Source organism: Mercenaria mercenaria, chromosome 18 (genome assembly GCF_021730395.1).
Source record: "Mercenaria mercenaria strain notata chromosome 18, MADL_Memer_1, whole genome shotgun sequence".
NCBI classification, from domain to species: domain Eukaryota; kingdom Metazoa; phylum Mollusca; class Bivalvia; order Venerida; family Veneridae; genus Mercenaria; species Mercenaria mercenaria.
In genome coordinates this window covers 38,519,070-38,794,259 of record NC_069378.1, presented here as the reverse complement: position 1 = coordinate 38,794,259, position 275,190 = coordinate 38,519,070, and the positions used below count along the sequence as shown (strand labels likewise).

At 36.4% G+C, this 275,190-nt stretch overlaps 1 protein-coding gene across 3 annotated transcripts; it reads right to left on the bottom strand.

Moving 5' to 3' along the window:
- Positions 1-39,887: 39,887 nt before the first annotated feature.
- LOC123539137 (inversin-like) lies at positions 39,888-263,408 on the bottom strand. Of its 3 annotated transcripts, none has more exons than XM_045323631.2 (23): positions 263,214-263,408; positions 243,234-243,296; positions 231,207-231,327; positions 228,693-228,865; positions 218,248-218,421; positions 214,712-214,777; positions 207,526-207,627; positions 201,361-201,459; positions 199,848-199,923; positions 194,134-194,240; positions 190,291-190,456; positions 186,833-187,040; positions 181,247-181,327; positions 174,655-174,751; positions 171,274-171,380; positions 166,520-166,729; positions 162,440-162,580; positions 106,941-107,087; positions 102,556-102,693; positions 86,275-86,378; positions 76,925-77,011; positions 48,397-48,425; positions 39,888-41,491 (listed from the first exon to the last, which is right to left on the bottom strand). In XM_045323631.2, the coding sequence occupies exons 1-23, from the start codon at positions 263,214-263,216 to the stop codon at positions 41,483-41,485; spliced, it is 2,508 nt and encodes an 835-aa protein (XP_045179566.1). In that variant the 5' UTR covers positions 263,217-263,408; the 3' UTR covers positions 39,888-41,482. The 3 variants fall into 3 exon arrangements, with proteins under 3 accessions (XP_045179566.1, XP_045179564.1, XP_045179565.1); XM_045323629.2 differs by lacking the exon at positions 48,397-48,425 and adding an exon at positions 71,961-72,098 and having other exon boundaries at positions 263,214-263,407; XM_045323630.2 differs by lacking the exon at positions 48,397-48,425.
- Positions 263,409-275,190: the final 11,782 nt, after the last annotated feature.

Here is a 275,190-nt window from a genome sequence, read left to right as displayed (position 1 = left end):
GCCCACTCGGTGAAATTATAACGTGATATTACACCGAAACCAACAATTATCCTCTATGTAGTATCGGGAGTACAAATGTACTCTTAAGGAATCCGGTGCAATAGTTTTAAAGGACTTCGGTGCCTTTGCCATTTTGTTTGAATTCAAATTCGTTTAGCTGTAGATGTTCAAATAACATTACAGGTTTTATATATATCAAATATAGTATATATACCAGGAAGACGGTGTTTGCACCTATGTCCTTGATGAAAACGTACTACCTTATACTGAAGGGATGTGGAAAAAATATGTGTATACGGCCACATCAGCTTACCTTTGTCCAGTATAGCTTTTATTTTATAAAATTGACTTGTTAAAATTTCGTTTCTGGACATTTATTCGTAGCAAATTCCGTCAAGCAACAATCTAAAGCATTTATTGTGTAACAACAACAACACATATTTACTTACATGTACATGTATATAGGTAACTCACTTATATTTAGTTGCGACGCTCCGCTGCATACGCTTCGAGGTACTGGGTACGGTAAATTGTTTGATACAGTCAAAGTTAAGCGCATTTCGATAAAACGCAGATGCCGGTCTGTTATTTACTGATTCTCTTTGGGGATCGTGCATATTTTGGGCAATGGGTACCGGCTAGCTTAACCTATCCATATTTTCCCTTTATTGACAAGTATCACACCAAATCCTTATCAGTACATCTAAATGCTGGCTTTTTCTTTCTAAACAGTTGTTTCTGACAAAAATCAGTTGTTTGGGTCAAAAGTTGGAGGCGCAAAGCACGTGCTGCCCCCACCCCCACGTCCACCCCCATTCTCAAAATTGGGGTGGGGGCAGCTCCTACGCCTATGATAAATATACTGAAACTGAAAACTGAAACTGCTTTATTTGATTAAACGCCTAATTTTACACTTATATTCACTGGCGTTGTACATTAAATTAAAAAAAAGAAAAATCATGATAAATGTAATAGTTATAGTATGTCTGAGAGTGTGTTACCAGGATATATCAGAGCTAGGGGTACATCGAGGGAATTTTTCTCTGTACATATCGTCGAGGTCGGTAGGCCGAGACAGATATGTGCAGAGAAACTTGAATACCGAGATGTACCCCTAGCTCTGATATATCCTCGGAACACACGAGCATTACATATTATAACTGTTTTATCGCATGTTTTTATCATTAAAATTTATATATTATTTTCATTTAAATTTGTTAATTATTATTTTTACTCTTTAGATTCCCTTTCTGCGTCTCGCTGACTTGAAACATGAAAACTTCTATTTTAGAAAATGTGTTCCCCAGATAAAAGTATCCAACAGATTTCTGCATTGGTTTTAAATCTTTGTATTGAATATTCTAGTTTATTTATTCTTTTACTTTATAAATGTGGGTGTTTGTGATAATTCTTTCTCTGTGAACTGTAAATTTGGAGCTAAAATCATCTTTTCTTTGAAAGGAAAAAATTATACTCCCTCGATAGGACCTCAATAGAGAAAAAGTGTGGCGATATATATCGGAACAGTTTTACTGTGCTGTTATATATCGCAACACTTTTTTTCTAATGAAACTCTATAGAGATTTCTGTGTTGATATATATCGTAACAGTTTTGTAAAATATCAGCACAGATTTTGTAGTATTAATGTGAGTTACCATGTTTAACATACTGCAAAGATCAAAGGAAAACTGCCGCACTATGCGATAATATATACATAATGGTATCAAACAATGAAACACGACATATTTGACAAAATTACTGTACAGTGCAAATTACAACATTGCGTATAAAGCATACGTTGATCACACTACATAGTAGAGTATACTCAGCGTCTCTACCATAATCAGTCCACCAACACAGAAACAAGTAAAAAATTGCTGCAAGATGCAGCAAATAGATGGTCGCACGGCCAAAAAAACAAAGTGTTAGTAGTAGTCTTCTCTATCAGTGAAGTTATATTTCACCAAAGATGATAGTGAAAGTGGAATGATAGAGAATAAAACAGAACAACCAGAAACTGCAAATGTTGCAGCTAGATCTGTAAATGTGGCACACTGCTACTCATCCAAGATCACCTGAGAAAATTAAAAACAAGAGGGCCAAGATGGCCCTAGGTCGCTCCCCTGAGAATCACACCATAACAGTGTAAACATTTTTGACCTAGTGATTTCATGGAAACAAATATTCTGGCCAATTTTAATTAAGGTTGGACAAAAAATGTGGTCTTTTGAGTTTAAACAAGTATTTTCTTAGATATGACCTTTGACCCTAGATGACCCATATTCAGATTTGACCTAGATTTCATGAAGGTAATCATTCTGACATAATTTTATGAACAGATCAATTGAAAAATACATGTACAGCCTCTATCGCGTACACAAGGCTTTTATTTGATTTGACCTAGTGTCCTAGTTTTTGACCCTAGATGACCCATTTTTGATCTTGGCCTAGATTCCATCAAGGTTATCATTCTGACAAAATTTCATGAAAATCAGTTGAAAAATACAGCCTCTATCGCATACACAAGCTAAATAATGACAGATAGACGACAGACGCTGGACATCGAGTGATCACAAGAGCTAAAAAATCAAAGAGTACAAATATGCCCCCAAGAGTAAACAAAATAGTGGGGAATAAATTAATATTAAGGTAAATACTGTATAACAGCAACTAGAGTAAATAAAATGCCTTTTCATATTTTATCTGTAGATCTTCTATAAAAACTGGAAAAAGTTAACTTCACAACGCGACAGTTCGCACAGCCAGACAGGATTCGAACCTGGAACCTCCCCAAAACACAAATTACCATACATAATTTCCTCAATTTTGGGTTGCTCTGCCAATTGTGCTATCTGGCCAGTGGAACTGCAATATCCTAGCAATATCACTTAAGATAAATTTTCGATTTCTAGTTTTTAAAGCTGAAAGGGAGTATTAAAATGTGAAAAAAGTGGTAATGGGGATTTCAGTATTCATTTAAGTTTTCAATTCTGCATATATGCCGATTTACCACCTTTTTTCATTGAGCCTACTGAAATTCCCTCAAAAATATTAATTAAAATACTCTTTTACTATTTAAAACAAGCATTATCAGAAATATATACAAATTAGGTTAGAAAAAAAAATTGTTTCCTGTATCCTGACCTACCCTGTGTGGATAATCACGTGACCTGGAGAGTTCCTCCAACGAACATTGTCTTCTCGATTCAACCTAAAAAGTGGTAAGTTTCTATTTATCTATTTATATATCGATAAAAACAGTATGTCTACGGAATGTGCCGTTCCTTGTGCTTCCAGAATATATCTTTCTTTTGTCATGAATCCCTCTCGTTTTTTCCTGGAAGTCGAAAACGTGTATTTTCTGTCGTAAACGAAGAGGATTCTTTGAACGAACTCGCTGTATTATTCAGCTGTTTTGCTGGAAAGTGGCGTAGCTGACACACCAAATGTGTAAAACACTTTCTTCCGTTGAAACAAAACACGTCTGCATTCTAAGCCTGGGCGAAAAGTATATATATAAAGAGGAATTGCTGTAGAAACTTTTTGGATGCATACAACGAACGTTTTCCTGAAGAGTTCTTTGAACGAACATTTTTATTATGTTGTTGTCCAGCTGCAAGCTGTTGCCAAATATTACAAAATATTCACATTAGATTGACGTTAAACGTTTCTGTAAGTTATGTTTGTTTTCCAGAGCCTTTGGAAGCTGCAGTGTTTTTGAACTGGTGGAAATCTGCTGCTTGCGCGTGCGTTAGTGTAGCACAGACATCTTAGTATGTTAGAATTTTTAGAATAATCCGTTTATTTTAAGATTAAGTTTAAAGATGATAAACATTTTTTGTATGCGTAGTATCGTGTTCAGTTGCGCAGCGTAATGCAGCCATGAAGATTGTAACAGATTTGATTCGAAGGTCATACTCCTAAAATTGGCATTTTCTCATCTAATGTCTTGCGTCGTAAGTTGACAATAACGAACGCTTCACATCTTTCACGTACGTGTTATGTTAAATGTTTATGTGATGATATACTTTTCTTTCCAAGGCTCTATGCGTTTTGTCTGCAAATATTGTGGAAAGAATTTAAAGACTCGGTCCAGTCTTCATGAACACGAAGGAAGACATGTGGGCAGGAGAATAGGGAAAATGTTTTTAAACAATACATCCTTGGATGAACACAGGTTATTACAGATTATTCTATTTGATAACCCCAACGATATTCTGTTGACGTCACGTCGACGTAGTATTTAGCGCCAGAAATATAGGGCTTTGAGTTTTGATCAAATATTTTGCTTAAAAAATGTTTAAAGCGAAATGTCACATAGCATAACTGTCTTAATTAATGTACACACTTATTGACTTGGTTGTAAGCTGTGCAGAAAAAAATGCCATCATTTGCGTCCTAATGGAACTATTTCGCAAGACGTATTAATTACCATTTCTGGTCCTGGCGTGTATAGACAAAGGAGCGTGACGACCTACCATTTGGCGCCATGCATACGCTAATGAACAGTTTTATCATATTTCATTTCAATTTTACAATAAAAGATATATTAAAATCAAAATAAATTATAGAAAACCCGTGTTTGAACACTATTCGGGCGGTTATAAGTCGTACGAAATGGATGTCTGAATTTTAGTTTCCGACAAACATGTTTAGGGTTTTGAAATTTGAAATATTTAAGACAAGTTTTTATACATGAAATCTAAATTAAGGATCATTCTTGTTAAAAGCAGCAAAAGCCGATATGTTTCCTGTGAACATTATTCTAGAATATTTTGCAAAGCACAATTAACATTGGAAATGTTTCTATACTTATTAACAAATGAATACACTAGTCATGTCATAATTTACTTATTTTTATTTTCATTTTAGGTGAGGCTGGTACGTCCATCCACAACGTGTTATGTAATTTGTATATATGGATGATTGCATATTTTATGTTATTCTGTGTGATACTTACATTAGTATTTGTAAGGATTTTCATCTTATATGCCATGATTTTATCTAAAATTTAATAAATATTTACCGACACTAATTTTGATTTTGTATTTGTCTCTCTTGATATTCAAAACCTAGAGGAAGGGAGAGGCTTAGTCATGTAATCAAACTAGAGTTTTCACTGAATGTGATAAATACCACCACAGAACCTTGATAGGTAAGGCAAAGGCAATGGCACATGTACCCAAATGTCAGTATCTCATTACTTATATCAAATGCCAGCTGGAACAAAGCAAACAAATTTGTGTTTTCTTGGTGATCATGTTTCAATGCAATCTCTTGTAAGTAGTTAGAACCACAACTTATGGTTTTGTAAAACTAACCAACCGACGGGATATCCGGCCGACCGACCAACCAAAGCTGTGACTCAAATATACCACCATGAGGGCATTAAAATGAAAATAAAAAGAGTCAATGCTTTATTATTAAATTTGTATGTTTTATTAAGTGGGTACAATAATATCAAGTTTCAAAAATAAATACAAAAATTATACTGGAATCGTTTATTATATTGGCTATTCCATGACAAACCTGTATTATTGACAAAACACCTTTCAAATCTGAAAATTTGCAGAAATTTGAAGAAACTATCTTCACTATTTCAAGACTTTTAATGTCACTCTTGTGACAAGTTATATATATAACTTACTACTAAACATCATGCATTTGAATATTTAGAAAGTTTTAAATTATTTTACTGAAACAAAATTTAGTCGTGTATTTTGGTTTCATCACACTTTTGTATTCTCATGATGCACGACAGCACAAATGACAATTATTTGTAAAATATGGTTGATTTTGATTCGCTTTGGATACCTTATTTACAATAAACTAGTTTTTAGTTTCAGCATGAACACAATAAAGACAATGCTTTTCCAGTATTTTCAATTATATATTATGCAATAATTATATCATGTCACTGATACAGGTTTTCGCATGTAATTGCCCCATATATCAATAATTTGCAAAACAAAGACAACAGAAAGCTTTACACAATATTATAATTTGTTTTGTCAACATGCCATAAAAATCTTAAAAAAAAACCCAGCTATTTTACACTTTAAATGAAACAAGAGCCACAAAAGGGCCAGTACCGCTTTTCTGGATTAAATGGGGTGAGCCTTTTTGCGTGGACACTTAAGAAAGCAAATGTTTCTAAGTACATGGCTACAGTACAGCACATTCTACCGTCAAACGTCCAATTTCAAGACTTTTATGACGAAAAGAAATACAGGTGACCATGTTGTGTACCAAAGCTGTTTGACTAAATTTCATTAATTTCATCACAGGTCATCTTTAAGGAAAATCTATTAGAAAATCTGACTTGTAGATTGTTATCTCGATTTGACAATAATCGGATTTCATCTAGCATGACTCATTCTCTGGTTTAATTTCAATACAGATCACACACACACTGCAAACAATATTATAATTATTGTGAAAATTAATAAAAATCTAACTGGCAAAATGTCAATAAGGTTTGGAAAATAATGGGCTTTGCACCGTTAAAATGTAGTATGGTTTACAACAGTCATTGCAGTAAGATTGGTTTTCAGACACAAAACTTTCAACAGAAAACATCTAGCTGTTTTCATCAGGTAGATCAGTAGATGGTAATGTAAAGTCATTCAGCGAGGCACTATCATTGTTTTCAAACAAAACTCTTGCCGAAGTCTTTAGCTTCAGTCTCTTCTTTTGTGGCGAGACCCTGTAAAGTGGTGATCTGTAAGCACGCTTTATTTTGGATTTAATTTTTGGGCCTTTTGGGCTTTTCGGGCTTTTCATCGGTGAACATGGATAGCTTGATAGTGCTGGTATTGTTCACACCTTTGACTTAAATACCACTGCGTGAGTGGAAACTGTGTCTTTCTGCTTCTTTGGGCGACCGAGCCACAAATTTGTCTTTTTCTTTCAAATTCTGCAAGTAGAGAAATATGCCATAATGACTTTATGGTGCGTTTGTGAGCTGTTTAGAATAGAATACATTAAGTCTTTTGAATGTCATAACAACAGGAGTCTTTTTTATATATCACATTAATTTGAAGAGGACAGATAAATCACCATTCAAAGAAAATTTCGAGTTTTCAACATAATCGTCAAAGCGGACTCGAATATGCCATAGGAATCAAATATGACGATGGACTGACATAGGATTCATAATGTTACGATGGACTGACAAACTGACATAAGACACAGTCACGTAAGATAATCATTTTACCCGTAAATTAAAGTAGAAAAAGTGGAAACTCCACAGGCCGCCCACCACGACAAAAAATAAAAATGTTGCAAGCTCGGTTTGATTGAGCCTGTTCATGGACGGTAGTGGAAATGCATGCTACCGTCCACGCCCTCTAGGCCCGGGTTGAGCAGAACTCAACATTTACACATGCTAAAAGTACTAAAATCAGTTTAGAATCATCCGCTGATGTATTTATACGGCAATGCATATGGAACCTTCAATGATACACTCCCATGCATATGTTTTACCAATATGTCAACTAATAACGCGAATTATTTCTTGAAAAGGGTTTCTACAACGACGCTGCATGCAAAGTCAACAAATGGCCCTGAAAACAAACAACAACATAGCTGAATGCTTATAAAAACATTTAACGTCAATCTAATGTGAAAATGTTTTAATATCTGGCAACAGCTTGCAGCTGGACAACAGCATAATAAAAATGTTCGTTCAAAGAACTCTTCAGGAAAACGTTCGTTGTATGCATCCAAAAAGTTTCTACAGCAATTTCTTTTTATATATATACTTTTTGCCCAAGCTTAGCGTACAGACGTGTTTTGTTTCAACGGAGGAAAGTGCTTTTACACAATTAATGTGTCAGCTACGCCACTTTCCAGCAAAACAGCTGAAAAATACAGCGAGTTCGTTCAAAGAATCCTCTTCGTTTACGACAGAAAATACACGTTTTCGACTTTCAGGAAAAGACGAGAGGGATTCATGACAAAAGAAAGATATATTCTGGAAGCACAAGGAACGGCACATTCCGTAGACATACTGTTTTTATCGATACATAAATAAATAAATAGAAACTTACCACTTTTTAGGTTGAATCGAGAAGAAAATGTTCGTTGGAGGAACTCTCCAGGTCACGTGATTATCCGCACTGGCTGGACCCTAATACTTTTTCATTACCTCGGAGAAGTTTTTTTTTTCAAATGTTCTCACAAGAAGTTGAAAAACTTTTTTTATACTTTAAACATGGTCAGTGATGCTAGAAATCAAATTACTCGGGGATAAATCAACAGGGGCTAAGGGTGTAACGATGTATCGAAATTCATTTTATCACGATACACCAGTTTGGCGATACGCGTATCGTATCATAGTTACAATACAGAAATGATAAGTTAAAACTAGAAATATTGAATGACATCTTTCATACATCAGTGTTAAAGATAGTAACTAAACTTTAAAGCAAAATTTCAAGTACTTTCCAAGAGCAGAGACACTGATTATTTTTCATTTTGTCACATGAATGCTTACTTACGGTACTCAATTCGTATCGCGATATGTACCGTATCGTTGCATCTGTATCACGATGCATAGTGTATCGTGAGACTAGCATATTGCTACACCCCTAGCAGGGGCCCAGTAGCCCATGTTTTTCTAGATTTTGGGCTCGGTCCCTAAACTGTTGGAGAAAATGCCCATATATGTTAAACATTTATTTTTGACAGTCTGGGCCCCTAAATAAAAATAGCTAGTTTATATCCCTGTTACTGATGCTCTAAAGGAATAACCCCCTTATTCGTATCTTTTGTACACATAAATAGCTTTCAAAAGGTCCCACTTCATAATAAAATCCAAAAAAAATTACTGACCTAACCTATACCTATTTTTCTTTAGCATGTTACTAGAAACAATTTTTTAGGCCTTATAGTACATGTATACCTAAATCGTAGTCGTAGAGGGTATCTTAAATACTATATGATTTTTAAGCCAGGAAAGTGTGCAGATTGGAAATTATACCCTGTTTTTCAAAGTGAAAGTACTATGTATTTAAATGGGACTAAAATTACATTTTCATTTTTTATTGAATGGGTGCGTATTATCTCTGTAAATCTATATCTACATCTACGGAAATACTTCCAACATTCAACAATCAATTTCTATCATAACTGGGAGGTCAAGCAGCTGTTAAAAACTAGGGGAATTTTCAAATAAATCAAATAAATGTAGCTCAAAATATGCAATTAGCTGCTGCCACTCTTGCAGAAAAACCTTATAAGAAATCTTCCAGTTATATCATGCATAGAAAAAACAAATAGAACAATTTTAAACAGATCGATCACTAATTTTTTCATATTTTCCGAAAATTCTGAGTGATCCATATTGGCATAAAAATGAAAAAAATATCTTTCATTTATCCATGCAAAATTTACAGACTGTAAAATCCTTTACATTTATTAAATGTCTGTATATTAACAGAACGTCTGCAAAACAGGTCTAGGATTTTTTCCTTTTAAAATATCTACAATACATATATGGACAATCCATGAATTCAAAGACTTTTCAATCTATAATTTTACAGAACATAGGAAATCCTAGACCTGTTAATTTATCTATCTCTTTAGACAAGCTTACTCACGGTCGCTTAGTGGCTGCTTTTTAATGCCACAGTTTGACCGTCACAATGTAAAACAAACTGTATACGTCGGATTATTTCGACTATCTATCTCTTTAATACTACATAGCGCCTCTTGTTATCAAGAAGTATGTACAAGAGAAAAATCCCTCCATGACACCGAGTCAAAAGTTCTGACGCGGTCTCAAATTAATAAATTAAAATGCCTAATGTTTCAGTAACTGCAGGACATTGGGATATGTTTATAAATAGCTTCATTTAATAATTGGAAAAACCTTACACAGCGCCACCTGCCAGTAGTCTATGTACATGTATGTGTAGTAAATTCGCACCAAAAGCCACGTGGCCTATTGTTTCACTATTCCGTCTTCGACAACTTCACATTTATACGCATTAAAATGTTACTTTGACTGCAGCTCACCTCTATAAACATATTAAAATGCGTAACTAAGCAAAAAGTCTTCTAAAGCATGCTATTTATTTATGTTACCTATTGATAGAGTAAGTAGGTCATCACCTTGGGTGACTTGTTATGAGTTTGGTTTATTCTAAAATTTAGATCAACGCATGTGAATTTGCACTCAAAATGCATAGTTATCAAAAACAAAATTGTTGTTAACAACTTACCTTGTTCTTGACAAAATCCACTTCAAAATATTTTAATAAAAAAGACGTTACACTGACTACATGTACAGCAAGAAGAATGACATAATTTTCCCTGTACATGCGCCAATGGCCCTGCGCAAATAACTTGAAAGGCTGAAAACGATCAAATCCGATTCAATATAATGCAAATTCTGCAAATATTGCAAAATATAAACCAGAAGGAACAGAATTAAATAATATCAATTCCATTATTGTTGCGATTACACGTTAGACTATTCACTTTCTGAGTGTCAAACAAAAATTTAACAGAAAATGTGACTCGAAGGGAAAAAATTGTCAAATCCGAACCCATGGCACATTCTTAAACCACCTCTATATGCCCGGCCCTGATGGGCCGTGCAATAATCAGAACCATGATTCAAAGCTTTTAAAAAACAGTGTTTTGAGCTTTTTCTTAAAAGTGTCTACAGAATCAGAATTTCTCACTTCTACTGATAGTTTGTTCCATAGTTTCGGCCCTACAGTTTGAAAACTTCTGTCGCCGAATGTTTTACGTTTGTTAAATGGTACCTCGTAACAACCTGTAACAGAGTCTGAAGACCTTACACTACGTTTTGGTGCTTGTTCCGATAATAATTCAGTCAAGTAAGATGGAGCTTGACCGATTGAACAATTAAACATGACAGTTAAAATCTTAAATTCAATTCTAGCTTTGATAGGAAGCCAATGTAGCCGGAACAAAGCTTGTTTTGAACTGTCGAACTTGCTGAGTCTTAAAACGAGTTTGGCATACATGTTTTGTATCCTTTGCATTTTCTGAATTTCACAGTGAGGAATACCACACAATATTGCATTGTAATAATCTATATGTGAAATGACCAGTGATGATACCAGAATTTCAGTAGCCTCTTTAGTAAGGTATTTTCTAATATTTTTGATTCTAAAATAATTAACCATTGCAATTTTGACATTTTCTCTTGACATGATCCTTAAAACTAAGATTTTCATCTAAGAATGCCCCTAGGTACCTTATACAATGTACTGATTTGATTTTGTCACCAGCAATGTCAATTTCTGTTATTGAACATTTGTCAAGTTGCTGTCGACTACCGCATAAGATGAATTCGGTTTTTGACGTATTCATTTTAAGTTTGTTTTGTTTCATCCAATTATCAATGGTGAATGCTCAGTTTTCAAGTTCTTGAATAGCCTGTTTCTCATTTTCAACTGAAGTTGGTCGAAAGCGTTTGTTGGCAATATGGTCATCAGCAAACCCATACACAGATATTGACTGAGGAATGACATTAAATAAAGTTCCTGCGTAAGTGAGATAGAGTCAGGGGCCTAAACAGCTACCCTGGGGAACGCTACGTTGTAATGGGCGTGGAGTTGAAACAGCAGTTTCTACACTTACACTACAACTGCGTGGCCTAAGATAAGAGTCAATCCAGTTGAGAGCTGTACCACATAGCCCATACTAAGAGTGTAACAATTGCACTAAAATATCGTGGTCAACAGTGTCAAAGGCGGCACTCAGATCCAGTGCAATAAGAGCACTGACCTCCTGATTTTCCAAGCCTTCCAACAAGCCACTGGTTAATTGGAGTAAAGCCGTTTCGCATGTGTGAAGGCGTCTATACGCTGACTGATTCTTGGGAAGAAGATGGTATTCACTAGCATGTTTATTTAATAAGGAAAGAGCTGCCTTCTCTATAAGTTTCGATAGAAATGGCAAATTGCTCTCAGGGCGATAATTGGATAGCAGAAGTTCGAGTCCGACCTTCTTCAACAATGGCCTGACTATCGCATGTTTCCACTTCGATGGAAAAATCCCTTGACATAATGACAAATTAACCAAGTCAGTTATTAAAGGGACCAATTCATTGAGATGCATCTTTAATATTTTTGTGGGTAGTTTATCAAGCTCACAGGATTTGGTTTGAAGTTCATTCATTAATTTTTTCACTTCTGCTTCACTTAGATCTCTGAAAACCTCAAAACGTGGAACATCCCTTTTTTCTGGTACGTAACTTTCATAATTTCCAAGTGATTCACGGATCTTTTCAATTTTGCTCAAAAAGAAATCTGCAAATGTCTCTGCCAATGTAATGTTACTTTCTTCAGCGGGCATTGGATTTTGTTCCAGTGAGTTCCGATACCAACTTGTACAATTTTTTTTTAATCGCCTTTTGAATTTACCACTTTCTCACTAAGAACTGATCTTTTTTCTTTACGAATTTCATAATGATACTTGAGACGTAGCTTTTTTACAGTGTCAAGTTGGTACGGTTGTTCCCGGTATTTTCTCCATACTCGTTCAGCTTTACGTAATGACCTTTTAAGTTGAAGTAAGTCGACGCTAAACCATGGTTTAGGTGACCGACATATCTTAGTTTTCTGTGTCAGTGGTGCATGTTTATCAAGAACTGACTCTATTTCTGTTTCAAACCGATCGACAAAAGAATCGACGTCTTCACTTATTACCGATATATATGCAAGGTCTCTTGAAAATTCTTCGTGATTGATCTGTTTAAAATTTCGAAATTCCACTGTTTTGCTAGTTATACTTTCTTTTTGTATATTTAGAACACATTTTACAACACAGTGGTCAGATACAAATAAACCAGGTTCACAAGATAAAATGTTAACACCATTTGCAGCTTCAGTAATAACCAGGTCCAGACTTTGACCAGCTGTATGAGTAGTAAAGTTAACATGTTGCTCTAGACCCATAGCACATAACGAATTTTTGAATTCTGAAATTGTGCTGCTGTTTTCATCTATATGTAGGTTGAAGTCACCCATTACCAAGATATTTGTAAACTTTGGGAGTGTGTCTTCATAAAAACTGAAAGAAATCTGGGACAAATTGAGCAGGAGTCGACACTGATGGAGATCTATAAATGCCGACCAAATGAACAGTAATGTTTTTAAGAATAAGTTGCCAGACGCCAAATTCAAAAGTCTGTGTAGTTCCCATGGACAGTCTACGCATATTCACTCCTGTACGGCACGTGACTGCAATACCACTCCCGACTCTGTTCTTTCTGTTCGCTTCACTGATTTTATAGCCGTTTTGATTTAAGTCAGAAGTTTCGAACTGATGTTGTTTGTTATCTGAAAACCATGTTTCCGTGAGCAGTGCAAAGTCAATTTTCTCTTCTCTGAGAATCTGCCCAAGAAGATCGCCTTTATTTACAAGGGATCTGCAGTTTAATGTTAAGCATATGACTTTTTCATACTTGTTATTTAATAACAATGTATGATCTTGTTTAATTTGAATTAAATTTTTCATATGAACACCAGCATTGCTTTTTGCCCTTGGGCGACCCGCTCGTTTACCTCTATATTTTAAAAGATTAAATTCTTTCAATAATGATAATGTCACTCCATCTGGTATTGTAAATCTTCTGGGTACACAGCTATAATCCAGTAATTGTTCTTTACTTTATTGTACTTTCATTGTGTTTAGATTATCATTAACTCCGGGTGAGATTGTGTTCACCAAATCTGATGAAATCCGCATTAATAGGCGTTCACTCATCATTGCCGTAGGTAAAATGCACATGTATAAAATGTCACAATATATACAACTTTTGCTTTTAAAATCTAAATTTCTCAAAAAGCACAAAATAAATCCAAGAAATAAACACAAAAACACAATCCTAGCTATTTTCTGCACACAACTGCATACGTAAAGCAGAAACACTTGAAAACAGTCAAAACTTAGGAGCTCAGAAATATGCAGCCTACACCTGGCGCAATACCATAACGGTAATATAAGACCTATTGTACTACATCTGTGCAATATGGTGGCTGATTTCTGTCATTTCGTGTTGGCGTGTTGGCGGGGCGAAAACAAGAGAACACGAAAACTCGACAAAAACCTAATTTGTCGAGTTTTCGTGTCGGCGGGGCGAAAACACGAAAACACGACACATTTTACGCGAACGTTTAAAGGTCGTTTTGGCGCCCTTTTCAGACATCTCTTATAAAACGTAGAGTTATTATGAAACCAGTGGCAAAGGGTTTTAGAAGCAGTTATCGTTTTAAGAATACAAAGTGTATGTATAACAGACCCGATTCAAGAAATATTTCATTGGGTTGCGGTGAGCGACAACAGTCAAAAAATGAAGGCGGCATCGGCGAGCCGAGTGGGGTTAGGTACGGAAGGGGGTAACCCCTCATGTTAGGTAGGTCAGGGCGTGTCCGCCTGGAAATGTTTGAAATATATGAATAAACTGATGGCCCCTGCTGAATTTTTTTGAGTCCAAATTTTGAGGTACGGGAATTAACTCCCTCCTGACAGTGGAATCACAGGGTCTCTCCCTTGTCATTTTTGAAGTATAGGTATGAAATGGTGGGCCCTGGTACATTTTTGTCCAAAATTTGAGGTACGTTAGGGGGTCATGCCCTCCTATTTAGGGGGTCAGATTGTATTCCCACAGACATTTTTGAAATATAGGAATGCAATGGTGGCCTCTGTTGCATTTTTGGGTCTAAACTGTGAGAAAATATTATTTTAATATTCGACCTTCGTCTTTCGATATTTTTTTATGTAACAAAATGGTATTCGGTCGAAATATACATAGAAAACATAAGTGAGTTTTTATTCTAAAACACGAAAACTCGACAAATAAGATATTTGTCGTGTTTTTGAGTTTTCGTGCCGGCGGGGCGAAAACACGAAAACTCGACAAATAATGTATTTGTCGTGTTGGCGGGGCGAAAACACGACAAATACCTTATTTGTCGAGTTTTCGTGTCGGCGGAGCGAAAACACGACAGCACGACAAATAAAGGGCGCCAATACGAGGGGCGTTCAATAAATACCCGGAAAAGTGCTCTTAATTCTTCATGAATCATCAAAAATAAGTGAAAATGCTACAAGATGTAGACTAGGGAATACTGAGTTGATATGTCAAAATTAGATTGACTTTGGATAAATAATAAGTAAATGCGAGTCCCCATGGCAACGTCATGTGACGTCATCCGGCCCAAATTTGTCTCTTTTTCTATTTTACATGCGCTAAAACATTACTTGCCACTTACCTATTTTTCAAGCTACCTTTTCTTAAATTGGGTGAATATTGATATGAAAAGTAAGTGTTACGCCAATAACGTCAAATTATAAATGTGACATCATTTAAATATTTGGCAGGCATACTGAGTTGGTCGTCGCTTGAAAATCAGTGTTGAACGGAGATGTGAGATAACATTTTGTGTTCTGAATCGAAAATCAAGGAAAGAGACAAATGCTATGCTGAAAAAGGTTTAAGGGACAATGCCCTGAAGAAAACAAAATTTTATTAGTGGGACGTGACGTTTAAAAGTGGTCAGGAGAATATTGCTGACGACTTGTGTTACAGACATGAAAAATAACGCTCAGTCACATTTAATAAATTAAACAGCTCCTTGATAGGGCATCAGTTCAGTGTCCAATTTCTTCAATACAACAGCAACATCATATGAACAGTATTTATTTATTCTTAGGAAGGTGTTAAAATGCATTTAATGGTGATAAACATTGAATCAATGGTAATCACGAGTTGTATTGATTAATTGAGTGTGATATAACAGCATCATAATGAAGTTGGGCCGCTTTTGAGGTGATGGCGTTGCCTAGGTGACGACAAATAAATATTGTGCATGTTCTGAAATCTGTAATTTAGGTATTTGTATTCAGTATGTTCATATGCATCATGTTTTAAAATTTTAGCAAAATGAGACTAGAAATAAAGAAATGAGAGCACTTTTCCGGGTATTTATTGAACACCCCTCGTACGACATATTCATACCCGCCAACTCGAAAACACGACAGATAAATATGTCATGTCGGCGCCCTCTAAACATCGTGTTTTCGTGTAAAATTTGTTGTGTTTTCGTGTTGTCGTGTTTTCGCCCCGCCAACACGAAAACACGAAATGGCAGAAATCAGCCACCATAGTGCAAGATTTGCATAGACAGCTATAAATATAGCGGAAGGTCATTAGAAATGCAAGTTTCAAATATTACATCTGTTTTCCGATTCTGACAGGTAAGAAATAAATTAATTCAAAGGCTAGACACAGTTTCAAAACCTGCCTTTCAGTCCTAGATGTTATATTTAGGAGTACTCAGCTTCATTCGAAAGTGGGTTATTACAAAATGTTACAGAAAATGATAAATCATATATTTGTTATCGGGATTGAGCACACTGTTACTGCTCTTTCATCACGAAAAAAGGGAGATGCGTGTGTGCGGGGTAGGGTGTCGGCGAGTGTAATGGAGGGTAGTAGGTATGAAGGACCTCTAAGAAACATATATTATTATGAATGAACGAATGTATAAATATCATTTGAAAAAATGGTAGGGGTGGAAGAGGGGTGGGGGTGCTGGAGGGATACTAGGAATCCATATAAATATGTGAGAGACGTAAAAAGAAAAAACAGAAATGAAAGGGTTAGGTTTAGAAAATATGGGCAATGTACAGTCGAGTTGAAAGAGGGATCTCAAGTATCCGGATGCGACATAGTACATATGACAGATGTAAATAACAAGAGGCCGAAACAGCCTTAAGTTGCAAACCTGAAGAGGACTACATGCAACCTTCAGATATTGCTTCTGAGCAATTTTGGTGAACTTTCATTAAATAGTGCAAGTTTGGTAAAGATCCATCAACTGGTTCATTAGAAGTCATTTAAAGCCTTTTTGTTTTTAGCTCTGGTGTCCCCGTGATCCCTAAAAGGGGCAAAGTATAACCATTTGAACAACTTGAAGGAAGGCCATACAAGGATGGTGATGATGCATAAATTGGTCCATGAGACCTTGTTTAAAGATTTGTCTATTTTTAGCTCTTGCTGCCCAAAATGGGCCAAACAGAACCATTTGAGTAACTTTGAGAGAGAACCGTAATACAAGGAAGCTACTGAGCAAGTTTGGAGATAATCCATGAATTGGTTCATCAGAAGAAGTCATTTACAGGTTTTTCTATTTTTATTTCTTGTTGCCCCTGAAACGGGGCCAAGCGGAACCATTGGAACAAAGTTGAGGGAGGACCACACAAGGATGCTACGAATCAAGTTTGGTAAATATCAACTGGTTCATAAGATGTAGTTTCAAGTTTTCATTTTTTTATCTCGTACCCTATAAGGAGGCCAAGCAGTACCATTTTAACAAGTCTAAAGGAGGACCGTATCAGTATGCTAGAGACCAAGTTAAGTGATGGTCCATCAATTGGTTCATAAAGAACAATATCACTTAGCGAAATGAAATGGTAAAAAAAGCATCGAAACACCATTAAAACTCCATTTTTTTCAGAGAAATTATTAAAAAAAACATTTATCTGTACTGATTTCAATGATTTTTTCTCCTTTAAAACAGCATTTTTTTCAAATAATGGAAAAACAATGGATGAAATCAATGGTTAAAGTAACACTTTACCATTGAAACACCATTGGTTTTCATTGCAGAATATACTTAGTTCTTTTATATCAGTTTGGTCCATTGTTTTTCATTGGAACACCGTTGTTTTTCATAACAGAATATACTTAAAGTTTGTTCAGTTTCATTGAAAACCCATTTTTTTACCATTTCTAAGTTAGGCTGACTTAATGAATTTCGTGATTTGTGAATAAAATAGCACCAGTTTTGGCGGCAAAATGACCATGGCAAAATTAGATTTGTATATAGTTTGAAATTCTAGACCATGTGGAGCACAGCAGATATATGTGAATAGCATGGTATCAGCTACAGTAAGTACCTTTATATATATTGAATACATAAGAAATGTAAAAAAAAATGTAAATTGTGATATTTTTTCCATTTCTTCGATTCATATAATTCTGGTCAGATGCAGACATATTTTTGTCATTAGTTTTCATGACTTTTAACTCTTATACATGCAAATGTTTTGATCAGTTCTTGATTTCCATGCTTCTTATTTTGTCAAAATATGTATTTTTGTGCCACCACTATGAGTGGTGGAGCTGTATAGATTTGGACTTGTCCGTGCATCTGTGCGTCCAATGGTACGTGCGTGCATCTGAAAAATGTTTATGACACGCCTAGCTCAAAACGTGTCTGATATAGATTGATGAAACCTTTCATGAGTCTTAAGCATGATATAAACTTGCACAACTACTATTTTTCGTCTGACTCCGCCCCCTATTTCCAGAGTTATGGTCCTTGAAATAGTCAAAAATGCATTTTTTCACATTGTGACGCGCCTAGCTCAAAAAGTGCTTCATATAAATTGATGAAACCTTGCATGAGTTTTAATCATGATAAGCACCTCTTATTTTTTGTCTGACTCCAACTCCTATTTCCAGAGTTATGGCTCCTGAAATAGTAAAAATTACATTTTCACCTTGTGAGACGTGCCTAGCTCAAAAAGCATTTGATATAAATTGATGAAAATTTGCATGAGTCTTTATCATGATATGAACTTGCGCACCTCCTTTTTTTGTCTGGCTCTGCCTCCTATTTCCAGAGTTATTGCCCCTGAAATAGTAAAAAATTCACATTTTCAACTTGTAGGGTGCCTAGCTCAAAAGGTATTTGATATGAATTGATGAAACCTTGCATGAGTCTTTAACATCTGATATGAACTTGCACATCTTCTATATTTCGTCTGGCTACGCTTCCCTATTTCCAGAGTTATGGCCCCTGAAATAGTGAAAAATGCACATTTTCGCCTTTTGACGTGCCTAGCTCAAAAAGTATTTCTTAGGAATTGGTGAAACTTTGCACGAGTCTAAATAATGATATGAACTTGCACACCTACTATTTTTCGTCTGGCTCCGCCCCCTATTTCCAGAGTTATGGTCCTTGAAATGGTTAAAAATGATTTTTTTTTCCAAGTGCTTCATATATACTCTGTTGCAAAAGAATACCTCCAGTTCTAAAACACGTATTGATCTGAAATTTTCAACATACTATGCTCGAAGCATGTACTATCGATCTTGCGAAAATTACACGATAAAACTGGGTGGATTTAAGGTTACAAGCGATAGCGTACTTTTGCACGATTTGCATGTGCTGCCCATGGGAAATGTACATATCCATAAAAAAGTGTTTTGTCACTTTCCTTATGCCTTTGTCGAAAGGAAAAACACATTAGATTTCAAATCTGTGCTGTAATAAAATGCCACGACTAAGTGAAACTCAGCGAATTGAAGCATTAACAATGCTTGCTCGGGGTGACACTGTCACTTGCGTTAGCAGTACGTTCGGGTGCCACAGGAACGTCATTATTCGTCTGCGCCAACGATTTCAGCAAACTGGTCGTGTCGCTGATCGCCATAGATCAGGTAGACCTCGGGTGACAACCGCTAGAACGGACCGCATCATAACGTTGATGCACGTGAGACAACGTTATCAAACAGCGTCAAGTACATCAAGGCAGTACGGTATAAGCAAGTACACTGTTTTGCGCCGTCTTAGTGGACAAGACGTCATTTACGCTGGGGACGGGGGCAATGGGCTAGGGTTCTCTTCTCCGACGAGTCCAGGTTCAAACTGAGTCACCATGATGGCAGGGTTCGTGTTTTCAGACGATGGTTTGGGGAGGAATCATGGGGACCAGGAAAACCAGTCTTGTTGTTGTACAGGGCAACTTAATGCTCAATGATATATCGACCAGATTCTGCGCCTTAAGTAGTGCCATTTTTACAGCAACACGAGCCTTCCATTGTCATGAACGACAATGCCCGGCCTCATACAGCGCGTATCACCCAACATTTCCTCAACCAAAACGCCATCAACATTTCGCCCTGGCCTGCCCTCTCGTCAGATATGAACCCTATTGAGCATATATCTGGGACGAGATTGGTCGCATGGGTTATGTCGAGAGGCGGTATAAACAACCTCAATGATCTTCGAAACGCTCTTACTCAAGAATGGAGTTACATTCCTCGTGACGTCATTCGACGTTACGTTAGGTCCATGCGCGGCCGCATCAATGCTTGCATCAATAGTAAAGGTGGTCACACACGATACTGAAACAAAATTGTCTTTGAGAAACGAAAACAAATTCGAAACACAGGCAGTATTTTTTTGATAATCTGATCAGAGAGAGATTTGCAACTTTTATTTTTGACCCCTGTTGTCTTTGAATAGCAAGAATCCCCTTAAATGTCAAAATTTTGAAAACAACCGATGCAAATCAAATTGGTCATAAACTTCCCTAAATTTTGGTACCAAACATAAAATACTTCTGGACGAAATAATATACATAAATTGACGAAAACCTAAGTGCACACTTTCTTTTGCAACATAGTATAAATTGATGAAACCTTGCACGAGTCTTAATCATGATATGAACTTGCGCACCTCCTATATTTTGTCTGGTTCCATCTCCTATTTCCAGGGTTATAGCCCCTGAAATAGTGAAAAATGCACATTTTCACCTTGTGACGTGCCTAGCTCAAAAAGTATTTCATATAAATTGATGAAAATTTGCAGGAGTCTTTAACATGATATAAACTTGTGCACCTTTTATTTTTTTCGTCTGGTCCACCCCCGATTTCCAAAGTTATGGCTCCTGAAATAGCCAAGAATGCACATTTTCACCATATGATGTGCTTACCCCAAAAATCATTTTATGTAATTTCACGAAACCTTGCACGAGTATTTATCATGATGTGACTTTGCACACTTGGCACTCTTCTTGAGATTTAAGCGTTAATTACAAAGTTACGGCCATTGAAATAGCCAAAATAGTTGTTTGTGATGCTCATAGCTCAAAATGTAATGAATCTGTTATATAAAATGTTTGTTGAGGCCACACCCCATTGGAATTATTGCCCATATATGTGTCAATTCTACCAGTGGGGGCACACCCTGTGTCCTACAGACACATTCTACTTCCTGATTATGAAAATGAAATTCAAAATTACAGTTAATTAAAGCTATAAATTGTTAAAACATGGAAATCTTGATATATCTGTAGAATTGTACTTTATATTTTTTAGATTAATTAACCAAATGGCAGATGTTTTTTCTGATAAGCATTTCCTGAGGCAGATTTTTTCCTGCTAGTGAATTCTCTTGACGGAATTTTAAGGCGTATTTTTTTCCTGCTTGATATTGGCTAGACAGAATTTTAACTAGTTTCTGCCTTAGAAAATTGCATATTTGCATATTTCACTGCTTATAGGGAGAATCCGTATTATATTAACCTGAATTGCATTTTAAGCTGAATCCGCCTTACAACTTAGGTGGTTTTCTCAGATTTTTCTGGGTGGAAGTCATACTGGTTCAAATCATTGGTTTCCCAAATTTATCACTGAATTTCATTAGACATCATTGAAATACCATTTATCTCCCCCCACCCCCCAACACACACACTGGGGGAGACATATTGTTTTTGCCCTGTCCGTCCGTCCGTCACACTTCATTTCCGGTCAAAAACTGGAGAACCATTTTACCTAGAACCTTCAAACTTCATAGGATGGTAGGGCTTACGGAGTAGACGGCTGCTATTATTTTTTGGTTCACTTCATCAAAGGTCAAGGTCACAGGGGCCTGAACATGGAAAACCATTTCCGATCAATAACTTGAGAACCACTTGACCAAGAATATTGAAACTTCATAGGATGATTGGTCATGCAGAGTAGATGACCCCTATTGATTTTGGGGTCACTTTATTGAAGGTCAAGGTCACAGGGGCCTGAACATTGAAAACCATTTCCGATCAATAACACGAGAACCACTTGACCCAGAACGTTGAAACTTAATAGGATGATTGGACATGCAGACTAGATGACCCTTATTGATTTTGGGGTCACTCTGTTAAAGGTCAAGGTCACAGTGGCTTGAACATTGAAAACCATTTGCGATCAATAACTTGAGAACCACTTGACCCAGAATGTTGAAACTTCATAGGATGATCGGACATGCAGAGTAGATGACCCCTATTGATTTTGGGTCACTTTAATTAGGGTGATAGGATTTACATTTGCATTTGTTTTTTGTTTTATTCATTCTTATTTGATTAAGCTGCGCTGCGTAGTTTTGGCCATTTCAGGCCAAACTAATCAATTGTAGGCCCAGCGAAATTTGAATTTTGAGACCTGATATCAAATGCAGGTCGACGCCTGGATGTGTTCCAAATTGTAAATAATGTATTACATGTTTATGTAGAAGGGGGCCTTAAATTCAAGGCCCAGATGTTATAAAATTTTAGAACATGTCTGGGTATTGGTGGAGGTATTATTATTTTGTTTTTGTAATGTTTTATCTATTATTTTCCTAATACAGTAAACCTCGCTTATAAGGAACAGCTCGGGACTTTTAAAATTTGTTCCTTATAACCGAGGTTCCTTATATCCGTATAGCGAACTAGTTCCTTGTAACCGAGGTTAGTATAACGAACACAATTTGTATAGCGAACACAATTTAATAACGTCTGAAAATGGTTTCTCACTTCGGGCCGACCATGAATCTTTATGTGAGAATTTTGCGAGTTTGTCCATTTTTTTCATATTTATCTTGCACAAGGAAATTCTACACTTAAAATGACCAAACAAACCAGCAAAAAGAATATATTTTGTATCTGTAATTTTCTTTTTAAAAATGAACGTTTGGAAATAGTAAATGAATATAAATATCTAGGTATTTTGTTTAGCAGAAATGGCTCTTTTAATAAGTGTAAATCTCATATTGCATCTCAAGCAACACGAGCTATGTACAGTTTGATTAGAAATTCACATCGCCTTGATCTCCCAGTAGATCTTCAAATTGACTTATTTAATAAAACAATCAAGCCTATTTTGTTATATGGTGCTGAAATTTGGGGAACAGGAAATAATGAAGTAATCGAACGAGTACAGTTGAAATTTCTAAAGTACGTTCTAAAACTTAAAAGGTCAACACCGGGTTATATGGTATATGGCGAGACAGGTTGCATGCCTATAAATATCGATATAGAAGAAAAAATTATATCTTTCTGGTCAAGAATTGTCAACAATGAAAATGATAATTTTCCAACCAAACTCTCCTCCATTATCTATAAAAATATGTATGCTATTAGCAGAAATTGTAACCACGAATCTTTTAAAAAAAATTGTCCGTGGCTGTATGCTGTTCAATCTGTTTTAATTAAGTGCGGTTTTAATAATATATGGGATCAACAAACATTCACAAATAGCAAATGGCTTAAAATGGCAGTTAAATATAAACAAAAGGATTTATTTATAAACGCATGGTACTCGTTAGTTGAAAATTCTAGCAATAGCACATTCTATAGATTATTCAAAACTTCATTTGGTCAAGAAAAATATCTATCAAATACCCCAAAGTCTCTATTGCATTCTGTCATAAAATTTCGCACGAGAAACCATAGGTTACCTGTAGAAACAGGAAATTGGACAAGATTACCATTAAACCAAAGAACATGTAACAACTGTGAAAATAAGTTAGGAGACGAGTTTCATTATCTTTTCGAGTGTAACCTGTTTTCAAATGAACGAAAAACATTTATCAAACCATATTTCTTCAGAAATCCGAATGTATTTAAATTGGAACAACTTATAAATACTGGAAATAAAAAGAGTTTTTGAAATTGTGCAAATTTGTTAAAATTATATTGTCACAGCTAAGATAAATGAATTTTGTATTTTCATCTCCGTACATTTTATGACTCTCCGATGCCCGAATGGGGGCATCATTTATTTATTTATATATTTATTTATTATATTGTAATACTGACATATGAAATCTAGATATGAAAGGCGTTATTGTGAAAACATCATATTTTGTTAGAATTGAATTGTACTATTATTTTCTTATGAGCCTCCAATATATTGTTAAAATATCTTACCTCATTTATTCATGTATTCATGAAATGAGTGAAATAAAAGGTTTTTGACTTGACTTGACTTGACTTGACCTGTATCCGTGAGCCAATTATTGTTTATCTGATTCGGGAACGGCTACAAAATAAACAACACAATCAATCCTGTGACTGTCCTGCAAACATTCAGTCTAATTTCAATAATCATTTAATCCAATTATCGCGGTTAACGGTGAACTCAAAACTCCTAAGTAAGCTACGTGTTAAAAACCATTATTTGTTACATAATCAGAGAGTAGTTGATGAGATTACGTACATGTTCCTTAATCGACCGTTCATCTATTGGAAAACGTGAATCTCTGATTGGCCAGGAGCAAAAGAGTCATCGTTAACTCCGCCTTTTGACTGACAGAAGCAACCGTTTTCCTTGTGTATTGATCAAGCACCGCAAAAAATATACGTCCCGGGAAATAAATTAAGTAATACAAAATGTATGATATTGTGTATTTAGCTCACATGTCACAAAGTGACAGTGTGAGCTGTTGTGATCGCGCAGCGTCCGTCGTCCGTCCGTGCCTGCGTCCGTGCGTAAACTTTTGCTTGTGACCACTCTAGAGGTCACATTTTTCATGGGATCTTTATGAAAGTTGGTCAGAATGTTAATCTTGATGATATCTAGGTCAAGTTCAAAACTGGATTAACTGCGGTCAAAAACTATGTCAGTAGGTTTAAAAATAGAAAAACCTTGTGACCTCTCTAGAGGCCATATTTTTCAATGGATCTTCATGAAAGTCAGTCAGAATGTTCACCTTGATAATATCTAGGTCAAGTTCGAAACTGGGTCACGTGCCATCAAAAACTAGGTCAGTAGGTCAAATAATAGAAAAACCTTGTGACCTCTCTAGAGGCCATATTTTTCATGGGGTCTGTATGAAAGTTGGTCTGAATGTTCATCTTGATAATATCTAGGTCAAGTTCGAAACTGGGTCACGTGCTGTCCAATACTAGGTCAGTTGGTCTAAAAATAGAAAAACCTTGTGACCTCTCTAGAGGCCATATTTTTCAATGGATCTTCATGAAAATTGGTCAGAATGTTCATCTTGATGATATCTAGGTCAGGTTCGAAACTGGGTCACGTGCGGTCCAAAACTAGGTCATTAGGTCTAAAAATAGAAAAACCTTGTGACCTCCCTAGAGGCAATATTTTTCAATGGAACTTCATGAAAATTAGTCAGAATGTTCATCTTGATGATATCTAGGCTATGTTCGAAAGTGGGTCATGTGCAGTCAAAAACTAGGTCAGTAGATCTAAAAATAGAAAAACCTTGTGACCTCCCTACAGCCCATATTTTTAAATGGATATTCATGAAAATTAGTCAGAATGTTCATCTTGATAATATCTAGGTCAAGTTTGAAACGGGGTCACGTGCTTTCAAAAACTAGGTCAGTAGGTCTAAAAATAGAAAAACTTTGTGACCTCTCTAGAGGCCATATTTTTCAATGGATCTTCATGAAAATTAGTCAGAATGTTCACCTTGATGATATCTAGGTCAAGTTCGAAACTGGGTCACGTGCGGTCCAAAACTAGGTCATTAGGTCTAAAAATAGAAAACCTTGTGACCTCTCCTGAGGCCATATTTTTCCATGGATCTTCATGAAAGTTGGTCTGAATGTTCACTTTGATGATATCTAGGTCAAGTTCGAAAGTGGGTCACATGCAGTCAAAAACTAGGTCATTAGGTCTAAAAATAGAAAAACCTTGTGGCCTCTCTAGAGGCCTTATTTTTCAATGGATCTTCATGAAAATTAGTCAGAATGTGCACCTTGATGATATCTTGGTCAAGTTCGAAAGTGGATGACGTGTGGTCAAAAACTAGGTCATTAGGTCTAAAAATAGAAAAACCTTGTGACCTCTCTAGAGGCCATTCATGAGATCTTCATGAAAATTGGTCAGAATGTTCAACTTGATGATATCTAGGTCAAATTCGAAACTGGGTCACGTGCCTTTAAAAACTAGGTCCTTAGGTCAATTAATAGTAAAACCTTGTGACCTCTCTAGAGGCCGTACTTTTCAAAAGATCTTCATGAAAATTGGTGAGAATGTTCACCTTGATGGTATCTAGGTCAAGTTCGAAACTGGATCAACTGCCTTCAAAAACTAGGTCATTAGGTCAGATAATAGAAAAACCTTGTGACCTCTCTAGAGGCCATATTTTTCAATGGATCTTCATGAAACTTGGTCAGAATTTTTATCTCGATATCTAGGTCAAGTTCAAAACTGGGTCACTATGTCAAATAATAGAAAAAAACGACGTCATACTCAGTTCGAAACTGGGTCATTTGGGGACAGGTGAGCGATTCAGGACCATCATGGTCCTCTTGTTTTATGGTTGTTATTTGACAAAATCGTCTATAAAGAGACTCGCGGTTCCCTTCCCGACTTGCACACAAAACATCCAAGGGAACAACTGCCACAAACCATGAACTGCCTATACTCTACCTTTTATTAGAATAATATTAAAACCATTAAATCATTTAAAACTTATTAAAAACACAGTATTAAAGTACTGAAGGCTACCACAAAACAATGGATGAAAGCTGTGCGTGAAAGATGTTTACACAATCCTAAATATTTTGGGTTTTCCATATCAAACTAAGGCGATCATAGGGTACTGTTGTGAAGGAATCATCTTGATTAACTTGAGAAAGGTAGTGTAAGGATATTACAGCCTATAGATTGGTGTTTGTTCCATTGGGGTACACAATTAGCGCGACAAACGGCATTTAAATCTCACTTGCGAATCTGAAAAATACGGTGCCCCTAAAGTGACATGTTACGCACTTTTTTTCCACTTAGGTAATGTGAGACTTTTTTATTTCGTTTAAACGAAATCATTTCGTTCTAACGAAATAACTAATTCGTTTAAACGAAATGTTATTTCGTTTTTACGAAATGTCATATTGTTTAAACGAAATAACTATTTCGTTTAAAAAACGAAATAACATTTCGTTTAAACGAAATAACTAATTCGTTAAAACGAAATGATTTCGTTTAAAAGAAATAAAAAAAGTTTCACATTACCTAAGTGGAAAAAAAGTGCGTAACATGTCACTTTAGGGGCACCGTAGAAAAATGCAAAGATTAATATCTAACAGAAAAAGTCAGGTTCCGAGAACGCAGTCCCATCAAACCGCAACCCCATATGTTCATAAGATTATCTAGTCCCGATTTACTGTAAGATATTAGCACCATATCATCCGCATGCGTAGGGCACCCATATCTCTTTCCATGGAATGTCATTGGAATTTGTTAATTGTCAATTGTGTCTAATAGGCTGTCGATAAATACTATATAGAGCAGAGGGCTGATACACTGACCTTGTCTTGTACCTTGGAGTATTGGGAAAAAAACTGGAAATATGTCCCTGTGATCGTACGCAACTGAAAACGTCATCAAACATGTTCAGGTTTACTTTAAAGATACAGTGATTTATGCCAGTTTAATATAATTTTAACATCGAAATAGTGTGGTTCACATGGTCGAACGCCTGCCGAACGTCCAGAAAACACGTGTACAGTTTGCTGTTATGGTCACGTGCGTGATTTATACTTTCACGTTACAAAAATGACGTCATAGTACAGCTATCCGCCTTGCAGGCTGTTCAGTTTCAAAGTATTGTCTGTTTGCATGATATCAATCAATATTTTTTCATACAATTTCAGCACCACTGAACATAAGCTTATTGCGCGATATGAGTCTGGATCCGATTTCTTTTTCGGAGAGCCCTTATATAATGTTGAGATAATCCCTTTTTTCACGTCTGTCGGTATGTATGAAAATTCTGTTATTTTCTGATACAGGTAAAGTCTTGTTAATAAAGCGTTTCCGCCATGTAATATGTGTTCATAGTTTATTTTATCATAGCCACAAGCTTTACCGTTTTTACAAAGTTTCAAATTATTTTCAACCATTTCTTTAGTAATATGTATGTTTTTTGACCATTTGCTTGACAACATTGATTTTACCTTACACAACTCCGTTTCACATTCCATTAAGCGTTCGTTATCGAAAGTGCCATGCTCTGTCGGGGAATAAAGTTCTGAGAAATATTACCTCCAGCCGTCGTTAATATCTTTTGGAGTGTTGCAAATACGTCCCTTAAAATCCATTTCAAGTACTTTTGAATGGTTGCGCGGCTTTCTGTGTTTATTTATAAGTCGCCAGAACTCGTTGTTGTCTGTTTCAGCTGCCATGTCTATTTCTAACTCCACGCTTTCTAAATGCTGCTGTACCTTTGCTTGCCAGCCTTAAAACCACATTATTTACGACCGATATTTGTCATGTACACATCTGGTTTATAAACTACACGCCTTATTGAATATGCCGTGTTGATATGTACTTAACCGTTCTAAGAATGTTTGACAATACCGTTTTACTTTATGTTTTTAAATTGCTGTCATTTTTTCATTATTTTTTTTTCTATTCTGTTTTTGTTATTTTCTGGCCATAAGTCTGAATTTTGTGATTGCAGTGGTTTACATGTATTTACAGTAAAAGCAAAATAGCTATTACGATCGCTCTGAAATACTATGAAATTTTACAGGTTATTTTATTTAAAATCGGCCGTTTTTATATAATTTTGCTTAACATTATGTTAATATCTTATTAAAAATGCAATAGAACTCAAGCTGTATTTATTCATTAGCGGTGCTGAAAGTTTGAAGTGATACTATTAAGTAATAAATGCTCTACATGCGTTTTCTGTGTATGTGACGCCTAAATTCTAGGCCTTGGAGAATGTGTACGCAAGGATTCTAGGGGGGTTCGGGGGCATGCTCCCCCGAAAAATTTTCTTTTGCTAGAACGTTTTTGGTGCAATCTGGGAGTATTTTCACAAGAAATAGATTCAGTAAAACGTGTTAAATACCAGGTTTTCATGTAATAACATTTAAATTTTAAAGTGGATGTTTTGACATTACAAGCGATATTGTTGTTTAAATCTTTTTCGTTTAAAAAAATGTAGACAAAACATTTAAATGCTCACTTCCGCGTTTTCTTTCTAATGTCGTTACTATTCAATTAATTATTTCTCCAACAATAATGAATTTTAAAGGCGTACGCTAGAATTCCCTGTATATGAGATGGGCGAAAATTTTCCCAATAACAGAATTTCTTTAAACTTCGGATATTGAAGGACAATCATCTAAGAAACAAAAATATGCAATAAAAATCATAGGTCACCGGTATCGAAAAAGAGTTATCTGCCCTAGAATACATCATTTTGGGGGGAAATGCCGTTTTCAAGGGCAGATAACTCTTTTTCGATACCGGTGACCTATTATTTTTATTGCATTTTTATGCCCCCGAAGGGAGGCATATAGTTTTTGAACCGTCTGTCCGTCTGTCGGTCTGTCCGCAATTTTCGTGTCCGGTCCATATCTTTGTCATCGATGGATGGATTTTCAAATAACTTGGCATGAATGTGTACCACAGTAAGACGACGTGTCGCGCGCAAGACCCAGGTCCGTAACTCAAAGGTCAAGGTCACACTTAGACATTAAAGGATAGTGCATTGATGGGCGTGTCCGGTCCATATCTTTGTCATCGATGGATGGATTTTCAAATAACTTAGCATGAATGTGTACCACAGTAAGACGACGTGTCGCACGCAAGACCCAGGTCCGTAGCTGAAAGGTCAAGGTCACACTTAGACATTAAAGGATAGTGCATTGATGGGCGTGTCCGGTCCATATCTTTGTCAACCATGGATGAATTTTCAAATAACTTGGCATGAATGTGTACCACAGTAAGACAACCTGTCACGCGCAAGACCCAGGTCCGTAGCTCAAAGGTCAAGGTCACACTTAGACGTTAAAGGTCATTTTTCATGATAGTGCATTGATGGGGGTGTCCGGTCTATATCTTTGTCATTCATGCATGGATTTTAAAATAACTACGCATGAATGTGTGGCACAGTAAGACGACGTGTCGCGCGCAAGACCCAGCTCCGTAGGTCAAAGGTCCTAAACTCTAACGTCGGCCATAACTACTCATTCAAAGTGCCGGGGGCATATGTCATCCTATGGAGACAGCTCTTGTTTTGTTTCTTAGATGATTGTCCTTCAATATCCAAAGTTTGAAGAAATTCTGTTATTGGGAAAATTTTCGCACCAAATTCTAGCATACGTCCTTAAAAAAGATATAATTTCACAAAAAAAAAAAAAAAAAAAAAAAAAAAAAAAAAAAAAAAAAGATATTTCGGCCTGGTAAATAATGTTTAACTTATTTAGTAATATAATTTTAATTTGTATAAAGTCGGGCAATAATATTAAATGCATATTGTTCTGATGGTAGAAAATCGAATCGACGGATGTAAAATACAGTGTTAAATTACATCTAGAACACCTCGCTGTTCAGTTCCTTTTCCCGGTAAATGCTTAACAGCTCAAGTCCCGATAGCCTATCAGTGGTCATTGTGTTCCGTAAGTATAGCGGTAGCTGTTGATACTGGAATACTAGCAAGAACACAGAGTACAATATATAGAGATAGTACCTAAAATTTTAAATTATGGAAAACAATTAAAAAATTAACGTTGATTGCTCATATATAAAGTTTCAGACCGAATAAAATACTCAAGTCTTAATCTGACCATTTTCAAGCTTGTTATTGATGATTTTCTGAAATCCATGTACTCGCTCTTGCAGATAGTCCTACCTGTCAAATACATGCATATTGTATGATATCACAAAATGTTTTAAGACTCATAAAATAAATTCAGATCCACTATTTCAGCTGAAATTTAGGAATAATGTTATTTATACCATATGATGATCATATACCATATGGTCTATATCACACATCATATATAAAAACAAGAAAAAACTCTTCAGTATTTACCATGAAAATGGACATTTATCAGTTGTCGGCCTGCCTTATAGTGTGTATACTCGTTTGTATGATTCTACAGTTTGGCCAATAGTCAATTATGGTTCTGCAATCTGGGGATACCGTTCATACTCGTGTATTAACGCGGTTCAGTACCGTGCGATGCGGTTCTTTTTAGGTGTCGGTAGATACACGCCAAACATAGCGGTATCGGGCGAAATGGGTTTGGTGTCCCCAGATATAAGACATTGGAAGTCCATTTCTGTCCATTTGGCCAGAATGTCCAAGATGCATGAGAATAGGATAAATAACCGGGTTGCACTTTGGTCTGCCTCTAGGGCAAATAGGTCATGTAAAAATTGGTTCTTTTATGTAAAGTCTATGTTGACTAGTTGTGGCGTTCCCCAGTATTGTGATATCAGTATTGTTATTCCTAAACAAACAGTTGTCAACTTAGTCACGCAAAAATTTAAAGTCAATCATTGTTCAGATTGGCTTGAATCTTTGAATAGTGCTACAGGTTCTTCCGATCGAGGTGGAAATAAATTGCGTACTTATCGGTTATTTAAAAGCGAATATCGTGCAGAAAGGTATTGTAAACTTATTATGTCTCCACGACATCGCGCAGCGTTTAGTAAATTTCGTTGTGGCGTCCCTCCAATACGCATTGAAACTGGGCGTTATGAAGGATTAGGCGTACAGGAACGAAAATGTCCTTTCTGTAGCAATATTGAAGATGAGAGCCATGTTCTTCTTGATTGCTTTTTGTATGATGACTTGCGCCAATCACTATTTGCAAAGGCAAATACTGTTGATACTTCTTTCAGTACGATGTCTAAAACTGATCAATTGGAATTTTTGTTCACCAAAGAAGAAATGATACTTTATAGTGCCAAAACCTGTTTTAATATTTTGCAACGTCGTCCTTTATTTACTTTAAATAATGTCACAATAATGTTTTATGAATAATGAACGTAACGTTTTATTATAAGTGTAGTTAATCAATGCTAATCTGTTCACCCCTGATCTGATCAGGGATGATACGTGGTATTTTAAAATGTTTCTTATTAAGCGCATTAGGGTCCCGATTTACATTCTTCAGTGTCTTAACTACAAGTTAATTTTTATGGCAGTTCTTATATTTTGATTAGCATTGGTTATCTATCTTTTATCGTGTAAATACAGATATGATAAAATTGGCATTTTGGTGCATTAAGTAATGTGTGTGTAAATATATTTCTTATAGTGTAATTTGTAATTTATCTTAATCTATAGTCTCTTGTCATTCTAGACATAGAATTGCCAATCATGTGTATTGTATGTTTAATATGTGATGTGTATTTTATGACACTGTATTGGAAGATACTTTAATAAAGTATAAAACCCTTTAAATGAAATGACTTATCACTAAGTTTTTAACCATACAGTTACTGCATTCTGCCCTTTAATTATTGTCATACACGGGTGTAAATGTAAATGCCAGGTAGAATTAAAATTCTGGTAATTGATAGATCTCTAGTACTATGTCTACAATATAGATGGACGGATATAGGTCTTGGTGGGGTGCTTTAATGGTGTCTGGCAAGCTGGACGAAATATCTGTATAGATGGCGCCTACCCATGGAAAATCAGATGGCAACATTGTTTGATTAAATATTTCAGAGAGATTATTATGTTGTCCAATTAATACACTGAACCGCTTTCAAAACGCTCCACTTACATAGTTCAAAATAACTACATTTTAGGCTGATGCTTTCATTCAAAACTTCTAAGAATCTTCCATTACATAATTGACACACAAATCATTATGAAGAAATGCCTATTAATATAACTTTATGCTTTATAAGACACACACTACAAAAAGAAAGTCACAAAATGACACATAATTCGTTGAAGTAAGGAATTCTGTATAAAATGCTGATCAAATCAGTGAATACTTTTCATAAAAATGATTTTTAAATCATTCGTTATTACCTATTAAACATCTTTATGATCAAAAAAGACTAAATCCGTGCATATTAACATTGAATTTCAGGTATAAACCAAAAGGATTCCTTACGGCTATTTGTTTATAGATTTGGAAAAAGGAGCTTAAAATTTTGAATCCTTTGAAATGTATTTCCAAAATAAAATATTATTTCATGTTAAATACAGATCAACCGTCATATAGAATGTGGTTTTTCGAAATTTCTACTTTTGTCGTAAATTAACTCTTATCACTTAACTTTTCTTTCGCTATCAGTAACCTTTTCGCAATAACTTTAAAACTGCCAAAAACATCTGAATACATTTTCCAGGGAATTTAGAACAATGTATGAAACAACGTTTGTACAAAATGAACAATGAAATAAGGCTTAAATAGCAGATTTTATAACTAATTCGATGAAACTTCAAAGTCGCAAATTTATCCAACAATTATGCTACAGTAGTTACTAGTGCGAATGTTAACGGTTTTCATTAGAAATATTCTTACAAATTTAAAATAAATTGAATCCCGATAGTATGTGACTGAAACACTGAATTTTTTTGAATATCCAAATATGCAATGACAAGCTTTAAAGTTGATAATTTTAATACATATACGACATCGTTTCATGAGACAGAACATCACGCCTCATATGGTTGAACATTTTATATTTACATAATATCCAAAGATGATGATAACAATTTACATGTTTATTAAATCGACTGAGAACTATATTGGTAGCAATCAAATGAATCTTTTTAAGATTAGGAACGTTGACTTTCATGTCATGAATTGTTTATTGGAAATAATTGCGACTTTGTATATTATCGGGGCTACATCAAATAAAATACAAAATGTTCAGATTACGGAAATGTTTGTGGTTAGTTTTCCTTCAAACAATGTCTGATATTCATATTACTGTCCTGAAAATTTCACGGAATTATCTTCGGACGACGGTAGTTTTAACATTATAGCGAAAAGACTTCTGGTAGTGTTAGAAAATTTGTATGCCCCGAGAACGTTGTACCTAGTCTCAACATTTAGGCTCAGGTTCCCGTCTAAAACGTCTGGATAAGGCGGACCATCTGACTGGCATTCGGCCATATTTAAACCTCACTGTGAAAAAACTTTTCAAGAAAGATTAATCTTCTCATACTTAACGTGTGCTTCATTACATTGAAAGCGCGACAAAGATCGCCAGAAAGAAAGGAAATATATCGATATATCCCCCCTTCAGTTTTTATTGCATTTTTAGGCTTTTTGATTTTTTAGTTCTTGAAGACCATGGGTATGCAATTGCGTTTTTTTGCGTATAGGTAGCTACGCGTAGTAGTGGTAACATTATGATCAAGTTTCATTAAAACTGGTCTAAAATTGCAACCTCTAGAGTCATAACTATCAAATTGTTGATGGCAGACAACACATGACAGCTGACACAGAGTGAGCACAATAGCTCGCTGCTAAAGTGATCTAAAAATTATAGTAAGGGAGGGAGCTGAGTGTGTGTAATGGGTGGGATGGTTAACAGTAGGTAGGGGGTTGCAAGTGGGGTATAAGGGATTACTAAGAAACATTATGTGTTATAAGCCAAATTCATAAGCATGCCATAAAACTTTAACCTACACTTTTTAAAAATCTGACCCGTGACCTTGACCAGGTATGTTACATTAAACCGAAGAATGACTGCCCCCTAATAAGATTATTGTGTACATGTGTTTGAGGAATATAGAGGCAATAGTTAAGAAGAAAATGTGAAACTGAGAAACTTCCATAAACTTTAACCAGCCTTTAAATTATTTGACCAGAATGACCTTGACTTTTAGGATATCTGATCCTAAACTAATAGATGTTTGGTGAACATTGGGTAAGAACTGCTCAATTTAGTCACCAGACATTGTCAATTTTTGCAATTATGAGAATTTCAATGGCTATGACTCAAAGACAGACTTTCTGGATCCAGCTGCTGGTTATCAAACTGAGATATAATGCCCATAAACATTGTGATTAAGTTTGGTGAACACTGACTAAGATCTGCATAATGTTAAGGAACAGAAAACTTGTGTGGATGCTGCACCCTCCCCCACCCGCAACCCTGGTAGTCCCGTAATATGTCAGGCTTCACAAGCATTAACAAAAGTGTCAAACTGTCTCAATATATTCCCATCACAGCTTATTACTTCCGAGGTTTAATAAGCCAACTTAAGTTGACAAAATTTAATATAATTACGACATTCAACTAATTCAAGGGCCATAATTAAAAGCTGGACCTAGATTTGATAAAGATACATACTTTGTATAAATTTGTAAATTTGATTTGGTTCTAAAAATGTTCTTGGTTATTGAGCCAAGACTGTAAATGTTTGGCAATGGATGATTCAAGGGCCATACATTTGAGACTTGACCTACATTTTACAGAGATGCATACTTCGTATACATAATTATGGTTTAGTTCTAAGAAATATTACCCTAGTTACTGAGTGGACAAGAGGGCAATGATGGCTCTAGATTGCTCACTTGAGTTACACAGCTTGCATTAACAGTTTTGGCAGACGGTCACACATGGTAAATGTCTGCGAATTATTTTTGAAATAGGGCCAGTGTTTTCTGATATGAAGATCTTTCAAGTTTCCACTAAACAACTATAGACAGGTAATGAATGTATGTGTGTGTCTATACTCCCATTAAGAGTGAAAACATGGTATGTCACACTTTTCCAAAATGGAAACATTAATGCACACACATGGACAGTGGTACAACTTTATACCTCTTGCCAACACTGGTGGGGGCATGAAATATGTTCACACTAGACGCTGTACCATCTACTAGCTAACAGTTTAGTTAGGGGAGTTAAAAATGGGAAATCCTTCTTAAAACTATTTAAGACAGAGTTTTGGTTCTCTTACTGCAATCTTACAATGAATTCAATTTTAAAGGATTTACAGTAATACTCTAAAGATGGGAAAGCTTGTATAAAAGGGGGAAAACTTCAAATTTATCAAAGCAGAAATTATAGTTCTTGAGTCTAACACTTTTCTCTCACTGCAATCTATCATTGAGTCAAATAATATTTAAGTCCCTTCAACAGTGTCAAAGTTCACATTGTATTACAAATTTTGTAATGGATGGATGGATAGGATAAAGCAATTCCAGTATTACCATCTAAAACCTGTTCTGTGGGATATGGGGATATAACAACTGGACACAAGTCATGGTTTCATTAATGTTAACACATTTTTAATATTTCAGATCTGGAACATACATATATAAGTTACCTGTAAATCAATAATAACAGCTGCAACACATCATTTTATAATCAACTCAATGATATATAGATAGAAAATATCTTTTCACACAGGCAGACCCTACAAAATATGCTGTAAACTGAATAAGAATTTGAAGAAAAAAGTCAGCATATAAATTAGAAATCCTATACAAGGGTCATTCAAAGACTACAAAGACTGAGGCTCTGACTTCAAAACTAGCCAACAAAGTTGTCTAAATTTGTATCATTTTGAAATATTTTGTCTTTACTACATTACTAATAAACTTTGATAATGCGGCAGTTGAGTCTAATAAGAACAGGGGTGTTCAAAGATAATCCGTCATAGATATATTGCAAAGCAGTTATTGGATTTACCTGTATTGGAAAATAAACAGTGTCGATTGTATTGAGGTCAACTGCCACATTATCAAAGTTTATTAGTATTTACTAGCATTTAGGAGTGACCTGTCGCTTTTATTAATAGATTTGAAAGGTTACTGGAATAAACCACTTCAGTAAAGGGGTACCCTACCTTTTTAAAACTTATTTTATAATAAATATTTAAATGACTGCCTCTTCGACAATTAGACGCCGTGGTGCAGTGGTAAGCGTGATTGTTCTAGAATCTAACTTTTGTAAGTTCGAATTACAACGGAGATCAATATTTTTTTTTTCATTTTATATTTTTTTCATTTTATATTTTGGTAACATGCATTTAAAATGATAATAATGTTAAAGATGTATTCGTATGGATGGATCCGTACCCGTAGATACTTCCTATTTGAATTGAATTACTTGTATCAGTTTGCTATTTTCGGTTTTTCAAATATTTTTTTGATTGTGAATTATTCAAAACATGGTTGACATAGCTCTTGACAATTTGGTCATTCAACTAGCTGATGACACTGATTCGGATAAAACTGACACCGCCAGCGAGTGTGAGGATGCTCCATTGGGCGCGTGTGTTTGAAATGTATTGAATGTATTGAACTTGTATGAATGAAATTAAAAATGAAATTGAAGTGATGAAATAAAATGAAATTAAAAAAAAACGTGAAAAAAATACAAATACACATGTAAAACTAATTCAATCATAAAACAAATCACCCTATGTGGGATTCGAACCCACAGCCTCCTAATCGCAAAAGTTAAATCACTAGCAAGAATCCGCAATTCTACCAACTGAGCTATCAACGCAATTTCAATCTGTTAAGTGTTTGGAATATATTTATAGTTTTAAATAAGTCAAATATAAATATCTTTCAAACCCTTATTTAATAAATGGAACAGTCTGGAAAATCCAAATCTAAAAATAAAAGCGACAGGTCACTCCTAATTGCTAATACCTAACCAAATTGTTACTGTGTTTTTGAGAACTTTTTTATGAAAGGGGTACATCAGCTACATCCAAGTTTGTCGAGATTAAGTAATCTGTAATAAAGTCTATTTAAAACTACAGGGCCTAGCGCTTTGATATTTGTTATGTAGCATCATAAAGTGGTCCTCTACCAACATTGTTCAAATTATTCCCCTAGGGTCAAATATGGCCCTGCCACAGGGATCACATGGTTTATATAGACTTATATAGGAAAAAAATTTAAAAATCTTCTTGTCTGAAACCACAAGACTTAGGCCTTTGATATTTGGTATGTAGCATTGCCTGGTGGTCTTTTAGCAATATTATTCAAATTTTGCCCCTGAAGTCAAAAGAGGCCCCACCTAGGGGGTCCCAAATTTTACATAGACTTATATAGGAAAAACTTTAAAAATCTTCTTGCCTGAAACTGCAAGGCCTAGGCTTTTGATATTTGGTATGTTGCATTGACTAGTGGTCCTCTACCATAATTGTTCAAAGTATGCTCCTGAGATCAAGAGGCCCTACCCCAGGGCCCCAAAGTTTAACATAGACTTATATAGGGGAAAAAAAATCTTCTTGTCTGAAAGTTCAAGGCTTATGCCTTTGATATTTGGTATGTAAGCATTGCTTAGTGGTTCTCGAACAAGATTGAGCAAATTATGCCCCTGGGGTGAAGAGGCCCTGCCCCGGGGGTCACTTGTATACGAGTTATATGGGAAAAAAATACTTCAAAAATTATCTGATCATATTTCCTAGACTGTTTAATTATAATTACCTGATGACCTCAAGTAATTAGGGGTCACTTGACTGTGACCTTGACCTACTTTTTTGTTTTTTAAGATACAACCTTGAAATTTGGATGACATACAGTTTTGCACACTGATCTTAACAGCATAGAAAATTGGACCACGTCAATAACTTTCGATAAATATTTCAATACTCATTTTTAATGTTCTTAGCCCTGACCTACTGACCTACTTTCTTGTTTTTGAAGCTACAGCAAAAGGATTTGGACCACATGTATAATGTTTGATACAGATTTCAATACTCATTTTGAATAGTCTTAATCGTGACCTACTGACCTACTTTTTCAATTTTGAAGTTACAGTATAGAAATTTGGACCACTTGTATATTTTTTTATACAGATTTCAATACTCAACTTGAATAGTCTTAATCGTGACCTTCTGATCTACTTTCTTGTTTCTGAAGATACAGCATGGAAATTTGGACATGTAGAACTTTTGAAACAGATTTCAATACTCATCATAAATATTATTAACCCTGACCTACCCACCTACTTTCTTGTTTTTGAAGCTACAGCAAAAAGATTTGGACCACTTGTAAATTTGTTTAACAGATTTCAGTACTTATCTTGAAGAATCTTTAACATGGCCACCTTCTCACCTAGTTTTTGAAGCTTTAGCAATTAAACTCAGGTGAGTGATATAGGGCCATCATGGCCCTCTTGTTTCTTCTCTTGTTTGTCTTGGAAACTAATGTTCTTCAAGCTCGAAGAGTATGAAAAAATGCTTACTGTTAGAAAAAATTCATTCCTACATCCTTAACATAACGTCATTTTAGCGCAAGAATGTTTTAACAGAAACAAAACTTTAAATCTGAATGACCTATTTACATAAAATTCTAAGGAGAGATCAACTAAATGTTAGGAAATATATTAATGATGTTGATATGATTTTCTACTGCAGAAATTCATGTAATTTTATTTGCAGATAACAATTTTTGAATTATTAATAAGACATAAAAATTTCAACTGGGCTGCTGAGGAGGTTCTAAATAACCTCTAGTTAGGTACTGTGTGACGTTATTCTGTTTTATTAATTACAGTTGCTAGCAGACAAGTTACTGCTTATAACAGAATTGCTTTGCTCTATAACAATGTAGAGCTAGTCTAAGCATGCATTTACGGAACAATCCTCGTAAATTTGCCCATTTTCATATTTTTTTTAAGTAGGTTTTAAAAATAGCATAACTTAACAGGTATGCTTTAACATCTTCAAACTTAACTCTTTCATGGTATCAGTGTTAAAACTGAGACAATAAAATAAGATTATAAAAGAAACCTGATCTGGGTTGGTGTATTTGGCTCGAGCAGACTTTGCCCCACTTGGCTCACTAAAGGTGCGCCAGCAAAGTGTTTAAGCACTCCTGATTCTTGTGCTTCTTTTTCATGTATTGGGCTTGTTGATCAAAAAGCAAAATAAAATGTTACAATGAATAACAATGTCATTATCAGTAGTCTTCAATTTCAGGTAAGAAATGTCTCGTCTGTGAATCTGTAATTCTCACCTTTCATTTTTGTTCAGTTTACTTTTTGTTTGAATTATTTACAGAACCAGGTAATTCATATTTATGACAGAAGTATGGACACATGCATGATACAGGATTGGATTTCAACAATGTAAAACACAACATATATTTGTCTGTTTGTATTTATTTATGAAATATAACCTGTTTTTCTATAGAACTTAAATAGATATACAATAAATTATAACAAGTGAGAAAATCCAGGTGTACACATCAAGACATTTTAAGACTGGTGAATTAACTATAATTTTTTCATACAAGAGATCTACCTTAGTTCCCTGGTTTAACTTCTTGCTTTTTCCGAAAGTTTTATTTGTTTGTTTACATTACAGTTTAATGATTTAAGCCACTCAGTGGCATTTGGTCACAAATCCTCCTGAATAAATGATCTCAGGACTATGAAAGGATGAGAATGATAAACTACTTAGTATAGCAATGATGCACATTAATATATCAGTAATTTACAAATACAATCTGAACAGAATATACAGAAGTTAATATCTGTCCAACTTTATAAAAGCGATAAAATGTTCCCGAGCAAAACCTCAGCTGTATGCTTGTAACTCAAGTCAATTTCCCCAATAGACATCTCTGGTTAAAGAGGACATTTCTAAACAAGTCATGTACTAAAGTCCCACTTCAAAGCCTAACATTGTGCTCCAGTGGCTACAAAAATCAGAAGCATGGCACTTAATGATATTTTAGTAAGTAGAAAGAAGGCATCCCTAAATCTTGAAAATAAACATGTATAAATGAGAATACATGTTAAAGCATAAAACAATGCTTACAGATGCCGGTTACTTAATTACAATACTTGGACAATATTAACCTGACACAGAACTGTCCATAGAGCAATCCACAGCAAAATAGTAACCTACCATGTCACCATAATGATCTCTTATACCTGTGAACAAACTGTAGTTACTGTGTCCCATGTATTCAGTATAAAACAAGAAACTGTAGTTACTGTGTCCCACGTATTCAGTATAAAACAAGAAACTGTTGTTACTGTGTCCCACGTATTCAGTATAAAACATGAAACTGTAGTTACTGTGTACCATGTATTCAGTATAAAACAAGAAACTGTAGTTACTGTGTCCCACGTATTCAGTATAAAACAAGAAACTGTAGTTACTGTGTCCCACGTATTCCGTATAAAACAAGAAACTATAGTTACTGTGTCCCATGTATTCAGTATAAAACAATAAACTGTAGTTACTGTGTCCCACGTATTCAGTATAAAACATGAAACTGTAGTTACTGTGTCCCATGTATTCAGTATAAAACATGAAACTGTAGTTACTGTGTCCCACGTATTCAGTATAAAACAAGAAACTGTAGTTACTGTCCCATGTATTCAGTATAAAGCAAACAGTTCTGCAGCAAAAGTTTTCTTTTTCAGATGAGCAGTATGAAAATATGTAGAAGTATTAACACTTACAGTACAAAGTTACTTCATAAAGTAAGTTATAAACAGTCCTATATAAAACGTATTTTATACTGAAAAATATTGACTTTAATACTTCAGAATAATGATAAAGACAGCATGTTATTTTGAAGTAAATGACTTGAAGCGGTATATATGTTGTGGACGGTGACAAAGATATCTCCTCATGTTGTACAAGTAGTTATGAGAGAGTTATCTCCTCATGTTGTACGAGTAGTTACGAGACTGAGACTGGCTCTCTTGCAGCTTGATTAGACTTAATTGACCTGAAAATATATAGAGTAATACATTAACAAATTAGGTCTTTCAGCAAAAAAAAAAGAGCCGTATCTCTACCAAAAATTTGTAGATTGTAACCAAAATTAAAACTGGCCTGTATTTTATAATTATTTACCTGTGTACTAAAACTGAATTAAATGTATCAATCTTTTCAAATGTTATTGAACAGACATCACATTTTGAAAAATTTAAGTAAAAAAAGGGCCATAGTTCTGTCAAAAATTGGTGGATTATTACTTAAATCGAGCTTCGCCTGTATTTTATGACCAAATAGTTGTGTACTGTACTCAAATCAACCTCGCAAAATTTCAAGTCAAAATATGCTATAATTCTGCAAAAATTGCTTATATTATAAATGAAATCAAGCTTAGTCTGCATTTTATAACTATGTAGCCTATGTAGCAATCTACCAACAATAAATTCAATCAACTCGTTCTTTCAAGAGTTACCTAAATCCTAGTGAACTCCTATGCAAGCTACCTTTATACCAAGGTTCATTTAAATTGGTCACTCTCGGAAACCAAAAGATGATGACACCTGCCCAGTCTGCCCAAGAACATTTAGCAATCTAAGAACCAGTTTTTTTTTGAAAACCTGGTTAATGTTTCTTGCATATTAAGGTATTTCTGCTCATTCAGATCAAGCAACTTTGCTTTTCCAATTCAGAATAAGATTAAACACTGATTTTTCAAAACTTCAGAATATACCTAGAAAATTATGCAAGTAAAAAACAAAGGATCTTGAGCTTGATTTTACGCTAGACTAATTAAACAAGAGCTCGTAGAACACGAAATGCCCCCCTTGATGCATTCAGTAATAACACAAGGAACAGAAATTATTTGCTTACTGTAAACAAAAGTTCTACTGTTCTGGTTCAATGTGACCTTGACCTTTGACCTATTGACCTAAAATTTAACAGGGGTTATCTACTGGTCATGATCAACCTCCCTATTAAGTTTCGTGATCCTAGGCCCAAGCGTTCTCAAGTAATCATCTGGAAACGGTTTAACTGGTCCGGGTCACTGTAACCTTGACCTTTGACCTACTGACCTCAAAATCAATAGGGGTCAACTACTGGCCATGATTAACCTCTCTATCAACTTTCATGATCCTTGGCCCAAGCGTTCTTGAGTTATCGTCTGGAAACCGTTTAATTGTTCCAGGCCAATGTGACCTTGAACTCTGACTTAATGAACTCAAATTCAATAGGGGTCATCTGCTGGTCATCACCAACCTCCCTATCAATTTTCCTGATCCTAGGCCCAAGCGTTCTTGAGTTATAGTCCAGAAACTGTTTTACTGTTCCTTGTCACTGTGACCTTGACCTTTGACCTACTGATCTCAAAATCAATAGGGGTCATCTGCTGGTGATGACCAGCCTCCCTATCAACTTGCACGATCCTAGGCCCAAGCATTCTTGAGTTATCATCCAGAAACCGTTTAACTGTTCCGGGTCACTGTGACCTTGATCTTTGACCTACTGACCTCAAAATCAATAGGGGTCATCTGCTGGTCATCAACAGTCTCTGTATCAACTTTGATGATCATAGGCTCAAGTGTTCTTCAGTTATCATCCGGAAACCGTTTAACTATTCTGGGTCACTTGGACCTTGACCTTTGACATACTGATCTCAAAATCAATAAAGGTCATCTGCTGGTGATGACCAACATCCCTATCAAATTTCATGATCCTAGGCCCATGGGTTCTTGAGTTATCATCCGGAAATGGATTGGTCTACATACCGACCGACCGACCGACAGACATCTTCAAAACGATATACCCCTCCTTTGAAGGGGGGCATAAAAAAGTTGAACCTCACACAAATTTTCATATTAAATGGAAGTCTATGGGAAAATCACAATTCTGATAATATTTTTGCTAACAGAACATTTTCGCTACCTGAAGTTTTTCTGAAATGCAAAATGAAAACAAGAGGACCATGATGGTCCTGAATCGCTCACCTGTTCCCACATGACCCAGTTTTGAGTATGACGTCGTTTTTTCTATTATTTGACATAGCGACCTAGTTTTTGAGCTCATGTGACCCAGTTTTGAACTTGACCTAGATATTATCAAGATAAAAATTCTCACCAATTTTCATGAAGATCCATTGAAAAATATGGTCTCTAGAGAGGTCACAAGGTTTTTCTAATATTTGACCTATTGACCTAGTTTTTGAAGGTATGTGACCCTGTTTTAAACTTTATCTAGATATCATCAAGGTGAACATTCTCACTAATTTTCATGAAGATCTCATGAAAAATATGGCCTCTAGAGAGGTCACAAGGTTTTTCTATTTTTACACCTACTGGCCTAGTTTTTGACCGCACGTGACCCAGTTTCGAAACTGAACTAGATATCATCAAGGTGAACATTCAGATCAATTTTCATGAAGATCCATTGAAAAATATGGCCTCTAGAGAGGTCAAAAGATTTTTCTAACTTTAGAACTACTGACCTAGTTTTTGAATGCAGCTGACCCAGTTTCAAAATTGACCTAGATATCACCAAGATGAACATTCAGACCAACTTTCATACAGATCCCATGGAAAGTATGGCCTCTAGAGAGGTCAAAAGGTTTTTTTTATTATTTGACTTACTGACCTAGTTTTTTAAGGCACATGACCCAGTTTCAAACTTGATCTAGATATCATCAAGGTGAACATTCTGACCAATTTTCATGAAGATCCTTTCAAGGGTATGGCCTCTAGAGAGGTCACAAGGTTTTTCTATTTCAAGACCTACTGACCTAGTTTTTGATTGCAGTTGACCCAGTTTCAAACTTGACCTATATATCATCAAGATAAACATTCAGACCAACTTTCATACAGATCCCATGAAAAATATGGCCTCTAGAGATGGTCACAATGTTTTTTCATTATTTGACCTACTGACCTAATTTTAGATGGCATCTGACCCACTTTCGAACTTGACCTAGATATCATCAAGATGAACATTCAGACCAATTTTTATGGAGATCCATTCACAAGTATGGCCTCTAGAGAGGTCACAAGGTTTTTCTATTTTTAGACCTACTGACCTAGTTTTTGACCATGACCCTGTTTCGAATTTGACCTAGATATCATCAAGATGAACATTCAGACCAACTTTCATACAGATCCCATGAAAAATATGGCCTTTAGAGAGGTCACAAGGTTTTTCTATTATTTGACCTACTGACCTAGTTTTTGATGGTACGTGACCCACTTTCGAACTTGACCTAGATATCATCAAGATGAACATTCAGACCAACTTTCATACAGATCCCATGAAAAATATGGCCTCTAGAGAGGTCACAAGGTTTTTCTATTATTTGACCTACTGACCTAGTTTTTGATGGCACGTGACCCACTTTCGAACTTGACCTAGATATCATCAAGGTGAACATTCTGACCAACTTTCATGTAGATCTCATGAAATATATGGCCTCTAGAAAGGTCACAAGGTTTTTCTATTTTTAGACCTACTGACCTAGTTTTTGACCGCACGTGACCCAGTTTCAAACCTGACCTAGATATCATTAAGGTGAACATTCAGACCAACTTTCATACAGATCCCATGAAAAATATGGCCTCTAGAGAGGTCACAAGGTATTTCTATTATTTGACCTACTGACCTAGTTTTTGAGGGCACGTGACCCACTTTCGAACTTGACCTGGATATCATCAAGATGAACATTCAGACCAATTTTCATACAGATCCCATGAAAAATATGGCCTCTAGAGAGGTCACAAGGTTTTTCTATTATTTGACCTACTGACTTAGTTTTTGATGGCATGTGACCTACTTTCGAACTTGACCTAGATATCATCAAGATGAACATTCTACCAATTTTCATGAAGATCTCATGAAATATATGGCCTCTAGAGAGGTCACAAGGTTTTTCTATTTTTAGACCTACTGACCTAGTTTTTGACCGCACGTGGACCAGTTTCGAACCTGACCTAGATATCATCAAGATGAACACTCAGACCAACTTTCATATAGATCCCATGAAAAATATGGCCTTTAGAGAGGTCACAAGGTTTTTCTATAATTTGACCTACTGACCTAGTTTTTGAAGGCACATGACCCAGTTTCGAATTTGACCTAGATATCATCAAGGTTAACGTTCTGACCAATTTTCATGAAGATCTTGTGAAATATATGGCCTGTAGAGAGGTCACAAGGTTTTTCTATTTTTAGACATACTGACCTAGTTTTTAACGCACGTAACCCAGTTTCGAACTTGACCTAGATATCATCAAAGTGAACATTCTGACCAATTTTCAAGATCTTGTGAAATATATGGCCTCTAGAGAGGTCACAAGGTTTTTCTATTTTAGACCTACTGACCTAGTTTTTGAAGGCACGTGACCCAGTTTGAACTTGACCTAGATATCATCAAGATGAACATTCAGACCAACTTTCATATAGATCCCATGAAAAATATGGCCTTTAGAGAGGTCACAAGGTTTTTCTATTATTTGACCTACTGACCTAGTTTTTTAAGGCACGTGACCCAGTTTCAACTTGACCTAGATATCATCAAGGTTAACGTTCTGACCAATTTTCATGAAGATGTTGTGAAATATATGGCCTCTAGAGAGGTCACAAGGTTTTTCTATTTTTAGACCTACTGACCTAGTTTTTAACGCACGTGACCCAGTTTCGAACTTGACCTAGATATCATCAAGGTGAACATTCTGACCAATTTTCAAGATCTTGTGAAATATATGGCCTCTAGAGAGGTCACAAGGTTTTTCTATTTTTAGACCTACTGACCTAGTTTTTGAAGGCACGTGACCCAGTTTCGAACTTGACCTAGATATCACCAAGATGAACATTCTGACCAACTTTCATAAAGATCCCACAAAAAATGTGACCTCTAGAGTGGTCACAAGCAAAAGTTTACGGACACACGGAGGGACGCCAATTGATCACAAAAGCTCACCTTGTCACTTTGTGACAGGTGAGCTAAAAAGTTGTAAATAAACAGATGGTCTATAATATGATGAAATAATATGTGTCTGTATGCTTGTTTTTGAGATATCTGCACATAATTTAAGAAATCCACACATTTCAAGACATTATTTGAATTTATTTAATGTATCAAACATTTTAATATCATATCTTATCTTGAAAAGATAGTAACTTTGCCATAAAATTACTCATGGATGGCAATTAATTTCATAGAATGATTTTCATTTCTGTATACCGAGTCTAGGCTTAATTCTGTTATCCACACCATTACTTCCGGTTTATCAAACATGCAGAACTACCTTAATTAAGTTTAATAAACTTCTATTCTGTAGCTACATGGTTATTGTACACTGCACTCCTCCACATCATAATATACATAATATTCTATGTCTGAAGTCAATTCTAGCATAGGAACATACTCCAGATTCTTGCTAAAAATGAGCTTACTTTAACATACATGAATTTTTGTTTTTAATCTATTTGGAAAAAAATGCTAAATCAAGAAAAAAAGCATTGTGGTAGGAATTGAAACCAGGGTTGCCTTGGCAATAAAAACATTCCTACCATCTTGACCAGTACACCAGAGGAATTCCTACTTGTCTGTTTATACAGAGCTTTATAATTAAGATAGCTTACCTTGGATACCATGTGACAAACTATTTTCAATTTTGAACGGAAAAATAAGTAGAAACAATAATTCTCATGTGTTACCATCATATATAATTTGTCAGAAACAATGTTTCAAAGACTTCTTAAGAAATATAGCAAGAATGTCCTGATATCTTAAAGTTTTCTTTCTTCTTTGTTATTGTACGATCTGGAGGGCTGTCCCATTAAGTTATGCCCCTAAGAAGAGATGGACACACAGATGGACAGTTTAGGACAGGAGATAATAACATATGCAGCAATAACTTAAGTGGCAACTTTGAATTTCAGTTATCAGTAAACAGACATTCTTTTCTACTGCTGCTGTTATGGATTGATTGTATTTATGTCCCTAGGCAGGATGCTATTGGGAATACAACTTTGATTAACATATTGCCAGTGATACTCCGATTGTATTTATGTCTCTCGTCAGGATGCTATTGGGAATACAACTTTGATTAACATATTGCCAGTGATACTCTGATTATATTTATGTCCCTAGTCAGGATGCCATTAGGAATACAACTTTGACTGACATACTGCCAGTGATACTCTGTACTTATGTCCCTAGTCAGGATGCTATTGGGAATACAACTTTGACTGACATACTGCCAGTGATACTCTGTACTTATGTCCCTAGTCAGGATGCCATTGGGAATACAACGTTGATTGACATATTGCCAGTGATACTCTGATTGTAATTATGTCTCTGGTCAGGATGCTATTTGGAATACAACTTTGATAAACATATTGCCAGTGATACTCTGATTGTATTTATGTCCCTAGTCAGGATGCCATTGGGAATACAAATCTGATTGACATATTGCCAGTGGTACTCTGTATTTATGTCCCTAGTCAGGATGCCATCGGGAATACAACTTTGACTGACATAATGTCAGTGATACTCTGTATTTATGTCCCTAGTCAGGATGCCATTGGGAATACAACTTTGACTGACATACTGCCAGTGATACTCTGTATTTATGTCCCTAGTCAGGATGCCATTGGGAATACAACTTTGACTGACATATTGCAGTGATACTCTGTGACTTTTTTGCTGACTTTTATGGAATAAGCTTGACAAATGGTATTAATTTACATTCTATAAACAGATTGGTTTCCTTTGTGTAAAGATGGACTGTTTCAGAAATGTGGAGCTAGAAGTATTGTTGTTTAAATTCAAGCATTATTTGATACACCTCTAGTAAACTGCATACTAACATTGCTACATATACAAAACAAACAGATATAGCTGTTTCCACTTCACATTTAGCTAACTCTTACCCTCTTTCTAGTGCTGAAAGCAGATGGCTCTAAAATGAAGAAAACATTATTTAAATGCTAAGTCTTCCAATTGACTTCTTACAATGTCTTATATCATAACTGTAGAAAGTTCAGACTCTCTCATTTCCAACTCCTATCCTAAGATTGCTAATTGTGTATCTAGCAGTAATTCAGATAGGTTACCTTGCCCGGACAGTCAGGCCTGCACATTAAATGCCCCTGACATTAAAACCTGTACAGTAAGTGTCCTTGACTTTCAAACCTGTACAGTAAGTGTCCTTGACTTTCAAACCTGTACAGTAAGTGTCCTTGACCTTCACACCTGTACAGTAAGTGTCCTTGACCTTCACACCTGTACAGTAAGTGTCCTTGACTTCCAAACCTGTACAGTAAGTGTCCTTGTTTGTTTGTTTGTTTTGGGTTTAACGCCGTTTTTCAACAGTATTTCAGTCATGTAACGGCGGGCAGTTAACCTAACCAGTGTTCCTGGGTTCTGTACCAGTACAAACCTGTTCTCCGCAAGTAACTGCCAACTTCCCCACATGAATTATCAGAGGTGGAGGACTAATGATTTCAGACACAATGTCGTTTATCAAATAGTCACGGAGAACATACGCCCCGCCCGAGGATCGAACTCGCGACCCCGCGATCCGTAGACCAACGCTCTTACCTACTGAGCTAAGCGGGCGGGCAGTAAGTGTCCTTGACCTTCACAGTAAGTGTCCTTGACCTTCACACCTGTACAGTAAGTGTCCTTGACCTTCACACCTGTACATTAAGAACTCCTGACTTTCACACCTGTTAAATGAGCATCCTTCACCTTCACACCTGTATGATCACTGAACCTAACCTTCACACCTGTACAGCGAGTGTCCCTGACCTTCGCACTTATAGAATGTTCCTTACCTTCACGTATGGTCAGTGGTCCTGACCTTCACCCATGTACAGTGAGTGTCCCTAATCTTCATACCTGTACAGTGAGTGTGCCTGACCTTCACACTTACAGAATGTCCCTTACCTTCACACCTGTATGATCAGTTTACCTTACCTTCACATCTGTTGAGTGAGTGTCCCTGACCATCTGTATGGTCAGTGGTCCGGATCTTCACCCCTGTATAGTGAGTAACCCTGACTTTCACATCTGTACAGTGAGTGTCCCTGACCTTCATATCTGTATGGACAGTGGCTCTGACCTTCACCCTTGTACAGTGAGTGTCCTTAATCTTCATACCTGTACAGTGAGTGTCCCTGACCTTCACACTTGTAGAATGTCCCTTACCTTCACACCTTTGTAGAGTGAGTGTCTCTGACCATCATACATGTATGGTCAGTGGTCCTGACCTTCACCCCTGTACAGTGAGTGACCATGACTTTCACATCTGTACAGTGAGTGTCCCTGACCTTCACATCTGTGTGGACAGTGGCTCAGACAATCATCCCTGTACAGCGAGTGTCCCTGACCTTCACCCCTGTACAGTGAATGTCCCTGACCTTCACACTTGTAGAATGTCCCTTACCTTCACATCTGTATGGTCAATGACCCTGACCTTCATACCTGTATGGTCAGTGGTCCTGACCTTCATACCTGTATGGTGAGTGTCCCTGACCTTCACACCTGTACAATCTATGACCCTAACTTTCATACCTGTATGGTGAGTGTCCCTGACCTTCACATCTGTATGGTCAGTAGTCCTGACTTTCACACCTGTACATTTAACTGAAAGTTTTTTCAAAGTCATTGTTTGCTGTGACTGCCCAAAATGTGTAGCCTTTAGAACAAACCTTGAGAGTTTGCTGACAACCTATCAAGCGAACCATTATAGGAAGTTGTTTAAAAATCTTTCTATTTTTAGCTCTGACAGCCCCTATAGGGATCATGCAGAACCATTAGGTCTGTGCCGAGGATACTATAAGCTGAGTTTGTAAATGGTCCGTCAAGCCTTTCGAGATAAGAAGTTGTTTAAAGATAAAAACACAAATGCTTGATAGATTGTCACCAAACTCTCAAATGCACCAAAACCCTCAAATGCAACAGTTCTTTGAAAACAGTGAGTTTGTAAAGGTGTTACACTATCCAAACCTTTGGCCCTTCATGCTGTTCTTTTCCAAAATTCAAAGCAAATATCAGTTAATTGTTAACTGTTTTATAAAATAATATACTTTCTATGATTTTGAAATGTTCAAAATTCTTGAACCAAAATATCGAACTAACTCTTAACTCAATGAAAAGTAATTCATTCAAATTTTTTTTCTTATATTTTTTCTTATTTCATTTGAACCCTGACTGATCTATGCACTTGTTGGACATTAATGAAATTGACAATATATATAATCAATCAGAGGTGCAGAGATAACTAAATGGCAAAGTAAAAACCAATAATTTTTTTACTTGTTCTGACTGTACACCCGTATTATTCTAGTGCTAACTTTGGTGGTTAAAATAAAACAGCCAAAATAGTCTGATTTTGTGAGAAAGCCATTAACAGATTTTAAAACTGTAATATCCCACATGTATGTTCACACTATTGAAAATGTAGATTAACTGTTAATGTAACATTAAAACTACCTCTGGTTAAATTATCTTTTTAAAAAAATCCGCTTGACCTTCAAATAATCTACATTCTAATGCACACTATGTGTGGACACAAACTGAATTAAGAAATAAATCTGTTTAAAACCACATTTAAACTATAGTCTGAACAGGGTATAAGACAAGAAATCTATAAATAACAGTTCATATATCTACACTTTCTTTTCAGGAAAAATTAAAAACACTTTAAAGTTTGTTGTTATGCCATGACCTAAGGTTTATCAAATCTGTAGAACTATCCATGGTGCACTGGTAAGAAGGAGATACATGTTATTCTGGGTAATTGAATCATCTCCTGACACTGATTAATTTATAATTGCTGTGAAACCCTCAGTCATTTATACTTAATTAAAGTGGCAAGAGCAGCCCTGAGGAAAATTTAATAATTCTACATTTGTCTTGTTCTTGAGTTTTATGTAATATGGTAGAAATAGTGCCTAGATATTCAAAATTTTATCAAACACTATTTTCTGTTGAACATCAGAGAGTGGAGTAGCACAATTTTATAATAATTCTATACTTAATTTTCTATTCTGAAAGGCAAAATTAATCAAAAAAATATGTTTCCAAAAATATAGTCTACTTTAGATAAATGGGTTATTATACAAAAAAAAAAGAAAAAAAAAAAAAAAAAGAGCACTGCCCTCAGATTGCATTGCTCATCTGTAACTGTTTGATATAAGACAATTAGAATGTAAAGAGTTATGGTTCTTGGCCTTTTTTACACCTACTGATGACAAAAAATGTATAAATTTTCAAAGCTGTAGTATTCAAGAAAAGTGAACCTAAACAAAAAAAAATACTAATTTTCCAAGTGAAAAAGGGCCATAATTCACAAAAATGCAACAGAGAGTCATGGTTATTGACCTACTAACCTATCTATCGATAGTAAACAATTGTACAAAGTTTCAAAGCTATAGTTCTTATAGTAATCATTAAAAGACAACCTACACTAAAATTTTAACCAAGATACTCCAATTTTCTTAGTACATTAAGTGCCATAATGGTGTGAGAGTAATGGTTTCTTGGCCAATATGCTCAACTAATGATGATAAACAAGTCTGCAAAATTTCAAAGCTATTGCTCTTAAGAGTAATCAAGGAAAGTGGAGATAGACAAAAATTCGAACCAAGAAATTCTAATTTTCATACAATGATAATAAACGAACATACTGCCAAAGCAATAGGTCTTACAGCTTTTGAGAAAGAGACAGAGACATAAACAAAATCTTAACCAATATCAACAATTCAAAAATCAAATTAGCTAACAGCTAAATATCTTTAACTTTTTAACAAAATAACTGAAATACAGAAATGGGAATCATTACTGCTGAAAATTTGCATGTAAATTATTGTATAAGGAAAGAAAACATAATTCATCAGAAAAAAAACATTATTGACTCTATGAATTTTGTGACATAGAATTCCTTGATATTTGATTAAATTTGTTTTCCAATCATAACAAAGGGCTCAAAGAGTAAGAAAATTTTCACAGCTATAGAAAAATGAATGTTCTATCTAATAACCACACCAGAACTAGATCAAAAATTGTGCCAAAACTTCAAGTTAACCTAATTTACATATCAACCTATGAGTTAAGAATTTCATTTACCCTGCAGAACTGGAGTAACTGAATTTAAAGCAATGGAAACTTTCTCTAGTAGTAACAAAATGCTAATATTAGTTTAAAAAAAAGAAAGAAAAGACATTGCCTTTCTTTAATAAATCTGCCGAAGCAAAGAAACCAGTGTCACCAGTCAAAAATTCTCATACTTACCACAAAGTGCTATGCTATCTTGCTCTTGTGAGGTTAGTTATATGCACTATAGACTTACTAAACCTGAAATTTTTACATGGATGAAGATAGAACAGACTCTTTACACGAATGAAGACAGCCCAGACTCTTCATATGAATGTTGATAAACAGACTTTTTACACGAATGAAGACAGCCCAGGCTCTTGATATGAATGTTGATAAACAGACTCTTTACACGAATGAAGACAGCCCAGACTCTTGATATGAATGTTGATAAACAGACTCTTTACACGAATGAAGACAGACCAGACTCTTCATATGAATGTTGATAAACAGACTCTTTACACGAATGAAGACAGACCAGACTCTTGATATGAATGTTGATAAACAGACTCTTTACACGAATGAAGACAGCCCAGACTCTTGATATGAATGTTGATAAACAGACTCTTTACACGAATGAAGACAGACCAGACTCTTGATATGAATGTTGATAAACAGACTCTTTACACGAATGAAGACAGACCAGACTCTTGATATGAATGTTGATAAACAGACTCTTTACACGAATGAAGACAGACCAGACTCTTGATATGAATGTTGATAAACAGACTCTATACACGAATGAAGACAGACCAGACTCTTGATATGAATGTTGATAAACAGACTCTTTACACGAATGAAGACAGACCAGACTCTTGATATGAATGTTGATAAACAGACTCTTTACACGAATGAAGACAGACCAGACTCTTGATATGAATGTTGATAAACAGACTCTTTACACGAATGAAGACAGCCCAGACTCTTGATATGAATGTTGATAAACAGACTCTTTACATAAATAAATATAGAACAGACTTTTGATATGAATATGGACAGAACAGACTCTTTATATGAACATAGATATAAGAGACTTTTATATCAATGTAGAGAACAAATACTTTACATGAATATATATAAAACACTGACTCTTACATAAATGTAGGTAGACAGAACAGACACTATAAATGAACATAGATACAACAGACTCTTTACATGAATTAAGATAGAACAGGGTTACATAAATGTAGATAGAAAAGACTCTTTTATGAAGATAGATGCAACAGACTTTATATGAATTTAAATATAATAGACTCTTCCATGAATGCAGATAGAACAGACTTTTTGTTGAATGTTGATAGACCAGATTCTTTATATGAATGTTGATAGACCAGACTCTTCATAATTTATTTATGAATGTTGATAGACCAGACTCTTTACATGAATGTAGATAGACCAGACTCTTTTTAATACCAGACTCTTTACATGAATGTAGATAGACCAGATTTTTTTTATATGAATGTAGACAGACCAGAATCTTTAAATGAATGTAGATAAACTAGACTATATGAATGTACCAGACTCTTTACATGAATGCAGCTAGACCAGACAATTACATTAATGTAGATAGAACAGACTCTTGATATGAATGTAGATAAAAGAGACTTTAACATAAATTTAGGTAGACCTGACTCTTGCATGAATGTAGACACAGACTGTGCCATATGAGTGCAGATAGAACAGACTTTTTAACTGAATGTAGACAGACCAGATTCTTACATGAATGTAGATAGAACAGACTCTATATTACTATTCTTACATGAATGTAGATAGAACAGACTCTATATTACTAAAGGTAGACCAGATTCTTACATGAATGTAGATAGAACAGACTCTATATTACTAAAGATAGACCAGATTCTTACATGAATGTAGATAGAACAGACTCTTTATTACTACAGATAGAACAAACACTTATATGAATGTAGATAGAACAGACTCTATATTACTACAGATAGAACAGACTCTTTATTACTACAGACAGAACTAGAACTGTCACAGGAGTGTCTCATACCCCCACCATACGGACTTGTCACAGAAGAATGGCAACCATAAGTAATCTTAAAAATACTTAGAATAATATAAAAATGTCAAAAAAGCTTAATACTTAAAAAGAAGTTTACTTGTCTTTGGAGTACTTCATCCTGGGCTTCCACATGTAAGTAATTCTAGTATAATTATGTGCCCTGGATGAGGGATGAGGTAAATATAAAAAATCTCTAATATTAGAGATACACTAAAAGTGAATACAAAAAAATGTCTTATCGACCCATGTTACCACAGAAAAATGTATTTACTTTTTACATAGGGCTGATAATAAAAAAGTAAGAAAAATACCAAAAATATTGAAAATCTAAAAATAGGATTTCTAACAATAGACTAATTCCTGGAATTTAAGGGGAAGAAACTGAGTACAAAAGTTTAAAAAAAGGTTACTTCCCTTTGGCTCTAACCCAATCAGAATGAGATATAGTGAAAATACATCAAAATTAACCTTAAATTCTAAGTAAAAGGGGACATAATTCAAGAAAAATTGGTGTCAGAGTCAGGGCTCCGGAAATTTTGATAACTCAATCGGTTCGAAACGAAAATCCTGACATCGGCGCTACCCCACCCACCGCATTCCCAATATTACATATTTTGTAAAACGTGATAGAATAAAGAAATAAGCATGTCATGCATTAAAACTGAGTTACCGGTCACCGCAAGTTACCATACAATGAAGACAGTTATTCAGCGTCATGTGTGATCGTTACTTTGTTTAAATTTCGATGTTTTTTTTTTCGAGAAAATACTTGCAAGGATACAATTGTCGCGGCATTGACACCGCGTGCGTAACTAGTCTAAAAGCCAACGCACGTGACTTAGGTACCGTATACACGGCATATACTTTGTGATGTTTCCTCATTCTTTGACGGATTTCTATAAAATAGAATGCGTCAAAGTGAATTACACGACACATATTCTCGGCTACACAGTCTCAGTATTTTAAGAATACTCTCCCGCGGACCGAATGTGTACGTTATGTGAACTTCCCGCATGAACAGTACCAAAAGGTCACGCGGGTTGGCCACGGATATTTCATTTTACTTACGTTGTACTTCAATAAGCAACTACATTTTATAAAGTTATATGTTCTCTTCTGATGTAAACAAAATTTCAATTTGAAACGTTTTTTAAAAGACCGATTTGATAAACAGCGCCGCTCCGGTTTTCTTAATCATTCGTGTTTGCCAGTCCATTTTTTTCTTTTTCTTTTTTGTACAGTCGGGTTGCAAAGACGATTTTCTGCACTTGTTTCAACTGGAACCCCAACAAATGAATCATGTAATTTTTTCAAATCCAGTAATTATAAAAATTGTTTTTATCGGTTTTCCGTCTGATGTCTCATTAAATCAAGACCTATAATGTACAATTATAGCTCTTTGATTAAATGGGGTGACCATTTGTTTTTTACCGTGATCAAACATAGCCTTTTGAAATAAACCATCCGTCGGATTCTAAATAAAAGAAGTGGATCCCCGTTGAAATGATTTGGATCCAGTCAGAAACATTTGGAAACCAGTCAAAAATGTTTAATAAACTGCAGTCGGCTGTCTGCAAACATTAAAGGATGTGCCGCGCGAGCACTGATTGCGTCATGTGCTAATTACGGACCGATTATCAAGGTGACAATTGGACCGTTTGACACTTTATTGATTATCTGAGGGTGCAACCAACAATTTCCTGCTTGGCAGGTGATGGTGTATTGAGATATCAGACCGAAATTTATATTTTTCTCCATTTTTATGGGACCGATTTTTTTCGTTTTTTCACTTCACGAATCGGTCCGAAAAGTCAAAAATCGGTCCAAAACCGACAAACCGGCAAATTTCCGAAGCCCTAGTCAGAGTTATGCACCTTGTGTCACATGATGGGTGATGAGATGGAACATCTATTTTAAGTTTAAATCAAATCCATTTAGTAGTAACTGAGATACAGTGAATATACATCAAAATTAACCTTAAATTCTAAGTAAAAAGGGGCATAATTTATGAAAAATTGGTGTCAGAGTTATGCACCTTGTGTCACATGAAGTGGGTGATGAGGTGGAACATCTATTCTAAGTCTGAATCAAATCCATTTTGTAACAAGGCAGTCTGAAAGACAGCTAAATCCCCCGCCACTGCTATGGATAGTGAAAGGGTAAACCTTTGATTTTAGCTGTGACCTTGACCTTGAACTGACATGGCTGACTCATAAATTCTGCACAACGTTGATGAGGTGATCATTTGACCCAAGTTTCATGAAAATCCTTCAAGGGGTTTAGGAGATACAGAGCTGAAACCTTTGACCTTCAGTTGTGACCTTGACCTTGAGTTGACATGGCTGACTCATGAGTTCTTGATGAGGTGATCATTTGACCCAAGTTTGAAGAAAATCCTTCAAGGGGTTTAGGAGATACAGAGTGGACACAAAATGGAAGGCTCAAAGCTTCGACCCTTAGTTGTGACCTTGACCTTGAGCTGGCATGGTTGACTCATAATTTCTGCACATCGTTTTGATGAGGTAATCATTTTACCAAAGTTTTATAAAATTGCTTCAAGGGGTTTAGGAGATATAGAGTGGACACGAAATGGAAGGCTCAAACCTTTGACCCTAAGTTGTGACCTTGACCTTGAGCCGGCATGACTGACTCATGGGTTCTGCACATCATCTAGATGAGGTGATCATTTGACCCAAGTTTGATAAAATTCCTTCAAGGGGTTTAGGAGATATAGAGCGGACACAAAACGGAAGGCTCAAACCTTTGACCTTGAGTTGTGACCTTGACCCAACAAGGCTGATCCATGGGATCTGCACATCGTCTTGATGAGGTGATCATTTGACCCAAGTTTCATGAAAATCCTTCAAGGAGTTTAGAAGATATAGAGCAAACACAAAATGGAAGGCTCAAAACCTTTGACCCTAAGTTGTGACCTTGACCTTGAGCCGGCATGGCTGACTCATGGGTTCTGCACATCATCTTGATGAGGTGATCATTTGACCCAAGTTTTATAAAATTCCTTCAAGGGGTTTATGAGATATAGAGCGGACACAAAATGGCAGGCTCAAACCTTTGACCTTGAGTTGTGACCTTGACCTTGAACTGACAAGGCTGACTCATAGGTTCTGCACATCATCTTGATGAGGTATGAGGTGATCATTTGACCCAAGTTTCATGAAAATCCTTCAAGGGGTTTAGGAGATATGGACTGGACACGATTTTGTTACGGACGGAAGGACGGACGGATGCAGATCATTCCTATAATCCCTCCGCCACGGCGGGGGATTAATAACTGAGATATAGTGAAAATACATCAAAATCAACCTTAAATTTAAAGTAAAAAGAGGACATAATTCATAACAAGAGGGCCAAGATGGCCCTAGGTCGCTCACCTAAGAAACACTCCATAACAGTGTAAAACATGTTTGACCTAGTGATTTCATGGAAACAAATATTCTGACCAATTTTCATTAAGATTGGACCAAAAATTTGGTCTCTTGCGATAAAACAAGCATTTTCTTAGATATGACCTAGTTTTTGACCCTAGATGACCCATGTTCAAACTCGACCTAGATTTTATCAAGGCAATCATTCTGACCAAAATTCATGAAGATCAACTGAAAAATACAGCCTCTATCACATACAGAAGTTTTTTCTTTGATTTGACCAAGTGACCTAGTTTTTGACCTCAGATGACCCATATTCAAATTCGACCTAGATTTCATTAAGGCAATCAACCTGACCAAATTTCATAAATATCAACTGAAAAAAATAGTCTCTATCGCATACACAAGATTTTTCTTTAATTTGACCTAGTGACCTAGTTTTTGACCTCAGATAACCCATATTCAAAACCGACCTAGTTTTCATCAAGGCAATCACTCTGATCAAATTTCATGAAGATCAATTGAAAAATACATCCTCTATTGCATACACAACGTTTTTCTTCGATTTGACCTAGTGACCTAGTTTTTGACCCCAGATGACCCATTTTCGAAATCAGCCTAGATTTTATCAAGGTAATCATTCTGGCTAAATTTCATGAAGATCAGTTGAAAAATACAGCCTCTATTGCATACACAAAGTTTTTCTTTGATTTGACCTAGTTTTTGACCCCAGATGACCCATTTTCGAACTTGGTCTAAATTTCATCAAGGCAATCATTCTGACCAAAATTCATGAAGATCAATTGAAAAATACAGCCTCTATAGCATACACAAGGTTTTTACGTGATATGACCTAGTGACCTAGTTTTTGACCCGAGATGACCCATTTTCGAACTCGGCCTAGATTTTATCAAGGTTATCATTCTGACAAATATTCATGAAGAAGAATTGAAAAATACAGCCTCTATCGCATACACAAAGTTTTTCTTTGATTTGACCTAGTGACCTAGTTTTTGACCCGAGATGATCCATTTTCGAACTCGGCCTAGATTTCATCAAGGTTATCATTCTGACCAATATTCATGAAGATTAATTGAAAAATACCACCTCTATCGCATACACAAGGTTTTTCTTTGATTTGACCTAGTGACCTAGTTTTTGACCCAAGATGACCCATTTTCGAACTCGGCCTAGGTTTCATAAAGGTAATCATTCTGACCAAAATTCATGAAGATCAATTGAAAAATACAGCCTCTATAGCATACACAAGGTTTTTCTTTGATTTGACCTAGTGACCTAGTTTTTGACCCGAGATGATCCATTTTCGAACTCGGTCTAGATTTCATCAAAGTTATCATTCTGACCAATATTCATAAAGATTAAATGAAAAATACAGTCTCTATCGCATACACAAGGTTTTTCTTTGATTTGACCTAGTGACCTAGTTTTTGACCCAAGATGACCCATTTTCGAACTCGGCCTAGGTTTCATAAAGGTAATCATTCTGACCAAAATTCATGAAGATCAATTGAAAAATACAGCCTCTATAGCATACACAAGGTTTTTCTTTGATTTGACCTAGTGACCTAGTTTTTGACCCGAGATGACCCATTTTCGAACTCGGCCTAGATTTCATCAAGGCAATCATTCTGACCAAAATTCATGAAGAAGAATTGAAAAATACAGCCTCTATCGCATACACAAGGTTTTTCTTTGATTTGACCTAGTGACCTAGTTTTTGACCCGAGATGACCCATTTTCGAACTCGGCCTAGATTTCATCAAAGTTATCATTCTGACCAATATTCATAAAGATTAATTGAAAAATACAGCCTCTATCGCATACACAAGCTAAATGTTGACAGACGATGGACGACAGACGACAGACGACGGACGACGGACGCCGGACATCGAGCGATCAGAAAAACTCACCTGAGCATTGCTCAGGTGAGCTAAAAAATTGATGTCAGAGTTATGCACCTTATGTCACATGATGTGGGTGATGAGATGGAACAACTATTTTAAGTTTGAATCAAATCCATTTAGTAATAACTGAGATATAGGGAAAATACAACAAAATTAACCTTAAATTCTAAGTAAAAGGGGACATAATTCATGAAAACTTGGTGTCAGAGTTATGCACCTTGTGTCACATGATGTGGGTGATTAGGTGGAACATCTATTTTAAGTTTGAATCAAATCCATTTCGTAAAAACTGAGATAATAGATTTTGGGACGGGACAGGACGCGGCAAAACTGACTCCTATATACCCCTCTCCAAACATGTTTGGTGGGGGTATAACAAACTCTTATATGAATGTAGATAGAACAGACTCTATATTAGTACAGATAGAACAAACACTTATATGAATGTAGATAGAACAGGCTCTTTATTACTACAGATAGAACAAACTTTTATATGAATGTAGATAGAACAAACTCTTATATGAATGTAGACAGAACAGACTCTTTATTACTACAGATAGAACAAACTCTTATATGAATGTAGATAGAACAAACTCTTATATGAATGTAGATAGAACAGACTCTTTATTATTACAGATAGAACAAACTCTTATATGAATGTAGATAGAACAGACTCTTTATTACTACAGATAGAACAAACACTTATATGAAGTAGATAGAACAGACTCTATATTACTACAGATAGACTAGATTCTTATATGAATGTAGATAGAACAGACTCTATATTACTACAGACAGAACAAACACTTATATGAATGTAGATAGAACAGACTCTATATTACTACAGATAGAACAAACACTTATATGAATGTAGATCCAACAGACTCTTTATTACTACAGATGGAACAAACTCTTATATGAATGTAGATAGAACAGACTCTATATTACTACAGATAGAACAAACACTTATATGAGTGTAGATACAACAGACTCTTATATGAATGTAGATAGAACAGACTCTTTATTACTACAGATAGAACAAACTCTTATATGAATGTAGATAGAACAGACTCTATATTACTACAGATAGACTAGATTCTTATATGAATGTAGATAGAACAGACTCTATATTACTACAGATAGAACAGATTCTTACATGAATGTAGATAGAACAGACTCTATATTACTACAGATAGAACAAACTCTTATATGAATGTAGATAGAACAGACTCTTTATTACTACAGATAGAACAAACACTTATATGAATGTAGATAGAACAGACTCTATATTACTACAGAAAGAACAAACTCTTATATGAATGTAGATAGAACAGACTCTATATTACTACAGATAGACTAGATTCTTACATGAATGTAGATAGAACAGATTCTATATTACTACAGGTAAAACAAACACTTATATGAATGTAGATAGAACAGACTCTTTATTACTACAGATAGAACAGACTCTTTATTACTACAGATAGAACAAACTCTTAAATGAATGTAGATAGAACAGACTCTATATTACTACAGATAGACTAGATTCTTATATGAATGTAGATAGAACAGACTCTATATTACTACAGATAGAACAGACTCTTTAATACTACAGATAGAACAAACTCTGACATGAATGTAGACAGAACAGACTCTATATTACTACAGATAGAACAAACTCTTATATGAATGTAGATAGAAGAGACTCTTTATATGTGTGTAGACAGACCACATTCTTTTTATGACTGTTGATAAAACAGACTCTTACATAAATAAAGATATACCAGACTCTTTACACAATTAGAAAGGACATAATCTTAATATGCAGTTATTAATTTTTCTTACAAGATCAGTTTTTACCTGTTAAACCAACACCTCAAAAATACAAAAACTATGTGAAGAAATTTTACCTCTTGAGCCTACAATACACAAACAGACAATATGCTGTTGAAATATGTCTACATTAATGGAACATTTCAGTATGTACTGTGTACTGTTCTGTGTTTAGATCTGTTTTTCAACAATATTTCAGTTATGTAATGGAAACCAGTGTTCCTGGATTCAGTACTACTAGTAACCTGTTCTAAGAAGTTACTGCAAATATCTTCAAACAAATCAGTGGTGGAAAACAAACAATTTCAGACAGAATGTCTTTTATCAAATCCTCATTAAGAAGTCATAATGCCTGAAGATCTAACACTAGAACCTAAGATCTGTAGATCTACATTCTCCCTACTGAGCTATGTGGGTGAATATATTACTGTATAATCATTATTTTAAAATAATAATTACATATGGCATATGAATTAATCTTTTTTCAGCAATATATGTAAAATGGCCATAATATGGAGGATTTGGTGACAAGAGCTCTGCCAAGCAGGGCAATATGCGCCCAAAGGGTTATATCAGAGGACTGAAGCAATTTTTAAAGAATAAGAAATTTAAAGATATTTTTTGGTGGGAGGTTGTGGGGTGGGGGAGCAGGGTGTGTGTGTGTGTGTGCCAATGTGGTGGCAGGATACTAAGGAACAAAAAATTAAATGAAACAAGAGGGTCATTGACCCTAAGGTGCTCACCTGTGTACAAGGCTTCAAGTGTGTTTGTATAAGTACAGAGTTAGGTTTCTTCTATGTTAGCTTATATCATATACATGTCACACACACACTTTTGAACCTAGGGCAATAATTTGAACGATTATGGTACACATTACAAATCTGATATCACATGCCAGATATCAAGGCTCTACCTATTATTGATTCAGAGAAGAAAAGTGACCATACCCCCTGGCTGCCATGTTTTTTGACGAATCGGTATAATTTGAACAATCTTGGTAGAGGGTCACAAAAGGACCATTTGTGTAAAATTTTCTAAAATCAGGCCAGCAGTTTCACACAAGAAGATCTTTAAAGTTTCCACTATATACATATAGGGAAAAGTGACCGCGCCCTCTGGTGGCCACGTTTTTTGACGAATTGGTATAATTTGAACATTATTAGTAGAGGGTCACACAAGGACCATTTGTGTAAAATTATTCTAAAATCGGACAAGCAGTTTCATAAAAGAAGATTTTTAAAGTTTCCTCTATATACATATACGGAAAAGTGACCACGCCCTCTGGCGGCCATGTTTTTTGAAGAATCAGTATAATTTGAATAATCTTGGTAGAGGGTAGCATAAGGACCATTTGTGTGAAATTATTTCAAAATCAGACCATTGGTTTAGGAGGAGATGTCGTTTGAAGTTTTTTTCTATTTTTAGCTCTGGCAGCCCCTATGTCCAACCAAGTGGAACCGTTTGAACAACTTTGGTAGAGGACCACCCAAGGAACATCATGGCCAAGTTTCATCAAAATCCATTCAGTGGTTTTGGAGGAGATGTCGTTTAAACACAAATGTTGACGACTGACGACTTGACGCAGGATGGACACAGAGTGATCACAATACCTCACCATGAGCACTTCACATTCAGGTGAGCTAAAAACAAGAGGGCCATGATGGCCCTATATCGCTTACCAGAGTTGATCTGGCCTACTGATCTAGTTTTTGAGCCCACAAGACCCAGTTTCACATTTGACCTAGAGATCATCAAAACAAACATTCTGACCAAAGTTTCATAAAGATTGGGTCACAACTGCGACCTCTAGTGTTCACAAGCTTTTCCTTCGATTTGACCAGGTGACCTAGTTTTTGACCCTACATGACCCAGTTTCAAACTTGACCTAGAAATCAACAAGACAAACATTCTGGTTAAGTTTCATAAAGATTGAGTCACAACTGTTGCCTTCAGAGTGTTCACAAACTTTTCTTTTGATTTGACCATGTGACCTAGTTTTTGACCCCACATGACCAAGATTCAAACTTGACCTAGAGATCATCAAGACAAACATTCTGACCAAGATTCATAAAGATTGAGTCACAGCTGTGGCCTATAGTGTTAACAAGCTTTCCTATGATCTGGGCTACTGACCTAGTTTTTGACCCAACATGACCCAATTTCAAAACTGGCCTAGAGATCATCAAGGCAAACATTCTGACAAAGTTTCATAAATATTGGGTCACAACTGTGTCCTCTAGAGTGTTCACAAGCTTTTCCTTTGATCTGGCATATTGACCTAGTTTTTTGACACCACATGACCCAGTTTCAAACTTGACCTAGAAATCATTAAGATAAACTTTCTGGCCAAGTTTCATAAACATTGGGTCACAAGTGTGGCCTCTAGAGTGTTCACAAGCTTTTCCTTTGATTAGACCGAGTGACCTAGTTTTTGACCCCACATGACCCAGATTTGAACGTGACCTATAGATTATCAAGACAAACATTCTGACTAATTCTCATGATATTCAAACTTAAATTGTGGTCTCTAGAGTGTTGACAAGATTTTCCTTTGATCTGGCCTAGTGACCTATTTTTTGACCCCACATGACCCAGTTTCAAACATGACCTAGAGTTCATCAAGACAAACAATCTGACTAAGTTTCATAAAGATTGAGTCATAATTGAGGCCTCTAAAGTGTTCACAAGCTTTTACTTTGATTTGACAGGGTGACCTAGTTTTTGACCCCAAATGACCAAGATTCAAACTTGACCTAGAAATCATCAAGACTAACATTCTGACCAAGTTCCACAGATATTGGGTCACAACTGTGGCCTCTAGAGTGTTCACAAGCTTTTCCTTTGATCTGGCCTACTGACCTAGTTTTTGACCCCACATGACCCAGTTTCAAACTTGACCTAGAGATCATCAAGGCTAACATTCTGAACAAGTTTCATAAAGATTGGGTCACAAATGTGGCCTCTAGAGTGTTCACAAGGCAAATGTTGCTGGACACCAACAGATGCCGGACAATGACCGGTCACAATAGCTCACCTTGAACTTTGGATCTCAGTGAGATTTGAACTGACACCCTTCCATCCCACAGCACAAAAATCTTTTTTATTTCAAATATGACCCCAATTTTCTATTTTTAGTTACAATGAGCTTGACCCTGATCCAAGTGACCTCAAATACATTCCCAACCTTTTGTGTTTGACACACATTATACTGACAAACTAAAGATATTGAGTGGAAGCCATTTTTCTATTCTTAGTAACAGTCACCCCAAATATCGTTCAAACCTAATTTTTCAGATAAGCTTGCTGTACACAACGTTTGGTGGCAGTAAGTAAGTCCAAACTAAAATTATTAAACGGAAACCACCTTTTTGATAATTACATAGAAAAAAATCTATTTTCAGTAACTGTGACCTTGACTATGACCTTTTTATCACAACAAGAGTGATGGCCCTATATCGCCCACCTGAGTACCATTGCTCTTAATGATTAGATCAAGTTTAGACATAGATCACATAGACATACACATTAAATATCATCAGGATACATATTTTCTTGTAACAGTCCCTTTTGACCTATGGGTCACATACTAGTCAGGGCCAATCTCCATACCAAGTTTGAGGATCCTAGGCTCAAATGCTGCATTTATGTACTTGCACGACTATTTCTTATCCTGGAAGACGGAAATAACATTTAAAACCAATCTCATTAGATGCTGCTGAGGTATATTCATTTACATAAAATAAAGGGAGGTAATTTGTCATAAATTCAGTCAAAAGTTATCTACCCTGATTGTCCGAGTCCATATGATGGCATAAATGACATTTCAAATCAGTATCTTTATTGGTTACAGAAGATACACCCATTTTAATTTGAAACAAAGGGAGGTAATTTGATATAAATCAGTCCATAGTTATCTACCCTGATTGCCTCAGTCCAACTAATGACAATAATGAAATTTCAAATGGGTCCTATAAATATTTACTGAAATAAATCCATTTTTAACAAAATCAAAGGAGGTAATCATGCATTGGCATATGCATGTAGAAGATACAGAGTACAAGCTTTTACAACAATATATTAGTAAAGTATTCATATCGATAAACGTTCAATCAAGAGTTATCTAACATGACTTCTTCTTACCGTGGAAGACATAAATAACGTTTCAAACCAGTCTCATTAGAAGCTGCTAGGTTTATTCATTTAAAAAAAATAAATAAAGGGAGGTAATTTGTCATAAATCCAGTCAATATGTATCTTCACTGATTGTCTAAGTCAATCTGATGGCATAAATGAAATTCCAGATCAGTATCTTCATTAGTTACAAAGATATACCCATTTTAACTTGAAATAAAGGGAGGTAATTTGACATAAAATCAGTCCATATTTATCTACCCTGATTGTCTCAGTCCAACTAATGACAATGATGAAATTTCAAATGAGTCCTATAAATAGTTACTGATATAAATCCATTTTGATTAAAATCAGGGGAGGTAATCAGATATAAAATAACTCCAGAACCTATGCTTGGTACTGACAGATTCATCATGGAATCTAAGATTTATTGTTGTTGAAAATATTTTGCAAGTTTGTATCAAATCAAACCATAAATGAAGTTTCTATATGGCTGCAAAAGCCAAAATAGCAAATTTTAGGGGGCCATAACTCTGGAACCAATGATGGGATCTGGCCAGTTTTCGAAAGGAACCGAGATATTATGCCAATATAAGTTTTATGCAAGTTTTATTAAAGCTGATTGCAAAATGTTGTCTCTATCATGTTCACAAGCCAAAAATACCAAATTTTGGCCCTTTAAGGGGCCATAACTCTAGAACCCATGATGGGATCCTGCCAATATTCGAAAGGAACTGTGATATTATGCAAATACAAGTTGTGTGCAAGTTTGATTGCAAAATGTTGTATCTATCGTGTTCACAAGCAAAAAATAGCAAATTTTGGCCTTTTAAGGGGCCATAACTCTGGAACCAATGATGGGATCTGGCCAGTTTTCAAAAAGAACCGAGATATTATGCCAATACAATTTGTACGCAAGCTTGGTTTAAGTTGATTGCAAAATGTGGTCTCTATCGTGTTCACAAGCCAAAAATAGTAAATTTTGGCCCTTTGAGGGGCCATAACTCTGGAAACTATGATGGGATCCGGCCAGTTTTCGAACGGAACTGAGATATTATGCCAATACAAGTTGTGTGCAAGTTTGATTAAAATTGATTGCAAACTGTGGTCTCTATCGTGTTCACAAGAAACTGTAAACGGACCACAGACGGATGGACGATCACAAAAGCTCACCTTGTCACACCTTGTCACTATGTGACAGGTGAGCTTAAAAAAAGAAAAAAAAAAAAGAATAAATTTTTTTTGGATCTCAGTAGGATTTGAACCGACGTCCTTCCGTCCCACTGACTAAAAAGTAAATTTTGGCCCAACGCTCTAGACCACTGCACCACTGGAATTTTCTAAGTGTTAAGATTGAATTAGCTATCCTGACCTTAAACTTGACCCCAATGACCCCATATACAGTCCCAACCTTGGTTTTTCTATAAGCTACCTATAGGCCAAGTTTAATGTCAATACATCAATGCAAACTAAAGTTATTATGCGGAAACCAATTTTTCTATTTTTAGCAACAGCGACCTTGACCAAAATGCAATCCCAACCTTCTTCTCCTTACCATCTATCTACAGGCCAAGTTTGGTGTCTGTAGCTAAAGTTATTGTGCGGAAAGCAAGTTTGACGCCCGCCCGACGATATACCCAATCTAATAACTGGTTTTCTATGAAAACCTGGTTAAAATTTTTTTTTTTTTAGGGTGGGTGGTGGGGGTGGGGGGGTGCAGGAGGGGGGTTTGGTCTGCACATTGGCTCATCACCACCTTCCTATATTCCAAGTTTCAAGTCAATGTCTTTAATATTTTGAAGTTATATGCTCTGGACATGAAATATGATGTGTAGATATGACCTTGATCTTTGACCTACTAACCTTGATCATGAACTCTGCCTCATCACCACTTACCTACATCCCAAGTTTGAAGTCAATACCTTGAATGGTTAATAAGTTATGCTTCGGACACAAATATGACAGACAGATTTGACCTTTGAGCTCAATCTGTGACCTTGACCTTAAATCTACAGACCTGCTTCAAATGTTCTACACATCATCTCATCATTGCTACCTATATGCCAAGTTTGAAGTCAATAGCACGAATGGTTAATAAGTTATGCTCTGGACATGAAACATGATGAACAGATCTGACATTTGAGCTCGATATGTGACTTTGATCTTGGACCTACAGAGCTGGTTCAAGCATTACTGCCACCTACCTACATGCAATGTCAATGGTTATAAAGTTATGCTCTGGACACGAATTATGATGGATGGATGGGCAGACAGACGTACATTCTTTATTGGGTATTTGTTTTGTTATAAAGTACCCAAACAAGCAAATATCCAATAAGCAGTATGGTATGAATAGAATTTACTGCTACCTATTGTCGTAAGTACCCCACAACTGTTCTCTCGTTTGCTTGAACATACGTACATGCCATTACATAATACGACCGTTTTTACAAAACGGGCATAAAATAAGACAGTAATAATGATAATTATATACAGAAGCCAATGAACTAAGAATTACACCATCTTTTTTATGAACTAAAAGAATATATTAATAAAATGTAGATTTTAAAACTTAAGTGGCTCACCAGATCTTGACCCTTTATCTTTGAAGATGATTACATCAAGAAAAACTGTATAATGAAAGGTAACATCAAACAGTTCATGAGAAAACAATAAGCTCTGGAGGCCCATACTAGACCGAGTCTGGTAGAGATCCATCAAACAGTTCATGAGAAAACAATAAGCTCTGGAGGCCCATACTAGACCGAGTCTGGTAGAGATCCATCAAACAGTTCATGAGAAAACAATAAGCTCTGGAGGCCCATACTAGACCGAGTCTGGTAGAGATCCATCAAACAGTTCATGAGAAAACAATAAGCTCTGGAGGCCCATACTAGACCGAGTCTGGTAGAGATCCATCAAACAGTTCATGAGAAAACAATAAGCTCTGGAGGCCCATACTAGACCAAGTCTGGTAGAGATCCATCAAACAGTTCATGAGAAAACAATAAGCTCTGGAGGCCCATACTAGACCAAGTCTGGTAGAGATCCTTCAAACAGTTCATGAGAAAACAATAAGCTCTGGAGGTTCAAAATAGACCAAGTCTGGTGGAGATCCATCAACAGTTGAAGTTATTTAAAGTCAGAACCATTATGAGGTCAATATAAAGATTATACAGACCAAGTTTTGTATAGATACATTAAATGGTCCATAAGATTCCATTTAAAGGTATTTCTATTTTTGTTCTAGTGGCCACTTCAAGGGGCCAAACTGATCCATTTGGATAAAGTTGAGAAGGTCCATACAAGGTTGTAGCTCCCAGAAGAGTCAAGCAGAACCACTTGAGAAAGGTCTCACTAAGAATGCTACAAAAATTTGGTGTATTTCTGAACAGTAGTTTCAGAGAAAGTATTTGAATAAAATTGTTAATGCAGGATGATGGATGCCAGACCTTCCAGCTATACTAGTAGCTCACCTTGAATCTTCGGTTCAGGTGAGCTAAAAAGGTAAAGCATTTTTAACTACAAAATTATATCATAGTGTAGAAAAATTAAGACAAATATGATATCAACTTCTGCAATTGAAAAAGATACTATGACTTTTACGCTTATGAATAGGTGACCACTCAAGAATCAGCATCTGATGGTTGACACGATATATGCTGATGAAAAAAGTTCTATTTATCGATGTAACAAATTTATCTAAAAGGGAAAGTTAACTGTCATAATTCTAAAAACACACACACAGTGTTTAGTATGGAAGGTAATTTAAACAAAAAGTTAACTGTCATTGCTAGAAGCAGATATGCAGTGGCTAATGTAGAAGATAATCTAAATGTTATTGCTACAAGCAGATATGCAGTGGCTAATGTAGAAGATAATCTAAATGTTATTGCTAGAAGCAGATATGCAGTGGCTAACGTAGAAGATAATCTAAATGTTATTGCTAGAAGCAGATGTGCAGTGGCTAACATAGAAGATAATCTAAATGTTATTGCTAGAAGCAGATATGCAGTGGCTAACGTAGAAGATAATCTAAATGTCATTGCTAGAAACAGATATGCAAAGGCCAGGAAGATAATGTAAAAGGAAAGTTGACTGCCCTTGCTAGGAACAGACACTGAGTGGTTAACAAAGACAGAAAATAATCTAAAAGAAAAGTTAACTGTTACAGCTAGAAACAAGCGTGCAGCGGGTAACTTGGACATAAAATAATCTGAAGGAAAGTTAACTGTTACTGCTAGAGTAACACAGACAGAAAATAATCCAAAAGAAAGTTAACCATTACTGCTAGAATAATGCATGCAGTAGGTAACACAGACAGAAAATAATCTAAAAGAAAAGTAAACTGTTACCGCTAGAAACAGGTGTGCAGTGGGTAACACAGACAGAAAATAATCTAAAAGAAAAGTTAACTGTTACTGCTAGAAACAGGCATGCAGTAGGTAACACAGACAGAAAATAATCTAAAAGAAAAGTTAACTGTTACTGCTAGAAACAGGTGTGCAGTGGGTAACACAGACAGAAAACAAGAGCTCGTCGAAGATGAAATGCCCCCCTTGATGCATTCAGTAATTGCACAAGGCACAGAAATTATTTGCTCAATGTGAACAAAAGTTCTACTGTTCTGGTTCAATGTGACATTGACCTTTGACCTATTGACCTCAAAATCAACAGCGGTCATCTGCTGGTCATGATCAACCTCCCTATTAAGTTTAGTGATCCTAGGCCCAAGCGTTCTCAAGGTATCGTCCGGAAAGAGTTTAACTGTTCCGGGACAATGTGACCTAGACCTTTAGCCTACTGACCTAAAAATCTATAGGGGTCATCTACAGGTCATGACCAACCTCCCTATCAAGTTTCATGATCCTAGGCCCAAGCGTTCTCAAGTTATTATCTGGAAACGGTTTAAATGTTCCGGGTCACTGTAACCTTGACCTACTGACCTCAAAATCTATAGGGGTCATCTGCTGGTCATGAACCTCTCTATCATCTTTCATGACCCTTAGCCCAAGCGTTCTCAAATTATCATCCAGAAACCATTTAACTTTTCCTGGCCAATGTGACCTTGAACTTTGACCTAATGACCTCTAAATCAATAGGGGTCATCTGCTGGTCATGATCAATCTCCCTATCAATTTTCCTATTCCTAGACCCAAGTGCTGTTGAGTTATCGCCCAGAAACCCTTTTACTGTTCCTGGTCACTGTGACCATGTCCTTTGACCTACTGACCTCTAAATCAATAGGGGTCATCTACTGGTCATGACCAACCTCTCTATCAACTTTCACGATCCTAAGCCCAAGCAATCTTGAGTTATCATCCGGAAACCGTTTAACTCTTCCGGGTCACTGTGACCTTGATCATTGACCGACTGACCTCAAAATCAGAAGGGTCATCTGCTGGTCATGACCAACCTCCCTATCAACTTTCATGATCCTAGGCCCAAGCGTTCTTGAGTTATCATCCGGAAACCGTTGAACTGTTCAGGGTCACTGTGACCTTGACCTTTGAAATACAGATCTCAAAATCAATAGGGGTCATCTGCAGGTGATGACCAACATTCCTATCAATTTTCATGATCCTAGGCCCGTGCGTTCTTGAGTTATCATCCGGAAACAGATTAGTCTACATACAGACCAACATCTGCAAAACAATATACCCCTCCTTCTTCGAAGGGGGGCATAATAATCTAAAAGAAAAGTTAACTGTTACTGCTAGAAACAAACATGCAGTGGGTAACACGGACAGAAAATAATCTAAAAGGAAGTTAACTGTTACTGCTAGAATCATGCGTGCAGTGGGTAACACAGACAGAAAATAATCTAAAAGAAAAGTTAACTGTTACTGCTAGAAACAAGCATGCAGTGGGTAACACAGACAGAAAATAATCTAAAAGGAAGTTAACTGTAATAGCGTGCAGTGGGTAACACAGATGATAAAGATGAGAAGTATATTTGGGAAGGAAGGCTGACCAGGGGAGGTGACTGTAGGATGGCAGTAAAAGTGCATATTCCAAATGTTTAAAAACAACACCTTGTAACTCATCTTCATCAATCATCTGCCATATAAACTCTTTGGGATGACCCTTCTCGTCCAGAAATGGAGATGGCATACTGCCCTTTTTGGCCACAAGTGGATGGTACTGGTCTATGGCAAAGTTATATGACAAAGCTGCAGAATACAAACACAAGCATGCATACATTAGTAATCACTTCAAAGCTATATTTATATATATATATATATATATATATATATATATATATATATATATATATATATATATACACAACAATGAATATAGTCTAGCTGGTTTTCATCCTATCCTCTCTACAATTTATAGGCTTTTGAAAACAAAGATATAGGTCAAAACCATACATAATTGATACCGAACAAAAACTGAATTTAGCTTGCCTATTCAATATGAAGCAGAATGTTCATTTCTGAACGCTAAACACTGAGTAGTAAATTAACTGGTCCAGCAAAGTTTCATGAATTATGGTTAGTAATTTACAACAGCTGTTGAAGAACAGCAATGCTTGACTATTCATAAGCCTTTCATAGAAATGATTTAAAATAATGAAAATACACACATTAAAAACAACAAATGGAGTAACAATTTTAAGTAAATGAATTTTACATCCACCTCTTCAGATGCTTAATACAGATAACAGATTACACTAAACAAATGCAAAGATGAAAAAAGGGAATAACTTTAAAAACAGAAGTATGGAACCTGTGCACTGCTGATCACAACAGCGAATAAGTGTGTAAACTTGGTTAATAAGATACAGTATGTTGCTAAGATAAAGCTTATACAAAAAACTTAACCAAAACAATGAGCATTACCTTGTAAAAATAGTGCACTGCATGTCAGATCATCACAGTGAACAAGTGTGTGAAGTTTCAATCCATGCCCATTAGTGGATAAAAACCGACTTGTTTGTTTGTTTTTGGTTATGCACTGTTTTTCAAAAGCATTTCAGATATGTAATAATGGGCAGTTAACCTAACCAGTGTTCCTGCATTCTGTACTTGTATTTACTTATTCCCTGCAAGTAACTGCAAACTTCTCTACATGAGTAAGAGGTAAAGGATAAATGATTTCTGACAAAATGTTTTTTACAAAATCCTCACAGCAAAGTAACATATTATGTCTTGTCTGGGATCTAACTGACAACTCTGTGATCTGTATAGCTGCACTCTCCCTACTGAGCTAAGCATGTGAGTAAAAATTGGTTAATGTGAACTTGTAGGGCTGGAGGAACTTTTCCACTATAACCAAGGTTGTTTTTTTTTGAAAGGTGGACCAATTCCTTATATCCTAAGGGTTCTTTGAACTTGTCAGATTCGCAGGAGTTTATTCCTTATATTAAACTAAGGGAATTTGTATCTATAAAGCAAACAAATTCTTTACAAACAAGGCTATATAACAAACAGTTTGTAACATATAAATGACATGATTGAAACACGTTGTCAGTTATCCAATGGTTAGATGAACAGCAATCAGACATCAAATTTACAGGCAATCTAATGCAAAATAAAATTGTTAACAATAAGTACTTTTACTATCTCCAAAAGAAGAATGGATTGTGAAGAGTAACTCTCTTTGCTGCATTTATCTCCCTTATAAATGTAGATAAATTCCCAATTCCAAAATGGCAAAAATAGATGTGAACTGAATTGATATAGAAAACACTATTCTTCATACATTTCATTATTTTAGCCTACCAATTAAACTGAATTTCAAACACCAGGCCCCGTGTTCACAAAACATTTTCAGTCTCAGCTGAGTTTGATAATGAAACTTTAATTGTCATTTATATCTAAATAGAATGTTTAAAACTAAATTTTAAGTTAATAACTCTTTTCAAATGGCTATTCAGTATTGATGGTCAGTCTTAGTTGGAATTTAACCTTGAAGTTTTAATAAAATTGATATTAAAATTTCCAACTCAAACTCTGAGACAGAAAAATGTTCTGTGAACACAGGGCCTGTTATGGTTTACATTTATATGAATCCTACAGATGCTGTTGTATAAATACCAGTTATGCTATATATTTATATGGATCATACGATCAACAGTATTGTGGTATATATTTATCCAACTTGTGCAGTTACTAATGTATGAACACCAGTTTTATGGTACATAACAGAATCTTACAGATGCTACTTAATAAATGACAGTAGGGGTACATATTCAGGTGAAATCCTACAGTTTAAAATGTGTAAATGCCTATATGGCAGTATATATTGAGATAAAATCCTACAGATGCTAGTGTGTAAAGACCAATGTTCTGGTATACATTCAGTTGAAATCCTAGAGTTGCTAGCATATAAATGCCAGTACAGAGGTATATATTCAGCCGAAATGCTACAGTTCAATGCATAAATGCCAGTATAGAGGTATATATTCAACCGAAATGCTACGGTTCAATGCATAAATGCCAGTATAGAGGTTTATGTTAAGCCGAAATGCTACGGTTCAATGCATAAATGCCAGTATAGAGGTATATGTTCAGCCGAAATGCTACGGTTCAATGCATAAATGCCAGTATAGAGGTATATATTCAGCCGAAATGCTATGCATAAATGCCAGTATAGAGGTATATGTTCAGCCGAAATGCTAGGGTTCAATGCATAAATGCCAGTATAGAGGTATATGTTCAGCTGAAATGCTAGGGTTCAATGCATAAATGCCAGTATAGAGGTATATGTTCAGCCGAAATGCTACGGTTCAATGCATAAATGCCAGTATAGAGGTATATGTTCAGCTGAAATGCTATGGTTCAATGCATAAATGCCAGTATAGAGGTATATGGTCAGCCAAAGTGCTACGGTTCAATGCATAAATGCCAGTATAGAGGTATATGTTCAGCCGAAATGCTACAGTTCAATGCATAAATGCCAGTATAGAGGTATATATTCAGCCGAAATGCTACAGTTCAATGCATAAATGCCAGTATAGAGGTATATATTCAGCCAAAATGCTATGCATAAATGCCAGTATAGAGGTATATGTTCAGCCGAAATGCTAGGGTTCAATGCCTAAATGCCAGTATAGAGGTATATGTTCAGCCGAAATGCTATGGTTCAATGCATAAATGCCAGTATAGAGGTATATGGTCAGCCAAAGTGCTACGGTTCAATGCATAAATGCCAGTATAGAGGTATATGGTCAGCCAAAGTGCTACGGTTCAATGCATAAATGCCAATATAAAGGTATATATTCAGCCGAAATGCTACAGTTCAATGCATAAATGCCAGTGTAGAGGTATATATTCAGCAGAAATGCTATGCATAAATGCCAGTATAGAGATATATGTTCAGCTGAAATGCTATGCATAAATGCCAGTGTAGAGGTATATATTCAGTAGAAATGCTATGGTTCAATGCATAAATGCCAGTATAGAGGTATATGTTCAGCCGAAATGCTACAGATCAATGCATAAATGCCAGTATAGAGGTATATGGTCAGCCAAAGTGCTACGGTTCAATGCATAAATGCCAGTATAAAGGTATATATTCAGCTGAAATGTTACAGTTCAATGCATAAATGCCAGTAATGAGGTATATGTTCAGCTGAAATGCTATGGTTCAATGCATAAATGCCAGTATAGAGGTATATGGTCAGCCAAAGTGCTACGGTTCAATGCATAAATGCCAGTAAAGAGGTATATATTCAGCCGAAATGCTATGGTTCAATGCATAAATGCCAGTATAGAGGTATATGGTCAGCCAAAATGCTACAGTTCAATGCATTAATTCCAGTATAGAGGTATATGTTCAGCTGAAATGCTATGCATAAATGCTAGTGTAGAGGTATATATTCAGCCGAAATGCTATGGTTCAATGCATAAATGCCAGTATAGAAGTATATATTCAGCCAAAATGCTATGCATAAATGCCAATATAGAGGTATATGTTCAGCTGAAATGCTAGGGTTCAATGCCTAAATGCCAGTCTAGAGGTATATGTTCAGCCGAAATGCTATGGTTCAATGTATAAATGCCAGTATAGAGGTATATGGTCAGCCAAAGTGCTAAGGTTCAATGCATAAATGCCAGTATAGAGGTATTTGGTCAGCCAAAGTGCTACGGTTCAATGCATAAATGCCAGTATAAAGGTATATATTCAGCCGAAATGCTACAGTTCAATGCATAAATGCCAGTATAGAGGTATATGTTCAGCTGAAATGCTATGGTTCAATGCATAAATGCCAGTACAGAGGTATATGTTCAGCTGAAATGCTACAGATCAATGCATAAATGCCAGTATAGAGGTATATGTTCAGCCGAAATGCTATGGTTCAATGCATAAATGCCAGTATAGAGGTATATGGTCAGCCGAAATGCTATGGTTCAATGCATAAATGCCAGTATAGAGGTATATGGTCAGCCAGTGCTACGGTTCAATGCATAAATGCCAGTATAGAGGTATATGTTCAGCCGAAATGCTATGGTTCAATGCATAAATGCCAGTATAGAGGTATATGTTCAGCTGAAATGCTACAGATCAATGCATAAATGCCAGTATAAAGGTATATATTCAGCCGAAATGCTACAGTTCAATGCATAAATGCCAGTATAGAGGTATATGTTCAGCCGAAATGCTATGGTTCAATGCATAAATGCCAGTATAGAGGTATATGTTCAGCTGAAATGCTACAGATCAATGCATAAATGCCAGTATAGAGGTATATGTTCAGCCGAAATGCTATGGTTCAATGCATAAATGCCAGTATAGAGGTATATGTTCAGCCGAAATGCTATGGTTCAATGCATAAATGCCAGTATAGAGGTATATGGTCAGCCAAAGTGCTACGGTTCAATGCATAAATGCCAGTATAGAGGTATATGGTCAGCCAAAGTGCTACGGTTCAATGCATAAATGCCAGTATAAAGGTATATATTCAGCAGAAATGCTACAGATCAATGCATAAATGCCAGTATAGAGGTATATCTTACAACTGCTTTATTTTTATGGAGTATAAGCTTACCTGCTGAAGAGGGTGCTAACTTTGCCCAGTATGGCCGCTGTGGTCGCAACATATTTGGATGCCAAAATGGGGCTTCAATGTGTTCACCTGCAATGAAAGATTAAATATACTGCTACTAAAAGCAACAGATAATATTCATGCCATTAGACCCAAAACTAGGGACTACTGATATACAAGTTTCTTTCCTTGGTTACTTCCCTTAGACAAGAGATCACAGAGTGATCTTGGCGCCCACCAATGTGCCATTTTTGAGTGTTCCAAATTTCAAGACTTACTGACTAGCTCAAGGTCAAATTTCATTTCCGTACACAACACTGTGCATGTGGTCCAAATTCGAAAGCTGTAGCTTGAGAAATGTGAAAGTAGGTCACTAGATCAATCTTAAGGTCAAAGTTTAATTCGGTACACAAAACTATGCAAGTGGTCCAAATTTGAAGGCTGTAGCTTGAGAAATGTGAAAGTACGTCACTAAGTCAAAATCAAGGTCAAATTTCACTTCAGAAACAAATCTATGCATGTAGTCCAAATTTGAAGCCTGTACCTTCAAAAATGTGGAAGTAGGTCACTAGGTCAATGTCAAGGTCAAAGTTTGTTTCGGTACACAATCCTATTCATGTGGTCTAAATTTGAAGCCTGTAGCTACAGAAATGTGAAAGTAGGTCACTAGGTCAATCTTAAGGTCAAAGTTCATTTGGGTACACATAACTACGCAAGTGGTCCAAATTTGAAGGCTGTAGCTTGAGAAATGTGAAAGTAGGTCACTAGGTCAATGTAAAGGTCAAAGTTTGTTTCGGTACACAAAACCATGCATGTGGTCTAAATTTGAAGCCTGTAGCTACAGAAATGTGAAAGTAGGTCACTAGGTCAATCTTAAGGTCAAAGTTCATTTCGGTACACAAAACTACGCAAGTGGTCCAAATTTGAAGGCTGTAGCTTGAGAAATGTGAAAGTAGGTCACTAGGTCAAAATCAAGGTCAAATTTTATTTTGGAATACAGAACTATGCATGTGGTCCAAATTTGAATGTTGTAGGTTATTGACAAGAAGTTTTTAAAAGCTTTTCCCTATATAAGTCTATATGAACCATGTGACCCCAGAGTGGGGCCATATTTGACCCTAGGGGGATAATTTTAACAAACTTGGTAGAGAACCACTAGGCAATGCTACATTACAATATCAAAGCCCTAGGCTTTGTGGTTTGGACAAGAAGATTTTCAAAGTTTTTCCCTATATAAGTCTATGTAAACCATGTGACCCCCGGGGCGGGGCCATATTTGACCCTAGGGGGATAATTTGAACAATCTTAGTAGAAGACCACTAGATGATGTCACATACAAAATATCAAAGCCCTAGGCCCTGTGGTTTTGGACAAGAGGTTTTTCAAAGTTTTTCCCTATATAAGTCTATATAAACCATGTGACCCCCGGGCGGGGCCATATTAGACCCCAGGGAAATAATTTCAATCATATTGGTAGAGGACTAATAGATGATGCTTCATATCAAATATCAAAGCCCTAGGCTCTGTGGTTTTGGGCAAGAAGATTTTCAAAGTTTTTCCCTTTATAAATCTATGTAAATTATAGAAATAAACAAAGGGCCATAACTTACTAAAAATTTGTTGAACCAGTCTGATTTTCAGGGGGACACAACTAGGGTACCAATACATCATTCTGACAAAGTTTGGTCAAAATCCCCCTGGTAGTTTCTGAGGAGATGCGATAACGAGAAATTGTTAACGGAAGGACGGACGGACGGACGGACAGACGGATGGACGGACAGGGCAAAAACAATATGTCTCCTGGGGGAGACATAATTATCTCTTCAATGTATAATTTATTGACTACTTACAGATAAAGACGCCTAAACTCCACTATAGTGTAAAAATAAATGAAAATAGCAGCGGCGTGTAAACCCAGATACTGTGTATGTCGTATAATCACATCGCTATTTCCGTTTGGATTGTTCACTGTTTCTACACTGTGGAGGATAGATTGATAGATTTTTATTTAGACTTGAATTATTGTATAAATTTTCATATCATTCTTTTACTGGCATGCAAACAGACATTCTGACATACATTTTAAATATTTGCTTGTTGTCACAATGTGTTATTTTAAAATTTTCATATGTCATCAAATGTAAAATAAATTCAATTCAATTTATTTTATTATTTGTAACGTAAACAGATACTGTTTCTAGTTACATACAGGAAAACATATAAACATAATTATAGTGACAAGTTTACACATAGAACATCATAAAAAAAAGCTATCCCGGGACCTATAGACTAAATCAGTGTATAATATGTAAAAAATGTCAGTGAATGAAAAGTATTTGATAGAAATTTAAAAAGCTGAATGTTTTTGAAAAGAGAATACATTATTATTCTGATTTATAGTAAAAAAATCTTGGAAAGTTTGTTAAGATGTGGATTTTAAACTAATAATGGAAAAAACGACCAAGGCTATCCTGTACACCCTAAATCAGCGCATATGTAAACAATGGCTTGGAGAGAAAAAGCACATGGATTTCTATTAAAAGCTGAATGTTTTAAGAAGAATATATGTTTTCTGTCTGATATACTGAAAAAAAACTACTATTTTCATTTCTTTGAATTGGAATGTAGGAAAAATTAGTTAGCTATCCGCTATACCCTAAAGCACTGTATAGGCTTGTCTAAAGAGATAACAGGTCTAGGATTTTGTATGTTCTGTAAAAAAAAGATAGAAAAATCTTTGAAATCATGGATGGTCCATATATGTATTGTACAGTATATACATTGTGTATTTTAGAATACAGGCTGACTCGGACCATGGCTGATTCGGACCTAGTCATAGCTTCTATGCCGTCTAAACAGCTGATCGCATGTATTGACATGCTGCCGTTTGACATATGGTCAATATTGACTGTTAAATAAAAGTTTGTGGTCTGAATCAGCCAAAATATTTGGTCATTATCTACTTTTATTCAAAGTATGTGGTCCCAATCAGCCAAAATATTTGGTCCGAATCAGCCTGTTTTTAAAACGAAGAAATCCTAGAATAGACCATGTGACTTACGGTGCGAATTTACTACACATGTACATAATTATGTTACACTCAGCAGGTGGCGCTGTTAAAGGTTTTTCCAAGTATTAAAGCCAACTATTGTTAAACATAATCCAAATTCCAATGTCCTGCACAAGGGGGCATTTCGTCATATTATAAGTTCCAATGATAGTCCAGAAAATGGGCGATTTGAGACCTCGTGAAAAATTTTGACTCGCTGTCTTCTGGTACATACATGTACTTCCTGATGATAAATAACAACCACTATTTTTCTGCTAGTTTTGATTACAAGACGAAAATTGTGTTTTGGACTCTTGTAAGTGTATGAATGTATTGAAAGACAAATCAATGCTTTTGACATAAAATTAAAGTGATAAAGATTTATATAGGCCTTAGATTATGACACTAACACATTTTTCAGGTTTTTCTGCATGAGTGACAGCAGCTATAATTGCATATTTTGTGCTACATTTATTTGATTTATTTGAAGATATCCCTAGTTTTTAACAACTGCCCTGACCTCCCAGTTATGATCAGAAATTAATTGTTGAATGTTGGGAGTATTTCCATAAATGTAGATATGGATTTATAGGGAGATTACGCACCCACTCGATGAAAAATGAAAATGTAATTTTGGTCCCATTCAAATTAACTTAGGTGCTTTCACTTTGAAAAACAGTGTATAATTTCCAATCTGCACACTTTCCCGTCTTAAAAATCATATAGAATCTAAGATACCCTGTATGACTACAATAGGTATACATGTACTGTAAGGCCAAAAAGATGTTTCCAGTAACATGCTAAAGAAAATAGGTAGGTAGCTGGTCAGTAATTTAAAAAAAAAATAATTCAGGATTTTATTATCAAGTGGGACCTTTCGGAAACTATTTTTGTGCACAAAAATATGAATAAGGGAGTTATTCCTTTAGAGCATCAGTAACAGGGATATAAACTAGCTATTTTTATTTAGGGGCCCAGACTGTCAAAAATAAATGTTTAACATTAGGTATATGGGCATTTTCTCCAACAATTTAGGGTCCAAGCCCAAAATCTAGGAACCATGGGCTACTGGGCCCCTGTTAGGGGTGTAACAATATGCTAGTCTCACGATACAATATGCATCATGATACAGATGCGACGATACGGTACATATCGCGATACGAATTGAGTATCGTAAGTAAGCATTTATGTGACAAAATAAAATTTCATCAATGTCTCTACTCTTGCAATGATACATTTCTTTAACACTGATTGTATGAAAGATATCATGCAATATTTCTAGTTTTCACTTATCGTTTCTGTATTGTGAAACAGACCTATGATTCGATACGCGTTATCGCCAAACTGATGTATCATGATAAAATGAATTTCGAAATAACAGGCCTATGATACGATATGCGTATCGCCAAACTGATGTATCATGATAAAATGAATTTCGATGTATCGTTACACCCTTAGCCCCTGCTGATTTTTCCTTGAGTAAGTTGATTTTTAACATCACTGACAATGTTTAAAACATAAAAAGTGCAGTTTTTCAACTTTTTTTTAAAACATTAAATTAAAAAAAAACTCCGAGGCAATGAAAAAGAATTAGGGTCCGGAATTAAGGGTAGGTCGCGATACCGGAAACAAACTTTTTTTCTAACCTAATTTGTATTTATTTGTGACAATGCTTGTTTTAAATATTAAAAGAGGATTTTAATTAATATTTTTGAGAGAATTTCAGCAGGCTCAATAGGAAAAAAGGTGGTAAATCAGCTTATATATACAGTGTTGACTTGGTAGAAAACTTGAATGATTACTAATATCCCCATTACCATTTTTTCACATTTTCATGCTTCCTTTCAGCTTTAAAAACCGCAAATCAAACATTTATCTTAAGTGATATTGCTAGGATATTGCAGTTCCACTGGTCAGATAGCTCAATTGGCAGAGCAACCCAAAATTGAGGAAATTACGTATGGTAATTTGTGTTTTGGGGAGGTTCCAGGTTCAAATCCTGGTCTGGCTGTGCAAACTGTTGCGTTGTGACGTTAACTTTTTCCAGTTTTTTTTTTATAGAAGATCTACAGGTAAAAATATAAAAATGCATAATTTTATTTACTTATACTGCTGTAATACTGTATTTACCTTGAAATAAATTTATTCCCCACGATTTTGTTTACTCTTGGGGGCATATTTGTACTTTTTGTTGTTTTTTTTAGCTCTTGTGATCACTCGATGTCCGGCGTCTGTCGTCTGTCAACATTTAGCTTGTGTATGCGATAGAGGCTTTATTTTTCAACTGATCTTCATGAAATTTTGTCAGAATGATTATCTTGATAAAATCTAGGCCAAGTTCGAAAATGGTTTTTCTGGGGTCAAAAACTAGGACACTATGTCAAATCAAAGAAAAGTCTTGTGTATGCGATAGAGGCTGTATTTTTCAATTGATCTTCATAAAGTTATGTCAGAATGATTGCCTTGATGAAATCTAGGTCGAGTTTGAATATGGGTCATCTGGGGCCAAAATGTAGGTCATAGGTCAAATCAAAGAAAAACCTTGTGTATGCGATCGAAACAGTATTTTACAATTGATCTTCATGAAATTTGGTCAGAATTTTTGCCTTGATAAAATCTAGGTCAAGTTTGAATATGGGTCAAATACTTTGTTTTTTTGGGCCGTGCGACCATCTATTTGCTGCATGTTGCCGCAATTTTTTACTTGTTTCTTATGTGTTAGCTTGTTGCAAACACTTTTGAAATATATCACAGTCTTGAGAATATTTCATGCTAGCTTATATGTTAAGTGTTAGCTTGCTGAAACTTTATCAAAGACATTGCAAACTTGGGACAATTGGGTTGCAAGCTTGCTGTGAAATATTTAGGAACTTTTTGTAAAGTGGACAAAAGTGGAGCTAAATCAAAGGCCTGAAGGGCCTGAGAGTCGGCTAATGATTGATGTACTGGTAGTACAGTCTACCAGTTTCAGTTTGTTTTTAGTTTTTTTTTCCCCAACTGAACAGAGATTTTGTTACAATAGATGAAATTGACATTCAATTGATTCCTAGTAAAACAAGTATTTAAACCCAATATATTTCTCCAAAGAGCTAAAAAATAAAATAGATCGGCAACTTGAAAGGCATATAGAGCAAATCTCGCAAAAAAAACGTGACAACTGAATGAGATCTCGTTTTCCCGGAAGTGACTCGTTCTCCACGCGCCCTTTTGTATGCGAAAGCAATTATTCATCGGTAAATTAATTATCACCGTTTGACCACGCTTCTTTTGATGGTAAGAAACGTGTACTTTATGTCTTAAGACTATTTAACATTAAACTAATGTTGTTTTAGAAGCTAACATGTATTTTAAATGTAGTTTTAAAGGTATTGTAACTCCATACTCGCCGATGTTTGTTTTTACTAAGATAACGCCGATTCACGCTCTGACACGAGATCAAGCGAGATTACAGCCAGTTGCCATTCTGTGTATTGTAAATGTTGCTGAGTGTCAATATATAGTGTCATGAATGTTTATACTGACGAAAATTGCGCATTCAAAACTAAGGGAAGTTACTCGGACTAGCTACCAATTTCGGAAAAGATAACCCATATTTATAAATGCAGTTCTTTTTTAGTTAAAACCATCATTTATTCTATATCAGACCTGTTAACCCCTTCAAAACCATGTCAGTAGTCCCCAAGTCCATGCACTTTCAATTATCCATTTTGATTCATGTAGACAGACAGGCCCATACTGGGCTGAAAAATGTTTGAGCCATTTTTACGTGGTTGGTAGCAGGTTGTGTGTGGGGAGGGGTGTTCCTTCCCGCTTTGAACTGCAGTCAGATTTTGAAATGGGCATTGTGACAGGTGGTAAAAGGGCAAATGTATCAAACTGTAAAGTGGCAATATGGGGGGAGGGTGTGGGAGGATACCCCCTCCTGCAAGTAGGGTTTTGGGTATCACCACAAGAAAATTTTGAAAATGTAGACCCTTGATACAGCCTTTGGTTCGATTTCTAACTGAAAAGTTTATGTTTCAATTTCTAAATATAACCTAGATTCTTTTTATAATTACAATATCCAAAGTATGAATGACTGTCACTTCATATTTTTACTTTCAGGTCATGCCTCAGGACTAGAATATAAGTCTGATATAGATTCTATGTATGTGTTATAAAAATAATTTCTAGAATCATTTCTGTTACAATAATATCTATCATGTCTGTTACTTGAATATTAAAATTTCATAACACAGATCGGTATTTACCCAAAATATTATATCCGGATACGATTACACTTTTCTTTATACCGCCAAAATCTCCAGTTTCAACAATATGTTTACAAATTGTAATGACACGAAGACAGTTTAGCAGCAATTGGCAGTATCTGACATTGAAGTTTATGGTGAAATTATCTCTTATTTAAATCATTTCATAAAAAAATTGTTTCGTTTCGTCAAAGCAGTCTAACATAGACGATCATGTCGATTTCAAAAACTACCAGAAAATACAATTTAATGTTTCGCCAATTAGTTTATTTCTCGAAAAATAAGAAATAGAATCATTTTTAAAATCTGTAGTAATTAAACAAACCAGTAAGAGCTTTTATCCGCTTACTGACTGCAAAATTCAACCCATGTGTCGTCATAAAACGCAGAATGGGTGACGGTTTCAATTTTTGCGACCTGAATCGTAAGCAAATTATCCGACCAGTCAAAATTCCAGAAAGGCTACGATTTAGAATGAAGTTGTATGTAGACGTTTGCATTTTTGCCACTCGCGATTTTGCATCATTTTGATCTGGCCGATCTTCCTAGTATTTTTTCGGTGAACTGAAGTCCGTATTTTCAAGGGCAAAGTCGTAGAAGCATTGTTATAAACAGGTCACGTGTGTTTGCCGACAAGTGCCCAGAATGTAATTAGGATTCATACAAGAAGTCTTGCGGAAGAATTAATGTACATACATTTCTTATTCAGGCCATTTAAAATGAAGCTGTCATAATTTAATTTCATCAATGTGGTAAACTCTTTGATAAGAGACATTCCAATGCTTTCAGAGATACCTGACTCAATAAAATATTAGCAGTATGTTCTGGAACTATATTTTGTCTTTCGCTGGATGTTACGCAAGCTTGGTAAGCCTGCGCAATTCATGAAATGCACAGCGCAATAAATTTGTTATCTGCGCAATGATTTTAAAGATTACTTTTTGAAACGGACAGGGTAACAAATGGATAATTTGGCTAATAAGTTAATATGCAGTTTTTATTTGAATTTGTGAACATCATAATTGCTATTTTGTGACAAAAGGGCATAAAACTAGCCACCACAATCATATGCACAAATGTATTACCAAATCCCGCAGAAACGTTATGCGTGTTTATGCTTAATGAGTTACCGCCGAAGAAAATACGTGGCTTTATTCGAGTATTGCACAATTACATATCATAAATTTGACAGATTACATCGTATATTGGTCATAGCAAATGGGATTGACATAACTGAACTTCATCCGATCAATGAACTCTTTGAAATTAGAGACAATCTAATGGAACTACATCTATTCGCTGTGTTGTGAGGCCATTTAATGAGAATGAGAAATCGGGCGATAGCAAGGACTTGTCGAATGCTTTCAGCGTTTAGCCGACTCAAATATACTAAAGCTCTATGTCTTGATCAGAGTTTAGAGGACTACAGCCCCAGTCAGAAAGTAGAGGACTGACACGCTATTTTTTTGTTTTTGTTGGGGATAACGTCGCTATAGGTCATATGGTGACTTCCCAGCTTTGATGGTGGAGGAAGATCCCAGGTGCCCCTCCGTGCATTATTTTATCACAAGCGGGTACCTGGGTACAACCACCAACCTTCCGTAAGCCAGCTGGATGGCTTCCTCACATGAAGAATTCAACGCCTCAAGTGAGGCTTGAACCCATGTCGGTGAGGGGCAAGTGATTTGAAGTCAGTGACCTTAACCACTTGGCAACGGAGGCCCATGACACCCTATGTCCCAATCAAGATGTAGAGGATTAAAGTCCTATACTCCAATTAGAGTGTAGAAGACTGAAAAGCTATGTCCCGATCAGAGTGTAGAGTTCTAAAGCTCTATGTTCAAGAGTGTAGAGTTATAAAGTCCTATGTCTCAATAAGGGAGAAGAGAACTGAAACCCTAGGCCTCAATCAGAGTGTAGCGGACAAAAGCACTACGCTCCAATCAGAGTGTAAAGGACTAAAGCCCTATGCCCAATCAGGGTTGAAGTAAGTCAGTAGCATTCCCTAAAATGATGTAACATAATTATACATGCAACATGTAAGTCAGCCTTACCATATATCTGTGACACCAATGCTCTCTGTTTCATGGCTATCAGTTCTGGATCCCACATTCTCAGCTGTCGTTTGTTTGGGTGTAACGACTGCAATAGTTTCCGTCTGAAATAGGAAATGTTACATCATTATCTCTTTAACTTGGAAATTACCCATGAAAAAGATGCTGTCAAACTGATACAGAAATTGCAAACTGACTGTCAGCCAAAAAGAACAAAGCACTGCCAATAATGTAAAAAACACTTTCAGAGAAAACACATACTGGATCAACCACCATTAATTTTGTGGAAAACTTACTTCAAGTACGGTACAACCTGGAAGCTTTGTGACACATTATAAAGACAGTAATCCAATCTACCTGTTTTGTTCTGTCTTATCTTCATTTATTTTTAATACTTCATTCCTTGTTTCTTTGAGTTCATTTTGTTCTATTTCCATGTGTAAACTTTGTTCACATTCATCAGTATGGCAGTTTTTTTCCATTTTCCAAAGTTAACACATCAACAATAATTACTGTAACTTTTATGAAATGTGTGTTGAAATACAGAGATTTTATTTCACCAACACTGAATTTTTTTAGATAAATGCAAAATTTTTATTTTCTGAAAAACATTTTACTTCTTTCATTTAATTTATGATATGATATTTGTATTAAAGGTACATTTTCAATGCTGTAAGCCACATTTAAGAAAAGGCAACCATTCAGTATTGTATTTACACAACAGTTTAATTTCTATACAAATATATTCTTCAATTATTAAATCTGTACAGCTAGTTGTGTACACTGACCTAATGTTTTTCCTACTCAAGTTTATAGACCTAAAACACTTGCAGATCCAGGATCCCTTATAAAAAAAACTGATTTAACTAGCACAGACAGAGCTGAAACTTGATATGTCAAACTCAAAATTACGGCTATCTTGAAGATATTTTCTAGTCCTGTCCCCAAAACATATGCACAAAATAGCAATTTTAAATTGAATTTCTGGTATCTCCATGTAAAACATTCAATCCCTTGGAATTCAAGATACCGAGTTTCAACTGTATTTAAATTTCAAAGTAATTATACCTATTTTCTTGTAAGCTGCTGTGTTTGTGATATACTGTACAATGGCAATGTTCTTGCAGAGCTTGCTGTGTTTGTGATATACAGTACAATGGCAATGTTCTAGCAGAGCTTGCTGTGTTTGTGATATACAGTACAATGGCAATGTTCTAGCAGAGCTTGCTGTGTTTGTGATATACAGTACAATGGCAATGTTCTAGCAGAGCTTGCTGTGTTTGTGATATACAGTACAATGGCAATGTTCTAGCAGAGTGTGCTGTGTTTGTGATATACAGTACAATGGCAATGTTCTAGCAGAGTGTGCTGTGTTTGTGATATACAGTACAATGGCAATGTTCTAGCAGAGCGTGCTGTGTTTGTGATATACAGTACAATGGCAATGTTCTAGCAGAGCTTCTGTCTTTGTGATATATAGTACAATGGCAATGTTCTAGCAGAGTTTGCTGTCTTTGTTATATACAGTACAATGGCAATGTTCTAGCAGAGCGTGCTGTGTTTGTGATATACAGTACAATGGCAATGTTCTAGCAGAGCTTCTGTGTTTGTGATATATAGTACAATGGCAATGTTCTAGCAGAGTTTGCTGTCTTTGTGATATACAGTACAATGACAATGTTCTAGCAGAGTTTGCTGTCTTTGTGATATACAGTACAATAACAATGTTCAAGCACAGCCTTGACATAATAATGATTGTGTTATGCAACATTTTACACAACTCTTGTTACATATTATTACTGTTCTTTCAATGTACCTGTGATTTGCAAGTCATACATTTAATTAACTTTTTGATCTGTCCTTTCGTCAAACATAACTTTTTGATCTGTCCTTTCTTCAAACATTAAACTATTGATCTATCCTTTCGTCAAACATTTAACTTTTTGATCTGTCCTTTCTTCAAACATTAAACTTTTTGATCTGTCCTTTTTGATCTGTCCATTAGTCAAACATTTAACTTTTTGATCTGTCCTTTCATCAAACATTTAACTTTTTGATCTGTTCTTTCTCACTTGTCTTCACAACAGCTGTCACAAAAGACAGCATGCTCGACTATTTCGATGCTGGATAGTGAAACTGGGCATATCTGATGAAGCTGGAGGTGTCACTGGAGTGTTTAATGACTCCAATGCAGATGAAGATATTGGATAATAGCTTGAGTCTGTGTCAAAAGTAATAAGAGAGATAAGGATCAAGTGTATCAAAACATTAAGTTAGTAAAATTCTAAGCAAAAAGGGGGCATAATTCATGAAATATTGGTGCAAGAGTGATGCACCTTGTGTCATGTTGAATCAAATCCATAGTGTAATAATTGAGATATAGTGAAAATGCATCAAAATTAACCTTTAATTCTTAGTAAAAGAGGGCATAATTAATGAAAAATTTGTGCCAGAGTTATGAACCTTGTGTCATATGATGTGGGTGATAAGGTGGAACAACTATTTTAAGTTTGAATCAAATCCATTTAGTAATAACTGAGATAGAGTGAAAGTGCATCAAAACTTTAACCTGATATTCTAAGTAAAAAGGGGGGATAATTCATGAAATATTGGTGCAAGAGTTATGGCCCTTGTGTTATATGATGTGAGTGATGATGTTGAATAACAAAATAAGTTTGAATCAAATCCATTTAGTAATAACTGAGATAAGAGTGAAAGTGCATGAAAACTTTAATCTGAAATTCTAAGTAAAAGGGGGGCATAATTCATGAAATATTGGTACTAGAGTTATAGACCTTGTGTCATATGATCGGTGATAAGGTGGAACAACTGATTTTAAGATTGAATCAAATTCATTTTAGTAATAACTGAGATAGAGTGAAAGTGCATCAAACTTTAACCTGAAATTTATAACAAGAGACCATGATGGTCCGAATCGCTCACCTATCCCCATATGACCCGTGTTGAACTGAGTATGACGTCGTTATTTCTATTATTTGACATAGTGCTAGTTTTGAGCACATGTGACCAGTATCATCAAGATAAAATTCTACCAATTTTCATGAAGATTCATTGAAAATATGGCCTCTAGAGAGGTCACAAGGTTTTCTTATTATTTGACCTAATGACCTAGTTTTTGAAGGCCGTGACCCATTATAACTTGACCTAATATCACAAGTGAACATTCTCACCAATTTCATGAAGACTCCGTGAAAATATGGCCTCTAGAGAGTCACAAGGTTTTTCTATTTTTCGACCTACTGACCTAGTTTTTTGACCGCACATGAACCCAATTTCGAACCTGACCTAGATATCATCAGCTGAACATTCTCACCAATTTTCATGAAGATCCATTGAGAAATATGGCCTCTAGAGAGGTCACAAGGTTTTTTCTATTTTTAGACCTATCGACTAGTTTTTGACCCCACGTGAACCAGTTTCGAACTTGACCTAGATATCATCAAGTGAAACATTCTGACCAATATTCATGAAGCTCATGAAAATAATGCTTAGAGGTCACAAGGTTTTTCCATTTTTAGACCTACTGACCTGTTTTTGACCCCACAGACCCAGTTCGAACTTGACCTAGATATCATCAAGGTGAACATTGACCAATATTATGAAGATTCATGAAAAATATGGCCTCAAGAGAGGTCACAAGGTTTTTCTATTTTTAGATCTATGACTAGTTTTAACCCCACGTGACCCAGTTTCGAACTTGACCTATATATCATCAAGATGAACATTCTGACCAATTTTCTATGAAGATCCATTGAGAAAATATGGCTCTAGAGAGGTCACAAGGTTTTTCCTATTTTTAAACCTAAGTGACCTAGTTTTTGACCCACTGACCAGTTTCGAACTTGTACCTAATATCAATCAGATGAACATTCTGAACCAATTTTCATGAAGATCTTGTGAAATATATGGCCTCTAGAGAGGTCACAAGGTTTTTTATATTTTAGACCTAATGACCTAGTTTTTGACTGCACGTGACCCAGTTTCGAACTTGACATAGTATCACAAGGGAACATTTGACCAATATTTCATAAAGATATCCATGAAAAACGTGACCTCTAGAGTGGTCAACAAGCAAAAGTTACGCACCACGCACGACCACGCACGACGACGGACGCTGCGCGATCACAAAAGCTCACCTTGTCACTTTGTGACAGGTGAGCTAAAAAGGGGGGATAATTCATGAAATATTGGTGTGAGAGTTATGGCCCTTGTGGTATATGATGTGGGTGTTGATGAGGAATAACTATTTTAAGTCTGAAACATATCCATCAAGTAATTACAGAGATAAAAAGAAAGTGCATCAAAACTTTAACCAAAGTGCGGACGCAGAAGGACGCCGACACTGAGCCCAGTAGGACAGCTCTCCATACTTCGTATAGTCGAGCTAAAAAGGGGAGATAATTCTAAAATTGTTATGGATGAATTACAGTTCTAATGCTAAACCCCCTCATTGCAATCAGTTGTGTCAAGTTATTTTGAATTCCCTTCCACACCTTGGACATAACGAAACTATAATTCACATGATTTTATATCAGACTAATGTACTTTTCAGTGAAAAATTACATCTGAAAACCTTCCTTTAATATGTAGTTTTCCCTATGGCCCATACACTATAATTTCAAACTTAAAAAGTTGAATGGATGTATTGAATTTTAATCCATTGTTAATGTTTTGATTTAAAGCATTCATATGTATTAAGTTGTGAAATGTAAGATGAGAAGCCGATCAATGCTTCTGACTGTCCTTGGCTATTCTAAATTCATGTAGAAATTCAATTGACATAAAATCATTCTCTTTTGACTACGCTTTTCATTACAGTTTCTATCTGCAAAATCAGTTAACATAAAGTTCTTCAAATATGAAATAACAAAAACCAAGAGGGTCATAATGGCCTTAGATCTCTCACCTGAGATTCAAAGCTTGCTTATATAATTTTGGTAGAAGTTCATCGAAGGAAAATTTATTGAAATTGTTTTGAAACAGGGCCAGTGTTTATACAGGTCAGTAATGACGGTGTGCGTTTGTGGGGAGTTGAAGGGGTGTGAGGGTGGGAATCATGACACAGGATACCTAGACAAAATACCAAAATTTAGGGAGATTGGGTACTGCGGATGGTTGTGATGACAAGATACACTATACATGCCAAGTTTCCTGGATAAATTTCAAGGAGATTTGATAAAAATCCAGGAGATCGTATCGACCAGCAATTTTTAAGAATTTTTTTAGTTGAATATGAGACTGTAAAAGAAACTGAATCATTTTTCCTTTCGGATTTGCTAAATTGAGTTGGGCAATGGTTTCAGGGGTTGTAAGTTACATTTTAAACAACCTAAGTTTAATTAAATAAATTGTTCAAACTACCCAGTGTGTTACGTGTTGTCACCTCATCTTCCATTGGTTCTGTTGTAACTCAACTATTGATTTAAATGTTTTAAATTATTTTCATTTAATTGTCATTTAATAAGCAGAAAAACTGATTAAATTTACTAACATATTGGTGTATCCTGTGAATAATCTGTAGGTCTTTTAGACATTCCTAGATTCTTAGCAATAGTATAAACCTATTTCACCATTTTAGATTTTTATAGTAGAAGAGCTTTTTACTCAATAAAAATAAAACAATACAAAATTATAACTGTAAAAAAAAATGTTTGAACCTATCTCAAATTCTGCCATCATTTGTAATAGTGGTCATTACTTTAGTTGGTTTAAACATATTTTTATTTCCCAATATGTACATTTTAAATAATTAGTTACATACATAAATTTTGGATTGGATTGGAAGCCAGTAGGCTTACTGAAGTCCTCTCTAGTTAAGGTCGACTCTTTTATCTATTCAATTGTAACCCTATATCTATATGGGGAATATGCAACATTTGGCAAAATTTCTTATTAGAAAGAACTAGGTGAAACATTAACATTTACAAAAAAAAATTACGAAATCGGACTACAAACAAAAAGGATATAGCCATCTGAATACCATCTATGAACTCAAATGGCAGCTATTTTGAGCACAGCGACATCATCATTCTTTCCTTATATGGGCATTTCCATCAGTGAATAACAACTAAGAGAAACATATTTTGTGGGCCATAATATAATCAGTAATTTTAGTATGTGTGTAAAAGTGTATACCTTAAATTTAAGCTCCATGTTTAATTGTATTAAATATAATTTTGCCATAAATACCATATTTGGTAATGCCTACATAAGGAAAGAACGATGACGTCAGTGTGCCCAAAATGGCTGCCGTTTCATCAATTGATAATATTTAAATTTCCGTATCTTTTTTGTTTGTAATCCGATTTTCATAATTTTTTCGCCAGGTTATAGTATTCATTAAATTCTTTCTAAATATATACATTATCAAATGCTGAATATTCCCCTTTAAGAAGCTCCTTCTTTATCACATTTAACCTTTAGCCTGCTGGTGGCAAGTGATTCTGCCTTTGCGACCAGTGCAGACCAAGATCAGCCTGCACATCCGTGCAGGCTGATCATGGTCTGCACTGTTCACTATTCAGTCAGTAAATTTTCAGTGAACCCCCCTTCGAGTAATAAATGGTATTGTCCAAACTGAATGATGGACCAGTCCATTTAAGAAATTTAGCAGGCTAAGGGTTAAGTAAACATCACCACTCACCAATTAACATAATCTGAAAATATCTCAAGGCACATACACACATCTGTTTGCAGAATGTTGTCTGTACGTCACCTTCTTAAAACTGGTAAATTATGTCAGCCACAGTATGTAATTAGCGATTTAGTTTGATACATGGACTTGGAACTATGGATTTTAGTGAGAAAAAATTGATTTCCGTATGACCGGGAGATGGACTGAAAACCTGTGAAACTTATAGATGATCAAGGAAACTTGACATGTATGGGATACTAAGATGCAATATAAAGTAAAACAAGAAGATTTTTTAAAAGTTCTTCTTGTCGCCAATGTAAAATTGGAAAAAGTAGAATAATCCCTGAAGAGGGTCAAACAAGGAACATTTTATTTTATTAACCCTTTCCCACATGGATACGTTTATCACGGTATCTATCGATTACCAAACAGAAACGTATTGGCCCGTGTCTATCGGTTCCCCGATAGAAACGTATTATACCGATTAACGGCCATTTGAACAGAATCGTTTTATCCCGTGTCTCATAATCAATCGCTTTATTTTCGTTCTTTTCCTAAAGAAACAAATTCCGGATGTTTACTAACTCAAAATATGGGATTTCGTCATCATTATTTACGTAAAAGATCATGTGGTTACTATTTAAATTTATTGAGTACTTTGCAAAGAAAGACACCGTTTTTTTTTCCTACATGTGCACGACGCTACGTCATGGAAAATTAGTGAGAAACTGCTTGCAACTAGCCGTTTCGCGGGGCTTTCCTCGTTCTAAAAATAAAAACCATTTAACATCAAAGTATTTTTAAATGTGTTAGGTCATGAAGGTCACGCGTGATACATGCAGATTTCCCCTAAACAACAATTTGTGTATACGATGGCTTGGAATTTATGGCCTTACATAACGGGAAGTGTTAATCAAAACAGAAGGACTGCGGCTTTCAAATATTTTATGACACCCCAAGAGTTAATTGCTGCGGAAGTCACCCGTGATGTACCGACGTTTGATCATCAAAATATTACGTAATATTATCTTAAAAATATTTAATTTTTAGCACAAGAATACTGTAGTCGGTTACGAGTCTCGATCTCCACGATCTTTTTGCACTTTCAGAAATTTTAAGATCCGTTATTTTTGTAGTGTTATTCAGTTTGATGGTTGTTTTTTTTATATAAATACTTACCGATTCCGATTCGGAAGATAAGTCTATTAACTATAAATCAAATTTTCAAACATCAAAATGAAATTGTATATGAATTTCAATGTGAAAGTAATCCAAAACAGAATTTTATGCCTAAATATATATATTCCCGTACTTTAACACTTTATATCTTCGAAACTCAAAAGAGAAACTACAATAAATTTTGTATCATCGGAAAGAGAATTTAAATTGCTATAAACTTTATATTGACAAAAATAATGTCAAACTTACAGAAAATATTAAAATAATGACATTTTTAACATGTGTGTGTGTAATCACAAAATAATGCCAACACCTCTGTTCAGATAAGACAGTCACCTTTATCAGCCATATACCGATTATTGATTATTGATTATCACTTATCAGTGTTATGTAAAAGAGGTTACTTTGGCTTCTGTTCTGTGTGGTAAAGGGTTAAGTCTGACAAGAAGATTTTCAAATATTCAACTATATACATACCCCTATTTCTCATATTCTAAAGGTTTCTCATAGGTTAATCTTTCTGTCTTAGAGTTGTCAGATGATATAATGTTTGTTATTTTCTAGACAGGTATGGGACAAAACTGACACTATTAAAAATTTCAAATGATCTGAACTAAAATGAATGAAAATAATGGCATTTTACTGATCCTTACTTTTCTCTTGAGGTCAGCAAAATTGCCGCAAATTATTAATTATGCTATAATTGTCAAATTTTGTGATGCATTTACTAAAAAATATATCTCTTTTATTGCAACACAGTAATTTCAGGGCGTCAAGTGCTTTTGGGAGTCAAAAATATAGGTAGGATCCTGAAATATAGGTATTTGGGGGCCAGAAATATAGGATTATATAGGTTGCTCATAATGAAGAAACAAGTCCAGACAAGTGTTTTATCCTCCTCCACCACCTACCAGCACTCCTTTTATTAAACATAAAATAAAAGGAACAGAAAAGCATGTTGAAGATTGTCTCAGTCCAGCATTATCACACTTTATGTCAGTTTTGCACAATGTACATGACCAAAAGAGTCACTCTTCCCTTGACACACATAATTTCAGTTCATGTCCATTGCCATCTACCTTGATAGCCACCTATCTCGAAACATGACTCTTATTACAGGCATTATGAGGCTTAATTATGAACATTAAGTTGTTTATTCTGAAAAAATAATAAACGTGTGCATTCCTATTCACATTTTTATACATGAAAGCTTAAAGAAATGGAAAATATTCAATTGAAAAAAGACTTCCATTACTTAAGCTTTCTAAAGCTGGCTGGCAAGGGTTGCTACACTGAAACGAATCAAATTTCAATGCCTAAAAGGTTACAGCATATTTATAAACTCAATTATCATAGAATTACTTCTTTTTTAATGGTTTGAATGACCTTTCGTGGGCTGAGCGCGAAACTATTGTAACTGTATATAAATGAAGAACAAGATACAATAGTTTCGCGCTCAGCCCTCGCTTTGTATTCCTTGCTTACCGCAAAATTTCCAGATTATAGGTATTTATAGGTATTTTGGCAAAATATAGGATTTTATAGGTTATTATAGGTAGAGGGCTAAAATATAGGAAAATATAGGTAAATATAGGTAACTTGACGCCCTGTAATTTATATGTTTTAAATTCTGAAAGTTGTTTGTGCTTTAGAGTCAAATCTAAATCCTCAGGAATACAAAAAACTCTTGGTCCATTTCAGAATGTTTGAGTACCTCATACATTTACACCATGCTAGCTGAATGGTGAGAATGTCAGTATGTTTGAGTACCTGATATATTTACACCATGCAGGCTGGATGGTGAGAATGTCAGTATGTTTGAGTGCCTGATATATTAGCCAGCTGGATGGCGAGAATGTCAGTATGTTTGAGTACCTGATATATTTACACCATGCAAGCTGGATGGTGAGAGTGTCAGTATGTTTGAGTACCTGATATATTTACACCATGCAAGCTGGATGGTGAGAATGTCAGAATGAAAGAGTACCCGGTATATTTACACCATTCTAGCTGGATGACGAGAATGTCAGAATGTTTGTGTACCTGATACATTTACACTATGCTAGCTGGATGGTGAGAAGGTCAGAATGTTAAAGTACCTGATATATTTACACTATGCTTGCTGGATGGTGAAATGTCAAAATGTTACAGAACCTGATACATTTACACTATGCTAGCTGGATGGTGAGGTCAGAATGTTAGAGTACCTGATATATTTACGCCATGCTAGCTGGATGGTAGAAATGTCAAAATGCTAGAGTACATTATATATTTATGCCATGCAAGCTGGATTGTGAGAATGTCAGAATGTTAGTGTACCTGATATATTTACGCCATGCTTGCTGGATGGTGGGAATGTCAAAATGCTAGAGTACATTATATATTTATGCCATGCAAGCTGGATTGTGAGAATGTCAGAATGTTAGAGTACCTGATATATTTACGCCATGCTTGCTGGATGGTGGGAATGTCAAAATGCTAGAGTACATTATATATTTATGCCATGCAAGCTGGATTGTGAGAATGTCAGAATGTTAGAGTACCTGATATATTTACGCCATGCTAGCTGGATTGTGAGAATGTCAAGAGTACCTGATATATTTACGCCACGCTAGCTGGATGGTGAGAATATCAGAGTACCTGATATATTTACGCCATGCTAGCTGGATGGTGAAATGTCAAAATGTTAGTGGACCTGACAGATTTACACTATGCTAGCTTGATGGTGAGATTGTGAAAATGTTAGTGTACCTGATACATTTACACTATCCTAGCTGGATTGTGAGAATGTCAGAATGTTAGAGTATTTGATATATTTATGCCATGCTAGCTGGATGGTTAAAATGTCAGAGTACCTGATATATTTACGCCATGCTTGCTGGATGGTGAAATGCCAAAATGTTAGTGAACATGAAACATTTACACTATGCTAGCTGGATGGTGAGATTGTCAAAATGTTAGTGTACCTGATACATTTACACTATGCTAGCTGGATGGTGAGATTGTCAAAATGTAAAAGAACCTGATATATTTACACTATGCTAGCTGGATGGCAAGAAGGTCAGAATGTTAGAGTACCTGATATAATTATGCCATGCAAGTTGGATTGTGAGAATGTCGAATGTTTGAGCACCTGATATATTTACACCATACTAGCTGGATGGTGGAAATGTCAGTATGTTTGAGTACCTGATATATTAGCCAGCTGGATGGCGAGAATGTCAGTATGTTTGAGTACCTGATATATTTGCACCATGCAACCTGGATGGTGAGAGTGTCAGTATGTTTGAGTACCTGATATATTTACAGCATGCAAGCTGGATGGTGAGAATGTCAGAATGAAAGAGTACCCAGTATATTTACACCATTCTAGCTGGATGACGAGAATGTCAGAATGTTTGAGTACCTGATACATTTACACTATGCGAGCTGGATGGTGAGAAGGTCAGAATGTTAGAGTACCTGATATATTTACACTATGCTTACTGGATGGTGAAATGTCAAAATGTTAGTGAACCTGATACATTTACACTATGCTAGCTGGATGGTGAGGTCAGAATGTTAGAGTACCTGATATATTTACGCCATGCTAGCTGGATGGTAGAAATGTCAAAATGCTAGAGTACATTATATATTTATGCCATGCAAGCTGGATTGTGAGAATGTCAGAATGTTAGAGTACCTGATATATTTACGCCATGCTTGCTGGATGGTGGGAATGTCAAAATGCTAGAGTACATTATATATTTATGCCATGTAAGCTGGATTGTGAGAATGTCAAGAGTACCTGATATATTTACGCCACACTAGCTGGATGGTGAGAATATCAGAGTACCTGATATATTTACGCCATGCTAGCTGGATGGTGAAATGTCAAAATGTTAGTGGACCTGATACATTTACACTATGCTAGCTTGATGGTGAGATTGTGAAAATGTTAGTGTACCTGATACATTTACACTATCCTAGCTGGATTGTGAGAATGTCAGAATGTTAGAGTATTTGATATATTTATGCCATGCTAGCTGGATGGTTAAAATGTCAGAGTACCTGATATATTTACGCCATGCTTGCTGGATGGTGAAATGCCAAAATGTTAGTGAACCTGAAACATTTACACTATGCTAGCTGGATGGTGAGATTGTCAAAATGTTAGTGTACCTGATACATTTACACTATGCTAGCTGGATGGTGAGATTGTCAAAATGTAAAAGTACCTGATATATTTACACCGTGCTTGCTGGATGGTGAAATGCCAAAATGTTAGTGTACCTGATACATTTACACTATGCTAGCTGGATGGTGAGATTGTCAAAATGTTAGTGAACCTGATACATTTACACTATGCTAGCTGGATGGCGAGAAGGTCAGAATGTTAGAGTACCTGATATAATTATGCCATGCAAGCTGGATTGTGAGAATGTCGAATGTTTGAGCACCTGATATATTTACGCCATGCTAGCTGGATGGTGGAAATGTCAAAATGCTAGAGTACATTATATATTTATGCCATGCAAGCTGGATTGTGAGAATGTCAGAATGTTAGAGTACCTGATATATTTACGCCATGCTGGCTGGATGGTGGGAATGTCAAAATGCTAGAGTACATTATATATTTATGCCATGCAAGCTGGATTGTGAGAATGTCAGAATGTTAGAGTACATTATATATTTACGCCATGCTGGCTGGATGGTGGGAATGTCAGACTAAGTACCTGGTATAATTATGCCATGCAAGCTGGATTGTGAGAATGTCAGAATGTTAGAGTACCTGATATATTTACGCCATGCTAGCTGGATGGTGGAAATGTCAAAATGCTAGAGTACATTATATATTTATGCCATGCAAGCTGGATTGTGAGAATGTCAGAATGTTAGAGTACCTGATATAATTATGCCATGCAAGCTGGATTGTGAGAATGTCAGAATGTTAGAGTGCCTGATATAATTATGCCAAACAAGCTTGATTGTGAGAATGTCAGAATGTTAAAGCACCTGATATATTTACGCCATGCTAGCTTGATGGTGGAAATGTCAAAATGCTAGAGTACATTATATGTTTATGCCATGCAAGCTGGATTGTGAGAATGTTAGAGTATCTGATATATTTACGACATGCTAGCTGGATGGTGGGAATGTCAAAATGTTAGAGTGCCTGATATAATTATGCCAAGCAAGCTGGATTGTGAGAATGTCAGAATGTTAAAGCACCTGATATATTTTTATGCCATGCTAACTGGATGGTGGAAATGTCAAAATGCTAGAGTATGTTATATATTTATGCCATGCAAGCTGGATTGTGAGAATGTCAGAATGTTAGAGTACCTGATATAATTATGCCATGCTAGCTGGATGGTGGAGATGTCAAAATGCTAGAGTACATTATATATTTATGCATTGCAAGCTGGATTGTGAGAATGTCAGAATGTTAGAGTACCTGATATCGTCCCCTTAATGCAAAAAGGTACCATGAGCATATGAATAAAGAAGGCACTTGGTACCTTTCTGCATTAAGGGGACGATATAATTATGCCATGCTAGCTGGATGGTGGAGATGTCAAAATGCTAGAGTACATTCTATATTTATGCATTGCAAGCTGGATTGTGAGAATGTTAGAGTACCTGATATCCCGTGCAGAAAGGTTTTCCTGTTCTCAGAAAATCCCAGGATTATCCTGGGATATCCTGAGATTCTTTAAGCAAGGCTTCAAAAAAGTCCTGAAGACAGGACTTTTACACTAAAAAACAGGAATTTGATAGAAAACTTGTCCTGTTCACAGGAAAAAGACAGGACTTTTTCTAAAAGATAGAGGTTGAAAGATCTGGTAATAAATTTGAAACATGATCTTGTAATGGTCTAGTAAGTTTAATTAATTACATCCTGTACTGAAGATCCATGTTTTGCTAGAAGCACATGTGATTGTGGTGTTGTCAGTGTAAAAGGAATATATTTGGTATTTCTGGTAAGTTAGGAAACATTTTCTGTACAATACTATATAAACTCCTTCATTTAATTATTTATAAAACAGTAAGTTATTTAGAAAAGTATTTTTCTATAAAATCAGTCAGAGTGAAATGTGTTAGTATAGTTTAGGTTATCTGTACATGTCTGATCAAAGACAGTTTCACTCTAGTGAACAGATCCTAGAATGAGCTTTTTGCTAAATATGAAGCTCATAATTTGATGATTCTAGACTAAATAGTAGTATTTTCACCTAGATTTTATGCCGTGAGTGCATATATTTGAGCTGATTTATGACGTGCTAAGAAAACATTTCTGCTATGTCAGGTTGTATTATTTCAATGTACATGATATATACTTTTTAACTACAAAATATCTTTTAATACATGTATTTTGAAATGATAATACTTATATTCTTACTGTATATACTACTGAAATTTAACATTCAATTTGTTAACTGTATTTTCCACCAAAGAGAATTTCAAATCATGTTTACAAGGTATTCAGCTACATGCCCTGGGGTTTCCTGAAGACAGGACAAGTGTCTGAGGTTTCCTGACATCAGGAATTCCTGGGATTTCCTATACACAGGACAATTCTCCTTAAATTTCCTGACATCAGGAATTCCTTGGATTTCCTGAAGACAGGACAAGTGTCCTTAGATTTCCTGACTTAAAGAATTCTCAAGACATTCCTGGGATTTCCTGAGAACAGGACAATATATACTTTTATTTTCTAGTTATTTCCTAATCCCAGGAATAGGACAGCATAGGTTTCTTTGAATTCTGGTGTCCTGTTTTTTTCCTGTTCATAGGAAAATCCTGGGATTGTCCCATTCTCATTTACTGGCGTGAAAAGTCCCAGGACTATCCCAGGAATTCCTGAGGTATTTTCAGGACATTATCCCAGGATAGTCCTGGGACTTCCTGGGATAATCCCAGGATTTCCTGTTCCATTTTCGCACGGGATATTTACAACATGCTAGCTGGATGGTGCGAATGTCAAAATGCTAGAGTATGTTACATATTTATGCCATGCAAGCTGGATTGTGAGAATGTCAGAATGTAAGAGTACCTGATAAATTTACGCCATACTAGCTGGATGGTGAGAAGGTAAGAATGTTAGAGTACCTGATATATTTACGCCATGCTAGCTGGATGGTGGGAATGTCAAAATGCTAGAGTACATTATAAATTTTTGCCATGCAAGCTGGATTGTGAGAATGCCAGAACTAGAGCTATCACTGAAGGTGATGAATGTACCTCCCCCCCCCCCACCCCACGCATGCACTGACACAATACATTGCAATTTGACGCACCCAAGACTGCATAATTATGTGGACTGTAAGTATAAAGACTCTATGTATATAGTATAGTAACAAAAAACAAAGAATATTTATCTAAAAGAACGTAACATGCACCATGCACAACTAGGGCTGGTACTGATCACTTGTGTATAGTTTCATTAAATTGTGTACAAGGGTTCGGGAGATTAGGCGCGCACAACATTGCATATGCAGACTCTATGTATACAGTATATTAACAAAAAACAAAGTCCCATAACTGTGCAGATTTTTTTTTTGAAAGAACCTAACATGCACCATGCACAACTAGGGTTACTACTGATCCCTTGTGTTAAGTTTCATTAAATTGTGTGCATGGGTTCAGGAGATTATGCGTGCACAAGATTGCATATGCAGACTGTATGTATATAGTATAGTAACAAAAATCAAAGTCCCGTAACTCTGCAAATTTTTTTTCTGAAAGAACCTAACATGCACCATGCACAACAACTGTTGTTACTGATCACTTGTGTTAGGTTTCATTAAATTGTGTCAAGGGGATGAGGAGAGTTGGTGCACACAAGATTGCATATGCAGACTGTATGTATATAGTATAGTAACAAAAATCAAAGTCCCGTAACTCTGCACTTTTTTTTTCTGAAAGAACCTAACATGCACCATGCACAACTACTGTTGTTACTGAACACTTGTGTGAAGTTTCATTAAATTGTGTCAAGGGGATGAGGAGAGTTGGTGCGCACAAGATTGTGTCTATGTATATAGTATAGTAACAAAAACAAAGTCCCATAACTCTGCAAATAAATTTCTGAAAGAGCCTAACATGCATTATGCACAACTACTGTTGTTACTGATCACTTTTGTGAAGTTTCATTAAACTGTGTCAAGGGGATGAGGAGCTGGTGCGCACAAGATTGTGTCTACGGACAGACAGACGGACGGACGGACGGGACAGACAGACAACCTGAAACCAGTATACCCCCACATACAACTTTGTTGTCGGGGGGTACAATAAGAGTACCTGATATATTTACACCATGCTAGCTGGATTGTGAGAATGTCAGAATGTAAGAGTACCTGATATATTTACGCCACGCTAGCTGGATGGTCAGAATGTGAGTGTACCAGATATATTTCGCCACGCTAGCTGGATTGTGAGAATGGATTGTGAGAATGTAAGAGTACCTGATATATTTACGCCACGCTAGCTGGATGGTAAGAGCAGCTATCTGTTTGTGGAATTCCTCTGCACCTTGTCTCAGTCTCATTTTATGTACTGCTTGCTTTGCTGTCAGTAAAATGGCAAATGATCGCATCTTATGACTGAAATATACAAAATAAAAGAAACATTACAGCTATCACTGGAAGTGATTCAATACCCCTATATACAGCTTTGTAAGAGGGAAAAGTCATTCTGTCTAAATCCTGGGGTGTGTAACTTATAATACCTCTACTAGAAAAATATGTCACACTCATATACACTTGGAGATCTTTAGAACTTTGTGAAAATTCAAAATAGAGTTATCAAACCTGCAAAATGCATGTTTGATTATACCAGAGAGCAAGTGTGTGAAGTTTCAATCTGTTCCCACTACTTGTTACTGGGATACCAACTAATATGCAAAATCGCAACCAACGAGGACTCTGACACCACTGAAACAGTGAGTGCAGCAGCTTGTATAATATGATGTAGGTAATGATGAGGTACCATTATTTTGCGTCTGAAACAGTGAGTGCAGCAGCTCATATAATATGATGTAGGTAATGATGATGTACCATTATTTTATGTCTGAAACAAATCCACTGGTAAACAACTGGAAGCTGATGCATAAATAGGACCGGTATCCATACACTTCATACAGCCAAGCAAAAATGTCACACACATCTATACTTCATGACGATTAATATGTGTATGGAGTTAGTTTCATTACTTTAAAAGCATTGAAGAAGTTTTTGCAATGGACTGACTGACACACAATAAGGGTTTCACCCATGTTTGATGCAAGTACACAACTAGAGCTATCACTAAAGGTGATGAATGTACCCCCCGCATGCACTGACACAGTACATTGCAATTTGACGCACACAAGATTGCATAATTATGTGGACTGTATGTATATAGACTGTATGTATACAGTATAGTAACAAAAAACAAAGTCCCATAACTATGCAGAATATTAATCTAAAAGAATGTAACATGCACCATGCACAACTAGGGTTGGTACTGATCACTTGTGTGAAGTTTCATTAAATTGTGTGGAAGGGTTTGGTAGATTAGGCACGCACAAGATTGCATATGCAGACTGTATGTACATAGTATGTTAACAAGAAACAAAGTCCCATAACTCTGCAATTTTTGTCGCTGAAAGAACCTAACATGCCCCATACACAACTACTGTTGGTACTGATCACTTGTGTGAAGTTCAATCAAATTCTGTCAAGGGGATAAGGAGAGATGGTGCGCACAAGATTGCGTCTACGGACAGACGGCCAGACGGACAGACAGACAGACAACCTGAAACCAGTATACCCCCCCTTACAACTTTGTTGTCGGGGGGTACAATAAGGAAATCATGTCACATTTGAATTAGCTTGAAATATCATACAGTGATGGAGCTCTGGTTTCCTTCACACTACCATAAACCATGGGGCTAAGTAATGGTAAATTGGTTGAAGGGGTTACTTATTTCTTTCAACAAAAGCAGACAGTCTCTGTCTACAAATCTGTCTTCCAGTCAAAACACACATAACTTTAGGGGGAACTTTGTCAGGACTTGAAGAGCATTTAGATACAAAGTACTGATTGTGTATCCCATTCTTCATTTTTGTCAGCTGAATAAAACCCACTGTTTTAACTAGAAAATGCTTTTGTAAAAAAGCGCATGTCTCCCCCAATGCAAAGTCCTATAGGCAAGAAGTCAATAGGGATCAGGAGCAAAAGTCAAAGAGACACTGATGGTTGACTGCAGTAGGGATCATCTACTTGGCATGTCCAATCATCCCGCTAAATTTCAACACTCTTGGCCTAGTAGTTCTCAAGTCACTGTTCAGGCTTCTGTGACTTTGACCTTTGATCAAGTGACCTCAAAATAAATAGGGGTCATCTACTCTGCAAGTCCAATCATCCTATTAAGTTTCAACATTGTAGGTCAAGTGGTTCTCAAGTTATTTCCAAAAAATGATTTTACATGAACAGGCCACTGTGGTCTTGACCTTTAATAGACTGACCCCAAAATCAACAGGGGTCATCTACTCTGCATGTTCAATCATCCTATGAAGTTTCAACATTCTGGGTCAAGTGGTTCTCAAGTTATTGATCGGAACTGGTTATCAATGTTCAGGCCCCTGTGACCTTGACCTTTAACCGAGTGACCCCAAAAACAATAGGGGTCATTTACTGTGCATGAACAATCATCATATGATGTTTCAACATTCTGGGTCGAGAGGTTCTCAAGTTATTGATTGGAAATGGTTCTGCATGTTCAGGCACCTGTGGCCTTGACCTTTAACAGAGTGACCCTAAAATCATTAGGGGTCATCTACTCTGTATGACCAATCATCCTATGAAATTTCATTATTCTGGGTCAAGTGGTTCTCAAGTTACTGACTGGAAATGGTTTTCAATGTTCAGGCCCCTGTGACCTTGACCTTTCACAGAGTGACCCCAAAATCAATAGGGGTCATCTACTCTGCATGACTAATCATCCTATTAAGTTTCAACATTCTCGGTCAAGTGGTTCTCAAGTTACTGACCGGAAATGGTTTTCAATGTTCAGGCCTCTGTGACCTTGACCTTTAATGGGGTGACCCCAAAATCGATAGGGGTCATCTACTTTGCATGTACAATCATCCTATGAAGTTTCAACATTCTGGGTCAAGTGGTTCTCTAGTTATTGATCGGAAATGGTTTTCCATGTTCAGGCCCCTGTGACCTTGACCTTTGACAGAGTGACCCCAAAATCAATAGGGGTCATCTACTCTTCAAGACCAATCATCCTATGAAGTTTCAACATTCTGGGTTAAGTGGTTCTCAAGTTACTGATTGGAAATGGTTTTCAATGTTCAGGCCCCTGTGACCTTGACCTTTAATGGAGTGACCCCAAAATCGATAGGGGTCATCTACTCTGCATGTACAATCATCCTATGAAGTTTCAACATTCTGGGTCAAGTGGTTCTCTAGTTATTGATCGGAAATGGTTTTCCATGTTCAGGCCCCTGTGACCTTGACCTTGACAGAGTGACCCTAAAATCAATAGGGGTCATCTACTCTTCATGACCAATCATCCTATGAAGTTTCAACATTCTGGGTCAAGTGGTTCTCAAGTTACTGACCGGAAATGGTTTTAAATGTTCAGGCCCCTGTGACCTTGACCTTTAATGGAGTGACCCCAAAATCGATAGGGGTCATCTACTCTGCATGTACAATCATCCTATGAAGTTTCAACATTCTGGGTCATGTGGTTCTCTAGTTATTGATCGGAAATGGTTTTCCATGTTCAGGCCCCTGTGACCTTGACCTTTGACAGAGTGACCCCAAAATCAATAGGGGTCATCTACTCTTCATGACCAATCATCCTATGAAGTTTCAACATTCTGGGTTAAGTGGTTCTCAAGTTACTGACCGGAAATGGTTTTCAATGTTCGGGCCCCTGTGACCTTGACCTTTAATGGAGTGACCCCAAAAGCAATAGGGGTCATCTACTTTGCATGTACAATCATCCTATGAAGTTTCAACATTCTGGATCAAGTGCTTCTCTAGTTATTGATTGGAAATGGTTTTCCATGTTCAGGCCCCTGTGACCTTGACCTTTGACAGAGTGACCCCAAAATCAAAAGGGGTCATCTACTCTTCATGACCAATCATCCTATGAAGTTTCAACATTCTGGGTCAAGTGGTTCTCAAGTTACTGACCGGAAATGGTTTTCAATGTTCGGGCCCCTGTGACCTTGACCTTTAATGGAGTGACCCCAAAATCGATAGGGGTCATCTACTCTGCATGTACAATCATCCTATGAAGTTTCAACATTCTGGGTCAAGTGGTTCTCTAGTTATTGATCGGAAATGGTTTTCAATGTTCGGGCCCCTGTGACCTTGACCTTTGACAGAGTGACCCCAAAAACAATAGGGGTCGTCTACTCCAGCAGCCCTATAACCCTATGAAGTTTGAAGGTTCTAGGTCAAATGGTTCTCCAGCTATTGCTCGGAAATGAAGTGTGACGTACGGACGGACGGACGGACAGACGGACGGACAGACAGGGCAAAAACAATATGTCTCCTGGGGGAGACATAATAATACTACTAGTAGGTTGTACTTTCTTTTATATTCAATCAGATTCTGAAATGGGTTCCTCATCTAAACTTACATACAGATAGTCACAGATCATTCATGTGTGTGTGTGTTTGTCATTTATGTGACAATCCAGAAAGAATGCAGAAAGCTTTCAATTAATTTCTTCTTCTCAGGCATTAGTCAAATCATGTCATTATTTAAGAAATACTTGCCTTAGAGTTACATCACACAAAGAACATATAGTCAAGACAGGTTGAACGCAGTGAAAAATACACTTACTTTCTCCATGCTTTCTGTATCCGCATTGCTGCATATTGTTTGCGTCTGAAGTCATGTAATCTATTAGTTTCAGCTTTTTTAACATTTTTGGCTACTTTTTGTTTCTGTAGGGCTTGTTCTTCTACTTCTTTTGCATCTCGTCTAGCTCTGAAAAATAAACTTTACATGAGTAAATCATGCAGCATCATGACAACATTACATTAGTAAATCATGCAGCATCTTAAAATATTAAATGAGTAAATCAGAAGCATCTTCAAAACATTAAATGAGTAAATCATGCAGCACCTTGAAAATATTACATGAGTAAATCATGCAGCATCTTGAAAACATTACATGAGTAAATCATGCAGCATCTTGAAATCATTATGAGTAAATCATGCAACATCTTGAAAATATTACATGAGTAAATCATGCAGCATCTTAAAATATTACATGAGTAAATCATGAAGCAACTTCAAAACATTAAATGAGTAAATCATGCAGCATCTTGAAAATATTACATGAGTAAATCATGCAGCATCTTGAAAATATTACATGAGTAAATCATGCAACATCTTGAAAATATTACATGAGTAAATCATGCAACATCTTAAAATATTAAATGAGTAAATCATGAAGCATCTTCCAAACATTAAATGAGTAAATCATGCAGCATCTTGAAAACACTACATGAGTAAATCATGCAGCATCTTGAAAATATTACATTGTAAATCATGCAGCATCTTGAAAATATTACATGAGTAAATCATGCAACATCTTAAAATATTAAATGAGTAAATCATGAAGCATCTTCAAAACATTAAATGAGTAAATCATGCAGCATCTTGAAAACATTACATGAGTAAATCATGCAGCATCTTGAAAATATTACATGAGTAAATTATGCAGCATCTTAAAATATTAAATGAGTAAATCATGAAGCATCTTGAAAACATTACATGAGTAAATCATGCAGCATCTTGAAAACATTACATAAGTAAATCATGCAGCATCTTGAAAACATTAAAGCATCTTGAAAACAGTAAATGAGTAAATTATGCAGCATCCTCAAAACATTAAATGAGTTAATCATGAAGCACCATGAAAACATTACATGAGCATCTTCAAAACATTGCAAGATCTAGGTCAAGATATTATGCCCATAAACAATGTAACACAGATAGGTGAACACTTGATAAGTATGACTTAAGTTAGTCAGTGGACACTGTCAATTTTCAAACTTTTTATTAATTCAAGGGCAGATACTCCAGTCTCCCCAGCTTGTTACCAAACTTGGCTGACATATTATACCCATAAATATAATGACCAAGTTTGGTTGTCATTGGATAATCATTGGATAAGAACTGATTGGCCAGACAGCAGGCAGGGCCACGCCCCGCACAGCAGACCTGTGATTATAGACTATGACCAGTTTCAAAGGCATATAAAAATACATACTCATACAGCAGCGAATGCCTACCTGAAGTAAACAAACTAAAAGTTAGATCTGATACAAGTTATACTAATTACCTATTTTTGATTGTGTCAGTAGTTATAGATCTTTTCACAGGTGTAAAAGTCCCAGGCTTACATCCTACATTATTCACTGAAACAAACTGCCCTCTCTGTCTCACAAAATGGTATGGGAAGTTTGATGGCATTCTTTTTTCAGGCTAAATGAATTTTCAGTTATTATACTTCTCTAAATGAATCACACTGTACTTGCAGTACCCCATAAGTTACTGCTATAGCTATATAAGAAAAACAGCCATTTTATTAACTGGAGAAATTTTTTAAACAGTCACGAAGGAAATATTCTAGCAAAATTATTTTGAAACCGGACAACCCAGCAGTTTACACTACAACCAATTCACAGTAACTTGCCCATCCACTATGTCCATGTTTTTTTGTAAACGTCCCTTAAAATACTGCCATTTTACAAAGTTTCAATTATTTCATAAAAAAAACAACTATGTCCATAGAACACAGATGCCCTCACTTCTTGTCGCTGTACATGGTTTCATGACTCTAGGTAAAAGATTTCTAACATTTATGTAACCTTTGAAGTACTTGACATGTATTTTTCACTATGTCAAAGTCCATATTAACACTGGTCTAGCTGAGTGAAAGCCAAAAGAGAACACCAGGTGCACAACTTTAAGGTGACCAATCACATCTGAGCAACATTTTATGACATTTTTCAGTTTTTATATATTCTGTTAGAGAAACAATACCTATTACATAGAATCAGATTCCTATTGGAAATGTGCATTTTATTACTTTTTATGAAATTTTGTAATTACCTCCCTTTAATATAAAAACATTTAAAAAGTTGACTATTTCTTTTGATTTCAATATAATTTCTAGTTGTACATTTGCATTTGATCAAGTTTTAAAACAGTGTTAAGCTCGGGAATTCATCTATTTTCAATCTATCTTGGTAAAGGGAGGTAATAATTAATAAACTTGCATTTCTAATCAATTTTGGCAAAATACGTACTTGTCAATGCAAATTCTTGACAACTTAATACAGTAGTAATGATTTTCATATTTAATTTATTCCTTTTGCAAAATATGTTTATTTAATTTATACCTATGCTAAAATAACGCTACCAGAATAGGAAAATCATAAGACAGCCAATGCTGGACTATTCAAATTGTTGTCCCAGAAACAGGAATATTACCCTAAGTATTAAAATATCAATTTCAAACCAGTATCTGCATTAGTTTTGTAGATAGTAACTTAAATACATGCAAAACTTTAACCAGAAGTTTTTAAGTTCAAAAGGGGACCTATTTTACAATATATATGTCAGAGTTATGGGACTTGATGCTATGACCTAGTTTTATAAACCTGAAGAAACTTGTGAAGTTTCAATTCAATATTTGCATTAGTTTTGGAGATAGTTACTTGCACGCAAAACTTAAACCAGGATTTTCTAAAGGGGACATAATTTGGACAAAATACATGTCAGAGTTATGAGACTTGACCTAGTGAGGTTGGCCATTGACCTAGAAAAAGAAAAAAAATATGTTTCAAAGCTACATGCCTTTAAATGATAGCTGTATGTACTTGCATGCAAAAACTTTAACTAAGGTGTGACACCAACGCCAATGCCAGGACGAGTAGAACAGCTCGTAATATTCTTCAAATAGTCAAGCTAAAATACTGAAGTGTATCAAGAACTCAGTGAACATAAATTAGTGTAAATAATCAGTTGGTTCAGTTCTGAACAAATCCATTAGCTGACCAAAAACCTGATAAATCACCTTTAACAGTTATAAATGTTTTATGGTTTTAAGTCAAGTGCTTTCTGAGATACATGGGACACAAACTTTTATGCCCTAAATGTATATTTTGACTGTTCCTGTGTTCCTGGATTCTGTACCAGTACAAACCTGTTCCCCGCAAGTAACTGCCAACTTTCTCACATGAATCAGAGGTGGAAGACGAATGATTTCAGATGCAATGTCTTTTACCAAATCGTCACAGAGAACATACCCCTTGCCCAGATCTCCAACTCACAACCCCAAGATCCGTAGATCTTCACTCTCCCTATTGAGCTAAGCGAGTCAAAGGAACTCAGGTTCACAAATTCACAGGCTGAATAATACTCCTACATGCCTTCATGACTCTGTATGAAGTATTTTAAAAAATATGCAACACAAAATCTTTTAGCACTTTATTTATGTTTTTCACTAAGTCAAGGACCATAACTCCGGTCTGGCTGAGTGAAATCCTTCACAGAACATCAGGTGCACAACTTTTTTTTACATGCTATATTTATAACAATCCCCTTAAGTTTTATGACTATTGGAGTCATTAGAATTAGTCAAATACTTTTTGAGATGCACGACAAACTTGTATGCCTGTCTATTTTTGACATAATCAAGGGCTATAACTCTGGTTTGACCAAAAGAAATCCACAACTAGAACAGTCACAGGAGTGACTCATACCCCCACCATACGGTCTTGTCACAGAAGAATGGGAACCATAAGGAATCTTAAAAATACTTTGGAGTACTTCATCCTGGGCTTCCACATATAAGTAATACTAGTATAATACTAGTATAGTAATACAAGTAAATATATTAAATCTCATATATTAGAGATACACTAAAAGTGAATACAAAAAATTGTCTTACCGACCCATGTTACCACAGAAAATGTTTTTACTTTTTACATAGGACTTATAATAAAAAAGTTAGAAAAATACCTAAAATACTGAAAATCTAAAAATAGGATTTCTAAAAATAGAATAATTCCTGGAATTTAAGGGGAAGAAACTCAGTACAAAAGTTAAAAAAAGGTTACTTCCCTTTGGCTCTAAGCCATTCAGAATGAGATATTGTGAAAATACATCAAAATTAACCTTAAATTCTAGGTAAAAGGGGACACAATTCAAGAAAAATTAGTGTCAGAGTTATGCACCTTGTGTCACATGATGTGGGTGATGAGGTGGAACATCTATTTTAAGTCTGGATCAAATCCATTCAGTAGTAACTGAGATATAGTGAAATACATCAAAATAAACCTTAAATTCTAAGTAAAAAGGGGCATAATTCATGAAAAATTGGTGTCAGAGTTATGCATCTTGAGTCACATGATGTGGGTGATGAGGTGGAACATCTATTTTAAGTTTGAATCAAATCCATTATGTAATAATTGAGATATAGTGAAAATACATCAAAATCAACCTTAAATTTAAAGTAAAAGGGGACATAATTCATAAAAAATTTATGTCAGAGTTAAGCACCTTATGTCACATCATCTGGGTGATGAGGTGAAACAACTATTTTAAGTTTGAATCAAATCCATTTAGTAATAACTGAGATATAGTGAAAATACAACAAAATTAACCTTAAATTTTAAGTAAAAGGGGACATAATTCATGAAAACTTGGTGTCAGAGTTATGCACCTTGTGTCACATGATGTGGGCACATGATGTGGGTGATGAGGTGGAACATCTATTTTAAGTTTGAATCAAATCCATTTAGTAATAACTGAGATATAGTGAAAATACAACAAAATTAACCTTAAATTCTAAGTAAAAGGGGACATAATTCATGAAAACTTGGTGTCAAGAGTTATGCACCTTGTGTCACATGATGTGGGTGATAAGGTGGAACATGTATTTTAAGTTTGAATCAAATCCATTTGGTAATAACTGAGATAATAGATTTCGGGACGGGACGGGACGGGACGGGACGCGACAAAACTGCCTCCTATATACCCCCCTCAAACAAGTTTGGTGGGGGTATAACAAAATCCCAGGTGCACAACTTCACATGCTGAATAATATTCCTGTAATATTTCATAATCCTAGGTCAAATACTTTTTAGATATATGAGACGTAAAAATTTTAGTCCTTTTTATAAGTAACTCTGGTCTGGTTGTGTGAGATCCAAATAAAACACCAGGTGCACAACTTCACATGCCAAATAGCAATCCTGTGAGGTTTGATGACTGTAGGTCAAATACTTTTTGAGATACACAAAACTCAAACTCCGACAGACAGACAGTTAGACAGACAAAGGGTAACTCTAAGAGCTCCCCCAATCCCCCCAAAAACATTTGGGGAACACAATAATCACACTCCTAATCCAAACTCTATGCCTTTTGAATAAATTTTACATCCTGAAATCTTAAAAAAAATCTTTTTGAAAATATGATACCGCAGGTATAAGATATAGAATATTGTTATCACTATCAAAAACGTGCTGATGTATTAAGTCATAAGGCCATACCAAATTGGATTTGTCAAGGTAAACAGTGTGTTGATTTAAGTTTTATATCAATGTTGGAAGACATAAAACAAAAAAAAATATGAAGTAAACATATTTCTTTGTGCTTTGTTTGAAAATAGCAAGAAAAACAAACAAACAAACAAACAAAATTTTTACTAAATTTGCACCCTTGTTGAATAGGGATTAAAAGTAGTAAAAAGTAAAAAAAAAAAACAAAAAAAAAAACGAGTTACCTATATTAAAACATTTTGGCTATATTAGCCTTCCTCAGGGTACAAAATAAACATTGATAAAGTAATTGACATCAATCTCAAATGAAATCAATGATGATCATGTTAAAATTTAACAAGGGTCATTACAGGATCATAGCATACATAACTAGAGCTATCACTGAAGGTGATGAATGTACCCCCCCCCTCCCCCAACATGCACTGACACAGTACATTGCAATTTGACGCACACAAGACTGCATAATTATGTGGACTGTAAGTATAAAGACTCTATGTATATAGTATAGTAACAAAAAACAAAGTCCCATAACTCTGCAGAATATTTATCTAAAAGAACGTAACATGCACCATGCACAACTAGGGTTGGTACTGATCACTTGTGTGAAGTTTCATTAAATTGTGTGCAAGGGTTTGGGAGATTAGGTGCGCACAAGATTGCATATGCAGACTGTATGTATATAGTATATTAACAAAAAACAAAGTCCCATAACTGTGTAGAATTTTTTTCTGAAAGATCCTAACATGTACCATGCACAACTAGGGTTACTACTGATCACTTGTGTTAAGTTTCATTAAATTGTGTGCATGGGTTCAGGAGATTATGTGCGCACAAGATTGCATATGCAGACTGTATGTATATAGTATAGTAACAAAAATCAAAGTCCCATAACTCTGCAAATTTTTTTTCTGAAAGAACCTAACGTGCAACATGCACAACTACTGTTGTTACTGATCACTTGTGTGAAGTTTCATTAAATTGTGTAAAGGGGATGAGGAGAGTTAGTGTGCACAAGATTGTGTCTATGTATATAGTATAGTAACAAAAAACAAAGTCCCATAACTCTGCAAATTTTTTTTCTGAAAGAACCTAACGTGCAACATGCACAACTACTGTTGTTACTGATCACTTTTGTGAAGTTTCATCAAATTGTGTCACGGGGATGAGGAGAGTTGGTGCGCACAAGATTGTGTCTATGTATATAGTATAGTAACAAAAAACAAAGTCCCATAACACTGCAAAAAAAATTCTGAAAGAACCTAACATGCATCATGCACAACTACTGTTGTTACTGATCACTTTTGTGAAGTTTCATTAAATTGTGTCAAGAGGATGAGGAGAGCTGGTGCGCACAAGATTGTGTCTACGGACAGACAGACAGACAGACAACCTGAAACCAGTATACACCCCCCCCACTTACAACTTCGTTGTCGGGGGGTACAATAAATACTTGTGAAAAACTAAGTGTAAGTACAATGGTATTACACCACCAGAAAAAACTGATTCACCTCTTTGTTCACAGTCATTTTCAACAAGATTTTCCAGAATATAATCTTTTTGACTGGATAAAAGTCATTTGAGGGTAGTGTGGAGACAGATGCAACTTATTTTGTATTGCTTGAGTGAAATTGGCATTGTCAAAATCTTGAAAATCACCTAAAGAAACAGGTGAACAGCATGTTGCACACTACTATATGATTCTCATCAACTGTAAGTTTTACCAAACAGTGCATACTGAACCAGACGGTTGGTAAAACCTGGGAGATGTTCAGTGTCACAATACAAAGATTTAAGTCATAATAGCTTACAAACAAAACTTTGTTGTATTTTATTTGTGATGACTTTGAATTTCATGAACTATTTCTTTCAGAGAGATGACCTTGATATAATAGGATTATTTTAATAGTAGCTTATCTAGGATGCTGTATTCAACTTGAATGGATTTTGCCAGGTTGGATCACATGTGCGCCATGATGTGTGATCCGACCCGGAAAAATCCGCGAGAGCCAAATACAAAATCCCAGTTCAAGCTATTGTTATAATGACCTTTTATAAATCCCGCATGATAACTCAAATGATAACATGTTTGATAATTATGATTTTTCTTCATGCACTTAACTTCTATCATTGACAACCATAATACAAAATGTATCCATTTATTTAACAATTTTCAAAAATGATTTTTTTCTAATCATACAGCAGAAAAACTTACACTCCAGAGGACAATAAAACGAGACATTAATCAGTATGGCCTAATTTGTCAATACAAATTTATCAAGTATGTTATGTACCTTTCCTGTTAATTTCTATCACATAAGTAAATAAATGATACAAAAATCCTTTTACATTTTGAATCTGTATAAATTAGTTTTTTCCTCTATGGATCATTATTCTGTTTGAACAGAATTATTAATGTAAATATAACAATTATCATATTAAGTTTAATGGTATGTAACAACCTTTCAAACTCAAATTACCCTTCAATTAGTAGGTAAATACTACTAGAATTGACACTCATTTAACAACTAAGATTACACAAATCTTACCGTTAACTACAAATTGAAATGATTTTTGAACAATATTTATTTGACCATACTTTGTGGCAATGTAGTATAAAGAAAAACCATCTGAGGTTTGTGGAAAGGGAAATATTCAGAGGAAGACAGTAGCCATCAGGAAAGAGAACGCTCAACGTACTGCTTCAATGCTGGAAAATGGAAAGCTGCATATCTGAGGAAAACAGGAGCCATCAGAGATGATAGCATGTTAACACTATTTCAATGCTGGATAGTGGACAGCGACATATCTGAGGAAAACAGGAGCCATCAGAGATGGCAGCATGTTACACTATTTCAATACTGGATAGTGGAAAGCGACATATCTGAGGAAAACAGGAGCCATCAGAGATGACAGCATGTTACACTATTTCAATGCTAGAAAGTGAAAAGCGGAGTATCTGAGGAAAACAGGAGCCATCAGAGATGACAGCATGTTACACTACTTCAAGCTAGGTAGTGAAAAGTGGAGTATCTGAGGAAAACAGGAGCCATCAGAGATGACAGCATGTTACACTATTTCAATGCTGGATAGTGGAAATATCTGAGCAAAACAGGAGCCATCAGAGATGGCAGCATGTTACACTATTTCAATGCTGGATAGTGGACAGCGACATATCTGAGCAAAACAGGAGCCATCAGAGATGGCAGCATGTTACACTATTTCAATACTGGATAGTGGAAAGCAGAGTATCTGAGGAAAACAGAAGCCATCAGAGATGACAACCTGTTACACTATTTCAATGCTAGAAAGTGAAAAGCGGAGTATCTGACGAAAACAGGAGCTATCAGAGATGACAGCATGTTGCACTATTTCAATGCTAGAAAGTGAAAAGCGGAGTATTTGAGGAAAACAGGAGCCATCAGAGATGACAGCATGTTACACTACTTCAATGCTAGATAGTGAAAAGCGGAGTATCTGAGGAAAACAGGAGCCATCTGAGATGACAACATGTTACACTATTTCAATGCTGGATAGTGGAAATATCTGAGGAAAACAGGAGCCATCAGAGATGACAGCATGTTACACTATTTCAATGCTGGATAGTGGAAATATCTGTGGAAAACAGGAGCCAGCAGAGATGACAGCATGTTACACTATTTCAATGCTGGATAGTGGAAAGCGGAGTATCTGTGGAAAACAGGAGCCATCAGAGATGACAGCATGTTACACTATTTCAATGCTGGATAGTGATAATATCTGAGGAAAACAGGAGACATCAGAGATGACAGCATGTTACACTATTTCAATGCTTTTTTTTTTTTTGTTGGATTCAACGTTGCATCGACACATGATAGGTCATATGGCAACTTTCCAGCTTTAATGGTGGAGGAAGACCCCAGGTGCCCCTCCATGCATTATTTCATCATGAGCGGGCACCTGGGTAGAACCACCGACCTTCCGTAAGCCAGCTGGTTGGCTTCCTCACATGAGGAATTCAACGCCCCGAGTGAGGCTCCAACCCACATCGATGAGGGGCAAGTGATTTGAAGTCAGCGACCTTAACCACTCGGCCACGGAAGCCCCTATTTCAATGCTAGATAGTGAAAAATGGAGCATATGAGGAAAACAGAAGTCATCAGAGATGGCAACCTGTTACACTATTTCAATGCTAGAAAGTGAAAAGCAATGTATCTTAGGAACACATAAGCCATCAGAGATGACAGCATGTTACAATTTTTCAATGCTGGATAGTGGAAATAGCGGAGTGGCGTATCTGAGGAAAACAGGAGCCATCAGAGATGACATCGTGTTACAGTATCTAAATGACAGCAGAGTATATGAGGAAAACAGGAGCCATCAGAGATGACAGCATGTTACACTATTTCAATGCTAGATAGTGGAAAGTGGAGTATCTGAGGAAAACACGAGCCATCAGAGATGACAGTATGTTACACTATTTCAATGCTGGATAGCGGAAAGTGACGTATCTGAGGAAAACAGGAGTGATCGGAGATGACAGCATGTTGCACTATTTCAATGCTAGATAGTGAAAAGCGGAGTATCTGAGGAAAACAGGAGCCATCAGAGATGACAGCATGTTACACTATTTCAATGCTGGATAGTGGAAATATCTGAAAAAAAAACAGGTGCCATCAGATATGACAGCATGTTACACTATTTCAATGCTAGAAAGTGAAAAACAGAGTATCTGAGGAAAACAGAAGCCATTAGAGATGACAACCTGTTACACTATTTCAATGCTAGAAAGTGAAAAGCGATGTATCTGAGGAACACAGGAGCCATCAGAGATCACAACCTGTTCAACTATTTCAATGCATGAAAGTGAAAAGCGATGTATCTGAGGAACACAGGAGCCATCAGAGATGACCGCATGTTACACTATTTTAATGCTAGATAGTGAAAAGCAGCATATCTGAGGAAAACATAAGCCATCAGAGATGACAGCATGTTACAATTTTTCAAAGCTGGATAGTGGAAATAGCAGAGTGGCGTATCTGAGAAAAACAGGAGCCATCAGAGATGACATTGTGTTACAGTATTTAAATGACAGCAGAGTATATTAGGAAAACAGGAGCCATCAGAGATGACAGCATGTTACACTATTTCAATGCTAGATAGTGGAAAGTGGAGTATCTGAGGAAAACACGAGCCATCAGAGATGAAAGTATGTTACACTATTTCAATGCTGGATAGCGGTAAGTGGCGTATCTGAGGAAAACAGCAGTGATCGGAGATGACAGCATGCTGCACTATTTCAATGCTAGATAGTGAAAAGCGGAGTATCTGACGAAAACAGGAGCCATCAGAGATGACAGCATGTTACACTATTTCAATGCTGGATAGTGGAAATATCTGAAGAAAACAGGAGCCATAAGATATGACAGCATGTTACACTATTTCAATGCTAGAAAGTGAAAAACAAAGTATCTGAGGAAAACAGAGGCCATCAGAGATGACAACCTGTTACACTATTTCAATGCTAGAAAGTGAAAAACGGAGTATCTGAGGAAAACAGAAGCCATCAGAGATGACAACCTGTTACACTATTTCAATGCTAGAAAGTGAAAAGCAGCATATCTGAGGAAAACAGAGCCATCAGAGATGACAGCATGTTACACTATTTCAATGCTGGATAGTGGAAATATCTGACGAAAACAGGAGCCATCAGAGATGACAGCACGTTACACTATTTCAATGCTAGAAAGTGAAAAGCGGAGTATCTGAGGAAAACAGGAGCCATCAGAGATGACAGCATGTTACACTATTTCAATGCTGGATAGTGGAAATATCTGAGGAAAACAGGAGCCATCAGAGATGACAGCATGTTACACTATTTCAATGCTGGATAGTGGAAATATCTGTGGAAAACAGGAGCCAGCAGAGATGACAGCATGTTACACTATTTCAATGCTGGATAGTGGAAAGCGGAATATCTGTGGAAAACAGGAGCCATCAGAGATGACAGCATGTTACACTATTTCAATGATGGATAGTGGAAATATTTGAGGAAAACAGGAGCCATCAGAGATGACAGCATGTTACACTATTTCAATGCTTTTTTTTGGTTGGATTCAACGTCGCATCGACACATGATAGGTCATATGGCGACTTTCCAGCTTTAATGGTGGAGGAAGACCCCAGGTGCCCCTCCATGCATTATTTCATCACGAGCGGGCACCTGGGTAGAACCACCGACCTTCCGTAAGGCAGCTGGTTGGCTTCCTCACATGAAGAATTCAACGCCCTGAGTGAGGCTCGAACCCACATCGATGAGGGGCAAGTGATTTGAAGTCAGTGACCTTAACCACTCGGCCATGGAGGCCCCTATTTCAATGCTAGATAGTGAAAAATGGAATATATGAGGAAAACAGAAGCCATCAGAGATGACAACCTGTTACACTATTTCAATGCTAGAAAGTGAAAAGCGATGTATCTGAGGAACACAGGAGCCATCAGAGATGACAACCTGTTAAACTATTTCAATGCATGAAAGTGAAAAGCGATGTATCTGAGGAACACAGGAGCCATCAGAGATGACAGCATGTTACACTATTTCAATGCTAGATAGTGGAAAGTGGAGTATCTGAGGAAAACAGGAGCCATCAGAGATGACAGCATGTTACACTATTTCAATGCTGGATAGCGGAAAGTGACGTAACTGAGGAAAACAGAAGTGATCAGAGGTGACAGCATGTTGCACTATTTCAATGCTAGATAGTGGAAAGCGGAGTATCTGAGGAAAACAGGAGCCATCAGAGATGACAGCATGTTACACTATTTCAATGCTGGATAGTGGAAATATCTGAAGAAAACTGGAGCCATCAGATATGACAGCATGTTACACTATTTCAATGCTAGAAAGTGAAAAACGGAGTATCTGAGGAAAACAGAAGCCATCAGAGATGACAACCTGTTATACTATTTCAATGCTAGAAAGTGAAAAGCAGCATATCTGAGGAAAACATAAGCCATCAGAGATGACAGCATGTTACACTATTTCAATGCTGGATAGTGGAAATAGCGGAGTGACGTATCTGTGGAAAACAGGAGCCATCAGAGATGACAGCATATTACACTATCTCAATGCTAGATAGTGGAAAGCAGAGAATCTGAAGAAAACTTGAGCCATAAGAGATGACATCGTGTTACACTATTTAAATGACAGCAGAGTATATGAGGAAAACAGGAGCCATCAGAGATGACAGGATGTTATACTATTTCAATGCCAGATAGTGGAAAATGGAGTATCTGAGGAAAACAGGAGCCATCAGAGATGATAGCATGTTACAATATTTCAATGCTGGATAGTGGAAAGTGACGTATCTGAGGAAAACAGAAGCTATCAGAGATGACAGCATGTTACACTATTTCAATGCTAGATAGTGACAAGAAACGCGGCAATGCCACGAAACCAGGTTTTCAACACTTTTCATAAGAATAAACAAGAGTGCCAGAATGTCACAATATACGCCCGTCACAGCAAATTTCTTTACTCTAGCACCTGTAATTGCAGATGTAATTTTTATTTTGTGGTTGTTTAGTAATCATTGTAATTCTTTTGTTTTTCTAAGTCCACAAAAAAACTCCTAACCAGGTAGAGATACCTTAAAATACACCTAAAATTAGAAAGTAACAACTATGTTGTACCACAGAAAAGTGGTCTTGGTTTTTCCCTACGGTCAATTATAAAAAAGTTACAATATAAGTTATTTATAGTAACAACTAAGGGAAGTTAATCTTAAAAAAAAAAAAAAAAAAAAAAAAAAAAATTATGAGTCCACACAGAAATCCTTACCAGGTAGAGATTGGTCAAAATACACCTAAAAATTGGATATAACATGCATGTTGTACTACAGAAAAGTGGTCTCGATTTTTCCCTTCGTCTAGTAATGAAAAAGTTACAATATAAGCTATTTATAGTAACAACAAAGGGAAGTAATTCTAAAGAAGGGAACTGCGCAAGACACTTCGTCTCATGATGGTGTATAATTGTGCCAAGTTACATCAAAATCCCTCTATGCATGAAGAAGATATGCTCCGGACAAAGTTTTCATTCTTGTATCCTTTGACCTCTAATTGTGACCTTGACCTTAGACCTAGGGACCTGGTTCTTGTGCATGACACTCCGTCTCATGATGGTGAACAATTGTGCCAACTTTCATCAAAATCCCTCCATGCATGTAGAAGATATGCTAACCCTAACCCTAACCTAACCCTAACCCTATTTTTAGTAACAATGACCTTGACCTTGATCCCAGAAACCCCAAAATCAATCCAAAGCTACAACTTTATATAAGTTTTCTATACACCAAGTTTCATCATGATAGCTCATTCCTAAGTTAAGTTATTGACCAGAAACCCTTTTTCTATTTTAAGTAACAGTGACCTTGACCTTGACCCCAGAAACCCCAAAATCAATCCCAGCCTTTGTCTTGATATAAGCTACATACATACCAAGTTTTATTCAAATACCATTACCGAAACAAAAGTTATTGACCGGAAACCCTTTTTCTATTTTAAGTAACAGTGACCTTGACCTTGACCCCAGAAACCCCAAAATCAATCCCAGCCTTTGTCTTGATATAAGCTACATATACACCAAGTTTTATTCAAATATCTTTACCGAAACAAAAGTTATTGACCGGAAACACCAGTTTGACGCCGCCGCCGCTGCCACCGCCGCCGCCGCCCGACCGACATCTACCCCAATCTAATAACTCAGGTTTTCGTTGAAAACCTGGTTAAAAAGCAGAGTATCTGAGGAAAACAGGAGCCATTAGAGATGAGAGCATGTTACACTATTTCAATGCTAGATAGTGAAAAGCAGAGTATCTGTGGAAAACACACAAGGACCACTTGTGTAAAATTATTCTAAAATTGGGCAAGCAGTTTCACACAAATTTTTTTTTTAAAGTTTCTGCTATATACATATAGGGAAAAGTGACCATGCCCTCTGGCGGCCATGTTGTTGACAAATCAAAATATTTTGAACAGTCTTGGTACTAATCCCCAATGATAACGCGATTCCCGCCGAAACGCGAGGACGAGTCTATTTCATGATAACTGACGAAATAATAATTCATAATGGTTACCCATTTACTTGACAATCAAATATTGGTATTTCTTTCATTTTAAATAATTATGTATATGGCAACATAGCTCAGTTGGGTTAACTGCAGACAAATATTGGATATAAGCAAGTCGTTTTGTGGGTTCGAATCTTCATGAGTTTTTTTTTCAGATTTGTTTTTTTCTATTCGTTTTCATTTTTATTTCATTACTTTTGTTTCTTTCTTTGATGGTTTGAATTTGTATATATGTCTTTATATAATAAACTATTCTGATCTGCCATATCGGCTTTAGATACCTCTCTGTCGTATTGTCACAGAGCTCATGAAGGAAACCTAATTTTTATGCAAAAGTGAAATAAAAATTAATTCTCAATACTGAGTTTCGAACCCACACGGCAAAAGATCTGTTGACCATGGACATTATGCTTTACCACTGAGCTAATTTGTAATTTGAACAAAATCCGGAAATATTTAGATTGTAACATGCTAGAAAAATGCTGAATTCCCTATGTTCCATTTTAATCTATTTATAGTCATGTTTGTAAATATCAAGTTATCGTTGGGGCATAGTAGAGGGTCACACAAGGACCATTTGTGTAAAATCATTTGTAAAATCAGGCCAAAGTTTTACACAAGAAGATCTTTTTAATTTCCACAGTGAGTGAGTATATACATATAGGGAAAAGCGACCATGCCCCCTGGCCGCCATGTTTTTTAACGAATGGTATAATTTTTACGATCTTGGTAGAGGGTGACATAAGAACCATTTGTGTGAAATTATTTTAAAATCGTACCATCGGTTTAGGAGGAGATGTCGTTTGAGGATTTTTCTATTTTTAGCTCTGGCTGTGCAACCAAGTGAAACCGTTTGAACAACTTTGGTAGAGAACCATCCAAGGAACATATGCCAAGTTTCATTAAAATCCATTCAATGGTTTTGGAGGAGATGTCTTTTAAATACAATTGTTGACGACGGATGGATGCACGACATATGACAGACACAGCGTAATCACAATAGCTCACCGTATGAGCATTGCTCAGGTGAGCTAAAAAGACTGTTAGCAGTTCAATAAATTAAACTGGGATTTTCAAGAATTTCGGCAAACAGTGTTTTTCTCTGAGTAAAATTCTGATCATTAACTTTTAAATTTGGTTTGTCTTTTGAATTTAAAACAAGCATTGTACATGTAAATGGTTGTTTGTCATTCTCCATACCAGACGTCTATCATAGCAGTATTTTTGGCCGAAATTTGGTCCTATTCTTCCTTCCAAAATGAACGTAATTTGACAGTAACAACATTAAAAAGAATTACAATAGTCATTGTCTATGATCCCATGATTAGTAAATTCTGATTTCTATAAACTTTGGAATCGGAACATAAAATATTTACATTAAGTCTTCATTTCCAAACATTCACATGAAAAGAGACAAAATTTCTTAGGCTATAGGCTTAATGAGATTTTGTTAGGTTTAAAAATTTCACAGGCCAAGCTTTTCAATTTGAAGCAGTTATTATTAGTGAATGGTTTCTATGATAATAATTTATGTAAAATTGTTGATGCAGTACATTTAAATATGAATAACAGAAATTATTTATATACGTTTTTCTCTTCATCTTGGTGCAGATATAAATCTATACCTTAGAATATTTGTGGAGTTCACATATCGAGATTTAATCTTAATGCAGTCTAAGACATAACAAACATATTGCATTGAGAAATTATTGATTATCATTAATACAAATAATTATAATAATAGAACATAAACTTCCTAAAACAGATCTGTAATTCCATATATTTGCAGCCATTGCAATAACATCACTTCTTTAATTTTTCATGGGGCACTGGTGATTTTTCAAGGGAACTCTGCCTTTTAGGTAGCACCTTATTTCATATGATACATAAATGTGTGGGGGCATAAAAAAGAAACCTTGCTCATACCTGTCAAGTCTAATGCTTGAATCGTGGCTCTCACGAATTCAAGGTTTGATCATGACTTAACGAAGTTGGAGCATTTTCTCATGCTTTCTAAAAAAGCTGACCAAAATATTTGTGGACCACTTATTTTCTCTCATTTGCCATCTGGCAGCGTTATTTCAAGACAGGATGAGACAACAATAAACAAAAACATGTCAAGTGTCATTTTCAATGTACTGATTACGTAACAGACCTGTCGAAACTGGTTCTGGCCAGTTTTTGCTTTTACTGAAGCTTGTACCAATCAAATTGATGCATCATTTTCCGTATGACTACGAGCCAATTACGTACAAATCATCGATATTGACTGACTGGTTACTATTTATGCTATTCGTTGATGTTGCATTGTGGGAAAAGTACTATTTATGCTATTCGTTGATGTTGCATTGTGGGGAAAAGTATTAGAACCATTCGCGCACTTGACCTTGATCAACACTAAAAAAAGCTTGACCAAAAGATCATCAAGATTAACATTCTGACCAAGTTTCATTAAGATATGGTCATAAATGTGGCCTCTAAAGTGTTAACTACTTTTTCCTTTGATTTGACCCGGTGACCTAGTTTCTGACCCCACCTGACCCAGATTTGAATTTGACCTATAGATCATCAAGATTAACATTTTGACCAAGTTTCATTAAGATATGGTCATAAATCTGGCCTCTACAGTGTAAACTAGCATTTCCTTTGATTTGACCAGGTGACCTAGTTTTTGAGCCAACATGACCCAGATTCAAACTGGACCTTAAAATCATCAATATTAACATTCTGACCAAGTTTCATGAAGATACATTCATAAATGTGGCCTCTACAGTGTCAACAAGCTTTTCCTTTGATCTGACCTGGTGACCTAGTTTTTGACCCCAGATGACCCAATATCGAACTCGTCCAAGACTTTATTGAGGATAACACTCTGACCAAGTTTCATTAAGATTGGGTCAAAATTGTGACGTCTAGAGTGTTAACAAGCTTTTCCTTAGATTTGACCTGGTGACCTAGTTTTTGACCCCAGATGACCCAATATCGAACTCGTCCAAGATTTTATTAAGGGTAACATTCTGACCAAGTTTCATTAAGACTCCCCCCACCTATGGGGGAGACATAAAAATCAAGAAAATAAACACTTCTTAAGTGCAATGTGACAAGAATATACACCAACATAAAGCAAGAATGTATACATACTTTCTCCCTCTTGCACCAACAGCTATTTGAGCATTGTATACTCTTCGGAATACCGTCCCTATACTAGGTTTCGCTTTCACAGTATCTTCCATTATCTTCAAATATCCAAGTTCCTTGTTCATACAAGAATATGAACAGTCCTAGGGCAATGCTTGTTCTACATATTATATAGTAATCACCAGATCAGAACTTTATATAAATTAATGTATCACATCTTCCCATCTCTTTTATTATCAGTAATAATGCTTATAATCAGAAAATAGCATTTTCATATGTACTCTACTGAACCAGTATCAGAACAAATTGTGATGAAACAGCAGTTTCTGAAGCATTTTACTGATGTGCATTTTTGGAAAAAGAATGATATTAACAAGTGAATGAAGTACTGCCATGCAATTCAAAGTCCCCTACTGGAAGGCACCTAACTGTCTCTACTGTTATTTATAGTAACAACAAAGGGAAGTAAATCCTAAAAAAAACAACAACAATAAACAAGGCAGTCTGAAAGACAGTTAAATCCATCGTTACTGTTATGGATAGTGAAAGGGTAAACCTTTGACCTTGAGTTATGACCTAAATCTTGAGTCGACATGGCTGACTCATGAGTTCTTGATGTGGTAATCATTTGACCCAAGTTTAATGAAAATCCTTCAAGGGGTTTAGGAGATACAGAGTGGACACAAAATGGAAGGCTCAAACCTTTGTGACCCTGACCTTGAGCCGGCATGGCTGACTCATGAGTTCTGCACATCGTCTTGATGAGGTGATCATTTGACCCAGGTTTCATATAAATCCTTCAAGGGGATTAGGAGATACAGAGCGGACACAAAATGTAAGTCTCAAACCTTTGACCCTGAGTTGTGACCTTAACCTTGAGCCAACATGGCTGACTCATGAGTTCTGCACATCGTCTTGATGAGGTGATCATTTGACCCAAGGTTCATGAAAAAATCCTTCAAGGGGTTTAGGAAATACAGAGATCAAACCTTTGACCTTGAGTTGTGACCTTGACCTTGAGTTGACATGGCTGACTCATGAGTTCTTGATGTGGTAATCATTTGACCCAAGTTTAATGAAAATCCTTCAAGGGGTTTAGGAGATACAGAGTGGACACAAAATGGAAGGCTCAAACCTTTGTGACCTTGACCTTGAGCCAGCATGGCTGACTCATGAGTTCTGCACATCGTCTTGATGAGGTGATCATTTGACCCAGGTTTCATATCAATCCTTCAAGGGGATTAGGAGATACAGAGCGGACACAAAATGTAAGTCTCAAACCTTTGACCCTGAGTTGTGACCTTAACCTTGAGCCAACATGGCTGACTCATGAGTTCTGCACATCGTCTTGATGAGGTGATCATTTGACCCAAGGTTCATGAAAAAATCCTTCAAGGGGTTTAGGAAATACAGAGCGGACACAAAATGGAAGGCTCAAACCTGTAATCCTAAGTTGTGACATTGACCTTGAGCCGGCACAGCTGACTCGTGAGTTCCGCACATCCATCTGATGAGGTGATCACTTGACCCAAGTTTTATAAAATTCCTTCAAGGGGTTTAAGAGATACAGAGCGGAAACGAAATGGAAGGCTTTTTAAAAGCTTTGACGAGTTGTGACCTTGACCTTGAGCCGACATGGCTGACTCATGAGTTCTGCACATGGTCTTGATGAGGTGATCATTTGACCCAAGTTTCATGAAAATCCTTCAAGGAGTTTAGGAGATATGGAGCGGACACGAAAGTGTTATGGATGGACAGACGGACGGACGGATGGAAAGACTGAAGGACGGACCGAGACCATTCCTGTAACCCCCCACCACTCGTGGCGGGGGATTAATAAATTCTATATAATATAAGTCCACACAAAACTCTTTACCAGGTAGAGATAGGTTGGATGTAACATGCATCTTCTACCACAGAATAGTGGTGTCGAATTTTCTCCTACGGCCAGTAATAAAAAAGTTACAAGAGCGCCGCCAAGTGGGGGAATATACGCCCGAAAGGTTACATCAGAGGATGGGTGCAAAATTTAAAGAACTTGACTGCTGAAGTCCAAAGGACAGGAACAACAAAGGGAAGAAATTCCAAACAAAATCCACACAAAAATCCTTACCAGGTACAGGTATGTCAAAATACACCTAAAAATTGAAGGTACCATCCATGTTGTACCACAGAAAAGTGGTCTGTTTTTTCCCTACGGCCAATAACAAAAAAAGTTTCAAAATAAGCTATTTATAGCAACATGAAAGTAATTTAAAAAATTATATTGTAAGTGAACAAAAAAGGGATCTGCCAAATAAAAACAAGAGCACTGCAATGCAGAGCAATATATATATACAAAGCAAAGTCATATATGACCTTTGACCCCTAAGTGTGACCTTGACCTTGAAGCGAGTCATCCGAAACATGTACTCTGCATGTCGTCTCAGCGTAAAATTGCTAACGGACGGACACCAGGTGTATAACATAATACGTCCCTTCGGGCGTATAATAAGCTATCTATAGTAAAACAAAGGGAAGTAATTCTAAAATAATTCTAAAAACAAGGATGCAAGGGTGCCTCATGGTGGTGAACATTTGTGCCAAGTTACATCAAAATCCCTCCATGCATGAAGAAAATATTCTGAACAAAGTCATTCTTAAATTTGACCTTTGACCTCTAAGTGTGACCTTGACCTTAGACCTAGGTTCTTGCGCATGACAATCTGTCTCATGATGGTGAACATTTGAGTCAAGTTAGATCAAAATCCCTCTATGCATGAAGAAGAAATGCTCCGGACAAAGTCATTCTTGTATCTGACCTTTGGCCTATACATGTATGTTCTAAAATAATTCAATTCTAAAAACAAGGATGCAAGGGTGCCTCATGGTTGTGAACATTTGTGCCAAGTTACATCAAAATCCCTCCATGCATGAAGAAAATTTCTGAACGAAGTCATTCTTAAATTTGACCATTGACCTCTAAGTGTGACCTTGACCTTAGACCTAGGGACCTGGTTCTTGTGCAAGACACTCTGTTTCATGGTGGTGAACATTTGTGCCAAGTAATATTAAAATCCCTTTAAGGATTGTTGAGTTACAGACTGGACAGGAAAAAAGCCCTTTTGGCCACTGACTTCCAAGTGTGACCTTGACCTTGCAGCTAAGGGCCTGGGTTTTGAGCATGACAAGTTGTCTCATCCAGGGAAATATTTGTGCCAACTGATATTTAAATCCTGTTTTGCATGACAAAGTTATAGGCCGGAAAGGAAAAAAATCCTATTGACCTTTGATCTCCAAGTGTGACCTTGACCTTTAAGCTAGAGTTCTGGGTGTTGTGCATGACATATCAGCTCATAACTGTGAACAATTGTTGCCAAGTAATATTGTAATCCCTTGATGGATGACAGAGTTATGGATTGGACGGGAAAAAAACCCTGTTGACCTTTGACCTCCGATTGTGACCTTGACCTTTGAGCTGGGGGTCCGGGTTATGCGCAAGACAAGTCATCTCATAATGGGGAATATTTGCGACATGTAATATTAAAAGTTATGGACCTGACACGAAACAGACCCTGTTCATGCCATGTAAACAACTGATTGCCAGCTGGGGGTTTTCAGACATGACACATCATCTTATTATGAGGTACATTTTAGCCAACTAATATTACAAGAGGGCAAGATGGCCCTAGGTCGCTCACCTGAATAACACACCATAACAGGGTAAACTTGTTTTTCTAGTGATTTCATGGAAACAAATATTCTGACCAATTTTCATTAAGATTGGAGCAAAAAATGTGGCCTTTTGAGTGTAAACAAGCATTCTCTTTGAGCTGACCTGGTGACCTAGTTTTTTAACCCACATGACCCAAGATTCGAACTAGTCCAAAATTTCATGAAAATAAACATTCTGACAAAGTTTCGGGAAGATTGGAGCAAAAAAGTGGCCTCTAGAGTGTATACAAGCTTCTCCTTTGATCTGACCTAGTTTTTGACCACACATGACCCAGATTTAAAATCATCCAAGACGTCATGATAACAAACAGTCTGACCAAGTTTCAAAAATGTGCCCCTAGGGTGTAAACAAGCTTATTTTTTAATAACTGGTGACCAAGTTTTTGACCCCACATGACTCACATAAAAATTCATATGATATTTCATGCAGACAAGCATTCTGACAAAGTTTCATGCACATTAAATGAATAGGAGTGTTAACAAGCTTTTCCTTTGATTTGACCGCGTGACCTTGTTTTTTTAACCCATATGACCCTGTTTCGATCTTGGCCTAGAAATCATCAAGATTAACATTCTGACCAAGTTTCATCAAGATAGGGTCATAAAATTAATGTGGCTTCTAGACTGTTAACAAGCTTTTCCTTTGATTTGACCTGATGACCTAGTTTTTGACCCGACATGACCCAATTTCGATTCAGGCCTAGAGATCATCAAGATAATCATTTTGTGCAAGTTTGTATCAAATCAAAGCATAAATGAAACCTCTATATGGCTGAAAGGGCCAAAATAGAAAACTTTGCCCCTTTCAGGGGCAGTAACTCTAGAACACATGATGGAATCTAGCCAGTTTTCAAAAAGGAACCAAGATCTTATTGTGACTTAAGTTGTGTGTAAGTGTGGTTAAAATCAAATACAAGAGGGCCATTATGGCCCTATATCGCTCACCTGTTATCATTGCACTTGAGGACAAGAAGGTCCTCAGAAAAAATATCTAAGTCCAAAGGACAGGAACAACAAAGGGAAGAAATTTAACCAAAAAGAAAAAAAAATTCTTACAAGGTACAGATATGTCAAAATACACCTAAAAATTGGAGGTACCATCCATGTTGTACCACAGAAAAGTGGTCTCAGTTTTTCCCTACGGCCAATAATAAACAAGAGCTGTCTGATGACAGCGCGCTCGACTATTCGAAGAATTGATTGAAGAATGGGGTCAAAATATTTCCACGGATATTCAGACAAAAGAAATAAATAGATAAGACAACAATGTTCCTGTATTACTTTGATTTCGATAACTCTTGCACTAAATGGCAATATATGAGCCAATTTCAAAGTCTAAAAAGGGCCATAATTCAGTCAAAATAGTTATGTACTCTTGCCCATAGATGTAAATCATAATGATAAGCAAGTGTTCAAAGTTTAAAAGCCATATGTCAAATAGTTTTGACAAAATATGGACTTGTATGAAAACAGAACCAATTTCAAAGTTCAAAAAGGGTCATAATTCAGCCAAAATAGATGACAGAGTTAATATGTTCTCTTTCCTACAGATAGAGACTTTTATACTAAACAAGCGATAAAAGTTTCAAAGCCATATGTCAAACACTTTACAAAAAATATGAACTTGTACGAAAAACTTAACCAAGATTTCTAAGTCAAAAGGGGCCATAATTCAGCCAAAATCCTTGAGGGAGTTATGTACTCTTGCCTATAACTGGACATGGTGATGGTAAACAGGTGTTGAAAGTTTCAAAGCTTTATCTCAAAAGACTTTGTCAAAATATGAATTGGTACGAAATATTAACCCATATTTCTAAGTCAAAAAGGGCCATAATTCAGCCAAAATCCTTGATGGAGTTATGTGCTCTTGCCTACAACTGGACATGGTGATGGTAAACAAGTGTTGAAAGTTTCAAAGCTTTATCTCAAAAGACTTTGTCTAAATATGAACTGGTACAAAAAACTTAACCAAGATTTCTAAGTCGAAAGGGGCCATAATTCAGCCAAAATCCCTGATGGAGTTATGTACTCTTGCCTATAACTGGCCATGATGATGGTTAACAAGTTTTGAAAGTTTCAAAGCTTTATCTCAAAAGACTTTGTCAAAATGTGGACTGGTACGAAAAACTTAACCAAGGTGTGACGCCGATGCCGACGCCGACACCGACGCCGTGGTGAGTAGGATAGCTCTACTTATTCTTCAAATAGTTGAGCTAAAAAGTTACTAAAAATAAGCTTTTTATAGTAACATAAAAGGGAAGTAATTTAAAAAAAATTATTGTAAGTGAACAAAAGAAGGATCTGCCAAATAAATCTGTTGACATAAATGAAATTTCAGATCAGTATCTTCATTAGTAACGGAGATATACTCATTTTAATTTGAAATAAAGGGAGGTAATTTGACATAAAATCAGTCCATAGTTACCTACCCTGATTGGCTCAGTCCAACTAATGACAATAATGAAATTTCAAATAAGTCCTATAAGTACTTACTGATATAAATCCATTTTGATTACAATCAGGGGAGGTAATCAGATATAAAATAACTATGGAACCTACGATTGGATCTGATTTGTCATGGAATCCAAGATTTATTGTTGTTGAAGATATTTTGGAAGTTTGTATCAAATAAAACCATAAATGAAGTATCTATATGGCTGCAAAAGCCAAAATAGCCAATTTTGGACCTTTAAGGGGCCCATAAAGGAATCTGGCCAGTTCAAGAAAGGAACCAAGATCTTGTGGTAATACAAGTTGTGTGCAAGTTTGGTTAAAATCAAATCATAAATGAAGCTGCTATTGTGCAGACAAGGTCAAAATAGCTAATTTTGGCCCTTTCAAGGGCCATAACTCTGGAACCCATTAAGGGATCTGGCCGGTTTAAAAAAGGAAACGAGATCTTATGGTGACACAAGTTTTGTGCAAGTTTGATTAAATTCAAATCATAAATGAAGCTGCTATTGTGCAGACAAGGTCAAAATAGCTAATTCTGGTCCTTTCAGGGGCCATAACTCTGGAACCCATAATGGAATTTCGCCAGTTGAAGAAAGGAACCAAGATCTTATGGTGATACAAGTTGTGTGCAAGTTTGGTTAAAATAAAATCATAAATGAAGCTGCTATTGTGCAGACAAGGTCAAAATAGCTAATTCTGGCCCTTTCAGGGGCCATAACTCTAGAACCCATATTGGAATCTGGCCAGTTCAAGAAAGGAACCAAGATCTTATGGTGATACAAGTTGTGTGCAAGTTTGGTAAAAATCAAGTTATAAATAAAGCTGCTATTGTGCAGACAAGGTCAGAATAGCTAATTTTGGACCCTTCAGGGGCCATAACTCTGGAACCCATAATGGGATCTGGCCAGTTCAAGAAAGGAACCGAGATCTTATGGTGATACAAGTTGTGTGCAAGTTTAGTTAAAATAAAATCATAAATGAAACCACTATCGTGCAGACAAGAAATTGTTGACGCACGGACGAACGGACGCACGCACGCACGGACTGACGACGGACGAAGGGTGATCACAAAAGCTCACCTTGTCACTATGTGACAGGTGAGCTAATAAAACGTCACTTCTATCGTGTTCACAAGGTATAAATTAACAAATTTTGGCTCTTTCAGGGGTCAAACAGGGGCCATAACTCCGGAACCCATGAATGGATCTGATAGATTCATCATGGAATCCAAGATTTATTGTTGTTAAAGATATTTTGCAAGTTTGTATCAAATCAAACCATAAATGAAGTCTCTATATGGCTGCAAATGCTAAAATAGCTACTTTTGGCCCTTAAGGGGCCATTACTCTGGAACTCATGATGGGATCTGGCCAGTTTTCGCAAGAATCCGAGATATTATACCAATTCAAGTTGTGTGCAAGTTTAATTAAAGTTGATTGCAAAATGTAGTCTCTATCGTGTTCACAAGCCAAAAATAGCAAATTTTGGCCCTTTAAGGGGCCATAACTCTGGAACCCATGATGGGATCTGGCCAGTATTTGAATGGAACCGAGATATTATGCCAATACAAATTGTGTGCAAGTCTGATTGAAGTTGATTGCAAAATGTGGTCTCTATCAAAGCCAAAAATAGCAAATTTTGGCCCTTTAAGGGGCCATAACTCTAGAACCAATGTCTTTCGGAAGGAACCGAGATATTATGCCAATACAAGTTGTGTGCAAGTTTGATTAAATTGATTGCAAAATGTGGTCTCCATCGTGATCACGAAAGCTCACTCTGTCACTATGTCACAGGTGAGCTAAAAATCCCTTCATGGATGGCAGATTTATGGACCGGACAGAAAAAAAGCCCTGTTGACCTTTAACCTCCAATTCTGACCTTGACCTTTGAGCCAGGGGTCCGGGTTTTGTGCATGACACGTCGTCTCATCATGGGGAACATTTGGGCCAAGTTATATTAAAATCCCTTCATGAATGACTATGGACCGGACACAAAATTGCAGACAGACAGACAGAATGACAGAATAACGGACGGACGAAAAAGAGCATTCCTATAGTCACTGAAACTGGTTTTCAAGTAGCAGGGAACTAATAAAATCACACAAAACAAAACAAATACATTTCATTTTACATAAATTATTATGATTGTAAATGGATGCCCTATTGCTTGATATTTTAGAAGGAATATGGGAAAAAGCAATAATATAATAATGTGGTATTATCTGTGATAAATATATAATATGTAGAACAAGCATTGTGCCCTACCTGGTACTCCTCAATAATCCATTTGTGAAATACACTACTGTTTATGGCAATTGTTTATTTTACTATGCTTATTTACATAATTATCAAAATATTTATTAATATTGAGTATTATAGCAAGGCAATGTTAAACAATGTTAAACATAGCTATTTAAACAAATGATGTAATTTTGCATCCACTTCTATTTGCCTAGAACAACCTTTTTCCTCTGTCTCATCGGCCACAATACTCGTATTTGCCAAAAACTTTGTTCAAACCAAATCTCTTCAGTCCAGTAACTTAAGGTCTAAAGAAGCCTAAAAACACAACACAACTTAAAGGATAATAATGGTGAATAAATATACTTGCAATTTATTTTTAATGCAGGTTAACATTTTTATCTATACATTTGTAAAATGGCTTTACCAAAGCACTTTGTTTTTTTAATATATTAATATTCCACTTTTTTAATCCATATTATGCTAATGTAAGATTTACAGATAATAAAATTTTGAACAAGCATTATTGACAGAAGACAAGGGAAATCTGCTTAAATCTTTAAACTTTGTCTGTAAGCAACTATTTTAAAACTAGATCTTGTATTAAATGAAATACACGTATTTTCTGTATAAGACATTAAAATGTAAGCCTGGACATACAAAATAGATCACTAAGTCTTGACACATTCAATATTTCATTCAAATCTAATTAATTTGGTATGTATTTTTAAAAAAATTAATTCCTCAAATATTCATGAAGAAACATTCAAATCGCAAAATGATTGTTTTCCCTTAACAATTATGTCATGACCTTTTGTGCCTACAAGAGGACAAAAGCATAATTTCACAGGTTTATGATCCTAACTGTAAATGAGACAATCTTTCACTAATGCTATTGTAATACCAGGTATGATAAATACTACTATGTGTGTATTCTTACCTTTCTATGAGACTTTTCAATGAACAGTTATTTCACTTTTGACAATAACTAATCTTTATTAATCTTTGTAAAATACAATGGAACTATGTTATATACTTCTCAACAACCACTCAAAAAGGAATTCAGACTTAAATTTCTTTCAGATTTGAAGTTAACTTACGCTTTAACTCAGTAGTAGGTTGAAATCAATTTAATACTACACAACAAAATCTAATATCAGCTGACAAAAAATTGTGAGTTTGTACTGTTCAAGTTAATAAAATTCGCCCCTGAATTACCTCCCTTCAGGCAAGCAAGGTATAAAGTATTAATTTTCCAAAAACTGAGAAAGAAACAGCTCTGGCATTACTAAACATTTTGCTGATAGTCTCAGATCTTACTGATAAATTCTGTATAAGTTCAATGAAGTTTCCTTACGAAATACAGCATCTAATGACTTATACAATGTATAAACCATATGTGTGCGTTGAATTATTCCCACCTCTTAGTGATGGGTGATTTTAACTTCAAAAACATTGACTGGGATCTACTTGCAACAAGTACAAGTGAACATCATCCTGAAACTGAATTTGTAGAGAAGGTTAAGGATTTGTTTTTATATCAGCACGTGAAAGAGCCAACTAGATACCGTTCAGGAAATGAACCGTCCATTTTAGACTTGATCTTCACAAATGAGGAAGACATGGTTACAGAAATCATATATAACCCAGGGGTAGGGAAAAGTGATCATTTGACATTGATCTTTGAATTTATCTGCTTTAAGGAGATAAAGACCAATAATGCACCTAGATTTGACTATAATAAAGCTAACATCTCCGCCATAAAAGAGGACATCAAAACGACAGATTGGACAGTTATTGACAGTGTGGGGATTCAGATGTCTTGGGAATTGTTTGAAAACAAACTTACCAATTGTATCGAAAATCATGTTCCAAAAAAGACAAATAATCGAGGACACCGGATTCCTTATATTGACAATGAAACTGCAAAGGCCATCAAAGAAAAAAGAAGTAAGTGGCTGAAATACAAATACAGGAAAAATCATCTAACATACAACAGTTATAAAATAGCAAGGAATAGGGTAGGATATCATCTTAGGAGGTCAAAATACAAATATGAACAGAACATAGCAGACAATGTTAAGAAAGATCCTAAAAGATTCTGGAAATATGTAAGATCAAACTCTAAAACAATGTCTGGAATAAATGGAATACTAGTTAATGGAACCAAAACTAATAACGACATAGAAATCGCAGAAGAATTCAATAGGCATTTCACAACAGTGTTCACCACTGAGACAGAACCTATACCAGATACAGAAAGAATATCAAATGTTGCTATATATGACACAGAAATCAATGATAGAATCACATTTAAAGCTATTCAAGAAATTAACCCAACAAAATCCCAAGGGCCAGATGAAATACACCCCAAAATCATATATGAATGCAAAGATGAAGTCTGTAAAATCCTGACTAAAATGTATAGAAAATCTCTTGATGAAGGCAAACTTCCAAATGACTGGAAAAAAGCAAACGTGACAGCAATTCATAAGAGTGGAAATAAAAATAATGTTGAAAATTATAGACCAATTAGTGTGACATCTATATGCTGTAGGATAATGGAGAAAATTATAAGAAATGCCATAGTAACACATCTAGAAAATAATGAAATAATTTCAAACTATCAACATGGATTTAGAAAAGGCAGATCGTGTACTACACAATTGCTCGAATGCATTGAAGAATGGACTACGGCAATTGATGAAAACCATGACATAGATATCATTTACTTAGATTTCAAGGCTGCTTTTGATAAAGTTCCACATAAAAGACTGTTAAAGAAAATCTGGAGTATAGGAATAAGGGGTAGCATTTACAAATGGATTGAGGACTTCTTGAACAATAGGTTACAGAGGGTTAAAATCAATGGGGCCACCTCAACATGGCAAAATGTCACCAGTGGAGTCCCACAGGGTAGTGTATTAGGACCAGTTTTGTTTCTAATCTTTATCAATGACTTACCAGATGCTCTAAGTTGCGCATCAAAACTCTTTGCTGATGATACCAAACTGTACTCGGTCATAAGAGGACATGATGATGAAGTTAGGCTACAAGATAATATTTTCGATGCCTGTGAATGGGCAAACAAGTGGCAAATGATATTTAATATCAAAAAATGCAAAACAATGCACATAGGAAATAAACCTAGGACAGAATATTACATGAAAGATAATGAAAACAAAATAAACAAGATAAACCAGATTACTGAAGAAAAAGACCTTGGGGTTATATTTGATGATAAACTCACTTTAGTAAACATATAAGTACCAAAGTTAACATCGCAAATAGAAATCTTGGACTAATAATTAAAAACTTTACATATATGAACAAAGAAATGTTTTTACAGTTATACAAATCACTAGTACGTCCACATTTGGAGTATGCTTCTGTCATATGGACCCCAAAATACAAGAAAGATGCAGTCGCCATAGAAAATGTGCAGAGGAGAGCCACAAGGATGCTTCATGAATTACAAGGATTAGAGTACAGCGATAGGTTAATCCAACTAGGGATGCCAACTCTAGAGTATAGGAGAACTAGAGCAGATGTCATTGAAGTGTACAAACTTAGAAATGAATTAGATAAAACTTCCACAAATTTGCTAACTGTTAGAACAAATACTAATACAAGGGGAACACACAGAAATTATTCAAACCTAGAGCCAATTCTAACACAAGAAAAAATACTTTCAGTCACAGAGTAATTGACACATGGAATGCACTCCCCTCCAGTACAATTGAAGCTCCAACTCTCAACAGTTTCAAATCAAGACTAAATAAGCACTGGTCTGGGCGGTCAAAATTCATAGCTAAGTGCTACAGCCCCTATCAGTAAAAATTTTGTATATTGACATAAAGGGTGATAAGACTGTGCTAGGGAACAATGTTCCTTTTTAGAAATTTTATTGATTGATATTTTTAAATGTCAGGCCAGTCTGAACCCAAGCATAGGTGCTATGGTCTTAATTTGTAAAATCTAGACTATATGACAGTTAAGATAAATTATGTTCTTTTTAAAAAAAAAAATGAACAAAAACAAACACCAAAATAACTTGTTTTTACTATATAAATGTAACGCCAGTCTAATTCAAGCAATGGATACTGTGCCAAAACACGCAATTGATAGTACATACACAAGTATATATTGTATAGACTGTGCTAATTAACTGTGATTTTTTATCCTTTTAAGAACACACCATTATAAGGAATTTTAACTGTAAATAGTAGCAATATAATATATGTCAGAATGTACATACCAATATTATGACAATTAAATGGAATAGAATAAATATAAAGATAATTTATAATAACCATAATTAAAATAATTTAGTACCAAATTGGGAAAACAAATACAAATGGGCCTAAGAAGCGTCAACGCTTAACATCTAATGATGTTCCGGGCTTCTACTCTACATGAACTACATGAACTACATGAATGTAAGAAATAGCAATTTTAAGGAATTCAAGGGCCATAACTGAAATTATTGGACTGATCTCACCCATGATTGATTCTGTCCAGGAAATTGTAGCCAAATATATATTGTGTAAGTTTCATGAAGACTGCTACAGAAATGCCTCACCTTATGTGTAAACAAAATATAATATGCCAATTTGATTAAGAAATACTCCATAATTATAACTTTGGTGTTTATAGAGCAACCTTGCATTATATCAAAACTGTATGATATCTTGTGGCTATGTACATTGTGTAATTTTCATGCAAATTACTTGAGAAACATTGCATTTTGAAACTTGATAATGGCAATTTTGACTAACGAAAGGGTCTGAAATCTTGCGGTCTTATGCGTTCTGTCAACTTCATGAAGACTGCGCAAGAAATGAGGTTTCAAATGTGTTAATACAGTGAAACACCGCTCGCTCGAGGTCGCAAGGGGATGAGCAAAATGCTCGAGTTATCCATGGTTCCGAGCGACCCAAACATTGACCAACATACGAAGAAAATTGAAGTTTGGTTTACCTATTGTCATCGAGACCATTTGCAGAAGAAACGGTGATGCGTAATAATAACACACTCACGACATTTTCAAAAAACGTATTACAAACGTTATTTATGATAGATCGTAATGGCACATGTGAAGAAACAGCTAAGACATTGTTTTTAATTTGAAATACTGTAATCGAATTCGCAATTTTCTTCTTTTAGATCTCATAATTATCATCTCAATTTTATGAAAAGGCTTTATTTGCATGCAAACAACTGTTGATTAAAATATTAAGATCTCATAATTATCTTCTCGATCCCATAGAAAAAAGTAATAATTAATAACAATTTTGATCAATAAAATTTTTCTTCCACCTTTCATCAAAAATTAATCTCATTATCAGATCAAATATACCGACAAACATTTTTACATTTAAGACAGTCGAGGAATAGACCATGCAATTCTCATGGCGTGTGAAAATTTTAAATTAACCGATACATTCTGACTGCCGAAGATGTGAAAATTTTGACACCTCTGCTCGAGTTTGCCATAAGCAACAAAGAGTAAATTAATACACAGGGACCAGGTGTCATGCTGGAGCGATCAAGTTATCGATGCTCAACCCAGCCATGGTAATTTCACATAGAAAATAGAAGGAAATCGGCCGGGACCACATGAATTGCTCGAGCAAGCCTGGGTGCTCGAGTCATCGATGCTCGAGCGAGCAGTGTTTCACTGTACAAAATATAGGCAATTCTGATTTGGATGATAACTGTGGCAATACTGGAGCAATGTTGCAAATTATCATGTCATGCCCAAGATATAAATGTTTGATGAAGATTGCTCAAGACATGTAACCTGCAGTGTGTTAAAATGTGAAAAATAGCACATCTGACAAAATCAAGGCTCACAACTCTGGTGCTATTAGAGTAATTTTGCCAGTTATCAAACTTGCCTGAGATCTTGTGGTGCAAGACTTCAATGTACTAACACTAAAGTTGTAGACAGATGCCAGATAACACAATGACCTTGTGACAATAAGCTTAGAGAACTTAATTTGGACATGAAAATAGACCTCCAACTAAGATCTTGACCCTTAGGCTAGGGATGTGAAACTTGTTACACATCATCTTACAGTGGTAAATGTTTGTACCAAGTTATTTCAATATCCATTCAAGCATAAGAGTTATAACCACTGAACAAGACCATTGAGCATCTATGAATCACTAACATGACCTTCTGGTCAGCAGTCTGAATGTTGCACTGCTTTGTTAATATTTGTACCAAATAATATCCATCCAAGCAATAACAAGTTACAGAGTTACTGATGAGAAAAAATCACTGTGAGTTATTTAGGGTCTTATTCTTGGAGGTAACATATGATCTTGGTATGGTGAACATATGTACCAAATTATTTTATAATCCATGCAAGGTTAAGCTATTTCTAGACACAAATGGGACACAGCACAAACGTCTCTTTCTCAAATCTGGTTTCAACCAGTAGCGGACTAATAACAGAAAATCTTCAGTGACCTGTGATTTAATTTTCAAATTTATATTATACTATGCAAATCAATTAAAATGAAATGCTAGTCTTTACTCTGTAATTTCTATCTTAGTATTTTCATTTCTTTTTCTCTGTATGTGTCTTTCATACAAAACAAAACAATGTAAAACTATAAACTGGTATATTGGGTAAATGATTGGAAACCTTATACCTTACAAGTCATTAAATTTACACAGAATACCTTTATGTCTTATCTGCACCCACAAATCTTTTATCCCCAAACACAATTTTGCTTTTACACTTTTGAAGATACACATGCTAATAAAAGCAATGATTCTTTGATTAACTTAGATGAAATCAACTTTCATTACATTTATTATCGGTACATAAAACTCTAAAATGGCAGGGTCAGCTGTGTATTTTTGACCTAGTCAATTTTATAGATAAAATGAATTACATGTATTTTACAGCACTTCAATTCAATTGCTCATTTATGATGATTATAAGGATTCCTGCAAATAAATGAGCAATCAGTGTAAAACACCCTCGACTATTTGAAGGCTTTAATTAAAACAAGGGCCATAACTTGACAACACTTGTGTAACTGAGTTATTTCATTACAATTTATAACAAATTCAAATTTTATTATGCAAATGACATTGCATGCACACTAAACTTCAACCAAATTTCCAAGTTTAATGTAGGTCTGCAGGTTCAGGTCAAAACTTTACTACAATGTAGAATTAAACTAGAAAATGCTTTTGTAAACAAGAGGGCCAAGATGGCCCTAGGTCGCTCACCTAAGAAACACACCATAACAGTGTAAAACATGTTTGACCTAGTGATTTCATGGAAACAAATATTCTGACCAATTTTCATTAAGATTGGACCAAAAAATTGGTCTCTTGCGATAAAACAAGCATTTTCTTAGATATGACCTAGTTTTTGACCCTAGATGACCCATGTTCAAACTCGACCTAGATTTCATCAAGGCAATCATTCTGACCAAACTTTATGAAGATCAATTGAAAAATACAGCCTCTATCACATACACAAGTTTTTTCTTTGATTTGACCAAGTGACCTAGTTTTTGACCTCAGATGACCCATATTCAAATTCGACCTAGATTTCATCAAGGCAATCATCCTGACCAAATTTCATAAAAATCAATTGAAAAAAACAGTATCGCATACACAAGATTTCTCTTTAATTTGACCTAGTGACCTAGTTTTTGACCTCAGATAACCCATATTCAAATTCGACCTAGATTTCATCAAGGCAATCACTCTGACAAAATTTCATGAAGATCATTGAAAAATACATCCTCTATTGCATACACAATGTTTTTCTTCGATTTGACCTAGTGACCTAGTTTTTGACCCCAGATGACCCATTTTCGAACTCATCCTATATTTTATCAAGGTAATCATTCTGGCTAAATTTCATGAAGATCAGTTGAAAAATACAGCCTCTATTGCATACACAAGGTTTTTCTTTGATTTGACCTAGTGACCTAGTTTTTCACCCGAGATGACCCATTTTCGAACCTGGTCTAAATTTCATCAAGGTAATCATTCTGACTAAAATTCATGAAGATCAATTGAAAAATACAGCCTCTATCGCATACACAAGGTTTTTCCTTGATCTGACCTAGTGACCTAGTTTTTGACCCCAGATGACCCATTTTCGAACTCGGCCTAGATTTTATCAAGGTAATCATTCTGACCAAAATTCATGAAGATCAATTGAAAAATACCACCTCTATCGCATACACAAGGTTTTTCTTTGATTTGGCCTAGTGACCTAGTTTTTGACCCGAGACGACCCATTTTCGAACTCGGCCTAGATTTCATCAAGGCAATCATTCTGACCAATATTCATGAAAATCAATTGAAAAATACAGCCTCTAGCGCATACACAAGGTTTTTCTTTGATTTGACCTAGTGACCTAGTTTTTGACCCGAGATGACCCATTTTCGAACTCGGCCTAGATTTCATCAAGGTTATCATTCTGACCAATATTCATGAAGATCAATTGAAAAATACAGCCTCTAGCGCATACACAAGGTTTTTCTTTGATTTGACCTAGTGACCTAGTTTTTGACCCGAGATGACCCATTTTCGGATTCGGCCTAGATTTCATCAAGGTTATCATTCTGACCAATATTCATGAAGATTAATTGAAAAATACAGCCTCTATCGCATACACAAGGTTTTTCTTTGATTTGACCTAGTGACCTAGTTTTTGACCCGAGATGACCCATTTTCGAACTCGGCCTAGATTTCATCAAGGCAATCATTCTGACCAATATTCATGAAGATCAATTGAAAAATACAGCCTCTATCGCATACACAAGGTTTTTCTTTGATTTGACCTAGTGACCTAGTTTTTCACCCGAGATGACCCATTTTCGAACTCAGCCTAGATTTCATCAAGGTTATCCTTCTGACCAATATTCATGAAGATGAATTGAAAAATTCAGCCTCTATCGCATACACAAGGTTTTTCTTTGATTTGACCTAGTGACCTAGTTTTTGACCCGAGATGACCCATTTTCGAACTCGGCCTAGATTTCATCAAGGTTATCATTCTGACCAATATTCATGAAGATAAATTGAAAAATACAGCCTCTATCGCATACACAAGCTAAATGTTGACAGACAGACGACAGACAGACGACAGACGGACGACAGACGACGGACGCCGGACATCGAGCGATCAGAAAAACTCACCTGAGCATTGCTCAGGTGAGCTAAAAAGCGCATGTCTCCCCCAATGCAAAGTCCTATAGGCAAGAAGTTAATAGGGGTCAGGAGCGAAAGTCAAAGAGACACTGATGGTTGGCTGCAGTAGGGATCATCTACTTGGCATGTCCAGTCATCCCGCTAAATTTCAACACTCTTGGCCTAGTGGTTCTCAAGTCACTGTTCAGGCTCCTGTGACCTTGACCTTTGATCAAGTGACCTCAAAATAAGTAGGGGTCATCTACTCTGCATGTCCAATCATCCTATTAAGTTTCAACATTGTAGGTCAAGTGGTTCTCAAGTTATTTCCAAAAAAATGATTTTACATGAACAGGCCACTGTGACCTTGACCTTTAATAGACTGACCCCAAAATCAATAGGGGTCATCTACTCTGCATGTTCAATCATCCTATGAAGTTTCAACATTCTGGGTCAAGTGGTTCTCAAGTTATTGATATGAACTGGTTATCAATGTTCAGGCCTCTGTGACCTTGACCTTTAACGGAGTGACCCCAAAAACATTAGGGGTCATTTACTCTGCATGAACAATCATTCTATGAACTTTCAACATTCTGGGTCAAGAGGTTCTCAAGTTATTGACTGGAAATGGTTTTCCATGTTCAGGCCCCTGTGGCCTTGACCTTTAACAGAGTCACCCTATAATCGTTAGGGGTCATCTACTCTGCATGACCAATCACCCTATGAAGTTTCATCATTCTGGGTCAAGTGGTTCTCAAGTTACTGACCGGAAATGGTTTTCAATGTTCAGGCCCCTGTGACCTTGACCTTTCACAGAGTGACCCCAAAATTGTTAGGGGTCATCTACTCTGCATGAGCAATCATCCTATTAAGTTTCAACATTCTGGGTCAAGTGGTTCTCAAGTTACTGACCGAAAATGGTTTTCAATGTTCAGGCCCCTGTGACCTTGACCTTTAATGGAGTGACCCCAAAATCAATAGGGGTCATCTACTTTGCATGTACAATCATCCTATGAAGTTTCAACATTCTGGGTTAAGTGGTTCTCTAGTTATTGATCGGAAAGATTTTCCATGTTCAGGCCCCTGTGACCTTGACCTTTGATGGAGTGACCCCAAAATCAATAGGGGTCATCTACTCTTCATTATCAATCATCCTATGAAGTTTCAACATTCTGGGTCAAGTGGTTCTCTAGTTATTGATCGGAAATGGTTTTCAATGTTCAGGCCCCTGTGACCTTGACCTTTGACGGAGTGACCCCAAAATCAATAGGGGTCATCTACTCTTCATGACCAATCATCCTATGAAGTTTCAACATTCTGGGTCAAGTGGTTCTCTAGTTATTGATCGGAAATGGTTTTCAATGTTCAGGCCCCTGTGACCTTGACCTTTGATGGAGTGACCCCAAAATCAATAGGGGTCATTTACTACAGCAGCCCTACAACCCTATGAAGTTTGAAGGTTCTAGGTCAAATGGTTCTCCAGTTATTGCTCGGAAATGAAGTGTGACGTACGGACGGACGGAAGGACAGACGGACGGACGGACGGACAGGGCAAAAACAATATGTCTCCTGGGGGAGACATAATTAATCTCTGATTTTTCAAAACTTTACAATAGACGTTGGCAAATAAAAAATATACGATTGTGTGCTTGCTATTTTGCTAGCCTGGACCTCAAACAAGTTTTCAGAATGGGAGTCTGTCGGAAAATCACATTTTTGTTGACATTTCTGGTAATAGTAATTTTTCTACAACGTAGACTTTCTCACAGTCGTAATTAAGTAAATATATAATTACAAATATATAATATGAAGAAATAAATTATAGATATTTGCCCTTAGTAAGTAAAAGGGATTTGCACATTCCAAGCTGATTTTAAGTCAGTGTTTGGTATAATTTAATGTGTCATTTTTAACTTTTAAATATCATATTTTATATCTAGGAAGATTCATGGGTTGGGGTTAATTCATAAAATGATTTTCATCTCACATATCTGAACAGATGGATGGAGGGACGGACAAGAGCAAATCTTAGTTCCAACCCCTCCCCCTTTTTTTTGGTGTGTGTGTGTGTGGTGGGGGGGAGGGGGAGGAGGGCACAACAAGAGTTGTCTGTTGACAACTTGCTCGACTACTGGAAGAACTGATTAACTACTGTTTCCTTGTTATTTTTCAAATGGTCTAGCTAAAAAGTTACGAGTAGAAAAGTTGCATACTCGATCTTGCCTACACATAGAGACAATGATGGTAAGCAAGTGTTCAAAGATTCAAACCCTCTTCTTGTACTCTTGCCTACAGATAGAGACTATCATAACAACATCAAACAGTTTACACAAAATATGAACTGGTACAAAAAAACTTATCCAGTTAAAAGGGGCAATAATTCAGTCAAAATCCTTGACAGAGTTATGTACTCTTGCCTAAAACTGGACAAGGTGATGGTAAACAAGTGCTGAAAGTTTCAAAGCTATATGACAAAAGGTTTTGTCATAATGCAGACTGGTATGAAAAACTTTACCAAGGTTTGACGCTGACGCAGTGGCGAGTAGGATAGTTTCCAATGTCTGATATTTAACACTTTGGTACAAATGTTCCTTATGCTAGCAACCACTTTGCTGTAATGTATATCACAATTCTGAGGACAAATTATATTCTTATTTAAAGCTAACTTAACACCAAGTTCAGTGACAATAAATATCTCATTCCTAAATTAAGTTATTGTGATGAAATGCTTTTTGTGTTTTTTTATTAACAGTGACCTTTACCTTACCCTGAGTGACTTCAAATACAAAACTTTCAACATACCTGCTTAAAAATATCATATACATATATCTCTTCTATGGACCATAAACAACTTTCAATCATTATGGTGACCAATAATATGAAAATAATGGCTCCAGAAATCAAAAGAAATGTTGATAATTTCAGATACCTAAATGTCTTGAAACAAACAAAATACTTTATATATTAATTTTATATTTACATTTTCTTATATTTACATCCAGGAAACAGCTTTATGTACACAAACATTATTTTCATATCACTGCTAGCTGCAGGTATTCATTATGTTTAATTGAAAATTGAAATGTGATTGTTTCCCTGGTAACAAGTAATATAACATACAATTATTATCTGGAAATATAAATTACCCAATTCTAATATAATTATTGTAGGAATAAGGTCAGTAATTCGGTCGAAAATGTGCTTCCGTGGTGTAGTCGAAAGAAGTCCATAATAAATAGATCCTAATTTTCCCATTTTTTGCGCAAATTTGTGTAGAACGAGTGCTTTAATCACCATTTTTCACTACTAGAATACATTCTGCATGAAATGAGACGGTTTTCATGTTCATACACCCCACATGGCAAGTTTTGCAGATCGAAACTGGAAGCAGGTGTTTATTGTGCGGACGAGAGCAAATATGCGCCATTTTTAGGGTAGCAGACCACAACTGACTGGCATTTCACTAGGAACTACATAACCCCCTATTTTCTTTTCGTTTTTTCGGCATAAAAATGGTTATACTATAAGGGTTATTAAATGATTATGTGAAATTAGCCAATATAAGTTGATCAATCTAAAATAAAACAAGGCAGTCTGAAAGACAGCTATATCCCCCGTCACTATTATGGATAGTGAAAGGGTTGATGGTATTGGATGGAACCATTCTGCACATAATGTCTTGATAAGGGGAATATTACAGACAATTCAATGAATTGGTATCCCCTGCCAAAAGGGTTTGTGGTGAGGAATGGCAAAAAATATACCTGGCAAAAAGTTAAGGATGTTACTAAGAAGCAACTAATTTCATTAGTCAAAATCACTTTAACAGAAAATGAATGCTTTATTTTTGTGGGGGGAGTTGGGGGGTGTGTGACCAGGTGAGGGTACAAAACTTCACATGCTGATTATAAATATTGATGGAAAATTAAAAAAAAAAAAAAAAAAAAAAAAAAAAAAAATTGGAGGGGGGGGGGGGATGCATGATTGGGGTGGTGGGCATGACCCATGACTGAGTGAAGAGTGAGGTGGGGGAACGGTACAACTTCGCATGTTGATAAAATATTCATGGAAGATTTGAAAAAATAAAAAGGATTTTTTTTTTTTTGCAGGAGGGGGGGGGGGGACCAAGGCAAGGTGGTGACCAGGTGTGGGTACACAACTTCACATGTTTATAATAAATGTTCATGGAAAAGAATGAAAGAAGTTTAATGAAATTCTACCAGGTTTGTTTGTTATTATGTACAAATCTGTGGATTTTTTAACAATTAAAGGGCAATAACTCTAAGGGATACTAAATCCAAAAACAAGAAATATTGACGGGCTTCATCGCAGTATGCTGGTTCATGTTTATTTCAAGTTTTATGAAATTATATCTGATACTTACTGAGAAATGGCTGCAGACGGACATTTTTGGGCATTTTTCATTAAATCAAGGGCAATAACTCGAAGGGAAATTGACCAATCAAAAAAAAAACTTGATGGGCATCATCACAGTATGATGGTTAATCTTTATTTCAAATTTCATGAAATTCTACCAGCTAGTTACTAAGAAATGGCTGCAGACGGACATTTTTGGGCATTTTTCAGTAAATAAAGGGCAATAACTCTAAGGGAAACTGACCAATCCAAAAAAAAACTTGACAGGCATCATCGCAGTATGTTGGTTCATGTTTATTTTAATTTTCATGAAATTCTACGTGCTAGTTACTGAGAAATGGCTGCGGACGGACGGACAACGCCATTTCAATAATAAGCTTTTGATAAAAAGGGGCATAATTTTGCTAATATGTAAGCCAAATGTAAGAACCTCCCATAATGCCAAAGATTTGTTGAAAATATTAAAACATTTGGTCAAACATACACTGTTCAATGCAAAATTGTCACAAAATGTCTTTGTTATAAAATGGGCATAATTTTAACAAACTAAAAGCTAGTTATACAACCTGACACATGAAATCAACTCATGGTGCCGAAATCATGTGACTGTGAAGACTAAAGGTATCTAATAAAGAAGTTTTGACAAAAGGGTGACAACCACACCATTAATACGGAAAAATTTCAAATAGCCTCACTAAACAATAAGCTCTGAATGGGAGATACTCAAAAATACATTCAAGGTCCTGTTCCTTGTAATGAAACTTTACTGAAGCAGATGGACATAAAGATATTCAATGTTAGTTAAAATTGTATGTCTCCCTCAGAATCATTTTGACCTTTTCTTATAACATAATTTGCTGAGATTAAAAAATGATGCACATACCCAGTTCTGTATGGCATAGTATATCCTCTCAAATCAAATGATCAAATTACACCACAACAAGTCTAGAGCACTAATTTATATTTTAACACAAATTTTAATATACATAGTATATTTTCCAGATAGTTACTCCATTCAGCATTTGACAATACACAAGCATTTAAATAAATGTAATTCTTCATGCTAAATTTGAAAAATATACAGATCAACTTCGTTTGCTCAAACTCTATATGTTTGAATACATAATATATATATTTAAACAGTACCAATGGCTTTAACAAAATTTCAAGGTCCTCTAGTGCTCCTGCATACAAAGTTGGACTGTATGTTGAAGCTCAATCACAAGCTAATCCCCAGATTAATGGTTGTCCTGCATATTAATAGGATTATAGACAACAAAATATAACAGTACACAGTACACAAAGCACTGTTTTCATTTCTTTATCAAATCTGCCAGAAATATTTCAAACTTCTTTAAAATCATTGAGCAATAGTGGAAGGGGCATGTCAACAGAAAAGTTATATTTATATAATGGAATACTAATCCCCAATGGTAACGTGATTCCCGCCGAAACGCGAGGACGAGTCTATTTCATGATAACTGATAAAATAATAATTCATAATGGTTACCGATTACTTGACAATTAAATATTAGTATTTCTTTCATTTTAAATATCCACTATGTATATGGCAACATAGCTCAGCTGGGTAAACAGCAGACAACAATTGGATGTAAGCAAATCATTTTGTGGGTTCGAATCTTCATGAGGGTTTTTTTCAGATTTGTTTATTTTTTCTATTCGTTTTCATTTTTGTTTCATTATTTTTGTTTCTTTCTTTGATGGTTTGAATTTGTATATATGTATTTATATAACACAACAGTATGTTCATTATTTGCATGGCTTAAGTGCATGCATTTAATCAATATCATCTTTGATATATAATAAACTATTCTGATCTGCCATATCGGCTTTAGATACCTCTCTGTCGTATTGTCACAGAGCTCATGAAGGAAACTTAATTTTTATGCAAAAGTGAAATAAAAATTAATTCTCAATGCCGAGTTTCGAACCCACACGGCAAAAGATCTGTTGACCACGGACAGTATGCTTTACCACTGAGCTAATTTGTAATTGGTACAAAATCTAGAAATATTTAGATTGTAACATGTTAGGAAAACGCTGAATACCCTATGTTCCATTTTGATCTATTTATAGTCATGTTTGTAAATATCAAGTTATCGTTGGGGCATAGTATGTTGAACAATGTACACAGGCTTCCTAAATTATTTTATTAAATTTAGATAACACAAACGAAAATGGACTTTACTACTTGACCTTGTATCAGTGATACTTCAACAAATCCTGTTCACTAAGATGGAATGTTTCCTAGTGATCTTGGTATTCTTATAATTCTGTAATAAGGTAACCGGAGTCCACAAGTTCTACATGAGAGTGCTATTAAGATATATCAAATATTGATGCCTGATAAGCTCATATAATTTTGGAATCATTTGAAAGTTTATTGTCTACTGAAAAAGGAAATATAAATTATACGACAAAACATTTTATAGAACATTTATTTCTTTATTTTATAATTTTCAATGATACTTCAACAGAAATCCAGTTATTACAGTATAACATTTATCATTTTGCAGTCAAAAATACATGACTGTCATGACTTGTACACTACTGCAGACATCTAAGTTACTAATTCTTGTTCAGCAGACAAAACTCTTTCAAATGATACCAAAAACTAGATGTGTCTGTAGGACACAGGGTGTGCCCCCACTGGTATATTTATCACAAATAAGGGGCAATAATTCAAACGTTTCAGTCTTAAGGGGGTATATCCTTAACAAACATTTTATACAAAAGGATTCATTATTCTAGGCCACATACTTTTTGAGCTATGAGCATCACAAACAAAAAATCCACTATTTTGGCTAATGCAAGAGCCATAACTCTGTAATTAGCATTAAAATCTCAAGAAGAATGTTAATTGTGCAAGGTCACATCATGATAAAGACTCATACAAGGTTTCATGAATTTACATCAAATACTTTTTAAGCTAAGCATGTCATTAGGTCATTTTTTACTTTTTCAGGGGGCATAACTTTAAAAATAGGGGGTGGAGCCAAACGAAAAATAAGAGGTGCGCAAGTTCATATCATGATTAAGACTCATGCACGGTTTCATCAATTTATATCAAATACTTTTTGAGCTAGGCGTGTCACAAGGTGAAAATGCCCATAACTCTGGAAATAGAAGGGGCGGAGTCAGACGAAAAATAGGAGGTGCACAAGTTTGTATCATGATTAAGACTCATGCCAGGTTTCATCAATTTATATGAAATACTTTTTCAGCTAGGCGCGTCACAAACTTTTAGGATGGACAAACGCACAGACAGATGCACAGAAAGACCAAATCTTGGGGGGGGGGACACAAACATAGGGTCACCAGGCATCGAAATGTGACCTATTTGTGGATTAGATACCTTAAGAATGGTAATATGCATCTTGTATGTTATTTTATATGTTCTATATGTATGCATATGAATGAGACTTAAATAAATAAATACATGATATCAAATTATATTCAGGTGCAAAAAAATATCATGTAGAATTAAAACATTGTATTGTAACTACAGCCATAGCCCTGTGTTTTGATTTGTCCAATATGGCCACTCAAAAGCAAAAACAATGAAACATAATGTAACTTCTTTAAAGATATGTCCAGTTTTGTCACCAAACACTGTTCAGTAACCCTGTAAATGTCCAAAAAAGTAATTGCTACACTGGCATGGTGATTAAGCATAAATGCATCTTCTAAACTCACAGACATTGCTAAATCTGTGTCAGTTGTTTCAAAGTTTCATTTCTATTATTTGTAAAATCAAACTATATGGACTAAATGGATGTACACCTAAGTATGGCTTATAATTATCTAAAGTATAAGTATTCATAAACTGTTATATGTAGTAAACACCTAAGATTCACAAGGACACAGAACTACGGGTGCAGTAAAACTGGAATCAATGTTACAAATACAAATGCATGGCATTTATACAGCGCAAAAATTATAAAATAACCTCTGAGCAGGACAATTTTGACCCGAGACACGCTTTGAATGGACAAAGTGCTTCATGCCAAAATATCTAATCTCTGGGTACAGCAGTTTTAGACCAGAAGTTTTTCTTATTTAAGCCTAGCCCAGGACAGGGCCATTTAAACTTGTTAGGTAGCAAACTGATATATGAACATCAAGCTTGTTCATCTGTGAAAGTTTGAAGCAAATCAGGCTAACAGTGTAGGAGGAGTTGGAAAAACAAGATTTCAGGACATACTATGTATCTATCCCACATTTATGCGATGGTTGTCCATATGTCCATAGGTACATACAGACAGCACCGATGTAGACCAATGCTATAGGCCTCCCACATAAATTTGGGAGAGACGTAACAGCTGTAGACCAAAGCCTTCTTTAGTTAATTAGCAGAAATCCTTTTCAGTCTGAAGGTCGCTTTGACCTTAGCCATTGACCTACTGACTCCAAAATATTACAAATCATCTACTGACCACTAGCAATCATCCCATGAAGTTTGTCCACTGTGAGACCATTCTCTTGTCTAATGACTGACAGACAGTGTGACAAGAAACAAAACAATACATCCTCTCTTCCTTGAAGTGGGAGTAGAATGTGCATGTCGGTTCTAAAATGATGAAGCTGTTTATGGCATAAATCGTTGGGGGCATAGTGTTCATTTTAGCCTGACTTTAAGGTGTGCAAAATGCAGATTTGTATCAATGGATTTCATTGACTAACTTGTTACACAGAGGAGGAACATCAACTCCTAACAAAGCTCGTAGAACACGAAATGCCCTCCTTGATGCATTTAGTAATTGCACAAGGAACAGAAATTATTTGGTCACGGTACACAGAAGATCTACTGTTCTGTGTCAATGTGACCTTGACCTTTGACCTATTGACCTTAATATCAATAGGGGTCATCTGCTGGTCATGATCAACCTCCCTATTAAGTTTTGTGATCCTAGCCCCATGCTTTCTCAAGTTATCTTCTGGAAATGTTTCCCTGTTCCAGGTCACTGTGACCTTGACCTTTGGCCTACTGGCCTCAAAATCTATAGGGGTCATCTGCTGCTCATGATCAACCTCCCTATCAACTTTCATGATCTTAGGTCCAAGCGCTCTTGAGTTATTATCCGGATACCATTTAACTGTTCCGGGTCACTGTGACCTTGACCTTTGACCTACTCATCTCAAAATCAATAGGGGTCATCTGCTGGTCATGATCAACCTCCCAATCAACTTTCATGATCCTAGGCCCAAGTGTTCTTGAGTTATCATCCGGAAATGGATGGATCTACATACAGACCGACCAACCAACATCTGCAAAACAATATACCCCTTCTTCTTCGAAGGGGGGCATAAACAACAGCAATGATAGCAGCAACCAGATCATTTGTAGAACACCAGCAACAAAATGCAGTAAGTTTGAAAATTAATTACTTTATTATGGTCTAAAGGCAATGTACCAAAGATTCCTGTGAATAATGTGCAGCTTTCTGCCGCCCCCCTCCCCCCCCCCCCCCACCAAATCATAGGTGCTTATTATACACACATGCAGACTATTTTCCAACTTGAAAATAAGTCTATTCATGACGTTTCAGGGAAACTACTCTAAAGGAAACTGTCTAAGCTAAAAACTATACTGTTACATTCTGTAATAGTTAAAGAGTGGTTTATACTTTAAACAATATTCATTTTATGTAAACTGAGTATTATCGTGAAGACAGAAATATTACAATCATTATTACTATGACACTGATTATGGCTAGAACATTATTTCTTATCAACCTGTCAGCCAAACAAGAGGACCATGATGGTCCTTAATCACTTACCTGTTCCCACATGACCCAGTTTTGAGTATGACGTCGTTTTTTCTATTATTTGACATAGTGACCTAGTTTTTGAGCTCATGTGACCCAGTTTTGAACTTGACCTAGATATTATCAAGATAAAAATTCTGACCAATTTTCATGAAGATCCATTGAAAAATATGGTCTCTAGAGAGGTCACAAGGTTTTTCTATTATTTGACCTATTGATCTAGTTTTCGAAGGTACGTGACCCTGTTTTGAACTTTACCTAGATATCATCAAGGTGAACATTCTCACCAATTTTCATGAAGATCTCATGAAAAATATGGCCTCTAGAGAGGTCACAAGGTTTTTCTATTTTTATACCTACTGGCCTAGTTTTTGACCGCACATGACCCAGTTTCAAACCAACCTACATATCATCAAGATGAACATTCAGATCAATTTTCATGCAGATCCATTGAAAAATATGGCCTCTAGAGAGGTCAAAAGATTTTTGTAATTTTAGACCTACTGACCTAGTTTTTGACCGCAGTTGACCCAGTTTCAAACCTGACGTAGATATCATCAAGATGAACATTCAGACCAACTTTCATACAGATCCCATGAAAAGTATGGCCTCTAGAGAGGTCACAAGGGTTTCTTATTATTTGACCTACTGACCTAGTTTTTTAAGGCACGTGACCCAGTTTCAAATCTGACCTAGATATCATCAAGGTGAACATTCTGACCAATTTTCATGAAGATCCATTCAAGGGTATGGCCTCTAGAGAGGTCACAAGGTTTTTCTATTTTAAGACCTACTGACCTAGTTTTTGATCGCAGTTGACCCAGTTTCAAACATGACCTATATATCATCAAGATAAACATTCAGACCAACTTTTATACAGGTCCCATGAAAAATATGGACTCTAGATAGGTCGCAACGTTTTTTCATTATTTGACCTACTGACCTACTTTTTGATGGCACATGACCCACTTTCGAACTTGATCTAGACATCATCAAGATGAACATTCTGACCAATTTTTATGGAGATCCATTCACAAGTATGGTCTCTAGAGAGGTCACAAGGTTTTTCTATTTTTAGACCTACTGACCTAGTTTTTGACCGCACATGAACCTGTTTCGAACTTGACCTAGATATCATCAAGATGAACATTCAGACCAAATTTCATACAGATCCCATGAAAATTATGGCATTTAGAGAGGTCACAATATTTTTCTATTATTTAACCTACTGACCTAGTTTTTGAAGGCACGTGACCCACTTTCAAACTTGACCTAGATATCATCAAGATGAACATTCAGACCAACTTTCAGACAGATCCCATGAAAAATATGGCCTCAAGAGGTCACAAGCTTTTTCTATTATTTGACCTTCTGACCTACCTTTTGAAGGCATGTGACCCAGTTTCGATCTTGACCTAGATATCATCAAGGTGAACATTCTGACCAATTTTCATGAAGATCTTGTGAAATATATGGCCTCTAGAGAGGTCACAAGGTTTTTCTATTTTTAGACCTACTGACCTAGTTTTGGACTGCACATGACCCAGTTTGGAACTTGACCTAGATATTATCAAGGTGAACATTCTGACCAATTTTCATGAAGATCTCATGAAATATATGGCCTCTTGAGAGGTCACAAGGTTTTTCTATTTTTAGACCTATTGACCTAGTTTTTGACCGCATGTGACCCACTTTCGAACTTGACCTAGATATCATGAAGATGAACATTCAGACCAACTTTCATACAGATCCCATGAAAAATATGGCCTTTAGAGAGGTCACAAGATTTTTCTATTATTTGACCTACTGACCTAGTTTTTGATGGCACGTGACCCAGTTTCAAACTTGGCCTAGATATCATCAAGGTGAACGTTCTGACCAATTTTCATGAAGATCTTGTGAAATATATGGCCTTTAGAGAGGTCACAAGGTTTTTCTATTTTTAGACCTACTGACCTAGTTTTGGACTGCACATGACCCAGTTTCAAATTTGAACTAGATATCATCAAGATGAACATTCTGACCAATTTTTATGAAGATCCATTGAAAAATATGGCCTCTAGGGAGGTCACAAGGATTTTCTATTTTTAGACCTACTGACCTAGTTTTGGACCGCACATGACCCAGTTTCGAACTTGACCTAGATATCATCAAGATGAACATTCTGACTAATATTCATAAAGATCCCATGAAAAATGTGACCTCTAGAGTGGTAACAAGCAAAAGTTTACGCACGCACGCATGCACGCACGGACTGACGGACGGACGGACGCTGCGTGATCACAAAAGCTCACCTTGTCACTTTGTGACAGGTGAACTAAAAACTGACACAATTAATATGACACAGTAGGCCTTTCTGCTAATTGCCAATAATTAGCAGTCATTTGCTCTATAGAAGACAGTCACATATTTTGTATCAATTATAACTGAAAAGCTCATGTCAACTCAGTTGTTTCCTTTTTCAACATAAGAATAAAATTAAGTCAAAATCATTTCAAGACCAATCACAGGTAGTGTAACTGGCTGATCAATTTGTAAAGTCTGACTGTTAATATCTCTAAAGACTCTGGCTTTATGAGAGAAATTTAATCATTGGATGTTTGCATTTCTACATGATTGTCATTTTTTTTCTTTCCAACTGGACTGACCAAAACTTTTGCCATCAAGATTTTAGTTTGCATTATTCAACAGTGGGCATCATACATACATGTGCAAGCCAGATTACAAGTTTACAATGTCGTAAAGGTAGTGTGTATATATAAACCTGCATGTTATATAACCAGATTACAATGTGGTAAAGGTGGTGTATTTATATAAACCTGTAAGCTATACAACCAGATTACAATTTGGTAAATGTAGTGTTGTTTGAAAGTAGCTACTGACTACTGTTGCTGCATGTAAAAACTGGAAATTTTACTTTCAAATACTTGTATAAGGATATATTCCATATCTTGCAAGTACATTTCAGATATGAATTTTGATTAAAAACAAAATGGCTTCCGCATCGCTAGCGTAATTGAATCAAGTCAGATTATAAGCTCCAGCTATAGATATCGTTTCCGAGATAAAAAATTTAGTGTTTTCTTGCCGTTCTCATTTTTCCTATCTAATTTATGTTCGTTAGGAAAAATGAGAACGGCAAGAAAACACTAAATTTTTTATCTAATTTATGTTCGTTAAGTTAGCTGTAAGTAGTGGAAATAGAAGAACAGTAACTCTGTATGGCTTGGCTGGATTACCAGGTTGAAATCTTGTTTTAGTTAAATCATCATAAAGCAAAGGAATTAACATATTTGTAAGACAGAAGTTTGTTGTAGGATCATTTAATCTACCTGCAAGATAAAGGAATTAACAGGAAACAGGACAAAAGCTGAAGTTTTAAGACATTTGACATTATGTAATCTGATGATTTTTCAAAAGGATAGAACATAAAAGTTTTTCAAAACCAGTTCATAATCTGTATAAATGAGCTTCTGTGTTTTGTGATTCAGTGAAAATACAGTTCATTTTGCATTTTATGGCTGGTATTAATCAACTATTATCAAAGCATGATGACCAGAGAAGATTGCAGGTTTCCAGTCTGCAGTGTAAGTAGCTTTATTAATATAAAAATTATGGAAATTACAGCGAGGATGTAAAAGGTAGTCGGCAAGATAAAATCGTTGCACTGCTTGTTGGTGACAGGATACAGGATATACGAGGATGTAAAAGGTAGTCGGCAAGATAAAATCGTTGCACTGCTTGTTGGTGACAGGATACGGGATATACACTGTCGAGGAAATCCATATCAGGCGAAAGCAGTGTAACTATTACCATTTTACATTGTGGTGAAGATTGTGAAGTCTCTATGACAAGGAGACTATCAAGATAGGACTAAAACAGTATTTTCTACGTTGTTAAACACAGAATCCCATGTGCTACTGCAAGATCAGATAAGATACAAACTGTAAAAAGGGAAAATACACAAAACAACATGTCAAAGGATCTTCTTGATTGTGCTACTACCAAGTGAAGTGTGAAAGGTGCTGATAGAGGAAAGGTAACAACATGCAAGAAAATGAACAGCTATACATACTTGTGATGATCTACTGTGTAAAACTGCACTACAAAGTCATAAAAAGTGAAATCAGAAATGACAGATTCATCAGTGATATAATCAGTTAGTCAAATAATTTCAATCCAAGACTAAAGGTTGTTCAATCTGAGAATATACAGTGTTTGTCTCTTACAAATAATATTTAAGGTATAGCTTCCATATTAATAAACTTTCTATTTTTCTTCATAAAGTGCCCTTCATTACAAATTTTAAGAATATCTGTTGAACATTAAGAAAGCATTCTAACGAGAATGATGTCATTACTTAGTATGACAGGTGCCCCCTAAAAATGTTTGACAAAACTATTACTGAAGTCCACAACAGGGCCATCACTTTAGAAAAATGACTGGACATGAAAGTTTCAACAGTATGCACATGTCCACTTTATGTTGATAGTAAATACTGAATGTTATCAATAGGAGGATGTTCTTATGTAATATTTCAAACTCCAAAAACAACCATAATTCAAAACAAGAGGGTCATGATGACCCTATACTGCTCATCTGTTAAACATGGCCTGGTACAAACCTGTTCTCTGCAAGTAACTGCCAACTTCCCCACATGAATCAGAGGTGGAGGACGAATGATGTCAGACACAATGTCTTTTATCAAATTGTCACGGAGAACATATGCCCTGCCTGGGGCTTGAACTCATGATCTCTCCCTATTGAGCTAAGAGGGTGGGTACTGTGACCTTGACTTGACACCAAAATAACAGAGGTCATCCACTGACACATACAACCATATAATGAAATTTAAACACTGTAGGCCAAAGGACTCCCTATATTGACAACTGTCTACAGACTAATGGTTGGACTGAAATAGAGCAAAACAAATCCACCCTTCTTCTTTGAATAAACCAAAAAAAGGCTTGTCCAATTCTGGTATAGAATCATACACGAAACACTTCCGTTAAATCACTTTGAAAGAAAGGTTAAAATGTGTTTCAAAGATAATGCATGCCCTATCATCCACCTGTACTTATAGTTCATCCTGAACTATGTGTTCAGTTGAGCTTAAACAGCAGTTGAAATCAGGACAAAGATTGAGAAGACTGAAAAAATTCTATCTACTATTTTAAAAGAAAGCTAATGCATACAAGCCAATACAATAATGATTTAACATAGGAAAATATACATATTATTCAAGGAAAATGAACTACAGCTATCACTTCAGGTGATTTATACCCCCACTGAAAGGCTCGTTTGATAAGGTCATACCGGTAAATACTCACTGTATGTATCCCTTTAAAAATGGAGATGATTCAATCACTATTTGAAGCAAACTTACTGTCTGCTCCCTCGCTGTATTATAATGTCATTAATCAAGCGATTTCGTATTGGCCTTCTTATTTGTCCAAGGGTTGTTGTATTGGCCCAAGGCCGTAGGCATAGGGCCAATATGATTGCCCAAGGACAAATATCTAGGCCCATATGAAATCACTTGATTAATGACAATTTTATCATTCAACTTTACAATATTAGCGGTAACACCATAAAAACTCTTTGAATTACCATATGGCAGTTATGCACATTAAGATCAACAAGAGCGCCGCCAAGCAGGGCAATATACGCCCGAAGGCTTACATCATAGGATGTGAGCAAAATTTTAAGAACTTGACTGTTGTAGGACTGGAACAACAAAAGGAAAACTTCAAAAAACAAATCTAAGTCCACAAAAAAAATATTCAAAGTCTGCAAAAAAATCCTTATCAGGTACAGGTATGTAAAAATACACCTACAAATTGGAAGTACCATCCATGTTATACCACAGAAAAGTGGTCTCGGTTTTTCCCTACGGCCAATAATAAAAAAGTTTCAAAATAAGCTATTTATAGTAACATAAAAGGGAAGTAAGTCAAAAAAAAATATATTGTGAGTACAAAAAAGAGACCTGCCAAATAAAAACAAGAGCACTGCAAAGCAGAGCAATATACACAAAGCAAAGTCATATATGACCTTTGACTCTTAGTGAGACCTTGACCTTGAAGCGAGTCATCCGGAACTTGCGCTCTGCACATCGTCTCAGTGTGGTGAACATTTCTGCCAAGTTTCTTTGAAATTCTTCCAGCAGTTCAAGAGTTACAGAGCGGACATGAAACAAACTGATATGACCGTTGACTCCTAAGTGTGACCTTGACCTTGAAGCGAGACATCCAAAACATGTGCTCTGCACATCATCTCGGTGTGGTGAACATTTGTGTCAAGTTTCCTTGAAATCCTTCAAGGGGTTCAAGAGTTACAGAGCGGACACGAAATTGCTAACGGACAGACGGACACCAGCGTCATAACATAATACGTCCGTTCGGGCGTATAAAAAGTTTGTTTAGACTTATTTTTGAAAGCATCATTTAGACAGTAAAAAAGAATGGGTTGTTTTTAGGTAACTGTGTAGAACTTTGAGAGATACAGTGATGCCTTGACATAATCAGCAATAAATGGAACTTACCATATTAATTTTCTCTAGTGTCTTATCATTTGAGCTGTGAAAGAAACTGCTTTAAATGTCATTCTTTTGTAGGTTGCAGGCAACTAGACACAAACTGACACATGTGTGTTGATCAAGATAAATACCACCAACCAAGCACATATCATACACTCCTATGCCTCATTTTATTCTTATAAGATATTGTTTGCAGTTTACAACTGACATTCGTGTGCCCACTTCCCAGCATGTGAATCATTATTATTAATGCACAAATAATCCACACTATCAAAGTGTCTGTTTAAGATAAATCTTATCCTTTTAATAAATCTGAGTTTAGCAATTTTTTTTTCAATATTTTCCTTGAAAATTGTCAGAATTTCTGACAGGAACTTGTTTGTACACAATACAGAATAAGCCGAAAGTATCGTTATTATCTACAAAGATGTACATCGACATTGTGCATCCACTCAGTCATAATTGCTTATTACATGAACATGTTTTATATTTTTGTCAAAAATGTGAAATCTGGTCAATTAGGTAAAACACTCCGTATCTGTACTGGTAGAGGATTAACTTTGCACCCTGAGCGGCTGCATTTATAAAGCACCTTTATAACGTTTATTATGGAAAGGGTGCTAAAAAATTTGGTATGATACATATATTTCAATGACATGTCATCCACTGTTTATTTCTGTTCATAATCTATCTTAACCTAAACCAAAACACATTATTATTGATCTGAAAACTAACAAGAGCTGTCAGTGGACAGCGCGCTCGACTATTCTCAGTGCTTGATAGTATAATATAAGCATGAGTAATAATTTAACATTACAATAAGCATATTCTAAGTCGAAAAGGGGCCATAATTCAGTAAAAATGCTTGATAGAGTTGCCTCCTCCTTTTTACAGACTGGGGTCATGATGGTAAACAAGTATGCAAAATATCAAAGCAATATCTCAATGGACTTTGAAAATATTTGGGGTGGTACGCAAACTTTAACATTTATTCTAAGTCGAAAAGGGGCCATAATTCAGTCAAAATGTTTGATAGAGTTGCCTCCTCCTTTTTACAGACTGGGGTCATGATGGTAAACAAGTACGCAAAATATCAAAGCAATATCTCAATGGACTTTGAAAATATTTGGGGTGGTACGCAATTAACATTTATTCTAAGTTGAAATGGGGCCATAATTCAGTCAAAATGCTTGTTAGAGTTGCCTCCTCCTTTTTACAGACTGGGGTCATGATGGTAAACAAGTATGCAAAATATCAAAGCAATATCTCAATGGACTTTGAAAATATTTGGGGTGGTACACAAACTTTAACATTTATTCTAAGTCAAAAAGGGGCCATAATTCAGTCAAAATGCTTGATGGAGTTGCCTCCTCTTTTTTACAGACTGGGGTCATGATGGTAAACAAGTATGCAAAATATGAAAGCAATATCTCGATGGACTTTGTAAATATTTGGAGTGGTAGGCAAACTTTAACATTTGTGTGACGCTAACGCTCAATCTACCGCTAACGCCGGGGCGAGTAGGATAGCTCCCCTATTCTTTGAATAGTCGAGCTAAAAACAGTATTATTATTGACCTAAAAATACAAAAGAACTTCAGGATGGAAAAAGTAGTTTCATAATGATCCGGTCAAAAATGTGATTCTGGAGTGTTAACAAGGCTTTTCTATGATTTGACAAAGTTGTTAATTTTTTTATTTCAGGTGACCCAGTTCCAGTCTTGATCAAGATTTAATAAAGATTTACATTCTGACCATGTTTCATTAAAACTGTGTGAAAAATGTAGTCTCTAAAGTGCTTGCATAGTTTTTGCATTACTTGACTTAGTGACACCAGATGACCCATTTTAAAATTTGGCCTATAGATTTCATAAGATTACTATTTTTATCAGGTTTTATGTAAATCTGGTAAAAATGTGGCCTTTGGTTTAAACATATTTTATTAGCGAAATGGTTTACAAAATACATAAACAATCAACAAAATTCGCAAAAACGCTTAGGATAGGATCGAAAGCCTAAGGCATTTAGTGTGTTACCACATGTGGCCTTTAGTGTGTTACCACAAACAATGTGACAAGTTTTCAGGCCGATCCAGTACAACATATTGCTTTTAAAGTGTTAGCAAGGTTTTTCAATGATAATAACTAGTGAACTAATTATTTTTACCCTAGATCATCTAGTTTCAAACCTGACATATTTCATGAACACAAATATTCTGACCAGGTTTCATGTAGATTATTTTGACAATGTGGCATCTACAGTATTAACAAGCTTTTGACCTAGTGACCTAGTTTTTGACCGGAGATGACACAGCATCGATCTAGATCTAGATATTGTTACCACAAACATTCTGACTCATGTAGATCAGGTAGAAAATGTAGCCTCTTATTAGTCTTAAAAATAAATGTCTATGATTTCACCTACTGCAGTGACCTAGTTTCTGATCCTAGATGGCCTGGTTTTAAACTAAGCCTAGATTTTATAAAGATACCCAATCATGTTTCATGTAAATTGGGTAATAATCTGTTTTCATGTACATAGACTGAGTAGAGTGTTAACAAGTTTTTTCTTTGATATGATCTAGTGTCCTTTTTTTTAGCCCAGATCACCAAGTATCAAACGCATTTCAGATTTTATTGATGCAAACATTTTTACAAAGTTCTAATAAGACATGGTCACAACTGTGAAATCTAGACTGTTAATACTACAATTCTGAGCATGAGGGACAAGGAAACCAGATCCACCTTTGATTCAGGGGAACTAAAACAGCAGATAATTTAATAATCATTCAAGAGTTACTGTACCTATTTATTTTCTTTCCTCTCACTGCAATCCATCATTGTATCAAGTTACATTAAATTCCCTTCAGTAGGGCCCTAGTTATTGACTAAAATATTCGTTTTGTGAGGAAAAAACACACAGGACAAAGTGACTTCAATATACAACTTGTTTTGTAAGGGTATAAAAAAGAATAAGAGATATGACAGACCCAAATAATTTCTGCTCAATTTGAAATCTGAATATAATATAAGCTTGGTATGTATGACAGTGAGAACAGAAAGACTACCAGCATGCTATAGGACTACTTGTATGTCAGTGCCAAAGATAGAAAACTACAAAAAAAGAGGTACTAAAACTGGTGGATATAGCATGCTAAAATTATAACCGAAACTTAACCTGTGTCAGGGACTCAATTTGGGGACATTTCTTGATGTGCAAGGTGAACCTACTTCCTCGGCGGTTCCCGCCGCGATTTCTCATGATCAGATTTGGATTTACTCCCGTGTAATGAAGTTTTGCGTAGTCTTTCCTCCACTTCTCTACGATGTTTATCATCTTCTTTCTTCCTGAACTCTTCTGTTGCTCTTTTCCTTTAATGTAAAATGTGAAAAACATCAGTTTCTCTTTTTTTGACAAGTTGAGGTATATAGTTTTGGTGCTGTTCATGTGTCCATTCATCAGTGCTGTCCTTTCATATTTCGAAAGTGGATGTCGTACAGACATGATATTGGGTACTGACTCAGGGCTAATACTCTCAAAACTGTTTTGAAAACCAATTCAGTACAACCAGAGCTATTGTTCCTGATTACATTACAAATGAATATCAATGATGGTATCTCATAGTACATCAATCTTACTTTATATTATATGTAAATGTTTGTATTCATTGGAGGATAGAAAGTAAAGTAGATTTTGCACTCCTCAAATTGTTTCTTCATCATTCATCTATATTCCAAGTTTTAGGTTAATACCTTGAAAAGTTTTGAAGAAGTGCCCCAGGCACATAATACCAAGGACAGATTTAACGTTGGAAATTGGTGTATGGACAAAGTTCATGCATTCTGCAAATTGTCTCATTGCCATTTACCTTAATCCAAGTCGGAAGTATATGTCTTATATGGTTAAATGGTTATTCTAATATGCTTGTCTCTGTTAAAACACACTTAACGCTAGAATGACGTCACGTTAACATGCGGTGACGTCAAAGTTTTTGTTGAGGCCAAGAAAGAGCGCTTCTATATTTTATATACTGTTCTGGATTAAGGGCAAATTAGAATCGAAATAATTTATAGCAAAGCCGAGTTTTAACACTATTTATACACTCGGGCGGTAATATGTCGTACAAATAATTTCACTCGGGCTGCACTCTCGTGAAATTATTAAGCCTGATGTATAACCGCCCATTGTGCATAAATAGTGGTAAAACACTCCTTTGCTATAAATTATTTCTTAATTAAGTCACCTTGACCTTTCACCTACTGAACTCGTTTATGCACTCTTATATACATACATGCGATATTTTCAGATGGTCAATAAAGGAGATTTCTCTCAGTAGGGCTTTTTTAAAGGGAGATTTGGGTGAAAATAAGGGAGACTTTCATTCACTCATTTTTTTACGCGCTAAATAGCAGTTTTTAACTCATTTTTTTACCTAAATCATTAAGTTTCAACTAATTCTTCATAAAACAAGCAAATTCGATAAATTGGTATCCCCCACCAAAGGGTTTGTGGTGAGGAATGACAAAAAATATATCCGGCAAAAAGTTAAGGATGTTACTAAGAAGCAAATAATTTCATCAGTCAAAATTAATTTAACAGAAAGGGGGCAGCGGGGGTGACCGGATGAGGGTACAAAACTTCACATGTTGATTATAAATATTGATGGAAAATTAAAAATGAAAAAATAAATAAATAAATAAACAAGCAAATTCGATGAATTAGTATCCCCCGCTGAAAGGGTTTGTGGTGAGGAATGGCAAAACAGTATATCCGGCAAAACGTTAAGGATGTTACTAAGACGCAAATCATTTCATTAGTTAAAATCAATTTAACAGAAAATGAATGCTATTTTTTGGTGGTGGTGGTGTGGGGGAGAGGGGCAGCGGGGCTGACTGGGTGAGGGTACAAAACATCTTATGTTGATTATATTGATGGAAAATTAAAAATGAAAAAAAAAAAAAAAAAAAAAAATGGGTTGGGAGGGGGTGTGACCAAGGCACGGTGGTGACCAGGGGTGGGTACACAATGTTTATAATAAATGTTCATGGAAAAGAATGAAAGAAGTTTAATGAAATTCTACCAATTGGTTGGTTTGTTATGTACAAATCTGTGGATTTTTAAACAATTAAAGGGCAATAACTCTAAAGTTAGTAAAGAGATCTGGACGAAATTTTGTGTGCTCAAAGACATTATGGTGATCTAAATTCAATTTAAGTTTCATAGTTCTAGGTCAAATATATCACAAGTTATGAAGCAGAAATTGCCATATCTATAGTACACTTAGTATATAGTTAACACAAGAAACTTCTAAGGGCCATAACTCTGGTGCTACTTGGGCAATCTGAAACTTGACAGGCCACATAACCTCATAGTGGTGAACATGTTTATGAAGTTTTATTTAAATATTCCCAACCACTTCCTAGATATGGCTCCGGACGTGGAATTTTCATTAAATCACGGGCAATAACTCTAAGGGAAATTGACCAATCCAAAAAAACAAACTTGAAGGGCATCATTGCAGTATGTTGGTTCATGTTTATTTCAAGTTTTATGAAATTCTACCTGCTAGTTACTGAGAAATGGCTGCGGACAGACAACGCCATTTCAATACCCCCCCTCCCGATTTCATCGGCGGGGGATAATAAAGACACCATAAGATATATTAGAATTTATTTAGCAATGCACATTTTGCTGATAAAATTTATGTCATAAATACTCAGTTCAAATATGTCGATAAATATGCTCCCAGTTAAATAAAAAAAATGCCCTTTTTTCACATAGCAGCACCGGTTCTTTAATCAGGAAAATTACCAACATTTTTTAATTTCAGTGAAACATGATCATTTTCTTAATCAAAGACACAGCTCATTTTCCGTAATGTACCCCACCTTGTTTATATCAATTTAACGTCAATAACACTTTAATCAGCGATTAATCAAATACATCAATTATTACCTAATCCAACTAGAGCTATCACTAAAGGTGATGGATGTACCCCCCACATGCACTGACACAGTACATTGCAATTTGACGCACACAAGATTGCACAATTATGTGGACTGAATGTATATAGACTGTATGTATACAGTATAGTAACAAAAAACAAAGTCCCATAACTATGCAGAATATTTATCTAAAAGAATGTAACATGCATCATGCACAACTAGGGTTGATACTGATCACTTGTGTGAAATTTCATTAAATTGTGCGCAAGGGTTCGGAAGAATAGGCGCACACAAGATTGCATAATGCAGACTGTAAGTACATAGTATGTTAACAAGAAACAAAGTCCCATAACTCTGCAATTTTTGTCGTTGAAAGAACCTAACATGCCCCATGCACAACTACTGTTGTTACTGATCACTTGTGTGAAGTTTCATTCAATTGTGTCAAGGGGATGAGGAGAGATGGTGCGCACAAAATTGTGTCTATGTATATAGTATAGTAACAAAAAACAAAGTCCCATAACTGCAATTTTTTTTTCTGAAAGACCCTTACATGCCCCATGCACAACTACTGTTGTTACTGATCACTTGTGTGAAGTTTCATTAAATTGTATCAAGGGGATGAGGAGAGATGGTGCGCACAAGATTATGTCTATGGACAGATGGACAGACAACCTGAAACCAGTATACCCCCCCCCTTTACAACTTTGTTGTCGGGGGGTACAATAATAAAGTAAATCAATGCCACTGTTACTGGGCAAAAATGTTTCCCTATAATATTGATTTCATTAATCTTCTGAAAGCCAGGGGCAAGTAAGAAACATGTTACAAACAAACAATCAATAAAAGTGTCAACAATGCCATGCTAGATAAACAATCGGTATACCAGGGCTTTTATCCGTTTACGGGAGATTTTCATGTCCAGGCGGGAGGGGAGATATACTGAAAATACAGGAGAAAACGTCTTCCGGTGGGAGATATGGCATATATGATACTAAGGCACAAGAAACTAATACTGATTTATTACTATTGTTTTTGAAGTGGGGAGATGTTAATGTGTTTGGGGTGTGGGAATAATGTGGATTGTTAGACTACCCAAATCAGTTCATCACCACCAACCTATATTCTAAGTTTGAAGATGGTGTTATATTCTGGACACATTTGCTGTGACCTTGCCCTTTGACCTACTTGTGACATTTGACCTACTGACTGCCCTCTGCACATTGTTTCATCAACCAACAGCCTATATACAAAGTTTGTAGCTTGAATCCGTACATCAAATATGACAGACAGACAGAGAGACAGACAGACACACGAGCCTTCATATAATAAAAGATATGCTAAAATAAGCAGAGACTGACATACCGAGCTGCTTCTTTTTTTAACTGTTCATGCTTCATAAGCAATCGTTTGTTTTCTTTAAATGTTTTCCTCACTCGATATCCTCTGAAAGCTGACTGGATTTTCAGAGCTGCAATATCCTGTATACCAGTTATAGACAATGCTCCTTGCTCTAACATATACTGCGCAACTTCATGATGCTCACCCATCAATGCGTAGTCTAATGGTGTGTACCTAAAATGATACAAAACACATTTAAAACATTGACTCCTGCACTTGTGATGGCATTCAATTTAACAAGCAAATTCGATGAACTGGTATCCCCCGCCGAATGGGTTAGTGTTGAGAAATGGCAAAGAAGTGACAAAAAGTTAAGGATGTTACTAAGAAGCAAATAATTTCATTACATTTGAACTTGAAAGAACAGAAGTCCTTAAGAGAGTACAATCAAGCAAATAATCTGGTAACAGGGTGGTGACGGGGGTGGGCCCGTTTACAACTTCAAATGCTGATAAATATTCATGGAAGGTTTGAAAAATTGAAAAAAGAAATGAAAACTGGGGGGGGGGGGGGGGGGGCAATGACTGGGTGAGGGTACAAAACTTCACATGCTGATAATATTGATGGAAAATGAAAAAAATAATTTTTTTGACAGGTGGGAGCAGGGCTCCGGAAATTTTGAGAACTCAATCGGCCCGAAATGAAAATCACGACATTGGCGCTACCCCACCCACCGTATTACCAATATACCATATTTGTAAAACGTGATAGAGTAAAGAAATAAGTATGTCATGCATTAAAAAAGATTTACCAGTATCGTATACACGGCAGATACTTTTTGATGTTTCCTCATTATTTGACGGAATTTTATAAAATACGATGCATCAAATTGATTTACTTGACACATAGTCTCTGCCAAACATCCTCAGTATTTTTAGAATACTCTGCCATGGACCGACTGTATATCTGAACGCCGAGATCGAATTTCCCGTGTGTATAGTACCAAAAGATCACGTGGGTTGGTCGCGGATATTTCATTTCACTGGCGTGGTACTCTAATAAGCAACTGCCTTTTATAAAGTTATATGTTCTCTTCTGATGTAAACAAAAATTCATTTTGAAACGTTTTTTTAAAGACCGATTTGATAAACAGGGCGGTCCGCCACTCCGGTTTTCTTTATCATTCGGGTTTGCCATTCCATTTTTTTTTACAGTCGGGTTGCAAAGACGATTTTCTGTACTTGTTTCAACTGGACTGCCAAATGAATCACGCATTTTTTACAAATGAAGTAATTATAAAAATTATTTATATCGGTTTCCGGTGTGATGTCTCATTAAATGCAATGACCATTTGTTTCATTTTACCGTCTTCAAACATAGCCTTTAGAAATAGAACAATCCGTTGGCTAATGATCTAAATAATAGAAGTGGGTTCCCGTCAAAAGCATTTTGATCCAGCCAGAAGCATTTGGAAACCAGTCAAAAATGTTTAATACATTACAGTCGGCTGCCTGCACACATTAAAGGATGTGGCAGGCAAGCTGTGTTGTGTCACGTGCTAATTACGGACCGATTACCAAGGTGACAATCAGACCGTTTGACACGTTAATTGATTATCTGAGGGTGCGACCAACAACTTCCTGCTTGGCAGGTGATTGTGTATTGACATTTCAGACCGAAATTTATACTTTTCTCCATTTTTACAGGACTGATTTTTTTCGTTTTTCCACTTCATGAATCAGTCTGAAAAGTCAAAAATCGGTCCAAAACCGACAAACCGGCAAATTTCCGGAGCCCTGGGTGGGAGTGGGGCAGGTGCATGATCGGGGTGGTGGGGGTGACCGGGTGGAGGAGCAAGATGGGGGGTTGGTACAACTTTACATGTTGATAAATATTCATGGAAGGTTTAAGATTTTGAAAGAAACTAGAAATGTGTCACAGACACGGATGTCCCAGCAACATGAGAAAGGCCATAGGCATGGTACTACTCACAAACTAAAAGAAGGACCCTTGACCCTATTTATTTACAAAAAAAAAAAAAATATTGTAGGAAAACCAGAAAATTTAGTATTCTGTATGTAGTGAAAATTAGCTAAGTTCAACCAAGGACTGTGACCTTAACCTTTGAGCCAGTGAAATGGTTTTTGCGCATGACATATCGTCTATCCATGCTTATTATTTGTGTCAAATTATTTTGAAATCGGACCATGCATGTCAAAGTTATAGACCGGACACAAAGACCACATTATCAGTATATATGTAGTGAAAATTGGCTAAGTTCAACCAAGGACTGTGACCTTGACCTTTGAGCTAGTGAAATGGTTTTGCGCATGGCAAATCATCTATCCATGCTTATCACTTGTGTCAAATTATTCTGAAATTGGACCATGCATGTCAAAGTTATGGCCCGGACATGAAGACCACATTTTCAGTATATATGTAGTGAAAATTGGCTAAGTTCAACCAAGGACTGTGACCTTGACCTTTGAGCTAGTGAAATGGTTTTGCGCATGACACATCGTCTATCCATGCTTATCATTTACATCAAATTATTCTGAAATCAAACCATGCATGCCAAAGTTATGGCCCGGACACCACCCTTTCTCGAACACACAAACAAACAAACACACACACGGACAGGGGTAACACTATATGCCCCCCCCCCCACTTCCCAATTTTATGGCGGGGGCATAACAAAAACAAGGCAGTCTGAAAGACAGCTAAATCCCCCGCCACTGCTATGGATAGTGAAAGGGTAAAACCTTTGATTTTAGCTGTGACCTTGACCTTGAACTGACAGGGCTGACTCATGAATTCTGCACAACGTCTTGATGAGGTGATCATTTGACCAAAGTTTCATGAAAATCCTTCAAGGGGATTAGGAGATACAGAGCTGAAACCTTTGACCTTCAGTTGTGACCTTGACCTTGAGTTGACATGGCTGACTCATGAGTTCTTGATGAGGTGATCATTTGACAAAAGTTTGATGAAAATCCTTCAAGGGGTTCAGGAGATACAGAGTGGACACCAAATGGAAGGTTCAAACCTTTGACCCTTAGTTGTGACTTTGACCTTGAGCTGGCATGGTTGACTCGTAATTTCTGCACATCATCTTGATGAGGTAATCATTTGACCCAGGTTTAATAAAATTCCTTCAAGGGGTTTAGGAGATATAGAGTTGACATGCAATGGAAGGTTCAAACCTTTGACCTTCAGTTGTGACCTTGACCTTGAGCTGACATGGCTGACTCATAAGTTCTGCACATCACCTTGATGAGGTGATCGTTCGACCCAGGTTTGATGAAAATCTTTCAAGGGGTTTAGGAGATATAGAGCGGACACAAAATGGAAGGTTCAAACCTTTGACCCTAAGTTGTGACCTTGACCTTGAGCCGGCATGACTGACTCATGGGTTCTGCACATCATCTTGATGAGGTGATCATTTGACCCAAGTTTTATAAAATTCCTTCAAGGGGTTTAAGAGATATAGAGCGGACACAAAATGGAAGGCTCAAACCTTTGACCTTGAGTTGTGACCTTGACCTTGAGCCGGCATGGCTGACTCATGGGTTCTGCACATCGTCTTGATGAGGTGATCATTTCACCCAAGTTTTATAAAATTCCTTCAAGGGGTTTAGGAGATATAGAGCGGACACAAAATGGCAGGCTCAAACCTTTGACCTTGAGTTGTGACCTTGACCTTGAACCGACAAGGCTGACTCATGGGTTCTGCACATTGTCTTGACGAGGTGATCATTTGACCCAAGTTTCATAAAAATCCTTCAAGGGGTTTAGGAGATATGGACCGGACACGAATTTGTTACGGACGGAAGGATGGACGGAAGGACGGACGTAGACCATTCCTATAATCCCTCCGCCATGGCGGGGGATTAAAAAATTTATTTTGTGGGAGGGGGGTGGGGAGGGGGTGACAAGGGTGGTATGTTTGACAGGGTGTGGGTACACAGCTTCACATATTGATAATAAGTGTTCATGGAAAAAAATGAAAGAAGTTTAATGAAATTCTACCAATTGGTTAGTTTGTTATGTAGAAATACTTGGATTTTTAAACAATTAAAGGGCAATAACTCTGAAGTTACTAAAGAGATCCTGACGAAATTGTATGTGCGCTACCACATTATGGTGATCTAAATTAACGAACAGTACTACCAGATCTGATCCAAGTGACCTCAACCTTAAGGGTACGTATTCCTTAGCTGTAGCAATCCCCATGTCATATGATAGGACAGTAGCTTAAAAGACTGATATTGAGAAGCTTGCCGAAAACCATTATTTTGAGAACAAATTCTACACCAGGATAAGTATAATAGTTCTCCTAATTCTTCGAATGGTCCAGTGTAAATCTTCACCCAAAAACTTTAGGTTGAAAAGGGACATTTTTTTGTGAGACATTAAAACCAACACACAGACACAAGTTTAGGTCATGTGACAACTTTCAGTTTCTTATAGCAGAAGGAGACCCCAGATTTCCCTCCCAACATTAATTCAGGCACAGGTAGGCACATGGGTAGGACCACCTGCCTTCCCTTAGTCAGCTGGAGGGCTTCTCGCATGAAAGAACTCTAAACCTGAAAGCAACCACTCAGATAGAGGCCCATGGGATGCAGATAGGAATCCTGGCACAGACAAATGGGTAATTGCAATATCTCTTCCTATTCTTCCAATAGTTAAGCTAAACAATAAGAAGTATTCATCAATATGATGTGGCCTTAATTCCATCAGCATACTGATTTCAATAATTACAGTGTTAGATTCACCTGTCTTCTGTAAATTCCATGTGATTAGGAAATGTTCTGTATTCTATAAGCAGCTTTACAGCATCTAGATGGCCCTTACTACATGCCCAATGTAGTGCTGTCATACCCTGCAAAACAATGTTACATACAGAAAATACTCCATCATAACAATATTCAGCATTATGAAAATTTATCTTGTATCGTATCAACTATAAACTGCATTTAGGCAAGTTTATCTTGTACAATAATAGCTATAAATGTCATCTAGGAAAATTATACTGTATCAAAATAGGTACAAACTAGAGAGTTTTTCACGAGATACGTATGTATTCCAACACTGACATGCAGACATTGTAAAATGCCACAAATTAAAGGCCATAACTCAAGTGAAAGTCACTGAACCATAACACTCCAATGATATACACAACTAGGCTTGGCACTGATCACTTCTGTGAAGTTTGGTGGAATTCCAGACAGTGGTATGGTAGAAGTTGCAATGACACCATAGAATTTGACAAATCAAGGGTCATAACTCTAGTTATGCACAACTACACTTCACAATGATCACATGTAAGGTTTACTGAAATTCAGCCCAGGCGAGCAGTTTCATACAAGAGAATTAATCAAGGGTCATAACTCTAGTTATGCACAACTACACTTCACAATGATCACATGACTGTAAGGTTTACTGGAATTCAGCCCAGGCGAGCAGTTTCATACAAGAGAATTTTTTAAGTTTCAACTATATACATATATAGAAAAGTGACCAAGCACTCTGGAGGACATGTTTTTTGACCATTCAGAGTAATTTAAACAGTTTTTGTAAAAGGTCACACAAGGACAATTTGTGTGAAATTGTTTTAAAATTGGGCTAGCAGGTTCACACAGGAAGATTTTTAAAGTTTCCACTATATTCATATAGGAAAAAGTGACAATGACTCCTGGCAACTGTGTTTTTTGATGAATTGGAATAATTTGAATACTCCTGGACCAGTCTTGGTAAAAGATTACATAAGGACCATTTCTGTGAAATTATTTCAAAATCAGACCAGCGGTTAAGGACGAGATGTTTGTAGATTTTTCTATTTTTAGCTCTGGCAGCCCCTTTGTGCAACCAAGCAGAACCCTTTGAACAACTTTGGTAGAGGACCACCCCATGAAAATCCAGTGCTAGTTTCATCAAAGTCCATTCAGAGCTTTGGAGGAGATGTCATTTAAAGAACTTGTAGACAACATATGGACATCTTGACAGATGGATGACTGGACAGACGCACGACAGGCACAGCGTGATCACAATAGTTAACTATGAGCCTTGTGCTCAGGTGAGCTTACACAAAACAACAGTATTTTACTTTAACATATGAAAGGGAGGTAATTTTATGTACTAACAAGAGCTGTCTGTAACACAGCGCGCTCCACTATTCGGCGATTTGACAGTAAAATGAATTTATGTCACAATAAGAGACCTCTATTTAAAAAAATTTAAGTATGAAAGGGGCATAATTCTGTCAAAAATACAAATCAGAGCTATGGGCATTGTGACAACATATGCAGATGATGACTATAAAGAAACATTTTTAATTTCAAGTCAGTATCTTTTAAAGTACCAAAAATATGTCTATAAACGAAACTTTCGAAAAAAATTAACATGAAAATAATTGCAAGTATAACACCTTGGTGACCTTGGGTATAATGGGCCCAGTCCCTGCACATACTTTGTTTGTATGCTGGACAATGTTAACATGAACTTACATTAAGTTATAAGCAATTGTAACAAAGATATGACAGAAAAACAAAGGTTGCCGAAAAACTTTAACCTTTAAAATAACCTAAGTATAACACCTTGGTGACCTTGACCTTATGTATAATGGGCCCAGCCCCTGCACATACTTGCTTGTATGCTGGACAATGTTTATGTGAAGTTACAGTAAGATATAAGCTATAGTAACAAAGATATGACAGAAAAACAAAGGTTGTCGAAAAACTTTAACCAAGAAAGGTCATACCGACGCCGGGCCGAGTAGAATAGCCCCCCACTATTCTCCGAATAGTGGAGCTAATTACATAAAATCTTTTACCTCTAAGTGTGACCTTGACCTTTGAGATAGGGATATCAGTCTTTTGCATAATAGTTGTCTCAATATGGTGAAATTCATACCAAGAAATATCAAAATTCTTTGATGATGGCAGAGTTGTGGAGCAGAAATGAAACAGGCTTTGTTCATCTCTGACCTCTAAAAATGTGACTTTGTGACAGGGGTCTGGAGCTTGTGTGCAACTCATCCTCCCATTATGGCAAACATCAAAGTCTCTTGCTGAATAGTAGACTTATGGCAGGAACACCAAACATTGTTTATTATTTTGGGTTAAAAGCTGTTTTTCAATGGTAATTCAATTATGTAATGGCGGGCGGTTAACCTGAACAGTCTTCCTGTACCAGTACTTATTTATTCTCCGAGAGTAACTGCTAATTTTTCCACATGAACCAAAGTAGAGGATCCATGATGATTTGAGACACAATCTTGTTAATCAAATCATCACAGGTCAAACTCATGACCCTGCAGTCTTAAGATTTGCTGACTGAAACAGGACAGCCGGACACAATATAGCCAATGTTAACCTTAGACCTGGAACTGTGACCTTGATCTCTGAGACAGGGGTCTGGTTCATGAACCTGACAGTCATCATCTTGTTAAGAAGAAACCCTGTGCCAAGTAATTTTAAAAGTCGTTTATGGGCAGCAATGTATGGTCCAGACTAATTCTATGAATTAAAAATGTTGCACATAAAAAATAACGACTTAAAATCTTTATCTTTATGAAAGACCTTGACATCTGAGCTTGGGTATTGGTCTCGCATGTGATGTATCATTTTATTATGTTGACTTTACGAAAAGAAAAATGACCTAAAATAATTGATTTTTACCTTTCAAATAAGGATCCCAGTCTTGCATATAACTTCACTTCATTTTGACCTTAAATATCAGTCTTTTGCAGTACATTTTGTACCAAGAATTATCAAAATGCTTTGATGAAGGACAGTTATGTAGCAGACACAAAATAGGCCCAGTCAACCTTTGACCTCTTAGTAAGACTTTCACCTTTGAGATAGTGATCTGGGTCTGCCAGACATGTCTGTCATGGGGAAAATTTGTGTCAGGTAATATCAAAATCCCTTGATGAAAGGCAGTTATGGATTGGACACAAAGTGATAGATAGGCAGAGGATGGACACAGCCTATTTCTATGTTCCCCTTTCTCTCTGCGGGTCAAAACTGTATGAGGTTATAGCCCAGACAAGAAAGTGCATCATCTGAGAATTTACAAAAGCATAACTATATGGCACAGATGACTTAAAATCCCATACAAAAAAAAATGTATCAAAGTCTAAACAAATAAAATACCTCATAGTCATGTGCATTAGGATCCGCTTTATGTTCCAACAGTACAGACATACAATTCACATAACCTCCGTAGGCTGCACACTGTATAGGGGTTCGCCTATAGAAAAAGGTAGGTAGTTTTGACAAGGTGCAAGGTGCACACTGTGATTGCATTAATGCTCAGAGCGGTATCTGGGGTTTTCTTCCACCATAAAGGGCTGGAAAGGTGCCATATATAGATACCGTAGATACCCATGTATAATGCACACCCCCGATTTTAGCCCAAAATCCTGGGGAAAAAAACATTTTTAGTCAACTCTGAGATGGATGGAAAACGAAAGTAGAGTTTACATCGACACCGGTAAAAAATTCTACCTCCGCGGCGGAGAGCAGCATCAGTCTCGCAGTACTATCGATTTTTGTTTTCTCGAAAATAGAACTAGTAAAATATTGTTATATAAATTTGTTGTTGTTTCTTTTTTTAATTAAATATTCTGAATAAATAGAAAGCAACTGTTTCAATATTTCAGAATGGTATCTTTCAAAATGATATGACCTTCTCAATTCAAACCTATAACAAAAGGTGTGATAGTCTTTTTGTTACGATCAAATAGCCAGTAATTATCGGCAATTAGCTTGTCACCTTGTGTCTATTTTGGTGTTCACAATTTGATCTCAGTTAAAGACAATACTCGAGTTTTTATAAGTATCCTCATATTTGTGAATTTTAATATTTCTTTCATCAAAATACTTTTAAATTTATATGAAATTAATTTTGTTTGAAAGAAAAATAAACTACTCGATCTTTTACGGAACGTAACGGCAATCTTAGATTTTAGCGTAGACAGTAAGCGTGGAGAATAGTTTCCCTTTACCAAAACGGTGAAAATCGGAAACAAAATTTGTTTTGAAGTTGGAAAATTGTCTATACCTGTGTATAATGCGCACCCATGATTCGGGGGTGGTACCAGGAGTAAAACAAGAGGGCCATGAAGGCCCTGTATTGCTCACCTGACCTACTGACCTAAAGATCATCAAGATAGTTAAGATATGGTCATAAATGTGGCCTCTAAAGTGTTAACTAACTTTTCCTTTGATTTGACCTGGTGACCTAGTTATTGACCCCATATGACTCAGATTCGAACCTGACCTAAAGATCATCAAGATTAACATTCTGACTAAGTTTCATGAAGATACAGTCATAAATGTGGCCTCTAGAGTGTTAACAAGCTTTTCCTTTGATTTGACCAGGTGACCTTGTTTTTGACCCCTCATGACCCAGATTCGAACTTGACCTAAAGATCATCAAGATTAACATTCTGACTAAGTTTCATGAAGATAAGTCATATATGTGGCCTCTAGACTGTTAACAAGCTTTTCCTTTGATTTGACCCAGTGACCTAGTTTTTGACCCCACCTGACCCAGATTTGAACATGACCTATAGATCATCAAGATTATTATTCTGACCAAGTTTCATTAAGATATGGTCATAAATGTGGCCTCTAGAGTGTTAACTAGCTTTTCCTTTGATTTGACCTGGTGACCTAGTTTTTGACCATACATGACCCAGATTCAAATGGACTTTGAGATCATCATGAGTAACATTCTGACCAAGTTTCATGAAGATACAGTCATAAATGTGCTCTCTACAGTGTTAACAAACTTTTCCTTTGATTTGCCCTGGTGACCTAGTTTTTGACCCCAGATGATCCAACATCAAATTCATCCAAGATTTTATTGAGGGTAACATTCTGACCGAGTTTGATTAAGATTGGGTTAAAATTGTGACCTCTAGAGTGTTAACAAGCTTTTCCTTTGATTTGACCTGGTGGCCTAGTTTTTAACCCCAGATGACCCAATATCGAAATCGTCCAAGATTTTATTGAGGGTAACATTCTGACCAAGTTTCATTAAGATTGGGTCAACAAGAGGACCATGATGGTCCTGAATCGCTCACCTCTTCCCACATGACCCAGTTTTGAGTATGACATCGTTTTTTCTATTATTTGACATAGTGACCTAGTTTTTGAGCTCATGTGATCCAGTTTTGAACTTGACCTAGATATATCAAGATAAAAGTCTAACAATTTCATGAAGATCCATTGAAAAATATGGTCTCTAGAGAGGTCACAAGGTTTTTCTATTATTTGACCTATTGACCTAGTTTTTGAAGTACGTGACCCTGTTTGAACTGTACCTAGATATCATCAAGGTGAACATTCTCACTAACTTTCATGAAGATCGATTAAAAATATGGCCTCTAGAGAGGTCACAAGTTTTCTATTTTATACCTACTGCCTAGTTTTTACCGCATGTGACCCAGTTTCGAAACTGACCTAGATATCATCAAGGTGAACATTCAGATCAATTTCATGAAGACCCATTGAAAAATATGGTCCTCTAGAGAGGTCAAAAGATTTTATATAATTTTAGACCTACTGACCTAGTTTTTGACCGGCAGTTGACCCAGTTTTAAACTTGACCTAGATATCATCAAGATGAACATTCAGACAACTTTCGTACGAGTCCATGAAAAATATGGCCTCTAGAGAGGTCACAAGGTTTTTCTATTTTTAGACCTACTGACCTAGTTTTTGATGGCACGTGACCCAGTTTCAAATTTGACCTAGATATCATCAAGGTGAACATTCTCACTAACTTTCATGAAGATCTTGTGAAATATATGGCCTCTAGAGAGGTCACAAGGTTTTTCTATTTTTAGACCTACTGACCTAGTTTTTGATGGCATGTGACCCATTACAACTTGACCTAGATATCATCAAGATGAACATTCGACCAACTTTCATAAGATCCCATGAAAAATTGGACCTCTAGAGTGGTCACAAGCAATAGTTTACGGACGCACAGCACGGACGGACACGTGCACCGCGCGATCACAAAAGCTCACCTTGTCACTTTGTGACAGGTGAGCTAAAAATATGACCTCTAGAGTGTTAACAAGCTTTTCCTTTGATCTGACTTGGTGACCTAGTTTTTGAACCCAGGTGACCTAATATCAAACTCATCCAAGATTTTATTAAGGGTAACATTCGACCAATATTTCATAAGATTGGCCAAAATTGTGACCTCTAGAGTGTTAACAAGCTTTTTCCTTTGATTTGACTCTGTGACCTAGTTTTTGACCCCAGATGACCAAATATCAAAGTCATACAAGATTTTTATGAGGGTAACATTCTGACCAAGTTTCATTAAGATTAGGCCAAAATTGTGACCTCTAGAGTGTTAACAGTAAAATTGTTGACGACGGACGACTGACAACGGACACAGGGCGATCACAAAAGCTCGCCTTGAGCACTTCATGCTCAGGTGAGCTAAAAACATTATACGTGGGTATCTACGGTAGACCCTAAAATTTTCAATGATAGAAATACATTAAATAAAGTCTAGAAATTGATTTCCAAGTCCTTGAAATAACCAAAAATGATTTCACAAATGTGAAATTTATGATAGTTTTGTTAATATCAATAACAGAAGTTTTAATATTTAATTTAAAGGTGTGATCCGCAAAGAATGACAACTCTTGCCTTGGGCTAGTACTTATAAGCAGAGATATCTGTAAGTTACTTCCCTTGCAATTACACAATTGAGTAGAAAATGAAAACAGTTTAAGACACAATATCATACATTTTCACACAACAAAAACATTTAGGATTTATTCGTATGTGTTTGATTTATCTCTCAAAACATGGTTCCTATGATTTTGTCAACTTACTTATAGTAAAAAATTAACTTTTAACCAGACGATAATAAAATGAAATACCAGTAAGTATTTTATAGTGCAGATAATACAGTTTTGCTTGTATCAAAATGTCACAATAGAAGCACTTTTGTAATACAGAACACCTGGTAAGACTAGTCAAGGTGCAATTATATTGATCTCTATTTCCTATGCCTACATATGCTCCTATGACAACCTGTAAGAGGCTACTGACAAATAAACAAACATTATTAGTCATCTACCCAACACGGGCAATTGTCCTGGGAAGTTTAATGACCCTGACCTTTGACGTACTGATCCCCAAACAGTAGGAGTCATTTACTGACCAAAGGCAATCATCTGATTATTTAGTCTCAAGGTTACTGTGATCCCTAAAACTGTAAGCGTCATCTAATGACCACAGGCAAATATCCGATGACAATTGTAAGACCAAGCAGTCTCTAGTTACAGATCAGAAACCAACTAAAGACCAACTAATAGACCGACAGACTATAAGGATTTTACATGGCTTAGTAACCTGTTTAGGATGTTTTTTTTCCTACCAGCGATCAGTGTGCAATAAAAAATTTTTGCATTAGCACAGTTTTTTGCCCAAGCTGTCCAGAGGTATTGGAAAACAGCTATCTTACGCAGGCAGACATGTTAGATCATTTTCTTGGCTATCGTATTCAAAATAGATCGGTGTGACAAATAAATTTGGGTATTTCCTGATATTATTTATATAGTTTATGATGTCTTATTGCATATGTTACTAAATATAGTAACAAGAGGGCCATGAAGGCCCTGTATTGCTCACCTTACCAATTGACCTTGAGATCATCAAGATTAACATTCTGACCAAGTTTCATTATGATATGGTCATAAATATGGCCTCTAAAGTGTTAACTAGCTATTCCTTTCATCTGACCCCGTGACCTAGTTTTTGACCCGACATGACCCAGATTCAAACTTGACCTAAAGATCATCAAGTTTAACATTCTGACTAAGTTTCATGAAGATACAGTCATACATGTAAATGTGGCCTCTAGAGTGTTAACAAGCTTTTCCTTTGAAATGACCTTGTGACCTAGTTTTTGACCCCACCTGACCCAGATTCGAACCTGTCCTATAGATCATCAAGTTTAACATTCTGACCAAGTTTCATCATAAATATGGCCTGTAGAGTGTTAACTAACTTTTCCTTTGATTTGACCTGGTGACCTAGTTTTTGACCCACCTAACCCAGATTTGAACCTGAGCTACAGATCACCAAGAATAACATTTTGACCAAGTTTCATTAAGATATGGTCATAAATGTGGCCTATACAGTGTAAACTAGCTTTTCCTTTGATTTGACCTGGAGACCTAGTTTTTGATCCTACATGACCCAGATTCAAGCTGGACCTTAAGATCATCAATATTAACATTCTGGCCAAGCTTCATGAAGATACAGTCATAAATGCGGCCTCTACAGTGTTAACAAGCTTTTCCTTTGATTTGACCTGGTGACCTAGTTTTTAACCCCAGATGACCCAATATCGAACTCGTCCAAAATTTTATTAAGGATAACACTCTGATCAAGCTTCATTAGGATTGGGCCAAAATTATGACCTCTAGAGTGTTAACAAGCTTTTCCTTTGATTTGACCTGGTGACTTAGTTTTTGCCCCAAGATGACCCAGTATCAAACTTGTCCAAGATTTTATTAAAGGTACATTCTGACCAAGTTTCATTAAGAATGGGCCAAAAATGTGACCTCTAGAGTGTTAACAAGCTTTTCCTTTGATTTGACCTGGTGACCTATTTTTTGACCCCAGATGACCCAATATCGAACTCGTTCAAGATTTTATTGAGGGTAACATTCTGACTGAGTTTGATTAAGATTGGGCCAAAAATGTGACCTCTAGAGTGTTAACAGTCGACGACGACGGACGGACGGACGACGGACACAGGGCGATCACTAAAGCTCACCTTTCCAGGTGAGCTAAAAATTTGCACTGAATTTAAACGTATATGAGCAGAGTGAGGCCGATATTCCTGTTCGTGTGAGCTGGCGTGCCTGATATTGCTATGAGGCACACTTGTGGGTGTGCCAAAAATCCATTTCAGGCACACTTCCGGCTGTTCAAAACATCAAGATTTTATACTTCCACTGGCAGAATGTCAAGTATATACAAACTAACATTTATTTTACAAAAGAATACATGGTATGAATACATAAGCTCGCTACCTTCTCTTCTGTCGTAGTTGAATGAGGCTGACACAAGAAACTACAGCACTAAAATGCATGAATTTAAAACAAATGTTTGAAAGGAAATGACACCAGCCTCATCAGAAAACGTTGACTTTCCCGCACATTACATGAACGTTCAAAGGCACTGTGCAACACGAAATTATTTTAATGTCGTTTTCACTTTAACAGTATAGTGGAACATATGCAATAAAAAGGTTATAAAACAGGACTAGTGTGCTTTAAGGTGATATTGGCATACTAGACCGGTATTAGCCCTTGAGCCAATACCTCTTCTAGTATGCCCAGTATGATAACCTCTAAATAATAGCCCCAGTTCTATGTAATGTCACCTATGTATATGCTATTTTAGACAAGGTTTTTCCCTAGGGAAAGACAGGAATATCTATCCCTAGGGCATGCTCAGACAAATGTATACTTTCCCTACTAGGTAGGCAAGAAAATGCCCAAACAATATACTCCCTCTTCAGTGTAGGAGGCTGTCATCGATATTACAACAATCAGCAATATCAAACTAATTTCCTCTTAAACCTTCAGCATATATACATACTAGAAAACAATATCATTCCATACAAAGGTAGCAAAAACAACATCCATTTTCTCATGAAAGTGTTATAATATTTTAAAGTATGTAAAAGATTTACCCTGATGAATCTTTGATATTTGGGTCGACACCATATTTGATTAAAGTCTGACATATATAGGCATGACCTCCAAGTGCAGCCCTGAAATATATGGAGAAAGGAAAGTTCTGAGGAGATTTTTATATTAACTTTTTCAATGTAAATTTAAACAAAAGATATCGCTACAGGTGATCACTGTCCTTAGACACCGCTTTGATACAAGGAATGGAGAATGTTAAGACAGGGACCAAAGAAACTATATATTCCTACTGTGAAAGTTATCTGGGAGACAGGGACCAAAGAAATCATATATTCCTACTGTGAAAGTCATCTGGGAGACAGGGACCAAAGAAACTATATATTCCTACTGTGAAAGTTATCTGGATCATAAGGATACAATGGGTTTATAGAGATAATGTGCATAAAAACAAGAGCATCGCCTTGCGGGTGCAGACACTCATCTGATTTTGCTGTCTTTGTATAATAGAAATATTGTCCTACCCATGATTTTCTAAGTCCAAAAGGGGCCATAATTCTTGCAAAAAGCAATGTAGAGTTACGGTACTTGCTGTGCAGTGTCAGCTTTTAACGGCTAATACTGTGAAATCATTAAATTTCGTCAGCACGAAATTTCTTAGTTTTGGCCAAAACGGCTGTATCATAGGAACGTAAATTCGTGGATTTTCATTTTTTGAAAAAAAAAAATTCATAATTTCCACAGGAATAGATCTAGTATATCATTTTGTTTTTACATGTGAAACCTACACGTGTCAAACAGCGCTATCATGGTTACCAAATTTGCAATCTACGCCGCGGGAGATTAGCAAGTGATCATGTACCAATTAACAATTGCGTCATCTATAATTATACGACCCCTAATTTGCAAAACTTAATGAAACTGAAATATTCAATAAGAAAAATCGGCGCCAATTAAAAAGTGTCAAAACCGTAGCACCTGGGATATAGTCTTGCACAATTAGCATTCATAATCGAAACAAATATAAAGTTCATCACACTGATCATTTGATCATGTTTCAAACAAGAACTAGTTATTGCATTGCAAATTGAAAAAAAACCCACTAATAATTAGATTTACTTATTTTATGTTGCTAACTAGAATGTGTCTGTAGGACACAGGGTGTGCCCCCCACTGGTACATTTGTCACAAATATGGGGATATAATTCAAATGTTTGCAGTCTTAAAGCCTCAAAAATAAAATTATGAAAAGGATTCATTCTTCTATACCATAAACATTTTGAGCTATGAGCATGACAAACAAAAAATCCACTATTTTGGCTATTTCAAGGGCCCTAACTCTGTAATAAATGCTAAAATTCTCAAGAAGAATGCCAAGTGTGCAAGGTCACATTATGATAATGACTCAAGCAAGGTTTCATGAATTTACATTAAATACTTTCTGAGTGAGGCACATAATTAGGTGAAAATGTGCATTTTTTTACTATTTCAGGGGCAATAACTCTGGAAATAGGGGGCAGACCCAGATGAAAAATAGTAGGTGTGCAAGTTCATATCATGATAAAGACTCATGCAAGGTTTCATCAATTTATATCAAATACTTTTTGAGCTAAGTGTGTCACAAGGTGAAAATGTGCATTTTTGACTATTTCAGGGGCCATAACTCTAGAAATAGGACGCAGACCCAGATTGAAAATAGGAGATGCGCAAGTTCATATCATGATTAAGACTCATGCAAGGTTTCAAGAATCTATATTAAATACTTTTTGAGCTAGAAGGTGAAAATGTGCATTTTTGACTATTTCAGGGGCCATAATTCTAAAATTAGGGGGCAGAGCCAGACGAAAAACAGAAAGTGCGCAAGTTCATATAAAGACTCGTGCAAGGTTTCATCAATTTATATATAATACTTTTTGAGCTAGACGCGTCACGAACTTCGGACGGACGCACGGATGCACGGACGGACGCACGGACAAGAGCAAATCTATATGCCCCCACCACTCATGGATTTTTGCACACAACTGATGCAATATAAATGGTTTAGAGTCATGAAAAATAGTTCTGTAAATGGCTTTTGTTTTTATTAAGTAAACTATTATAAACAGGTTGCTAGACTTTCATCCAATTATTTTTTTTGCAAAATGAATGCGTGTCTGCATCTAAAATTACAACCTATTGAACTTGTGCATGTGTTATTTCCTGCCGAGAAACGTGTAATGTGAATGGGTAATAATGCATTGGACATAAATCTAGCAATTAATTTACAATATTTAATAGTCACAAAGTAGTAGTAGTTTACTACATGTCACTAAATATAAACATTGCAAAAAGGGGCCAAAAAAGCAAAGTTTCGAACCTGACCTAGATATCATCAAGGTGAACATTCTGACCAATTTTCATGAAGATCCATTGAAAGATATGGCCTCTAGGGAGGTCACATGGTTTTTTTCTATTTTCAGACCTACTGACCTAGTTTTTGACCGCAGTTGACCTAGTTTCAAACTTGACCTAGATATCATCAAGGTGAAAATTCTGACTGATTTTCATGAAGATCCATTGAAAAATATGGCCTCTAGGGAGGTCACAAGGTTTTTCTATTTTTAGACCTACTGACCTTGTTTTGGACCGCACATGACCCAGTTTCGAACTTGATCTAAATATCATCAGGATGAATATTCAGACCAACTTTCATACATATCCCATGAAAAATATCGCCTCTAGAGAGGTCACAAGGTTTTTCTATTATTTGACCTACTGACCTAGTTTTTGAAGGCATGTGACCCAGTTTCAAACTTGAACTAGATATCATCAAGGTGAACATTCTGACCAATTTTCATGAAGATCCATTGAAAAATATGGCCTCTAGAAAGGTCACAAAGTATTTCTATTATTTGACCTAATGACCTAGTTTTTAAAGGCTCGTGGCCCAGTTTTAAACTTGACCTAGCTATCATCAAGGTGAACATTCTCACCAATTTTCATGAAGATCTCATGAAAAATATGGCCTCTAGAGAGGTCACAAGGTTTTTCTATTTTAAGACCTACTGACCTAGTTTTTGACCGCACATGACCCAGTTTTGAACTTGATCTAGATATGATCAAGATGAACATTCAGACCAACTTTCATACAGATCCCATGAAAAATATGGCCTCTAGAGAGGTCACAAGGTTTTTCTATTTTTAAACCTACTGACCTAGTTTTTGATCATACATGACCCAGTTTCGAACCTGACCTAGATATCATCAAGTTGAACATTCTGACCAATTTTCATGAAGATCCATTGAAAAATATGGCCTCTAGAGAGGTCACAAGGTTTCTCTATTTTTAGACCTACTGACCTAGTTTTGGACTGCACATGACCCAGTTTCAAACTTGACCTAGATATCATCAAGATGAACATTCTGACCAACTTTCATAAGGATCCCATGAAAAATGTGACCTCTAGTGTGGTCACAAGCAAAAGTTTACGTATGCACGGACACAGGACGGACGCCGCGCGATCACAAAAGCTCACCTTGTCACTTTGTGACAGGTGAGCTCAAAACAAGAGGGCCAAGATGGCCCTAGGTCGCTCACCAGAGTAACATACCATAACAGTGTAAACATGTTTCACCTATTGACCCAATTTTTGATACCACATGACCAAGTTTCAAACTCGTCCGAGTTTTCAAGGAGATAAACATTCTTACCAAGTTTCATGAAGATTGAAGCAAAAATGTGGCCTCTAGACTGTAAGCAAGATTTTCCTTCGATTTAGTCTAGTGACCTATTTTTTTAACCCATCCGAGATTTCATGGAGATACATGTGACCCACTTTCGAACTTGACCTAGATATCATCAAGATGAACATTCTGACCAATTTTTATGGAGATCCATTCACAAGTATGGCCTCTAGAGAGGTCACAAGGTTTTTCTATTTTTAGACCTACTGACCTAGTTTTTGACCGCACATGACCCTGTTTCGAACTTGACCTAGATATCGTCAAGATGAACATTCAGACCAACTTTCATGAAGATCCATTGAAAAATATGGCCTCTAGAGAGGTCACAAGGTTTTTCTATTATTTGACCTACTGACCTAGTTTTTGATGGCACGTGACCCACTTTCAAACTTGACCTAGATATCATCAAGATAAATATTCAGATCAACTTTCATACAGATCCCATGGAAAATATGGCCTCTAGAGAGGTCACAAGGTTTTTCTATTATTTGACCTAATGACCTAGTTTTTGATGGAACGTGACCCACTTTCGAACTTGACTTAGGTATCATCAAGTTGAACATTCTGACCAATTTTCATGAAGATTTCATGAAGTATATGGCTTCTAGAGAGGTCAAAAGGTCTTTCTAGTTTTAGACCTACTGACCTAGTTTTTGACCGCACATGACCCATTTGCAAACTTGACCTAGATATCATCAAGATGAACATTCAGACCAACTTTCATACAGATCCCATGAAAAATATGGCCTTTAGAGAGGTCACAAGTTTTTCTATTATTTGACCTACTGACCTAGTTTTTGATGGCACGTGACCCAGTTTCGAATTTGACCTAGATATCATCAAGGTGAACGTTCTGACTAACTTTCATGAAGATCTTGTGAAATATATGGCCTCTAGAGAGGTCACAAGGTTTTTCTATTTTTAGACCTATTGACCTAGTTTTTGAAGGCACGTGACCCAGTTTCGAACTTGACCTAGATATCATCAAGGTGAACATTCTGACCAATTTTCATGAAGATCCATTGAAAATTATGGCCTCTAGAGAGGTCATAAGGTTTTTCTATTTTTAGACCTACTGACCTAGTTTTTGAAGGCACGTGACCCAGTTTCGAACTTGACCTAGAATTTACCAAGATGAACATTCTGACCCATTTTCATAAAGATCCCATGAAAAATGTGACCTCTAGAGATGTCACAAGGCAAAGTTTACGGACGGACGGACGCACGTACGACGGACACTGCGCGATCACAAAAGCTCACCTTGTCTCTTCGGGACAGGTGAGCTAAAAATGTGGTCTCTAGAGAGTTAACAAGATTTCCTTTCATCTGGCCTAGTGACCTAGTTTTTGACCCCACATGACCCACATAATGGATGACAAAGTTATGGACAGGGCAGGAAAAATAAACACTATTGACCGTCCAAGTGTGACCTTGACCTTTGAGCTAGGGGTCTGGGTTTGGGTATGACACTTCATGAATTCAAACTCGTTCATTCTTAATGCTCTTTAGCATACACATTTAGTTTGTATGCAATTTGGCAGATAGGATGGTTGATAACTTGACATTTGGTGATGAACCTCCTGGCACTTACAATCTTGCTTGTTTTTCACAGGTAAAGATACACTATAGGTGAAGTTTACAGGGTATTAATAACTAGTCTGACACTAACAATGGCCAAGACTAGGACTTTTTAGTCAATTATTTCTTGAAATAACAAACAGAATTATGTATTTCCAAACTTTGCCAGATACTTAATATCCAAAAATATACCAGTGACAATGATTCACTTACTGCACCTTACCACAATAAACAACACCGTTAAACTGGTGAATACTGCATATCCCTAGTAATCAAGATGGTATTTAAGATGTGATGGTTTGCTAGATAGAAAGGCATACTACATGTACCAGTGTAGCGGAGATCTGCCATCATCATCTAGCATGTCTACTCTTGCTCCATCATCTATCAGAGTCTGTACAACATCTGTATGTCCCATCTCACATGCTCGGAACAACGGTGTATGCTTCATAAAGTCTGTAGCATCAATGTGTGCTCCATGGTCCAGCAGTAATTTCACAGAAGATGCATGGCCCGAAAGTGCAGCAGCATGTAAAGCTGGAAACATGCAGAGTAAATCTTAATGATTTTGGTAACAGAAATAATCTCTTTCAGCTATTAGTAAATAATATGCTGCTTTATCTGGGGAAGATTTTGAAAATTCTATTTATAACACTCGAAAAGATAAATCTACTGGCCAGCTACTGGTTAACCCTGTTTCATTCAAGTTACCTACTTGCCAGCTACTGGCTAACCTTCCTTCATTCAAGTTACCTACTGGCATGCTACCAGCTAACTCTCCTTTATTCAAGTTACCTACTGGCCAGCTTCTGTTTAACTCTTCTGCATTCAAGTTACCCTTGGCATGCTACTAGCTAACTCTCCTTTATTCAAGTTACCTACTGGCCAGCTTCTGTTTAACTCTTCTGCATTCAAGTTACCTACCAGCATGCTACTACTTAACTCTCCTTTATTCAAGTTACCTACTGGCAAGCTTCTTTTTAAGTCTTCTGCATTCAAGCTACCTACCGGCCTGCTACCAGTTAACTCTCCTTTATTCAAGTTACCTACTGGCCAGCTTCTGTTTAACTCTTCTGCATTCAAGTTACCTACCGGCATGCTACTAGTTAACTCTCCTTTATTCAAGTTACCTACTGGCCAGCTTCTGTTTAACTCTTTTGCATTCAAGCTACCTACCGGCATGCTACCAGTTACCTCTCCTTTATTCAAGTTACCTACAGGCAAGCTTCTTTTTAACTCTTCTGCATTCAAGCTACCTACCGGCCTGCTACCAGTTAACTCTCCTTTATTCAAGTTACCTACAGGCAAGCTTCTTTTTAACTCTTCTGCATTCAAGCTACCTACCGGCATGCTACTAGTTAACTTTCCTTTATTCAAGTTACCTACTGGCCAGCTTCTGTTTAACTCTTCTGCATTCAAGCTACCTACTGGCCTGCTACCAGTTAACTCTCCTTTATTCAAGTTACCTACAGGCAAGCTTCTTTTTAACTCTTCTGCATTCAAGTTAACTACTGGCATGCTACCAGTTAACTCTCCTTTATTCAAGTTACCTACTGGCCAGCTTCTGGCTAACTCTTCTGCATTCAAGCTACCTACCGGCCTGCTACCAGTTAACTCACCTTTATTCAAGTTACCTACAGGCAAGCTTCTTTTTAACTCTTCTGCATTCAAGTTACCTACCGGCATGCTACCAGTTAACTCTCTTTTATTCAAGTTACCTACTGGCCAGCTTCTGTTTAACTCTTCTGCATTCAAGTTACCCTTGGCATGCTACTAGTTAACTCTCCTTTATTCAAGTACCTACTGGCCAGCTTCTGTTTAACTCTTCTGCATTCAAGTTACCTACCGGCATGCTACTAGTTACCTCTCCTTTATTCAAGTTACCTACTGGCAAGCTTCTGTTTAACTCTTCTGCATTCAAGCTACCTACCAGCATGCTACTAGTTACTCTCCTTTATTCAAGTTACCTACTGGCAAGCTTTTGTTTAACTCTTCTGCATTCAAGTTACCTACCAGCCTGCTACCAGTTAACTCTCTCCTTTATTCAAGTTACCTACTGGCCAGCTACCGGCTAACTCTCCTTCATTCAAGTAACCTACTGGCAAAGCACTGGTTAACCCTCCTGCATTTAAGTAACTTACTGGCCTGCTAATGGTTAACTCTCCTTTTAAGTTACCTACTGGCAAGCTACTGGTTAATGCTCCTGCATTCAAGTTTTCTGCTGGCAAGCTACTGGCTAGCCCTCTTTCATTCAAGTAACCTACTGGCAAGCTACTGGCTAACCCTCCTTCATCCAAGTTACCTATTGACAAGCTACTGGCTAACCCTCCTTCATCCAAGTTACCTACTAACAAGCTACTGGTTAACTCTCCTTCATTCAAGTTACCTACTGACAAGCTACTGGCTAACCCTCCTTCATCCAAGTTACCTACTAACAAACTACTGGTTAACTCTCCTTCATTCAAGTTTCCTACTGACAAGCTACTGGCTAACCCTCCTTCATCCAAGTTACTTACTAACAAGCTACTGGTTAACTCTCCTTCATTCAAGTTACCTACTGACAAGCTACTGGCTAACCCTCCTTCATTCAAGTTACCTATTGACAAGCTACTGGCTAACCCTCCTTCATCCAAGTTACCTACTAACAAGCTACTTGTTAACTCTCCTTCATTCAAGTTACCTACTGACAAGCTACTGGCTAACCCTCCTTCATCCATGTTACCTATTTGCAAGCTTATGGCTAACCCTCCCATCCAAGTAACCTACTGGCAAGCTACTGGCTAACCCTCAAATTACCTACGGATAGGATTCAAACTTTAAATAAGCGACAAACAGCAACTGTAGCAATTTTCACAACTTGGGTACCAGGTATTTGTATAACACTGTTTACATGTATGTCAATCTTGGACATACTATTTATGTAAGACTGCAATTTGTTTTTGTTAATTAGAAAAGAAGAAACCTTGAAGATTTTTCTGCCTTTTAGGCTGCCAGCTAACACAGCAGTAAACAGCTGCTCGTCTCCTACTCCGGATATTTCTATCAGTCTTGAGCCCTATTGTATCCATTTACAGCTACAGAATGTTCATGTATTATATTGTACCAATATATATGCTCTGACAGAATATATGTCATCTGAACAAGAAGTTATGAAATTGTTCTGTGGAATTTATTTCTTTGCTAAGACAATACACATAGCAGTGCTTAAAAGGTATGCTGAATAGTGATCCTATGTTTGATGACTCTAGGTCAAATACTTTTTGAGATATGCAAAACACAAACTCAGACTGACAGACAGACATGCAGACAAAGGCAAACCATCGGACATATAACATTTTTGGCATCATGAAAACACTCCAGAGGTCACATTTTCTATCTGATACACTTGTCACACTAAACACTATTTTCACCTTTCATGTGTGTCCTAACTTATATTCAAAGTCAAAATGTCACGGTCAGGGGAGCAACTCATTGCTACATGTTACTGAGCAGGTTATATTTCATGTGTGCTATTTTTTATTCTCGGTTTTGCTGATATTTTTAGAATTCCATTACACTAATTCTTATACATTTCTTTTCTTAGATGACTGTTTTATGAATTTCAGAACAATGTGTCTGTGGCCTGAATGGAAAATTGTCGTAACTCCTTTATTTAATACGTTTTATGGCAGTTTTCCATTCAACCCTAAAAATACAAAGACACTGTACAGGTCTTGTGCTGTAAGCTTCAGTATCTTTACAAAATCAAAACAATTTTAAATGTCGAGAGTTTAAATAATTATGTTACCTGATCCACCATTTTTATCAACTTGTTGTATGTCTACATTATGTTTGATAAAAACAGATATCACTTGATCCGCTCCTTTGCCTGCTGCCCACATAAATGCTGTACGTCCTTCAACATCTGCCTCATCTGTGACACTTGCACGTGCTAAAAACATCTCACATGTTTCCTTGAAAATACAATTACGCTTATGTTATGTCTTCTATCTGGGGGATGGGGAGGGGGACGGGGTGTGACCAGGGCTGTGAGGATGACCGGGTGTGGGTACACAACTTCACATGTTGATAATAAATGTTCATGAAAAAAAAAAATGAAAGAAATTTAATGAAATTCTACTAATTGGTAAGTTTGTTATTTACAAATATGTGGATTTTTTTAACAAAGGGCAATAACTCTGAAGTTACTAAAGAGATCCTGACAAAACTGAGTGTGCACTGCCACATTAAGGTGATCTAAATTCAATTAAAGTTTCATAGTTCTAGGTCAATTATGTCACAAGTTATGAAGCAGAAATTACCATATTTATAGTCCTATATGGTTAACATTAGAAACTACTAAGGGCCATAACTCTGGTGTTACTTTGGCAATCTGACTGAAACTTGACAGGCTGCATTTCCCTACAGTGGTAAACATGCATATGAAGTTTTATTTAAGGTTTAGAAGTATATCACCAAAACACAGAAATATTTTATGAACGAACAACACCGTTACCAATATTTTACCTGACCATTACATGTTCTGCCGTACTGTCCCGTACTGAAAATATTCTGAAAAAGTTGTCCCCCTTTGAAAATGAATGCCATTTGTAAAGAAATAAAAATAAACAATCACTGAAAACTGTGTTCCACCTAGTTATGTGAAATTTCAACACTCGCACGCTATTACAAATGCATCAAAACAAACATGTGTAACAGTTCCTTGAAAATGGTGAGTTTTTAAAAGCGCTTGACTGTCTGGAAGTGGGGCCTGTTTAAACAGTTCTTTTTTCGGAATTTAATGCTTATATCAGTATACTGACACTTGTTTTGTAGAGTAATATAAGTAATATACACGATATCATTACAAAAACAACAAAACAAGTGTCAGTATACTAAAATAAACATCGAATTCCTAAAAAAAAGACTTCCTAAATGGGACCCACTTCCGGGCAGTCAAACACCTTCAAAAACTCACCATTTTCAAAGAACTGTTACACATGTTAGTTTTGATTCATTTGCAATCGCATGCGAGTGTTGAAATTTTACATAATTAAGTGGAACACAGTTTTCAGCAATTGTTTATTTTTATTTCTTTACAAATGGCATTCATTTTCAAAGGGGAACAACTTTTTCAGAATATTTTCAGTACGGGACAGTACGACAGAACATGTAATGGTTAAGTAAAATATTGGTAACGATGTTATTCGTTTATAAAATATTTCTGTGTTTTGGTGATATACTCCTAAACCTTAAAAATTCTATACCACTTCCTAGATATGGCTCCGGATGGAGGATGCCAAAACTATATCCTTCAGCCTTCGCAGGGGGGGGGGGGGATATTTTTATTGGAGGAGGGGGTATGGGTGGATGTGGTGGGGGTAGGGGGTTGGGGAAGCAGCGGGCAAGTCTTCTCTTGTCAAAGAGATTTGAATGTTGAATTCATTCCAATACAACTTTAGATTACCTGCTATTTTCCTCCCTCTGTAAATTTTTTAAATGCAACATCTTTAGCCATCTTTGCCTCCATATATTCTTTTTAAACCATAATGGCTAGATCTTGTTACCATTTCTATGTGGTTTATGTGTAAACAAACAACTTGGTAAGTTCTTCAAAAGCTCAAGAACTTTGTCTACAATTGTTTCAAGCGGGATATCAAACATCAAAACTACTGTTGAAGTGGATATATTTAGGGGTCAAAAAGTTTGTGCATTGCCGATTCAACGGAAATATTCCTGAATCACTGAAATCTGTAAGTGTGTGATGTATACAAGATCAAAATCAATGTTCCTAAAATAGTGCAATACTAGAAAGCACTGTGTAAGTGTGTTCAGAATTAACAACTAAAGTTCACAAGCTGTCTGTTTACTTTGCTAGTGAAGTGTGTATGCGTGCATCAGTACTTCGTGTAAATATCTGTTCGTAAAAGCTTTATACTCGACTGATGATTAGTAAACATACGTTTAACAAGGATGATAATGGTATCAAAAGTTTAATTTGTACTGTTTAAAGGATGAAAAAGGGACATAACTCTGTCAAAATTCAAATCAGCATTATAGGGATTGTTTCTCCTCATGTAGACTTTGATAGTAAATAACTGTTTAAGTTTCAAAAGCTTTGATAGTAACAGAGATATCTTAAGGGGCATTAACACCAGTACTTAGTTTCATAGGAATAGTCTGGCCAAATTTTTTAGACAAGCAAACTCATGGACAACACAAAATCATTAAATCTACCCATATATAAGCAAATATCATTCTTAGTAAAAGAGGACAGGATTCATGAAACAGTGGTGCGAGAGTTATGGACCTCTAACAACAGTTGAAAGCCAGAGCAAAAAGAGGTCTGCAGTTTATGACCATGCCCAAAAATGACCATTATTTTATAAAACAGGTTAGGCAAGGGTTCAGATTAGGCAAGGGTACAGGTTAGGCAAGGGTTCAGGTTAGGCAAGGGTACAGGTTAGGCAAGAGTTCAGGTTAGGTTAGGCAAGGGTACAGGTTAGGCAAGGGTACATGTTAGGCAAGGGTTCAGGTTAGGTTAGGCAAGGGTTCAGGTTAGGTTAGACAAGGGTTCAGGTTAGGTTAGGCAAGGGTTCGGGTTAGCCAAGTGTTCAGGCTAGGTTAGGCAAGGGTTCAGGTTAGGCAAGGGTACAGGTTAGACAAGGGTTCAGGTTAGGCAAGGGTTCAGGTTAGGTTAGGCACGGGTTCAGGTTAGGTTAGGCAAGGGTACAGGTTAGGCAAGGGTTCAGGTTAGGTTAGGTTAGGCAAGGGTTCAGGTTAGGTTAGGCAAGGGTACAGATTAGGCAAGGGTTCAGGTTAGGTTAGGCAAGGGTTCAGGTTAGGCAAGGGTTCAGGTTAGGTTAGGCAAGGGTTCAGGTTAGGCAAGGGTACAGGTTAGGTAAGGGTTCAGGTTAGGTTAGGCAAACGTATGGTTAGGCAAGGGTACATGTTAGGTTTGGCAAGGGTTCAGGTTAGGTTAGGCAAGGGTACAGGTTAGGCAAGGGTTCAGGTTAGGTTAGGCAAGGGTTCAGGTTAGGTTAGGCAAGGGTTCAGGTTAGGCAAGGGTTCAGGTTAGGTTAGGCAAGGGTTCAGGTTAGGTTAGGCAAGGGTACAGGTTAGGCAAGGGTTCAGGTTAGGCAAGGGTTCAGGTTAGGTTAGGCAAGGGTTCAGGTTAGGTTAGGCAAGGGTTCAGGTTAGGCAAGGGTTCAGGTTAGGTTAGGCAAGGGTTCAGGTTAGGTTAGGCAAGGGTACAGGTTAGGCAAGGGTTCAGGTTAGGCAAGGGTTCAGGTTAGGTTAGGCAAGGGTTCAGGTTAGGCAAGGGTTCAGGTTAGGCAAGGGTTCACCAAAGGAACATTTGTGTGAGATTACTTTACAATTGTGCTTGTATTTCAGATGTTTTAATTTTTCACTCTGAGGGCCCCCGCCACTATAGAAAACCCTTTGAATAACTTTAAAAGAGGACCATCCAAGAAATATTCATATCAAGTTTTATCAACTTCTACCACTGGTTTTGGAGATGTTCTGAGAAAATGTTGATGGATGACGTATGATGAGTGTTCACAACAACTTACCTTGAGCATGTTGTGCTCTTTTGAGCTTATAATATAGAACCTTTTAACCATCAAAATTTTTGTTGTTCTATACTTACATCAAAATTGTTTTGGGCAGCATAATGTAATGGGGTAGCACCATTTTGATCAGAACTAGAAAAGTCTGCATTGTTGTCTAACAATAGAGACACTATCTTTGAATGACCTGAAAAATAAGTTATACTGACATATATAATAGACATTATTATCATTTACAGCTACCAACAGCTACAAAGTTTCTCTGTAATACACAGCCCATTCATCATCGATTCACAGCACATCCGTCTAGATGAACTAAATACCATGACCATGACTTTTAAAACAAGAGGGTCATGATGACTCTATATCACTCACCTGTTAAACTTGGCCTTGGAATCAACAAGATAAACATTCTGACCAAGTTTAATGAAGATAGGGTCATAAACATGGCTTCTACAGTGTTAACAAGCTTTCCCTTTGATTTAAGTGTTGACCTAGTTTTTGACCCCACATGACCCAGTTTTTAACTTGGTCTAGGAATCATTAAGATAAACATTCTTACTGAGTTTCATGAAGATAGGGTCTCAAATGTGGCCTCAAGAGTGTTAACAAGCTTTTCCTTTCATTTGAGTGGGTGATCTAGTTTTTGACCCCATATGACCCAGTTTTGAACTTGGCAAAGGAATCATCAAGATAAACATTCTGACCAAGTTTCATGAAGATATTGTGGCCTGTAGGGTGTTAACAAGCTTTTCCTTTGATTTTACCTGGTGACTTAGTTTATGACCCCACATGACCGAGTTTCGAACTTGACCGAGAGATCATCAAGATAAATATTCTGTGCAAGTTTCTATCAAATCAAAGCAGGAATGAAACCTCTATATGGCTGAAAGGGCCAAAACAGAAAATTTTGCAGTAACTCCAGATTCCATGAGGGAATCTAGCCGGTTTTCGAAAGGAATCGAGATCTTACCGTAACTCTAGAACTTATGACTGGATCTGTCGGATTCATCATGGAATCCAAGATCTATTGTTGTTAAAGATATTTTGCAAATCTGTATCAAATCGAACCATAAATGAAGTCTCTATATAGCTGCAAAAGCCAAAATAGCAAACTTTGGCCCTTTAAGGGGCCAAAACTCTGGAACTCATGATGGCATCTGGCCAGTTTTCAAAAGGAACTGAGATATTATGCTAATACAAGTTGTGTGCAAGTTTGAACAAAATCGGTTGCAAAATGTGGTCTCTATTGTGTTCACATACCACATCATCTTGAAAAGAGGAATATTACAGCCAAGTCATATGAAAATCCTTCAAGGGGTTTAGGAGTTTAGAGTGGACATATTATGGAAGGCTCAAACCTGTGACCTTGACCTTGAGCCGACATGGCTGACTCATGAGTTCTGCACATTGTCTTGATGATGTGATCATCTGACCCAAGTTTCATGGGTTCAGGAGATACAGAGCGGACACTAAATGGAAGGCTCAAACTTTTGACTTTGAGTTGTGACTCTGACCTTGAGTCGACATGGCGGACTCATGAGTTCTGAACATCATCTTGATGAGGTGATCATTTGACCCAAGTTTCATGAAAATCCTTCAAGGGGTTTAAGTTATATGGAGCGGACACAATTGTTATGGATGGACGGACGGACAGACAGAGACCATTCCTATAACCCACCACCACTCATGGTGGGGGATTAACAAACAAGGATTCTCTAGACCATGTTTGGTTATGATCCATTTGGGGATACATGAGAAAGAGTTGTTTAAAGATTTTTATTTTTAACTCTGGTGTCTCCTAAAATCAATGAAGTGGAAGCATTTGAACAAATAAGAGAGAGACCTTACATGGATGCTGCAGACCAACTTTAATGATGATCTGTATAACAGTTCATGACAAGAAGCTGTTTAAAAGTTTTCTATTTTTAGCTCCGATGGCCCTATTATCAGTCAAGTTGAACCATTTGAGCAAGTATAGGGGAGGACCTTAGAAGGATGCTGCAGACCAATTTGTAAATTCAATCAAGCAGTTCATGAGAAAAAGTAATTTAATGTTTTTTCTACTTTTAGCTTTGGCAGGCCCTAAAGTCAGTCAAGTCAAACCATTTGAACAAATATAGGAGAAGACCTAAGATGGATGCTAAATACCAAGTTTGTAGACATTCCATCAAGCTGTTGATGAGAAAAAGTCATTTAATGGTTTTTCTTTTCTCAGCTCTGGCGACCCTTAAAATAAATCAAGTGGAACTATTTAAAAATTTGAACGAGATGGAACTTTTTCATCTGGCAGCCTTTTAAATCTGTCAAGTCAAACCATTTGAACAAATCTCAAAGAGGACCTTAATAGAATGCTACAGACCAACTTTGGTGATGATCCATTAGGCATTTCATTGAACAAGAGCTGTCCGTAAGACAGCCAAGCTCGACTATTTGAAATATTGTCCCAGAAGCAGGAAAATATTACCCCAAAAGGTTAAATATCAAAAGAGTTCTAAGTTCAAAAGGGGAAATAATTTGACCAAAATGCATATCAGTTATGGGACTTGCTGCTATCAACTAGTTTTATAACCCCGAAGGCACATGTGAAGTTTCAATTCAATATCTGCATTAGTTTTGGAGTTAGAAACTTGCATGTAAAACTTTAACCAGAATTTTTGAAGTCCAAAAGGGGGCATAATTTGCCCAAAATACATGTCAGAGTTATGGGACTTGATCCAGTGAGGTTAGTAATTGATCTAGAAAAAGAAAAAATAAGTTTCAAATCTATATGCCTTTTAGTAATAGCTGTATGTACTTGCACACAAAACTTTAACCAGAATTTGCTAAGTCCAAAAGGGGACATAATTTGGCCAAAATGAAGGTCAGAGTTATGGGACTTGCTGCTATCAACTAGTTTTATAACCCCGAAGACACATGTGAAGTTTCAAATCAATATCTGCATTAGTTTTGGAGATAGTAACTTGCATGTAAAACTTTAACCAGAATTTTCTAAGTCTAAAAGGGGGCATAATTTGCTCAAAATACATGTCAGAGTTATGGGTCTTGACCCAGTGAGGTTGGTAATTGATCTAGAAAAAGAAAAAATAAGTTTCAAATCTATATGCCTTTTAGAAATAGCTGTATGTACTTGCACACAAAACTTTAACCAGAATTTTCTAAGTCCAAAAGGGGGCATAATTTGGCCAAAATGAAAGTCAGAGTTATGGGACTTGGTGCTATCAACTAGTTTTATAACCCCAAAGACACATGTGAAGTTTCAAATCAATATCTGCATTAGTTTTGGAGATAGTAACTTGCATGTAAAACTTTAACCAGAATTTTCTAAGTCTAAAAGGGGGCATAATTTGCTCAAAATACATGTCAGAGTTATGGGACTTGACCCAGAGAGGTTGGTAATTGACCTAGAAAAAGAAAAAATAAGTTTCAAAGCTATATGCCTTTAATTGATGGCTGTATGTACTTGCATGCAAAAACTTAACCAAGGTGTGACGCCGACGCCAACGCCAAGGTGAGTAGAATAGCTAGACTATTCAAAGAGCTAATAAAAAGGCTGCTTTAAGGATGTTTTATTTCAAGCGGAACCATTTGAATACCTTACAAGGTTGCTTCAGACAAAGTTTGGTGACGATCCATTGAGCAGTTCACGAGAAGAGGTTGTTCAAAGGTGAAAAGCTAACACTAAACAACAAACAACAAACGACAGACACAGGACCATCACATTTGCTTACCCTGAAGCTGAAAATAGTTGTAAGTTGCTTTTAAACATTAATATATACAAAAAATACTTTTAATTAAACTTGATTTTTAAATTTTCAATAAAGAAAAATGTAATGAAATACTTCATCATATAAAATTAGTAATTCTGAAGACAATAACAAACGAAATCTTTTTACTTGTGTCAGTATGATGCATCATATGTAGGCATTTGTGCCAAATAAAATTAATTGATGGAGGAGGTTTAGAGCAGACACAAAAGACCTCTAATGCTGCGTTTACACTTAGCCACGATGTCCACGATTTGAGAAAAGCATGTTGAGCCTGGGGGTTCGTGGGATCGAATCGTTGTGATCTTGAGGGAACTTGGTGGAATCGTGATGATCGTAAGGATCGTGACAAAATTTTTGACGGTCAAAAATTTTGCCACGATTATCCCAATTTATCTTAAATCTTGAGAGAGCGTGATAGAACTTGGAATTCGTTGTTGAGCGTAATAAAGCTTAACAGACCTTAACGTAACGCATCAGATCTTGATGCCCCATCGTATGGGGATCTTAGTGTTCTTGGAAACACGATTCTAAGTTCCACTAACTCTGGAGGCATCCCTACATAGTTGATGTTGGAGCTATCATCTTCACGCCTGAGTTCTTTGATGGAAAGTTGAGGGCATTGCCCCAGTTGATGCCTTCGGTTTCCACTTAACCATGGTCTTATCAGCAGGTCTTAGGCCTTCTATTTCTTTTTCTCCTTCCTCTCTCTTCTATCCTGCCATGTTCCATCCCTTGTTGCTACTGCCGACGAGTAACTATTATAGGCATACACGAAAATTGCAAATTCAGCATCTTGTTCAGCTCTTGGATGCATAGCTCGTTCCTCTTTGGAATATCTGGAGAGAATGAGAGGATGACCCATGCCTCCTATTTATTCTCCAATCGTGCTCAAAACGTGACAATCTTAATCAAATCGTGGCCATAAATCGTAGGAGAGCTTAACAAAACTTTATAGCATGAGGGATCTAAACAGAACGTGACAAAACATGATAGCATATCGTGGTAATCATAAGAGAACTTGGGAGAACGTGATGAAAATCGTGTCAGATCTCAATCAGAATCGTGTTGGTTTCATAATAAAATGCTGCAGGTAGTAACAAAACGTACTGAGAGCGTAAGAAAGCGTAGGAAAGCGTAGTAATGCAAAATTTGTGCAATAAATCATGGAGCTCCGAGCTTTTCTTTAAATAGTGGACATCGTGGCTAAGTGTAAATGCAGCATAAGTGTGACAATGACCTTTGAGCAAGGGGTCTGAGACTTGTGCATGACAACTGTCTCATTATTGGGAATACTTGTGTCATGTAATACCAAAATACCTTTACTGATAGTAGAGTTATAGAACAAACAAAAACAGATACTATTATCCTTTAACCTCTAAGTTTGACCTTGACCTTTGAGCTAGGGGTCTTGTTTTGCCTGAATATCACATTATCTTATTATGGTGAATTTTGTTATTTGTATATCAGTTATTTGAATATTCTTTGAGCTCCAAGTGTAACTTTGACTTTTATGCATGGTGTTAAGCATTGTTAAGCATGACACATTGCCTAATTCGGGGAACCTTTGTGCCATGTAGTGTAGTCCTTGGTGGATCATAGACTCATCGAGCAGACAGACACTACTAATATTATAATAATGTTTGACCTCTAAGCTTGATAATGTCTTTTAAGCTAGGGGTCAAGAAGTTACGCATGACATAAAAACTCATTATGGGGAACACTTATGGCAAGTAATTTCAAACTTTGTTGATGGATGGCTGAAATATGAAGCAGAAAAAAAGCCCTGCAATCATTTGACTTCTAAGTGTAACCATAACCTTTGAGCTTGGGGACTTGGTTTCATACATGACCAATTGTATTGTTATGGAAAATGTTTGTGCCATGTGATATGAAAATGTGGACCAACAGACTGACTGAAGGAAGGAATGACAGACGGATGAAAAAGAATGACAGATACATGGAAAAGTATAACCCTTAGTCCAAAAACTGGTCAAAGGACCTGCTAGGGGCTACTAACAACATACCTAGAACTGCAGCCCAGTGTAGCGGGGTCCTAAACATGTTATCTAATGCTGATACATTACAATTTTCTACTGCAACCTGTAAATGACAATTTAAACATATTATGAAATATAAGTTGTTTGTGAACATGCATATGCCCCCTATTATGGCCTGTCCTTGATAACTTGATATGTAATTTGGATACAGTCTCAAAATTACTGTGACCTTTGCCTTTGGCATACTGATCTCAAAACAACAGAGATCCTCTGTGACCAGACGTAATCAGCCTATCTGTTAACTGTAGAGTCCAGCTTGCTCAATTTATAGATCAGAAAACAATTTGTCTACTGACCAACCAACAAACATTAGCAAAACATTGGGCCTCTTCTTGGAAGGGGAGCATAAAAGTCTCAAAATGCTCAAATCTTTTATTAATAACATGTAAACAGATCATACTAGCTGCAATCTGCCAAAAGATTTTTTTTTAAACTTTCCCATTATTCTGAAGTTCCTGATCTAACAAGTTTCTAAATCTGTTGCTAAACAAAGGGGAGAGTACCACTGTTATTAATGACAAGAAATATAACAGAGAGTCACCAATTTCTGTAAATCTGACACCTTCAATGGGTAATCTTTATTTTGCTGAAATAAGGAAACTGCAGTTGAAAAATTATACTTGATAACGACCAGTATTATTGTTCAAAAATCAAATTAATGTGAATGAACTGTTTTAAACTTATTCTATTTTATTCAGTTGATCTTTATTTAATCCCCAAAATGATATAACAAGACTGGCTCACATTTCACTACAGCAAAGGAGAAATATCAAGGTCTAAATATGTAATCCCAATACTGATATAATCAGACTGGCTCACCTATTACAAGACAATGAAAATTTAACAAGAGGCCATGATGACCCAATATCTCTTATCTGACTTAGATGGGTATATAAGATTTCTTGGTAGAGGACCACTACACAATGCTTAATGCCAAATATCTAAGCTTTAGGCCTTGAGGTTTTAGACATGAAGACAATTACAACATGGGTGGGGCCCATTTGACTAAAGGAGCATGATTAGAACAAACTTGCTACAGAGACACTCAAAAATGTTTCAAGCTAAATATCTAAGTTCTAAGCCTTGCAGTAGAAGATTTTAAAAGTTTTCCATATGTAAGTCTATGTAACACAAGGGACCCCGTGGAGGAGTCATTTTTGACCCCAGGGGTATGATTTAAATAAATTTCGTGGAGACTACTAGACAATGCTACATGTCAAATATCTAAGATCTGGGTCTTATGATTGCTGAGAAGATGTTCAAGTTTTTCCTTTTGGTTGTCATGACAACCAGAATTCTTTATGAAATTCTATGAAAACTTTTGGTAGTGGATCATGCAAGGAACATGCATGCCAAGTTTCATCAACTTCCAATGAACAGGATATGTTGTCCACAGAAAAGTGTGGACTGACAGATGATGAACAGATGGCAGTGAGTGATCACAATAGCTCCACCTAAGCTAAAAAAAAAAAACACTTGCCAATGCTTTCACAACTGCTGCATTGCCATCTGCCACGGCTAGATGTAGGGCAGTCCTTCCTTCATAATCCTGCCAGTTTATAACACTGGGAGTTGTATCCTGAAAATTGTAATAAATGCATATAGTATACTTCAACATGAGCTGGCACCTGAAATAGATATACATGTCCCCAAAGTGTAGCTGTGATACTATGCATTTCAACACCTATCTATAGCATAACTTTGAAGTCAATTCCTTCATTTTTTTTTTTATTTGGGCTTTACGGTGCACCAACACAGTATAGATTATATGGCGCCAAACCGGGACTACAAATTTTGGTTCCACATCTCATTTACATCAAAATAAAAACAGGAGGTATGGAATCAAAATTTGTATGCTGGAATCACAGAGTTACAGCAAACCAAGTTTCAAGACCCTATTAGCCGCCTCTTACGATCATGCAAGGGTAAGACAGTGGTTCCAATTCTTTTTATACACAGATCATCCCAGAACCACATGGGGCCAATTCCTTCATAGCTTTTTAAGTTATGCTCCAGATAATCATACTAGGGATGGATAAACAAATGAAATACTAACATGAATTTGTACTTTCAAGTTTATGGTGTGCTCAATATCTTTACTTTCTTTAAATACTAATTCAGTGCTTTAAAAAATATTAAGAGTACAAAAACCCAAATCAATATTAAAGGAAAAGTAAAGAATATATCTGACATAGCTCCTCTATTTTGTCCTAGAACAAGTCCCGGACCTTCCAAGATCTAGAACAAGTCCCGGACCTACCAGTATCTAGAACAAGTCCCGGACCTACCGGTATCTAGAACAAGTCCCGGACCTACCAGTATCTAGAACAAGTCCCGGACCTACCGGTATATGACTAAAACTGCTATCATTAAAAGACTTTCTTTTATTGAACAGACCAACATGGCATGCCTCTGTAGTGTCCATGATCTCAAGTCTTGTCTACTGGGCCAATACTGATAAAAGCTCAATCAACTAGACTACAGCAACTGTACATGAAAGACAGCAAATTACCAGTACAAAGAGACAGCAAAGGTATTCCATAGTGAATATCTAGCTCTTACCAGTACAAAGAGACAGCAAAGGCATTCCATAGTGAACATCTAGCTCTTACAAGTAGAAAGAGACAGAAAAGGCATTCCATAGTGAATATCTAGCTCTTACCAGTACAAAGAGACAGCAAAGGCATTCCATAGTGAATATCTAGCTCTTACCAGTACAAAGAGACAGCAAAGGCATTCCATAGTGAATATCTAGCTCTTACCAGTACAAAGAGACAGCAAAGGCATTCCATAGTGAATATCTAGCTCTTACCAGAACAAAGAGACAGCAAAGGCATACTATTGTCAATGAACACTTGTATATCCATAGTGAATATCTAGCTGGCATTCCATAGTAAATATCTAGCTCTTACCAGTACAAAGAGACAGCAAAGGTATTCCATAGTGAATATCTAGCTCTTACCAGTACAAAGAGACAGCAAAGGCATTCCATAGTGAATATCTAGCTCTTACCAGAACAACGAGACAGCAAAGGCATTCCATAGTGAATATCTAGCTCTTACCAGTACAAAGAGACAGCAAAGGCATTCCATAGTGAATATCTCGCTCTTACAAGTACAAAGAGACAGCAAAGGCATTCCATAGTGAATATCTAGCTCTTACCAGTACAAAGAAACAGCAAAGGCATTCCATAGTGAATATCTAGCTCTTACTAGTACAAAGAGACAGCAAAGGCATAGACATACTACTGTCAATGAATACTGGTATATCCATAGTGAATATCTAGCTGGCATTCCATGGTAAATATCTAGCTCTTACCAGTACAAAGAGACAGCAAAGGCATTCCATAGTAAATATCTAGCTGACATTCCATAGTGAATATCTAGCTCTTACCAGTACAAAGAGACAGCAAAGGCATTCCATAGTGAATATCTAGCTCTTACCAGTACAAAGAGACAGCAAAGGCATTCCATGGTAAATATCTAGCTCTTACCAGTACAAAGAGACAGCAAAGGCATTCCATAGTGAATATCTAGCTCTTACCAGAACTAAAGACAGCAAAGGCATACTATTGTCAATAAATACTGGTATATCCATAGTGAATATCTAGCTGGCATTCCATAGTAAATATCTAGCTGTTACCAGTACAAAGAGACAGCAAAGGCATTTCATAGTAAATATCTAGCTGACATTCCATAGTGAATATCTAGCTCTTACAAGAACAAAGAGACAGCAAAGGCATTCCATAGTGAATAGCTAGCTCTTACCAGAACAAAGAGACAGCAAAGGCATTCCATAGTGAATAGCTAGCTCTTACCAGTACAAAGAGACAGCAAACGCATTCCATAGTGAATATCTAGCTCTTACCAGAACAAAGAGACTGCAAAGGCATTCCATAGTGAATATCTACCTCTTACCAGTACAAAGAGAGAGCAAAGGCATTCCATAGTGAATATCTAGCTCTTACCAGTACAAAGAGACAGCAAAGGCATTCCATAGTGAATATCTAGCTCTTACCAGAACAAAGAGACAGCAAAGGCATAGACATACTACTGTCAATGAATACTGGTATATCCATAGTGAATATCTAGCTGGCATTCCATGGTAAATATCTAGCTCTTACCAGTACAAAGAGCCAGCAAAGGTATTCCATAGTGAATATCTAGCTCTTACCAGTACAAAGAGACAGCAAACGCATTCCATAGTGAATATCTAGCTCTTACAAGAACAAAAAGACAGCAAAGGCATTCCAGAGTGAATATCTAGCTCTTACCAGTACAAAGAGACAACAAACGCATTCCATAGTGAATAGCTAGCTCTTACCAGTACAAAGAGACAGCAAAGGCATTCCATGGTAAATATCTAGCTCTTACCAGTACAAAGAGACAGCAAAGGCATTCCATAGTGAATATCTAGCTCTTACCAGAACAAAGGGACAACAAACGCATTCCATAGTGAATAGCTAGCTCTTACCAGTACAAAGAGACAGGAAACGCATTCCAGAGTGAATAGCTAGCTCTTACCAGTACAAAGAGACAGTAAACGCATTTCGAAGTGAATAGCTAGCTCTTACCATTACAAAGAGACAGCAAAGGCATTCCATAGTGAACATCTAGCTCTTACAAGTAGAAAGAGACAGCAAAGGCATTCCATAGTGAACATCTAGCTCTTACCAGTACAAAGAGACAGAAAAGGCATTCCATAGTGAATATCTAGCTCTTACCAGTACAAAGAGACAGCAAACGCATTCCAGAGTGAATATCTAGCTCTTACCAGAACAAAGAGACAGCAAAGGCATACTATTGTCAATGAACACTTGTATATCCATAGTGAATATCTAGTTGGCATTCCATAGTAAATATCTAGCTCTTACCAGTACAAAGAGACAGCAAAGGTATTCTATAGTGAATATCTAGCTCTTACCAGTACAAAGAGACAGCAAAGGCATTCCATAGTGAACATCTAGCTCTTACCAGAACAACGAGACAGCAAAGGCATTCCATAGTGAATATCTAGCTCTTACCAGTACAAAGAGACAGCAAAGGCATTCCATAGTGAATATCTAGCTCTTACCGGTACAAAGAAACAGCAAAGGCATTCCATAGTGAATATCTAGCTCTTACCAGTACAAAGAGACAGCAAAGGCATTCCATAGTGAACATCTAGCTCTTACCAGAACAAAGGGACAGCAAAGGCATTCCATAGTGAATATCTAGCTCTTACCAGAACAAAGAGACAGCAAATGCATTCCATAGTGAATATCTAGTTCTTACCAGAACAAAGAGACAGCAAAGGCATACTATTGTCAATGAATACTGGTATATCCATAGTGAATATCTAGCTGGCATTCCATAGTAAATATCTAGCTCTTACCAGTACAAAGAGACAGCAAAGGCATTCCATAGTAAATATCTAGCTGACATTCCATAGTGAATATGTAGCTCTTACAAGTACAAAGAGACAGCAAAGGCATTCCATAGTGAATAGCTAGCTCTTACCAGAACAAAGAGACAGCAAAGGCATTCCATAGTGAATAGCTAGCTCTTACCAGTACAAAGAGACAGCAAACGCATTCCATAGTGAATATCTAGCTCTTACCAGAACAAAGAGACAGCAAAGGCATTCCATAGTGAATATCTCGCTCTTACCAGTACAAAGAGAGAGCAAAGGCATTCCATAGTGAATATCTAGCTCTTACCAGGAGAAAGAGACAGCAAAGGCATTCCATAGTGAATATCTAGCTCTTACCAGAACAAAGAGACAGCAAAGGCATAGACATACTACTGTCAATGAATACTGGTATATCCATAGTGAATATCTAGCTGGCATTCAATGGTAAATATCTAGCTCTTACCAGTACAAAGAGACAGCAAAGGCATTCCATAGTAAATATCTAGCTGACATTCCATACTGAATATCTAGCTCTTACCAGTACAAAGAGACAGCAAAGGCATTCCATAGTGAATATCTAGCTCTTACCAGTACAAAGAGACAGCAAAGGCATTCTATAGTGAATATCTAGCTCTTACCAGTACAAAGAGACAGCAAAGGCATTCCATAGTGAATATCTAGCTCTTACCAGAACAAAGAGACAGCAAAGGCATTCCATAGTGAATATCTAGCTCTTACCAGTACAAAGAGACAGGAAAGGCATACTATTGTCAATGAAAACTGGTATATCCATAGTGAATATCTAGCTCTTACAAGTACAAAGAGACAGCAAAGGCATTCCATAGTGAATATCTAGCTCTTACAAGTAGAAAGAGACAGCAAAGGCATTCCATTGAATATCTCGCTCTTACAAGTACGAAGAGACAGCAAAGGTATTCCATAGTGAATATCTAGCTCTTACCAGTACAAAGAGACAGCAAAGGCATTCCATAGTGAATATCTAGCTGACATTCCATAGTGAATATCTAGCTCTTACAAGTACAAAGAGACAGCAAAGGCATTCCATAGTGAATATCTAGCTCTTACAAGTAGAAAGAGACAGCAAAGGCATTCCATAGTGAATATCTAGCTCTTACCAGTACAAAGAGACGGCAAAGGCATTCCATAGCGAATATCTAGCTCTTACCAGTACAAAGAGATAGCAAAGGCATTCCATAGTGAATATATAGCTCTTACCAGTACAAAGAGACAGCAAAGGCATTCCATAGTGAATATCTAGCTCTTACCAGTACAAAGAAACAGCAAAGGCATTCCATAGTGAATATCTAGCTCTTACCAGTACAAAGAGACAGCAAAGGCATTCCATAGTGAATATCTAGCTCTTACCAGTACAAAGAGACAGCAAAGGCATTCCATAGTGAATATCTAGCTCTTACCAGTACAAAGAGACAGCAAACGCATTCCATAGTGAATATCTAGCTCTTACCAGTACAAAGAGACAGCAAAGGCATACTATTGTCAATGAATACTTGTATATCCATAGTGAATATCTAGCTGGCATTCCATAGTAAATATCTAGCTCTTACCAGTACAAAGAGACAGCAAAGGCATTCCATAGTGAATATCTAGCTCTTACCAGAACAAAGAGACAGCAAACGCATTTCATAGTGAATATCCAGCTCTTACCAGTACAAGAGACAGCAAACGCATTCCATAGTGAATATCTAGCTCTTACCAGTACAAAGAGACAGCAAAGGCATTCCATAGTGAATATCTAGCTCTTACCAGTACAAAGAGACAGCAAACGCATTCCATAGTGAATATCTAGCTCTTACCAGAACAAAGAGACAGCAAAGGCATTCCATAGTGAATATCTAGCTCTTACCAGTACAAAGAGACAGCAAAGGCATTCCATAGTGAATATCTAGCTCTTACCAGAACAAAGAGACAGCAAAGGCATTCCATAGTGAATATCTAGCTCTTACCAGAACAAAGAGACAGCAAAGGCATTCCATATTGAATATCTAGCTCTTACCAGTACAAAGAGACAGCAAAGGCATTCCATAGTGAATATCTAGCTCTTACCAGAACAAAGAGACAGCAAAGGCATACTATTATCAATGAATACTGGTAGTATGAAACACAAAAGCATTATTTAGTTAATGTATAGCCCTACTCCATCTTACATATTATTTTCAGCACTGGATCTTAAAATGGTCATTCAAGACATGTCCTGATACTGTAAACAACATACCAAGATCAGTTTAACACAGTTCACTGCCTCAGGATCCCTACTGCTTGCTGCCCAGTGTAGAGGTGTTTTCCCTTCTATATCTGGTATACCTATGTTTGAATCCTAAACAGAAAAATGCAATAGTGTAATGAAGGCAAAAATGAGACTATAATCATTAAATAAGGAAAAAGCTATGAATAATGTCATTTATCAGGACCACCTGGATCTAGCATGCAAGCAAACTGGTGATTCATACCTATACTGAAATACTTGTCTGAAAAAACTATGATGTAGTCAAATAATCTCTACTGTAAATATATTTTTAAGGGGAAGGAATGTCTAATCATAAGTTAGTTCATATGAAAGCCACAGTCCAGCCACGCATAACACAAGACTTTAGTGCCTCAATTTGAACCATTTTGGGAGAGGACCTTCAAATAATAGTACAGACCAAGTTTGATGAAGATCCAGCGGTTCATCCAAAGAAGATGTTTAAAGGATTTTTTTCTATTTTTAGCTCTAATAGCTCATAAAGGGGCCAAGGGCCCCCCTCTGAACATAATTAAGGGAGGTCTATAATGGTGCTACAGACAAAGATTGATGAAGATCTGTCCATCAATCCATGTCAAGAAGTTGTTAAAAGCTTTCTTTATACTTAAACCAAGTGTTTCCTAAAGGGGATAACCTCCCCCATTGAACAAAATTAGGAGAGGACCTTATGATAATGATACAGACTAAGTTTGATGAAGAGTCATCAAGCAGATCATGAAAAGAATTTGTTCAAAGGTATTTCTATTTTTAGCTTGAGTGCCTCTTTACTGGGGCCAAATGCCCCCATTTGAACGGATTTGATAGAGGACCTAACAATAATGCAACAGACTATGTGTCACAAATTGACATACGGGCCTTATTTTAGCTGTAGTGTAAATGCAGGTATTGCATCATCTTTTTGTAAATTTTTGAGTTATTGAGGTAAATGTCAGATTTCACGCATGAAATACCTCTCATGTTTTTCTGTATTTCATAACTTAAATTTCCATGTAAATTTCATTAAATTCTGTTCAGTAATAAGAAAGTTGATATTTTATAAACTTCAGTAATTTATGTTTTTATCCCCAAAACCACTATAATGGGCCTCAAATTGTCAATTTAAATTCGCGCCAAAGTAGTTAGATTTCCCGGCTATATCGTGAATCCCGTGAAAATGACAATAGTCGGAGTCCACGGCTTAGCCGTGAATCCCATGAAATTTAGTATTTGGCGGGACATTATCCTTTAAATAGACTGGACTAGATATGCCTTGCGCACACCACCTTACGACTTTATAGACGAATCTATGTCTGAATTATTTTCTTGCTAGAAATTTATGCTCGATCGAGGTAAGGAATTTATTTGTTAGATTTTTGTATGATTTTTGCATTACGATTTTTATTTGGTAAATTTTTGTGCATTCTACAGAATTCTGTAACATTTACTTTTCGGCATATGATTTTAGCTAGTTTCGGTATGTCAGGATGATTTATTAAATTTTTCAGACTTTTGTAAATTATTTGGAAAGAGGAATCTAAAATGTTTCATTTATATAAGATGTTAAATTTGTACTGAAATTTGTAACATGATAATTGTAAAGCACTGTTTCAAAAACTTATGTCAAATATTTTGTTAATTATGGAACGCCATCACTGCACTGTATTGTTATGTATAACTCTATATGGCAAGTCTAGTACCATGTATGTAATATATTATTGTAATATGAAATTGTGTGACAGTCTATTGCATACACATACAATGTCCGTTTTGTTGTATGGCATTAGATATTATATGGAGGCCAACTATGATATAACGTTTGATTTATATTGAATTTTGTTAATTTGTAGTTGTAAATAATAGCTGCAGTTTATCATGTCCGTATCTATAATGTTTCATCATATACTTTTCATATCATTTCATACTTTAACTTTAGTCTTTTAAGTAAGTAATCTTTGTAATATGGAAGTAATAAGTGACGTATTTTAATCATGTGACGTTTGAACTTAGTAGCACATATGTTTTGTATAAGTAGCACGTATTATTTATGGGAGCCTACGGAGGTATGGTGTACCCAAAGGAGCAGTTTTATGCCCTGATTTATTTGTTTTGCTATGGTGCTTACCATATGTTATATATTTTAGCTTCTTCCGCCAGACGATTTTACCTGGTGATGTCATAACCCGGAAGTACAATGCCCGAGGTTCACTTGTCTTCACTCGCCTGGATGTGATATTCCCAGCGCAGAACTTTCGTCCCATGGTTGTGCCGTAAACCGCAAAGACGATGATTTTTGTTATCCTCTGAAGTCAGCTCAGGGATGCAATCACCTACCACCATAGGGAGCCAACACGGAATCAACGTATTCACGGTTTAAAGGGACTGTATTTTGAATTTAGAAGCTGCGTTTTGTTTGTGCTACTTAAAGTTCACAATTACATTAAAGACCTGTGTCACGTCAGATTAGAATGGAAGTATAAGAACTTTTGTATCTAGAGATACTGAACTTTTTTTTTCTTTCTGATAATCAGTTTTTTTTTTCTTTTCATATCTATTCATTGTTAATAATCATCTTTTGTAAATAAATTTGTAAATATTGTAAAGGGTGTTGATTTGTTCTGATGGTTACTGTCGCCGGTACGGCATTTCCTGTCACACTATGTCTGATGAAGATCCATCAAGTAGTTCATGAAGAGAACTTTTGTAATTATTTTTCTATTTGTACCTCTATCTGCCCATTAAAGGGGTCAAGCAAAGCCACTTGAACAGATCTGAATGAGGACCTTGCCAGGATGCTACAGGCTAAGTTTGGTGTAATTCTGACCTGTAGTTTCAGAATGGAAGATGTAATGTGTGGACAACAGACACAGGGTGATGGATGACAGACTATCCATCTACCCCAATAGATCAACCTTAACCTTTGGTTGAGGTGAGCTTAAATTATATCAAACCTACTATTTTGTTTTACCTTGCAATGAAAACAAAAAAGCTGTCACTGTTATCAAATACTGAAAGGTCAATTTTTGAGCCAAAAATATTTCTTTACTGCCTAAATTGATTTAAGGATGCCTAGCATACAGTAATACTATTAGAACAATGTTAGGTATCCCTTTAAATACTGCTCACTCTACCTTTATGTTTATCTTCTAATTACTGGAGAAACAGCTGGGCAATATATGCCTGAAGTCTTAAACCAGAAGGAGGAGGAAGTAAAATATAAAGACAGACAGGCCATGATTGCCCTAGATCACTAGATCAGCTAGACTGAATAGTTTTGAAACAAGATACAATGCTGTGAAATTATTTTAAAAGCAAGCCAGCTGTTTCAGCAAAAAAGACTTTCAAATATTCCAAATAGTCATGTAGGGAAACCTAGCCTCTCACCCTGGAAGTCATGTAATTTTAACAAAACAGAAAAATTTGAAATAATTAAGGTGAAGGTCTTTCAATGCACATTGCTGTGAAATTATTTCAAAACCCATATAGCCAGCAGTTACTGATGAGAATATTTTCAAAGTTATCCAAACAGTCATACAGTGAAAACCAGCCCTATCCCTGGAGACCACGTTTCTTTTTACGAAAAAGAATTATTTGAAGGAATTTGATAGAAGGTCATCCATGGAAAAATGCTGTCAAATTATTCTAAAATCCAACCAACAGTTTCAGGGACGAAATTTTCCATACGGTCATACAGGGAAAACATGTCCCGACCCCTGGTAGCCATGTTATTAAACAAATCAGCATGATTTGAAGGAACTTACTAGAGGGTTACCTCAGAAATACTGTTTTTAAAATTGGGCCTGCAGTTTCAGAGAAGTTCAAAGGTCTCCATATAACCATGTAGGGAAAACTAGTGATACACCTAGTGGCCATGTTTTTTAATGAAACACATAATGTCAAAGAATTTAACAGAGGGTCACCCAAGGACCTTTTCAATGAAATTATTTCAGAATTTGGCCAGCCACTTCTTAGGATAAGATTTTTAATGTCTTTCTTTTGGTTGCCATGTCAACCAGAATTCTGCATGGATGACCCAGATTTGAGGGAATCTTAAAGGTGACCACCACAGGAACATTCCTATAAAGTTGGACTGAAATTGGCAGTGTTGTTTTGGAGATGTTCTTTAAAGAAATTATGGATGACAAACGGACAGAAGCAAGCTACACCAACGGAGAGACAGACTGACAACAGACATCCATCATCCTTAAAGCGGCCATGAGCAGTTAATGCTCAGGTGAGCTAAAAAGGGATGTAAATCATGAAAGAAGTGAGGTGGAAATTCCCTGAAAACCAGGGACAACAATGACTTAAATTTGTATATTTACACTCCGTAACATTCTGTAAATTTCTAGAAAAGAAAATCATTGGAACCCAAAAAACTCTTGGCTTATCGACCTGTTTCTTTTTTTTACGTCACTGACAAAAAATAGATTTAACACTAGAATCTGTAGCTTTTAGAAGCTCGTATTTCTTCTAAAAATTTGGCATCCTTGAGTCTTTGCAACACCATTACTGTCAAATCTTTTTTTCTATCTATTTATGGCTATTATTTATTAAACAAGAGCTGTCTCCATAGGATGACAAATGCCCCCGATGGCACTTTGAATGAATAGTTATGGCCGATGTTAGAGTTTAGGACCTTTGACCTACGGAGCTGGGTCTTGTGCGCGACACGTCGTTATTTTAAAATCCATGCATGAATGACAAAGATATGGACCGGACACGCCCATCAATGCACTATCATGAAAAATGACCTTTAACGTCTAAGTGTGACCTTGACCTTTGAGCTACGGACCTGGATCTTGCGCATGACACGTTGTCTTACTGTGGTACACATTCATGCCAAGTTATTTGAAAATCCATTTATGGATGACAAAGATATGGACCGGACACGCCCATCAATGCTTTATCCTTTAACATCTAAGTGTGACCTTGACCTCTGAGCTACGGACCTGGGTCTTGCGCGCGACACGTCGTCTTACTGTGGTACACATTCATGCCAAGTTATTTGAAAATCCATCCATCGATGACAAAGATATGGACCGGACACGAAAATTGCGGACAGACTGACAGACTGACAGACCAACGGACCGACAGACGGTTCAAAAACTATATGCCTCCCTTCTGGGGCATAACAACAAGAAATAACTTTCTTGATCACTACACATCCTTAACTTTGTATGAAGTGTTAGTTTTACATTTTTTAACCTTTAGCCTGCTGCCAGCAAGTGATTCAGCCATTGCGACCAGTGCAGACTAATATCAGCCTGCACATCCATGCAGACTGATCATGGTCTGCACTGTTCGACAGTCAGTCATAAATTTTCAGTGAACACTCCTTTGAATAATAATTGGTACAGCTCATATTAAACAAGAGGACCATGATGGTCCTGAATCGCTCACCTCTTCCCACATGACCCAGTTTTGAGTATGACATCGTTTTTTCTATTATTTGACATAGTGACATAGTGACCTAGTTTTGAACTTGACCTAGGTATTATCAAGATAAAAATTCTGACCAATTTTCATGAAGATCCATTGAAAAATATGGTCTCTAGAGAGGTAACAAGGTTTTTCTATTATTTGACCTATTGACCTGGTTTGAACTTTACCTAGATATCATCAAGGTGAACATTCTCACTAATTTTCATGAAGATCTCGTGAAAAATATGGCCTCTAGAGAGGTCACAAGGTTTTTCTATTTTTATACCTACTGGCCTAGTTTTTGACCGCACGTGACCCGGTTTCGAAACTGACCTAGATATCATCAAGGTGAACATTCAGATCAATTTTCATGAAGATCCGTTGAAAAATATGGCCTCTAGAGAGGTCAAAAGATTTTAATAATTTTAGACCTACTGACCTAGTTTTTTACCGCAGTTGACCCAGTTTCAAACTTGACCTAGATATCATCAAGATGAACATTCAGACCAACTTTCATACAGATCCCATGAAAAGTAGGGCCTCTAGAGAGGTCACAATGTTTTTTATATTATTTGACCTACTGACCTAGTTTTTTAAGGCACGTGACCCACTTTCAAACTTGACCTAGATATCATCAAGGTGAACATTCTGACCAATTTTCATGAAGATCCATTCACAAGTATGGCCTCTAGAGAGGTCACAAGGTTTTTCTATTTTTAGACCTACTGACCTAGTTTTTGACCGCAGTTGACCCAGTTTCGAACGTGACCTAGATATCATCAAGATGAACATTCAGACCAATTTTCATACAGATCCCATGAAAAATATGGCCTCTAGAGAGGTCACAAGGTTTTTCTATAATTTGACCTACTGACCTAGTTTTTGAAGGCATGTGACCCACTTTCGAATCTGAACTAGATATCATCAAGATGAACATTCAGACCAACTTTCATACAGATCCCATGAAAAATATGGCCTCTAGAGAGGTCACAAGGTTTTTCTATTATTTGACCTGCTGACCTAGTTTTTGATGGCACGTGACCCACTTTCGAACTTGACCTAGATATCATCAAGATGAACATTCTGACCAAATTTCATGAAGATCTCATGAAATATATGGCCTCTAGAGAGGTCACAAGGTTTTTCTATTTTTAGACCTACTGACCTAGTTTTTGACCGCACGTTACCCAGTTTCGAACTTGACCTAGATATCATCAAGATGAACATTCAGACCAACTTTCATACAGATCCCATGAAAAATATGGCCTTTAGAGCGGTCACAAGGTTTTTCTACTATTTGACCTACTGACCTAGTTTTTGATGGCACGTGACCCAGTTTCGAACTTGACCTAGATATCATCACAGTGAACGTTCTGACCAATTTTCATGAAGATCTTGTGAAATATATGGCCTCTAGAGAGGTCACAAGGTTTTTCTATTTTTAGACCTACTGACCTAGTTTTTGATGGTACGTGACCCAGTTTCGAACTTGACCTAGATATCATCAAGATGAACAGTCTGACCAACTTTAATAAAGATCCCACGAAAAATGTGACCTCTAGAGTGGTCACAAGCAAAAGTTTACGGACGCACAGACGCACTGACGCACGGACGGACACCGCGCGATCACAAAAGCTCACCTTGTCACTTTGTGACAGGTGAGCTAAAAATAGACTAGTTCACTTCAGAAATATAGCAAGGTAAAGATTAACAAGCTTATGCAAACTCTGACACACAGCTATGAAGAAGTACAAACCTGTTTTATCAGCATTTTTACATGTTCCAGGTTACCATAGGAAGCTGCCCAATGTAATGCGGTTCTCTGAAAAATGTAAAAAAAAAACAACAAGAGCTATCACTATTAAAGACAAATGTCCCTTGAAGCGCGCCCAAGAATGCTACAGTTGTCTGCACAAAATATGCCAGAATAGTTTAGGTATGAATCATTTTGTGACCTTGACCTTGACCTAAGAGATCCAGGTCATAAGCGTGACACATCTTCTCAATATGGTTAAAATTTGTGTCAAATTATTTTCAAATCCCTTGATGAATGGCAGAGTTATGGACCAGACAAGAAAAAGACCATGTTAACCTTTGACTTGTAAGTGTTACCTTGACCTTGAAGCTAGGCATCTGGGTCTTGTGCATGAAATGTCATCTAATTATAGGGAACATTTCCGCCAAATAATTTTAAAATCCCTTCATCAATGGCAGAGTTATGAACCGGACAAGAAACAGAATATGTTAACTTTTTACCTCTAAGTGTGACTTGACCTTAGAGCTAGAGGTCTGGATCTTGCGCAAGACACGTCGTCTCATTATGGGGAACATTTATGCCATGTAATTTCAAAATCTCTTGATGAATGGCAGTTATGAAACGGACACCTGTTAACCTCTTAACTTCTAAGTGTGACCTTGATCTTGGAGCTACTGGGGTCCGAGTCTTGCACATGACACATCGTCTAATAATGGTAAACATTTATGCCAAGCTATTTCAAAATCCCTTTATGGATGGCAGAGTTATGGACCAGACACGAAACAGACCCTGTTAACCTTTGACTTCTAAGTGCGACCCTGGGGGGGGGGGGGGGGGGTACAATAACCACATAAAGCTTACGGAATGAATGACATCAAAAAGTACAGTTACCTATTGTTCCTATAGCCATCTAAGTATGCAAATGTGGGCTCGGATGGACAGACAAGGGCAACTCTAAGTGTCCATTGTATAATGTAGATTTAGATCACTATTGCAAATGTATGTTTTATTGTTTTATAAAATTTTGCAATTACCCACCTTTTAAGGGGTACCGTAGAAATAGACTAATTCATTGAACTATTTTACTCAGTCATTCAACTCATCTGTTCCACAGCATAAAAGTTAGTTTTGGCCTAAAGCTCTAGACCACTGTGCCACAGTGGAAAGCACATTAAATCAGTAGTACTAACCTTGAACCCAACCCCACTGACCTAACATGCAATCCTAGCCTTAGTTTTACCATAAGCTACTTATACGCCAAGTTTAAAATCGAACCATCAATCAAAGTTTAAAATCAAACCATCAATCAAAGTTATTGAGTGAAAAACTTTCTTTTTTAGCAACAATGACCTTGACCTTGACTCCACTGACCCCAAATTAAATCCTAACCTTGGTCTTACTTTAAGCTACCTATAGTTTAGTTTCATTTCAATATCTCAACCCAAAACTAAAGTTACTGAATGGAAATCAAATCTTGATGCCGCCCATCAATCTTACCATCCATCCATCTGCCTTATGACATCACCAATCTAATAACCAGATTTTCAACTTGAAAAAAGTTGTTAAAATACTTGAGAAGACCTTACATTGATAATACAGACCAAGTTTGATGATGATCCATCTAGTTGTTTATGAGAAGAAGTTGTTTAAAGGTCCTTTTTTAGCTTGCAGCCCATAAGAGGCCCAAAGTTCCCTTAGCTGAATAAATTTGATAGATGACCTTGCCAGGATGCTACAGACCAAGTTTGGTGTAATTCTATTTGTTTCAGAGTGTTCATGTAAATTGTGGAAAAGGGATTTGAGACAAGGGATGCTGGACCATCCACCTAAACTAATTGTTCAACCTACTTCAAAGGTTCAAACGAGCTAAAAATGGAAGTATATTCTATGTATTGGTTTCTATTTATGTCCAAAGTTTAATGAAAATCTCTCTTGTACTTAAACAGTTATGACAAAATCAACCAGTTCTGACTGATAGAAGGGCAGCTAGATAGATGAATAAATAGACAAAATAAGATAATGTGCATGTTCTCAATGTCTTCTTTGTTTGTTTGTTTTGGGTTTAACGCCATTTTTCAACAGTATTTCAGTCATGTAACGGCAGGCAGTTAACCTAACTGGAGTGTTCCTGGATTCTGTACAGTACAAACCTGTTCTCTGCAAGTAACTGCGAACTTCCCCACATGAATTATCAGAGGTGGAGGACGAATGATTTCAGACACAATGTCTTTGATCAAATCCTCATGGAGAACATAGGCCCTGCTAGAGGATCGAACTCGCGCCCCCGCGATCCGTAGACCAATGCTCTCCCTACTAAGCGGGCGGGCTACTCTATTTAAACAATTTCATAAAAAACTCATTTATTGCATACTCCACTTACAGCTCACTTTTGTGTGTGTATGGACAGTTTGTTTTAATAGCAACAGAATGAAAGGATGTGCATATTCCAGAAAATGAAGTTTGTTAAAAAAAATTAAGTGTAAAAGGAGCATAATTTGGTCAAAAATACAAATCAGAGTTATGGGGATTGTTACCACACATGCAGATGATGGAGATAAAGATACATTTTAAGTTTCAAGTCGTTATCTTATATGGCATTAAAGTAATATCCAGAAAGCAAAGATTGCAAAAAAAAATATAAGTACAAAAGGGGCATATTTCTGTCAAAAATACAATTAGAGTTATGGGGTATGTAACCACACATGCAGATGATGATTATAAACAAATATTTTTAATTTCAAGTCATTATCTTTTAAAGTAATCGTCGTTCATATGACTGAAAAATTGTTGAGAAAGACGTTAAACCCGAACACACACACACACCATAGATATGTCTATTAATAAAGCTTTCAAAAAAAAATTAACATGAAAATAATTCCAAGTATAACTCCTTGGTGACCTTGACCTTGGGTATAATGGGCCCAGCCCCTGCATATACTATGTTTGTATGCTGGACAATGTTTATGAGAACTTACAGTAAGGTATAAGCAAAAGTAACAAAGTTATGACAGAAAAACAAAGGTTGCCGAAAAACTTTAACCTCAAAAATAACCTAAGTATAAGACCTTGGTGACCTTGACCTTGAATAAAACTGGCCCAGTCCCTGTATATACTTTGTTCACATACTGGACAATGTTTATGTGAAGTTACAGTAAGATATAAGCAATAGTAACAAAGATATGACAGAAAAACAAAGGTTGCCGAAAAACTTTAACCTTAAAAATAACCTAAGTACAACACCTTGGTGACCTTGACCTTGGGTATAATGGGCCCAGCCCCTGCATATACTTTGTTTGCATACTAGACAATGTTTATGTGAAGTTACAGTAAGGTATAAGCAATAGTTACAAAGATATGACAAAAAAACAAAGGTTGCCAAAAAACTTTAACCTAGAAGGGTCACGCCGATGCCGGGGCGAGTAGTATAGTCCCCCTATTCTCCGAATAGTGGAGCTAAAAAGTAGTCCTTACATCATAACTTTTCACAAGAGCATACAAGTGTTGTTGAAATGCCAAATAAAATTTGGATAATCTACCTTATTTCTATCTTGATCATCAATCTCTCCCGGCAATAGCTGCCGTAGCAACAGGGTCATGCATTTTGGTGACTTGTGTCTTGTACATAAATGCAATGCTGTCTGGCCTTCATTGTCCTTTTCATGGCAGTTAGCTCCTTTAGACAGAAGCAGTTTTAATAATCGTACATTTCCCTGAAATTAAACATAAAAACATGTAGTGGGGTAACATTCTGATATTTCCCTGAAATTAAACATAAAAACATGTAGTGGGGTAACATTCTGATATTTCCCTGAAATTTGTCATAAAAACATGTAGTGGGGTAACATTCTGATATTTCCCTGAAATTAGACATAAAAACATGTAGTGGGGTAACATTCTGATATTCCCCTGAAATTAGACATAAAAACATGTAGTGGAGTAACATTCTGATATTTCCCTGAAATTTATCATAAAAACATGTAGTGGGGTAACATTCTGATATTTCCCTGAAATTAGACATAAAAACATGTAGTGGGGTAACATTCTGATATTTCCCTGAAATTTGTCATAAAAACATGTAGTGGGGGTAACATTCTGATATTTCCCTGAAATTTGTCATAAAAACATGTAGTGGGGTAACATTCTGATATTTCCCTGAAATTAGACATAAAAACATGTAGTAGGGTAACATTCTGATATTTCCCTGAAATTAAACATAAAAACATGTAGTAGGGTAACATTCTGATACTTCCCTGAAATTTGTCATAAAAACATGTAGTAGGGTAACATTCTGATATTTCCCTGAAATTAGGCAAATCAAAAAGTGCACCACAACTTTACATAACTAGAAATTGTGTCCAGAGGACACAGATGCCCCATCATACTGTGCATTCCACTAAAGGGCCATATCTGCAGTAAAAATATTCACAGAAAAAATTATTGCCTTAATACAGTCAACTACACATCAATCTTGTTGATCTGTGAAAGTTCAAAGGAAATCAAGCTAATAGTGTGCGAGGAATCTGACAAACAAGATTTCCGGACATACGTATGGACAGCAGGAACGCTATATGACCCCCACATAAATGTGTGGGGGCATAGTGGAACAACCATTTTAAGTCTTAATCAAATCCATTTAGAAATATGTGTGGATGTGTAAAAGCATCAAAATTAACTGAAATTGTAATAAGTACAAGAGATCACAGAGTGATCTTGGTGCCCACAAATGTGCCATTTTTGAGTGTTCCAAATTTAAAGGCTTACTGACTAGCTCAAGGTCAAATTTTCATTTCCGTACACAACACTGTGCATGTGGTAAAAATTCGAAAGCTGTAGCTTGAGAAATGTGAAAGTAGGTCACTAGATCAATTTCAAGGACAAAGTTCTTTGTACACAAAACTATGCATGTGCATCAAGTCTGAAGGCTGTAGTTTAAGAAATCTGAAAGTAGGTCACTAGGTCAATCTTAAGGTCAAAGTTTATTTCGGTACACAAAACTATGCAAGTGGTTTAAATTTGAAGGCTGTAGCTACAGAAATGTGAAAGAAGGTCACTAGGTCAAAATCAAGGTCAAATTTCACTTCAGAACACAAATCTATGCATGTTGTCCAAATTTGAAGCCTGTAACTTCAATGTGGTCCAAATTTGAAGGCTGTAGCTTGAGAAATGTGAAAGTAGGTCACTAGGTCAAAATCAAGGTCAAATTTCATTTTGGAACATGAAACTATGCATGTGGTCCAAATTTGAAGCCTGTACCTTCAAAAATGTGAAAGTAGGTCACTAGGTCAATGTCAAGGTCAAAGTTTTTTTTTCAGTGCACAAAACTATGCAAGTGGTCCAAATTTGAAGGCTGTAGCTACAGAAATGTGAAAATAGGTCACTAGGTCAAAATCAAGGTCAACTCATGTCAATGTTCATCTTGCCACTCAAAAATATACATGTGGTCCAAATTTGAATGTTGTAGTTATTGACAAGAAGATTTTAAAAGCTTTTCCCTATATAAGTCTATATGAAACATATGACCCCCGGGGTGGGGCCATATTTGACCCTAGGGGGATAATTTGTACAAACTTGGTAGAGAACCACTAGATGATGCTACATTACAAATATCAAAGCCCTAGGCTTTGTGGTTGGGACAAGAAGATTTTCAAAGTTTTTCCCTATATAAGTCTATGTAAACCATATGACCCCCAGGGCGGGGCCATATTTGACCCTAGGGGGATAATTTGAACAAACTTAGTTGAAGACCACTAGATGATGTCACATACAAAATATCAAAGCCCTAGGCCCTGTGGTTTTGGACAAGAGGTTTTTCAAAGTTTTTCCCTATATAAGTCTATATAAAACATGTGACCCCCAGGCGGGGCCATATTTGACCCCAGGGAAATAATTTGAATCATCTTGGTAGAGGACCACTAGATGATGCTTCATACCAAATATCAAAGCCCTAGGCTCTGTGGTTTTGGACAAGAAGATTTTCAAAGTTTTTCCCTATATAAATCTATGTAAATTATAGAAATAAACAAAGGGCCATAACTCACTCATAAATTGTTGAACCAGACTGATTTTCAGGGGGACACAACTAGGCTACCAATACATCATTCTGACAAAGTTTGGTCAAAATCCCCCCAGTAGTTTCTGAGGCGATGCGATAACGAGAAATTGTTAACAGACAGACAGAAGGACGGACGGACTGACGGACCATGGACGCAGACTGATTTGAATAGCCCACCATCTGATGATGGTGGGCTAAGAAAGGGGACATATATTTGCACAAGAGTTATGAACCATGTGTCGTATGATGTAAAAGATGATGTGGAAAAACTCCGTTAAGTTTAAATCAAATCCATTTGATAACAAGAGTGCAAGAATGTCACAATATACGCCCGTCACAGCAAATTTCTTTACTCTAGCAATGGAATTTTAACTTTGTGGTTGTTTAGTAATAACTAAGTGTTTTGTTTTTCTAAGTCCACAAAAAAACTCCTTACCAGGTAGAGATACCTTAAAATACACCTAAAATTGGAAAGTAACATCTATGTTGTACCACAGAAAAGTGGTCTTGGTTTTTCCCTACGGTCAATTATAAAAAAGTTACAATATAAGTTATTTATAGTAACAACTAAGGGAAGTTAATCTTAAAAAAAAAAAAAAAAAAATTGTAAGTCCTCACAAAAATCTTTACCAGGTAGAGACTGGTCAAAATACACCTCAAAATTGGATGTAGCATGCATATTGTACTACAGAAAAGTGGTCTCGATTTTTCCCTATGACTAGTAATGAAAAAGTTACAATATAAGCTATTTATAGTAACAACAAAGGGAAGTAATTCGAAAGAAGGGAACTGCACATGACACTTCGTCTCATGATGGTGTATAATTGTGTCAAGTTACATCAAAATCCCTCCATGCATGAAGAAGAAATGCTTCGGACAAAGTCATTCTTGTATCTGACCTTTGGCCTCTAAGTGTGACCTTGACCTTAGACCTAGGGACCTGGTTCTTGCGCATGACACTACGTCTCGTGGTGGAGAACATTTGTGCCAAGTTATATCAAAATCCCTCTATGCATGAAGAAGACATGCTCCGGACAAGGTTTTCATTCTTGTATCCTTTGACCTCTAAGTGTGACCTTGACCTTAGACCTAGAGACCTGGTTCTTGCACATGACACTCCGCCTCATGGTGGTGAACATTTGTGCCAAGTTATATCAAAATCCCTCTATGCATGAAGAAGAAATGTTCCGGACAAAGTTTTCATTCTTGTATCCTTTGACCTCTACGTGTGACCTTGACCTTAGACCTAGGGACCTGATTCTTGCGCAAGACACTCCTTCTCATGATGATGAACAATTGTGCCAACTTTCATCAAAATCCCTCTATGCATGAAGAAGATATGCTCCGGACAAAGTCATTCTTGAATTTGACCTTTGACCTCTAAGTGTGACCTTGACCTTAGACCTAGGGACCTGGTTCTTGCGCATGACACTCCGTCTCATGATGGTGAACAACTGTGCCAAGTTTCATCAAAATCCCTTCATGCATGTAGAAGATATGCTCCGGACAAGGTCTGTGGACGCCGCCCGCCAGGGGCGTTCCCATAATACGTCCCGTTTTTCAAACGGGTGTATAACAACACACATATACTGAAAAGCATCAACTTTAAACTGAAATCCTGAATAACAAGAGCTGTCCGTAAGACAGCCAAGCTCGACTTTTCGAAATATTGTCACAGAAGCTGGAAATTATTACCCAAAATGTTAAATATCAAAAGAGTTTTAAGTTCAAAAGGGGACATATCAGAGTTATGGGACTTGATGCTATCAACTAGTTTTATAACCCCGAAGAAACATATTAAGTTTCAATTCAATATCTGCATTAGTTTTGGAGATAGTAACTTGCATGTAAAACTTTCTAAGTCCAAAAGGGGGCATAATTTGCTCAAAATACATGTCAGAGTTATGGAACTTGACCCAGTGAGGTTGGTAATTGACCTAGAAAAAGAATAAATAAGTTTCAAAGCTATATGCCTTTTGGTAATAGCTGTATGTACTTGCACGCAAAACTTTAACCAGGATTTTCTAAGTCCAAAAGGGGGCATAATTTGGCCAAAATACATGTCAGAGTTATGGGACTTGGTGCTATCAACTAGTTTTATAACCCCGAAGACACATGTGAAATTTCATTTTATTCTGTGTAGTTTTGAGATAGTTACTTGCATGTAAAACTTTAACCAGATTTTCTAGTCCAAAGGGGGCATAATTGGCCAAAATACATGTCAGAGTTATGGACTTGACCATGAGGTAGGTAATTGATCTAGAAAAAGAAAAATAAGTTTCAAATCTATATGCCTTTAGTAATAGCTGTATGTACTTGCACGCAAAACTTTAACCAGAATTTTCTAAGTCCAAAAGGGGGCATAATTTGGCCAAAATGAAGGTCAGAGTTATGGGACTTGGTGCTATCAACTAGTTTTATAACCCCGAAGACACATGTGAAGTTTCAATTCAATATCTGCATTAGTTTTGGAGATAGTAACATGCATGTAAAACTTTAACCAGAATTTTCTAAGTCCAAAAGGGGGCATAATTTGCTCAAAATACATGTTAGAGTTATGGAACTTGACCCAGTGAGGTTGGTAATTGACCTAGAAAAAGAATAAATAAGTTTCAAAGCTATATGCCTTTAAATGATAGCTGTATGTACTTGCATGCAAAAACATAACCAAGGTGTGACGCCGATGCCGACGCCGACGCCAGGGTGAGTAGAATAGCTAGACTATTCTTCGAATAGTTCAGCTAAAAAGCAGACATAATTTGTGAAATAATTATGCAAGAATTATGACCCTTGTATCATTAACGAGGACCAAGCTATGGATGAACTTTTTTAAGTCCTAATCAAATCTGTTTAGAAATAACAAAGATATAGTGAAGTGCACCAAAATTTCTATGAAAGACGTGTGCATAATTCATGAAATATTAGTACAAGAGTTATGGCCCTTCTGTCATATGATATGGGTGATAATAAGGAACGTAAGCTTGAATAAAATCCATTTAGTAATGATGTGAAAGTGCATCAAAACTTTAACCCGAAACCTATGAGAGTTATGGTTCTTCTGCCATGATGGAACAATTAGTTTAAATCCTTTCTGTTATAACAAAGTTATAGTGGAAAAGTATCAAAATTAATTTTAAATTCTAAGTAAATGGGGGGCAAAGTTCTTGAAAAAGCGGCCATGACTGCCCTAGATTGCTCATCCTAGTTTTACAGATTGCTTGAACAATTTTGGTTGAGGGTAAAGGAAGGAAAATATGTGAAATTATTTTGAAAATGAGCCATTGCCATCACCTTTTCCTCATATCCTTCGTATTTTGTCTAAAAGTCATTTTGTATTGGCAACACATTTTCCATCATTGGAAAAAACATCTGACTTGCGGAATGGGGTGCAGGTGTTTGCTAATTTTTGCAACAAATTTTCTAAGGTTATCAGGCCATTTCATTTAACACAAAATAGTAAATAAACACGTTTTTAGCATATAAATACATATATTTCACTAAGCAGGTAATGATGCTCTGACATCATATAACAGAGAAGACAAGGTGATCGGATTAACATGCAAATTTCAGATCAGTGAATCTTTTCACGAACGATTGCAAAACCCCTTGATTTAAGATTTTTGCACCTCTTAATTAATCTTGCGCCATCCTGTTCGGGACTGACAGATTACCAATATTGGTCAATTTGTTACAATAAAAAGGAAAGAAAACGAAATAAAAACCAATTGCAAGATTCTTTAAAGGTGCCTGCTAAGGAGTGCACTATAGCAACAGTTATATAAGATTTTTATAAGTCAGTCTGCCCCTCTTAATCCCGCTAGAGTTAAGTAAACAATTAATATTAAACCAGGTTAATTATTGCATCTCAGAACAACTCAGATGGACATGCCTCTACTCCAACCCAAAGAGCCATGTCCAGTGCAGTGTTATCAAGTGCTACTGTGATATATAACGGCAAGTTCAGCCTCCTGTAATCAATTACCCACTACTTCTTGCATTTCCCGCTGCATCCAGTATCCTTTTGTCACATGTGTCCTTTGCTGTTTTACCGTAATTACCCGCTTCGGCATTATACATGTACATTCAATCTGCCCTGGTACCAGCCTGTTATACTAGAAAGTTCTGTCAGCTCTTCAGCGTTAACCGCTTGATCTCGAGTTCCCTGTTAACTGTTGTGGACAACCACATCACCTGCTGCATCATTTACCGTGTATACCATTGTTTCTGTTTCTATTGTGCCTGTTATGTTTACTGCTGCATTAACTGCTGCCACAAGCACCAAGCCTGCCTCTGTTGCTACCACACCTACTGAATTAAGTACTTGGCTGTCATCTGCATGTGTTTTTATGGTACAGCATTTCACTTTTGTTGCATTACAACTTGCTTCAAACATTAAAGTAGTCAACGATTGAAGTCCAACGTAAGTCTCTTTCCCTGCTTCCTCTGTTAGTGCACTGCCTCCATCTAGTTTGATAAAAGCATCCACTTCGGATGATATTTTATCACAGTCAGGGATTCCAAACGCTTCTGTTCTCAATATTGCGAAGAATCACTGTTTGGCAAGTTTCTGAGAAAAAGGTACAATTCTGCCAAAAGTTATCATAGGCGCGAAGTACAGGTAAATTATGAAAAAGAATGTGCTACTTATTTAAAGGAGTAAAGGATAATCATATGTCTTTATTACTTATTGTCTATAATGTTCGGAATTTGAATCACATTTGTTGGGAATCTAAATCACTGTTCGGAATAGCAAACACCAAGTCCTGTGATATTTATTGCTCTCTCTCTGTAACTAAAAGGTCCCTTTAGTTCATAAATACATTAAAGCATCACTGAAAATCATTTTTACAAATGGTAATCAAAATATTTATGAAAAGTAAATCTTTTTCTGAACAATATTACATCACGCTTAAGTGGTCGGTAATATAAGCACCCGCTCTACTGCTTGAAGACTGCCATAGCCACTGAACATTTTAAACATTTTTCCCTGACTTTTCTAATTCCATTTTTCCCTGACCATTATCAACATTTCCCTGACAATTCACAGACCTTGAAAAACAAGAGGACCATGACGGTCATGAATCGCTCGCCTGTCCCCTCATGACCCAGTTTTGAACTGAGTATGACGTCGTTTTTTCTATTATTTGACATAGTGACCTACTTTTTGAGCTCATGTGACCCAGTTTTGAATCTGACCTAGATATCATCAAGATAAAAATTCTGACCAATTTTCGTGAAGATCCATTGAAAAATATGGCCTCTAGAGAGGTCACAAGGTTTTTTATTATTTGACCTACTGACCTAGTTATTGATGGAACGTGACCCAGTTTCGAATTTGACCTAGATATCATTAAGATGAACATTCTGACCAATTTTCATGAAGATCCATTCAAAAGTATGGCCTCTAGAGAGGTCACAAGGTTTTTCTATTTTTAGACCTACTGACCTAGTTTTTGACCGCATTTGACCCAGTTTCGAATTTGACCTAGATATCATCAAGATGAACATTCAGACCAACTTTCATAAAGGTCCCATGAAAAATATGGCCTCTAGAGAGATCACGAGGTTTTTTAATTATTTGACCTACTGACCTAGTTATTGATGGCACGTGACCCAGTTTCGAACTTGACTTAGATATCATCATGGTGAACATTCTGACCAATTTTCATGAAGACCCATTTGAAAGTACGGCCTCTAGAGAGGTCACAAGGTTTTTCTATTTTTAGACCTACTGACCTAGTTTTTGATCACAGTTGACCCAGTTTCGAACTTGACCTAGATATCATCAAGATGAACATTCAGACCAACTTTCATACAGATCCCATGAAAAAAATGGCCTCTAGAGAGGTCACAAGGTTTTTTATTATTTGACCTACTGATCTAGTTATTGACGGCATGTGACCCAGTTTCGAACTTGACCTAGATATCATCAAGATGAACATTCTGACTAATCTTTATGAAGATCCATTCATAAGTATGGCCTCTGGAGAGGTCACAAGGTTTTTCTATTTTTAGACCTACTGACCTTGTTTTTGACTGCACGAGACCCAGTTTCAAACCTGACCTAGATATCATCAAGATGAACATTTAGACCAACTTTCATACAGATCCAATGAAAACAAGAGCACCGCCTTGCGGGTGCTGACGCTCATCTGATTTTTTTTGTGTAATAGAAATATTGTCCTACCCATGATTTTCTAAGTCTAAAGGGCCATCATTCTTGCAAAAAGCAGGATAGAGTTATGTTTCTTGATGTACAGTGTCCACTTATGATGGTGAAAAACTGTTGCAAGTTTTAAAGCAATAGCTTTGATAGTTTATGAGAAAAGTTGACTTAAACATAATATTCAACCATTTTTCTAAGTCCAAAAGGGGCAATAATTATTGCAAAAAGCAGGATGGAGTTATGTTGCTTGCTGTACAGGGTCAGCTTATGATGGTGAACAAGAGTTGCAAGTTTCAAAGCAATAGCTTTGATAGTTTAAGAGAAAAAGTTGACCTAAACATAAAACTTAACCAAGAAATCTGATATTTTCTAAGTCCAAAAGGGGCCATAAATCTTGCAAAAAGCAGGATGGAGTTATGTTTCTTGCTGTACAGGGTCAGCTTATGATGGTGAACAAGTGTTGCAAGTTTTAAAGGAATAGCTTTGATAGTTTAGCATAAAAGCTGACCTAAACATAAAACTTAACCAAGAAAACTGATTTTCTAAGTCCAAAAGGGGCAATAATTCTTGCAAAAAGCAAGATGGAGTTATGTTTCTTGATGTACAGGGTCTGCTTATGATGGTGAACAAGTATTCCAAGTTTCAAAGCAAAAGCTTTGATAGTTTAGGAGAAAAGTTGACCTAAACATAAAACTTAACCAAGAAATCTGATATTTTCTAAGTACAAAAGGGGCCATCAATCTTGCAAAAAGCAAGATGGAGTTATGTTTCTTGCTATACAGGGTCAGCTTATGATGGTGAACAAGTATTCCAAGTTTCAAAGCAATAGCTTTGATAGTTTAGGAGAAAAGCTGACCTAAACATAAAACTTAACCAGGCAACGCCGACGCAGACGCCGACGACGACGCCGACAACCGCTCAAGTGATGACAATAACTCATCATTTTTTTTCAAAAAATCAGATGAGCTAAAAATGGCCTCTAGAGAGGTCACAAAGTTTTTTTATTATTTGACCTACTGATCTAGTTATTGATTGCACGTGACCCAGTTTCGAACTTGACCTAGATATCATCAAGGTGAACATTCTGACCAATTTTTATGAAGATCCATTCATAAGTGTGGCCTCTTGAGATGTCACAAGGTTTTTCTATTGTTAGGTCTACTGACTTAGTTTTTGACTGCACGAGACCAAGTTTCAAACTAGACCTAGATATCATCAAGATGAACATTTAGACCAACTTTCATACAGATCCCATGAAAAATACGGCCTCTAGAGAGATCACAAGGTTTTTCTATTATTTGACCTACTGACCTAGTTTTTGGAGGCACGTGACCCAGTTTCGAACTTGACCTAGATATCATCAAGGTGAACATTCTGACCAATTTTCATGAAGATCTTGTGAAAGATATGGCCTCTAGAGAGGTCACAAGGTTTTTCTATTTTTAGACCTACTGACCTAGTTTTTGACCGGATGTGACCCAGTTTCAAACTTGACCTAGATATCATCAAGGTGAACATTCTGACCAATTTTCATAAAGACCCCATGAAAAATGTGACCTCTAGAGTGGTCACAAGCAAAAGTTTACGCACAGACGACGGATGCTGCGCGATCACAAAAGTTCACCTTGTCACTTTGTGACAGGTGAGCTAAAAAAGAATATTCCACCTTCATTGAAGAATAATAAAGTTTCTAGAAAAGGAGTTTTACTTCCACTTTACATCACATTTCTATATAGTAATGACTTATGATTATTAAACACTACCTTATGTGCTGCCCAATGCAGGGCAGTACGACCTCCTTTGTCCCTCTGGTTGGTTTGAGCCCCTGCTTTCAGGAGAAGTTCAGCACACTCGAGCCTGTCAGCAAGGACACAAAACATGAGTGGAGTCCTCCCAAACTGGTCTCCAGAATCTATGATGCCAGTTCCAGAGTTTGCTGAAATACAGTATCTTTAAAAGTGAAACATTAACAATTATCTAATGTTAATTTTCAGCACTATTTCAATCAAGATATTAGTACATTGGTTTGTTTTCCTATAATGAGTGCAGTAGGAAGTATTTAGAATACAGAGACAAGTTTGAGGTAAGTTTAAAAGATTTCTGATATAATCTTCTGTATGACCTGTGACACACATCATTTATTACCTATTAATGTAAATATAAACATTAAGCCCCTGCAGAAAATAAATTTGTCTCGTTTACATATACATGAAAATGCCTTCAAAATATGTGTTCAAAAAAGATTTTTCTCAAAATGTTATTAAATAGCTATCAATGATATTTTCCCATAACCTGTTTCTGGAAAATGGGAAATATATTTTTGGAAACTTCAATTTTACAGGTTCACTGAATATAAAATGAGCATAAATTTCCCTGATGTTTGATCATCAAAGCCATAGCATGATTTTTTCTAAAGGTTTCCATGGGTGGTCGGATCATTTTAAATTTTTAAGGTATATCTAATAATGTCAATTTTTACATGGACAGATAGTGCAATGTAGTTAAATTCCTGTCAATATTAAGATGTTGGTATCTAATGCTTTATTAGGATGTTGGTATCTAATGGTTTATTAAGATGTTGGTATCTAATGCTTTATTAAGATGTTGGTATCTAATGGTTTATTAAGATGTTGGTATCTAATGGTTTATTAGGATGTTGGTATCTAATGGTTTATTAAGATGTTGGTATCTAATGGTTTATTAAGATGTTGGTATCTAATGCTTTATTAGGATTAATAGCAGTGATCACTGGACTCCAGAATCACTTACTGTATCTTTGTCAACCAGATCAATCATTTCTCTCTGCAGAAAATTCTATACAATTTTTAACCAATCAGAATGTCCACTATTAATAGCCTAGGATAATATGAATATGAATAGGAGTTCAGCTGACAAATCATGGTATCAAGTGAATGATGTTTCAATAAATAAGTTATCCAAGTAAGCCCAGCTTAAATTGATGAACAGATGATAATGTTTGAGAGTCAATGACAGAAGAATTGCGGTTAGATATGGCATTGATCTTTAAAAATTATACCTATATTAAAATGGAATGTCCCGCAAACTGGGTAAGATTAAGGTTAAGTTTAGAGCATTTACATTTTTAATTAAAACATCTCATCATGTGTAACATTTGTTTCATGTTTCATTGGAATCCCTTAATTTGAATAAAAGATCTAGGTGAGACATAGAGTTTAAATTAGCCGTACTAACAGATGCAATGACTCTATATTCTGTCAGGGGCATAATACATCAAATATTTGAAAGGTAAGGTTGTCAGTACCGCTATACCAATACAGGAAAATTCACTTGTAGGTAACTCAATTATAAGGAAATCTCTGTTATAAGGGACTCATTTTTCTGGCCAAATTTTCCCCCTACATATTTCATATGAAAAACAAATGGATATAACAAACTCAGATATAGAGAAAACTTGGATATAAGAAACATAATTCTATGTCCAAACATGACATTTTACTCATTTATAATGAACTAAGTCCACAATCAAGATTCACAGCCATTGGTTAAACACAAAAGTATATTCAAATTTATTAATTTGTCACTAAATGTGTGACTACATTATATTTATTTTATGATCAATTGATGTATATTTTGAATAACTACAATCTTTAAATTACATCCTGATGAAGGTTCATAGAAAACTGAAACTAGTAGATCTATAAATAAATACAGTTAAAACCTGGTGTTCAGGCATATTGTCTATTTCAATTAATTTTTCGTTGTAATTACAATCTGTTATTAAAATGCTCCTTTATCTGTAACATACAACAGCAGGTGATAATAAATACATTATCACCTATCATTGTCATTGTGTGTTAGAGTACCTAATAGCAGATTTATAATTAGCATATATCTTGCAATATTAGATAAGTGGGATAATGATACTGCAACATGAAAGTACAGTTTTCTAATTGGTCACAGTCTTTTATCACAAGAGGTATTCATTTGAGTATAAATTACAAATTTATCAAAGCAGTTAATTTCCTTGGAGACAAAGAATGAACTGAACCAAATAAATAAAAAGCAATTAAAAACATCAACAATGGCACAAACCCAAGTTTTCTAAGACATGTTTACTATATCTCAGATCTATGTTTGTTATACAATTCATTTACAACCAACATGGTTCCCTATAATGGATAAAGTATACCTGGAATATAATGAATGTAACCCTGATGAGTTCCTTACAACTGAGTTTTACTGTATACTATTCTAGAAAAAAACTTTTCTAAATAATGAAAATGTGTGATACATACAGACAATAAGCCTTGCCAACCATGCCTTGTCTCCGTTTACAGCAGCAGCATGAATCTGTGTAACACCTTCCAACTTTTGCGACTGAGCTTGGTCAAATGGACCTGGTCTGGGGCTTTGTGCCTGAAATAGAACACAAACAAGATGCATTTACAAACAAGAGGCTCAGTCTGCCTGTACTTCTCCGTGTTTAACCCTTTACTCCATAGATACTCCTTTTAACGCATCTATGCATTACTCCATAGATACTCCTTTTAACGCATCTATGCATTACTCCATAGATACTCCTTTTATCGCATTCTACTACACTGATAGTTTAAATGCAAAATACCAATAAAATATATTGGCAATGAAGCCCACAAAAGCATATTTGTGAAGTTTAAACTGTTAATAAAAGATCCGTTTCAGAAAAACTTGTGGTTATAATTGTAATTTATTGATAATTATCACTTTTAATTCAGGTGGCATTTTCTGAAAATCACATTGACTTATTATATATTAGGACAGCTATTGATGGATGGAAAAGTACATAGGTGACCCAAAAACAAGTTATTATTTGCATTCTATCATTCAACTATGGCAAATTATGTAAAAGTGAGACATAACATTGGTGTAATAAAAGGTGTGGTTACCATAACAACCATTAAAATCCATAGATCACTTGTCAACATTATGGAATTTATGCTAATTGACCTGGACCCCTTGGAAGTGTGTTTATTGTGCACAGCTATCAAAACAAGGCAATTAGGGTGTTGTTTGCATCATTATTTATGATGTGGATCAACAAATTTTATAGAAAGTGTCTTTGATCAGTGCTTCTTATCAAAACATTATGTAATTAATTAATTTTATGATCTATGAAGTTCTGTAAGTTTGGTAGGGGTGTAGATTTTAATGATTAATTAAATGGGTTTGTTTATTTTTAAAATCACTTAATATAGACCTTTCTAGTCTTTCATTTACCTTCAATTAATAAAATTGTGCATTTGTAACAGTAAAAATATTTCTTTTCTGTTGTATCACATGCATAAAACAGCTAAATTATAATAATATTCTAAGGTCTTAGGTTTGTAGCTTTCTATTGTGAAAAATATTTATTACAAAATTATGAAAAATATACCATCAGAAAGGAAATTTAATTCTAAAAAAAATTATGTTGGACACTAAATGGTTAAAACAAGTATTCATAGACTAATTTTGATCTGAGTAACACAGGTATAAATTTTGCATTTTTCTCCAAAAACCTGTATGGAGATAGTGTACAGATAATGCTACTGAGTGTATTGGGTATCAATAATCAATACTATTGTATCTGTATGGAGTAAAGGGTTAAACAAGAGGCTCAGCATGCCTGTACTGCTCCCATGTTTAAACAATAAGCTCTGTACGCTGTACTGCTCCCATGTTCAAACAAGATGCTCAGTGTGCCTGTACTACTCACATGTTCAAACAAGGTTTAGTGTGCCTATACTACTCACATGTTCAAGCAAGTGGCTCAGTGTGCCTGTACTACTCACATGTTCAAACAAGAGGTTCAGTGTGCTGTACTGCTCCCATGTTCAAACAAGAGGCTCAGTATGCTTTACTGCTCCCATGTTCAAACAAGAGGTTCAGTGTGCTGTACTGCTCCCACGTTCAAACAAGAGGCTCAGTATGCTGTACTGCTCCCATGTTCAAGCAAGACGCTCAGTGTGCCTGTACTACTAACATGTTCAAGCAAGAGGCTCAGTGTGCATGTACTGCTCAAATGTTCAAACAAGAGGCTCAATATGCTGTACTGCTCCCATGTTCAAACAAGACGCTCAGTGTGCCTGTACTACTCACATGTTCAAACAAGGTTTAATGTGCTGTACTACTCACATGTTCAAGCAAGGGGCTCAGTGTGCCTGTACTACTCACATGTTCAAACAAGGTTTAGTGTGCCTGTACTACTCACATGTTCAAACAAGAGGTTTAGTGTGCCTGTACTACTCACATGTTCAAACAAGAGGTTTAGTGTGCCTGTACTACTCTCATGTTCAAACAAGACGCTCAGTGTGCCTGTACTACTCACATGTTCAAACAAGAGGTTTAGTGTGCCTGTACTACTCACATGTTCAAACAAGAGGCTCAGTGTGCCTGTACTTCTCCCATGTTCAAACAAGATGCTCAGTGAGCCTGTACTACTCACATGTTCAAACAAGATGCTCAGTGTGCCTGTACTACTCACATGTTCAAACAAGAGGTTCAGTGTGCCTGTACCACTCACATGTTCAAACAAGAAGTTCAGTGTGCCTGTACTACTCCCATGTTCAAACAAGATGCTCAGTGTGCCTGTACTACTCACATGTTCAAACAAGATGCTCAGTGTGCCTGTACTACTCACATGTTCAAACAAGAAGTTCAGTCTGCCTGTACTACTCACATGTTCAAACAAGATGCTCAGTGTGCCTGTACTACTCACATGTTCAAAGAAGAGGTTCAGTTTGCCTGTACTACTCACATGTTTAAGTAAGAGGGTCAATGTGCCTGTACTACTCAATATTCAAACAAGAGGTTCTGTGTGCCTGTACTACTCTCATGTTCAAACAAGATGCTCAGTGAGCCTGTACTACTTACATGTTCGAGCAAGACGCTCAGTGTGCCTGTACTACTCACATGTTCAAAGAAGAGGTCCAGTGTGCCTGTACTACTCATATGTTCAAATAAGAAGTTCAGTGTGCCTGTACTACTCCCATGTTCAAGCAAGAGGGTCAATGTGCCTGTACTACTCAATATTCAAACAAGAGGTTCTGTGTGCCTGTACTACTCTCATGTTCAAACAAGATGCTCAGTGAGCCTGTACTGCTAACATGTTCGAGCAAGACGCTCAGTGTGCCTGTACTACTCACATGTTCAAACAAGAGGTTCAGTGTGCCTGTACTACTCACATGTTCGAGCAAGAGGTTCAGTGTGCCTGTACTACTCACATGTTCAAGCAAGAGGCTCAGTGTGCATATTGCTCCTATGTGCAAACAAGAGGTTCAGTGTGCTGTATTGCTCCCATGTTCAAACAAGAGGCTCAGTGTTCCCGTACTGCTCCCATGTTCAAACAAGACACTCAGTGTGCCTGTACTGCTCCCATGTTCAAACAAGAGGTTCAGTGTGCTGTACTGCTCCCATTTTCAAACAAGAGCCATGTCAGACATGGCTAATCCCCCCACCGGGCAGCTGTATTTGCAAATGGAATGTAATTTTGTGGTTGTTTAGTAATCATTGTAAGTCTTTTGTTTTTTAAAGTCCACAAAAAAACTCCTTACTAGGTAGAGATACCTTATATATAATAAAATTAATAAAATACACCTAAAACTGGAGAGTAACATCTATGCTGTACCACAGAAAAGTGGTCTTGTTTTTTCCCTAGGGTCAATTATAAAAATGTTACAATATAAGTTATTTATAGTAACAACTAAGGGAAGTTAATCTTTAAAAAAAAAAAAAAAAAAAAAATAAACAACAAAAATATAAAAATGGTCAAATCCACCAAAAATGATTTACAGGTGGTTGTCAAAATTCACCTCAAAATTTGATTACATAGTATTTGTTAAGGTAATCTAAAGAAAGTGTCATGCATGATGGTGTATAATTGTGCCAAGTTACATCAAAATCCCTCTATGCATGAAGAAGAAATGCTTCGGACAAAGTCATTCTTGTATCTGACCTTTGGCCTCTAAGTGTGACCTTGACCTTAGGCCTAGTGACCTGGATCTTGCGCATGACACTCCGTCTCGTGGTGGTGAACATTTGTGCCAAGTTATATCAAAATCCCTCAAAGCATGAAGAAGAAATGCTCCCGACAAGGTTTTTATTCTTGTATCCTTTGACCTCTAAGTGTTACCTTGACCTTAGACCTAGGGACCTGGTTCCTGCGTATGACACTCCGCCTCGTGGTGGTAAACATTTGTGCCAAGACATATCAAAATCCCTCCATGCATGAAGAAGATATGCTCCGGACAAATTTTTTTAAGAAAATATGATAAAGGGGAATAACTCGAAAAATAGGCAAGGTAGAGTTATTGTTCTTGCACACTGCACTTCCTCCCAATGTGTTCTATCAGTGTATGAAGTTTGAAGAAAATCCCTCCAGTACTTTTGGGGTTATGCTCCGGACAAAATGTTTTAAGAAAATATGATAAAGGGGAATAACTCAAAAAATAGGCAAGGTAGAGTTATTGTTCTTGCACACTGCACTTCCTCCCAATGTGTTCTATCAGTGTATGAAGTTTGAAGAAAATCCCTCCAGTACTTTTGGAGTTATGCTCCGGACAAATTTTTTTAAGAAAATAAGATAAAGGGGAATAACTCAAAAAATAGGCAAGGTAGAGTTATTGTTCTTGCACACTGCACTTCCTCCCAATGTGTTCTATCAGTGTATGAAGTTTGAAGAAAATCCCTCAAGTACTTTTGGAGTTATGGTCCGGACAAAGATCGTTGCGGACGCACGGACGGACGGACGGACGGACGCACGGACGGAGAGCATTTCTAATATCCCCTTCACCTTTGGTGGGGGGATAAACAAGAGGCTGTGTGTGCTGTATTGTTCCCATGTTCAAACAAGATGCTCAGTGTGCCTGTACTGCTCCCATGTTCAAACAACAGGCTCAGTGTGCTGTATTGCTCCAATGTAAAATCAAGAGGCTCAGAGTGCCTGTAAAACTCACATATTCAAACAAGATGCTCTGTGTGCTGTATTGCTCCCATGTTCAAACAAGATGCTCAGTGTGCCTGTACTGCTCCCATGTTCAAACAACAGGCTCAGTGTGCTGTATTGCTCCCATGTAAAATCAAGAGGCTCAGAGTGCCTGTAAAACTCACATATTCAAACAAGACGCTCAGTGTGCCTGTACTACTCACACGTTCAAGCAAGAGGCTCGGTGTGCCTGTACTGCTCCCATGTTCAAACAAGAGGCTCAGTGTGCCTGTAGTATTCACATGTTCAAACAAGAGGTTCAGTGTGCCTGTACTACTCACATGTTCAAGCAAGAGGCTCAGTGTGCATGTACTGCTCCCATGTTCAAACAAGACACCCAGTGTGCCTGTACTACTCACATGTTCAAACAAGAGGCTTAGTGTGCTGTACTGCTCACATGTATAATCAAGAGACTCAAGAGTGCCTGTACTACTCTCATTTACAAACAAGCAGCTCAGATTGCCTGTACTGCTCCCAGGTATTGAAACAAAAGAACAAGAGGCTCAGAGTTCCTATACTGCTCTCAGGTTATTAAAACAAAAGGCTTAGAGAGCCTGTACTGTTTGCATGTTCAAACAAGAGGCTCAGAGTTCCTATACTGTTCCCAGGTTATTAAAACAAAAGGCTTAGAGAGCCTGTACTGTTTGCATGTTCAAACAAGAGGCTCAGAGTGCCTATGTTATGCACATATAGCCAATCTGCGCATTTGGTAAATCACACAGCGCAGATAACCAATTTGTTATTTGCGCAGTGATTTGTAAATCGGGCAACCTTATTTTGCATTTGTTATATGCGCACAGTAACTGTCTTGCGCGTTTGGTAAATGAGTCTGCGCTTTTAACATATGGATGATATCTCCCGATAAAATTGAATCTACTTCTAGGCCTAAATAAAATTGTTTAATATTAAACATGCGTAAAGGTGTGAACTGACTCGGTCGCTGTGCTTAATTTGTAAAGAACAAGAAATGTATAATTTTTTTAAAGTAAATCAGCATATTTATGCGGTAATTTCAATGAGATGTTCACATCCCTGGTAATTTACAGACTAAATATTTCTGTTGAAGACGGTAATAGAGTCACTTGTCACAGGTGTTAGAAAGCTTTAAAATGACACCAAATATCCAAAGTATATTTTAAAATGAAATTTATCTATTTATTCTTTTACTTTTTAATGTCGTAGTCTGCGCGGGATGTCGATCCAGCACTAATAGCAAATCCTGATATGACACCAATATTTCAAATATATATCATTTCTTACAGATCATACTGATATTTTTTTAATGTTTTATAGTAAAAAAAGATGCAATAAAGAGAAATATGCGCAAGAATGTTAACGAAATTTTGTTGCTGCGCAAGATGTGTGTCCTGCGCTAATAGAAAATCTGGAAATTACTCTGATAGCTTGAATATCTTCCATAAACCATATTAACTTTCACATTGCTTTACAATACAGACTAAAATTGTAAATCTTGGTTTTAAAATTATGTGTCATAAATTTGTTTCAACATCAGTAAATTCATAGCAGTCGGTCACCAGGTTTCAATATCTACAATATGACACAACATGCAATAAAACTCAAACATACGTGAAGGTGTGATTTCCTTCGGATAGCACACGTCGTCCTCTATTTTTATAATTATAGTATTTTTACTTCATTCGAACACACACAGTCATTTTATACCGGATATTGTACAAAAAGGAGGCGTAAATAAAGGATTGAATTGTCATATACTTAAGTTAGCACATTTCACCGTATCGCCTTATCCTATTGAAAAAGCGCAATTCTTTTTACCAACGTGAGCATATGTCCTGACATGGCTAAGATTAAAAATAAAATAAAAATAGACAGAATTAAAAGACGATTCTTACAGATCTTTAATACTTGTATCATTTTTTAAATGTTTTATAGTGAGATAGATAGAATAACGAGAAATTTTCATCAAAACGTGAACGAAATTTTACATTTTGTAGCTGCGCAAGATGTGTGTCCTGCGCTAATAGAAAATCTGAAAATAACTCCAATAACTTGAATATCTATCATAAACCATGTTAACTTTTACTTTGTTTTGTGATTACAAACTAAAATTTGAAATTATAGCTTTTGCAAATCTGAATATAATGTTACATCTGTAGCCTGCGTGGAATGTTGTCCCTGCGCTAATAGCAAATCCTGAAATGACGCCGATATTTCAAACATATTTCAATTCTAAAAGATACTACTTATGTAACTTTTTAGAAAATGTTTTTAGAGTAGAAAATAATTAAAATGAAAAGTGATTATCGTCATAACGAGAACGAAATATTACATTTGCTATCTGTGCAAGATGTGTGCCCTGCGCTAATAAAAAATCTTGAAATAATCCTGATAACTTGAATACCATTCATAAACCATGCTAACTTTAACTTCGTTTTATGGTTACAGACTGAAGTTGTAGCTTTTTTAAAAACGAATGTAATGTTAAATGTGTAACCGACGCGCGGGATGTCAGTCCTGCGCTAACAGCAAATCCTGAATTCAAATATATTTCATTTATAAAACATCATTTATGTACCTTTTAAAAAATATAGTAGAAAATAAATAGAAAAAAAAGGAGTGATTTCTGTCATAAAGAGAACGAAATATTATATGCATTATCTGTGCAAGATGTTTGTCCTGCGCTGATAGAATTTTTTTACATTACTTCGATAATTACATACGCTATGTCAACTTTAATTTTGTTATACCATTACAGACTAAAACTATAGCCAGAATGTAAAGTTACAACTACATAACTTGCGGGAAGTCGGTCCTGCGCTAATGGCAATTCCTGAGATGACACCGATATTTCAAATATATGTCATTTCTTAATAATCTTATTATTATTTTTTCATGTTTTTACAATCCAAAATGAATAGAATAAAGAGTAAATTCCATCAAAACGTGCACGAAATTTTACATTTTGTAGGTCTGCAAAATGTGTGTACAGCGCTAATAGAAAATCTGGAAATTTCTCTGTTAACTGGAATATCTTTCATAAACCATGTGAACTTTATCATTGTTTTACGGTTACAGGCTGAAATTGTAGCTTTTGCCAAATTGAGTATTTTGTTACATCTGTAGCCTGCGCGGAATGTTGTTCCTGCGCTAACAGCAAATCCTGAAATGACGCCGATATTTCAAACATATTTCAATTCTAAAAGATACTATTTATGTAACTATAATGTTTTTAAAGTAGGAAATAATCAGAATGAAAAGTGATTTTCGTCATAACGAGAACGAAATATTACATTTGTTATCTGCGCAAGATGTGTGCCCTGCGCTAATAAAAACTCTGGAGTTAATCCTGATAACTGAATATCATTCATAAACCATGCTAACTTTAACTTTGTTTTATGGTTACAGACTAAAGTTGTAGCTTTTGCAAAGACGAATGTAATGTTAAATCTGTAACCTGAACGGAATGTCAGTCCTGCGCTAATAGCAAATCCTGAATTCAAATAGACATGCATTTCATTTATAAAACATCATTTATTTACCTTTTAAAAATATAGTAGAAAATAAATAGAAAACAAGGCAGTCTGAAAGACAGCTAAATCCCCCGCCACTGTTATGGATAGTGAAAGGGTAAACATTTGAGCGTTAGCTGTGACCTTGACCTTGAACTGATATGGCTGACTCATGAATTCTGCACAACGTCTTGATGAGGTGAGCATTTGACCCAAGTTTCATGAAAATCCTTCAATGGGTTTAGGAGATACAGAGCTCAAACCTTTGACCCTCAGTTGTGACCTTCACCTTGAGTCGGCATGGATGACTCATGGGTTCTGCACATCCTCTTGATGAGGTGATCATTTGACCCAAGTTTGATGAAAATCCTTCAAGGGGTTAAAGAGATATAGAGCTGACACAAAATGGAAGGCTCAAACCTTTGACCTTAAGTTGTGACCTTGACCTTGAGCCGACATGGCTGACTCATGAGTTCTGCAAATCGTCTTGATGAGGTGATCATTTAATCCAAGTTTCATAATTATCCTTCAAGAGGTTTAAGAGATACAGAGCGGACACGAAATGGTAGGCTCAAACCTTTGACCTTGAGTTGTGACCTTGCTTGACCTTGAGCAGACACGGCTTATTATGGGTTCTGCACATCGTCTTGATGAGGTGATTATTTGATTCAAGTGTCATGATTATCCTTTAAGGGGTTTAGGAGATACAAAGCAGACACGAAATGGAAGGCTCAAACATTTGACCTTGAGTTGTGACCTTGACCTTGAACCGACATGACTGACTCATGGGTTCTGCACATCGACTTGATGAGGTGATCATTTGACCCAAGTTTCATGAAAATCCTTCAAGGGGTTTAAGAGATACAGAGTGGACACAAAATGTTACGGAAGGACGGATGGACAGAGACCATTCCTATAACCCCCCACCACTTGTGGCAGGGGATTAACTAGAATGTGTCTGTAGGACACAGGGTGTGCCCCCCACTGGTACATTTGTCACAAGTAAGGGGCAATAATTCAAATGTTTGCAGTCTTAATGGGGTATAGCCTCAACAAACATTTTATGAAAAGGATTCATTATTCTAGGCCCTATAATTTTTGAGCTATGAGCATCACAAACAAAAATTCCACTATTTTGGCTATTTCAAGGGCCATAACTCTGTAATAAGAGCTAAGATTCTCAAGAAGAATGCCAAGTGAGCAAGGTCACATCACGATAAAGACTCCAGCAAGGTTTCCTGAATTTACATCTAATACTTTTTGAGCTAGGCACATAATTAGGTGAAGAAGTGCATATTTTTACTTTTTCAGGGGCCATAACTTTAAAAAAAGGGGGTGGAGCCAGCCAAAAAATTAGAGGTGTGCAAGTTTATATCATGATAAAGACTTATGCAAGTTTTCAACCATTTATATTAAATACTTTTTGAGCTTGGTGCGTCACAAGGTGAAAATGACTATTTCAGGGGCCATAACTCTAAAAATAGGGGGCGGACCCAAATGAAAAATAGGAGGTGCGCAAGTTCATATCATGATTAAGACTTATGCAAGGTTTCATGAATCTATATCAAATACTTTTTGAGCTAGGAGTGTCACAAGGTGAAAAAGTGCATTTTTGACTATTTCAGGGGCCATAACTCTGAAAATAATGGGTGGACCAAATGAAAAATAGGAGGTGCGCAAGTTCATATCATGATTAAGACTCATGCAGGGTTTCATGAATCTATATCAAATACGTTTTGAGCTAGGCGCATCACAAGGTAAAAAGTGCATTTTTGACTATTTCAGGGGCCAAAACTCTGAAAATAGGGGGCGGAGCTGATGAAAAATAGGAGGTGGGCAAGTTCATATCATGATTAAGACTCATGCAAGGTTTCATGAATCTATATCAAATACTTTTTGAGCTAGGTGTGTCACAAGGTAAAAATGTGCATTTTTTACTACTTCAGGGGCCATAACTCTGAAAACAGGGGGCGGAGCCAGACGAAAAATAGGAGGTGCGCAAGTTCATATCATGATAAAGACTCATGCAAAGTTTCATCATTTTATATCAAATACTTTTCGAGCTAGGCGCGTCACGAACTTGGGATGGACGGACGGACGGACGTACTCACGGTATGATACCAGGTATTAAAATAAAAGGCTTAGAGAGCCTGTACTGTTTGCATGTTCAAACAAGAGGCTCAGAGTCCCTATACTTCTCCCAGGTATTAAAATAAAAGGCTTAGAGAGCCTGTACTGTTCACATGTTCAAAAAAGAGGCTCGGAGTGCCTATACTGCTCCCAAGTAAAACAATGGTCTTAGAGAGCCTGTACTGTTTACATGTTCAAACAAGAGGCTCAGAGTGCCTATACTTCTCCCAGGTATTGAAATAAAAGACTTAGAGAGCCTGTACTGTTTGCATGTTCAAACAAGAGGCTCAGAGTGCCTATACTTCTCCCAGGTATTAAAATAAAAGGCTTAGAGAGCCTGTACTGTTTGCATGTTCAAACAAGAGGCTCAGAGTGCCTATACTTCTCCCAGGCATTAAAACAAAAGGCTTAGAGAGCCTGTACTGTTCGTATGTTCAAACAAGAGGCTCAGGGTGCCTATACTGCTCCCAGGTAAAATAAAAGACTTAGAGAGCCTGTACTGTTCGCATGTTCAAACAAGAGGCTCAGAGTTCCTATACTGCTCCCACGTATTAAAACAAACGGCTTTAATTTGAGAGCCTGTACTGTTTGCATGTTCAAACAAGAGGCTCAGAGTGCATATACTGCTCCCAGGTAAAACAAAAGGCTTAGAGCCTGTACTGTTTGCATGTTCAAACAAGAGGCTCAGAGTGCCTATACTTCTCCCAGGTATTAAAATAAAAGGCTTAGAGAGCCTGTACTGTTCACATGTTCAAACAAGAGGCTCAGAGTGCCTATACTTCTCCCAGGTACTGTTTGCATGTTCAAACAAGAGGCTCAGAGTGCCTGTACTTCTCCCAGGTATTAAAACAAAAGGCTTAGAGAGCCTGTACTGTTTGCATGTTCAAACAAGAGGCTCAGAGTGCCTATACTGATCCCAGATATTAAAACAAAAGGCTTAGAGAGCCTGTACTGTTTGCATGTTCAAACAAGAGGCTCCAAGTGCCTATACATCTCCCAGGTATTAAAATAAAAGGCTTAGAGAGCCTGTACTGCTTGCATGTTTAAACAAGAGGCGAGGCTCAGAGTTCTTATACTGCTCCCAGGTTATTAAAACAAAAGGCTTAGAGAGCCTGTACTGTTTGCATGTTCAAACAAGAGGCTCAAAGTGCCAATACTACTCCAAGGTATTAAAATAAAAGGCTTAGAGAGCCTGTACTGTTCGCATGTTCAAACAAGAGGCTCAGGGTGCCTATACTGCTCCCAGGTAAAATAAAAGGCTTAGAGCGCCTGTACCGTTCGCATGTTCAAACAAGAGGCTCAGAGTGCCTATACGGCTCTCTCAGTGTGCCTGTACTGTTACATGACCCAAATAGCTCAGCCTGATCCTTACACAAAACCAGTTGAGCTTAACAGTAAAAACTTCTAGGTTAAAGTATAAAGCACTACCATACTGATTTCTTGTAGATTTCAAATTTATATAGATATATAAACAAACAGAGTATACTTCTCATTTGACACAAAAACTCACAATTCTGTTGTTGTGGATAATTTTTCCAACATGTTGATATCAAAACAACAGCTATATATAAAGCGGAGCAAGTAACTGCTGCTGCATATTCCAACCCAAATGCAATTAAAGTTCAAACAGTTCCCATAATCCTTAAGTGCTAGCACTCGACAGCTGTCCAAGAAATTTAACTTGAAACTGTTAAACAACCTACCGGTGTATCATCTGACACAGTTGAATCAAGACCAGGTGTGTGTGGTGATTCAGTGTCCTTACTCTGAAAATAGATACAATAAGATTGGTAAAAATAAACATTTCTTGTAGTAATATATATTATTTTCCCATCAGCAGTTCTGTCAAACAAGAGCTGTCGGATGACAGCGCGCTCGACTATTCGAAGAATTGATTGAAGAATGGGGTCAAAATATTTCCATAGTTTTTCAGACTAAACAAAAAAATGGATAAACAAAAAATGTTCCTGTATTTGTGGATTTCGATTAGTCTTGCACTAACTGGCAATGTGTGACCATGATGGCAAATATGTTAAGTTATATGTCTGGCAAAACATGGACTTATATGAAAAATTTAACTAATTTCCAAGTCCAAAAAGGGCCATAATTCAGTCAAAATAGTTGACAGAGTTATGTACTCTTGCCTACAGATGGAAATCATGTTGATAAACTAGTGTTAAAAGTTTCAAAGCCACAGTTCAAATAGTTTTGACAAAACGCTGACTTGTTAAAAACAAGAGCACCGCCTTGCGGGTGCTGACGCTCATCTGATTTTTTTTGTATAATAGAAATATTGTCCTACCCATGATTTTCTAAGTCTAAAAAGGGCCATCACTCTTGCAAAAAGCAGGATAGAGTTATGTTTCTTGATGTACAGTGTCCACTTATGATGGTGAAAAACTGTTGCAAGTTTTAAAGCAATAGCTTTGATAGTTTATGAGAAAAGTTGACTTAAACATAATATTCAACCAAGAAAATGATTTTTCTAAGTCCAAAAGGGGCAATAATTATTGCAAAAAGCAGGATGGAGTTATGTTGCTTGCTGTACAGGGTCAGCTTATGATGGTGAACAAGAGTTGCAAGTTTTAAAGCAATAGCTTTGATAGTTTAAGAGAAAAAGTTGACCTAAACATAAAACTTAACCAAGAAATCTGATATTTTCTAAGTCCAAAAGGGGCCATAAATCTTGCAAAAAGCAGGATGGAGTTATGTTTCTTGCTGTACAGGGTCAGCTTATGATGGTGAACAAGTGTTGCAAGTTTTAAAGGAATAGCTTTGATAGTTTAGGATAAAAGCTGACCTAAACATAAAACTTAACCAAGAAAACTGATTTTCTAAGTCCAAAAGGGGCAATAATTCTTGCAAAAAGCAAGATGGAGTTATGTTTCTTGATGTACAGGGTCTGCTTATGATGGTGAACAAGTATTCCAAGTTTCAAAGCAAAAGCTTTGATAGTTTAGGAGAAAAGTTGACCTAAACATAAAACTTAACCAAGAAATCTGATATTTTCTAAGTACAAAAGGGGCCATAAATTTTGCAAAAAGCAAGATGGAGTTATGTTTCTTGCTATACAGGGTCAGCTTATGATGGTGAACAAGTATTCCAAGTTTCAAAGCAATAGCTTTGATAGTTTAGGAGAAAAGCTGACCTAAACATAAAACTTAACCAGGCAACGCCGACGCAGACGCCGACGCCGACGCCGATGCCGACAACCGCTCAAGTGATGACAATAACTCATCATTTTTTTTCAAAAAATCAGATGAGCTAAAAACTGAACAAATTTCAAAGTCCAAAAAGGGCCATAATTCAGTCAAAATAGTTGTCAGAGTTATGTACTCTTGCCTACAGATGGAAATCATAATGATAAACAAGTGTTTAAAGTTTAAAAGCCAAAATGTCAAATAGTCTTGACAAAACATGGACATATATAAAACAAAACCAATTTCCAAGTTCAAAAAGGGCCATAATTCAGCCAAAAAAGACGAGAGAGTTACGTACTCTTGCCTATTGATAGAGACTATTATACTGAACAAGATATAAAAGTTTCAAAGCCATATGTCAAACACTTTACACAAAATATAAACTGGTACGAAAAACTTAACCAAGATTTCTAAGTCAAAAGGGGCCATAATTCAGTCAAAATGCTTGATGGAGTTATGTACTCTTGCCTACAACTGGACATTGTGATGGTAAACAAGTGTTGAAAGTTTCAAAGCTTTATCTCAAAAGACTTTGTCAAAATGTGGACTGGTACGAAAAACTTAACCAAGATTTCTAAGTCAAAAAGGGGCCATAATTCAACCAAAATGCTTGATGGAGTTATGTACTCTTGCCAACAACTGGACATGGTGATGGTAAACAAGTGTTGAAAGTTTCAAAGCTTTTTCTCAAAAGACTTTGTCAAAATATGAACTGGTACGAAAAACTTAACCAAGATTTCTAAGTCAAAAGGGGCCATAATTCAGTCAAAATGCTTGACAGAGTTATGTACTCTTGCCTATAACTGGACATGGTGATGGTAAACAAGTGTTGAAAGTTTCAAAGCTTTATCTCAAAAGACTTTGTCAAAATGTGGACTGGTACGAAAAACTTAACCAGGGTGTGACGCCGACGCCGACGCCGACGCCGTGGTGAGTAGGATAGCTCTACTTATTCTTCGAATAGTCGAGCTAAAAAATAATCCTACATACAGCCACTACTATCATATTTTGCATTACAAAGTCCAGGAACAAAGAGCATGTAAAATCAAAGCACATGGAGTAATCTATTACTGTTTGAAAACTGCAAGAACAAAAGAAACTACTGATTGATGTGTTAACTATAGATTTGTAGATAATCATAACACACCTATTTGTGACGATTCTTGACCTGGCACTCCTGTATTTTTTACAACAAAAACATGTTTTAGAAAGAAATTGGAAAATCAATGCATTAAGATATCCTTAGATTTAGAGATAATCTGTTGATATGATATGTGATAAAGTTCACCAGTGATGCCACAAAGACCCTTGTTTATACAATGGTTACCTCACGGTTAGACTACTGTAATCAGAGCTCCAGATAAGCTGCATATTTGCGTATTTACGCAATTAAAGTTGCAGAAAACCCAAATGAATTCTTACAGTGTGCGTACTGAAACGCAATTAAAATTCCTAATACCCAATTCATAAAAAATCGCTTGCGCATCGCATTTTCCTTATTATAGAATGGGTACGAGACTTTAACGCTAGACAACTGACTGGTTATACGTTACCGCAGAACAGGTTGCTATTTATAGGAAAAATTATAGGACCATTCAGTCGGCTGATCGGTGTTATTTGGAGGCTTTGTAAACAATTTTTATGCCAAAAAAATGTAAAAGAGATCGCAGAAAAAACATTGTTTTTGCAGCGCAAACAAACGAATTAGTGGGATATTTTGCTGTTCAACAAAAACAGTTATGTTTGTGACGATGTAGTTTCATTGATACTGGACAACATCTTATGGGAGAACGGATATTGCTGTGAACACATCTTTTGGGATATTGCATGTATTGTGGATGAATTGATCTTCAATATATATATTGCATTAAGGATGGAACAAAAGTATCTCAGAAAACATTAAATAATTGGAGAAAAAAGTATCTTTGGTACTATGAATAAAAATACACATGTTAACACAGCTTACAGGTATGTTAAAACAATTTTAAAAAGAGACTACTGTTTTACATATAATTAATCACATTTCATTACAATTTTAAATATATTTTTGTATTAAACATTGAAGGGTGCCATTAAAGTACTTTTATGTAGTTAGTCAAATCTGTTTGATACCATGTATATTGTAAGCGTACACAATTTTATTGAAGCCATAAGAAAAAAATACTCAATTGTTTGTGCCAGATTAAATACCCAATTGGTTTTAGCAAATACCAATTGGTTTTAGCAAATACCCAATTACTTCTGAAAAGGGTGGGAAATGATATTATTTTTACCCAATTCAGATTTCCAATACCCAATTCAGACACAAAGTGATGGGTAAATACCCAATTGCACCAAAAGCTTATCTGGAGCTCTGTGTAATGCCTTGTTAAGTGGTATTCCAAACAGCACACTTGACAAGTTGCAACATGTGCAGAACAGCTCTCGTTTAATATATCACTAGGACTCCCCATCGCAATCATATAACACCGGTTCTGAAGGAGCTCCATTGATTGCCAGTGAAATACAGGGTGCAGTACAAGGTTCTGAACCACACCTTTAAGGCACAATACAATCAGTCCCCTGCTTACATAAGGGATGTCATAGAAGTGTATACACCAGTCAGTAGGGTTGTGCCTAATTATTTTATAAAATAATTAACTAATTACAATTATTCAGGACAAGTAATTAATTTTCATCAAATCCTACCTTAAAATTTCCAATTTTATCTTTCAGCAAAATAAAATGTTTCAATGCAGCCAAGTTCATGGTGTGCCTAAGCAAACCAGACTAATAATGTGTTTCCTACAAGATGGCCTGTGTATATGAAGTGACACTACTAAAATCACTCAGAAACCACTCTTCAGATACATTATTTTTATCAATACAAGAAAGAATATAATATAAAGAATACAAAAGGTGTTGACTCGTTGTTATTTAGCACAACAGTTGTAACCTATGACTACTTTATATAAGTGTGAAATTTCACCTGAGCACTAATAGATGAGGCACAATAATTAAGCGTTATTAAATTTAATTGACAATAATTGGTCAAATCTGAGTCAGAAATAAATTAATTACAATTGCTTTACTTGACTTTTGTCTCAATTAATAATTACTTTCAATTATTTCAAATTTGTTAATTAATCATAATTAACTAAATTATAATTATAATTAGGCGCAACCCTGACTCCATTTCAGTTGATCTCACTAGCTTAGAAACCTGGGAGATGACATGGTCCATGGAGTTCAATCCTGACAAATGTGAAATCCTTAGAATCTTTAGAAAGAAAAATCCTGTAGTTTACCCCTACAAACTTCATAACATAAGAGTTTAAAACATAAATACTTAGGCATAACCATCTCCAAAGCTTTAAAATGGACTATTAAATACATTGACAATATTACTTCCAAAGCAACTTCGACTCTTCGCTTTACACAACAAAATGTCAAAACGGACAATAAAAAGGTCAAAAATGCTGCCTAGGCCAAAAAAGAAAATAGGTCCATTTCCAGTCACCTGTCAAAAAAAAAAAAGAGGGTAAGTAGGTAGGAAAAACATTTTTTTAGTTATTCTGAAAGTTGTTGCTGTCGTTATAGCCCCTTTTTAACAGAAATGATAGGCATTGAACTAAAATTTTACTACTGTGATATTATAATTATCCGTGGGGGATTAATTTTCGTGGATTTCATGGTTCAGCTCAACCAATAAATTAAGTCCCAACGAACAAATTATGCCCACAATAATGTAAATTGTACTCAATGTCGCCAAAAAGACACCATAGCCGTCCAATCTGGTCCGTAGTTGTGTGCATGCAGATGATGCGGCAGTACTGACCAGCATCTTTCGTGTAGTTTATGAAGGCTCCATCAACGATAAACATAGGTATGCGTCGGAATAAAACCGATTATTTCATTCAGACATTTACCCACTGATTGTTTATAACATGATCATCAAAGTAAAAGTAGATACTAACAAGGAGCTGCGTTCAATAAACGCTTGATGCCCCCAGTGGCATCCTTGTCGATACAAAGCAACCTAAGTCCAAAACGAGGTCAAGGTCAAGGTCAAACTGAGGTCAGGTGATGTTTGAAGATGAGGAATGGTCACAGGTTACATCTGTATTTAAGTATCAATTCATTCTTGTAAGCAGTATTGATGCTAGACAAAACGGTCCCATTTGGTTAACCAGGAGATGGCCCATATAAAGCAACCTAAGTCCAAAATGAGGTCAAGATCAAAGTCAAACTGAGGTCAGGTGATGTCTGAAGATGAGGAATGGTCACAGGTTACATCTGCATTAGTATCAAGTCATTCTAGTAAGGGGTATTGATGCTAGACGAAACGGTCCCATTTGGTTAACCTCCTACGGACGGACGGACGAACAGGACAATCACTATATGCCTCCCGCATCAGTAGATGCCGGGGGCATAAAAATAGAAGTTTGACGTAGCCTCACATGCCAACCAAACTGCTGTCTAAACCATTTATATTTTATCAATCGTGTGCAAAAACACATTTTTAGCAACATAAAATAAGTAAATCTGTAACAGATATAGATTTTCATTAATTTGCAATACAAAAACTAGTTCTTGTTTGAAACCCAATCAAATTATCAATGTGATGAACTTTATATTTGTTTCGATTATGAATATACTGTGCAAGACTATATCCCAAGTGCTACGGTTTTGACACTTTGTAATTGGCGCCAACTTTTCTTATTGAATATTTCACAGTTTCGTTAAGTTTTGCAAATAAGGGGTTGTACAATTATAGATAATGCGGTCGTTAATTGGTACAAGATCACTCGCTAATCTCCTGTGGTGCAGATTGTAAATTCGGTAACCATGGTAGCGCTATTTGACATGTGTAGGTTTCACATGTTAGAGTAAAATGATATACTAGATCCATTCCTGTGGAAATGACGAAAAAAAATTTCAAAAATTGAAAATCCACGAATTTACGTCCCCACGAAACAGCCAATCTGGCCAAAACCATGAAATTTCGTGCCAACGAAATTATATGATTTCACAGTTTCTTTTAAATTAGAAATAGATTAATATTGCATACATGTTCTTTAAAATATAAACAGTCAAATACTTCTTTGTACATGTACTTGTATACCTATAATATTTTGAAATAAAAGCAGATATATATCTCTTACATGATTTTGAAAGAAGTTCATCTGTGTTTTCAAATTTTCATATATTACAAGAACTTTAAACTTAGAATTAGTTTCCAGAGATGTGTGTAGTGGTTTAAATTTAATGAATCCATTATCCAACAAGAGGACAATGATTGTCCTGAATTGCTCACCTCTTCCCACATGACCCAGTTTTGAGTATGACATCATTTTTTCTATTATTTGACATAGTGACCTAGTTTTTGAGCTCATGTGACCCAGTTTTGAACTTGACTTAGATATTATCAAGTTAAAAATTCTGACCAATTTTCATGAAGATCCATTGAAAAATGTGGTCTCTAGAGAGGTCACAAGGTTTTTCTATTATTTGACCTATTGACCTAGTTTTTAAAGACACGTGACCCAGTTTCAAACTTGACCTAGATATCATCAAGGTGAACATTCTGACCAATTTTCATAAAGATCCATTCAAGGGTATGGCCTCTAGAGAGGTCACAAGGTTTTTCTATTTCAAGACCTACTGACCTAGTTTTTGATCGCAGTTGACCTAGTTTCAAACTTGACCTAGATATCATCAAGATAAACATTCAGACCAACTTTCATACAGATCCCATGAAAAATATGGCCTCTAGAGAGGTCACAACGTTTTTTCATTATTTGACCTACTGACCTACTTTTTAATGGCACGTGACCCACTTTCGAACTTGACCTAGATATCATCAAGATGAACATTCTGACCAATTTTTATGGAGATCCATTCACAAGTATGGCCTCTAAAGAGGTCGCAATGTTTTTCTATTTTTAGACATACTGACCTAGTTTTTGACCGCACATGACCCTGTTTCGAACTTGACCTAGATATCATCAAGATGAACATTCAGACAAACTTTCATGAAGATCCATTGAAAAATATGGCCTTTAGAGAGTTCACAAGGTTTTTCTATTATTTGACCTACTGACCTAGTTTTTGATGGCATGTGACCCAGTTTCAAACTTGACCTAGATATCATCAAGATAATCATTCAGACCAACTTTCATACAGATCCCATGAAAAATATGGCCTTTAGAGAGGTCACAAGGTTTTTCTATTATTTGACCTTCTGACCTAGTTTTTCAAGGCACGTGACCCAGTTTCGAACTTGACCTAGATATCATCAAGGTGAATGTTCTGACCAACCTTCATGAAGATCTTGTGAAATATATGGCCTCTAGAGAAGTCACAAGGTTTTTCTATTTTTAGACCTACTGACCTAGTTTTTGAAGGCATGTGACCCAGTTCCGAACTTGACCTAAATATCATCAAGGTGAACATTCTGACCAATTTTCATGAAGATCCATTGAAAATTATGGCCTCTAGAGAGGACACAAGTTTTTCTATTTTTAGACCTACTGACCTAGTTTTTGAAGGCACGTGACCCAGTTTCGAACCTGACCTAGAATTTACCAAGCTGAACATTCTGACCCATTTTCATAAAGATCCCATGAAAAATGTGACCTCTAGAGATGTCACAAGGAATAGTTTACGCACGGACGGACACACGCACGCATGGACGACGGACACTGCGCGATCACAAAAGCTCACCTTGTCACTTCGTGACAGGTGAGCTAAAAATGCAAAAATAATTGTTTGAAGCTAGTTTTCTCCCCAAATACTGACTCTCGACATTGATCCTGCCTCTTAACAAGAGGGTCATGATGACCCTGAATCGCTCACCTGAGTAATATGAGCCACATGTTTTAAATAGCACACTGATGCTAAAACATTAGAAACTAGGTCATATTCATGGTCACTGAAAATCAGTCTTAAGTTCGGTGTGCAAAACTGCACATGTCATCAAAATTTCAAGGCTGTATCTTAACAAGAGGGCCATGAAGGCCCTGTATCACTCACCTGACCTAATGACCTAAAGATCATCAAGATTAACATTCTGACCAAGTTTCATTAAGATATGGTTATGGTTTCATATAGATGTGGCCTCTTAAGTGTTAAATACGTATGTAGCCTTTCCTTCGATTTGACCCAGTGACCTAGCTTTTGACCAGACATGACCCAGATTCAAACTTGACCTAAAGATTACCAAGATTAACATTCTGACTAAGTTTCGTGAAGATACAGTCATAAATGTGGCCTCTAGAGTGAACATTCTGACTAAGTTTTGTGAAGATACAGTCATAAATGTGGCCTCTAGAGTGTTAACAAGCTTTTCCTTATATTTGACCTAGTGACCTAGTTTTTGACCCACCTGACCCAGATTTGAATCTGACTTATAGATCATCAAGGTTAATATTCTGACCAAGTTTCATTAAGATATAATCATAAATGTGGCCTCTAAGCTAGCTTTTCCTTTGATTTGACCTGGTGACCTAGTTTTTGATCCTACATGACCCAGATTCAAACTGGATCTTGAGATCATGAAAATTAACATTCTGACCAAGTTTCATGAAGATACAGACATAAATCTGGCCTCTACAGTGTTAACAAGCTTTTCCTTTGATTTGACCTGGTGACCTAGTTTTTGACCCTGGATGACCCAATATCGAACTTGTCTAAGACTTTATTGAGGGTAACATTCTGACCAAGTTTCATTAAGATTGGGCCCAAATTGTGACCTCTAGAGTTTTAACAAGCTTTTCCTTTGATTTGACCTGGTGACCTGGTTTTTGATCCCAGATGACCCAATATCAAACTCGTCCAAGATTTTATTGAAGGTAACATTCTGACCAAGTTTCATTAAGATTGGACCAAAAATGTGACCTCTATAGTGTTAACAAGCTTTTCCTTCAATTTGACCTGGTGACCTAGTTTTTGACCCCAGATGACCCAAACTCGAACTCGTCCAAGATTTTATTGAGGGTAACATTCTGAACAAGTTTCATTAAGATTGGGCCAAAATTGTGACCTCTAGAGTGCTAACAAGCTTTTCCTTTGATTTGACTTGGTGACCTAGTTTATGACCCCAGATGACCCAAAATCGAACTCGTCCAAGATTTTATTGAGGGTAACATTCTGACCAAGTTTCATTAAGTTTGGGCCAAAATTGTGACCTCTAGAGTGTTAACAGTCAAATTGTTGATGACGGATGGACGGATGGACGACGGACACAGGGCGATCACTAAAGCTCACCTTTGAGCTCGAAGCTAAAAATCAAGAAAGTAGGTCAGTAGGTCAAGGTCACAGTCAAGTGACCCCTAATCGCTTGTGGTCATCAGGTAATTATAATTAAACAGTCTAGGAAATATGATCTGATAATTTTTTAAGTATTTATTCCTATATAACTCATATAACAAGTCACCCCTGGGGAATAATTTGAACAGTCTTGAAGTTGTTAGAAATCCACTAGGCAATGCTACATATCAAATATCAAAGGCCTAGGCCTTGAACTTTCACACAAGAAGATTTTTTTTTCTCCCTACAGGGTTCAAATTTAAGCTCGCATACTCGCGAAATGCGAGTGCAAATTTCAAACTGCGAGGTGAGATTTCAGACACCAGCATTTTTTTGCGAGTAAAAATTTTTGGCTGAATAATGTGCATTTCTAACAGCCGTCTTGATCTTACACTGTTCTTTCTTTAACAACTCGCAGTCATTGCAGCGCATTGCCATTTGCAGAACAAATTTCGGAGCACTCTTTCATCTTTCATCGTAAACGGAAGTTTACACTCGATACTGTACTGTGCGCATGTCTTTTCAACTGCTGACAAGTACCTGCGCAAATTTTGATGACGTTTACTGCATCCGGTGGGTTTTTTGGTAATCTATAATAAGCTTAGCTATTTATATAGTGCAAATACGATTGGCTGGACTCGTCACGTGGATGTTTGTGTTAATGTTCTAATAAAGTGACAAGTCGCGGAAAATGCAAGTTGTTTTTTCATTTAGCAAGTTAAAAAAAATACCACTTGCGAAAAACTGCAAGTAGAAAATCTGGCTAAATTCGAACCCTGCCCTACATACACATGTAAGTCTATGTTAAATTTGGGACCCCCAGGGCAGGGCCTTTTTCAGCCCAGGGGCATAATTTGAACAATTTTGGTAGAGGACCACAAGGCAATGCAACACACCAAATATCAAAAGCCTAGGCTTTGCAGTTTAAGGCAAGAAGATTTTTAAATTTTTTTCCTATATAAGTCTATGTAAAACTTGAGACCCCCGGGGCTGGGCCTCTTTTCACCCCAGGGTTATAATTTGAACAATTTTGGTAGAGGACGATAAGGCAATGCCACATACCAAATATCAAAGGCCTAGGTTTTGTGGTTTTAGACAAGAAGCTTTTTAAAGTTTTTTCCTCTATAAGTCTATGTAAAACTTGAGACCCCTGGGGCAGGGCCTCTTTTCACCCTAGAGGCACAAATTGAACAATCTTTATAGAGAACCATTAGATGATGTCACATGCCAAATATCAAGACTCTAAGCCTTGCAGTTTAGGACAAGAAGACTTTTAAAGTTGCCATGGCAACCAGAGTTCTACATGGAATTCCATTCTTTGAACAATTTTGGAAGGGAGCCACCCAAGGATCATTCCTGTGAAGTTTTGTGTAATTCTGCCCAGTGGTTTACAAGAAGAAGATTTTTTTAGAAATTGTTTACGGACGCAGGATGCACACCGCACGATGGACATTGAGCGGTCACAAAAGCTCGCCATGAGCCTTTAGCTCAGGTGAGCTAAAAATTAGCCATTGAAAATACTGGATACTATGGCCCTGCCATTTTAATATTAAAACATGCAGTCCCACATGTTAATGAAACTGAACAAGAGACTTAGTATTAAAACATAACATGATGCAAAATATAATATGAAACAGATTATTTTTGACACTATTCACTCATACAAACATCAAAAAATTTAGATGAAACAGCGGATGAAGGGGTCTAGCTAGGTCCAATTTTTTGGAAGAAGTCACTTTTCCCTCAAGCTGGGGAGACTTTAGGGAGAACAGGGAGCATCCTAGGGAGAAGTGACTTCTCCATTCACAGAATTTCGGGAGAATCAAGGAATTTAAGGAGAAGTTTTGGCATAGTATTCAGTTTCCCATCTATATATCCAATTTCTATGGGTCTTGCTATAACTTATAAACAGTAATTATCTAAGGAAATTGAATATTGCATTATTATTATCATGAATTTCTAAATAAAGTACAAACTGAGCTATGAAAAAGTCGCCTTTAAATTTTCGTAAATTTATCAGGTGCAAGATCGAACTGCCGTGAAAACTTTCATTCATGTTTCGATTCTCGTGCTTTAATAATTCTTGCATCATCTTGTTCAGATTTATACATTTAATTGATTTATTTATTAATCTTTTCGAAAATAATACCACCCTTACAGAAGCAAGCCTCTGTGGCGTACATGCTGCGTATTTGCTGTGTATATGCCGCGAACACAGTAGTACGCCAGAGGAGTACATTTTACATACACCGCATGCCGCGTACATGCCGCGTACTATTTCGACGAGTACACAGCATGTACGCAGGAGGTCACTAGTACACTTCAAGTACGCAGCACAGACTCCGAAAATTTAAGGAGTACACTGCATGTACGCAGGAGGGACTTGTACAAGAAAATAGTACACTGCATGTGCACCGCAGATACTTTGAAATTTGTGCATTACACTTCATATACACGGGAAAGACTTGTACAATTTCTTTTGGCATTTATACTTAGTGTTTTTTTTATAAGTTAAAGTCTGAAGTAAACTTCATATACGCGGGAGGGACTTGTTCATTATCTTTTGGTGTTTATACTTTGAATTTTTTTAGCTAAAAGTCTGAAGTACACTTCATGCAGGGAGGATTTGTACATTTTTTTTTTTTTTGGAAGCAAGAACTTGATTTCCGAGTAACTTTTATCTTAATAGCATAGAATAGTTCAGATTACCGGTATTCTGAACGATGAAAATTTGCCAAACTATTTGTAATGTTCATTTGTGAAGCTTACATCTTAGTGATTTCTGAGCTGCACCTTGCATGCAGTGTAAAAATATATTCTTTTTCATTTTGAATTAATCCTGGAGCTTTCTAACTTGGATAATTGAAAAGCCTTATTTGAACTTCCTTGCATTACATTTTGTAATACATGAAATAATTACCAAGATAATGCCTCAACAGCGCCCGAATGAGAAGAATTAATAGCTCTCACTGTTATTTGAATACTCTCAAGCAAAACACCATTCTATCATGTTTTATAAAGGCTTTAATGCTCATTATGTTAACTCATTAAGGCCTCACTAAATTAAAAAGTTGTTCATCGGATTTGCCGCTCGTATATTTTCAGAAAGTTTTTGGCTAATTGCGCTCGCCCCTTTGGAAAAAATCAATCCAAAATTTTTTGGTGCGCTACTTTTTACGGACGTAAGTGTATAAATGCTTATATACCGTAATTCCAGTCCAAGATTGTTCTCAGATGAATTTTAATCAAAATAAGTACATACTACGCACACATCGTCTATAATAAATCATTACACTTATATTTAGTTGCATTAAAGTTGTTTCCCCTTGATGCAGTTACGCCATTTTCTTCAAATGTTTACCAAATTACATACTACAAAAATTGATCTATTTCATTGAAAAGTGGATGAAGAAAAGCATACTAATTTATTTGATAAGATCAATCTACATTATTTTGGTATGGGTAAATACTTATTGATGCATGTCACTTACCTTTTTTCTGTTTTTTTCTGTCCAAATGATCAGCATTTGCATACGAAAGTTGGTGGGGTAAGGAATTTACATTATCACAGCAGTTTCGCCACAAGAGTACACAGCATGTATGAAGCAGGAGTACACAGCATGTACGCCGCAGAACTCGGGCCAGGAGTACACAGCATGTACGCCGCAGGAGTACACAGCATGTACGCCGCAGGGGTAGTACACCGCAGGCGTAGTACACCGCAGGCTCATTTGCATGTGAAAAGTGTATGTGCCGCGTACATGCTGCGTACTATTTCCCGCATACTAAATTACTCCAGCGTACATCCTGTGTACTATGTAGTCCACAGCATGTATGCAGCAAGTAGTACGCGGCAGAGCTCATTTGCATGTCAAAAGTGTACTACAAATGTACTATCGGTGTATGTGCAGTGTATATCCTGCGTACTATTTAAAGCCCTTGATTTCAGTACACATCATGTACGCATCATATACGCTGTATGTACACAGCAAGAGTATGCAGCAGGCCTTTTTCTTCTGTAAGGGCAAACTTGTAGATATTGGCGATCTTTTTACAGTATTTTGTACAGCAGTTCAGACGTTTGCGGATTCATTTTTTATCCACAGCGCCCGGGCAATTCATTTACAGAAATTGGCCGTATTTGAAATAATTTTTGAAGTAAGTTTTAATAAAATCAAGAAATAATATACAACTGATGCATAAGATCATTGCACTCGTTAAGTTTATCAGCATTTTACACGCCGATTTGAAAATTTTCAAATGGCAGCGGCTTACAATATTATTGATTAACTACAGTGGGATATTAATGCTATCATTGGCTGAAGTTTGACAGGCGAGTAGGCAGGGTTGACAATGGATTTATTGGTAAATAAATCTAGAATATGCATAAGTTTTACAACTTAAACTAAACAGATTTAAACACTCTGAAAAACCCGGCAATTCGGATTTCGCCCGGAGGCAATAATTAGGTGAAGTGGCCGACTTTAAAGCGACCATATCGCTCAAATCGTCTTGTAGGATGATCCCTGGAGAAGTGGGAAGAATTTTTCTACCTCAATGCTGTTGAGTGAATCGAAAGGTGGCTATAATTTTCTTGTTTTTGGATAAAAAGCATTGATGTGACCATTCATTTTCTTAGTTAAATCATTTCCCATACAGTGGTTATTATTTCATTACAAAATTCTGAAAAAAGTTGTTTTCAAAAATTCAATCCAATGCTGTAAATCAAACCTGCCAATATTTGGTTATAACTATTTTGTATGAATGCAGGATGGAAGTGTTTATTATTAACACCGAGTCACTACATCAGTGAACAGTATCTCACTCGAATAAAACTGAAAGAAAACTGTGCAAACTAGAAATACATATTGAAATCAATTCATCGATGAATCGCGAACGAGAAGAAGAAGTCATCGATGGAAGTCAATTTAACGTCGTTCTTTTACCATAGATAACAAAAAAATGTGTACAATATTCCAATTAATCGCATGGTTAATCAGCAATTTCTTTATAAAGCATTGTTTTTTGCACTCGAACATGTTGACAATTAAACACAAAGTGTCAAAGATGTAACCGCGGCGCTAACTGGCTGAACACAATCAACTGTAGTGTATCGGATAATTTGATTCGCTTTCACACTTCTTGGGGAAAATCTCGCAAGTACCTGAAGTAGGTGGAGCTTAAATTATGCTATTGGCGTGTGTTCGTGTATTCAACACTCATTTTGACACCGTGCAAATTGTCAACAGTCTGTGTAGTGTTAATTAGCGAGTGCGGATATCAAAGAAAATCGGGCGACTTGCATTTTGCTTTGAGCGAAGTTTTAAGTTCCAAATGGACTATTTTGCTCAAGTTGCCCACTAGCGGGAGCCCTGGGATGCCAACTTTTGAGGCCTTGAAATTCTCCGGCCAGGTAAATCATGATACTGGTGAAATATGTCATTAACTAATTTGTGATCTGGAATCGTAAGTTTTTAGCCCTTTTTTAATGCAAACAAATCAAAGCCCCAAACCTGATGAAGCAGGCAACACGGGCGCTGCCATCTTTGATATAACTGCCAACCAATTAGAATCGCGTCAGAGCGTTCTGTAGGTACTGAAACTCAAGTGTCATGGACTCTTCAGCTTAAACTTTCATGGGTCAAAATCAGATTTTCAAGTGCAGGGTTTCAGAAATCTGCAAATTTATTGGTAGCCCATTGGGCTACCAAAATTTTAATCTGGTAGCCCGGACATTTAAGTTTATTTGGCAATGGCCATTTCGGTTTATTTACTATGTGCTTCTATACTACAGTGGATGGACTGATTAAATTATTAGAGGTTTCATAATTTTAGCCATATGTGGTGGACGGATAGCTCAGTGGTTTGCACACTTGCCTTCCAATCCTGAGGTCGGGGGTTCGATCCCCGGCAGCTACTCAGGAATTTTCAGAAACGTTTTTCAGTGTTTCCCACCCAACTAGAGGTGTACTTGTCAGGAACCCAGGCAATCCTTGCATGTATCAGTGCTATACACTGGGCACATTAAAGAACCAGGCTGTCTATTCGCAACGAGCTAGGCTAAGTTAGCCAGACAAGCCTGTATCTGATTTCTGATCACTCTGTCGTGGGGGCTTTGTCTGACTCTGTCCCTCTGGTCAGATCGCTCTGTGTCTGTACTAGTAGAGGATGAATTATGTGCCCTGTGTGGCTGCATTTGAACTATGTAAAGCACCTTTGAACGTGAAATTGATCGTGAAAAGGGCGCTATATAAATCTGGTATAATAATAATAATAATAATGCACATTGTTATAAATTTTGTTCTCTTAAATAGCAATTATCATTACTCCTTTTTCTCCTTTTAAAAGATAAAACCGGTACATGTATTTAAACTGAGAAATATTATCAGGAGTACTCCTGATAGTTATTGCAACATGGCAATATAAAGGGAACGCAAATCAATTTTTATAAACTTGCAAATTCCTTAGAGCTGTATGAATTGTCATTTATCTCAAAATGTTTTAAAGTTGACATAATAATTCTGTCTGATTCTAAACATCTGTCTGGTTTAATAAACGGACTAGAACTGCGTATATAACGTCACTCAGATTCTTGGCACTGTGTATTCACTTATCCGAATTTATGTTTGTCCAAAATTCTGTATACTTTCTTATAGTTTGCTAAATCAGGGTTGATTTTTATGCATGTTAAGCAAGTATTTAAATCGAAAAGCATAAACAATCAGTGTAGGCACTAAACTGCCTCAAAATCAAACATCTGTTCTTTCTGATCGCTCGATAAATATTGAGGTCAGCGAAACCGAAAGTACACTTTGGCAGGTGGCACTAAAATGACGTAATTTTAAGACTGGTTTGCATATTGTTTTATACCGATCAGCAACTTTGGTGTTATTGGATCAGTCTAAAATCACTCGTGCACATGTTTTTGTAAACATTTGCCTGCGGGTACGATTTAACGGTTAATATTGTTTGCCGATTATGACAGTAGGTGATAATAATTAAAGCCTTGGGCGTGTATCTCTTGATAAACAAGGGGATTATAGACAACTATCAAAATTATATTTGAAGACTAAATTATTGATTTCCGGGCTACTCGATACAAAGTTTCTAGGTAGCCCGGCGGGCACGCTCTGAAAAAATTTAGTAGCCAGGCAGAATTTTCTGGTAGCCCCCTGGCTCCCGACATGGGATTTCTGAAACCCTGTTCAAGTGTCAAGATCAGCTTTTCATGGGTCAAGCTATACTGTTATAAATGCAACTTCCATGTAGACTTTATCTAAAACAAGTACATTAGTCATTACATATTTTTTTTAAGCAATTCATTCTTTTAAATAGTTGTCTTATTTTGCACACTGCCTAAAAGTGGGTGGGGTTTGGTGCTTTTGCATGTTTTTATTCTCGAAAAATGCCTCAAAATAAGAGCTGCTTTTGCAACAGTTATCATATTTTTCTTAAATGCTGACATTTTATTGGCTTTTTATTTAGATTGTACTAGAAAATCTTGTTAAAAATGATAAAAATGCCTGAAAATCACGGTCGCGAAAATGGGTGACAAATGTGGAATACGGAAAACATTTAAAATTCTTGATAAAATATCTGTTTTTAAAATTCACTATTTCACCATACCTATTCAATACTTATAATTTCTGCTTATTTAAAGCATTTATATTTGTTTTGGCCCAAACAAAGCCTCAGCAATAATAATAAATTTGCTATAGATTGTTACGGCCGACCGGCTCATATAATCATATCAAGCACACAAAATTATGGGCCAATTTGTTTCACTTTTGCGGCGTACACCGTTTCGCCGCGTGCAACCGGCTAGGCATTCCTTTGGCTTCCTGGCACTGCCTTGCGAGATAGGCAGAGTGGCAAATCATATATTTTACTTTATATAAATCGGGTAAACATTTGAAAATTTGGGTAATAGTACCAGTAGATGTAGAAACATACTGCAAGAACTATTTGCTAACTTATTTGGAACATGCCCCAAGAGAAAATCATAATAAAATGGAAACTCACGTGGCCGGCGTACACCGAAACGTTCGTTTATCAATAAACCGGCGAGATTTTTTTCTTGCCGCCCACGTGACCGGCGTGCCCTCGGTAGAGTGAAACGAATTGGCCCAATGATTTTAATTATCCAATTTGTTGTTCCATTCAGTAATAAGATAAGGTAACTTTTATTTTAAGTTGGCAAGACATACAACAATACAACATAAGCTGTATACCACTAATTAACAAGTGGTACAAGCACGATAATCTAACTTTCCAAGGCTGCATTGTTTATCAATTAACTTTTACACATTGATCAATAAACACCTCTGAAAATGACTAGGCATTATTGTACTAAATTATACAAACTGCTAGATGACCACGTGTCAGTCGGCGTGTGGCATGATTGACATCTGTCACAATGTCAGGAGCTAATTAACATACAATGCTCCGCCTACTGCCATACTTCTGCTTGTGCCGGCGAACAATACAGAAATTCAGTGGGATTTTGATTGACAAGTGGCAGAACTTTTGAACTCGAGACGCATCAAAGAAAATTTTCCTGAGTCAAGCCGACGCACAGAGCATATTCTGTGCGGGTCAAATGAGTTTTTCTCAATTTTCTCGGATCAAAATGCGGCAGACGCGAAAGGTTTAAAATGAAACGGAATTGCGGAAAATTATCCCCGATAAAAAGTTAAGGTCGGGGGTAAAAAAAAAGAGGGTTGGTCGGGAGACGGAAACAGACCTTTTTTTTGCCCTACAACACCTATGTTCATCCTCAGCTGGAATACTGTTCAAGCGTCTGGCATCCATGGCAAAAAACACTCACAAGTAAAGTTGAAAATTGAAAATGAAAAGGTCAGCTGCCAGGAAAGTCATGTCCAACTACAGTTACACCAGTAGCATTAACCAAATATTAAAAACCATACAGTATAGAATGGAACACACTCCCAATACAGAAGCTGAGGTCATTCAACTCATTATCTGGTAGTTTCACACATAGGCCCCATCTAACGGTATCCTTATGGTATAGCATTATATAGTAAGAAAAGAAAAGGTAGGACACTTCCGAAACACCAGATCTGGTTCGAAGCTAATATAGAACGGACGGTTCAAACGATACACTTAATTAATTGATATTACTGTAATAAACCTACGGCATAAGTTTAACCTTTATCACTAGTGTATTTTTAAAGAAATCAGCGATTTTCCACGAACTTCAGATTTCTACATCTTCCCTGCTTGTATACATCCGGTTTGCAAGGGAGTGAATTTGTAGTCCTTATTGCGGTGGTCAAAAATAAACCTTCGATATCGAAGGTATAAAATTTCGTGAAAATAAATTGAAAAATTTATATTCTGTACCGGCTTGGCCCGATATTATAATGTTGTGGCCACGCTTAGCAGCGCTCCTTAGTTCGTCTAACTGAATTGACATTTTCGTTTATTATTGTTTGCCGCTATTTTTTCATTCAGTTCTATTGAAGTAATGATGATGAAGGTATATAGCCGAGGTATATCGATTTTTCCCGGTATCTGTCAAACTATACCTATTAACCAATGAAATCGCTGAGGATATTCGCACCGTAGATCCGGAAACAGCGGAGCAAAGCAAATGTTGGACTCGATTCAAAATGTAAAACATGGATTTTATAGCTATAATAGGACTTATTTGAACATTTTTTGTTGTATATTTGTTAAAATTAATATTTTCAACTAATGTTTAAATTTTATTCTATTGAAATCGATCATATATTAATGAATAAGAGAATATGGGTATTCGGAAGTGTCCTACCTTTTCTTTTTTCTTACTATATAAATGCTATACCATAAGGATATCGCTAGATGGGGCCTGTGGTTTCACAAAATATGGGCCCAGACAGTTGCAGTCGACCAATCTCATCTTATCCAACTAGAAACTGAAATTACTTTATCCCCGTGTCACACTCAGTACTTTTCTAACTCCTACTTCCCGATGACCATCCGACTTTGGAACTCCCTACCAACTCAAATCCAGCCCCCTCAGTATCTCAAGAGAGGCTGGCGGTGGTCAACATGTAATTGCGTCGCTTCTGTACTATTTTCACTGTAGCATACTGTCTTTTTAGCTTTTATTCTCTTAACATTTGTAACATATTTCTTTAACAACTGTTCCTCCGACACAGACAGCGCCGCCCACGAAATTTTCATACATACCATTTTGCCGCAGTACTGCTCGTTACAGTGTTCTGAAAGATAACGCTCAAGCACCACCACAATGTAATTAAAATTGATCGAAGTTTCTGCAATATGTCAAGATTTGTTATTCTAAAAATACTTGAAACACAAGATAAAATTTTTGACATTGACTTTGTTGTTTCATGCCGCCATATTTGCAATGTATCCAAGGAGCAGTTAAAAGGGAACTTTTAATTGGCTTACTGAGTTAACCGAGATTGCTATTGATCGTTTTCATTGGTGATATTAATAACGCACCTGTTTTAGGTAGTCTGGTTCCCGTCATATTACATGTTTAACACGGTCATTAATAAAACCCGGCCCAGCCCGGCCCGACCCAAACCACGGAAATAGCCGATTCTGATTGTACGGAAACCACCGGAAACTTACGGACGGAAGGCTAATATAATTACGAATGATATCGTGTCGATATCAACTTACTACATATTTAGAATTTAGTAAAAGAAAACACTGAACTTTATGATGCCCGCGAGGAACTTCTTTGATGAATGGGTTAAAACTGCGTGTTCTTTCTGGTTGCAAAAACGTCTAAATATAATTTGTAAACTTGTACACAGGAAGTCGTTATACATAGCGTTGTTTTGACGAGCCTTCTAATTAGTTCCCGATATTTTGTATCGTTATCATTATATACTATTTTATAATCATGTTTTGTCCAAAAAGTTGTTATATTTCGAAGAAAGGAATTCCTCTAAGGCCTCAAAGAGTTTTTGTTTCACCTGTGCATTCCCAAAGCCTAAATAATTCTTTGTGTCCGGTAACATGCCTAAAAAAATAGGTAGTAAAAAGGCAGGATTTTTTATACTTTTTTGTTCAATGAGACTTTACGGAAATTATTTTTATGTCAAAAAAAATGAATACGAATAATTTCTAATATCACTGACAATTTTTAAAGAATAGAATGACCATAAAACATTGAGGGTCATGTAAAAAAATAGGATAGGTCGGGATACTGATTACGCACGAAGAATGCAGCGTTTGAATATTGAAAAGTTTTACACACGGTACCCCATATTTTAAAATATTCCTGTATAAATATATAGAAACAATACTGAGATAGGTTTGTTCCACGCAGTATTCTGAGTATCTCTTGAACTTAGTCGACTGAATTGACGTACGATGAAAGTCACAAATTGAATATATTGTGGTACATTGCAGTTTGTGGCATAGCCTTTGCACTTTCGATAATCGATTTCATATTCGGCAGGTTGCTATAATGTTTTAACATATTTTTTTTTTATTTTTTTTTAAGTTTGCAAGTAATCTCTGAATAAACTGACTTACTTAAGTTATATTCAAATTAGTTCAAAACTATATAGAGTAGAATCGAGATACAAATTTTACCTTTTTTCATTTTTGTACAGATGTCTCGTAAACCGGAGGTCGCGGGGTCGAATCCTGTCAGCGGATTTTGACCGTGACTCCAACAGTCCCTTCTTTCGGTGCGAGTACTGGTTAGTTTCCAGGAAGCAGTCATCGAGTGTATTTCACATTAGTTGGTGAACCAAAACTCGACGCGAAAAAAGAAATCTTTTAAATGGGAACAAAATTACCATTTAACTGCACTCAATATACAGAACGATTCACACTGTTTCGTGAAAAAAAGACCAAGTAAAAACTTGTTAAGGTTCGTTTGGATATTTACCAATGCTCTACACTTTCAGATTATGAATTTAAATACTTAAAAATGAAACTTCAATGGTTAGACATATCTTGCAAAACTTTGCAATTTATTTAGGTTGATTTGATATATTATTGTATACAGAATGCCTTTTCAGTCAGTTTGCTAGTGCTCGGCATTTTTGATACGTAACAACTGAAGAATCGTTTGAGCCCGCTAATCATAATTTACAAATAAGTCTCGAAAAAGCAAAATAAAACTTTGAATGGATGTTGTTTCTTCAAATCTCACAAATTTCTTCATTAAGATTTTTTTTTTTTGTAAATTTATCAATATCACAATGTACTGCAGACGATTTACTCTAACACTGCTAACTTTACTATGGTTACGTGACCACACCGGAAGTGAACTGTACTTGGATCTATATTGAGCAGCTTTAATGCTGTCGCATTCTGAGACCTTACGTTTTGTGAGTTTTTCATTGGTAGAACTAAACCTATTGTAATTATGCAAAAAAAAACTGTCGCTCTTCTTTTGTATCCGAGTAATTGTAGATAGTTTGCAGTTTTTTACGAAAGATCTGAGTGTAATTCTTCAGCTATAATTGGTTTTGTAAACTGCCCATGTGTGGCCAAATCCATAAAGCATCTCAGAAAGTTTTAACCTTACAATTTTTTTTTTCAACTTACGGTAAAGAAAGTGTAATGAGCGGGATTTTCCAAAACAAGTTGCATCCTTCATAACTTGTTTAAATAATAGTAAAAGTTGATCTTCACCCGATATTACATTGTATTGAAAAGAAAAAAAATTCGTACTCCTTACGCAAATCGCGTCGAGAAATCACATTTTAGCTCAACCCTAAATATATATAGTTGTGACGTTTCTGTTTTACGGAGATTAATTTATTTTTTGGGTTTCCATTATATCCAAAAAGTAATTATGTTTCATTTGGTATAACAGGCCCATTGAAACCTATATATTTTCAAACGGAATGACCAAGTAGTGTGTTCTTTTTTCACAAATACAATTATGATAAAAAAAGTCTGAATTGTAATATGAGCGAAAAATAAACAGGGATCTCCTTTAATTCTTCGTTTTCGCGGTATTGTCTTAATTTTCTCCTACCCTATTTTCACGCGCAGCTATTACACACTCAATTTTTACATACAAATGCTTGTATCTAAGGGAAAAATAAGTTAATCACCACAAAAAAGTTTACAGCAGCATAAATTTCATTTAATTATATTTTTATTTTGTTAGCCATTTTCGATTTCTTTCCGATCTTTATTGTTACGCGTGTATCCCTGAATACATGTTACACACAAAAGCGGCGTAATGAAAAACATAATATAGTACTTCTTATTAAACATTTTACTGATCGTTCGCCACTTAGTATGTATCTTTTATTTTCTGAAAATGTTCCTGAAATGTTTTTGAATGAAATAAAATTATAAAAAATGACTATCAGGTTCATTTTTATGCTGTGGTGCTAGGAAAATTTTGATTGTGCATATCAAAGTCCCGACCAACTTAAAAGTCATAATTAGCCGGGAAGAATTATTTCCTGTTGTGGCCTTTTAGGATTTTAAGCCCATTTTCGTCAACATTTTATAATACATTTACATTTTAAATACTAAATTCTTTCTCTAAAGTAACTTACAATTGTCGGACTGAAAAATATTATATATAGTCACGGATAGAGTTATTTTGAGGGATCACTCTCTCAGGAATACATTATTTATTTTATTATACCGAAAAAATAATGAAATGATTTATTTAACATTAAAAAAGTTATTACTTACCAAATAATGAAGACAAGTAAGCACTTAGAAATTGTCGCGACTTTGCTGTATAAAAATCATTACTTTTTGATAGGTATCTATAGTCTTGAGGTTACATAACGCTGTATTTATGGGCATACTTCAACAAAATCAGCAACAGTAATATTCGAAAAGCGGCGATAACTACGAAACATATAATGAGAGCACTCATTTTCTCATATGAGAAGTCATAGTCGTGACCCCAGTGGGGCTCGAACCCACGACCTCTGGATTGAGCGGCCAACACCTTATCCACTAGACCACCGCTCCCTATTGCGATCAGAGAAACCGTTAGCAAACAGCATGGATCCTGACCAGACTGGGCGGATGTTGGTTTTCTCATGGCGCGGTTCATATCGACCTCACCAAAAGGCAATTGTTGTATAATATCACATGCGCAGAAATTGAAAATAACGATTTTGCGCACGAGATATAAAAACGTTTATGATATATTATTCAAGTTAAACTAATGGGGAAAGTGCATTGGACATTGTGTGGGGTATAATAATTTAACATCTAAATTGCACACATTTGTAATCCATGCTTTAAAATGTTCATTTTAAAAACAAAAAAGTTAACATTGTGTGAATAGTTGTATAAGCATATAGCAAAAGCGTAGTTCGTAGTCCGACCGGACCGGCTTTTTTAATTATGTGTTAAAAAGATATGCTAGTATTATTTCAAATATAAAACCGTTTTTTATTGTTTTGTTTTAAACAGACTGAGCGGACATGTTTCGGAGGAGGGGTTGGGGTCCGGGTTCGAAACTCTGCGACCGATCTTTCATATTTTATACTCCAGTTCATTCATTTCTACAACTTACTGTAACTCCGGGTATCATCTCCATACAAAATCACCCGGTTTTGTTTAAAGCTAAATCATATGATTTATCATTTGAGCAACATTTTATGATATTTTTTCCCAGTTTTCTTGTATTTCAGGAACAAAGACCTATTACATAGAGTTATACCTCTTCTGGAAATGTTTACTTTGATATTTTTTTATGAAATTTTGTAATTGCCTCCCTTTAATATGAAAAAAATGTAAAAAGTGGATTACGTTTTTAGATTTTGATATAATTTATTAGTTTATTTAGTTTTATATTCAAATTTGAATACTTCAACAACCTGAAACAAATGGCAAGTATGAAAACAGCGCATAGCTTCGTAGTTCATCTATTTTCGATCTATCTTGGTTGCGCAACCGAGATAGGCAAAAGGAGTATAATAATAATTTCATAAACTTACATTTCTAGTCAATTTTCGCAAAATGTGTACTTATCAATGCAAATCTTTGACAACCTTAATATAAGAGTGTTTATATTCATATGTTCCCTAAGACAAGATATTTTCATTAAATTAATACTTAATATGCTAAAACGCTATCTTGGTCGGGCACCCAAATTTTATAAATACTTCCAGTGCACGGTATAGACCCCTTCGCCTTACTACACAACCTAGTGTCACATCGTTAGGTGTGAAATAACGACGTACATTTAACTAGCCTGTCCAGTTCTGTTGAAAGTATCCTGCAAACTGCTATCTCGTGTCTGTCCGGTACACAAAATGACACATCGACTGCCGAACGTATTACATCTTTGATTGAGTGTGATTCAAATATCTTGTTATTTTAGGTCTTTGCTTATGTCAAGTGCAATACTTCATCAAACATACGTATCATCAATATTAATTGTAATAATGAAATAAAATACACATAATTGCCTTGATTAAGATGACGGCATCACCATTCGTAATTATATTAGCCTTCCGTCCGTAAGTTTCCGGTGGTTTCCGTACAATCGGAATCGGCTATTTCCGTGGTTTAGGCCGGGCAGGGCCGGGTTTTATTAATAACCGTTTAACACCACTAAATTCGTTTAAGGCTGAACACCACTGTTCTTTATTTCACACTTTATCTGTGGTGTCTAACTGTAAATTCAAAATAAACTAAAGTTGCTATTCTTTTGGAAAAGCAAAAGAGATTTACGAAATGCTCCTATCTTATATTGGAAATTGTAGATCATTTTTCATCTTGGTATGCAATTCTCTTTTAATGTAAAGTTTAATAGTTCTAACAAAGTCATACTTATTACATCAAGCTAGAAAGGCCATGTTTTCTGTTATTAAGAAATCTTTATCACTGTAATTAATTGATGGATTTGTTTCAAACATAAAATAGTTATTCCTCCGCATCATCACTCACATCATATGGCTAAATGGTCATAACTCTTGCACCAATGATCCCCCTACCCTGCTTAGAATTTCATGATAAAGTTTTGGCGCACTTTCACAAAAAAATGTTGTAATATGTTACTCAAATGTGATTGACCACCTTAAACAGGGATTACCTAAGCCTGGAAAATGAAGAAGTGACTTCTCCACAAGTTTCGCAAAGACTAGACAGGACCTTGCTTACAAACATTAAATAACAATGACATTATTTATCTATTATTTATGACATATAAATAAAGACTGTGCAATTTTTCAATAGTACATAATCACTGACAACTTGACACAATACAATTTTCATCAGGCAATCAGCTAGTACTTAAGTTTTGCTGGATTTCTTTCTCCACAGGTCAGCCATCTTTCAAAGATGGCCCTTCCTGTGAAATTCTCATCAGTCTATTCAATGCCATATTGATAAGACTTGTACCCAGTCTGTACTTATGTTTTTCAATAGCCAACTCAGGCCCGGATACAGAAATATTTGATTGGGGGGCACCAGTTTAGAACAAAGACGTTACCTGCGAGGCCCATAGTGCCACGGAGTGGGGGTAAGTATGGGAGGGGGCCTCTGCTAGTGTAAGGGGGGTTAGGGGTCTCCCCCATGGAAATTTTTTATATACATGCATGAAATGGTGGCCTCCTTTTTATCTAAATTTTGAGTTACAATTTGACAAACTTGTTTTTACATGAAAAATTTATAACTTTGTTGAATGTATTCCGTTGTACTTTTAGCTCATGTGATTTTTTTGAGAGAAAAAAAAAATGATGAGTTATTGTCATCACTTGATCGGCGTCGGTGTTGCCTAGTTAAGTTTTATGTTAAGGTCAGCTTTTCTCCTAAACTATCAAAGCCATTGCTTTAAAACTTGCAACACTTGTTCACCACCAATTGCTGACTCTGTACAGCAAGAAACCTAACTCCATCCGGCTTTTTGCAAGAATTATGGCCCCTTTTGGACATAGAAAATCTAATTTCTTGGTTAAGTTTTGTGTTTAGGTCAGCTTTTCTCCTAAACTATCAAAGCTATTGCTTTAAAGCTTACAACAGTTGTTCACCATCAAAAGCTGACTCCATCTTGCTTTTTGCAAGAATTTGGCCTTAGAAAGTATCAGATTTCTCGGTTAAGTTTTATGTTTAGGTCAACTTTTCTCCTAAACTATCAAAGCTGATGCTTTAAAATTTGCAACACTTGTTCACAATCAGTAGCTGACTCCGTACAGCAAGAAACATAACTCCATCCGGCTTTTTGCAAGAATTATGGCCCCTTTTGGACATAGAAAATCTAATTTCTTGGTTAAGTTTTGTGTTTAGGTCAGCTTTTCTCCTAAACTATCAAAGCTATTGCTTTAAAGCTTACAACAGTTGTTCACCATCAAAAGCTGACTCCATCTTGCTTTTTGCAAGAATGATGGCCCCTTTTTGACTTAGAAAAGATCAGATTTCTTGGTTAAGTCTTGCGTCTAGGTCAACTTTTCTCCTTAACGGTCAAAGCTACTGCTTTAAAACTTGGAGCAGTTATTCGCCATTAAAAGCTGACTCTGCACAGCAAGAACCATCACTCTACATTGCTTTTTTCAAGAATCATGGCCCCTTTTTGACTTAGAAAATTATGGGTAGGACAATATTTCTGTTATACAGAGACAAAAAAAATAATCAGATGAGCGACTGCACCCGCAAGGCGGTGCTCTTGTTATTAAACAACATGTTTAATGTTTTGTCAATGACATTGTATTCTAGTTTATATTTTTTTAGAAAAGAAGTACAGACTGAAAAATTATGATTAAATATGCTTAGATTCTAAACAAATCCTGATGAAGAAATAAAACTCGTTCATTATAGGATTTGGCATTCTTTTCTGGTTTTCGTGCACGAGAAAACCCTGCCTAACAATGTACAGCAATCACATCATTTGGAAACAAGACCAATCTTATCACTAACTAATTCATTACCATGCTATTACCAGCCAATTTGGTGGCATCAGCTGCATCACATCATCTGTTGCTGTCATGGACATAATTTGTCATGCGTGCCGACTGGCGACATAGACGGGCGCGATTGTGTATACCGTTTTATTAAGATTTTATTCCATTTTCTTATTCTATTTAGAAGTTCATAGACCTGCAAGGGATTAACAGAGACAAACAAAGACATGCAAAGTCAATCAGAAAGACCACTACAAAGACATTTTTATCTATAAGTAGGTAAATTGTTGTAAACAATGGTATTTTAATGTGTATTTATTTCAAATAAGGCGTAAAAATTGTTTGTTTCCGGTATCCCAACCTACCCTAGATCGCTAGATTTTTGGCCCTACCCTAAATGTTGCCTTGGAGAATTTTTTTCCAACTTTGTAACAAAAAGTTGCAAGAACCGCACTTCTTATGCTTTAAACATGGTAATTGATGTTAGAAATCAACTTACTGATGCTCTAAAGGCATAACCCCCTTCCTAGTATTCATTTTTGATAAAAAAAAAATAAATCTGAAAATTCCAAAAAAAGAAAAAGAAAAAATAATGAATTTAGTAACTTACCCTGTTTTTTTAGCATGTTACCAGAAACATTTTTTTTACACCTAATAAATTAATTAATAAGATATTAAAATTTTATGAGAATTCTGACCAAAAAATACCTGTTACCAAGCACAAATAAAATATAAAATGCAAACATTTATATTTTCTGCATTATGACACTAGAAAATGCACACAGAAAATACAAAGAAACCTGAAATCTACTATTCCCCTTACAAATAAGTGGACGAATAATTATGGACTGTTGTTTGGGTCAGTTCCTACCAAATAATACAATATGAACATTTTATGCATTTTTTTTATATTAAGCAGCTTGTACACCTGCAAGGGTCAAACAAAGACATGCTTAAAGCCTAACTATAGTAAAGGAACCAGCTAGGGAGCCATGGCGGACAGGTTTTTGAACACTAATTTTTCACTTGGCATGGCAACAGATGTCTAAGTTAAAGCTAGTTTCTGTTTAAATTTCATTGTGGATGTATTTTTGACATTTTGGTAGGAAAATTGGAAAGCAGGTTGTATTTGCTGAAGTGAAGCTCAATTTTAGTACGAATAGTACGTCCAGGTCACAGCAGTGTGATTTTGATGTGATTTTACAGTAAGCAAATGTGACAAGAGAAATCTCTCTTAGAAGATACATGACCCCTACTTTTCTCTTCATTTTATGTCAGTTTTATCAGAACTCTTTTAAATCAGGTAAGGATTTGTTCTCTGAATTGGGTCTAGCTATGTTTGGTAGCTCTTTAAAAAATGTCAGTTTTATATAGAATATATAGGGAAAACTATTTACCTGTTTGTGACCTTAAGCAGTCAGAGATAGGGTCACAAAAACATCTTTTGCATGTGGATAATTGTTTGTAAACAATAGTATTTGAATGCGTATTTATTTAAAAAACAACTGAAATTAGAACACTGGGAAAAACTAGGGAATTCTGCACACAAAAAATACCCGATACCCTGCAAAGACAGCAAAAGTACACAGATTTTCGTATCAATGAAATTACAAATCGTAATGGTTTGCTTTGGTACATGTATTTCTTAAAAAATGGTAAGTGAAAATATGATACATTTTACACAAAAGAAGCCCATAAGAAATGAAACAAGAGCTGTTGGAGGACAGCAACGCTCGACTATTCAACAGTCTTGTCAATTGAATGAATATTAAAGTCGAAAAAGGTGCATAATTTTGTAAAATTGCAAAACAGGGTTATGGAACCAGTACAGAGCATATCAGCTCATGACAATGGACAACTGTGTGAAGTTTCAATTCATTCCCATTTGTGGGTACTGTAAAACCAGCTTACATACAAAAACTTAACCAAAAAACTGCTAAGTCAAAAAAAGGGGCATAATTTTGTAACAAGAGGGTCATGATGACCCTGAATCGCTCACCTGAGTTATATGAGCCACATGTTTAAAATGGCAAACTGATGCTAAAATATTACAAAGTAGGTCAGTAGGTCATATTCATGGTCACTGAAAGTCAGTTTTAAGATCGGTGTGCAAAACTGTACATGTCATCCAAATTTCAAGGCTGTATCTTAAAAAACAAGAAAGTGGGTCAGTAAAGGTCAAGGTTATGGTCAGGTGACCTCTAATCACTTGGGGTCATCAGGTAATTATAATTAAACAGTCTAGGAAATATCATCTGATAATTTTTGAAGTATTTATTCCTATATATAACTCATATAGCAAGTGACCCCCAGGGTGGGGCCTCTTTTCACCCCAGGGGAATAATTTGAACAATCTTGTTAGACATCCACTAGGCAATGCTATATACCAAATATCAAAGGCCTAGGCCTTGAACTTTCAGACAAGAAGATTTTTCCCCCTATATAAGTCTATGTTAAATTTGGGACCATCAGGGCAGGGCCTCTTTTCACCCCAGGGGCATAATATGAACAATTCCCATAAGTGGGTACTGAGATACCGTCCCATCTCGTCTTTGCAAAACTTGGGGAGAAGTCACTTCTTAATTTTCCAGGCTTCGGTAATCCCTGTTTAAAGGTGGTCAATCACATTTGAGTAACATATTACAACATTTTTTTTTTTGTGAAAGTGCACCAAAACTTGAACATGAATTTCTACGAGTGTGTTTTGGGGATCATTCATGAAATATTGGTGCAGGAGTTATGACCCTTGAGCCAAATGATGTGGGTGATGATGAGGAATAATAACTATTTTATGTTTGAAACAAATCCATCAATTAATTATAGAAATAATGAGAAAGTGCATCAAAACTTTAACCAAAGTGCAGACTCGGAAAGACGCAGATGCTAACGCTGGATAGAGTAAGACAGCTCTCCATACTTGGTATAGTCAAACTAAATAACACTACTGACCGTTAACCTCCAAGACTGACCTTGACCTTTTCGTGCATGACACATCTTCTGATTATGGGGAATATTTGTGCCAATATTAAAATCCCTTGATTGATGTTAATAGACCAGACAGGAAAAAAAGCCTAGCTGATCATTGTCTCATTATGGGGAACATTCTTGCCATATGCTATTAATTAATATCCATTGACGGATGACAAAGTTACAGACAGGACACAAATTCAGAGCGAATGAACAGATGCTGCAATTATGCCACCTGAAAGGTTTAAAGCAGTTATTGCTGTACAGCCGAATACTCTATTTCAATGTAAGTCTGGTTTCATGCTGTTATTGCTGCAGTGGTGAATACACAATTTCAATGTAAGCCAGGTTTCATGCTGTTATTGCTGCAGTGGTGAATACACAATTTCAATGTATTAAAGCCAGGTTTCAAGCTGTTATTGCTGCAGAGTGAATACACAATTTCAATGTAAGCCAGGCTTCAAGCTGTTGTTGCTGCAGTGGTGAATACACAATTTCCATGTAAGCCATGTTTCAAGCTGTAATTTCTGCAGAGGTGAATACACAATTTCAATGTAAGCCAGGTTTCATGCTGTTATTGCTGCAGTGGTGAATACATAATTTCAATGTAAGCCATGTTTCAAGCTGTAATTTCTGCAGAGGTGAATACACAATTTCAATGTAAGGCAGGTTTCAAGCTGTTATTGCTGCAGTGGTGAATACACAATTTCAGTGTAAGCCAGATTTCAATACACAATTTCAATGTAAGCCAGATTTCAAGTTGTAACTGCTGCAGAGGTGAATACACAGTTTCAATGTAAGCCAGGTTTCATTCTGTTATTGATGCCAGAGGGAAATATATTTCAAAATAAGTAAGGTTTTTGAACTATTTTTCTTTGCATATCTGATAATTTTTTTTTAAATCAAGAGCTTCACAAAGTGAGGCAATATATGCCTAAAGTTCTGTATCAGAGGAAGTAAAATTGAAATAATTTTTTGGGGGCGTATGTATCGGAAGTGTTGTGTGTAATGTGGCAGTGGGTTGTGGTTGGGGTGTTTTATGTGGCAGTGGGGACAGAATACTAAGGCATAAGCAACTAAATGAATATTTTTTATATGGGGGGGGGGGGAGTTGCACTTCTCAAATTGTCTCATCACAAGTGTGGACGTGGGTGGGTGGGGGGGGAGTTGCACTTCTCAAATTGTCTCATCACAACCCATTAGGTACTTCAGAAAATTATACAAAGAACAGTCTTTTGTAGTGGGTGTGTCTGTTGGAGGGGCTGGGAGTGTAATCTCGTGGTGGGTGAGTTTTTAGTTGTATTCTGCTGCTGCAGAGACATAATTACAAAACAAGAGGGCCAAGATGGCCCTAGGTCGCTCACCTAAGAAACACT

What these genes read in the sequence shown, in the direction of transcription:
- LOC123539137 (XM_045323629.2), bottom strand. An exon ending in CGGCGGGAACCGCCGAGGAA is followed by an intron (nt 107,088 to 162,439) that starts GTAGGTTCACCT and finishes TTTATTTTTCAG; the next exon opens with AGCTAGACGAGATGCAAAAG. An exon ending in GTTAGCACCCTCTTCAGCAG is followed by an intron (nt 72,099 to 76,924) that starts GTAAGCTTATAC and finishes TGTATTCTGCAG; the next exon opens with CTTTGTCATATAACTTTGCC.